General features: G+C 34.5%; 4 protein-coding genes and 1 long non-coding RNA gene across 12 annotated transcripts; 3 read left to right on the forward strand and 2 right to left on the reverse strand.

Annotated features, from left to right (window-relative positions):
* Nucleotides 1-53,981: 53,981 nt before the first annotated feature.
* On the reverse strand, nt 53,982-86,292 carry CUNH12orf50 (chromosome unknown C12orf50 homolog). 3 transcript variants are annotated; one of them, XM_063255273.1, is made up of 14 exons: nt 85,735-86,292; nt 83,557-83,823; nt 80,813-80,932; nt 80,355-80,475; nt 68,970-69,128; nt 67,966-68,091; nt 67,757-67,870; nt 66,112-66,222; nt 62,495-62,602; nt 61,085-61,201; nt 59,623-59,727; nt 58,986-59,186; nt 57,470-57,562; nt 53,982-54,263 (listed from the first exon to the last, which is right to left on the reverse strand). In XM_063255273.1, exons 3-14 carry the CDS (start codon nt 80,822-80,824, stop codon nt 54,238-54,240), a joined length of 1,293 nt encoding a protein of 430 aa, XP_063111343.1. In that variant the 5' UTR covers nt 80,825-80,932; nt 83,557-83,823; nt 85,735-86,292; the 3' UTR covers nt 53,982-54,237. The 3 variants fall into 3 exon arrangements, with proteins under 3 accessions (XP_063111343.1, XP_063111345.1, XP_063111344.1); XM_063255275.1 differs by lacking the exon at nt 61,085-61,201; XM_063255274.1 differs by lacking the exons at nt 83,557-83,823; nt 85,735-86,292 and adding an exon at nt 83,137-83,204.
* On the forward strand, nt 86,286-101,809 carry Rlig1 (RNA 5'-phosphate and 3'-OH ligase 1). Its single transcript, XM_063255276.1, has 7 exons — nt 86,286-86,519; nt 91,700-91,817; nt 94,074-94,169; nt 94,776-94,892; nt 96,289-96,486; nt 98,349-98,518; nt 99,846-101,809. Exons 1-7 carry the CDS (start codon nt 86,430-86,432, stop codon nt 100,032-100,034), a joined length of 978 nt encoding a protein of 325 aa, XP_063111346.1. The 5' UTR covers nt 86,286-86,429; the 3' UTR covers nt 100,035-101,809.
* Nucleotides 100,692-173,124, reverse strand: Cep290 (centrosomal protein 290). Of its 5 annotated transcripts, none has more exons than XM_063255268.1 (53): nt 172,931-173,123; nt 172,299-172,425; nt 172,104-172,181; nt 171,053-171,122; nt 170,724-170,770; nt 169,516-169,659; nt 165,539-165,592; nt 164,682-164,834; nt 164,138-164,320; nt 163,152-163,241; nt 162,424-162,546; nt 161,525-161,648; nt 160,253-160,425; nt 159,324-159,486; nt 157,857-157,957; nt 157,695-157,782; nt 156,522-156,631; nt 154,954-155,038; nt 154,359-154,501; nt 151,128-151,292; nt 150,583-150,732; nt 148,066-148,181; nt 146,161-146,263; nt 145,842-146,072; nt 142,926-143,099; nt 141,535-141,646; nt 138,212-138,417; nt 137,112-137,263; nt 135,148-135,259; nt 133,945-134,400; nt 133,132-133,296; nt 132,170-132,277; nt 131,840-131,974; nt 130,276-130,542; nt 129,608-129,715; nt 128,786-128,985; nt 127,112-127,325; nt 125,656-125,793; nt 123,944-124,165; nt 123,516-123,638; nt 121,199-121,344; nt 120,615-120,770; nt 117,496-117,619; nt 114,250-114,384; nt 113,128-113,205; nt 111,924-112,088; nt 111,246-111,368; nt 110,126-110,298; nt 107,262-107,403; nt 106,029-106,102; nt 105,394-105,488; nt 101,997-102,076; nt 100,692-101,080 (listed from the first exon to the last, which is right to left on the reverse strand). In XM_063255268.1, the coding sequence occupies exons 2-53, from the start codon at nt 172,398-172,400 to the stop codon at nt 100,850-100,852; spliced, it is 7,410 nt and encodes a 2,469-aa protein (XP_063111338.1). In that variant the 5' UTR covers nt 172,401-172,425; nt 172,931-173,123; the 3' UTR covers nt 100,692-100,849. The 5 variants fall into 5 exon arrangements, with proteins under 5 accessions (XP_063111338.1, XP_063111337.1, XP_063111339.1 ...); XM_063255267.1 differs by having other exon boundaries at nt 172,299-172,428; XM_063255269.1 differs by lacking the exon at nt 133,132-133,296 and having other exon boundaries at nt 172,299-172,428.
* LOC134477369 (uncharacterized) lies at nt 124,158-136,560 on the forward strand. The gene is made up of 3 exons (XR_010049397.1): nt 124,158-125,312; nt 125,611-125,807; nt 136,283-136,560. It is a non-coding gene; the product is annotated as an uncharacterized LOC134477369 (long non-coding RNA).
* A 193-nt stretch (nt 173,125-173,317) lies between the features above and the next one.
* Tmtc3 (transmembrane O-mannosyltransferase targeting cadherins 3) lies at nt 173,318-215,111 on the forward strand. 2 transcript variants are annotated; one of them, XM_003475878.4, is made up of 14 exons: nt 173,318-173,516; nt 180,694-180,910; nt 184,099-184,317; nt 185,765-185,864; nt 190,098-190,213; nt 190,646-190,818; nt 192,105-192,357; nt 196,005-196,153; nt 198,263-198,383; nt 200,193-200,304; nt 206,488-206,591; nt 207,760-207,929; nt 209,166-209,392; nt 210,990-215,111. In XM_003475878.4, exons 2-14 carry the CDS (start codon nt 180,722-180,724, stop codon nt 211,799-211,801), a joined length of 2,745 nt encoding a protein of 914 aa, XP_003475926.1. In that variant the 5' UTR covers nt 173,318-173,516; nt 180,694-180,721; the 3' UTR covers nt 211,802-215,111. The 2 variants fall into 2 exon arrangements, with proteins under 2 accessions (XP_003475926.1, XP_063111342.1); XM_063255272.1 differs by lacking the exon at nt 173,318-173,516 and adding an exon at nt 173,539-173,913.
* The last annotated feature ends 73,247 nt before the right edge of the window (nt 215,112-288,358 follow it).

Raw genomic sequence — 288,358 nt, forward strand, 5'->3', positions numbered from 1 at the left:
AGACTTGAGTCACTAATCTGTAATCCCTCATTTGGGACCAGCTGTTTCAAGTGTATCCTCCTGAAGTTATGTGAAGTAACTTCTAATACCAAGAATGCTGACCTTAAAGGGAAAATTGGGGAAAGTTTAACTTAAATGCTGGCATAAACCATATACCTTCTGCATAAGTATACACCAGTGGCTCATTTTTATTTCACTGCAAAAGTAGAAGTAATCAGAGGAAAATTCCTCCAGTGTTTACCACAAAGCTGCCATCTGTCCCTGTTTCCCCAGGTCCTCTGCCTTGCCCCCTGATACAATGGATGAGTGATTCATGCTATCGCTAAGGCCAACCCTTCCAACTGCATGGTGAGCCATATCCTCTTTTTATTACTCAAGGCCACTGCCCTTGCAGTGTAGTCCCACTCTATCTCTTCCTCTCTCCCTCTCTGGCTCTCTCTTCTCCTCCCTCCTCCTCTCCCTCGCTGATTCCCTCCACCCCCTTATTCCTGAGCTTTTATTCCTCTTTCCTCACCTTCTCTACCCCACTCCTTGTCTGTCCCTCTATCTCTTGTGTCCCTCACAGTAAAATTCCTTAAAAGATCTGTTCTTATTCAACAGTCTCCACTTCCTCTTCCCTGTTCTCATTTGAGCCCATTCCAATTAAAGATGTCTGTCTCAAAACTCACTGAAAATTCTGATACTTACGGTCACCAATGCCTTTGCTAAATGTTATCCATTGTTTGCCTTCATTCTCTACAGCCTATCAACGCATGCCACAGAGCTTATTACCCCTTTTCAATGCATTTTTACTTGACTCCTAATATACAAATTTTGTGGTTACCTTAGCATCTCATAGGTTATTTTGACAGTTTCTCCTTTCTTTTGTCACAGATTGTTCAAGAACAAGAAAATAAATATTTAGACACATCCTTTCATGTTCAATATGATGGTGCTACCTATAACCTGGGCAACCTAGTCCTATAACATTTCCCCCACATCACAGCTTAAGTAAGGAAGAAGGAAAAGCTCAGGTATAATAGGAGAAAAAGCTTACAGTCACAATATTCTGCCCATGCAAGAAGCTTAGAAAAAAATGAACCAGACTCAAGATACAGAAGATCAAAGGGGCACAGAGGTCAGAGGTTTCATACCAGGAGAGAAGGCAGCACTTGTTACTGGAGCCAGAGAGTTGCAGAGGTACTTTGTAGAAAAAGAAATGCAAAACAGAATGTAGCAGTTCTGAATCTTAAGTATATGTCCAACAATGGACTCCTGGGGAAAATAAATGGAAGAAAGATGTAAAAAAAAAAAAAAAAAGCCTGGTCTTCCTGTTAATCATCATTTCTCTAAGGTGGACATTATATCAAAATGTTACAAAAGATAAATAAGTAAAATAGAAGTAAAGAAAAAAATCTAAATAATATTCACATGTTAAATTTGGTTTTGTATCTCTTAAATGCTTTTGATTTTTTCAAAATCTACAAAAATAGACATTAATATAGAAAACTTGTAGTAAACAGTCTTGCTCTGTTTTTGATATCAGAATTGTAAAAGCTTTGAAGGTCCTCCATTACCCTTATACTTCCTGGACTGCAAACTCAGGCACTTCCCTCCTCCCTCTCTCCTCCCTCTCATAGAGTTCAAACCGTGCAAACTCCATGTACACCAATCTCCACCCCTTACACTCAATTTAAAAAATCACAGCTATCATCCACTCTTTTGCTCAAACCATTCCAGGCTGACTTGAGTGTCTGCCCTGATAAATGTTTTCATAAATATGTAATATCTTCAGTCTCTTCATTAAATCAAATGTTGGATGTAGTTAATCCAGTACCCTTTATAGGCTAATACAAAACTGTAGGATTGCAATAGATATTACCAACAATATATTAGAAAGATTAAGAAAAGAAAAAGAAATTGAGTGAAAATAAAGAAGTGTTAAACAGAAGGCAGAATACAATGATCAGTCCCCAAAGTCTCCATGCACCACTTCCAAACGATGTCTTCCAAGTTTGTACCTAACTTATTAGTATCAAGTTATAAATAAATCATTGATCTGTAGGTGCATATATGGGGATTATGGAAGAAGACTGAATTATCAGGACACTACAGCTAGTTTGGTGTCAGGAGCTAGGGCCTGGTCAGAAGACAGGCCCAAGCTGTCCTTATATGGAATCAGAAGACTATAGTCTAAAACATAAGCCAAAATAAACCTCTTCTCTTTGAAATTACAGGTGTTTGTTATTACATTTTAGTAAGAAAAGAGAAGCCAGGACAGATTTTGGTACCAGAGAACTGAGAACATTATTGTGATGCTCCCTGATAATGTGGCTCAGATAACTTTGAAGATGCCAGCCTTAGAATACCATAAGCAAATCATGGTAAGAGATTCTGGTGAATGTCCAGAAGACCAGGATACTGATACAAATACAGGCTTTAAATACTAAGGTCAGAGGGGTTCATTTGGAAGTAAGGATTCTATTGGAATTTGGACTACAAGTCATGCACGTTATTCTCTGGCTAAAACTTTTCTACATTTTGGTCATGTCCAGAGACCTTGCAGGTGGTTGAGATTAAAGACTACAAACTACACCAGACAGAAGAAATTTCAAATCAACCCTACATTCTGGCTGTGACATGCTTACTGGACTTTTAGACAGCTTTACATTGAGAACCAAAAGCAAACAGCACAGTTGAGTAATTTCAAGTTTTGAGTTTCACAAAAAAGAAATCCTTATGAAGTAGGAGAAGAAGAGAGCTGTATTGCTGAAAAAAATCCTTAAAAGAAGCCAAGTACCTTGGACCCAAAAAAATAGGAAAAAAGGCAGGAAGACATCATAAATTTGAAAGACTCCTACCTTTACAAGCTCAAGGCTATAGGCTATACAAATTTGCTTTGAGAAGAAAGCTCCAGGATGCCATGGTTGAAAAAGACTGGATATGGAATTGGTTTCCCATATATGTTTCACAGTGCTCAGCCATCCAGGGACCTAGAAGCCTCCACATCCATTACTAAAGGAGTCCAACTACTGACTGAGTTCATCACAGACTCTGGCACCACCTGTATGGTGCTGATTTTACAGGCATGCACGATGCTAGAGTTGTGGAGTCAGAAAGGCTTCTGCTCAGATTTCAGAAGAAGGCCTAAAAGTGTGACTTTGAGAGATCTACACACAAAGCTGTGAGAGGGAAGAAGAAAATGCAGTGGAAACCCCAGAATGTTCAAGAAAATAGAAATGCGCAATATATGAAGTTTTAAGAAGCTAGCCCAAACGAAAAGTCATGAGTACTATAACCATGGCAATGCCACAGGAGCCAGTCGTCCAAGCCATTTGGAGTTTTTATCTCACCACAGTTTTCCCTAAGTGCTGGTACTTCAGAATTTAATGTTTGCTCTCCCAGGTTTCAGTCTTGTTTTGTTCCCATTGGCTTCTATCCCAGTAATCCTCCTTTTGGGAATAGGAATATTTAACCTGTGGGCAGCATTTAAATGCTCTTTTATTCTTACAGGAGCTCACAGCTGAGAGTTTGTCTTAATCTTCAGTGAAGCCTCTTTTGGGCAACTCTACAATTCTTAAGACTTTGACAACTCTTAGAGATGGACTAAATGCTTTCTGCGTAATAAGATGTGTGCATCTTTCAGAGCCCAGAGACACAATGTTACGGTTCAGATCAAAAATGGTCCCTAAATCCTCATGTATTTGGAAATTCACTGGATTAAGGAGTCATTATAGCGACTTGCTATTGGAGTGTGTTTGGAAGAAGTAGGTCTTCCAGGCGTGACCTGAAAGGGAGCCTCCTTTCCAGGCTTCTCCTCTTCCTCTCTCTCTGCTTCCTGTCTGCCATGACATGAGCAGATATTGCCCTGCCACAATGTCAATCCTTTAAAGACTGAAACTTGGAAACCATAATAAACCTCTCCTCCTTTAAGGTACAAGTATCAGATATTTTGTTCCAGCAATGAGGAAAGCAACATTTATAAATCAAAGAATTCTTGGAATGGTTTCCAGTGAGCTCTTATAAAGACCGAAGTCCTTTCAGGAATCAGAGGATATTTTCTCGCAGATGCCATCAATACTTGCGATGCTTTTTAAAAGAAATGATGTGGAATGAAACGAACGCACTGTAGCAACATTTCATTGCCATAAGAAGCATTTTCCTTTAATCTCCTTCTCACAATCATTTGTCAGGTGCTAGTCAATGTGAAATATTATTTAAGAATGTTCACAGATTCTTTGCATATGTTCACAGTCTACACTTTCTAGCTTACAATTGTTGCAGATACTTTGTGGTCTCTGTAGAGGATAGAATGAGCCTGGGAAAGCAGGAAAATCTGATTGAAGGTTCTTTGCTCTAGGGAAGAAAGAAATCCATTGACAAATCCTTAAGGATCACTGATTTTCAGGTGAAAAAATGAAACAGCAAAAATGTAGGAAAACAGAAAGGGAAAACAAACTTGGAAACTTAGTCTGCAAAGAGATGTGGAACATTGTTTGCATGTCGCAAACACTTGTGTGTACTTAGAGAATCAACCTCTTGGGATTAAAATGTCACCAGTTTCCGATGAATTGTTAACTTCTCAAACACCAAAACCAAGCCTTATTTTTGTCATGAACTGTATTCTAAATTTCATCAAGCATTTTAAGGTTCTGAGATGGATTTGATTTTTAACTACAGGGATTTTTTTAAAGATATGTAAGCATACAGTAGGCTAAGATTAATGTTTTAAGTTTGAGAATTGAATTCATGTTTGGCAAAATATCAACTCTAGGTAAAAAAAAGTTTAAAAGTCAATTATCAATAAGCAACTAGTTAAAAGCATTTTGAGAAACATGATAAATAGTATACCTTTTCTAGAAGAGAAGTGATATAAACAAAATAATTTATCCCTCCTCCAATTTTTAGCCTGCACAGGTAGAAAATTCTAAAACTAAAAGACTTTTGGAGATGGCATTTAATTAACAATAAAGCACTAAAATATTTACAATGTGTCTATTTAGATATGACTGGGATTTTCAAGTACTTTATATATCATTAGGGTACTTATACATATTCCATTGTGTGGCATATATATGTTTTTATTGGTTAAAACGTTATTCTCCTTCATAGATGTTCTCAAAGCACAATCATAAGCAAGTATACTAATAATTATCAATATAGATATTTTGATCTATTCTGAATTATAACACAAACTAGACAATAGTACTCTAAATAATGAAAAGTTTACTAATGAGATGGTTAAATGCTACATTCCATGAATTCTCCTTAGCAGACCAATATGTTATATGGTATTTCAGTCAATGTGCTATTTAAAATCTCTAGAAAGCTTTTCTATAGATTTTTTCTTATTTGAAGGAATATATAAAAATTTTGTAGATTAGGCAAAAGTTTAGTTGACTTTTCTCTTTTACCTGGCTTAGTACATTGCACTTCATAATTGTGTCAATAAAACTAAATTTTAGTTGTGGGAATTAAGAAGGAAGAATATAGTCCCTTACTATCACCAAGAAACATTCCTTTGTCTCTGAACAAAATTTGATGGGAGCAAAGATAACTGTCATTCTATCAGCCAGTCACGGAGAAAAGAAAGAATAAAAAGGGAAAATAGGAATCATTAGAGAAAAGGTCTATTATTCCAGAATGAAAGTTATCTTGAGGTATTCAGAAGAATATCTGCCACCACCCCCCTTCAACTACAGAAGCAAGATTAACTGACCTTTCAAAGATCAAACATGGAAGAATAGGAGACTGAAAAAAAAAAAAAAAACATACAGGCTAGGATATGAGCTTGGATTTTCTCTAAAGAAGTCAGTGTGTGGCCGTTGATGTCCATAAAACTTGATCGGTGATACAGGCAAACCTTGGTGGCCCCCTCAGAAATCTTCCCTTCATCACAATCCACAAATTGTATTAAGAAGTTAAGTCACTCAGGAAAATAGACTGAAAATCTCATTCTAAACTGAGAAATAAAGTCCTTACCACTTACTGGACAAAGGATTTAGATCGAGTAGGCATACGAATAAATCTGGTATTAAGGAGTGATTAACCTCAGTTATCCCTTTTGTCTGCTAGACATAGAAAACATATCAATAGTTGTGGTAGCCATTGGAAACCAGGCCAAGACTGAAGGAATGGTTCCTGAGGAGGTGTTGACAAGACAGAACTCAGAATGACAGAAAACTTGTAATGTCACAGTTTAGCACCAAAATATCCCACCAAAGTCTCGTGTGTTTGGAAGTGGAGCCTTCTTAGAAGAGATGGGTGATCAGAGGCTGATCACGAGGATGTATTCTGGTCCCTGACTTCTCCCTTTTGTCTCTGCTTTCTAGATGCCGTGAGGTAAGCAACTTACCCCCCGCCATGCCCTTCCACCATGATACTTCTGCCTTGGAGACAGTCGGTTACTGACGCAATCCTCTGAAACTGCGAGCCAATTTTAACTTCTCCTTTGAACAGCATGGGTTGGTTATTTTTTATGAGCAGTCAGACAGCTGACTAACACATTTCTCCATGGTGATAACTGAAATGTACTCTACCTGTGGATTTTTCAGGTACATGAATGAATTTTCATGATCATTAACTGCATTTGAGGTGGGTCCTATTCCTTTATTACTAAGAAGTATATACAGAGACGTGCAATACAATGACTTTCATCAAATTTTCCAAAAAAATTCATTTTTCATATTCAAAGTTTGTTTATATGCATCAAACCATGTGCTAAATCCATTTAAGATGGAAATGATATTTTAAAAACTGAGTATAGTCTGTGCTTCCCAAGAAATTAGAGAACAATGTCCTCTATTTATTTCAATGAAGTAACAATGTCCTCTAGTTGTTACAATGAAATAACAGCACCATGATAAGAGAAGCAGAATTTCTTTTTTCTCTCATCCTAAAACACCTCGATTTTTTTTAGAGAATTATCTTTTCATTAGGTACTGATAAAATGGTAAATTCAGATTTCTGATTTGTACTACAGAAATTAAGTTTCCAGTTATTCTCTTCACAGCCCAAATAATTCAGCTCACAGATATGTTAGCTTTGTTAATTGAATGTTCTTTCATGTAGCATATGCCTCCAGAAAATACCAAAAATATAAAAGAACTATTGGAATTTATTGTTCATGTTCAAGAAGTAGTCACAGAAAATGTTTCCTTTTATAAGACAGTTGCTTTTCTTCTTGTTTTCACAACCTCTTGTAGTTATTACTTAACAGTCAATTTCGAGGATCTTAATAATCATCCCATAAATTCTGTCATTCTTAAATCAACCACACTTCTTGGTTCTCATTTATGATTGAGTAACATTATCTTGTACTTTGAATGGCAGGCAAGACTCCTGGTAGAAGGAAGGTGACCCCTTCCTGTTATATGACCAAAGTTTAATTCTTCAAACTGGTATGCCTAAGATTAATTTGACACGAATCAGGAACAAAATGTAAACATGTAACTCAGAGACTCTAAGCGAAAAAAACAAGGAGCAAAGGGCAAGGAGGAGAAGAAACACAGTATGAAAGGCCACAATGTAAATTGAGCTAAAGGAAGAACAAAAGGAGATATAAATAATGGAATTTCTGGGGAATCATCCTGAGATGCAAACTGAAAAACTCAAAGAAATTTAGAGAGTTCCTCAAAAGTTCTAACTATTCATGATAAGAACTTTTTTAAAACCATTTTTGGAAAAGGATTCATAATGGATCAGGAGCCTTTATTCAGAACTGTCACAAGTAGTATGTGTATGAGAACATATCATAGAGTTACGTATATTGTGTAATATATGGTCACAGATGAAATTTTAAATAAATCAGCACATATACAATCCATGGTTTGTTTGAAGATATTCTCAACACTTCACTGTGTGTTCTAGAGTTCCAACATGAAAAACCATGCCAATCCTGAAGCTGCATATACTGAAATTTGGATTCAAAGACCAACTAGTTATGGTTTGGTGCCGAGATGAGAGCATATGTATTTGATTATCTCTTCCTGGTCTTCTATAGAGAGATTTTGAAATATAAATAGCCTCAATCTCTAAACGATAGCATCACCACTTGTCTCTCAGGGCTTCCCAATCTATTCTATTCAATCAGATCAAAGCTATCCTACTTTTTAAATTAAAAAAAGAGCCATAATTGTTCATCAAGGGAGTTACAATCCTTCTGTTTCATAATTCTAGGAACAAAGCATTTTAAGAATTCTTATGTAAGTACCACATACTAAATCTTTAACTATGGTATTAAAATCATCATAAAAGAGAATGAAACCTTTTCCTTATAGATAATTCTATTTGACCGACAGTTTTTAGTGATATTTCTAGACTTACACTTCTTTTATATGTTGAAGACTCTTTCCTTTAAATCTCTAACCATTAACTGAGGGTGTAATTTTGCAAGACATAATACAATGCTCTAAAGGAAAATGGCTGCCTAATGTGAACCATTAACTTGGTGAAAGTTAAGTACATCTAAACAACCTTGGAAGTCTTTGGAAATACCGATTCCCAGGTCTCCCAGCAGGTATTCTGATTCAGAAGTTCTAGAGTAAATGGGAAGCAGTTACAGCTTTTTGATCTCACAAAATAATTTTGCCTCACAGTTTAATTTGAGGCATCTTTGAAGTCAATCAAAGATGTAAATGACAGAGCTGTCTCCTCTAAGGAGATTAAAATCTCTTCATCAAAGTACACTGCACATCCTCATAATCGGATTATGGAGAAATATGGTAAATGCTTTAAAAGAATTACAACCAAATCTCCAGGTTTGTAATTCTTCATGTGATACACTTTCCTTGATTTTCTAAGATAGTACTGTATGACAGTGATCTCAACATGGAGTCTAGGAAATTTCAATAAATCTGTGGATAGAAGTAGAATGTTCATAGACAAATGGGGAGGAAATAATTACATCTTTACTTTTGTTTACTTCTAACTAAATTTATAATTTTCAGCAATGATTATCTAAGGTAAAAATCCACAGAATGAGTAACAGTGTCAGAAATCACAAATAAACATTTTCAACTAGCCACTCTTTCAAAATGACAGAACCTCATGTTATATATTGTGTTTCTAAAAAGCACAACTATTACTACACATATTTAGTGTCTTAATAATTGCATCCTGATGAGGACTTTTCCTGTTGTAATTCATTTATTCATAGGCATCACCACACTACTAGAGACCTCATGGCTAAAAAACAGTCTCTGTTGCCTGATAGAAAAGCATAGAACATTAGAGCTAGAAAAGATGTTATCAATCTTTTAATTTATCTTCTTGGTCTTATAATTGAAAGCTAAAGTGTCCTGAATATCATGGTTGACTTTTCAATACTCTCTCCCCTGATAAGAAGGAATATAGTTTTTGCAATTGACCTCAAATCAAGAGCAGAATCTAATTTCCTAAGTGTAATATCATCTCTTTCATTAGTAACTCTTTTGGATTATGCCAGTACTATTTCGGTGGAAAGTGATACTAAAATTTCTGAGAAATTTCTGTATCATCCTAAATAAGATATAATAATAATACCATTCTCTCTATTTTAAATAAATATAGGAAAAATGCCTTTTTGGTTTTTTTCTGGTAGTAATCTTTCAAATATCTATGAACCATCCCTAAAACAAATACATACACACACACACACACACACACACAAGGGTAATGCCAAGAGGAATGAAAGTTAAAGGAACCAAGTCTGTGACCAGTCCTGAGCCTGCTGCCCTGCTGTACTTTTAGATTTCCAATAATAAAAATGAATTTTATCTTTTATAAACCAATTGAAGCAGGTTTTAAATTCCCAAAACAATTGATTCAGTATCATCTCATATGTTTTTTAACTCTATACAACATTTAATTACTGTGTGTAAAATACTGTTCTAAAATACTGTTCTTTTTTTTTCATTAAAAATCTGTCTCTGTTTCTATGGATGAAGAAATCAAGGTACAATACAGCAAAGTCACTCTGTTGGTAAGGTATAGAACTGGGGTCTGGGATTATCTAGGCTTGAGGTCTGTACTGATTATACAGCTCCCTGCTGCCCTCCATCATCACCCTATAGCTGGGTAAAATGCAACTGTAATAGCAAGAAAATGAAAATAATATTAGCATAAATTTTCTCTCGAGGAACTTAGAGTTATGTTCTCTAGATCAGTACAGAATATTTATTACTATATTTTATTTATGAATTTAAAGTCCCTGAGAGAAGACTGTAATTGAATGTGAGAAAAATCTTGCATTTACTTAAAATGCAATAAAATGTTTTATATATTTACAGCACTGATGCCACCACAAGAATTGCTATTTCTGTGACTCAGAAACACCTGGTGTAAGGTAAATTTTAAAGCTGCATTTCAGGAAGTGAGAGGCTTCATTGAGTTAACATTTAATTTTGGTCTATAAATGCCAACAGAGAAAGAACAAATCAACACCTATCAATGAGCAATTTCATAATGCTGATGTGGTGGGGCTAAAATGTGGTTCATTTCACATGAATGTTATGGGAACTGAGCTGTGAGAAAACAGAAAACCAATTGCTGAGCCATGCAGAAGTCATCAGAGTTAGTACTGGAAAATTCAGCAACAGTGAGATATTAATGTGCCTTGATTTAATTGGATGCAGGAGGTGACTAAACTCAGTAGATAGAAATTAGGTGTGCGTCTCAAGCCAGTGTTCCCAAAGTCACTGAATCATGAAATTTACAAGATGTATTTGTTTAAACCAAAGATTCCTAAGTCCTCCTCTGCAGAGACTCACACACTGTGTATCACTTGGGAACAAATATTTGCATTTTACAAATGGATTTGTGTGGATGCTAACCTTCATAATAATGGATTTTGAAATCTGATAAACTTAAAAATCACTAATTTTAGATCAACAGAACCTTAGGAAAAAGACAGTGTGATGTAAATCCACATCATTGGAAATTTATATATCACTCCTTTTAGTTTAGAAATACAACACAAACTTTATTCCTAAAATGAATTTTGACCATCTAGGAAATGGTATCCATTGAGCTTTTTTGAAAATTTAATTATCACCAAATTATAGATTTGCTTCCCAGAAGTGGTTAATCTATAAGAGAGATGCACAAGTCAATAGCCAACTACAATACATTTTGATAAATTCAATGTTAAGCATACAGTTTTACAATGCCAAGGGGCTGGGGAGTTAGTTCAGCAGCATAAGCACCTGCCTTGCAAGTGTGTGATCATGAGTTCAATCCCTGGTACTGATAAAAACAAAAAGACAAAAAAAAAAAAAAAAGGAAGAAAGAAATACAGTGCCAAATGGAAGCTAATGACCAGAGTTTAGGAATCTATGTTTAAACTGACAATTGGCAGACAAGTAAGTGGAGCATGTGCAAAGCCTGGAGAAGTTATTCTATGTGTAAGGCAGTATGTAAGCTGGAGGTAAAGCAGTCAGAAATTGGCAGGAGAGGTTTGCATGAATCAGATGCTGAAGAGTCTTCTGAAGATATCTAGAGCCACTGGAATGATTTAAACAAGGCAGTGACAAAATGCTATGTGTGGGTATCAGGAGAAGCAGTGACTTCAGAGAGGACAATCAACAGGTGTAGGGACAAATTTATAGCCAAAGAGATCAATTAGGAAGCTGATGGAGCAAGTCAGCCTCCAAAGACAGACACCTGTGACATTAGATTGCTTTTGCTACATAGTAATATTGCCCCTGCATTTTTGGCTTGAAGCAATACACATCTATTTCTATGGATTTGGAGGCTAAGCATAGCTTGGCTGGTTTAGGTTATTACACGGTCCCAATCAAATTGTCAAAAAGGGCTGGCTCTCATCTGGAGGCTGTGCTGGGAAGAGATCTGCTTTCCCACTTTCATAGTTACTGGCACCGACAGTTCCTTGAGCTTGTATGAGTTCAGTTTATGATGATTCTTGGCCAGAAGCAACCCAATACAGCTGGGCTCCCCAGTATAGCTGGGGTGATGGAAGCATCTTAACATCTGTCCTTCTCACTGAGTTAAGAAAAAAATCAGTAGAGACAGAAAGAGGACAGTTTGGTCATCTACAGTAAATGGTCTTGAATAAGATCACCTTATTGACATTAATGACCATTACAATTGGGTCACTAATGAGCCCAAATTATATTTACTGCCCTACATACCAAAAACACCTGAGCTTTTCATTTTGGAGACATAATGTGATATGCAAGATTTGGGATTACAGAACAATTTTCTGAGCTATCATACAATGTTATAAATAGGTGCTTGCTCTAACTAGAGGAATAGACCAGGGAGAACCATCCACCCTGTGGACTGCGAGTGTGAAGACATTCGTAATTACCCAGAAAAGATATCCAAACTATGACCTTCTTTTCCAGCAACACTAACAGCAGGCATTAGTCAGTCTTGGCACACGAGCAGATGCTGCAGCCCTGGGACTTCACTTGGAAGTGGTTACAAGCAAGCACATCATTTCAACATGTCACAGTTATTTGACATTTCACAAAATAGATTACCAATTAGTTTAAGCAATTTAGCCAAAACTTTAACAATGTTTTCCCAAATTATTTCCATCTTGCCATATTATTGTATGACTCCAAGTTCTACTTTTCCTACATATTTCCCGTGTGTTATTATTCAGAGAGATCAAAAGCCTGTTCAAATCATTCACAGAAACCCCAAAAGCTATAGCAGTATCATGGGAAGTTAATAGGACTAAATTAGTAATCTTCCCTTTATGTTCAGTGTTGAAAATTCTCAAGCTGTTGACCCAACAAAAGATTACCAAGTATTCCTCCAAAGTCATATAGATCAAGCATCACTTTGAGTTGATTTCACATCTAATCATTAACATAGAAGAATGAGCATAGTTTCATCCTTGGCATTGGCATTGGCACAGCTGGATGATAGAAATTTGAATTTTAAATGCATTCTTGATCATAAATATGTTCCATCAGACATTCAAACTGAATTGGCCCACACAAGCACCACCCAGCAGGTGAGTTCAGCCTAGAGACAGAATGCTGTCCACTACCAAGCTGGCACTACCCAGAGCAGCTGCTGAACAGCTTCCTGCTCTCTTCCCTTATTAGAGTTTCATTTTTCTGGCCTGCTGCTCCTTCAAGCAGACACCATGGGCAAGGCAAACAAGTGACATTTGGAGTCTGCAAGTATAAATTAGAGTCTAAGGAAACAACTATAACAGACAAAATATAAGGACAGTTTGCATTATTAATTTTAATATTAGTATGATATTGTGATTATAACTATATGATAATTATATCTAATCCTACTAATAATAGCTACTGATTGGGTAGGTAAGTCAAAAGTATCATGGAAACCACTCTTAACTTTCTCTCATCCCCACATGAGAAAAGAAAATGAAACTCAGATCTGTTCAAATATTTTGTCCAGAATATCTCACTCATAAGTGTCAGAAACAGAATGCACATTCAGTTGTATACTTTTTAAAGTACATGTTTGTCATACATGCTTGCAGTTTACACTCCTTGAGTGGAGCTGGTACATGTGCACAACCCATCTTAATTCCTTTTTTCTTCTCTCTTTCCTCCGTTTCTTGAACCTTTCCCATTTGAGAAAGATCTGCCCCTTCTTCCTTTTATCCTGTTATTTTTCTCATCATTTATAAATTGGGTTCTTCATGACCATTGTCATTCTAATGTTGGGAAAACGTAAGCTAGAACAATAGTGTGAACTGCTGACTGAAATAAAAACTGATATTTTTGAATAAAAAATATGTTTAAGAATGAGTTCTACTACTTTATACTTGTACAAAAATATGCAGGCATGAGCATCATAAACACAAGAAGAGTTTTCAATCTTCTATCCTACAGCGTTGATAAATGGATCTGGTGCCCTAAAAATAACATTGGTGATTCATTATTTTCCTACAGTACATTATTTCTTTTAAATATTTGAGAGAGCATATTTACCAAGGTTTAAAAAAGTTTGGTGCTTTAAGTGCTCCTCTCCATGTTCAACCCTGCCACAGCACACAGTGGTCGTTTGACGCTCTCTGTAGCAGGGAAACTCATTCCTCCAAATCTCAATAACATCTAAACCTGCAGCACTCGGCTCAGGCCTTTTTCTCTTAGCTTGAATTCTGGCCACATAATCATGCCATTATAAATACTGCCTGTGGGAAATGAGAAAGCAGAGCCATTTGTGTGCTACACCAACTGACATAGCAGATGACAGCCAACCACATAATATTTAGACTGATAAAATAAACAGATACCATGCAGAGGCTTCCATGCATGGAAAAGAATTGCAGCATATGTTTCCCAGGCCTTTTTAATCAAAGGTGTTCACTTATTCCGAGTACCCTAAGGTATCCTGGACTATTCAGAGCAGTACAGTGAATGTGAGGCATGCAAAATGTAGAGAACTTGTGTGATATTTCAGAAGTGGCCACAGCCTGCTCTGTGCAGAGATTGCTTCTCCTCTCATTTTCTTTCATCCCCGACATGGAGGACCACACCTAACTCCACTGCAGTGGTGGATACCCTAAAAGGGTCACCAGTGACTATGGCATATCTGCAGCCCTCCTTCCCTCCTTCACTCTTGGATACCACGAGTCTACAGCACAGTGAAAAAATGAATGTCAAACATTCTTTGGTTTAGTATCATCTCAATACCATCAGTGAAAGCAAACCAGAGCTTTGTGGGGAAAATATTACGACACCTTTTAATTTATTATCTCTCAGTGCCAAACTTGCCTTTCCCAACTCTGCTTTTAGATGGGATTCTGCAAACCATTTTTCTTGTATACATATTCCCACCACGTTAAGCTTTGACAAGCAAGACTGCTAAAAGAAGACTGCTGTGTTGGAGGCCGAAGGGACTTACTGTTTCCTGGCTTTTCTTTGTCTTTTTTGGCTTTCTGATGAGATTCCTGGCAGCATCATATTAACAAGCTTCTTCACCCTGGCCAGGATGTCTCTTCCTATTTGAAAAGAGAAGTGAGGAGCTAAAACAGGAGTCATGCTCCTTTCTGTAGGGTCCCTGTGTGCCTCTTCTGAGCTCCTGGTCTGTCCCGGTTTCTTGGGAGCACCATTCAGCAGCATAGACAATCCTGGCAGAAGCTTCCTTTCCCATAGCAGAAACTGCATCCTGTGTTCAGCTTTTCTAGAACTTATGGAACTATTTTATGTAAGTCAGCACTATCTGTCACCAGACTACTGTTTGTATAACTATTGCCCATAGATCCTTGTGTAGAAGGTTTGGAGGGTTACCTGGCACCACTGGGAACTGGTGGAACTTTTAAAAGGCAGGGCCTCTTAAAGAGTGAAACGCTGCTACCTCACTGCAAGGTTGTGCTCTGAAGATGTAATGGGACCTCTCTCCTGTCTGCTAATCCCTCCCTCCCTCTCTCCATCTCTCCCTCGTTCTGTCCTGACCACTGTGAAGTGAGTGGCTTCCTGGGCCATACTTTCCACCCACCATGTGCTAGCTCACCACAGTCCCAAAGCAGTGGAGCCAACCAGCCATACACAAAGCCTCCAAAACTGTGAATCAAAATAAACCTTCCCTCTTTTTAAGTTAATTATCTCAGAGATTTTTTATAGTGACAGAACCGACAACCCTCCATCAAAAGTGCAGGTTGCAACCCCCGGAGGGCCCTACCATAAGCTTAAAGGTCAAAGTGCTGAGTTATATCTCTTCTTCAGAGAGGTGGGACATGCTAGATTTCATCTTGCCAAGGGTCACAAGAAACAAAGAGTGACAAATTACCTGCCTGGCTTTGTAAACTCTAAAGAATCTGAAGCTTTCACGGTGTTTTCCAACAGAGCAGATGAGAGACACAGTTCATGGCTTTAGAGCTGGAGGACTAATTTTCAACTGCTTTTAGTTGAGCATTTTCTCAATCTATTTTTAAGCATATTATATTGCTGCTTTCACTAATTTATACTGTTTTATTTCCTCTGTGGCATGTGTATAACTTTAAAGACAATATTGTAAGCATGTAGAGGGTAGGAAGCTTCTTTTTTCAATGCTCAGTACACTGACACGCCCAGTATGTCTTAGATAAAAGAGGTGCTTGGCTTCTACTACACTTCTGATTTGTGTGTTACAAGTAGCGGGTTGTTGAAAGGGCTCCACCTACAGTGTACAGAGATAGGGTCGTCCCAAAGGAATAGAAGGTAACTTAATAACAACCTTAATTCACACTGTCAGCAGGGCAGAAAAGGTACATAGCAGCAAGAAATGGCAAATAGCAGCTCCACAACAGGGAGAAGAGAAAGAGCCAAACAAAATAATAAACCATAGACACTCAGGAGAGTTTTACTAGGATTGTTACAGTATAACTTTTTAAAACTGTACTCTCTGGGGCCTGCTTGTTGACAGCATTGATATTGTGGGCGAGGAGAGATGCTGTAAAACCTCACCGAGCTCCTGAAGAGTGGAGAGTAAGTGGTCAATATGCACGGAAAGAAACGCGCAGAAGTGCTGGGCTTATGAGGCTGTTTTTTCTGCAGCAATTTCATAACAGGGCAAGCTGGTCGCTTTCCTAACACCTTAAATCAATCAGCAGGTATCCACAACCTCAAAGGAAGAAATATTACCCACGAGTCAACTTTCATACTTGAAACGTTGCCAAAGTGGATCTGGGAAATTTTTCAGAGTGATGTTTCTCCCAGTGTTTTCCTTTTATCTTCTGTGTGTCTGAAAAAAACCGATAGGAATAAAATTCCAGTTCCAAATCTTTCTATTATTCTGAATTTCATCGCCATCCTTCTGATATAAAACAGGAGGGTTTTCATGCGTCATGGTGAGAACTTCAGCCCAAGAAAATGGAGGTATTTCTGAAGTATTTACATTCAAAACACTTCTGTTCCACTTTAAATTTTATTAATAAAAATATACAAGGTAGATTCAAGATCATAATAAAATGAGCTCTGGTCGTGGTGCTTTCTCTTGACAAATAATAAGCCTTAATAGTTGTTGGTATTTCACAAGCATGATGGTGCTTGTCCATAATTCCAGTACTTTGGGAGTCTGAGGCAGGAAGATCACATTTGATCCCAGCCTGGACAACTTGATGACTTAGTGAAAACCACATCAAAATACATAATTAATTACAAAGGACTGTGAATGTAGATCAGCCTGACAGCCCTTGGGTCAATTCCCAATACCACCGAGAATATAAACTATTGGTATTAACTCTGAAGCCATTTCCAAAGGAAAGTGTTTGGATTCCAGATTCATATAGTCATAAATTTTCAGTATTGAAAAAAAAAAACCTGAAAGGCCAGGAAATAAGAAAACTTTTTACAAAGAAAAATACAGTAAATACTTTAAGTTTGTGAACCATCATTTCTATCACACTGATGTAATGCTGTCAGTGTAGCTTGAAGGTAAGTGTGAGTACAATACATGAAATAGGACTATATTCTGTTAAGGAGATCAGATTTGACCCACAGATCATCTAGCTTAGCAACCCTTGATCTCGAGTTCCCATCTATATAACAAACTCCTTTAAACTGGGAAACAATGGAGGTCCTACTATAGAAAACAGTGCTGATATTTCTCAAAAATTAAAGACAATAATACCGTATGATCTAGCATTCCCATGTGATATATGATATATGCCATAATGGGCATATATCATAAAGAAATGAATCTAGTTTTTATACCTTTTTTTTAAATTTTAAAGAGGATAAAATTAAGCAGAACAAAACAGATCGTAAGGAAACAATTTTTAAAAACAGGGATTTCAAAGCAAGACCACCGGAGATCTTCACTGTCTATCATATTGTCTCTTGTTTTCTTCCAAATAGTTGTCCATATCTTCACATACAGTGAATATATACTGAACAATATAGTACTAAACTGATCAGAACAGGATGATGAAGGCTTTTTAGGTCTTCAAGACCAGACAATAGGAAAGTAAACAATGGCTGTCATAATGTCTCTCATTCTCTTCATAGTAGCTGTTCTTTTTTATGTATGCTGAAATTAAATATAAGAGATTAGACTAATATCACTCTGAACAGTGAATAATAATGTTACATTTTATATCATAATGCTATCTAATTAGCACTGGGTATCTTAGTGTCTCTTCTTCTTCAAAATATCTGTTCATTATATCATGCATTATATAATCCGTTCCTGCAAACTGTTTAGAAATTCTCCACATGTGTGAATCTCTATATGTATACCTACCCTTGAATCCAGTGTTTGCCAAAGTGATCTATCTGTGCTCCCGTGTTAATTGAAGCATTATTCAGAATATTCAAAATAGGGAACATGGTGTCCATGAATGGCTGCGTGGATTTTTAAAATGTAGCCCATGTACAAAATAGAATACTATTAAGCCATAAAAAGGATAAAATCCTGTCATTGGTGACAAGATAGATGACTCAGAAGGGTATTGTGCTAAGAAAATTAAGCCAGACACAGAAAGACAAATGCCACACAATCTTACTTCTAGAGTTGCATTCAAAGAAGTAGAGAAATGTTTAGAAGAGCCTGAGAGAATGAGGGGAAATGTTTGTCAAAGAATACAAAGTTTCAGTTAAGCAAGAGAAATAAGTTCAAGAGATGTGTGACACGGTAACTATACTTAAAAGTAATGTATTGCATTTTTAAAATCACTAAGAATTGATTTGAAGTGTTCTCACTACAGAAAACCATGAGATAAAATGTATGCTAAATTGTTCAAATTAACCATTCCACATCCGAAACATCCTGTTAGACATGATAAATTCATACGATGTTTGTCAGTTAGTAAATACACAAGAGGTCCTGGATATCTGCCCTCCATTTGATTATTCATTTATTCAGGTTTTAAGTATAATAATCCAGAACTGAAGTGTACAGATAGTTACATTTCACACAAGTCTATACTATAGTAAATACCATTCAAATCAAGATACAAAACATTTGCAACATCTGGAGAAGGACCTATGTCTCTCTTCAGGATCAATTACACAAATCACCACCATTCTTCTGTTCATTCTGAATAAATGCTGTCTATTCTTGAGCATCATAAAAATGGAACCAAGCCATTTGTTACTTTTAGGAGGTTTCTATTGCCCAATATTATTACTAAGAGGTCATACACTATTTTATAAAACCCTGTTGTCCAAAACCAAGAGAACGAGAGATATTATGGCAGCCATTGCTGACTTCCCTATTGTCTGGTCTTGAAGACCTAATTTCATTATTCATGTTAATAAGCTATCCAATGATAGGGCAATGATTTCACAGGGAGACAGATCATTTTACAGCCACTGTGTTTATTTATAACTCAAATTATGTTAGAATTGACTTTATTTCCCATCAAACATATCAACAATAGGCTTATTATCATATTATGGGGCACTTTCTCTCCCGATTATCTCATACTCATTATTTCTAAGAACCATAACGGTTTTAGGAAATAAAAAAGTCTTAAATTATATCTCCTTCCCCAAGCTACAGAGATATAGCATCTACCAATGAGCAGCTGCCAACATGACAGTTTGCTTCCCCACCACTAAGATGTGCCCTGAGGAATATTTAACCCTGTTGACTCAGGACACAAGAAAATCTCTTCCCAGATCTAAGTCTCTTCCTGAGCCTCTTAACCGTGGTCTTCTGTTGGTAATATCACTTTCTCCACTGTAATGCTAAACGTTTGGGTATCCACATGACTATGTGCAGGACTTAGACTAAGTTTTAATTTCCTGCCCTTTACTTTGTGGCTATGCCACCTTTAGAGAGACAGTTCAACATTCAGTGGCTGTTTTTGCCTGTGCAAAATGGTGATTGTAACAGTACCTGCCTTGTAGGAGTTACGTAAAGATAAATTGAATGAATGTTATTAACTTCTTGAAATGATATCTGATACATAATAAGCTGCACAATGTGGTAATAGGAAGTTAAGTGAAACACAAGCCTTCCTGCACATTGATATTGTATAACAATTTGCACATTGTTATTCTAGAACTCACCATAGGAAACTAAGTTGGTCAGCTCTATTAAGGGTTTCAATCTGGGCTGACATAGAAATAAAAGATAATATAAAACTGAACACAGTGTATGATTCTAACTGGAAAAATATTCACAGTTGGATCTACCATCAATCCTCCTCACTTCAAACACACTTCTCCCATTGTCCTTGCCTCTTTCTCAAGCAGTTGTGGAAGTCCCCTCCCATGGGATACTGTCCTGCCTGCCTCATGGCTTCATCCCTTCAAAACATTGACTTCTATGGTCATTTTGACTTTGAGGAAGACTCTGGAGTCATATAGCTACAGATTTGGTGAATAAAGTGAGTGAGGACATCATGCAATGGTTTTATGAACCTGCCTTTCTCTTGGAAGGCGCTCAGCTGTAGCAGTCACTGTATTTTTTAAAATCATAACTCAAAGGCATTCATGAAAAAGGGCTTCCAGGAGTGATTAAGAAAGTGGCAGGAACAATGAAACGATTATGTTCAAATGCAGGAGTAGAACTGTGAGGAGGATTAATGGCGGTGTCTCTTTTATTGCAATGCATTTTGGAATTTAAAAATTTACTATCTTGCAATTACATATCACACAAAGATGATATTTCAATCTTGGAATTTCTTATAGAAGCATCATCATGGAATGAGTTAATGGATATATCTAAACTTTGGTTTTTCTGGTATCTGGAATAAGAATGATACTCAAGTCAATTGGTTGCACAAATTGAATAGAAAATTTTATAAGGAAAACCTTCTATACTATGCTATACAAATGTCAGAAATGCTATGGATTTTATTATTAGACTTTCAACATCATATTGTGTAATATGTCAGGAGCTCAAAGGGTTCATTTATACTCAAAACATTAGGAAAGAATGAATAAAATTTCCATCTAAGTTAGTTCTATAAAATCTTAAGCCACTGTCCCTTTACTTCCTTTGTGAATGCACACCCTAGGTTGTTGTCTAGCTTCTTTTTACTCATATGAGACAAAATCCGCAAATATACATCAAGAGTGCTGACATAATTCCTATACCATTAAAGTTGATTGAACTCCTGACATGAGCCAGCCATTGTGCTGGCTGTTAGGGCCGTACAAATGGATTCAGGCAGATTGGAGTCCTCAAAAACTTCAGTGTGGAAAATTTACACACAATTCCATTTGTATTTATGTAACCTTAACCTGGAATTGTATATAATTTCAATTATTGTGGAATATTATCTTGATTATTGTAATTCATATTGATTTTTACAACTTTGTAAAGTGATTTGGATGTTCTACATATACACCTCTATCTACTGTTCCAGCTTGTTGAAGTTGAGTAGGAACCTTTCTGCTTATTTAGTCTATTGTTCAGTTACCACTGTTTCAGGCACCAGTTTGCTTAAAAATAAGAGGGGTGGTCTGGAAGGTAGTACATAGAAATGAGTTGAATAAAATGATTTTTCTAGATTTCTACTACTCTAATTTTCTAAATGCTTTAAAAAAGCACTCTTCTTTTTTTGATTTTCCCTTTATTTCTCCTGAAATTATCTGTACAGGCGACCACACTGAAACTTAAGCCTGGGTCTTTGAAGAGGGATTAATAAATTTTGAGTTTGTTTTACTAATCATCACACTATGTATCTTTTTGAAATACATATAATCATCACCAGTAGATGAATTTCAGGAAACTATAGTCAAAGTGGCTCAGTGAACCACTGTTCAGTGACTTAGGAGACAGCTGGAGGAAGAGGAAATAATTTTAGGTAGAGTCAAATACCTAAATCCTGGCCCAATTCAGTGATCCCACTTTGAACACCCACTAGTTGCATGAACTCAGTACACTTCAAATATCTCTAAGTTTTAAATTCCTTAGCACAAATTGGAGAGCTTAATAAATACAAATGCTATAAAGCATTTTTCTTTTAGCTTTCTCCAAATAATGAGTCTTTAGCAATGTGCATAAAATGGATCTATCCATTTCTAACATAATGGAGTTATTAAATTGAAAGGAATGAGTTAAAAGAGTCAGACTGGGATCCACTGACCTGCCCTCATGGAGGAATACTATGAAAAGAAGGAAGCAGAATCCATGGTCAGTTAAGCCCTTGCCAGCTGAAATTCTGGGTAAACAAACTATTAATACAAAGTACACTGTTGTACATCAGTGCCTAGAATCAATTTAAAACATTTGTTTTTCATGGTCACTTTAACTCAGGGAATAGCCAGAATTTGCACAGTGCTTGATTTGGTGAAGAAGGCGGGTGAGAACACACCATAATGTTTTCATGAGTCTGCCTCTCTGCTGGAGGCCACTCAGCAGCAGAATTCACTATATTTTTTTATCTCATCTTGTAAAGACACTCGCGAAGGCATAATCCTAGAAATGCTTAAGAAAGTGGAAAGAATGAATCAAAAACTGTGATAAGAGAGAAGGGAATATTCAGGGCAAAATTAATGGCAATGTGTCTTTTACTGCAATAATTGTTTGAAAATTCAAATATTCACCATATAGTTCCATCACCTCTTAAATAAGCCAAGATGATATTTTATCAGTAATATATCTTTGAATTTCATAAATATCACTGGATACATTGCCTACAGTGAATGAAATCCAGGATCTAGGGTGCATAGCCCACTGCAAGACATCCTACAAGCTGTATGATTTTCTGGGGTAGAAAATTAAGATGCTTTGTTGCTATAGAACTCTTCATTGTGGGAAAAGCCAGTGAGACACCCATAGAGTCACCTGTTCTGGTCCAGAGGGAGATGTGTGACCTGGGAAGAAAGGACATTTGAAAAACACGCTTTATGTCCCAGACTCCTGTCCTTTTTTCTGGCTCTTTTATTGAACTTCACGCTCATAATCAGACAGCAAACACTGATACCGAATAAAATCTCTAAATCCTGACCGTCTGACCTGGCAATCCATTCCTATGTGTGACTGCAGCAATCTTTCAGAACTTACATATTTATAGTAATAATAGAAATGATAGTGACTCAATCATTACTTCTAAGAGCAAATCTCTGACTTCACAGACATTTTGGTGTCATTTAATAATCCCTTGTTTACATCAGGCTCAATATTCATTAGTGCAATTATGCTGTAGCAACAAGCACACACTCAGAATTCAGTGGTTTGAGAAACAAGAAATGTCTTGCTTTGGAGCAAGTATGAAAGAGATGTCTCCCTTGGAGTAGGGGTGAGCAAGATTATTCAAGGATCAGACTTATAAAGGCTCTGCTATCTTCAAAATATGTGGCTTCCAGATTCATTGTGGGGCTAGTGACCCCGTTCAACCATAAAGCAGAAGATGCATAAAGAGCAGCTGAAGGTGTTTTATGCACCATGCAGAGAAGCGCATCCATCACTCTGGTCACTCTGTCGGCCTAGAGCTTGGTCACGTGGCCTCACCTAACTGCAAAGGAGCTATTAAATGTAGTCTAGCTTTAGTCTGGGAAAGAAGGGAGAGTGGATTTAGGGGACAGCTAAAAGTCTCTGCCACTGGCCCTAAAGATGTATTGAAGTTTTTCTAAAGTTATAAAACAAATAACAAGGCCATTAACAGAGGTCAGGCAAAAGGTCTTTGGCAACTTTTTATCTTCTGTCGAAGGTAATATTAAGTAAGAGGCAAATGTTTTCTTCACTGACTTCTTTTGCTGATGACCCTTCTTCATTTGTTAAGTGCCTGAGAAGCGTAAGCCTCCTCCAACCTTTGGCTCATCTTTGACAAAAAGGGGAACACAACAATAGTCATATTCCAAGTTTGATCTGACCACTGCATTCAAGGAGCAAATGCATTCTCAGTCCTTTCTATATCCAACTTTGCCTTTTGTAAGCTCATCAATAAGACTCAAGATGAACCTCCTTTTATACTCAAGGTAAAGCTGGGACAGTTTCTCTAATATAAAAACAATATACTAGCCACAGCAGACAAACTCTGAACACAAAGAGGCAGGAATTTAAAAGAACGTTACTCATTCATATTTTATCCCCTTGTCATAACATGTAAAAATTAGTCTTTCAGGGTGCTGAGGATTTAGCTCAGTGGCATAAACACCTGCTTGGCAAGTACAAGGTTGTGAGTCCGATCCCCATACAAAAAAAAATAAAAAATAAAAATAAAAATTAGTCCTTCAAATGGAACAGTTAGAACACAGAGTACATCATTTGAGGAAAAACAGTGACCATTTTTCAGTGTGGGAAAAGAAAGAACTATCACATGGAAAAAATGTAAAACACTTCTCAGCCTATGATCAAGCTCTTCCGAGGGCCCTTTGAAACCTAGAAGTGGGCCATATCTCTCAGTTATAGGTCCTGCTCTTTGTCTGTGTCCGTGAGTGTGTCTGTGTCTGTGTCTGTCTGTCTGTCTGTCTCTCTCTCTCTCTCTCTCTCTCTCTCTGTCTCTCTGTCTCTTTCTGTCTTTCTGTCTTCGTCTCCTTTTGTCTCTGTCTCTGTCTCTCTTTCACTCTCTCTCATTCTTCTGTCTCTTTCTCTCTCATTTGAGACAAGGTTTTTCTATGCAGTTCATGGGTAGCCTGGAATTCACTGTACACTCCAGTCTGGCCTAGAACTCCTGGTGATCCTCCTGCCTCAATCTCCCAAGTGCTGGGATTATAGGTCCGGCCATCACACCCGACTCATGCAGTTGTCTTTGCGACGACCCCTAAATTAGGATTTCGCAGTTTCAAAATTTGTGTCTTTTGCAGAAAGCTTCCTACTAGCAGGGACCAGGTTTTGTTTTTGTTTTTGTTTTGCTAATTATTTAATCCTGCATCTGACACAGCACTTGGCCAACTAATAGAAGTCCAATAATATTTGGTTAAGTGGGGATTTAAAGCAGAGAAGGAGGGCAACCTACTCAGGACCTGTTCTGTCTCTCTCTCAGACAGAATCTTTCTCTCAATAAATATTTCTGGTCTTAAAAAATATAGATAAGGAGAGATGTACGCAACAGTTAGCATTTACTGAAAACTTTATATGCAGCCGTCACCATGTTGAGCAATTCACATGTACTGCCCCTGTGGGATAGACACCTCATTACCCCTTTATTAGGGTGATGAGATACGATAGGTCACTTGTCTGGAGTCACCCAGCTAGAAAGATGCATCTAGAAAGGTCCAAAAGTCTATGTGAGTTACTGTGCACCGACTTGTATGCATGTCATCCTTTGCTTTCATTTTTGTTTTCTTTTTATCTTACTTGGTCAGGTAGCCCCATCTTTCTCTAAGAATGCAGTAAAGAGAGAGAGAGATGATAGTCAGATTTCAAAGTTTTCACATTGAGAAAAATAATTTTAAGTCTCAATGTAGATTCTTTCTTCACTATTCTACAAGTGCAATCCTGAAGCCTGAAGAGTTCAACCCACAAAACATTCTCTGAAAACTTAAAGCTATTGACACATTGTAAAACACTGCCCTAAAGAAATATTAAGCCAGAAAATAAAGGACCTATAAGTATGTCCTTAGGAACCAGCACTAAAGCATAAGGAGTAAACACAAAATTTTAAAACCAGTGATCATTCCAAGAAAACTAAAACTCACAATTAGAAGGTCGGGAACTTTAGGAGTTCTTTATTTTATAGTTTTCTTACCAGGATGGATTTATAGAAATATAATCATCCTACGCATAGCAATACTTTCATGATAGCTTAGTTTTGTTGTTTGTATAACACTTTGTAACAAGCCTTCTCAACTTTAGGACTATTAACATTTGACACCAAATAACTTTGCGTGGAATGAGAGCTTTTCTACACATTATAATGTTTAGCCATACCTTCTACCCACTAGATATCAGTAGCACTGTCCTAAAATTGTGACAACCAAACACTTTCAGAAATTGAAAAATATACTTTGAGAGAGCAAAAGTTCCCTTTGGCAGAAAACCAATGTTTTAGGGAAAATTGATACTGATTATTACAATTAACTTTTTTAAAAGAATCATAAAAGGGCAAAAAGACTGTGAAACTTATTGTTCCTCTTACCTAATATTAGCTATGTCTGAAGAATACTTAACAGGATCCCTAAGTTCAGCACCCCCATCTCTTCCCATGGTATTTATGACAGGTTCTGAGCTCGACATTTTTCCTGGGTGGAAGGAAAATCTAGACGGGAAGAAAATTCCTTTAAGGAAGAGATCTAGCCTGAATCCATCTTCTTTTCCTAGTTCAACAAGCCAATTTTGCTCAGCAAGCTAACTGTTGAATTGAGGCTCTGGGCGATGCTTCCATGTGATGTTATTGTGGGTGAGTTACGAACAAAGGAGTCACTTATTACTTAATTTTTATTTCATTTTTTTATTTTCATTCTGGATTCCTTCTCTACCCTCAATGAACTAATATGAATTTTTCAGCTCTTCAGATTGTAATATGTGAAATTTCCTGAAATAATTTGATGACATCATATTTCAATAAAATTTCAGGGTATTTGTTCTACTTTTAGGAATGCATTTTCAATATTTTTTAGCACAGTTGAATGTTTAAATTAAAATATCAATAATATAGTTACTTGAAGTTAGAATTTGTAGACATTAAATATTTTCAGAAGTCAACAAAACTATAAAAGCAAATTAAAGAGAATAGGACTTACTCTTTGATGGTAAACCTAGGCCCTCACCCCCACGGTATTGAATGTGCTATAATATAATCTCATTATCATTAACATCCTACTATTCTCATTCTGTTTCTCTGTTCCTTCATTGTTGTAATCAATATAAGCTGGCTTCTGGTTTCTGAGCTGATATGTAAGAAGCTTAAAAGTCACCACTCCATTCTAATAACAAGTAAAGACTGGAATAAACTAAAACATCAACAATTCTCAAATTCTTCAAACAAGGGAGATCCCAGGGGAAACTGCAGCCTCCAAAACTGGAGAGACAGACACGCAGATGTAGAGAAGCTAATCCATCAGAGTAAAACTCATCCACAGGAACAAGTGCCAGAGTCAGAAAACCTGAACCATAATTGATGAGCTGCTGGAGGCTCTCTGTAGACAATTCTGAGCATTAAAACTCCAGGAAGGCCCAGCGGGAGCGAAGCTGCACCATTTTGTGAGGTCTTATCTCCTAGGACCCAACCAGAATATCAGAGAAAAATCCCCCTGTACTTGTGGAAAGAGGTGTAAAAAGGGACCACTGTGAAATATTCCAGAGCACTCACTCATCTTTCCAAAGGCTGCTTTCTGGAGAAACAATTTTACAAGAGACTAACTTGCTGGGGTTTTATCAAAGCATCACCTAACCAGCAGAATGGAAATATCTAGCTGTATCCCCTTTAGCAACTCTGTCTCCATGAAAGGATAAAGGAGACTGAGAATCAGTGATTAACTTCACAGTTCAGCGGTAGAGACTCACCAAAAGACTGAGCTCTAATCACAGACCTAGAGAATAGCTGCTTCTCTCCACGCCTTGCCCTACATTTCTAAAAGCCCATGTTCTGCAGGTGCATTTACCAAGGACATCAGGCCCACCTTTCACAAAAAAAAAAAAAAAAAAAAAAAAAAAAAAAAAAAAAAAAATTATAAAATGTGCTTAAAGAGAAAAACAGAAAATCTAAAACAATAACAAAAGCTATCTACAGTTGGAGAAGATTGAGAAAGCAGTGGAACCGGGGTTTAATATGGAAGCATTCCAAATCCCAACCCAAGAATTTAAAACTTTAATTACTAAGTAGCACTAGTGGGGCTAAAGTGTAAAATAGAAAACACAGTCACATAAAAGAAATGTAAACAGAGAGGTGACATTTTAGAAAACAAACAGAAAAGAAATGCTAGCGATTAAAAACACTATAACAGAAATGAAGAATGCATTTATGGACTCATTAGTAAACTGTAGATGGCCAGAGAAAACACTTCTGAAATTGAGTATATGACAAAAGACAGTTTTAAAATGGAAATCATGAAAAGAAAAAAAATAAAAAAGAAAGCGAACAAAATAAATGAGAACTATGGGGTAAACACAAAGGTGTTCCCAAGGCAAAATAAATAACAGAAAAAGAGAAATGAAAACTCAGAGCATTTTTTTCAGGAAAGTTACCTTACAGAAATGTTAAAATTAGGGGGGTTTTTTTTGAGGAAAAAAGTTATGCAGGTCAAAATTAAGATCTAACTATTGAGAGATAAAGATCGGTAAAGAAACAAGTAAATGTAAAATAAAATTATTTTTAGTCTTAAGAAATATTGAATTTTAATGGCTATTTAATAACAATTTGTTTAAAATAATGTGTGTCTCATTATACACACACACACACACACATATACACAGATATAACATATATGAGCATATATGTTCATTGATGCTTATCTACAAGTGAAATGAATGGCATCAATGATACCAGGGCTGAGACAAAGAGGAACCAGTGTTTACATATAGTTGTTCTATCTGTTACAATGCTATCCTATTAGGTTCCACTATGAAGTGGTTTAACATTTCATGAAAGTGCACTCGTGTTAGTTGTAAATACTTAATACTTACTCTAAAGCATAACACTAAAATTTTTTGTACAAAAGCATAAGTTATATGCCAATGAAAAGAAATGTTGTAATTATATAAAATATTCAGTTAAAACCACAGATGAGGGCTGGGCATTTAGCTCAGTGGCATAAGCAACTGCTTGGCAAGTGTGAGGTCCTGAGTTCCACCCACAGTACCAAAAAAAAAAAAAAAAAAAAAAAAAAACTACAAATGACAGGAAAAGTAGCAGGCCAAAAATCAGAATAAAGAACAAGAGCAGCACATATAAAAAATAAGAAATACATATATATTAAACTATATAAATAAGCATTTTGAATATTAAATGAGCTAAATGCACCAATTAAAAGGCAGAGATTGTCAGAGTGGATTAAAAATATCACCCAACTGTATGCTTTCCCCATTTTAATATAAATTACATGTAGAATAAAGATAAAAAGATGGCACTACATCATTCTAACAATATCAGAAAAGTAAGAAGTACTGTAACTATATTGATTACAGATAGAGCAGATATCAGAGCAAGAAATGTTAACAGGACTAACGAGAGGCATTACATGAGAATGAAGAGATCAGGACTCCAAGAAGACATGGCAGTCTTTAATGTGGATTCACCAAGCAGCAGAGCATCAAAATAAGTGAGCCAAAGACTGGAAGAACTCAAAGAGAAATAAATTCTGGAACCACAACAGTTGGAAGTTTTAACACCTTTCTATCATAAATGGAAGACCTGTCAGGCAGAAAGTCACGTGCAGTGGAAATCAGCACCATCACACAGGTATTTTTGACATCAACTGACCACTTCACTCAATAATGTCAAATTACACACTCTTCATGAGCTCATAGAGATCAGTCACTCACTTGACCACATTTTAGGACACATAATACACACTAGCAAATTAAAAAATAAAAACTACATGTCAATAAAATAGTTAGAAAACCCCAAACACTAAAAAAATACAGAAAACACAAGTTACTAAGGCTCTCTATTTCATTTCTGATATTAGTTACTTGCATTTTCTGTATTTTTTTAAAATTTAGCCTGGGTAGAGGAAATCAATTGTATTGACTGTTTTAAAGAATAATCTTTTGGTTTTGATTTTTTATTGATTTTCCATTTTCAGTTTAATTTATTTCTGCTTCATTTTGTTTTTTCTGATTACTTTTAATTTAATCTTTTTTATTTTATAGTGTCTCAATATATAATTTAGTTGATTTAAGTTCATTTATGTAACGAGGAATCAGAAAATAGCAATTCAACAGCTGCAAGATGATGCAAAGAAAAACAATATAAGATTGATAGGGATAAATAAAAAAGAAGGGAACAACACAAATGATATCCAGAGGATATTTACAGAAGTAATAGCTGATAATTTCCCAAACATGAGACTGGAAACTGACATACAAATCAGTGAAGCATATAGAATTCCAAATAGCCATAACCAAAATAAAACTACATTCAGACATATAATAATCAAGACTTATGATAAGCACACAATAACCAAGACAGTGCTACATTAGTGAAAGAGTATACAAGTAGATCACCAGAACATAATAAAAACCTCAGAAATAGATTCATATATGTAGTCAACTAATCTTTTATAAAGAAATAAAAGCAATAAAATGAAGAAAATAGTGTCTTTTAAATAAATGATGCAGAATCAATTAGATACTCACCTTCAAAATAGATGTAGTCTTTACACCCTGTGCAAAATAATTCTCTAGAAATGGATCACAAATCACTCAAGCAATTGTTCATTGTTTATAATGAAAAGTACAACTGAAATAGCAGTGGGATAATTTTTGAAATAGCAACAAAATGGTTAAATGAAACCTGCTCACTAATTATTCAAAATATATGATTTTTATAAACCAGTTGACTTTTCAAAACTTTTACCAGATATGTGAAATCAGACTAATAATATAAGTCCACCTTCTTGAATTATGGGGCTTATAATAGAGAAAACATGAAAAGTGTTAATAGTCTTCTTCCTGAGTACCATATAGTGAGATTAATAAAATTCATTGATTGCAAGAAAGCAGAAGAAAGGGAAAGAGGAAATGAAAAGAAAGAGAAAAAGAGAGTTAGAAACCAAGGAAGGGAGAGTCAGAAATAGAGAAAAGACAAGCACTGCTTTGCTATTGGCTTATCAAAACACCTCTCTGCTCCCCTCAATAATCTCTCTATCCCCCGTGTGAATCTAAATTTCTCCACCTGAGAATCCTCCTCAATTCCAATTAACATATAGTTAGCTAGCCTCAGACAGTTTGCCCATTTCTGCACCGAGCCCATTTCATAACAAAAATAAACACACTGCCAATTGTATCTAGTTCTATGTGTCCCTTTCACTTGTGTTGAAATATATGAATGTTTCTCTTTCCTCATCCTCTTTTGCAGACTCTAAAGTTTTATTAGTTTTGTTTGACCCCCACACTTTCTTTCTTTATATCCTATTTCTTTGCTTGCTTTATTTCTTACATCCACTTCTATTCTCTGTTGAAAGGAAGATTATCATCCTCAATTCAAGTATTCCTGATCTGCCAGACCCAGCAGCTACAACTGGCTTAAGTAGTGGGCCCCAGGGCAGCAATGTCACTTTTCTGAGGCAGCACATCCACTAAAGCTGCAGCCCAGCCCTGAAGAGGAATATCAAATTTGAACTGGTGCAGCCTGGGATGCTGTCTCTCTATACTAATACAATTCATTGCTTCCAGCACTATTTTAGCAAAGACATCAAAGGAAAAATATGCCTCAAATGTGGCCTGTTCTATCTGTCTTTATGCTTTATTTTCAAATTCTATAGAAGCCCCCAAGCTACTTTATAGCTTCTCTGGATCCTTATAAAATGAAATAAACTTTTTCTTTCTATAAAATGTCTTCAATGAAAAGGTTATGCTTTGTTTATTTTGATTTCTGAAGATTCCTACTGCTAGCATCAGTGAGTTAGAAATAAATGTGCCCAAACAAAATGTCTTATTGGGAAGTCTGGCTAGCTTCACGTTCTATTTCTGTGGTGGTGCTGACCTCTAGTGTTCAGAAGACTGATGATTTCTTCAACTTCTGCCAACCTACATAAAAACAAAACAGACAGAGAGATTCACCAAATAATGGTATTTAACTTGGGACTAGCATGCTATAGTAACTGTAGGTGTATTCGAAGAGGTTGAAGTAAGACAAAGGTTTTAGAAATGAAAAACAAGGAATATATAGCAAATATTTTAACACAACAATTCTTGATCAAAATAATTAATAACAAAACTGACACTAGTTTGAGATGGAACAACTTCTGGACAGATGTACTGCTAGGCAGGTTGTGGTATCTGAGGTTGCAGTCGCCTCTGTGCAGGCTTGTGAATCTGGCAGTCTTTTTTGATCATTACTGCCAGGCCACCATGCCTAAAGATCATGCTGTCCCAATCCCAGGTTTGTTCTTGTTTGTTTGTTTGGGGTTCGGGATTGGCACAAGTGACTCCATGTTAATTGTGACAACATTCACATTTCTCTCACACATCATTTTTACTTATTATTTTGAATCTTTCTGCGCAGGTTTGGGCTCTTTTATTTATAAAATCTGACTTTTTAAACATCTATTCTCACTAATAAATGAATACTTGCAATCTAATTTAAGAACTGAATACAAGAATTTTAAAGGTTTGAAGACTTTATGGGTTATGAGGTTTTTTAAAAAAAAATCCAACTGTTATCATTGGCATTTATTTAAAGTATCTTAAACTGATCATGGTATAAACTCAAACTCAGGCTGTTAACCTTGGCATGAAGGTTGACTTCCTTTCGATCTCACACCCTAAGAATCCATGAGAAATCCTGTGGACTCCTCATCTCCTTTCACAATGCTGATCTAAGACACATACTTACACACTAGGATTCTGGTGAAGGCCTTTTAACTGGTCTTCCTGAGGCCACAACTGCAAACCTGTACATGAAGCCTCTTAGCTTCAGAAGTCGCCACACTCCTTTAGAAAAGCAAAATGGATTGCAGTACTATTCTATATTCTCACCATTCTCCAAGAAAAGGCTCACATCTACAGACAACTGACCAATCTCCATCTGTCTTATCTCCTTGGTTTCTCTCACTAACTTCATCGCAATACTCCTTCTTGCTCTTTCTGATCCACTACACAACCTCTTAGTTATGTCTTAGCCAAAGATATGGACCAAGAAGGCCTTAGAGTTCTCAGCTTGTCTATCTTTAAACAGATTTTACCTTTCCTCCAGGCACCTGACCTCTATTTTCTTAGAGCATTTAGTTTAGTACACTTCTCGTTGCCAATTCTATTTCTGCATCTTTATGATATATATCTTTTTAAAATCTTGTTGTCAGTTTCACAAACCAGAAAGGTCTTTCTCAAAGACCTAAGAACCATCCTCTTGAAATGTGATCATCAAGAAAAATGACAGGCCATTTCTTCTAGTTTTGGTGAAAGTATAGGAAATTAACTTTCTCTCTCCCAGTTGCAATACAACCTCTTGTGTTTCAGAGACAAGTATTCTGGTATTAATCACTACTTGATATTTTCCCCTCCCTGGAACTAAATATTCTTCATCTGGAACACAAAAGACAAGGGGTTTGTTTATCTCACAGTTTCAGAGGGTTCAGTCAGCGTGGTAGGTTGGCTTGAGGGCAGAAATGGCATGGCAGAGGGCATGGTAGACGAGCATGGCAGAGGAAAGTTGCTCAACCCCTACCAGGCAGAAATCAGGTGGGAGGAGCTGGGGACAAGAATACACCCTTCCAGATCAGCAAGGCCCCAGTTTCTAACGGTACATTCATCTAGTCACTCATCAGTGGATTAATCTGTAATGAGTATAGCACCCCCACAATCCAATCATTCTAAAAAAGTGCTACCTCTAGACATATGAGAATTTTGGGGGAATACTACAGACCTAATCCATTAACATCCCTTACCCTTGGGGGAAAGCTAATTAAGTAACGGATGGCCTCTGATTCCCCCACCTCTGCTCTTAAAAATCTCCAGTTCTTTGTAGAGTTTAATGTCTTTCTTTTGTCTATAGTCTTAAGCAAAATCTTCCTTGCCCATTTAACTTGGTCTAGTACAATTTGCCTTGACAATGACAATACACTAATTCCTTCAGCTTGGTATCTGATGTTTCTTCCTTTACAGTGAACTGATTCTGTAGTGTACCTAGGTATATTATTACGTGTACATACATGATGCGCAACCTCACATCCTTCGCAGGACTTTGTTCAAAAAATGTCACACTATCAGGGAAACTTCCTACCCTATATGAAAAGCAAACTCTATTTTCTCTAAACTCTACTTCCCTCAACCAGCTTTATCTGTCTCCTCTGAATGTTTCAGTATCCAAGCTCACTATGTATTCATTGTCAGTCTCTCCTGATACAGTATAAGCTCCATGGAGATAAGGAATTTCCTCCTTTTTTTTCTATTCTATATATTGCTGCATTCTTGACATTTTTGTAGTTTTTAAATTGACAAGTGAAAACTGGTATGCTTTTACATGGTACTTGTATAACATGATGTTTTAAAACATGTATACATTGTGAAATTCATCGTGTCTAACACCTCACATCCTTATGTTTGTGTTTTCTTTAATTTCTTTCATAATGTTTTATACTTTCCAATGTATAGATCTTTTATCTCCATGATTAAATTTATTCCTGAGGATTTTGTTCCTAGTATTTTGACAGAGATAAAGAGGAAATACTCAAGTAAATACATAATGTAGGATTCCATACATAATGCAATGTTGACATAATGTAAAAATGAATTAAAAATAAATAAAAAATACAAAACTTTTTATCTCTTTAGAAAAAAAAAAGGTAAGATTCAACCTTAATAATTTAGTTATCCAAAATCTGGTAACTATTGATAAAACAGAATGAACACCTTAGTGAACTATGTATGTGAAGAGATTCCAAATATGATTTTACATAGGAATTGACAAACATGAAGTAAAATAAGAAAAATCAAAGATACGACTATATTCCATTATAAAGCACACCTGTGTTTATCCCCACTGTTTGTTTTTTCTGGATTTCTGATTCAGCAACTGTGTTGAAGATTGTATTAAGTGACATTATATAGGTCATAGTAATGAATACTTATATGATTGTAGCTCCTGTTATAAAAGTAATAATATTAGTTAATAGTGATTAAAATGAATAGTTGTAGAAATGAATTACTGGAGACTGTATTTTTAAAGTGAAACTTGTGACTGATAGCTGACTGCACAGTTCAGAAGAATGTATAATTCAGGGAAGAGAATATTTGCTATGACCTATTATCAAGACTCTTTTCTAAATCAAACTGTAGCCAGGCTCTCTGCATTTTCTTTCAAAGTAGACCTCTACTTTTGGACTTTTGTGTTCTTCTTTGTATTGCTCAATTTTAACAAGAATTTGCCAAGTCTGGATTGCCAGAATCCACTACTCCCTGATAGCTGATCACCCTTGGCATCCGATCAGGTTCTTCATTATCCGCCATTCCCAAAATGGTGTCTGATTACTCTCATCTGCCTTTGGCAAGAATCCTGCTACGTCTGTTTTACTAGAATCCTTCCCTTTGCTCCCAAGCTTTCTTCTGAGTAATTTTTCACTCACTAACCCCTAACCTGTACCTTCGCTACAAATTTCCACTTCTCCTTGCCATATTCAGAGTTCAGCCCAATTCAGTCTTCTATGGAAACCCATCACGGTAGTCCCTACACCTATTGTGACAGTTCTGAACAGAATCTGTCTTGCCATTTTAATAAATGTCAGCTCTCTTTTACTTTTTTTTGAAACAAGGTCTTACTGTGTAGTCCAGCAGACTGGCCTTGCACTCACTGTGTAGAGCCTCAGCCTCCCAAGTGCTAAGATTACAGGCATGCACCACCGTGCCCAAACAAAATTGATATTTTAACATCTGCATCCTACTCATTACCTCACTCCTCAACCCTATAAAATACCGCTCCTATCCAGAACAAATTATGCTCAGCTAACTGGTACCTAACTAGAGAATGCTGAAAAGTTTATATTTAAAAGTGTGCATTTAACATACATAGAAAATTTATGATGTGTCAGTTATTTAACACATTTACATGGATAACTTTATTTGCTCCTTTCAACTCTGTGAAGCAATATTATAAATATCTGACACTACCTGCCAAAGGTCATATGACCATTACATGATAGAGTCAGTATATATATATATATATATATATATATATATATATATATATGTAATAGGCAAGGTCATCAGACAAATGATCACATAAAAATGACTAGTGTAGTGCAGGGGTTTAGCGCAGCGGTACAAGTGCCTGCCTGGCAAGCTGAAGATCTTGAGTTTCCATCCCTGGTACCAAAAATAAAAAATCTAGTGTTAAAATGAGAATACAATTAACATACAAAACATATAACTACACTATTTTCTATCCCAAAGTCTCAAAATGCCTGTCTAAAGAGAACTCCCACAGTTTGCCAATGATTTTCTGAAAACCTCAGGAATAAAGATGGTTTCTAGCTTCTTCCTTTTACAACTGATACTAAAATTATTCAGATCCTGAGGCCAAGTTTGCAGTACTTCTTAGTGGCTCTATTGTCAAGAACAGAGTATCTTTAGTTTTGAAAAATAATCCTAATTGCTGATTTTACATCTACTCATTGCAAGGTGTCAAATCGAACATTTGGACTGTGTAGAACATACAGCACTTTGGAGCAACAAAGAGAAGACGTATTATTTAGAAGAGGATTAGATGTTAAGAACATAAATGCTTACATCAGAAAAACTCAGATTCAAAAACAACAGCACTATTAGCTGTTGACTTAAACATATTACTGAACAATCTGGAGCTCTAATTATCTCATTTATAAAATGGAGAGGTAGTATCAGTGCACATTTAAAGAATAGTATAAGAGTTAAATTTAATAATGCCTCTAATTCACTTACTTCTGTCATAGAACAGGAACTCTACAAACTGCTATCACTGCTGGTATTCTCATTGCTATTCTTGGCAAAATTGTAATAAACACATAACATTTCAAAGAAAAATAGCTTGTTGGAAATACAAATTATTGTTTATTATAATATTTGTGAACATTAGTAATGATATGTACACTGGATTACTCTGGGATCTACACAGGAGATTAGTAAACAATACTTTGGTTGTGTCTGAGTGGATCACAGAGGCAGGACCTTGTGACATATGTCTGATCCCTTGCCCAATGATCTCCTTACTCAGCCTCCCAGCTCTCATGAACCAAGCAGCTCTGCTCTGAATTATTCTTCCTCCATATTTCCACCTTGGGACCAGCCAACCATGGACTGAATCACCTAAAACTGTGAGCCAAGTGATTAAATTGCGGGTGTCAGATGTTATGTCCCAGAACAGGAAAGCTGATGCATGCAGATTACAGAATTCACTACAATTTAATTTTCAACCTTAGAAAAATACTGTATTGTTAACTGTAATATGCTATGATTTGTCTTCTTAAAAGCTATTTTGTTTAATTTCTGAATAGACTATGAGCTCAGTAAGCTTTAGGCCTCCTTTATTTGATAGAACAAATCTTACTGTACTTATTAGGAGTCACTCACCATTAATAAACCAAAATCAAACAAAATAAGGCCTTCCCATCATGAGTCTATCACTCTTGAGTATAATAACTGTCAATAAGCAAATGAATAAACAAACAATATTATAAAATATAGTTGGAGGGACATCCCAATATTTTAAATATGAATTAGCTCATAATACAAAACTCAGTTCATAAGGAGTAAGTCTAATTTTATCATTTTAAAGTGTGTTACTGTAACATGAAAAATATACAGAAATATTGCTAGAATGAGTTCTTTCCAGCTCAGGAGAGCCAAATGTATGTATCTCTTCCTAATTTTGAGATCAGTGATTTCACTTTAATAACTAATTTAGCCACTGTGGGAGTTATTTATGCTATAGAACACAGCAATGCTACAAACAGGGGCAAGTTTTTTTGTACACTAGTTGTTTAGCATTTACAAACATTCTGTCAGGTACACTGTAGGAAGAAGTGAGATCTCAATGCTTATGGACCTCTGAAAAATAATAACTGCATATATCATATTAATATATTAACATATTCTAATATAATAGCTCACTAATATTTAACATTAAGAAACATTATTAAAGCCAAGATTATAAGTTATATAATATGGTTCATCTGAAAGTGATTCTAAAATACGTATTTATTATTATATAGAATTGTTTCCTTACTTTATTAAGTAGATATAATACAATTAATAAACATTTCCCTTTAACTTAAAATATAACTTTGATAGTTCATATTTCATAGAATTTTAATATTTTTTCTACTAGGATTTACTCATAATGATACCCAGCAGTTTATATCCTTTAGACTTAATAACCCACTAGCTATAGAGGGAACAGATAAGCTTCTGGGTATTAGGAGGAAGCAAATTTGAGATTATTTCCCCCTGGAAAAATCACATGAAAACCATTTCATTAACTATATGCAGAATACAATACCTTGAGCTAGTAATTCCCCAGGGCTGCCTGCCTGGAGAGTATAAATTATTAAGTCAAAATTTTAATAAGTAAGATGAAAATGCATTTGAAATTCTGCTGTAACATGTGTTTTATCGTTTAACTTTTAGTGGTATAATATATCAAATTTATATTGCTCGATATATTTTAGTGATATTTTCCTGTTAAAATGTTATATACAGATTTGTTTCCAAGGCACAAAATATAAAATAAAAAGAGAAACAGTCATGCATTTGTAGTCACCAGCAGATCTCATAGGCAAGGAGCAAACAAGTGTGAAAATTAACCATTTTGTTCTCAAACACATCTTCCATTTGTATTTCTAACTCCATCACTAGCAGAAAACTCCAGATCTTGTGTTTAGTTTCAGTTTAATATCATGCAATTTAAATGTCATATTAAGTCCCAAGTGTGTGTTCACATTATGCTTATTACATTGGTGGGTAAGTGGTGAAGACGTCAGATATTCAATAATAAGTAGTTACCACATCAAAAAACTGTCCCTATCCCGGACACAGCCTTAGCACTTCAAATATTATCTCTAATGCCCATTAAAAACTCTATCAAGAAGTTACTATTACATATGAGGCAATTAATTTTCCAAAAAAAAGAATACTTAATCCAAGATCGTACAACTAGCAAATGGACAAACCAGCGGCCTAAAAAAAAGACCCTCTGACTCCAAAACCCATGTGAGTTTATTGAATTTAATGGCAGCTACCCACCATTCCTGCTGATTGTCTTTAATTTGTTCTATGCCAGTCTTTTGTCTGGGGAGAAAGAATATCAATAGCCTGCTAAACAGGACAACTATCACCATGAACAATCTCAAGCAAAGCCAAATCAAAGCAGATTAAATAGGGTCCCCAAATGCTCCCCGCCTTACTGTGGGTGATCTGTGTTGATTAGTTGCTAATGGTATAAATTGTCCTTTTGTGTTTATGCCAAGAGCAAAATAGAAGTTTTGGACATTATTTTTGCCAAATAATGTATAGAATCTAATTTGTAAAAAATAATTGTAATTGAAAGAGATTATTGTTCTAAATACTTTCATTTCCAGTTCAAATGGCAGCCTCTGGTAAATGAGACAAGAAAACATTTGAGGAGGAAAAGTTGTATAAATAAACTTTTCTTTAAAATAATGTAGCTATATCATAAGACTAGAGTTGAAAAAATCCAGTGGAATCCTTCAGGTCAATATAAGGAAAGACAATTTATATAAAGGTATAATAGTTTTAATATAGTTATTAGTTATACAAATATATAATAGTTCTATGTAAATAGTGATATAAATGTGTAATAGTTTTATATAAATGTATAATAATTTTTTTCCCTTTTCCCTTTTTATCGGTACCAGGGATCAAACTCACAACTGCCTGCTTGCAAGGCAGGTGCTTATGCCACTGAGCTAAATCCCCAGCCCCCATGTATAATAGTTTTAATATGAGATAATATACATCTAAGAATAATGAATTAATAAAGGATATAATAATACAAGATGTTTTTGAAGTCCTGTATCCCTTTCTCTGTTTTGTTTTGATTGGTTTTATTCTGTTCTGTTTTGCTTGACTTTATTATGACTGATGGTATGGGTAGCTATTTAGAAGATAACAAGAGGCATTATGGCAGCCTTTGTTGATTTCCTATTCTGTTTTGAGGTCCAGTATCACTTTCACTGTTCTGTTTTGTCAGCTTTATTCTGTCTGACTTTGTTTGATTTCATTTTCTTAAAAATGAAATAATAAAAAAATTAAAAATCACATAAAAAAGAATACAAAGCTAGATGGGTAATAAATGCCAGAGGACCAGTGCTAGTGTCTAATGCATGTTTGCCCTTGTCTGTTTGGGAAGTTTGCTTAAGGATTCCATTTGACATTCAGAGAGGAGCATCTAAACTATGTCTCCACCTGCTTTTATTCTTTACCCAACTTTTGGAAAACATGGTAATATATTGAAGCTTATCCTTTGGGATTATATTTCTAAATTTGCTCTGATACATGTATTATTTAAAAAATAATTTTTGCAAATCGTAAAGTTTGTCTGTGACATGTTAAGTACTTGATTTATCTGAAATTCAGGTATCATATAAGATTGGGGATCCATTAATTGCTCCCCTACATGTGGATACCAAATTTTCTCCAAAACATTTATTTAATAATAACTCCTTTAAAAAAAAATGACTCTTGTCTGTTTTGACCTGCAATGCCACCTTTGTCATTTTATACGGACATGTTAGTTCATTTTCTGGGCTCTTTATTCTCACCCATTTAGTACCAAATATCATAATAATCCCAGTACTATGCTCTAACAAATCTAAAAGATAGCCTTGTATTAGATTGCTCAAAATCTTGCTATCTTTCAAGGTATCCTACATTTTACTCTTCTTCATTAGTATCTTAGCTATTCTTGAAACTTTGGAGTTTCATGTTAATTTCAAATGAATCATCACATCTAATGAAAAAGCCTATTAGGACACTGATGCACATTGAAATAGTTCAATTCACAGATAATTGATACCTTTTTTGGATGAATGTAAAATAAATTGCACATATAACTGGATATAGTGCAGTATGTGGAGATACTGTGTACTGAGGAAGTTAAGGCAATTAATATTTCTATTTACTATTTAGGTTTAGAACTTTCAACCTCATTTTTCCTAGATCTTAAGTTATACAATTTTCTACTCTAATTATAGTATTACTCTGTGCTTAGGAAGGCCAGAACTTAGCCCTTCTCTCTGTATTTTTGTTATCCAGCCCCCCTTTACTTTCCCTCTCATTCCCCCGCTGGGAATCATTAAGCCACATTCAGATCACCACTTTTTGGTGGAAAAGGGGGCTACAGAATATAAGGGAGCATATTTGTTACTTGTCTTTTTGTGTCCCGTCTATTTCATTTCACATGATATTCTCCAGTTCTTCTGTTTTGCCCCAAATGAGAGGAGATCCTCTTTGGTGGCTCAGTAATATTCACACATTCATATTCATGTATGAAAGTTACAACATTCCATTTAACTAAATTTTTATAAGACTTTCATTATGAAATGTAGAAAACATTTCTATGTGTTTTGAATATTTTTATTCATTGTGTTAGTTTTATTCCTAGATATTTATCTTTTTGTTGCTTTCATAAATCTATCCTTTTTGTCTATATTGCTTGTTGAATACTTTTTAAAAATGTTTGTTTATAAAACATGCAATTGACTTCTATATGTTACTTTTATATTCAAAATTTGTAGATTTCTTTTCATAGATCTAATAATATCCATAAATATTTTGAGATTTCCATGTAGTCAAATCACCCAAAACAAATGACATTTTTTCCTTAATTCAGATTTTATTGTTTTTTTTTTCATTTCACTATGCCTACAGCCTTCTGTAAAATTATGAACTGAAGAGTTGATAGTATGCTTCTCTATTTCTTCTCTGATCTTCAAATTAAAAGGAATTCTTTTGAATTCACAGCAGCAGGTTTATTATAGAACCTTATAGATACTAACATCACTTTAAGATATTACCTCTTTGCTGAGCTGGCTAAGAGTTTAGCTGCATTCTAAAATTTGATATGCAGAACTTTTAGGGTACATTAATAAGCATTTAATTTTCATGTTTCCTTAATTACTAATAATTTACTTAGAAATGACTGGTAATATATGAATATCTTTATTCATTTTTATTTTGAACAAATTGTCACAAAACATGGTGCACAACATATATAACAAATTCAATGGAACTTGTAGAGCTTTACTTTTTAACAAAATCTGTGATCAGTTTTGATAATTGACTTATACTGCATGTTTCTTAAATGTGAATTTTGCAGTTGCTAAATATAATCACTGCATAGTTTTCTATTGTTAAATAAAATATTATTATACACTTAGCCAATTAAATCAAAACTGTGTTTTAGCTCATGCTATTAGTTCAGGCCAGAAGTCCAAGACAGGGCTGAATATTCAGGGTCTCACCAGAATTTGCTGCTATGGTCATTTAGATCACAGAATTGTCTCAATTCAGTTCTTGTAGATGTAGGATGGAGGTCTCTCTATTTTTTTGTTGACCATCAACGTAGGATGACTTGAGGTCTCAGATACTACTTGTGTTTCTTGTAATGTAGATCCCTCTATTTCTAAGTCAACAATAGAGAATCGCCCTTGGATTATCCATCTTTCATGATTCTAGTTTCATTCTCACAGTATCTCTTAAGGACTTAATTAGATCATATTCATCCAGAATAATCTTCATCTCTAACAAATGCCATATATTAGAATCAAATCACAAGAGGGGTATCCCATTGTATTCTTATTACTGGGGATGACACAATCATGTAGACCAAGAATGGGATGGGAATTTTGGGGAACATCTTACAGTTCTGGCTACAAGTTGTTCTTGTGTCACTGGGTCAAGCTTGCTAATTGTTTGGTTAATATCTTGCATATCTTTTTGTTTCATGTATACAAAAATATACTAGTACATAACCAACTGCACTGTTTGTACTTGATAAAAATGTACATGTATATGTGGTACCTTATTTATGTTCAGGACATTTCTCTTTCTGTCCTAATGGTCTTTTACATGGCATGCATACAGCAAAAGTATTTTTTTATTAGTATTCTCAAGAATATTTTTTCTCTTATTTTACTAACATTTTAAGTTCTAAAGTTGTAAGCAGGCTCTTTTAAAACTGCATAGAGAAGAATATGAAATACCTATCAATTAAAATTTACTCCATTTACCTTGTGGTTTCTAATATGCTTTATATTTGTTGCTTTATTACATGTTTTCTTTTTACTTATTTTTCTCTCTCCATTTTACTCCTTTTGTCAGTTCGGCAGAGATTTACTTTTTCTTTGCTTGCAGCTATCTTAGAAATTTTAGCGTACATAATTAATTTTACAATATCCCAGGTTATGTCATATCTTAACCTTTCTGGCTCATTTTACGTAGCTACGCGGGCACTGTACTTAGAATGCTTCTCACATAATTTTTGTAATATTCTTTACTTTTCCCTGAATATCCTTTGGAAGTCATTATGGCAATTACAGTTAAAACAATCTTAGTTTTTATTTGTTTAAGAGGTTATATTCTTTGTACATTTTTGAAGAATGACTGGACTTTTAAAACTTGATAGTTTTTTATAGTGTCTTGATTGCCCCATTGTCATCTGGCTCTTTCTTAATTTAAGCATCAATATATTTCTTCCATTTAATCAAATTGGTCTTTCTCTCTGAGAGCTTTAAAATGACATTTTTGTACAGTGCAATTCAGAGATGAAAGATAGAGGTATGGGTTTCTTGTCTTTAATTCAAAGGATCTTGAATTTGAGTGGTGCTCATTAACAAATGGATATTTTCCAACTATTCTTTTTATCACCTGTCTCTTACTTTCTCTGTTATCTCTCTGCAGCATACAAATTGACACACTTTTACTCTATCCTGTCTTTAACTACCTTGTACTTTCACATTTTTAATTTTTTTGTTGACCATCAACGTAGGATGACTTGAGGTCTCTCTACACTGCACTGTGGATAACAGTCAAATACATCCTTCAAGACACATTCTTTTCAAAAGCTTCTCCCTTTTTATTTTTATTTTTATTTTTATTTTTGGTACCAGGAGTCAAACTCAGGACCTTGTGTTTGCCAAGCAGGCACTGTGCCACTGAGCTATATCAGTGGCCCATCAAAAGCTTCTATATTTATTTACTCAATCCTTTATTATTCCACCTGAAGCTATTTTATTTTCAATTTTAAAATTCTGTATGGTTCACTTTAACTATTTCTGGCTAACACTGATAAGTTGTTATCAATTCTTCATATTTTCAAAACATTCTTGATCCTTTTTCATGTCTGATTTTTGTCATTTGTTGTTCAATGGATGATTTCTATTTTGTTTTAGTGTTGTTTTTATTTTTTATCACAAATCCATGTTACTTGGAGCTTATCATTGGTGATTTCTTGAGGTCTGAGTTTAGAGATGAGAGATCAGAAACGGTTTCCCTTTGGTTTATGTAGGTGCCTGGGATCACTGCAACAACTTCAGAATACTGTATACTACATTTTTGACTTGTAGTTAGTTTGTTGGGACATTCTGATAATATGCATTCAAGCTCCAAATTCAATAGAAAACAAGCTAAATCTTAGAAATATTAGGAGAAGAAGATGTACATTAACACTATATCTGTTTACAAGGCAAGGTTTCTTTTTTTTTAGTTCACTTTTTGGTTCACCTTAGGGTGTCCTGGATTTGTGAAGTTTTCCATACACTCCACACTATACATGCCCTAGATCTTGTCTCTTACCCTACCACCTATAGACAATTAAAGTTCAAGCTTTATGGCTACCTTAGGGAAAACAACATTTCTAACGATTCCTTATACTTCTGGATTCTGTATATCACTCTGACCTCTTAGGAAATCCCTTTCTCTCACATCTACTTACACATAAACTGAAAAAGTTGCTTTGCTTTTTATCTTTTTGTTTGTAAAACATGATACATTTGGATGTGTCACACCAAAAAGCATTTTCCAGGATACATATTTGTTTAGTCAAATTTCATCATTTGGACAAAATGCCTGATAATTATAAATTGAAGGAGGACAATTCTATTTTGGCTCACAGTCACAGCATTTTCAGTCCACCGTTGGTTTGCTCCAAGGCAGAAATGGCATGACAGAAGGGCATAGCAGAGGAAAGGAACCCAAAGCATATCAGCCAGGAAGCAAAGAGAACAGGAAGAGAGTCACAGGGAAAGAACAGGATAAGGACAGGAATGCAGCTTTCCCTGGACTCATGAAATCATCCCCCAAGTGACCAACCACTTCCCACCCGGCCACCTCTCCCAAGGGCACATTCAGCCATGAAATCCTCAGTGCAGATTGATTAGTATGCCCCCCCATAGTCTAGTCAACATCCAAAGCCACACTTTTGAATACATGAAACTCTTGGAGGCATTTATTATAAACTGTAACATATAGTTCGCCACACTTTCAGAAATGACAACTCATAAATTTTAACCTTTAAAAATAATTATTTTTCTAGAAAGTAAAATGTATTGGGTAAAATTACTATGTACCAGGGACTAAATTATACCTAATTATCTATTATCTATCTCTTGTCATCTATTTCTCAGTTATAACAACTAACAATGTTGTGCTGGGGAGAGGAGAGTAGTATTGAAATAGCTGGGGAAAAGATCACACACCGTCTTCTAATATTACCCGTTAGTGAAAACTACAAATCTAATCTATATTTTAGGCTTATTTTGCCCCAGAGATTTAAAGACAGCATAAATATGATCCTATGACTTTCCCAAACTGCTCTTTGGTTAAAAGCAAAGGGCAAAGACACGCACTGTTTTCATAGAACAGTGCACAGAGCTAATAGATTTCACAAGACTTCCTTAATAACCACAGCATTTCCAACGGCAATAATCCCTTAAATTGTGTAGGGGCATGGAATCAAGGAATTGGAAACTATTTCATATATTTTCCATCTGAAATATTCTAAAAATGCAATTAGCTTTTCTCTCCCTGCTCCGCCTACTCCCTTTAGTGTAATGGCAAATCTGTGATGAAAGGCCAGGCACCTATGATAGCTAGTGCAATTTTCTTGGTCAGTCTACAGTCCACATAATAAACGAAACCCAAAAAAATTCAGGTTAAGATAGTAAGTGTAACAGAGCTGACATATACACATGAAAATTGGATAGAAATTTTTTTCACTCTACATATACAGGATATATCAAGATCACATCACATATTTGCAGAACCCAGGACAAGGAAATATGTGAAGAATGTGAAAGCACTTATCTAAATATTTAAGTTTTACGTCAAGATAAAAAATGTACCTATATAATAATATAGAGAGTTCTAGTAGTTCCACAGTTTTACCCTAGAAACTACAAATGTCAATATGATGGTAATGCTTAATCATGTCAATTTGATTGGCATGGGAGTCACCACTGTATTGATACAACACTTCGGCACATCTGGGTGGGTCATGAAAGCATGACCTGGGATATATATCTGCTCCATCACCTCTTGCATTGTAGTATACTCCCCTGTTCTGCTATCCAACTGCCATGAGCTAAGGAGTTTTGTTATTCTATGCCTTTCCAGCATAACATTCCTGTCCTGGAGCCTGTTGATAATGGACTTAGAACTCTGAAACTGTGAGTCAAATTCAACTTCTGTACCTTTAATGGATGAGTGTGAAGTATTTTGTGTGACAGATGAGAAAAATGACTAGTGCAGAAATTTGGCATCAAGTATGGGGCCAGTGTTATACCTGGCTGTGTGGTTTAAAAGCATTTGGAATTGCCTAGTGGAGATGTTTAGAAGAGCTTGGAGATATGACCAGATAAAGTCCTATAATGCTATAAGTAGAGTCTGGTGGGTATTTCTGGTTAGAACTCAGAGGAATAGAATGTTAACAGAAATGAAAACATTAAAAGCTCAGGAAGTTTCAGTTAGTAAAGAGGACTTCATTGGCGCATGAAGTAAAGGTCTTACATGTTATACTCCAGCAAAAAAAAAAAAAATATGTATGGCCCATATTCTAAATCTCTGTGAGAGGGTGAGTTTATGGGCTATGGGCTAAAGGCTATGAACTAAATTAATCTGGCAGAGGAAATTTCAATACAGTCCAACAGTAAGAGTGTAGCATGAGTACTGTTATTGTCAGACAAATTTACAGTGAGAATCAGGGGCAAAAAGCAAAACAGAAAAAATTAGAAAATTTAAATTTTGGCTGAGAATTTGGTCAAAATTTGGGACTAAAGAAAGTGTAGTTACTAAAGAAATTAGAGCCATTAAGAAGAGGACAAATATATTTGGCAGGATCAAAAGGAAGATTCCTTGAGGATATCTCAGGAATTAGCAAAACTCTACCCTTCACGGGATTAAAGTTTCAGAAGTATAAATCTTTCATTTGAGAAAAGATCTCCCGGGCCCCTGCTCCAGAAAGGCCACCTAGAGAATTGGTTCCTCACACTCATGTCACTGTTACCAGCCATCCAGGCACTCAGAGTCTTCTTTTACCATGGTCCAACAGGGACTGGCTGCTTCTGCTGTGGGAAGCAGAACTTGGTGTCACTTAGGTGATGCTGGTTTTGTCAGCAGAAAAAAACACAAGCATTAAACGATCAGACAATCTTCCACCTAGATTTCAAAGGAAGAGCTAGTAGGTAGTATGTGGAGCCCATAACAGGAAGCACATGAAGCTTTGGGAATGAAGTCAAAGGTTCACTGAAGACCTCAGTGATGTGAGGAAAACCACAGACTATAATCAAAGCCACAGCCAGCCCATGATGTACTAAAACCTTGAAATCATGAGCCAGGTTCAACCTCTCCTTTAAATTATTGGTCTTAGGTATTCTAACCCATCAAAAAGACCCCATGTGGACTGCAACCAGCAAAACCATAGAGGCAGCCCTGCCAAAATGATTTACATCATTTTCCCCAAATGCCAGATATAATAATTCGGGAATTAATGTTTGCCCTGCTAGATTTTGGTCTTACTTTAGTCTTTTCTCCTATTCCCATATTTTACACTTTTGAAATGGTAATGTCTACCCTATGCCATTCCACTGAGTGTTACGTAAATCACTTGAGTCTTACAGCTATGGTTCACAGCTAAGAATATGTTGGTGTCTCAGAACACATTGGGGCTTTTGAAAAAGGCTGGAGCTGTTGAAACTTTGGGGAAAGGTTTATAGTGTCTTTGGTTATATGCAAAACAGCTGCTTCATGTTAGGCAGACTTATAATGTTGGGTTTATTTGAGGGATTCAATAGGTTCAAATAATAGTTTGGGTGTCAAACTGACAAAGAATGGGATATGATACTTAAGATTGATTGTGTCAATTTGATTGGTTTGGGAACCATCCTTGGGATTGGTTGTATCACTGGATGTATCTGAGTAGGTCATAGAAGCATGACCTTGGATACAACTAAAACCACTTGTCCTTTCCTCTCTAGAATTGTCCCCTGCTCTGCTTTCCTGCCACCATCAACCAAGCAGCTTTGATCTACCATGCCCCTCCACCATGACTTTCAAATTTGGAACCGACCTACGATTAATTAAAACTCCTGAAATCATGAGCCAAGTTGAACAACTCCTCCTTTAAATTTTGTATCTCAGGTATTGTATCTCAACAATAAGAAAAATAATGCACAGGAAAAGTCCAAGATTCCTGTTAAAATGCCTCTTGTCACTTTTCCCATTCCTTGCTGTGCCCCAAGCTCAGCAGAGTCCCAACATTTTTGTATTGACGTACAGCATATGTTCTCCATCTCTATCGACATCTCCCCCAGGACAAGTCTGTCAAATCACGTTTCATGATAATTTTCCTGAGTTCCCAGTCTAGCAGCTGTACTCTATGATTCAAAGAATGAAATCTCTGAGGTAAACATTAGATGACTGAAGAACTATTAAGCACTTATTGCATTTCAGGTGGAAGTCATATAAAGACATTGCGCCTGCCTGAGAAACAATCGTAGCTTTATGAGAGAAGAAATAAACTAAACACGATGCATATTTAGCAGCATAATGAAATGCAGGTGCATGTCCAAGTAAAAAAATTCACTCTAAAACTAGTTTTCTCAGAGACACTTCCTGGGAAGCAAATGAACACAATTTCTCTGCTCTGAAACAAAGGAAAATTACTTCCCCAAACTTAATAATTCAGCCTTCATACCGAAGTAGTGCCTGTGTGTAGGCAGACCACCACCTCTTTTAGTGCTATAAATTAGCATTACAGCTCAATAAAGGATGCCAACAGCAAGAAAATACTTAAGAAATCTCCTAATCACTTATGTCACGCTAGTTTATAAGTGTGGTATTTGGGAGACGTGCATTCTCTTTAGTCTCATTTTATTTACTCTATATCCCCCACAAGGTACACATGCTTTAAGTGCCTAAATCACTTGTTTGCATCGCTCATTGTATTAGAAGCTTCCAGACTGAAACATTATATTTGTCTCTAGTACCTAGCAGAGGGCTCGACATGAGAATGTGCTCTTTTAACATCTGCTGAATAAATTTGTTAGGTTTACACAATATGAGCCCCAAAATGTTTTCTTTAGGAGAGCAGTAAAATTTTGTGATGTAACTTTAAAAGTTTTATTTTCGTAGCTCTGAGATTGACATCTCCAGCCCAGAGTGGTCCAAGGTGTTTTGTAGTAAACAAGGCTATAACAAAAGGATTAAAGTCAGACTCTTACCAAGCTAGTGAAGTGGTTTGGCCTGTAGCCATGGGTCTGACAGTATCATGCTGCCTTTGCTTACAAGCTACAAGACCACTTAGTAAGATTAAGAGACACAAAGTTTTAATTTTTAGCTTATAGATTGTGGACCGGGACTTAATTATACAGTGACATTGTTAATGAACTTTAATTTGCCCCACAATTTTGGGGAAGATAGCTGTGCTTGTGTTTATGTGGGGAAGGTGACCATGGTCATGTTTATCACCTGATACAGAGTTTGACAATGGAAGCAAAATTTTGCTAACTGAAATATTTGCTGAACTGAAATATTGTATTTTATTTAGTATAGTGCCTGTTACATAGTTAACAATGATCATTTTTATTATGCATCTGGGAGAATTGTGGTAGGCAGCAAAATGGCTCCTCAAACATGTCTACATCCTGATCACTGGAAACTATAAATATGTGATTAGTTGTAGGCGACGAGAAATAAGTGTTGGTTACCTGATCTTAAAATATCCTGTGTCGTGCAGGTAAATCCAGTGTGAGGTTAATTCTGTGTGTCAACTTGGCTGGGCCACAACGCCTGGAGATTTAAACATAATCCAGGCTTTTCCTATGGTAGAAGTTACATTTAAACTTATAAACTCTGAATAAATCAGATTGCACTCCATAATGCAGGTTGGCTTCATCCAATAAGCAAATTTGAAGAGACTAAAGGATCCCCCTGGCAAAAGGGAAATTTCCACCAAATTACCTTCATGCTCTACCTGTACTATTGGCTCTTCTTAGAGTTTTCCAGTAGTTCACTTGTGAATCAAATAGCATGTCTTTTCTTATTCTTTAGCTTGCTGCTCTACCTCATGACATCTTGGACTCATCAAGCATCCACAATCATATAAGCCAATTGTTTAAAACACACACACACACACACACACACACTCACACACACATCTTACTGGTTCTGTTTCTCTGATATTGATTAATACAGTTTTTAGAACCAAAAGTGGTTTAAAGCATGCATTTTCTGAACTGGTCCTAGGGTTTCTAGGTTTGGTTCCATATTCTGGTTGAAAACACTAATGACTGTTTCCAGCAGCAAAGAAAATACTGATAATTTGTGGCATAATGTGGCATTAGAGATATATTTGAAATTTCACCATTAGGTACTAGTAATCAAGTACTTACAAGATGCCAGACTCTGGGTGACCATACACAATGTCATTAAATATTTCTGTCAAATTAACAAGTATGCCATAAATCAGGGAGGGGAAAGTGGAAAAAAATAACCTTGTGGATTCAAATCCCTAACTCAAATACACCATAAACTACCTGAAAGTATGTCTTCCCTAAAAATGTACCCTCATGTTCAGTAACCACAAATGTGAAATTTCCAGGAACCAAACCTAGAATCTCAAATTGAATCCTCAGGCTAGCACTGTTAATGCTACTATTAAGAAAGGAATGTGATTCTAAAAGTTGAACTGGAAACACCCTGACAATTCTGGAAACATTGAGCCTCTAAATTTTGATGTATCTTCATCAGCAGACATAGCTGCTCCAACCCAAATGAAATCAGATCTCCATGCCTATGTGAAATTAACTTTGACAGTCACAGATTCACCTTCAGTATTAACTCCACTATTAAGGTTTAGGTCAAGAATGTTCCCCAAAATGTCATGTGTTTAGAGAGGCAGCTTTTAGAAAGCGATCAAATTACAGGGATGAAATATTTACCAGGTAACTGAACCAACGATGGGTTCATAGGTCAAAGTTGGAAAAGGGGTGAATAATACATGTCCAACTCCTCCCTGTTCTTAGTAATTCCTGGTGCCTATAAAGTGAGCTAGCCTTCCTCCACCATGCCCTTCCACAATTCTGTTTCTGCCTTAAAACCAGCTGAACACAGACTGAAACCTCAAAACTGTGAGCCAAATTAAACCACTCTTCCTTTTGTGTCAGATGGTTTGCCCAAGTAACAAAACAGTTACCTGATATAGAAAATTGGTACTCAAGAAGTGGGGTCATCATCATGACTGTACCTGAACTTGTGGTTTACAAGTCTTTGGAACTGGTTTGTGGGAAGAGTTTGGAAAGCTGTGCAGATATGTGCTAAAGAAGCCTTAGAATGGCGTAAACAAAACTTGATGGGTTATTTTAGTTTTAGCTCAGAAGACCAGGATGATGATAAGAAAGCAAACAATAAAGGCCAGGCTCAGAATTTTTTAGTTGAAATTGGCAGGTAGGGTAGAGATCATGTATGTAATACTTTGACATAAACCTGGTCTTCATTTTGTCCATATCCTGAGACTTTGCAGAATACATAAATGAAGGACTGTGGACTGATTAGTCTATTTATTCAGTTAAAGGGTTAAAAGGACTGTAGAGATGGTTTAAAGATGGACCAAATTGCTTCCTACTGCATGCAATCCAGAAATACTAGACCTACTTCATTTCTTAAAAAGGGATTTAAAGTCAGAAGTATTTAAATTTCAGAGTCAATTTGTCTTTAAGACTTACTCAGGGGCCAGAGATTTAGTTCAATGGCATAAGTACCTGCCTGGCAAGTGTAAGGTCCTGAGTTCGATCCCTGGTATTAAAAAAAAAAGACTTACTCTAGAATTGCCCAGAAAACTTCTTGAAATTTCTTTGTTAGTTCCTAGTGCCTACTCCTTCAGAATGTGATCTTCTCTGGACACTGTCTTTACAGAAGTAACCAAGTTAAAATGAGGTCATCAGGATAGGACGTGGTTCAAAGACTTCTTTTTAAAAGAGAAAATTGAACACAGAGACGCATAGAAGAAAGGTGAGTTAAGGGGACAGGAGGAGAAGATGGTCATCTGAGAACCAAGAAAAGAGACCTAGAACACCTTCTTTCACATCCCTAAAAAATGAAACAGCCCTGCTGGCACCTTAATTACATACTTCTAGTTATTAGCACTATGGTATAGCAACATTTGAATTGTTTAAGAAACTCACTAAGGGGCATTTTGTTATAACAGCTCCAATAAACAAATAATATACTAAGCATCTAGTAAATGCTATTTTTATCATCATTTTATCACTGCTGTTTTCAAAAAGAGCACAATGAGGAAAAAAACTATATCAAATGTTTTTAGACATACTAGCAAAGAAACTACCCTCCACTAACATCCTGAAAATTAAGTTCAGAAGCTCTGTTCATTTGCTCAAAAGTCAGCAAACACAGATGGTTGCTGGCTTATTAAATTTTGGTGGTCTACTTTATTAACTCCTATCTTTTCTTATTTTGGCCATTGAAATTTTCCTCTGTGGATAATGCTTTAACCCCATTTAAGCCAATTGCCTTTTTTCCAATCACAAGTACCAAAACAATGTGGTTAATGTCTTTGTCTACTCATTCCTTTGGATAAAATAAATTTCCACTTATTCAGGAGCATGTGTACAATCATGCAGACTTTTCTTTAGAGTTTTCTCCTTCCTCATGATTCTTTAGCTTTGAGCATACAATAAAGCCACATGCTACGAACTTGTACTTCAAGCAAGATAGTTTTAATTGCCTTCATAGAAACTTTCATCTTCACTAGTTGAAGTTTTAGAAGCACATAAATCTGCTGTTAAGTGGAATTACACGATTTCTTCTACTGTCTTCCATCTAGGTAGCTTTTCACCTCCACTGTTTTCTTACATACCTCTCAGACTATCTCCCCAAGATGTTTGCTGGCATAGGCTCCATTTCTACCACTCTGATGTAAAAACAAAATGACTACACCTTGATGTTACTGAAAGTGAGGAGATGGAGTAACATTAAAAGCTAGACATGCCAGGCACAGGGCTACAAGCCTGTAGGGTTCCGTTTGGACAATTTAATGAGACCCTGCTTCGAAATAAATTAAAAACTTTCAAAAAGAAAGGAGATGTGACAAAGTAATCCTGAGTTCAATCCCCAGCACAGAAAATAAAAAGCCATACAGTGGGGTTCATTATTCCACACATTGGAACTGCATTCTATGAAAATATATTTTAAAATAAAATATTTCTGAGAATACTCATCCCCCACAAATACTGACATAAAACTACCTGCCATAGTGTTTCGTGCACATATAAATAAAAGACATCACCAAAATCATGGTGAAGTTCTAAGTTTTAGTTAATTAAGAAGTATAAACGCTACAAACTTAGAAAAATAATCACTTGAAAAAATCTCCATGTTAATTTCGTACTTGTTTTTTCACTTTGAGGGACAAGGTTTGTTTCAGTCATCCTGCAGATGTTTAATTTTGACTGAAATTTTAAAAACTAAAAAAAATTATTAGTCAAAATGTGCAATTTAAACAAGTGTAAAAGAAATAAAAATAAACTTTAAGTGAGTTCTGTGTTGCAGTTTATAGTTCATTTCTAGAGTTATTAAAGCCTTAAAATTTCACTAAGGCTTTTAGGACATGATGTTATTAATTCACATTTTTACAAAAAAAGCTGCTATTTTATCAATTATGATCATATAATTTTTGTTTTCAGACCGGAAAAATTATTTTTCTCATTTTTGAATGTTGTGCATCTCAGCAGATAGATTTTGTAGTTGCCAATTATAAAACATTGTTCAGTAACCTCCCTGCATAATAAACCAACTCTCTCTCTCTCCAACAAATAAAAAGATTAGTCTATTGAAATTCGTCTGATGTGCTCATCATCAAACTGCAACCCTGGGACTTCACTGAATTTGTTTATATTGTGTGTTATCATTCCTGAGGGTCCACCTGAAAATCTAGCTAAAGAAAGAAAATGTGTTTCTTCCAGAATGAATATTGCAAAACAGACATCAAAAACACAGTTTTACTTCTCAATCTGTATAATCTACTTGGTTTATGATTAAAGAATGATTTTAATTGTCAAAGTTTTAAATTTTATTAAATGTTTGTGGTAATGCATTGAATGAATTCCAGACTTACATAAGTACACAGGCAGCTGTTTGTAATTTGCATTTTTATCAGTTTTGAAAGAGCACAATGTACCTCCTGCATCTTATTTTCAGAATTTGCATTTTATCATCTTTGCTATCCAGTATACAGTATGGAATACTTGAATATCTCATTCTTTGAATTTTCATTTTTGATTGTAAATCAGATGATGGCTGGCACTTTTCTCTTTTCTCACTTTTCTCTTCTCTCAACCTCCAAGTTTATTTGCTCCCATTTCTTCTTGGCTCTAATAATAATAAAAAAAAAACATTTCATTTTCCTTTATAGCCTTTTGGATGGCATCAATAGGTCATATTTCTTTTGCTAGTTACTTATCATAAATCTAAGGCAAAACGAAAGCCATGTTCACTGGTTTTATTCATAAATTTTCAAAAGATCATTCAAATTTCATCTCTTTCTTACTGTATTTCAATGGAGGGGTGGAAAGGAATGGAAATAATTCTATATATGGGTCTGGAACTGTGGGACAGCCACAGTAAAAATTCCATCATGCAGGGCAGACACCTCTCCATCCTCTCCTCTCCCCGCCCTCCTCTTCTCTCTTTCCTCTGTCTCTCTCTCTCTTCCTCTTCCTCTCTCTCTTTCTTGTCTCTCTCCCTTCTCCTCTCTGTCTCACCTCCTCTCTCTCTCTCCCCTTGTTCTCTCTTCCCCTCTTCTTCTCTCCTCTCTCTCTGTCTCTCTCTCTTTCTTTCTCTCTCTCTGGCAATGAGAATAACTTCCCAAGTCACCTTTAGAAACTCAATACTTTCCTCTCTTTGGCATCATTCTCATAACATCCAACAACGTTTTCCCGAAAGGATTCTTTTGCCCACTTATACATCCATGGCCTCAGTTGCCAGAGTCTTAGGAGAATGTAGAGATTCTAGTGGCACTTTGTACTTTCTCCCCTTTTTCTAGCATTCAGTCTGTCCGCTGGGAAATGCTGGCATTCATACTCTGTGCTCTAGTTGGAATACGTGAAGGAAGAAATGCAAACTAACCTTGTCTTCATTTTCCAGGTGACAACAACTGAAAGGGGTGAGTTTGAGAGCTACTTATTTCCCAATCAAAAACAAACATCATGAAATAGTTTATATAATTTTGTAAACGTATTATAGTGCTTATGTAATTTATTGACTATAAGTCAACATTATTACTGATATAGAAAATGTTTCTGGTCCTCTGCATATAAATTCAGTGCAATCCAGTTATTTCTTAGCCACTTTACGTTCATATTTGCGTCATAGTTAAAGATTTTTTTCTCAGGGTTTTCTCCCTGCTTGGATTGGCACGGGGGAAATGTTGCTGCTGTGTGATAGATAGGCAAAGAATATTATTTCAACCGATTTCACACCTAGGTTTTGAATGGTAGCCCATACAAGTCAGTATAAAGTTCCCCAAACTTTAATGTGCATCCTGACCACCTGGGGATGTTAAGGTGAAGGTTTTCATATAACTGCTCTGACAGAGATTCTACATTTCTAACAAGCTCCCAGGTGAGATCATTACTGTGGGTCCTGAATCCATTAACAAGGGTGTAGTCAGTGGATTCTGGCTTCCTTGCGTCATGTTTCTCTGACAGATGTAATCTGTTGAGATTACAACTAAGAAACACACACACATTCACATACTCCAATAGACTTTGAAAACAACAACACCTCTCTGCCTCTCATCTCTCCCGTCTCAGTCAGAAGGTTTTATATAGAATCACTGGTCCTCTCTCCTACGAACTCCCTCCTGCTTGAGATTCATCAGAATGCATGATGTCTCCCACCATGCAACCTCGTGGCCCTTGGAAATTTTAAGAAGCTGTCTTTGGCCCTCAAAAATGACACATGCCTTCCCCCTGGCCCACATGACACTGAGAAATTATCTCCAACGTTTTTCTTCCTAGATGGCATTGGGAAATGTAGAGATTCTATGGCACACAGAGGCAGTGCTGGTTTCACCTTCCTCAAATGCTTCTATGATTCATTTTCAATTATCTGGGATGGAAGGAGAGACTGCTACTGAAGAAGAGGAGCAGTCACCAAGACAAGGGTAGGGATGGAGCGCATTCTTCAGTATTCCCGAGCATCGCCCTGCTCAGAAGGCGATCATAAAGGAAAAAGCTATAGTTCAACAATTTGTTTCATCTAAAAATTTTCAGCAACTTTTAACTTCTTTCTCTCACCCTAAATTAAGTGAAGTTACATGGAAAAAGCCATACAAAGTTTGAAAGTATAGTCAATTTGAGTAGCAGAGAAATTATCTTTAAGTGACTTTTAACTTGGAGTTTTAAACTAGCTGTTGTTGGAGATACTTAAGGTATTATAAAGCACACATCGGAGTGTGTCGGGCTGGAGCATTACAGGCTGATCTTGGATGCTACGTATGGTCCCTGGTGCTCTTCCCCTGTTTGCTAACTTTCTTTGTTCCACTACACCTGCCTTGGAGCCACCCGAACATGAACTGCATCCTCTGAAACCATGAGCCAAAAACCCCTTCCCTCCTTTAAATTGTTGGTGTCAACCATTTTGTCCAGCAAAACAAACTGACTAACACACAGTAGAATAATGATTCAAGAAGAAATGAAAGAAAAAGGAAACCAGCTGTCTCCAAGTATATTAATATGTACATGGGTCTGGATGCTAAAGCATAGCTACAGCCAAAATGATTTTAAGAAGTTCATGCTGGCTGTTTGTTTGGAAAAGGGAACTCAGTCTAGATGACTAGTCTTGATGTGTTCTTGTTCCTTCTGGGAAGTTCTGGTATAAGAGCTCATAGATTTCACACTATTCTGAAAGTTCTAGGTTACTTATCTAGCTAAGAGCTCCATATATGCAAGTTTTTCCAAAGGGGTCATTGGAGAAGTAACTGAAATTATTTTATCTTATCTAATTTTCTAGACTTACTGAGCCAGCCCAAAACGAGCTGAGAGAAGACCTAAAGGCTGTTTCAGTAACAAGAACAAACTGAAATAAAGACCGCCTGAAACCTCAGCTCTGAAGAGGGTGCAGGATCCTATAGCATCCCAGAGCACAAAGTACAAAGAGAGGAGGAGTACAGTCATGTGACAGCTCCTGGCCAATCAATTCATCCTGATGCTCTGTCAGCCTGTGCCAACCCATGGCTGTCTAACACATACTATAATATTCTAATATTTCATTTATGTCAAAATATAGTTTTATATATTTGCCCTATAGTACAGCAAAAATCTCATCTTAACATATTATGTAATTGATGCAACTATACATCAATTATAAGGAAATAATTGTATGAACAGGTTTTCTGGCAATGCATAAACATAGAAAGAGAAAAAATAAAAGGAAACTTGCTAGTAAACAAAACAACTGGTAAGCTCTAAATGATTGAATATATATTTTAATGTTTTCTAAAATATGTTCCTTGAGCTTAAAAAGTTATGCATTTTTATAAGTGCATGATACATTAAAATCACTAGTAAATATTTACCTGGATATATCTTTTCAGTTTTTGAATATGTTTTTGAAAAAGGAATTCTTTTTCTCCAGGCGGATCCATTATATGATGTTGACACGTATTTGTCTGAGAAAAAAAGAAGACTGCTTTTAAATATTTCAAAACTTTCAAATCATACTCCAAAAGCAAAGTTGTAAACACCTCAGCAGAAAATCTATTCTCTAAATATTTAATTTAGCTAAAGAAAAACGATCAAGAGGTACAAGTGAGTTTAAAATCCTTTAAATGATCAATGAACATGGTTACAGATTTTTTAATTCCTCAAATAAGGATCTCTCTCATGAGGTTAAACTAGAGAACAGAATGATATCTAGATGAAATAACATATTTCACACTATTGATTTACACAATTTAATATACAGTTTTACTAATGACTGGAGGGAGCCACATGAGCCAACAGTGCAAGTCCTGTTTCCTTCTAATTGCAATAACATCCATAATCACAGTGGGCACTCTGCAAAAGTGAATTTACAGTCCCAGAAAGACAAAGTATGTATACACTGACCCAGTCCTTAAAGGTCTACATTCTCTCTAATATTTCTCTATTTCAACCATTATGTAACGACTTGTATTTTCAAGTGTGGGTCAAAGCATGGTTTATAGCAATACGGAGAATGTGCTGTTATTTGCACGGATGATGCAAAAGTAGCATAGATATAATTGCTGGCATTTTCACACAGATCTAGGCACTAGCAACAGACCGCTCCAGCACTCACGTTCTTTGCATCTATCTAATTGTACCAAAATAGAAATAACAACAAATTTAGCAATAGTTAATAGTAAAACTGGAACTAAAAGCCAGTATCACCTAAGAAACAGAAAAATAATTTAAATAAATATGGTTTCCATTTAAGTTGTTAAAGACCCTAAGAAGGACATAGTGACAGTGGAAAGATACAAACGTGAAATTATACAGCAGTGGACGGCACTTTGCTGAGAGAAAGGGAATCCAGCTTTAGGAGAGCAAAATTCATCTGAGTGGGAATAAAAAGAGAGTTGGCTCCCTTCTTCCTTGTGGCCTCCTGCCTGCCCTTCGCATTGACTTCACCTGCTACATGATGAAATGATTTAGGAACAATTTGCGTATGGGGCAAGAGATGAGGGCTGTCGAAAATACTGCAGTTAAAACCTAAACTAAGCCTTTCAGAAAGTAATCATCGAGGACTAAAGAAAAACCAAAGTCCCGCTGGACAGTGATGACTGAAAGAGGAAATGCCAGTCGTTGAAACACAATCCTTCCTGGCAAAATAAAACTATCCAGAGGGAGCAAAGTGCAATGCTCTGAGTCAAACTCTAGGGAGAAGGATTTCAAGTCATCTGCACCCGACAGGAGCTTCCTTCCAGGTTCTTTAATCTAGTTCAGAAGATTTTACCGCGCTTGGCGGGGCTCAGGAAAAGCAAGCAGGATGGAGAGAAGATCAGCCAGCGCATCGGGCACCCAGGGCTGCCCCGCACCGGCCAGAGGGAGCTCCCCAGGGAGGCGCCCCACCTGGACAGACGTTGATTTTGGGGTCCTTGTGAACGTCGGCTTTATGGCAGGACCCATTGGCAGGTCTGCTGCAGGGCGGTGCACTCAGCGGGACGGTCCTGACGGCCTCTCTTCGGACATGGAGATAGGATGCGTTCTCGGCGTTTCTGTTTTTATTATGATGATGGTAATTCATCTTATTTTTTGGATTTGGGGTTTGTACTGTTATAAAACAAAGAAAGGGTGGGGAGAGTGAGATGTAGTACAACAAGCCGGTTTCACATCAATAGATGATACATCGTGCCGTAAGGACGTGATAGCCCAGTGAAACACAATGTGAGTTAAAAGAGGTAAATTAGACTTAGAGGAATGGGTTTGCATAAAGTAACCTTTATGCTACAGGATAGTCATTTTTTTCAGTAGAAAATATATGATAGTTAAACCAGGCATGGTAGCACATGCCTGTAATCCTAGCACTCAGGAAGCTGATGCAGGAGGATTGTCACAACTTGAGGCCAACTTGGACTACACAGTGAGTTCAAGACCAGCCTGAAGGACATAGCAAGATTTTGCTTTAAAAAAAAAAATAGAAGGGAGATATTATGATATTTAATCTCTTCAAATTACCATTCAAAATGAAAACACATGGAAACTTTACCTCTCCTCATTCCAGAGCCAGAAAAGTTCTTTGGTTCATCATAAATCCATTTTCTTTTTTTCACACCTTTAAAATGAGGCTTCTTCACTGGCTGGACATCATTCACTTAAAGGAGATACAATTTTTTACAGTTTTTAAGAGGTGCTTTCATTTAAAAATTACTAGGTGACAATTACACATCTGTACATTCACAGGTTAAGCAAGAGAAAAAAATGTACCACTCCAATACATTTTAAACAAAGAACTATTCATTGTTAAGTGTCAGAATGATCTATCTTGAAAACATACTGATAAAACTTGCAGTAAGTTGCTCTTCTAAAAAGAATGCTTTCGCCCAAAGGAATCTGTGAAATTCTATTGATAGAACATAAAATCATATCCCAAATATAATTAAAGATGTCATTATAGTGTATTTCAAAGTGATTTCATAATTACTATTTTCAACATAAATTATTTTGTACTACTCACTAAGTTGAACTAATTTACTAACATACCTTAATGAATTTTAGTGACCTTCTTAATGTCTTAATAAGTTGAGTATACAATTAGTTTGGAGAAGTAAAACTGAATAATCAGAATTTGTAAGGGTTGACATCATAAACTCATAAATATTTTTAGTTTTTACTTGTATATTTTATATCAAAATTTCTATATGCATTCTCAGTGTTCCAAGAATTTCTATGGTATGCTTTCCCAGAGACTCTTAAAACAATATAGTATAATGGACACTCACAAATAGCTACTGCACAAAGAAAATGAAAATCAAATGCACTGCGCAGACTGAACTAGCTCTCCATACTGGGCTAATAAATCTGTCTTAATCTTAGCTCAGAACCTCAGCTGAAGCTTTAAGCCCTGCATAAAGCTCTGATTCATTGTCTCCTTGCTTAAATAACAAACTCATCTCTTCTCCCAAGCTCCCAAGGAGTAGGGAAACAATTCTTTAACAAGCACACTAACGCAAGCTTCTGTGGAATCACACTGGTGCCATTTCAGTACCTAGCTGAAAACTAAGAATATTATAACTCCATAAATAAAATAAGGAACAGAAGGAAGGTGTGAAGGAATACAGAAGATTCAAAAGTCTTAACTTATCAGTTAAAGTAGCTAGGTCAAAGTACTGAATGTCAAAACTCCACGTCAACAAAATAATACAAAATGTAACTGGAAAAAGTCACAAATGTATTCTACTGTGAGTGAAATTTAAAATGCTACACTAGTGAATCTTCCAAGATGATATACCATTAGTTTTAATATATAAATTAAACTCGTGGATATGATTTATTAGAACTACATCACAGTTCATTGTCAAAAGAGTACCGTGTCCTTCATCCTTAGTTCTGAATAATATTCAAGCCATCCCTTTTATTTCTTCTTTAAAAATTATATTTTAAATAAACAAAACAAATCCATGACATGATAAATATATCCAAGGCCTAAAAGTGATAGAGCTAAGTCTCACTTGAAGAGGTGTCCTCTCTGGACTTCATACTGATATTCTCGGTAGCATTTAATACATGAGTGGTAGGTAATAGTCGGGTAGGTAAGGAATGCTTTGGATGAGGACTGTCCTTGTTATCTTTTAAGGCAAATTAAGAAAATAAAATGTCAATATTCATGAAGAAGCATTTCAGTTGGAATTTTACTTTTTGAACATTACATAATCCAGTACACCTCTTCAATATATATCTGCCTATTTTAGAAAACGTCATTAAAATTTCTTATATGTCGTGTTTGCTTTATACATCACTGATAAAACTTTAAAGTGCAACGACCAGTCATTATCTTTAATAGATAAAAGACATCCTTACATCAATTTTTTAAAATATCTTCTTGCAAAAGAATTAAGTTATGAATGTTATATCGAGAGGGCCCTTTTAAAGTGAGTTTCCCCAAAACTTTAACTGTAACCGTTTTGATTTGCTGTAAGCTTTGGAGTAGGCCTATTCAATAAGCTTTCCACAACAGTGAAGGTCTTTTACAATTGCTGTATAATATGATAGCTACATGTCACTAATCAGTACATGATTTAGTGCAGCTGAAAACTGAATTTTTAATTTTAATTAACTCAAATATAAACTGTCATACAGAGCTAGTAGCCGTAGTATTAATATAGTATTTATGAGTTCCTTGATGTGTTGGACAAAACTTTTGTATCTCTGAGTAAGAAACAGCACTTGATATATAATTTTCAATGAAAAAAACTTTAATTTGATCACAAATGCCTTTTTATATCCTCGGGAATATTTAATGGTGAGGGAAAAAATAAACCAGAAAACTAGCTTACATTTTCTTAGAAAGACCTGTACTTTTAGTCTGAGATTGAGAAAGTTACCAACAGAGATGTACTCGCTGGGGAATCCAGGCACAATAGGGCAGAGTAAAACTATAAAGAAAATATTTTATCATATGTTTGGTTATTCACAGACTATCAGTATCATGATCATACAGAGAGGAAGTCATCACATGATTAATAATCTTCACAGTGTTCCCAAACAATGCTTTCTAAAAAAATTCAGTGGTTCTAAATTGGAAAAAGAAAAATGAAAATGACTTGTTATTAGGTGGTAATAACAAGTCATTACCACCTAAGAGAACCAATAGCTTTAAAGTTAACAATGGCTCTAGACATAATGTAATCCAACAGGCTGATTTTTCAGATTAAGAAAGTGAGGAGGAAAATATGAATGTCCTGTAACCAAACAATCAGGAACAAAGCCAGGACCAGAAGCTTCAGGCTTCTGAATCTTTTCCAGTGTACTGTTTGATTTATTACCTTCCCTCTTATTCTGGCTTCTATAGCAAGCAAGCTCTGTGCTTGATTTAGCTATCCAAAATTACAAATGGGTAAATGATGTGATCGAGTCATTACCTTTGGTATTTGGGCATTTTGACATGATGATCCCTTTTTCTTCAGTTATACCTTTGTTTTCATCTATTTCAAGAAATACAATCCTTTGTGGAACAGAGCAGTCACCTCCTATGACAAAACCTTAAGGTCAGTGGCAACAACAGCAGAAGTACATCAACATCCTCTACCATGTCCTGCTTGTCAGCTTTTGTCTAAATACTTCTCAGTGATACCATCCTTATCTCTACATGTCAGAAATTCATAGGTTAATACATGCACATTCATATATAAGGGGTGAGCAAGATATATAGTGAACATTTAAATTTTTAACAGAACTTACAGTAAAGAATGCCATTACTCCCCCTCAAAGCACTCGCCCACACTCTGAACACATGTGACCCAAGGGCCTTTCGTGTCTTTACAAGGTAATTAAAAGTATAGAGAATATTGCTGCTGAGCACTGTCCACAAGGAAGGCAGATTCCTAAGCACATGCCATGTGTCCCTGTCCACCTTGTTCACTCAATCTGGTGCTGTACAAATTCTAGATCTTCCCCCAAATCAAGTGACCATAAAAGGATTATTTTGAGTTGATTCAGGACAACAGGGCAGCCAGGAAATGTAACTATAGATGTTCACAAGAAAGGATTTCCAGTAGCAAGCATGATGTCATGAGCATGTCTGAAGCAAAGGGGAGTGCTTTGAGGGAAATTAGTGGTAATAAAATTTTTATGATTTAAATTTTCACTGTATGTTCAATCATATCATATATATGTATTTGAATACCGTATACATACATCTAGAAAATTATAAGAATTCATATATTCATATTTACATTAACTTATAACAGTTTTAGATTCACTTTTAGAAAGACTCAAAGTAAATGTAATTTATCTTCCAAATAAAATTTCCAGATCTACGAAAGCAGATTTCATGTTTCTTAAGGGTTGCTTTTTTCAGACTAACTATCCATAACTGCTTTAAATACTACTTATGCACAGAATTTTCAGAAACTTCGCTTATACCAACCTGAGCTTTCTTAATAGATATGTTTGTTTCAAATGACCTTTTAAAATAACACCAAAAGGTGCACTAACTTGTGAATAAATCAGAACATAAAAATTAATATTTATGTAGCATTTTTCTATGTGCCAGATCCTCCGCTGAGTACTTTAAGAGACTCAGCACATTTGATTATCTTCTTACGCTATCCCTAATAATTCAGTTTGCATTAACCTTACTTATTTGGTAGTGAAAACTACTAATTAATTGTTCCAAAATAAAATATCTCAAAAAGCACATCCCCTTCCCATAAATTATAGATCGTGTCAGATTCTCTTGATCTGAAGAAAAGACATCACTGTCTGTACAGAAAGGTGAGAATTTATGTTTACCACTATTTGTTCACCTCGATATATCTGGCGTATTGTTCCTGCATATTAGCTTCTGGTTTCTATAAATTTTACAAACATGTTTCCATTCACCCACTTATTAAGTACATTTAAATATACGATTATTTATTCTTCAAACATTGATTCAATGCACAACATGTGCTGGGCCTTCTACCATAGAAATTTATCTATAAGAATTCATTATATTTGATTCCTGGCTAATGAAACATACATGAAACCAACTATCAAAAATTCAAAAAGCCTTGCTTTCTGCTATAATCAAATAATGTGTTTTCTTCTATTACTAAATGGCTCATTTCTAGCCAAAAACAAGTAAAAAAAACCCTTAAAGTGATTGGAAAACCATGCATAGGACTGTGATGTTTGAGAGCACATCAGTCAATTCCACACCCACATCCACTCTGGCTTTTTTCCATCAGTGAGTTAAACTTCACATTCAACACAACTTTTCCATAAAATCATGTCTAATCCACCTGGCAAAGAAATGCATCCCAAGTTGAAAGTGACCAGCCAACCAAAATAAAGAGCCCGAAATTTGGGCCTAAGTTTGGGCTTGAACTGGAGGGTTAAATCTGAAAGAAGAAATAATGAACAAGTTTCCCTAAAATATACATAAGGTCTAAGTTGATGCCTGATTTCACACTTCTGTGCACAATATGGGACATCTGGAAATCAGTTAAAAGAGAATCCAGGATGCAAAACACTAATCAGAGATTTCTGTACCTGCATACTGCTTGGAAGGTAAAATTTAGAGTTAAGGCACCCCCTGGTAAAAAAAAATAAATCTTGGCACATACCCAGCCTTTTGGTTGAAAACCCAGAAAGGTAATGTTTCAGGAGTAAGGGCCTTGTTTTCAGAATAAAGACTATATTTCAAGAGAAACAGCAAGTAATGTATGATCTACTACAGCATTCCTACTAAAGCTTAAAAACCAACCTTTGATTAAACCAAGATAGCCTTCTGAAATTCTAGTTGCCTACCAAAAGAAAAGTTTCCCCATAGAAAAAACAACTTCATTTGTGCATTGGAAGATTTTTCATCCACAATGTCCAACATATAATGAAAAATATATAATTAAAACAGAACAATTGATTTAAAAATGGGAAATGGGCCAGGGCTGTAGCTCAGTGGCATAAGTACCTTCCTGGTAAGTGCTAGGACCTAAGTTACATTCCTGGTACAAAAAAGGAAAACTAAAAAAAGGTCCATGTATTTGCCAATAAGAAGTCAGACAAATAACATGACTGATATCAAAATAAAGTACCAATACATAATTTAAGGTAGAAATACACAAAAAGCGTCAAATACAATTAATAATTTAATACATGGAGTCAAAGGCAGAAACAAGGAGAATTAGCAGGATAGCAGCTTGGAGGAATTAGTAAGAAAAAGATAATTTTAAGTATACTGAATACCTAAAAACAGAACTCAAGGAAATAGGAAATCAAAATGGCCAATAAGCTAATGAAGATGTGTTCAACATTATTATCAGTAAAATACAAATTGAAGTTACAGTAAGATACCACGAGCCATTCAGTAGAAAGCCTAAAATTAGGACAGAAAATACTAAAGACTGTCAAAGACACAGCAAGCTTATTCCAAAGAAGGAAGCAAACCTGTACTAAAATATACACAATATTCACGAACTAGAAACAACGTCCATCAAACCTCAAACTCCCGATGATTTATGGTTTTGCATAAACCTATGCGACATAGTAAAGAAACACTTAAGTTACTGGACCCACACATTACTAGTTGAGGTCCAACAATGTGAAAGGTTCAACAGTTCTGCCCCAATTTTCCTGCAGAGATGACCAGCGTATGGCAACAGTGAGGCAGTGAGGCACAGGGCAAAAGCTCCCGCTCTGAAGCCACAGGAAAGCGTTGGATGCCCAGCTCTGATCTGTTAGTCCAACAGCCTCAGAAGTCATATAATTCATCTGTACCTTGTTTTCCTTTATAAAATAAAATAAACTCCACCAAGATGAGCAATTCCTATGATTTAAGGTTTTAGTTTATGAGAAGAGATGTATGTGTGTGTGCGTGTGTGTGTGCGTGTGTGTGTGTGTGTGTGTGTGTGTGCATGTACTTGTGTGTACAAATTTGCCTTGGGAAAAATGGTTCAGTATTTGTTAAAGTAGACTCGTATCAACTATATAGAATATAGTTACTGGGAGTAAGAATCCTGTCTGTCGGTCTGTCTGTCTCTGTCGTAAATTAACCCACCTCCATTTTCAAAAGCAGCAATGTCAGTCCTTGGTTTCCCATCCAATGATATTTTTGTTTCACTTTGCCTTTCAGTGAGGCTAAATTTTGTTGTAATTGTAAGTCCATCTCCTAGAAATTAGGAGGAAAAGAAATAAAGGTCACCCTAGGAATCATTAAAAGCTTCATCAAGAACATAATGAAAGCAGCTAGCTTAAAAATAAATAAAAAATGTCCATAGTAACCTGATAAACAATATATCAAAACATTAATTTTAAGCAAACTTTTACCATTATCAGCAAAGCAAGCAAGTGTATTGTCCTGTTTAGGTTATAATCAAATGCAACTTGAAAAAATTAAGTAATCTAAAACTATTTGTATATATTACATAGCTTTATTTTTCATGTAGTGAATTTTACACTATTTCTGGTTCTTATCTATTTACCATGAACAATAAAGTTAAAAGTATTAGATTCACTATTAATTACAAAATTCTAATTATATCATGATAATTACATTGTTCTGCCAATTTTCCTTATACATCTCTAAATAACTTTTCCTAAAATATATTGTCAAAAATAGAAAAAATTATATGTGAACATAATGTAATATATGGTAGTGGCTTGAATCTACACAAGTAAAAAGAAGGATTTTGTTTTGTTTTGCGATAAAGGACATTAACAGCATAATTGATAAAATATAGGGGAGGAACTGTAAATAATTTATCAGAGTAATTTCCTAATTTTGATATGTATACAATAGGAATGTTAGAGGAAAGGAGCATCATACTCTCGCATGCTCAAACAGTTCAGAAAGTAGTAACAGCAACAAGCATATTTAGAGAATGAAAATTCAAATGATAAAATGCTAACATTTGGGAGCCTAGGTGAGGGATGTCAGGGATTGACTGAAACTACAAATAAGCTTTTGAAACCATAATACAAAGCAATATAAATGGCTGGCTGGCTAAGCTTTCGTGTTTAGCGTTTGCTGGTAACTTCTGTTGTTTGTCCCTTGTCTGAATAGTGTGGCCTTGCCTCTGCTCCACCGTGAAGTTAGCACCCAGGTGGTCAGACAGTGCTCACATTCCGAAGGTCTGTTGCTGCCACCCAGAATGCCCTTTTCATCTTGCCTAAAAGGTAAATTGTTTACCAGAATCAGCAAAATCCAGCGTGCCAAGAAAATGCACCTTGTAAGAAAGACAGAGCCCTGAAATTGCCTAGTATGCAGAAGACACTCAGTTGTTCAGTCAGCAAATCCACCTTTGTTCTACTATTAATGTTATTCAGTGCTCTCCCATTTGCCCTTTTGGGCTACATTATCTTTTATGTTTAGAAATAAAACTCTTGACCTATTTCACATAAACATCTATTTCATAAATAAATAAAGTGACAAAACCAAATTATGTACAGAATTATTGGATGGGGTGTATAGTGCCACCATAGGTTTATGAAGTCTATTTGTTCCCTAGCTCCTAGAAGAACACATCTTTACATTAATAGCAGATTTTCACAGGAAATTTGAAACACTGCCTTCTTTCTTTTAAATCCAATGTATTATTTATCACTTAATACTGCTCTAGAGTACACTGTACTAAATAATTCACAGCATATCACATCAAGTGTCTCTTCTACACCACTTCAGATAATGCATTTTCATTTTTTACCTTCTTGCAATTCGCTGCCATTTTCCAAAGGCTTTTCTAGCTCTTTTTCTACTGCAGGAGCTGTGCTTTTTGATGATGAAGTATCTGCAGGAGTATGAAATCTATAGTATTCGCCTATATGTCCCATAAGGAAAGAATGGTTAGTATATATCGCATGAAGTATACGTCACATCAATTATTAGAAAATTTGCAAGTGTTTGAGTTCTTACCAGATTTATAGCACATCTCCTTTATTACTCTTTTCTCTTCAATCTCTTCAGGAGTCTTTGTCCACAAACTAGAAGCATCTATAGGACATATTTTTTTTAAATTATATTGTCCCAAATCGAAATAATCTGAAAATTTGTAAATCAGAAAGAAACAAGTCCCAAAGAGTTTTTATGAATAGATGATTCATTTTTAATTATTTAAAATCAAAACATTTATAATGAGTATGTGTTTCTAATTGTTATCATGTTAAGTATTAGAATCAGTTAAAAGAAAAAGTGACTATATGAAATGAATCCTATAATGATAAATTGGAGGCACAGACTTGCATCCTGAGGGAGCCTGTGGAGCAGGACACCAAAAAGAGAAATGTGGAACTACATTAGATTGAAAATACTAACAAATACTTTTGTGTTTTCCCAAGCACAGGAACTTTATGGATCTTTGCCATATAGAAAACATACTCTAGGGCCAAGAAAGTGACAGTTTATTCTTTCTGCATATCTACCTTGTATGTGTACACATCACTACCATGATGTCATCATGCAGGAGGAGAAGGACAAACTAAAAGGCAGGAAGCCTGGGTCCTACCCCTGTTAGTACTCCTGGAAGGGTTACCAGCGATAATGTAGACAAGCATGGATTATATATTAGAAATTACTTTACAAACTTTTATAAATCTAATGGTTAAGTGTATGACAAATACATTATTAATAAATGCATAAACATGCACGGATATCACTGTGCTTTATGACTGTTGTTAAATATAAATAAGAGCTTATTAATACATCTACGAGCATTGTGCATATTTAAACCTGAGTTCTGCCTCCCAGCCATCATATAAATTTAGTTTTTCAATCCAAATGATCATCAGCATATACTGATTGCATTTATTCAATAAAAATAAAATTATTTTCTCATGAAAATATGTCATATATCACAAACCACTAACATGTAAATATATGTAAAATAATGTTCATTGTAATCTCAGAAAATGTTTAATAACCTTTTTGTTCCTCTTCGTCCTCCTCTTCGTCCTCAAAGTTCGTTTTTAAAACTAAAGGATGGTGAATGGGTCGTGATATATTCTCCTGAGGTTTCAAAGGCTCCTGACTCTGGCTCGGAGATGGAATTCCTTCCTGACTGTCTTTCTGCAAAGTGGTATCTACAGCAAAAATACAGCATTTCAGTGTATTCATTGAGTATATTTAATGACATGTCATTTCCCTACTAATTAGTCACATATTTTGTTAAAATGTATCTCTTATTTCTGGAAAGAGTTTTGAATCAACTTATAATGAATATCAAAATGTTACCTACAATTCAGGAAAAATATCTACTTTATAGATTTTAAACATTGTAATTGCAGCTTGGTATCTCACAAATTTTGGATACAGGAGATCCCTACCTGTGATAGTTCAACTTTATGATGATATAGAGGCAATACACTGCTTCAGTTCATGAACGCTTTTGCTTGTAAATGATTTAGGTCACAAACAAAAGTGTTTGACAAAGTGCTCTAAAGGATATAACTGCATGTATGCTTAAGTGTATAGGATTGATAGCCATATTACTAAGTTTTTGTTGGATAGTTCAGAACTGTTCAGAACTGTTTGCAGTCTCGCTGTTTGAATGTCCATTTTGTATGCTTCACTTTTGTAACTTGAACAACTGTTTGTAAGAGGACAATATGTAATTATGAACTAGTGATTTCTTACTGTTTTTTTGAAATTATGTATTATTTCTACCTTTTCTGTTTTTTTTTTTCTTTAAATAAAAAAAGTGTTTAACAAAATCGTGGTTTTGTTTGCACACTGAGGTGACAAACACGATCACATAAACGTAACACATAACATAACATGGCCATCTTTTCCAAAACTGGGACAAAGTAAGTTCGTGAATCAAGGCAGCACAATATAGACATTCAGTAAAAACCATACTTCAAACTTCGATCTTGACCCAGGTCAATGATGTAGATACTGTCTTTCAGTGAGGGCAGAGGCAGTGAGCCTTGACTCTCAGTCTTTCAAAGTGTCAACAGCCAGTACTTCACAGTGTTCTGTCTGGCTAACTATGGTGTTCTGTGTGGCGAGTATAATAAATGCATTTTCAGTTTATAATACATAGAGGAAGGAGGACATGAGCCAAAAACTACAGATGGTTTCAAGAAACTTGGAAGATAAGTCTCCAGAAGGGACAAAGCTCTACAAACATTTTAATTTTATGTAAAAGACTTCTGTGTCAAACTAGGCACCTATGGAAAAAACTGGCTAGTAAACAGGAAATCAGCTGAGTCCATGTAATTTATAATAATTTGTTACAGTAATAGAAAACTAACAGATGGGGTATTAGGAAAAAGTGCCATTGGGTCCATGATAGAATGATCATAAATTAATGGTAGAGTGCAGTAGATTTCTTGAAAATTTTCTTTCTTATATCTTTTCATTCTCAGGAAAAATTCTCATAACATCAGTGAAAAGACAATATGAGTGATAAACAGAAGAAAAAATTACTTTAAAAATAAAGCATTTAGTTACTCTCAATAGGCTCCCATTATTTGTCTTTATCTGCAAAGAAAACTTGTTGCTGAAAATTCAAAACAAACAGTAGAATCACATTGCAGTTACTTATCATTTTTTCCTAAACTCCCAATAGTCAGCCACTAATACATTTCTTGTTTCTATAGATTTGTCTTCTTGATATTTTATACAAATGGATTCATTCAATATATGAGCCTCATTAATGATTTCAATTATCTTCTCAATGTTCATCAGTGCTGTTGTACATAATGGTATCTCATGGTTTTTTCATAGACAAAAAACATTCCATTGTATGGATATATCATATTTTACTTATCCATTTATCAAGCATGGACACTTGGGTTGGTTCTAATTTTGTCTATCATAAATAATGTAAAGGTGAATATTTTTATGTATGTCCACACATTTTCACAACTCTTCGGTATGGAACTGTTTAACAGCAGGATCTTTTCCCCATGAAGTTAAAAACAAAAAAGATTAAAAACAACAGTCCTGAATTGTAGCTTTTGCCATTTAACCAAGGAGGGCATATTTCCACAATGCTCAATTTCAGATGCCAATGTGGTATCAGCTGGTGTGGAAAATTCCTGTAAATTTTAACAACTTGTTCTTACCTACCGATCTGAGTCAATTCCAGGATAACATTGGTACTAGAAAGAAAAATGCAACACAGTCTGATTTAAAGGGAACCTAGAAATGTTTGGCTCATGTGATCAGAGATTAAGGACAGAGCTGACCTGAGTCTCGGTTTTCCTTCGCTCCTGCTTAGGTCTGAGCTGGTTGGCTATTTTCCATACTGTACCATAGCTGACTAGGAAGTTCCAGACTAAGAGACAATCCAAGAAACAAAAAATTCTATTCAAAGGTGGCAAAATAATTTAAATGAAGCTGAGGATAGGATTTTGGACGTTGAGGACAGGATGACAATTAGTGATCATGAAAGGATAGAACTTTTAAAAATAATAAAGCAGCATGAAGTAATAATCCAGCAGTCTCACGATGATGCCAAGAGAAAAAACATGATATTAATAGGCATTAAAAGCTGCAGGAGTCAATGCAAATGACATAACCAAAATATTTACAGAATAGAAGAAAATTTCCCAAACATGGGGAAAAATCTGATAGGCAGATAAGTGAGGCATATAGAGTGCCAAACAGTCACAACCAACATAAATCTACATCCAGACATATAACAATTGAGGTCTCAGACATATAGCATAAAAACAGAATTCTAAAAGCTGTTAGAGAAAAGACACAACTCACCTATCAAGGAAAGCCCATTAGAATCACAGCAGACTTTTCAGCACAAAACCTCAAGTCAAGACGAGCTTGGAGTGAGGTATTTCAAGCCCTGAAAGAAAACAATTTTCAACCCAGACTGATGTACCCAACAAAACCGTCATTCAAATTTAATGGAGAAACAAGATACTTCCATGACAAAGAACAACTGAAGAAATTCATGTCCACCAAGCCAATCCTAAAAAGAATATTGAAAGACATACTAGATAGGGATAAAAATGACCACAATCCCCAAAACAACAATAGAAAGAAACCACCAGGTAGGACAAGCAATTAAACAAGGAGGAAAAAAGCAGAAAGCAAACAACTGGAACATAATATGGCAAAGTCGAGCCAGTACATATCGGTTATATCCATAAATGTAAATGGCCTCAATTCACCTATTAAAAGAAATAGGCTGACAGAATGGATCAAGTAACATGATCCCACAATATTATGCATACAAGAAACACATCTGACCAAAAAGGAAACTCATAGATTAAAGGTCAAAGGATGGAAAACAGTATTCCATGCAACAGGAACCCAGGAAAAAGCAGGGCTTTGCAGACAATATGAACATCAAACGTAAAATGATTAAAAGAGATAAAGAAGGTCACTACATACTCAGTGGAAAAATTCAAGAGGAAGAACTAACAATTATAAATATATAAGCACTAAATACAGGAGCACCCAACTATATAACACAGATACTAATGGATATATAAAACCAAATACACAAGAACACAATTATAACAGGGGACCTTAACAGCCCATTATCACAAAAAGATAAACTAGACAAAAAGTCTGCAAAGAAATAATAGAACTAAATCATACCTGCAAGCAATTGAACTTAGTGAATGTTTACAGAGTGTTCCACCCAACCACCTCAGAATACACATTTTTCTCAGCTGTGCATGGGACATTCCCCAAAATATACCATATATTATCCCATAAAACATGCTTAAGTACCTGTAAAGCTACTGAAATTATCCCATGCATACTATCTGACCATAGTGCACTGAAATTAGAAATTAATGACAAAAAAATTACAAAACCTGAGTAAATACATGGAAATTAAACAACAATCTTTTGAACAACCAGTGGGCTACAGATGAAATTAAAGAAGAAATAAAGCAATACTTACAATTCAATGAAAATGTGGAAACAACATACTGTAACCTGTGGGATGCAATGAAAGCGGTCTTAAGAGGGAAATATATAGCAACAAATTGTCATATCAAGAAAACAGAAAAAGCAAAAACAACCTAATGCTTCACCACAAGCTTCTAGAAAAAGAGCTAAGTTAAACCTAAAGCTTATCGAAGAGAGGAAGTTGTAAAGATTAGAGCAGAATTCAAGGCAATTGCAACTAAAAAATATACAAAGAATTAATGAATCAAAACTATTTTTTGAGAGAATAAACAAAATTACAAACCTCTAGCTAACCTCATAAAAAAAAAAAAAAGGAAAGAAAAATACCCAAATTCATGCAATAAGGACTGAAAACAGGAAAATTACTACAGATCCCCTGGAATTTCAAAAGATCATCAATACCTACTTTGAAAATCTCTACTCACATAAGAGTGGAAAACACAGAGTAGATGGACAGGTTAGTAGAAACATATGAACTACCAAAGCTCAGCCAAGAAAATATAGCAATTTTAAATGACCCAATACCAGCTACTGAATGGAAAACATAACTAAAATCTTACCAACAAAAAAACCCCAGGTCCTGATGGATTCATGGCTTAATTCTACAAGAAATTTAGAGAATATTTGATACCAATACTCCTTAAACTCTTAAATTGAAAAGGAAACAATCCTCCCTATCTCATTCCTGGAGGCAAGTATCACTCTCATACCAAAACCAGAGAAAGACCCAACCAAAAAGGAGAACTATAGGGCAATCTCACTAATAAACATTGATGCAAAGAGTCTCAATAAAATACTGGTAAATAGAATGCAGCAAATCATCAAGAAGACTTTACATCATGACCAACTAAGATTCATTCCAGTATTGCAGGGAAGCTTTAACATATGCAAATCAATAAATGTAATATACCACATCAACAGAGCCAAAAACAAAAACCACACGGTCATCTCAATAGATGCAGAGAAAGCTTTCAATAAAGTTCAACACATGTTCATGATAAAAACCCTTCAGAAACTCGGAACACATGGTGTCTAACTCAATCCTATAAAGGCTATCTATGACAAACCAACAGCCAACATTTTACTAAATGGACAAAAATGAAAGCTTTTACTTTAAAATCAGGAACAAGACAAGGATGTCCATTATCACCACTCCTATGCAATATAGTTCTGGAAACAGTAGCCAGAGGAATCAGACAAGAAAGAGAAATAAAAGGAATAAAGATAGGAAAAAAAGAAGTTAAATTATCACTATTTGCAGATGACATGATATTCATATAGAAGACCCAAAAAACTCCATTAAAAAACTACTATAAGTAATAGGCAAATTCAGCAGTGTATCTGGATACAAAGTCAGTGATCAAAAATCAGTAGCATTCCTGTGCACAAACAAAAAACTCACCGAGAGAGAAATTATGGAAATATCACCTTTCATAATAGCATCTTAAAAATGAAATTCTTAGGAATCAACCTAACTAAGAATGTAAAAGACCTATATGATGAAAATTATGCTATGCTAAAAAAGGAGATTGGAAAGGATATTAGAAAATTGAAGGACATTCCTTGTTCTTGGTTAGGAAGAACCAACATTGTGAAAATGGCCATATTCCCAAAACTCTCATACAGATTTAATGCAATCCCAATAAAAATACCATTAACGTACCTCACAGATCTAGAGAAAACACTTCTAAAATTCATTTGGAAGCAGAATAAACCTAGAATAGCAAAGGCAATTCTGGACAACAAAGGCAAGGCAGAAGACATCTCAACTCCTGACTTGACACTCTACTACAAACTCACAGTGATAAAATCAGCATGGTACTGGCAAAGAAACAGAGCCGAGGATCAATGGAACAGATTAGAAGATGCAAGCATAACTACAAAGACACTCAGCCTCCTGATATTTGACAAAGGGGCTAAACATGCTCACTGGGAGAAGAATAGCCTCTTTAATAAATGTGTTGGAAAAATTGGCTCTCCACATGCTGAAGACTGAAACAGGATCCATGCCTATCACCACACACAAAACTAAAGTCTAAATGGATCAAAGATCTAAGTATTAAAAGATAAACACTAAATCTACTTGGAAGACAAGGTTCGCAGAAGTCTTGGAGACATAGGGGGTAGACAGAGAATTCATGAACAAAACGCAAACTGCATGAGAAACACTTCAAAGAATCAACAACTGGGATCTCATCTTACTGAAAAGTTTCTGCACTTCAAAAGAAATCACCAACAGAGTGAAAAGAAAACCCACAGAATGGGAAAGAATTTTTGCCAGTAACCCCTCAGACAAAAGACTTACATCCAGAACTTATAAACATCAAGCCCCCAAGACCCTCGTCAAAAATGGGCATCTGAGATGAACACACAGTTCTCAGACTGAAGATATACAAGTGGCAAATAAATACATGAAGAAATATTCACCATCACTGGTCATTCAAGAAACGCAAATTAAAACAGCATTGAGATTTCATGTCACTCTGGAAAGAATAGCTGCCATCAAGAAATCAACTGATTATAAATGTTGGTGAGGCTGTAGGGAAAAAAGAACACTGTTCCACTGTTGATGGGAGGTAGACTCATGCAACCACTAGGGAAATCAGTATGGAGATTTCTCAGCAGACTAGAATTGGAAGTTATATTCAATCCAGCTATTCCCCTCCTGGGCATTTTCCCAGAAAAACTGAAAAGGTCATATCACAGTGATATATGTGTACCCATGTTCATAGCAGCACAATTTTTAATAGCTAAATCTTGGAAATAGCTAAAATGCCCATCAACTGCAGAGTAGGTGAAAAAGATGTATTTTTATACAATGGAATATTACTCAGCTATAAAAAGGATGGTCTTGAGGCCTTCATGGGCAAATGGAGACAACTTTGTAAAGAAGAGAGGAAAATAAAGTTCTTTAAAGGATATAACTGCATGTATGTTTAAGTGTGAAGGATTGATAACCATATTACTAAGTTTTTGTTGCATCATTGAACAGAACTGTTTGCAGTCTCACTGTTTGAATGTCCACTTTGTATGAGTTACTTTTGTAACTTGAACAACTATTTGTAAGAGGACAATATGTAATTTATCAACTAGTGATTTCTTACTGTTTATTTTTTTTGAAGTTAGGTATTAATTCTACCCTTTTTCTTTTTTTGGTTTTTTTTTTTCTATTTAAATTTTTTAAAAAAAGAAAAGACTTGAATAGACATAAATAGGCAAGAGATAAACCACAGAAAACAAGAGGCCACAGTTGTCATCCACTTATGGGATGATCATTGTGGACTAGCTCACGTGATTAGTACAAATAATGGGAAAAGTCCGATTTTAAGGTAGCAAAATTCCTATGTGGAACAGGTGTGGGCTATGAGAGAAACTGAGAATTTGCAGGTGAATCAGATCATCTGAGCAAAGGGAATGGGGTTGCCATTAAAATGAGACAGGAAGAGCTGTAAATGTAGAGTGTAGAAGATTAGAGTCGGACTGAAAATCGTGAGTTCAGATGTAAACACATTAACTATGAAATGTCTTAGATAAGACCTTAAGTCTAAGATGAACATAAGAGTGTGAAGTTTGATAGGTTGTGAATGCATATAAATTTAGGAGTCAATAACTGCTGAATCCATATTAAAAGAAACAAGATTGCATGAAATACAGGGGTGGCAGCACACACCTGTAACCACATCCCTTTGAGGCTGAGGCAGAAGGATCAGCTCGAATTCAAGGCCAGCCTGAACTACAAAGTGAGACCTTGTCTCTAAAAGCAACAAAAATAAAAAAGAATTTCTGAGATTACAGAGTGTAGACAGAAAAAAAGAGAACCAAGGTCTAATTCCTACTACATTGCGCGTGTAAGTGGTTGCAAGAAAGATCCAAAAACAGTACGATGAGTAGCAATGGAACACTGAGGGTATTAAAGGAAAACAAAGACAGGATGGGGTTAGGAAACTAGTAAAGAAAATTACATCAAGGGGGAGGAAGAGGTTATCAAAGGTGTCAGACCTCCCAATGGTTCAAGTTTATATAAAACTCAGAATTGACCACTGAATTTAACAGCTTGTATATCTGGAAAAGAAGACTAAGAAACCTTGTAATCCAGGGTACTAATAGGAAGGGAATAACTAGAAGAGATAACCATTGTGAGTAAACTACTGCAATAGAAAAGAACATAATTGGGGTGGTAGCTTGTGAGAGAATGACTTGAGAGAAGAAAGACATTTTTTTATAATAAAGAAATGCATGTTTCTATGTTGATAGAAATGATTCAATTAGATTCAAAAATGATTACACAGAAGAGAGAAGTCATACTGAACCAGCATCCTTTAGTAAATAAGACAGGGTAATACCTGGTGATGAACGGGAAGGATACGAGTTTAGTTAGGAATATTGTAGTTCCCCTATGGCAAGGATAAGACAAGGTCCAGTAGAGGTGTCAGGAGATTAAAATTTTCTTCAAATATTTTCATCTATTAAGACAATAAGGCCATCATCTGAGAATAGGAAGAGGAGGTAGAAATGGAAATACAAGATTAGGGAGCAAAGTAACAAGGGAATGGGGCTGGACAGGACAGGGACCACATAGCATTGTTAAAGGTAACATTATGGGATAATGTGAGGTCCGTGGTCATGTATTTATCCCTATCAACATGGCTGCATATTTGTCTTCAGTAATGTTCAGTTCCAATGGATTCAGTAACAGAGTAGGTAGAACATTGTGTTTAACCAGTGCCATGACTGGCACGGATGTTCAGTGAAACCAGATAGTGGCAAGAAGGTATGGAAAAGGGACAGTTTACCAGTAAGGTGAAAGAAGATATCAAATGGCAAGTATTGTGACAGTATGGAAGAATCAATGAACTGGAAGTATCTATGGGTTTGAAGCAATTTTAAAAGACCCTAGAAGCATATATATACTGTATACAGTAATAGCTCTGTTCACAAATTCTTCTGTTCCCAAACAATTCAGTTCTCAAACACAAGAATTGTATACAAATTATATTACCCATCTTTCCCAAAATCTTAAAACAAATTTGATTCACAAGAATAACAAATATATACATACATGATACATGTGTATATATATATATATATATATATATATATGTATACACAAACACACACACATATATATATGTAATTGACACAGGAATACCATGAAAATGACAACAAGCTAAGAGTTCAGATTGTTGAAAAACCACAAGAAAGTATCTAGAAAGATGTGGACAAAAGCAACATTTATACCGAGAGTTTGTGAAAAACAAAACATTATCCACTGACATTAGATGCTTTTAGGGAGACATGCCAGACAACAGTCTGCTCTCAGCAGAGAGGACCAAGCAAATCTCACCTCACTTCCAGAGCCGCAGCTGTACTTGATGACTCGGAGTGCTGCAGGGGTAATACTGTTTCAGAGGGAAGTTACTGTTGGAGTGTGAAGATGGAGACCAAGTTGAGAGAAGAAATACAGAACTCTGCGGCTTATGGAAGTTTGGGGAGGGTGAGTGAAAAGGGCAGGAGATAGATGGGAGAGAGTTAAGAGAGAGTATATTATATTGACCAATATAAAGAATGAAGCTAGCCCTGCTGATTTCAAAACAGAAGTGACTATGATGAAGCTGTGTTGAAGAGGTGACTGTTTGGGTGTTTTGTTTATCCCCTATTGAAAGAGTTAGAGATTTGAAGCAGCAAAGAATTACCAGTGCCATTATTAGCCCATCATGATGGGCAGAATACTTAGGGGAAGGGGTTGGCCCCAGAGTACGGATCTAGATTTGACCCCTTTGAGGGGAAAGCTTACAGCAGCAAGTGTCAGGCTAAGGATTATCTCTTGGTGAAGAAATGGTCTTCAACCTTCAGATTCTATTTTTAAGAAATTAGAATGGTAAAGCTTGAACCCAAGCACCCAGCCCATGCCTTATATTGGACAGCCTCATAATTGTTAGATACATTGACATTTCATCCTTCTGATCATGAGTGGAATAGTTTTTTTTTCGTTCCTTTTGCCCTAAAAGAGCTAGTTTAAAAGAACAATTTTACGTATAGATCACTAAGGAGCAATCTCCTAATCAAATACAAAGTACATTATTTTTCATAAAATAAAATCGACACATGTAAACCAAGAGATAAGCATCATAGCTTTTATCCGAGGAGGTTACCTGTCAGCAGTCATCTATTCACACCTAAGTTATATATCCAAATATCCAATTATACTGAGCACCTGTTCTCCATTCACTGTGAAAAACAATAAGGAAACTACTATGATCCTCATCCTCATGATATTTAATCTAGTGAGGAAGAGAAACATTGACCAAGGTATTACATGAACGATATTCTGAATTTCCAGAAGAGCAAAAGAAGAGGACTTAGATTTTAGTTACTCACTCTCCAAGAGTTATCTGAAGCCAATTTTTCAAATCTCAAAAGGACCGAGATCCAGCAAGCTTACTTTTAGAGCTCTTTCATCAGAGTAATGTAGTCGTCATAGTAGGAAAGTAAAGTTGCTACACCATCGGGGAAAATTTTAATTTTTGCTATTGTTTTTATTGTGACTTGATCTTGCTGTTAGATTATGTTTGTAATGCATAATAATTTCATTTATCTTGGAGAATTTGGATATATACATTTCATATCTTCAGCAAGGTTCTTACCCTTCACTGTTTTGAGTACAATGTCTTCTGTTTCCCTTCCAGAATCTACTCCAAAGTTCATCAGAAATTAGTCTCAGCATCATTCAGTTGAAGTGAATTGTGATGTTTCTTTTGTCACAAAATCCTGTCTCAGGAAGAACCACAGTAGATAGCTGCTCTGCTAGAAGCAGAGATGCATACCCAGGGTGTGTCCTTGCTGTTCCACTGTGAGACAGGTTTGCAACGTTCACAAAGGAGCATTGCAGAGGCCATGACTTCTGAGTTTGGTTCCAGTGTTCGGTGCTTTGCTGAGACTATATCCTGCTTAAGGAGCTCCATAGACATCTCACTTTTTTTCAGATGAATTAAATTGTTTTATATACACACAATCTAAGAAAGTTTAACTTATTTTCTTCCTTCCTTTTTTTCCCTTCCTTCCATCCATGTGTCCTTCGATCCTTCCTGAACCAAGAATTGATCCCAAGGTCTTCTACCAGTTCTTTTCATTTTTTATTTTGAGACAGGATCAAATTCCCCAGGCTGGCCATGAATGTGCAATTCTCCTGCCTCAGCCTCCCAAATAGTTTGGACTACAGGCATGCATAATGGCTTCAGTCTTCTTATTAGCTACATGATGGTTCGTTTTGAGCTTCACCTCATGATTCTTGATTAAAGCATCCCAAACCATCCATTGGCTATTTAAACTGCCTTACTTACCTTGTCGGGTTTCCATGTCCTGCTACTCCAAAACCTGATTATGATATGGTACGCCCATGTTATTCAATAAAATATACTCACTGCTACTTGGTGGCAAAAACAATCCATTGATATTCCGAGGTTTGCTGTGATAAAAGATACAACTGATCTTCACACAACCAAGAGGTTGAGTTTCCCAGAAGCATGAAATGCTACAGTTTTGCTAGATGAAAAAAATAGGGGGGAATGTGATGAGTAGATGTCACATTCATAGTAAAGAGAAAGTGATACAACAGGACATAAAGTGGCAAAACACTGCAATGATCCATATAAGATCATTTCTTTTCTGGCTTTAATTGTGCCAGTATTAAAAGATGCAATGGATATTTCCAGAACATGTTTTTCCAGTTTTCTAAAATTTTAGGTTTAGACAAAGTGAAACATACCCAAATTGAATAATGGTAGGAAGAATAATTTTCCCAACCCTGTCATAAAATTATAACATGGCATTATTGAAGGTAGATGTTTTTAACAAAAGTGATGGAATTGAATAATTTTACCTGCATTTCCATGTGTCTAAATCTGCAAAGTGGATCTAAACATTTTTTCTCTCTCCATAATGAGCACACAGTGTCACTGCCAAGGGCCTCTTCGCAGTGTCGGAATCGGCACTGGGAACCCTAAAAGTGAAAGATAATCAGCATAGAGAACTCAACATTTTTATGTAAGTGGTTCATCAAGAACAGGTTGCTAATTAATTAAAGGACAAACGAGTGTATCAAAGAAGAATCAACAAAAAACATACTAGCAATGTAAACAATGTTTATATTTTATATTTAGATTATATTTAGTTTATATTTAGAGAGAAAATAACATGAAAAATCTAATCACTACATAATACAACATGCCAAGGATTGCCCATCAAATGTTTTTTGTTATCAGCTAATCCATAGGATTCACTAAGAATAGAGATGTAAGAGATCAGTGATACATTAATCACTACAGTTACAGAGCCATCTAATTTCTCTTTGAAGAAAGCCAGATAACTATTTTAAGAATAAGTAGATATGTTCTGTTTTTGGAGGCAATCTTTATCAAGCAATCCTTTTATTAGATCATCTGATTTGTTATTCTGTAGAGAGCCTTTTAAGGAGAAAAGTAACATAGTTTAAATTTTATATTATTATAAAATTTTAATTCATTATGCTACATAATATATATACTTTAGTCCTTTGGCCTAAAAAGATAAACAGCTGCAAATACATATGCATACTGACATATTCACATTACAAATGATATTATTTTGATAAGCTGCTATACATTTTTAAAATAAATTCTATGTTGTTTAATAAACAGATTTACAGTTGTAAAATTGCAAGCCACTGTTGTGCATAGAGAGGTAACACACAATAAAAATATTCCAATTTTTTTTTCTCTTTTTAACAACACAGATGCCATGGTTGTTCCTCATCTTCATTTTTCCCCTTTTCTTCTCTCTCTCTCTCTCTCTTTCTCTCTCTCCCTCTCTCTCCTGCTTCTGTCTTCACTCTTCTCCCCTTTGAAAAGTAGATCTGTACATGCTCCAAGTACAGAGTACTGGGAAGGGGCTTTGCAATCACATAAATGTGTATTCCAATACCTGGGTTCACTACTTATGAACAGTCACAAAGTTTTTGTTCAACTCATCTGTTTTCCGCCCCAGTTTTTGTTATTTGTGCAAAAAAAAAAAAATACCTTCTCAAGAAAATAGCTGTAAAAATTGTGCGGTAACATAGTGCAATTGCTCTTTTTTTCATTTCACTAAATTCTTGGTGATTAACTGAGAAATAGACAAAACTCTGAGATGCAAATTTCATTACTTGTCACCCTAGAGTTTAATCTAAAGACAACAGAAGTAGATCTAATTCCTATGTTCAACAGATCTGACTCCTTAATGTTTTATTAGTAGAAATGGAACACATTAAACTAGATCTACAGAATCTTTCATTGATTTCAGTTTGGTAAAGGAAGTTCCACACAAGTTTCTGCATTTATTTAGTTTTATGGTAATCCTTTAACTCTTTTCTTTTTCCCATTTAATTTTACAAATTTTAATTTATATTTGACTGATCACAGACCCCTTTCCATGATGTTTAATTACATACTTGCATACTTAGAAAGAATCTTGACAGGAGAAAATTCAGAAATTGTGTTAATCAATTTAAAATAGGGAATTAGATTTATTATAGTAAGTTTGACAGTGATCTAAATTCATTGTATGTCTGAAAAAACTATCCCAGGGCTGGGAGTTTGTCTTAGTGGCACAGCACCTGCCTGGCAAGTGCAGTTTAACTCCTGGCACCAAAACAAAACAAAGTATTAGTCAAAACAATATGACAGTAACGTACATAAAAACAATTTCAAACAAATCACAATTTTAAATCGTCCAGGAATTCCTTAGAGAAATTCAGTGTATCATAAAACATGAGAGGCTTTTACTCTAGTTTTTAAATATATAAAACATCTTGAGTAAAACAGTACATTTTGATTCAGCAGTGCAAACTATAGACAAATTCCTTCCTTCTACATTTCAGATATTTAAGCATGTAAAGTACTGTAAATTGTACAATATTTACCTTTATGCATGTGGAATTAAAAAAGAAATAGCAGTCATTCCCAACTTCTGTCATTTTTCAACTCCCTTGTTGCTAATCCAATGATTTGTTTATATATAGATAATGTATTGCAGGAATACAGATACAAGAACTATCAGTGCGTGAAGGGGAAAAGACTTCCTTTCCTCAGTCTTTGAGGCTATCAGTAGTAGTCCTTTAAAATACTGACCTCCTTTTGACAGTATATTACATAATAGATAATTATTTAATAAACTTAAATTAGAAGATACCTTCTCTAGCTTTGCAGAAATGTTGAAAGTGGTTGCTAGTAAGCACCCAACTCAAACTTCCAGAATTTTCTTCATTGTTACCTAACCCATTGTTTGCTCATCATAACTGACCTCATATGTAGCTTCCAGCTGGATTGCCTTAGTTAATACTACATATTGTTTATTCAATTTTAGTATATTAATCAAAAAAGACTACTAAAAACAAAGTTGAATATTCGGTCTGTCAATACTGTTTGAAGATGGTAACTAAACTAGTCTCTACTTTCATAGGTAAAAGTAGTAATTTCACAAGTAATTGACAGTTATCTAAACCTTCTACTATAAATTATTTGAAAATAAAACTAAAAATTTTAAATACAACAGTAACCATGCTATCTATAGTCTAAGAAAACAAGTATAATTACTTAAATATATACTCACTGAATTGTGGAAAAAATCATTGACATTATTACACAATCATAGGTACATGAAAATAAATGTTTCTAGTTATTTATCTTGTAGCTTTATTCCACTTCTCATTCATCATTAAAAGAGAAATAATTTCTTCTTATAACAGAAAGGTTCCAGAGATATTGAAAATGTTGGTAATTTGTTGAAAACAATGTAATATACTCTGCCAGATAGAGAAATTTCAATAAGCAGCTATTGAAGTCTTCATCCTAGTATTTGTACAAAAGGAATTAGAACCTAGAAGAGATTAATGAAAACATCTATCACAGGGAACTTGAAGATTATGAAGATAGTATTACACTAAGTCAAAATGTATGTTTAAATTGCAATGTAACTTCAACTGAAAATTTAAAAGATCAAGAGAAATACAGAATTCACTTTAAGTAAAACAGGATAAATTGGTATGAATAGAAAACTTTAGGATAATAATCTGGGAAATAAAATGAGATACTAAGATGTAGAAAAAAGTTGTATACCTGCCCATAACTGTAAAATATGAGATAAAGTCTTAAAGTAAATAAATAAGCAAATAAAGATTTGAGTAGATTCCTAAAAAAAACTGTCAAAAATATATAGAAAATATATCTTGGCCTTTGTGTTTCTCTACCTTATAACTGAAACAACAAATACCCATCTATAGAGTATACGGATGACATCTCTTTCCCATGACTTGGAGTTTCGCTGGACCATCTTCAGATGGTGTTACCAAACACCATTACTGCATGATTAAATAATTTCATACAGAAGAAATGATGAAAAATACTTTTATCTCTTAAAATTGTGAATGATCACATTCTATTAAATACAGCAAAAATAGGTCAAATCCACATGAGGATTTTTTTGTTTTACTCCAGAGCATATTCATTGGGTTTGTATATTTTGCTAGTCTTCTGAATACAGAGTCCTGTCTTTTTGTTTTAAAATTCTCTTTCCTTAATTTTTTTTCTTACTCTCTTCACTTCTTGCCTGTCATGAATTTCACTCTTCCGTTTTTTATAGAATCCTACCCATAGGTATTTTCATTCCCTGGAATGAAAAGCGATGGGAAATTTATCTCCATAGCTGAGGGTAGGCTTGAAAACTATTTTGTATTGGTCAAAAGAGAGCCACAATGAGTATCTTTCTCCTTTGTGCATGCTAAAAAACACATACAACAAATCAGAAAAGTCTTTCTTCCAGTTTGTAATCCTGTAACAGCACTTTAAGCACAGTGGTTGAGGGCAACTCTTGTAGGTTTTTCAGGTACATGAGAATCAGGCAAAGTTGATGACTGCTCCCCATCAGGCTAGATGTCTGGTTTATAACTGTGAATTTATCTGTGTCTCTTCTCAGATTTGGACTCTTGTGTCTAAGCTTTGCTCCAGGTATAGGCAGACCAAAGTATTAAAAATATTATTTCCTGGGAGATGATTAGCCTTGCTGCTACTATTCAAAAAGTAGAATGTTTCGAAAGATTACAGCTTCTCAGAAATGACAGAATGTTGGACCTAGAAGATTCTGTGGCAGTTGAAAAGTGACAGTTTATATTTGTAAAAGTTGTTGTCCATTTGGGACTGGTAAGACAAGCTGCTGGATTTTGTTTTTGTTTTATGGAATGAAGCCATTGGCATCTGACTGACTCAAAAATGCTAACAAGTTTCTGATTTCAGTATCACATAACCAATACTATGGTGATTTCTTTTTTCTTTTCTATAAACTTGAGAATTGGGCTTATATTTTCTTATAAGAAAATTAAAGTTAGCAGGGAAACAAACAAAACAAAATACCTTAAAATGGTAGATTTCTTCCTTACTACCCTATAAACCCAGAAATAAAGCATTAAACTTTTGGGAAGGATATTCTTTGGGAGCCACAAAAAGTAAGATATAGTAGTTTATTTTTTTCAAGGGTTGGTCACATACAGAAAAGACTGTTAGAGAGATGAGAACCAAGTCTTGTCCAAGTACATGAAAGATGACCTAAAGTCCAAATTCCCTTACTACGTTAAGCTGATTACGTCCATCGCCAATGAGACAAAGCTGTTACTATAAAATATTTAATATTTATTTTATTCAATCATGGTCCTTATCACTGGTTAACAGTCTTTTCAGCAAGATTGTTTTTAACTCTTTAGTTGACAGTTACTTAATATCCTTTGTTGAAACGCACCTTTAAGAAGATTTCTGTGGAAAAAAACAATTGTAATCTAGTTGTATTTCTGTAGTTCTGCATTAGTCTGAGGCTAAACTCCGCAACTCCAAAAAAGTACATCTGAATCAATTTCAACCATATCACGGAGACTTAAGTAATTCAAACGCTTTTTTCCAGTTGTTTTAATTGTTAAAAGCTTTTTTTCCCTGGGAAATCAATTTTCTTTCTGTGGATGACAGTTTCTGTAGTGATTTCTAAACTTCAGTGCTTCCTCCATGAATTTATCAGAAAAGACCAAAACAGGTTTCACTAGAATGGTGTTAAGTCGCCATCTGAAAATATTCACCACTTACAACTTGGTATTAATTTTCGAAAATTTCACCGGTTACTGGGTGAGGTACACACACACCCGGAAAACGAACCCTTGTTTTTACATAGTCAGCCAGTGAAGGGAACTCACGAGGGAGTGCACGCCCTGGCGCGTCTGCGCCGCACTACAACTCCCAGAAGACATCGCGGTCGAGAGTCGGCTTCCGGGCGCGCGTCCCCGCCCCTCGTTCCGGATTGGCTTTCCCTGGTCGCCGTCGCTGTTCCGGGGCGCGGAGTGCGAGTGGCCTGAACCCTTCGACTAATAGCTGCAGGATTCTCCCCGGACAGGGACTGGCAGCCTTGAGGAAGCGCCCTCTCCCTTGGCACTGCTTCTTGGACCCACCATGAGACGCCTGGGCTCCGTGCAGCGGAAAATGCCGTGTGTATTTGTGACGGAGGTGAAAGACGAACCTTCCGCCAAAAGGGAGCATCAGGTACCCAGCTGCGCGGCGGCTCCGACCGTGGGTTCCACTGGGGAGGTCTGGGTTTCCCGAGCTCCGGCTCCCTTGCCTTGGCTGTAAGGGAGGAAGCTTGAGAGGAAGTGTTTTCTCCTCGGGCAACTCGAGCTTGCTCTCGCTGGGAAATTGAAAACCTACATTAAATACTCAATTCTCAAGTCCGCACCTTTTGGGGAAACGCTTAAGTAATGAGATGACATCGCTGTCCGTGCTTTATAGTTTCCAAGAATGTGGTTAGAAAGTGGAGATAATAACTAGATTTGCTTTGCTTGCGCTAACTTGGAAATCGATGGCATTGTGACACCTGACCTGATTAAGTCACGAAAGACCAGACCTTAGTGACCAGTAATTACTTAATTCTAACTTCGACGTTCGCATTTTACTTTCCTATTTGCCTAGCTACATGTTTTACACAGAACAGAACAGGCCCCCTCAGTAAATGCGGGTGAATGAATGAATGATAAGTAGTCTCCTTCAAGGTAATTCTTTAAAATGTGGTAAAAACCTAGTGGAGTACAAACTCCAGCTGTTAGATGAGCGTTTCCAATTTGGATGAAATCAGCACGTGCACTGAAAAACTATCACACCCCCTTTTATCATTAGCATCAGCCTTCTTAGACTGAATGACTTTACCTTTAAAGCAGTTACTGCCCTTTTTAGTCCCAGCGTCTAGAACCTGACACGAGGTCATCACTGGTTTTCCATTCAGCCTGGATGCTTTTACTTACCTGATCTTTCCGTACTCTTCTACAGCTATCCTGTTTTTGGTTTTTAAATGCAATATTTATTCTCGCTACCTAGAATAATTTTCACCATATTCTTTCCTCGTCCAGACCCTGTAGTTAACTATTCAGTGTCTATAGCAGTAGTTGTCAGCTTTTTGCTTTTGTGCCTTAGTGATCGAAGCCATACAGAATGTCATCCTTGATAATGGTTTATTTTGTGATTTTCAGCTTTATATGGTAGATGGAATAATTCGTAAAACTTCATACAGTGGAGAAAGACTTCTTTTGGTTCTGCTGTCAAGAAAACCTTGCAGCATTGTTATAGCATCCTATCCAAATGCTTAATTACAAGTCAAGGCCTCTGGCTAATCAGGCCCAATCTATTCTGTAACTTTCTCTCACATTGTAGTCTTTGTTTTAGTCTGTTTCATCCTGTGAACATATACCAAGCATAATCTTGTCTTTGTGTTTTTGCTTAGGCTATTTACTCTGCCTGGACCAACTCCAGAATATCTTTAGTATTTCCAATTTTTATCTTCTCTGTAAAAACTGTAATCAATTTAGTCAGCCCAGTTATTTTCCCTACCCAGAAACTGTAAAGATTACCTCAGTCTAGTTGATACTGGTTAGCTTATATTGGGTAGGGTTTTTTTTTTTTTTTTTTTTTTTTTCATATCATTAGGTGAATATTAACTTCAGATTTAGACTACACTGTTACTTTTTATACAAACATACATTATTTTTCCAGGTGTAGTCAGAAGTCTTTGATGACAACTGAAGAAGAGGAACATTCTGTACTCTTCAGTGTCTTGTGTTTTCCTTTGGTGATATTGATAGCAAAGAGTGGTATGTAATTGATTCTTGTAGAAGGAATATTTATGCTCAGCATGAACTCCATGTGCATGGTAATCTCTCTAGGAGCTTTGCTAAATTTAAAATTCACATACATAGCTATTGGGCTTGACTGTCTGACTTTACTATTGTTGGTTAAATTGGTATCATTGGATACTGAGTCATAAATTAGTGATAAATCTTTTTTTAGTTATATCTTTAAAATATTGAACCAGATTGGAGCTAATTTCCTACTTTCTTGACTGAAATAGTATTCTGCTTTATTAGTGTTTAGCTTATATTGTGTAGGATTTTTTAAAAAAAAACATCATTAGGTGAATATTAACTTCAGAGTTAGTCTTCAAAATAATGGCATAAGTTTTTCTCAGAAATGAAAATGACATTCACACATTAAGTTGGTAAGAGCCTTAGAAATGGTCTTTTTCCCATCCTTGATGTTGTTTCTTCCAGGGAGTAGAAAGCCATCAATTAAATGTGTAATAGGCTTAAACATGAATCAACCACATTCAACCTCAGATGTTGAGTACAGCTTGTGCACAGAGTAGAACTGAAAGGGTGTCTTGGATAACAAAATGCACTGCATGTGGCCATGGCGAGCTGGAGGTCTCTTAGAGTACAATTTGAAAAATCACCCAAGAGGTGATGTGAGTGAGAGTCACTTCTTTAAATACTGCCTGTCTAACTCAGGATAATACACTTCACAAACTAAACGCCCAGACTTTTTGAAGGAATGGCTACTGAGATGTTTGGATTGACATTGTAGTGAGACTTTGGAATGCAACATTGAAAGTAAAAGACTCTTGATGTTGCATGAAAATTTCCAAGCCACACCAAGCCTAAAGGAAGACTCTTGGCACTGGGTGATAAGAAGGCAGTGTTTAATCTACATCAGCAAACTGTTGGATCCTCACACCAGTGGACTGTTGCAAGATAATTCCTCAAAGGCAGCAGCACTGAATTTAGAGTTTAGTTTATATAGAATTTAGAAGTGGGAAGTACAAAGCAAGTGACAAAACGTTACATAACTGCTTACATATATTAAGTCAGGACAGGCAGGCTAGTCTTGGTGAAACAGAGGCATCGTTTATCATAGGAAGCACTTCCAGGAACAAGGGGAGGGGGCCCTTCCAGAGTGAGCATAGTTAATGGCATTACCATTAGGAACATTCTGGGGAAGGTGCCTTAAGGTATAGACCATTCCTGTGACTCAGTGCTCAGCAGAGGATGGAGCTGGGCTTCAGACCCTGCCAAGGTCATTTGAACACAGTAGAACAGAAACTTGGTCAAAGACTTCTAATTGATCACGAAATAGCTATAAATTTGCTATAGTATAATGTATTCTTACGTTATAATTGTGTCCCAGCAATGAGACTACCTGGGGATATCAGGTAATTGAAGAAAACTGCTATCACAGTGAAGCCTAACTCAAAGACATTTGTTTTATAGAAATGGTTTGTATTTTGCCTTCTTGATTGTTGAAAATAAATGGGAACAACCATAGTTGACACAGCACAGAAATTTATGTTTGTAATATTGTAAGATCTGTCCTGTATAAAAGGAAATGGCGAGAGGCCATCAGAGGTTAATCTTTCTTTTAAGCAGATAATATATTTTCCAGGAGTACTTAGTGAACTTTATAATGCATGTTTTTGGTATATAAAAATTTTTCTTGGAAATTAAAAAACAAAAACCTTCAAGGTCCATCTGTGATCTGAAGTAATCAATTCGACATGGAAGATCCATCACAATGCAGTGTTATATTTATCTCGGAGTTCAGGAGGAAAAATGTGAAATGAATCCAGAACGCATTTTGATTTTAGCTATGTTAGAAATTGCTTTGTAGCAAATGAAAATTGATATCATTATTTTAAGGATAAAAACACTGAAAGAGAGATCAGATTTAGGTCAAAGGGTTTTTTTCATTGTGTCTGGATAGTGAGATAATGGGTGATATCTTGTTTGTTTGTATTTGTTTACTTTACAAATTTTTCCGTAATGAAAAAGGAAGTTATTGCTTCACAAGGAAAAAAAAGCAAAAACAAAACATGATCCATCATCCTTATTTCGTTTCTGCTTCCTGAAAATGTAGCCAGAGGCAAGAAAACACCATTATGTTCTTGCTCAAACTAGGAACCAAGTCTTCATTGGAAGATATGTTTTGTAATAACAAAATAGATTTGTAAAAGGGAAAGTTTTATGTATTGGGGACATTTATTCTTGAAAATTATGATTGGCAAATACTTGTACTAAATCACCAGAAGCACCTATGGAACATGGTCTAGTTTTATCTGTCTTCAAGTACAAACAGTGACTGTTTTGCATTCATCAGACACATGAAGAAACTTCTGGACTTGGGGTTTGTGGAGGACCATCAGGCCTGGATGACTCTTCTAGAATAAAGAGTGGTTATCTCCATGTGCATAACCCTGGCCCTATTCTCCATGTACTGATTGGTACAGAGCTGGCGAGGCTTTTCTATATCCCTTTAATTGGCTCTAAGCCATGTAAATAGGACTGGCTGAAATGCTGATCCTTAATCTTGGAGGCCACTCCCTAAAAACATGGTTGACCCTGGAGTTGTGAAAAGCCACCACCACACTCTCAACTGGGATCAAACCTTGAGATAAGAGGCTGTGACTTCCCAGGGCAGAAGAGTTTGTCAGAACTGAAGCAGCTACCCCAAAACATTAGGTGCTACCTCAGTTGTGTTGTGCAGCTCAGTCTTTCTGCATACTGCAGAGGTGCTTTCAGGCCTCCTGCATACCCCAGCTCGCAGTACTCATGTCTTTGCTGCTGCTCTTACAGTCCTTCCTTCTTCACAAATTAATAAAATCCAGGTCGCACTGTGGGTCGAGGCCTTTGTTCCAGGGAAGCACTGTCTTGGCTGAACTTAGGACCCTTTTTGGCTGCCCATAACTATAAATAAGTCTTAGAGTGTTTATTCTCAATGTAGGTTGCACTGGAAGTGGTAGATTGCAGTTAATTCACTAGAATTCTAGTAACTTTTTTCATGGGATTACAAATACAGATTCCCTAGACCAAGACAAGTCTGGGAAGGGCTCTCTGTAGGGTTCTTTATTTCAGTTACACAGTGGCTTGCTTCACTTCAAATCAACTCACATGTTGTCTGCTGAGAGGTTTGGTCAGCCTCTCCTTCCTCCCTGTCTGTTCTTTATCCCATTTGTTCTTCTCTGTAGGATCTATCCTACCTATTGTTATATGTGCTTCATCAAAGGCAGGTAATGTTTTTGTTCTTGATATTTCCAGTGCAAAGGATAATGTTTAGTTTATGGTAACCAGCTTCTGGTGAATAATTTTCAAGTATGTGATTGTGAACATTTTGTATAGGATGTGACTTGTGAATGAAAAACCAAATTACAAATCATATGGAAAAAGAGGTTTTATATGTAGCGTAAAATGGAGGGAATGATTGGTAACTCCATGGAAGAACTATTTTAAATTGTCTCAGAGCATGGATAGATCATGCCTTAGAACTAGTGAGATTAGGAACCTTGCAGGGGAGGATGCAAAGACAGAGGCTGTGTTTCTTACACCATTTTTTTCTCTTTTCTTTTAAAGCCATTTACAGTTTTGGCAACTGAAACTATAAGTCACAAGGCATTAGATGCAGACATACACAGTGCAATTCCAACAGAAAAAGTGGATGGAACATGTTGTTATGTTACTACCTACAAAGGTAAAATAAACCTGTAATGTTTACTACGAGTATACTTTTCTTTCTTTTCAAATTGTGGATCTGAAATGGGGCATTTGTTCTTCATAAACCCTTGGAAAGCTGGTATAGGAGCAAAATAGAAAGGTTTCAAATGTTATTTATTACATTCTTGTTATTTTTCTCTTGAGGCAGGGCCTGGCTGTATGATAAATGCCTCTCATATGCTGTCTCTAATCTGTGCAATAAGCCTCTCCATGTCGCAGATAAGGAAGCTGAGTCTCAGCCCGCTTAATTTGTTCAGTGTTGTGTAGTTAATAATAGCCATACTGGAAATGGAATCTTGGTTTGTCTGAGCCCAAAGTTTGGTGTCTTTACTGTTTCTATTGGCTTTATTATTATCTGCAGTATCTCTAATTAGTTTCATTTTCTATGCTTTAAAAGAGGTAGAAATTCATACCAGTTGTCAGGTGGTTTTTAAAGGAAAAGAATCCCTTAAAGAGAATAAATTCTTCGTGATTGTTCATGGATTTTCAGTTCCAGCAAACAAAACAGAATGGTTAAATGAGCATCCAGACATATTTCTTGAATCAAATCTCTCCTGAAATGTGTTTTAAAAAGTTTATCAGTTGTAAAATATACACTGTTGAAGATGTTAATGGTGTGCAGGTTAGTGGTGTATATTTTTATTGTTATTACCACCAGCCATCTCCAGCAGAATTTTTATTTTTGTGAAACTGAAACATTTTACCCACAGAAAAATTCCCCATTCTGCCTTCTCATCTCTTGTAACCAGCATTCTGCTTTGTCTCCATGAAACTGATTATTCAAAGTACCTCATGTAAATGAAATCGTACAGTATTTGCCTTTTTGTGACTGGCTTATTTTTCTTAGCATCACATTCTCAGGAGTGATCTGTGTTAGCATATATGAGAATTCCATTCCTTTTTAAGGCAGAATAATATTCCATCACATGTGGGCAGCACTTTTTGTTTATAAAACCACTGATCGCACACTTGGGTTGCTACTCTGTTTCTGCTGAATAAATAACGCTGCTATGAACAGAGGTAAATAACTGTTCTTGAGGCCCTGCTTCCAGTTGGGGTGTATATCAAGTGGAATTACTGAATTATATGCTAATTTTATTCTTTGAAAAGCTACCATTGCATTTTCCATGGTGATTGCACCATGTTACTCTGCACAATGTACAGATGTTCCAGTTACTCCATGTAGTCCCCATCCTGCTGGATGTGAGAGGGGAATGCATTCTTTGTTTCCACTGGTAAAAAGAACAAAAGATACATTCAATCAGAAATGACAGAATATATTTTAATCTGGGTCTTGATAGTATTTGACTTGATAGCTACTAAAGAATACAAAATAGCTGAACCAAGTAACTGTTTTATAAATTTCTGAAGGGCTGTAACAATTGTTTCATGTTCTTCATTATTTGCATCCTTATGTAATTACACATGACAGTTAAAGGTTGGAGTTTTAAAAGAGTAAGGATGTGTGTAGATGCCAAGTATTACCTTACAGCGAGGGATTTGGGGAGACCAGGTAAAAGCTGCCTTTCCCCGTCATTTAAAATCCTAGTAGGACACATTTTCTCAGACCAGGTAACAGTGTGCATGGATAATGCTTTGGAACTAGGGACTACTAAATAGAATTGCAGATAGGTTGTTCTCTTTTCACTAGAGACGTACGGCACCTTCCTATCAAGTAACCAGTCTCAACAGCAGAGCCCTTTGGCAGTCTAAGACCAGGCACAACTCATCAGTTGCATTCTTACTAATAAAGAAGGCTGGCACAGTGCTTTTAAACTCCTCAGACCCATAATTACAAAGCAACACCATTAATCAGTATGTGTAATACCTTGACTAGGGATTGGCACCATGCAAAGCAGGTCAACCTAATTCCAGATCTGGCAGAATTCACCATCACAAAACAGTGAAGGTTGAGGGGAGCATGAATACAATTACCTGGTTAAGGTTCCATTTTCAATAGCGGTATCTCAGTTTCTCAGAGGTGCTCCTTACTAATATGAGTGTGGAATCCATTAAAAAAGTGTCATGGACTTTTTATTTCATCCCTATGTGGGTTAGCTAAAGAAATTCAGGTTCTTAAGCTGCAGGTGGTATGTCTGAGACTACTTCCCGTTGGCTTCTAGGGCTGCTGTTTTGTTTAGGGATGACCTTAATACTTACTGAAAAATTGTACTTGTCTTTCAAGATAAATTTTGTTTGCCTCTTATGCTTTTCTTTTATTACTTTTTTTTAGATCAGCCATACCTTTGGGCTCGACTAGATAGAAAACCCAACAAACAAGCTGACAAAAGATTCAAAAATTTTCTGCGTTCCCAAGAAAACTCAAAAGGTTAGGTGGGTTTTTTCTTTGAGCTTCACAATCTTGAAGAGCTGAAATTTATGATTTATCTATTGCTATAGTATTTCTTTATACCATATGCTAGATAAATAGGCAATTTGGGGGGACTGTCATTATTGAACCTTAAATATAAAAGAATATTCTAAGTAAATATTTAAAAATATTTTCCTACTACATGTTTTTGCAACTTTGTTATAGTATGAGTCTGTTTTATGACAATATACAGTATTATAATGAAAGATACATTTTATCTTATTTATATAAGACATGTAATTTCATAAATCAGGCAAAAATCTAAAAGGAAAATTGCTATTGTTAATACATTAAGATGCCTTTAACTATATACATAGTAGCTATTATTCATTTTGTATCTATACTCATTCATACAAATAAATTATAGATTTATAACAGTGTACTAAAAATTCATTAATCTGCACAAAATTGAATGCTAGCTACATATTATTGACTCTTACTTATTCATAAATGATGGTATATTCAAAATTAAAAATGTTAATAACCTAACACTGAGAAGTACAGCAACATTGTGATGATAATGTGAGGAGAGTACTTACGTCAAAGATTATCTTGTTTTTTTAGAATTTCTTTGGAATGTTGAGGAAGATTTCAAACCTGTTCCTGAGTGTTGGATACCAGCAAAGGAAATAGAACACTTGAAGGGAAATCCAGTGCCTGATGAAAATGGACACATTCCTGGTATGATGGAATCTCTTCAGAAATGCAATTTTGAGTTTACTAGTAGAAAGAAAAAAGTTCTGTTCCAGTAGTGGAGAACCTATGGCTGGCATGTTGTTTTACTTTAAAGACAGAAGACGTTAATGTATGAATTGTTATAGTATTCAGGTTTGCAATAAATAAGTGGATTTGGGTTTTATTTTGGGCACTAGTTTTTGAAAGGTTCACATTCAATGAATACAAAGATATTCAATGAGAAATTACAAAATTTAATTTCAATATAGTTCCTCATATTATGTATGTAAATACTGCAAATTTTCTGAATCACATTTATATGTAGTCTAACAGTTTATATCAAGGGTTTTTCCATGTCAAGAATATCCTCTCAGGGGCTGGGGATATAGCTCAGCGGGACAGGGCCTGCCTGGTAAGCACAAGGTCCTGAGTTTGGTTCCTGGCACACACACACAAAAGATTATCTCAGGTTTAGAATCTTCTCTAAAATTTTTCTGTGACAATAAAATTTGAGGCTGAAGGTATAGAATAGGCTCAGCTCTTAAAGGTCCTTGTGTTTTCTGAGTTTTAAGTTACTGTGAAGGTAAGAAGAAATAAGGGAACAACAAAACAATTGAAATTTTAGAAATAGAATTATGATAAAATGGGGTTGTTTTTAACTGGAGGCCGCAGATTGCTAAGAAGTTACTACAGTATTTTGGTGAGTTTGAAGGCGGTCACAATTGCATACATACTGTTTCTCTTTTTTGCAATGAATTCTCCACATTGAGAGGGGGGCTATTCCAGCAGTAAGGAAAGAAAATAGCAGATACAGAGTCATATAATTTGCTCAGTATACTAACATGTAGAATTCAGTAGCTTCTGGAACACCTAACTGTGTAGGTCATCTGTCAGTGAAATTGGAGAGAAAATACAACACTTCATTTGGAAAAAAAAGTTAATGCTATGTATGGAGTGGGAGTCAGCTGTTCCTGAATCAGGTTGAATTTTCTAGTCCGAATGTTTGGTGTTCTATAGTGAAATAATCAAACAGGTCAGTTCAGATATGGTGAATGTGTGGCATGCGTGTTATTGTGTTTTTCTAAGACAAAAAAATGTTAATATACGAGCTGTGTTTTTCTAAACTGAAGTCTCCATATTTGGGTTTAACTGCGGTATTGGTACTTTGCAATAAATAAATGGATTTTGTGTTGCAGTTTGGGCACTTGGTCTTTAAAAGGTTTAGTGTTGCTAGGTTAACTCAACAGAATAAATAATGAATCTTTATAATTAAAAAGCAAAGCAGTAAAACATAATTTTCTCAGTGTTTTTAACAGGACAGTTTATAACAAAAATCAGAATTACTTTTATTTTTAATCTAAAGAAAACCATTGTAAAAAAGTTATTTTTCTTTAAATAATAGGTTGGGTACCAGTAGAAAAAAGCAACAAACAATACTGTTGGCATTCCTCTGTAGTTAATTACGAATTTGAAATTGCCCTGGTACTAAAGCATCATCCTGATGATCCTGGACTATTGGAAATTAGTGCAGTGCCATTATCAGATCTCTTAGAACAAACATTGGAACTTATAGGAACAAATATTAATGGAAACCCTTATGGTAAGTGAAGCCTCTTATGTAATTGTAGTGGCTGTAATTTATAAAGAGGACATTCAAGATCAACTTAAAAAATGCCTATGCTAAACAAATGACTAACAAATTTGAGTTAATTTCCTTGGATTACATCCATTTTTATTAATGTGATTTATTAATACAAGAGTTTGATTTTTGTCCTGTTTTCTTTTACTCTGATATGGATAGAACTGTGCATGAAAAGTAATTACTCCAGTAACTTTTCATTTTTTTAAAAAATTTGTGAATTGCAGTGATTCTTTTCATGGATAGTCATTTGCATTAATGAAAATAGGCATGAACACGGTAAATAATTAGCAATGCATAGCAATCCTCCAAATATAATATACCATGAGGGATAGAGTATACTGGGGGTCCTGTGGCTTACACTGTTGAGGGAAGGAGGATAGACTTAAGGACACAGAAGCTGTAACATTCTAAGTAGATCATAGGTCTAAAGCTAAGATAGTAATTATACAGGGGATCAGAGACATGATGCAGCTGCTTGGCAAACATTAAATGATTGTGGAATGTGGCTAATGGTGTAAACTGACAGACTTTTTCTACCAGAGGCCAGATAGTAGCATTTTAAGCTTTGTGGACCACACCTTGGAACTGGACTGTCTACTTAAATGTCCTCTGAAACTGTTTACAGATGTCTGTAGACTTGGCTTGAAGGTCAGTTTGCCAACTCCTGGTTTAGAGTACATGTAGGTAAAATTTAGATTTCTTAGAATAAGATGCCACATTAAGTGGGATTTAATATAGTCAAGATTATATTCTCTTCAAGGAACATCAATTAAGCTTTCTTTAAAAAAAAGTTTGCCTACCCTTTTTAAAATTTTTTAAGAGTTTGTGAGTCTGATTTATTTCATTTATGAGTATGGTCTCAAGTTGCATCCATTTACCTATAAAAACCTCAAGTTGATCCTTCTTTATAGTTGAATGGAACAACAGAGTAGTAAAATCCATTATATAAAAATACCACATCTTTTTGATCCATTGCTTGATTGATGGGTACTTAGGTTGCTTCCAAGATTTGGCTGACAGACTGTGCTGCTATGAACATGGATGCACATGTCATTGTGGTATGATGTTTTCAGTTATTCTGGGAAAGTGCCCACAAAGGGGATAGTTGGGTCAAATGCAACCTTTAGACCTAGTTTTTTAGGGAGTCCTCACACTGATTTCCAGTGGTTGCACCAGTCTACACTCCCACCAACAACTGTGCAGAAGGGTTCCTTTTTCGCCACAGCCCCTCCATTTGTTATTGATTTATCTTGGCCATTCTTTCAGGAGAGAGAGGAAGTCTCAGTGTTATTTTAATTGGCATTTCTCTACATTGGAATCACATGTGTAAATTCCGTATCATCTCCTCTGTAAGAAACTGAAAGAATAAATAAGATCCAGGGTCTACAATAGATACTATGAAACAGTAAGATACTGCTCAGGGAGAAGGGGAGGCAGGGATGGGGGAGAGGAGAAAAGATGGAAAGGAAAAGGAAAAAGATACAAATTTGTATATATAAATAAGTTGGCTAAGATGATTATACTGCTATTAGTTCATGGAAAAGAATAGTTAATACTCATATGATTGATCAACTTTGCATGTCTATATTTGGTAAACAACTGTTTTGAAAATAACAATATACAATCTAAAAACCGCTGCTAAATTCCCATCACCTCGTTGTGAAAGCCCATATTGTCCTTGGTTTAGGTTTTTTGTTGTTGTAGTTGTCTCTTGTTTTCTGTTTTTTCTCTTTAAAAAATTTTTATTTGGAGGTACATTTTCTCATCTTGAAAATTCTGAAGTTTGATAGAGTGGCTAATGGAAAAATATCACCATTTAGGTTTAGGGAACAAGAAACATCCAATACATCTTCTCATACCACATGGAGCATTTCAAATAAGAAATCTGCCTAAATTGAAGCACAATGACCTGTTGTCCTGGTTCGAAGGCTGTAGAGAGGGTAAAATTGAAGGAATCGTATGGCATTGCAGTGATGGCTGCTTGATTAAGGTAACAACAAAAGTATAGCTTGTGTTAAGTTGGCATTATTATGTTCCTACAGCATACAATAGTCCTAAAAATCTGTGTACAAACTGAAGGAATTCTGATCTGCAGAAAAGAATGTAATTCTTTGTATGCTAAGTATTTAACAGGTATTCTGTGAGTTACTGGTTGTGTCAGCCATGCTTCAGAATAAACATCATAATGTATGTACCCTTTTCTTGGAAACTCATGTTGCACAGTGGAGCTAAGACATCTTCTACCTAATGTAACTCAGACTCCCAGACTTGACTAGTTTGTTGAATAAAGAGTGCCAGTAATTTTATATATTAAATTATTTTACACTTTGTGCTCTTTGTACATGTCCTCCAGACCTATCTGATTTCTCAAACATACATGAATTAATAATGTTCAAAACTGGATTTAGACTCAATCCTCAGCTATACACAGTTCAGTTAAGTTAAAAACTTGGGATAGTAATAGTGATACCTCAGTTTATGAACTCAGTTTGTTGTACAATTTTGAGGCAGATGGCCACATCTGTGTTTGTTGGGAAAGATAGCTGTGGTCATGTCTGTCACCTGAGGCAGAGTTTAGGAACCAATATTACTGAATTTTTAATCCCTTTCTGTTACTTCATTTGTTAACTGTTTTTAAAAAATACTTAACTTTGAATATATGTACTTCTTGCCAACCAGTTGGTCTAATTTAGATCAAGATTCATGCTTAAATTATTGTACTTCCTCTTAAACATTATCTTTTGGTTTACCTTTGTATTGTCCCTCACAAATGAGAAAGCATTGCCTGAATTAAATTGTTTAGTTATTTTAGGATTCATTACAGTGGCCCCGGATTAACTTCCTACAACTGTGTTCATTCCTGTCCCCCAAATACATTCACACTGTGTATGTTCAAACTGTGTTTAACTAAATGCAATTAGAGAAAAGAAAACCATTTATCATGTTGTATTTCTTCTGATAAGAATGACTCTTGTATTTTCCAAGTAGACAACTTCTATAATCAGCCACAGATTCTCTTAATTAAATTCTTATACTGCTTATCATCAGGTTGTTGGTATATTTCCAGTGCTATAAATATGTACAGTCAAGTAGAACAATGTCTCTGCCTCTATGAAGCTCAGACTCGAACAAGGAGGATAAATAAAAAACAAGTAACCATGTAATATGTCAAGAAAAGGACAACTGTGGTAAAGTGGAGCCTTACACAGTACCTGATAGGATAGTAGACAACCAAAATAAACATTTCTAAGTTAGCGAAGATGATGATTATTTTAGACTTAACACTAAAGTTCATGCAGCTCTTTTTCTCTCTACAGGTCCATCGTCATCATCTTGGTTTATCCTGGCCAATTCCAGATACTTACATGAATTCAAAGCCTGTTATTATTAACATGAACCTGAACAAATATGGCTATGCCTTTGATACAAAGTGTTTGTTTAATCATTTTTCAAAAATAGATAACCAGAAATTTGGTAGGCTCAAAGACATAATACTTGATGTGTAAAATGAAAAACCAATTAAAATTAGCTTTATTGTTATAGTCAGTTCTTGAATATTCTGTCATGCTAAAAAGATAAAACTATTTCAAGATTCCTATTGTCTGTTGTGAAATGTATCAAAATATCTTCTAGCATTTGAAGAAACGAATTTTCCAGCTGCAATACCTGTTTAAAAACTTTAGAATCAGTACATTAATTTTAGATATAAAAAGGTAATGAATGATAAGCTCCCAAGCTTTTACAAAGGTTGTATTTTGTCCATGCTAAATGGATGAAAAAGACAACAACTGAACCAACAATTTTATTTAATTTACTTTCAGAGTTAAGTAAGTTAAGCTCAATTTATGTTTGCTAGACATTTAGTAAAGTGTATGGCTTAACTGCATTACTTAATGTGTACTTATGTATGAATATATGTAATAGATACATAGGTTTAGGATTTGAGTCTTTTAATGCATTAAGGTTATATATATATATATATATATATATATATATATATATATATAAATTTGTAATTTTAAATGTTAAAATTATTTACCTTTTTAATGTTTTAAGAAAACCGAAGAAATTATGAATGTAGAGAAATTCACCCTTACTCATTGCCCATTTTATGGTCATAACTTATTCTCAGAAAAGTCCACAAAAATATATTTTTCTAGTAATTTAAAAATTCCATATAGTTTTATTTACTAAAACTCCAAGTAAAAATATAAAGTATTAAGGAAGAAATTCTTTAGTTTAGACTTGCTTGATTTCCAGGAGAAATTTTAACATAGAAAATAAATAAATAGCTAAACAAAATTATAATTACATGTGGCCCTTAATAAATGGGGAAATTAACAGGACTTTCCTCTTCATCTTCAGACTGTTCAGAAACAGCAACCGAGCTGGTCAGTTCAACTCCGACCTGGTCAGAAAGTTTTCTCAACTTTTCTTCCAGAAGAATGTTTTTCTTCACTTCTTCCTTGTAATTATACTTCAGGTCTTCAATTTCTTCAAAAAATGAAGGATCAAAGTTTTGCAGTTCTTTCTTCAGCTTTTTTACTTCCTCCTAATAGAAACAAGGGTCTTTAACAGTTACATATAAGAGCACATGTTTAAGGTTTGAACTAAAGAAGTTTAATTACAAATATGAAAGCCACAGTAACCTAGTCAAGTACATTCATAAAGGTGAAATCTTCCTAACATTTGTTGATAAGGTTTTATTGGTGTAGTACAAGTAACTTGTTAACTGCCAAGTCAAACTGTCTTTCTGTAAATTATATTCTAACCTTTGGTTAAAATTTACTATTAGATTCTGAAATCTTTCTCTAAAAGTACTTTTAAAGAGTACTCAGAAAGTATTTTATTATTCACATTTTAGTTATTCTCGTTAGGATTTTTTGTTTAGGCTTCATTTATATTTTATTTATATCCACATTAATGAATAATGCGCAACTTTTTATAATTGTATTCATGATCAGGGAAAACCTGCTACATCTGCCTGGTTAGATTAAACATCAGGTGAAGACAGAATTTGAGCTTTAATTAGATTTAGAATATCCAGCAATTAGTCACAGCTAATTCTCATGTCAAAACCCTTTGTTCAAAGTATTAAAAAAGGTAAAGCATGGAAAACATTTTTAAGGAACCTATCACCTAAGGAAAAGATTCCTAAATAGAACTTGAAAAGGTACTTAAAGACATTGTTTCGTGTGACCTAAAATTTAAATTAAGAAAATATTACCTAAAAAATGTACAGTTATATTTGTTACAGTTAAAAAATAAATTTATTTTCTAATTCTGTTTGCTTTGAGTATTTTGTTAGCACCTACTTAATAAATATTTTAGCACAAACATAGTAAACTTCATTATCAAGGTGAAATTATAAAATAAAATTAATTCCATACATTTTCAGGATACATACATAAAACTCAAAAGATAGTTATCATACAAATTGTTTTCCACAAAATATTTATAGTATTTACCTTCAAATGCTGCTTTTCTAGGTCTAATATTTTGATCTGTGTCTCTAGATCTTTTATGGTTTCCTTTAGTTGATCCGTATCTGACAACAAAAATTAAAAAGACTCAGGTTTTTCTAAGTTCAAGATAAAGCATTTATTTTAGAAAATAAGCAGAAAACATGAAACTTACAGCCTTGAAAGTGCATCATTTTATGGCTTAGACACTTTACAGTTACTGAATGATACCACTGTTAGGTATATCGTAGCAAGCAAAAAGAAAAGTCATTGCAAGTAAAGACTAAGTCCAATTTTTTATACAGGAGAAATTCTTACTTTCACGGAAAAATTCTACAACCAGTAAAATTTGTTACATACTAAAAATACAGAAGAAAAACAGATAGTTAGACAAGGAATTAAAACTACAGGCTGTCCAAATGCATCTACCCAACACAAGACTAGCTAGTCTATGTCATCAGTATATATTAACTGTACAGTTACTGTGTACAAAATGTCCAAGGCAGCTGTGTGATACAAAGTATGACATAATTCATACCTTGACAGGAAAATGAAAAGTCCAGAAACACAACATGAAAGGTTTACATAATATACAGGATCCTCCACAAGTTAACGTACCTGTAAGTTTATAATTAAGAACAGGCAAATAGCCTTTCATCTGTGTTAAAATCATGTTCCCTAAATACTATATATAATATATCTTATACACACAACCGCTGGAATATAATTTTGTGTTAAAGTCTAAGAAAATTGTGGACAGAAAACAAATTTGCATGACTCAGACGACAACATATTTACTAAGGTTTCTCTTTAATGGTCCTGTTAAGTATAACTAACATGCAGATGGAGATTTAAAATAAAAAGGATGACATAATTACTTTCTAATGGGATTCAAGTCAGCCAGTGAAATCATTTTTTAAAACTCACAAAGTGTTAAGGAGGTCTTAATCAGTGGGCTACTATATTGCACAGACTGGTACACAGTGCAGGAAAAGGAAAGTTAAGTATAGCATCTTTCGAAAGCTATTCAAATGACCACATATTTAAATGGTGATTTAGAACTTTCAAAACAGATTCCATTAGATTTTGAAGCTTAATAATCTTGAAATATAAGGTATCATCCCCTTCACATAGGAGATGTGAGTAGTCAAATTCACTGAGAAAACAATTATAAAATAGGGGCTCTTTTTGTACAGTGTCTAATACTTCCAAGATGGGTATGGTGTATCTATTCATAAATATATATATTGAGAGAGACTATGTATTTTTAGGAACAAGAAGCAATGCAGCATAGTGGTTAAAAGAAAGACTACCAAGGAGATTGACATTTCACTGTGTTTTACCTCTGCCACTTCCTAGATATCGTGATTTTGGGGTCAGATTACTAACCTTGTTGAATCTGTTTATCACACGGTAAAGTGAAGACAAAAATATACCATAAGAATAAAGCAGAATACTTATAAAGCACATAGCATATGTCTAGTATCAGCTCTACATAAGCACTTTATTAAAAAGCATCAGGACTAAATGGATAGTAAAGAAAGTTTTGCAAAACAGTTGAAAATGATTCAGATAAAAACTGGTACAATCTTTTAGGGCAGAACTTAGCACATCAAAAAACCCAAGCTACCAAACGGCACCATAATGAAGTTAGAAAGTTCATTATAGAATTATTTTACAATAGCAAAATCAACCACTTCCCAGCCCAATTATTTGAATATAGGTGATCAAAAAGTCTATACTCATTAATTTTTTATAAGATAACAGGAAATATAAAAAGTAATTTTACCAAATGTATTCAATGCAAGAATCAACTAGTTTGAAATGACATCTGCCCAAGCAAAGCTCGGGATAGTCAATATGTAAATATGCTTCCTGAGTGATGTTTCAGGTAAACTGTTCAGTAGTTAAACAAAATGTGTATCAAAAGGTAAATGGATAAATATATTATCTATATAATAATACAATACAGAACTATTAAAAGATTGACACACACACAAACTTGAAAAGATGTCCATAGCAAACTTATAAAAAAAAAACAGCTAGAAATATAACTGAGGGGGTTTAGCTCAGTGGCAGAGCACTTGCCTAGCATGTGTGAGACCCTGGGTTAGATTCCCAGGACTACACACACACACACAGCTAGAAATATGGGGTATGAATCCAATTTGCAGTATTTGCCAAGAAAATCTCTCTCTATATATATATATGACATAGGTCTATTCTCTCCTCACAACAGGTATATCCTATATATCTGGCACAATTTGATTAATAATCATTATTCCTACGGGAAATGTAACACACATACACACACACACACACACACACACAATGCCCTGATAAATTATTATCTCAAATATTCAAAACAACTCATTCTGGTAGATTCTATGACTACAAAAGAGAAAACTAAAGCGTTATGGGACTCTTCTGAGTTCATCCTACTAGCAGGTATGAGAGCTGTGATTCAAACCTCCTCCAACTGGCCCTAGAGCAAGAGCTTCCCACACTGCAGTGGCAGCCCCTTTCTGTTTCTATCCTGTGGTTCTCTGCGTGAAAACTGAAACAAAGATGTCAAACACTGCCTAATATGGAGGGACATGTGCTGGAAATATGTGAATTAAGACTATTTGAATGTTTCACTGTGTATGTCTGCGAACCTACCATGAGTATTGATTCTTGAGGTTACAAATGTTTTAGTCAACAGAAATTTATAAATACAGAGTCCTCACATGAGGAATCAATTGTACACTGTGTATGTGTATATATACAGATATTTTGTATAAATATATGTGGTATATATTAGTGGGTCTGTATATGTGTGTGTACCTGTGTATACAGAATAATTATCACTACTGAATGTAAATGGAACATAATAAGAAAACAGGTTTTATTTTGCAGCAGGAAAAAAGAATATGTACAATGTTCACTTGTTTGTAGTTTTAAGAATAAAAAGGAGTAATGGGGATTTAGCTCAGTGGCAAAGCACCTGCTTTGCAAGTGTGTGGTCATGAGTTCGATCCCTGGTACCGATAAAAAAAGAAAAAAAATAGAAATAAAGAATAAAAGGGAATGATTAATAATATTTAGAAAAAAATTTTCAGAGGAATTGATGGACCTATATGAACAAACCAGAAGTAAGAGACCTAGTATTCATTTCTTAGAATTGTGCCGGGATTAAACCTGAACATCTCATAGAATATGAGAAAAACGTGTATGTGGTACTCAACAATATAAACAGAGGCCTGAATGGAAATATTTTTATAGCATAGGGAGACAACAACTCTTACAAGTTCCTATCAGGGATTTGGTTTTACAGGAAAGCAATTATAAGAAACCTAAACAAAAACAGGTAAATTCTAATTTTAAAATGTACGGTAGCAAAGAAGTCTTAAAAATACATTACCGGTAACGGTGCTTTCAGCTCTACTTTGGTCCTTGTTTACTTCTAGCTGATACATTAATTCTGATTTTTCTTTTTCCAGTTGACTATAAGCTAATCTGGAACACAATGATGTACGTTTTAAAAAGCCAACAGACGTCGCTTCACAAAATATGTGAGTACTTCTTAAAAACTAGTGATGTACACTTCTCAAAACGTATTTATAAAGGTAAATATTTATTCACTTTCTTTCTGAAACATTCTCAAACACCACTGATCAAAAGCCTTCATCATCTACCCTGATGTTAGTTTCAAGAGTAGTTTTCTTACAAGAAGGCCCCAATGAAAGTAGGCTACAAAGACGCCTCCAAGTAAAGGATTGTCCTCTAGAATTTGCCTCTGGAAAATGAGGTTTTAATCCAACTATGCCATGAGGGAAATTTAAATTACCAAAGGGCAACACTAGAATTGGAATTATCCTTTTCCTCAGCATCTGGCATGTAAAGGAATAACAGGCTCTGAAAGGATGACCTAATTACATAACGTACTAAGCAGCAAAGTTGAAAGAATTGAGTCTCCAGCTATAGAAAATCAAATTATATAAAATAGAAACTTAAAAAGAAAGAAAAATGAAGTAGTCATATGAATACAGAGTGTACCTAAGAACCTGCAGCTCCCGTTTAAGGCCTTCCTCTGTCTCAGCATCTTCAGGTATTTGCTTGAGAATCTCAATCTTTGGGCATGATGAAGTTAGAAAGTAAGAGTTTAGAGCAGAAATACGAGATTTTATAATGATATACATTTTCATAAGTTATAATATTAAAAACTAGACTTTCACAGGCACATATATCACTGTTCATTTATTCAGTGAGTATTTTTTAACTACTGCATGTTAGTCATTGTCCTAAGTCCTGAGGATACAGCAATGAACAAAAGAACAAAAGTGTCTTTTTCCATTGTCTACATTTTTAACCAAGGAAATGAGGATGTAACATAAGGCTGTGACTGACATGTATGTGACATGATGTATACTAGTGCCAGAAGGTACACAGGCCTATCAAGAAAAATGACCCAGCTTAAGAGGATAAAGTGATGGAGGTGAGGGTAGGGACCTCTCTCTCCAACAGCCTTCAGTTAAGCAAGGACATGAAGTGTGCAAGCGGACTGTGACAATACTGGGCGAGTAATACTCTTGTAAACAAGAGTGAAGCTTGGAAGCTTTCGTTATTCTGGTTTGTTTGAAGGATGGAAAAAGTTACTGTGACTAAAACACTGTGATAGGAGAAAATGGTAGAGGACTGGAGAAAAATTAAGTGTCAGATTATGGCTTTACAGGCTGGGAACAGACTTTAAAGTCTCATTCTAAGGTGATGAAGAACCACTGAAGATTCTGAGGCAGGGGCCAGTGTTTTACCTAACACTTCAAAAAGGTTATTTGACATGTGTGTGTGTATGTGTGTAAAATAGACCAGAGGTATTGTGTGTGTGTGTGTGTGTGTGTGTGTGTGTGAGAAGGTAAAAATGATGACAGGAAAGATCAGTTAGGAGATTACTGCAATTGTTTGAGTATGAGACAACAGTACACCCAAGAAGAGCAGTGACGGAGATACTGACAGGTGGTCAGATTTGGTGTATATTTTGAAAACACAGCTGGTATGATTTAGTGATCTAAGAGATGTGGAGAATGACAGAAACAATGAAGTTGATGATTCACAATTCCTGGCTAAAATAAATGAGTGAAATTATGGTGTAACTCAGATAAGATTTCTAGGAGAGCACTTAAGAGTCCATTATTATTATTATTATTATTATTATTATTATTTACTTAATACAAAGATTCTCTTGAGACACAATGCATTATTTTATCACATAAAGAAAATAGTAATACATGCCTGTTGTTCAAGGTCTTCAGTGTATTTCTTAATTTTTTGTTCTTTCTCTTCTGCTTCTCTTACAAGCTGTTTAAGTTCAGTAATGCTTTGATTTTTTTTGGCAATATCAGTTTCCAATTCTTTCAGCTTTGTTTCATACATTCTAAAAGTATAAAAGGAAAAACAGTATAGACACAGTATGTAATTTCCCATTATGTCAGTCCACATTATTACACTAAAAATAACATCTGACTATATAGTCTCTTTCAGTCAAAGCATTTTCCTTTTACATATTTATTTAGCACTAAAAGGTGATAGGAGAGATAAGTATTTCTATTTAACAAATATGAAATTAGAAGAAAATAACTAGATGTTTCCCCAAAATTATGAATAAGGATGTAGTCAGTATTTGACCACAGAAATAAAAAGTGGTATGTAGGAAGAATGAAGCCTGTAAAAATCTAAAAAGCTAAAAAAATCCATATGTCAAGCTAAATTGTTAAAAATTGAGCCAAATAGTTTAAAGTGTGCTATCATACCTAAAGCAGAATAATACTTGTACTATTCAAACTTTTCCAGAAAAAAAGAGGGAGGGAGAAAAGTACTTTCTGTTACATTAAAAAGGCTAGTAGTTTATCTTTGGCAACAAAATTTGGTAGAAATAGTGTGAGTCATGATTTTTTAACTATATTCAGATAATTTAATAGACAATGGAAGGCAATGTTCTAAACTTGACAAAACTGTCTATCAAAGGAGAAAGTAAAACGTAAGACATGCATTCCTTCACATCATCATCTTCATGGTTCAAGCATCTAAGCAGAGGCCTTTCCCAATGATGCTGTGTAAAACAACCTCCATACTGCCCTGAACTGACCCACAGTCAGCAGGTGAGACCCAGAGTATGTATTACAAGTTTGTTGAGTACAGAAAAGCCACTGTAAAGGCCACAGCATGAGCAACATCACCTGTATCATAGATCTCAAGAAACATCTCGAAAGTGTTTCAATGAGCTCAGTTTAACACTGTAGCAATTTTTATTTATTTCCGGCCTGAGCAGGGAGAGATTTAGGAAACATGGAAGTCAAGGATTAGAATGACCTTTTTCTCTGTCAGGAAATTTCTATTTTGACTTATTTTTTTTTTTTTTTCAAAAGACCTTAATAGAAGTATTCGCTATGCTCAGTTACACTGTTCTCAGATAACAAAACATAAATGATTTAAACTGCTAAAATTATCTCCAATTATGATTAATATCATCTTCCTTCCCAACTGTTAATATCTCATTAACCTCTTTTGTTGTTTTAGAGAGCCCTTTTAGAAAAGGAAAGGAATCATCATCTTCACAGATACAAATAACCTGAGACAGAAGATACAAAATTTAGTCCATGTCTCAGTAAGAACTAGTTTTTTCGAAGGCATGGAAATTACCCAGCTTTCTGAAGGAACTCAGGCAAGACAGAGCTATCGGACTTAACACCCAGCAAGAAGGATGGATACCTCGCAGTAGAGGTACTAGGTAAATATCTGCTGAATACATGCATCTCAAAATAATTCAGAAATCTTTCTGAAACCGTATCAGACTCAAAAGAAATTAAAGGATTAACTAAAACATTCACTGATAGGGGTGGGGTGGGGCTACCTGAAAGCCACTGCTGGTATCTGAGAAGGCAGAAAAACTGACCCTTTTCCCCTCCATACTAACATGCTTGGTATTTTCACCCTGACACTAAACAAGCTTAATAATTGTTTCCAGAATGTAGATGGGAAAAATGAAGGCCAGAGAGGGTAGATTCGGACTCAAGGTATAGTGTCTCTGTAAGAACTAGGGACTCCTCCAGGACTACACAGCAGTCTAGGCTGCCCCCGATGTACTTGTCTATCCTCTCTCTTTTTCTTCTTAGATTTGGCTGACAGTAAGGCTGATCTACCACTGTGGAATCTTTTAATCTCACAATGCAAATACCCTCATCCTAGCTGTAGTGATGGTGGGCAACATCTCCCCTCCATCAAGGTCATTTCAAATAGCAGGTAGGGCAGAGGTAGTCCTCAAAGACACAAATGGGAGTCCAAGGACACACAGATGTAAGGAGCTGTATGAAGATAGTAGGACATGGATGAATTTGCCTCTTAAAATATTAGATATGCTGATTGCAAAGAATACTACTTTCCCACTTCTGTGGGAAAGAATATAGGCAGGATCCCATTGGCCACTTGCCTCAAGACTCTGAATCAGCAAGGGGAATGACGCCAGAGCCTTTTGCCGACTCACCATGATCATGATAAACTACCCATGATGATAGGAATCATGACTGTTCACCTATAAAATCTCACAGCCACAAAGAGTAGCTTCAAAAGGAAAGAAATCCCATATATTTTCAGGAAAAATCCACAGGATGGGAGAAAACTGAGTAGAAGAAAACACTGGCTAGACTTAAACTGCAGAATTCATCTGTTAAGGCTATCTAAAGAGAAAATGCCCAGATTAAAATCCCAAAGGTACTGCAACTCAGCACAGATTGTGACAAGGCAGATTGCTCGGTTCCTAGCTCATATCTTAAGTGCAGATGAAGCAGCTGAGGTTGCAGCCAGAGAAAAACAGCACCAAGGGGAACCTGCAGCATCAGCCCCCGATCACAGCTGGCACTAACTTCATGACACACACACCTGGCTCCACAGGCTGAGCCTAGCTCCATGTGCTCTGTTCGATGCCCCCCGCCCCCCACTAGCGGAACACACTAAGGAAGAAAGAGACTGTTCATCAGAGCTAAGACAGGATGTCAGTACCATGTTAAATCAAACAACCAAACTGTTCATCCAGATAACCAGGTTGTTAAGAATAATATTCTCGAAATCAGTGCTATCAGGGAAACTGTATTTGTTCCTACCTTGCAACAACAATTGACTTCCAGCTCTTGCTGTCCGCGCCTTCTAGCGGTGGCCCTCTACTTTCTGCTAACTGTAGTCTCTTAGCAGTCTCTTCTAGCTGAACTGTCATCTTCTCATTGAGAATCTCTAAATTATTCTTGGAAATCCGCAGTTTCTCTGCAGCCTCAGTTTCCTAACATTAGAAGCTAATTAGTTCGTGCATTATGACAAAACATAATACTGTTTTCAAAGATAAAATGTATTCAAAATTACAAGTTGGAAAAACAAAAAATGTAGAGTTCTAAATGCTGATTAAAACTGCAATAAAAAATATCTAGTGTTTTTCCTCTAAAACACATTAGGATCATAGCAGTTACTAAGAAAAATCATGTAAATAGGGCCAGAGAAACATATTTACTGGTTACTTTTCAATTTGTCATTTTTTCCTCTGTAGCAGTTTTAAAATAGTTCATATTTTTTTACACATTTAATAGATAATGTGTTTTGACTCCCTCATTTAAGAGAACTTGTTATAAGCATAAACCATGTTTAAATGACAGATAACTTCCACTATTATACATCCATATTTAAAGCATTAATAAGATCACTATTGCTTGGTAATACACAGTTTCTCTTGTAACTAGTTTACAACCCAATTTCAATTTATTCAGTAGAACATCCCTATAAATAACAATGCCTATTTGTCTGGAGCAAGGAATATATTTTGCCATTTAAATAAAAAAGAAAGGCATGTTCTAAGTCACATGCATAACCACTAACTCACTTAAACCTCACAGCAGCTCTGTGACATAAGCATGCTTACGATTCCCAATTTTATTTATGAGGGAATTAAACAACAGAGAGAAATAGCTTGTCCTAGTTCCCATGACTCCTAAGTAATAGAGCCAGGAACTGAATCCAGCGTGAGTAGCTTCTACATTTTAGTGTAGGATTTGTTAATGTTCATATTATCAGTATCTCTCATGGTTAAAGGATATAACGTCAGGTGGTAAAAAAAACACAATTCCTCAATTTTTTTTAGTATCTACTTTGCACAGACACTCTCATTTTAAGTTTTGCCCAGATGTCCTTCTTAATTAAAAGAAAATTAATATTTTTAATTAATCACCGAAGTCATACCTTTTTAAGTTCTTTACGAAGCCTTTCATTTTCAGCAACAATTTTTTCTGTCCCTTTGGTCTTGGATTCATACTGCATGCTCAACTGACGTCCAAGATGGACTTTAAGTTTTTCTAATTCAGCCTAATAATTTAAAAAGAAAAACGCAAACCAAACACTAAACATGATCAAAACAAGGAAATAAAATGAAAGATGATTTTTCAAAATCATAATGTTTAATTCAAAGTAGCTTTAGTGACCATATTTGACATGATTAAGAATTGAGTCTTCCCCTGAATATTGGTCATTTAAACAGAAGTTACCGGTGTTGGCTATACGTTAGATGAGGTGCTGACTGTACGACACAAATTCAAAAACCCCCAACACAGCACCTACCACAGGGCCCACCTAATCCAATTAATCTCAAGGATGGGGTCTTGGGCATCGTGTTTAAAACCTAATAAAAGTAGTATTTGTAGCACCAAAGTGAGAATCAATGGTCTTGAAATAAGAAAAACTAAATGGAACCACTATGTGACTGTCCTTATAGATGTCTCCAATAATTTTTTTCTATCAGTATAAAATATATATACAGCATCCACTGTGCATTTTATATACTGAATTTAAAATCTACCTAGAGTTAATAAAAACTACAATAGTAAAGCATTCACATTAAAATTACCAAATTTTAAAAATTACCTTTAATTTCTCATTTTCCTTCTCGATATTTGCCATTTTTTCACTGGTCAGTATCCCTGACGCTCTTTTCAATTGCTCATTTTCCCTTTGAACTTTTTCAACTACTTTTTTCATTAAGCCAATGGTTTTCTCTAGTTCTGGGATTGTCTTTCCACTTCTACCGGACTGCAAAGAACAGGTCAACCTTTTCATTTAATCAAGTATTTGCAAGAGTATAATATTAAGTACCAACCACATAACCGGCCCACAATTGTATTCATTATTAATAATTTCCAATCACTGGTTCCAAATTATGTGTTAATTCAGTGCATCCTTCAAAGAATCTTACTAGATAGGAAGTACATTTCTCACTTTACATACATGAAAACCAAGACTTAGAACATCTGATATGCCTAGAATCATGTAATAAGTAGTGGCTTAAATAGTTTAGTTTTAATAACTGATCCACATGAATAAACCGAAATATGCCATTCAGTTAATGTTCTGTTAAATATACCAGGAGTTGCCTTTATAGAAAATTAATTCACAAAAGAGAAATTATATCTTTAATGAGCTCATGAATAATCAAATATTAACTGTAGCATTACATACATAATTTTCTTCAAGAGTAGCCACTGCTTAAAATTCAGTTTTTGTCTAGGAGACATCTAAAATAAAAACACCTTAAAAATGTTAACAGAGGTGGGTCACTAGTTAAGCACAATTGCTTACAACTTCAAATAAACATTTTTTAATATTTGAGTAATAATGTGCTTAATTTTTTCAGTTTGTACTCATTATTAATCAGAAAAGATCAAACTGACACATTTTGTTTTTCAATATTTTATTTTTAAGCTGATATTAAACTATATTAAATTCAGTGTAGTATAAGATATAAATTAATATCAGAATAAATGAAAACTTCTAAAAGAAACAATTATCATATTTTCAAGTTCTGACAAAAGTTAATGAAATAAATTAAGTATCATTCCACTTCAGGGCTTTCAAACTTGCCATTTCTACCTTCTGAAATTCTTTGTTTAGAGTTTATTTGCACATGCACTATCATTTTAAACACATGTTGCTGTCAGTATTATTTCCAATAATACTCAGTATTTTTGTGGACTCCATCATATATTTAAATTATTATCTAAGTTTTTGCACTGATTGCTTCTCATCAACAAGGAAGAGCAATTAGTTTTTGCTCTCCAAGTGACATACTCACCCCTCTGAGTTTCCGTTCAACTTCGGATTTTTCTTTCTTAAGAAATTCACACATTTCCTTTAAATCTCTTACTTGATTCTAAAAGATAAAATAGAATACACAGCAATCTGACATAATTACAGACATTCAAAAGGACAGGCAAACAATTCATGTGAACTAACAATCTCTCTACCAGTACAGCAAACAGAACTTTACACTAACAAAGGCTGTGAACTAAGACATACATTAGTAAGAGTATTCTGCACAGTGACTCTCAAGAAATAGTTCCAGGGGCTGGGGATTTAGCTCAGCGGCATAAGCGCCTGCCTTGCAAGCAGGCAGTCGTGAGTTCGATCCCTGGTACCGGAAAAATGAAGAAGACAAAAAAAAAAAAAAAAAAAGAAATAGTTCCATATTACTGCCTCAGTATACACTACAGAACTCTGACTTTAACTCTTTGAGCTTACACAAGTAGATCTTTATCATGTGGTATGAAACAAAAGAGAACTAAAGCAGCCCAGACAAAGACTCTATTACAGGAAAAGATACAGAATATCAAAGGTTATAGAAAATAAAACTGGGAAAAGTAAAATTTCTACAAGAAACAATGATCCTCATTTTTTCAAGTGTGAAAACTTTTAATGAAATAAACCAAGTATTGCTGCATCTCAGGACACTCAAACTTGCTATTTCTATTGCCTGGAATTTTTTTCTAGTGCTTGTATGTCTCACTTCTCTAACTCTCCCCCTGGCTCTCAGTTCAGAATCACTATTTTAAGAGACATCCCTTACTACCATTTTAAATTGTTCGTCTCCCTTTAGCTTGCGTGGATCACATTTCATTTCTTAGTGTTTAGCATCAGCTGACATGCTGAAGAGTGAGTTGTTTACTCTGGTGTATTGTCAGTCTTCCCCAGTAGAACATTAAGTTTTACAAATACATGCATTTTTGGCTGCTATATCTCAATACTTAGACATGTATGATGTAAAGTTGGCTCTCAACAAATAACTGTTAAATGAGAAAGTGTATAAAATATGCTACTACTGTGATATTTTGTGAGTATTCATTTTATATACATAAATGGGAGGGGACAGGTTTAGTAGCTTCCAATATCCCAATACAATACAGAATGTTACACTGACCTTTAGTCTTGGTAAATCTTTATTTGCTTGTTCAAGCTGAAATTTCAGTTCAATATTTTCAGATGACAACTTCAAGTTTGCCCTCTGGAGCTCTTGTTCTTTTTGATAATGATCACTTCCCTCTACTCCAGAAGTCTTCAGAAAAATGAAATTTGTAATATTTTTAAAGTTTAATAAATAAATATCACAAAATACACACTGGATGAAAAAATACTATGCCAAAAGAAAATTTCTTCTCAAAATATGAATAACTTAGTCTAGAGAAAACTAAGTTAGAACATAAAACTAATAGTATGAAAGGTGACACAGTTTAGTTGAATCAGAAAACAAAGTATGATTTAAGTAGCTATCTACCTAGCTGTCTATCCCTATGAAATGACTTCACATATATATTCTCAAAATGATTAAAATAGTTTATGCTAGTTCTGTTCAAAACAAAGGTTATCTTGTATCCCTCAACTTTCCAAATCACATACATTAAAGTTATAATTCCTAGTACCTCAGACTGTGACCTCATGTGGAGACAGGGAGTCAGATCCACATAAGGTCACTGCAGCAGACACAATCCAGTGTGACTAGGATCCTTATTAAAGGGAAAGCTTGGGAATCTGGACACTGAGACATGCATAGCAGAAAGATGCTATGAGCGACATGGAGAAAATGAATGCTGTAAGCCAAGACTGGGGACAGACTTTTTTCCCGAAAGTCTTCAGAAGGAACCAACTCTGTCAACACCTTCAGTTTGGACACTGAGCCTCCAGAAATTGAGGCCAGAAACTTTTGGTGTTTAAATCACCCAATCTGTAGTACAACTGTCCCTCAGTATGCACAGGGTTTAGTTCCAGGACAGACCTTCCCTTCCATGAAAGATACCAAAATTGTGGATACACAAGTCCCTTAGGTAAAGTGATATATTTGCATATAACATATGCACAGTCTCCTAAATACTGTAAATCATCTCTAGATTACTTAAACTACCTAATACAATGTAAGTGCTATTCTAACAGTTATTATACTGTACTACTTAGGAAATAACAGGAAAAAGAAAGCCTATACATAATGAGTGCGGACATCAAAATTTTTTTTTTCTTCCAAATATTTCTGAGCCATGGTTCCTTGAATGCACACATGCAGAACACTTAACATGGAGGGTCTACTGTGTTGTTATAGCAGACTAAACAAAGACTACAAAAAGAAGTGCCTCAATTCCTTTTTCCTTCAGAAAGCAATTCCTTTTGTTGAACTAAAGTAATCAGTCATTCCTCTGAAAAGCACATTACATTTCTCTTGATATGAGTCTAATTTAAGTTCTTTATGTTCATTTTCACTACCCACTCTGAACTGCAAAAATTATTTGAATGAGAAATATGTGCTTATTTTTTCTATAGATTGAGTAGGATACCACCTAGAGGACTCACACAACACAATTATATGAAAGTACTCAGCATGGCTTTAGTTTTTTCTTTTCTATTTTTCTGTTTACTGGCTAAATGGGCTACAAAAATCAATACTACACACATTAAAATTCTTAAAATACAGTATTATATGAATACACCTATATTATATATAGCTCTGAAATGTTTTTAACTATCAGAATTCACTTAATACTGTTTTGTAAAGAAAAATTTTCTTAGGTAAAATGTAATAAAAGCTAAGAAGTCACAAATAGGCCTTAAAAAATTAGAAATGGTGGCAGACATTTGATTTGCAGGATGCACATAATGTTGGCAGAAAGAGCACATTTCCACCTGATTTTCATATAAGAAAATGATTATGCATAAATACATATGTAGTGGCAAGAAAAACACACTTTTGTTGATGTCTACAACCCCCAGTAATACATTTCTACTTATTCATGGATTCTGACTCTTCCCACTACAATACATGGTATAAAGACCACCAAACGAATTTGCTATATGTCATTTAGTAAGTAAATATAACAGGTTCAATTGGAAATTTCTAAGAAAAAAAAAACACTTCTAAAATGGCTTATTTTAGCTATTTCTTTATCTAATGTCCTCTAAAAGAGTACAACAATGGTTAAAAAAAGAGGTGAATGAGGAAATGCATAATATTATGCATAATAATGCATAATAACAAAATAACCAATTTTGGCCATAAGCAGTTAAAAATTAGGGCATTAAAAAGCCTATTAATAGTTTAGAATTTTCAAATACTTGATATATTTTAATCCTTTGGTACTATATACATTATATGTACTTGCTATAAAAAAGCCCAGCTAACAAAGAAATAAAGAACCACTAAATACCCAAACCAAGGAACCTTTTTTGGCATAACTGATACCTTGGGTTCACACATCATCTGTGCCTCCCCCTCTGCACTGAGGATGCACAGGCAGCTATGGCAGAATTGTGATTTTCTACAGCGGTCTGCGATCTATGTAGCTGCTGAGACTCAAGAGTTTCAGCGGTGTGACCCTTCCCTTTCTCATTCTTACCTATCTTATGCTCTTCATTTTCATGTTCCTGTTTACAATTTTCACCGCATTCTTGATTAATTTTCTGAACTTTAGAATTTGATGCATTTTCAAAATTGGGAAAGTCTGCAATGTCACCATAGATTGACATAAATGGACTTAGTTTATTGCTTAATATTGCTTGAACGTTATTGAACTTAGAAGGGGTTTACATCCTCTGCTTTGTATGTTTGTTTACTGTAATGCTACCAAATACTACAATGATGTAATTGTAACTGGCACATATTCTCTTTCTGTTTTCCACTAACTGTTGTTTTAGAAAAAAAAATTTTTGTTCCTGAATAAAGTGTTCTTTTTGTGGAAAGTACTATAGCTCATATATATTAAAAGTAACAACAAATTATGCTGATGTAGAAAAACAAATATAAAAAGGAAAAATGTATATCCCTATCTATAAGAAGTATTCAAAACAAGATCTGAATAATTCTACATTAATCATTAATGAGTCTTTATCAACTAGAAACATACCATACAGATCAAGGAAAAGTGTGGCAAAGTATTTCCTCCTTTATTAAACTATTTACTCCTGCCACAACAAAATGTGTAATAATTATATGTGTAGTTTCCAGATACCACTTGTAATGAAGTTAGGATTAAAGAAGTTACTATCCATCATTACCCAGTACAAATAAAAATTAAATTTACCATGTCAATGTTAATGAAATGATTTTAATATTTTGGTCAGATAAAGTAACAAGTTTATTTCACTTTTATGCATATAGTAATAGCTAGAAAAGATGTACACTTACTGGAGGGCTAGAATATTCATCCTTTGAAAATTGTTTTTCTAAAGCATTAAGTTTTTCTTGAAGGTATCTATTTTGTAAACGTAAATCTTCTATAACAGAATCTCGAGGAAGAGCCTGATGATTCCTGTGAACAACCAGATTCCTTACTATACAAATCTCAACTTCCTTCGTTTATATATTAAAACTTAAGAAAGCAATGAAAATGCAACGTTTATTAACATGGTGAAACATTTTTCAAACTTAAAATCTATAAAAATAGGATGTCACAAAAATATGATAAACTAATCTCTAGAAGATTCATTGATGGAATCCTTTATTTTTTATATTTTTTATCTTTTTTGAAATTAGATTTTATTGGTACATTTTAGATATACACAATGATCACATTCCTTATAGAGAATTTATACATGTACATGATACAACTTTTTCCCCATTCTCCTACCCTCCCTTCAATCCCTCCTCCTTCTCTATTTGCATGTTTCCATGTTTTCCTTATTTTCTCTTTTTTAAAAAGAACTTTTCCCTTCTCTTTCCACCTCCCTTCTCCTTTGTTACCTTTCCCCTTTGAACCTTTTCTTCCTATTTCACAGTATCTATGATACATTTTGGATGAAGAGTTCCTCTAAACTATTAGTTTAAAAAGTACAATTTGCTGTAAAGAAATGTATTAATATTTTAAAATAACATGTATCTATATGTAAGTTACTTAAAATATACACTATTGAAAAAATTACATAATAATTACATGACATTTATGTTACCCTCAAAAAGCTCAAGGCTCTAAAAAGATTCTTAATAGTTCCATATAGTAATCTTTTACTTCAAGTTTAAACTTACCTGTGTGCCCTACAAAACTCTCCATTATCTTGCTCAACTGTATCTATCACACCTCCCTGTTCAGGAGACTTCCTTTATACAGGCAAATAGATCTACATTTAATCATATAAAGAACATTCATGTTGCCTCTACATCTCTACTGGGCATATGCCCTCTATCCTACATCCATATATCATTTAACTTCTGATTCAAAAAATTCAGAAATCAAATTTCTTAAATTTGGAGAAGCATCTTCTCTAAAATCTTTATTCCTTACAGGTTCACATTAGGGAAAAAAAAAAAAGAACCTTAAAAAGTACTGGAAGGACCTTTTAATAGAACCTTTAAAAGTATTTGTGGATCTCAAAAGTAAAATGATTTGACTCATGGGCCATGAGGCAAATAAAAATGAGTTTTGCTTTGAATCTATGTTTAGACTGAAACAATAAAATAAAATAAAAAGGAAAATCTATTGCCAGACCAAGCAGTAACTGTTAAACAAATGTCAAGACAAAAAAATTCTTTGATAATTTACTTTTCTTCCCTATCAAGGGAAATTCTGAAGGACAAAGTAAAAAAAGAAAGAAACAAAGAAAGAAAAAATAGTAACTTAGAAAGAGATGGAATGTAGGTTAGCTCCTAAGACCTTTTTTTTAAAAGGTGCTGCAGATGAAACCTAGCCTCTGCCTCCGTAACTGTGGGATTGTTGGAAGATGGAGGCAGGAGACAACGCAGAAGAGACAGCATAATGAGGTCGTAAAAGTTCCCTTTGTCTTACTTGAATTAGAAGACATCCCGAACCGTCCTCCTCAGTGCCAACATGTCCTCCACGCCGCAAACACTACATTCAGCCCAGGTAATAACAGAGGCAAAGCAAAGGTGAATTCACTGCTGGTTGGCTGATACTTAAATTTGAGTATTTGATCCAAATCGACCTTGTACTACTGAATTTTCCAAGCCCTCAAACAGATGCCCAGAACCACCACTCCTTCACCCCATCACTGCCACCATGCCTTTTAAGGGAGCCTCTGAGGTTTCTTTCACTTTGCTATCTCTTTCCAAACTACATTTTTTGATAAAGTCACGTCATACAAAATAAAAGAATCATGTCCTAAAAACTAAAACTATTTACAGTTTTTATCTTTTAGTTATTTCTTCCAACATTAGCTTATGTTATATATAATTTGTTATTTTCTCAGCCAAAGGCACTCAAATGAACTGTAATCATGTGATTACTCACTGTCAAGGTCATCTGCCTGTAATATTTAAATATGAGGATTTCATAAATTTATCACACATTTTGCTATTTAAAAATTATGACAATCTTCTTCAGGAATGGAGCTGTAATATCAATGAGGTGAGTCATTTTTTTCCCCCTCTTCCTTCTGTTTTCTCACTGCTGCCTGGAATTACAGTTTAGATCTAGATAGAATTTCTTTCAAAAGCTCATATGTTGAAGACTTGGTCCTCAACTTGCTATATTAGACCCTGACATTATCCCTCTGTTTGTCTGTCGGGCTATCTGTCTGTCTCTGCTTCCTGGCCACCACGAAGTGAGCCTTCTCTTCTACCAGTGTTCTGGTTGCATTGATGTTCTGGCAACTAAGTAACCATACACTGAAACCATGGGTCAAAATCTTCCTTCTTTATTTTCTCAAGGATTTTGTCAGTGACACAAAATTTACACATTTGGCTATAGATATGTACATCTGCTGAAGTGCAGAGCATAAAAGGTGCCAAGTCCCACATCTTATCCAAAGTACCCAAGTGAAGAGCTGGAGGTTAAAAGGAATACCATCAAAATAACAGAAAGGAAGGAGTTCAGGAAAAGGGCTATATAAAGTTATCTGTGAGCTTCCGAGGAATCAGAATACAGAGGATTGTGGGAATTGAGTAAGACACAGCTCATGTATTAGACAGCAGGAAACTGGGAGGTCCACAGGCAGGACAGAGCTAAACAGCACTGCAGAAGCTTTGAAAACAGAGCTGATGTTGAAATCACAGCCACAGAAAGGAGCTTGGAATCTGCAGCCTGGACCTAACCAGAGTACACAAAAATACAAAAATACATTTTGCTAAAACAAAAATACATTTTCCACTGAATTTAGAAGACTCAAGGGCTTACAGCATAATATTTAAGGCTGCAGAGGTATACAATCCAAACAGCATATAAAAAGCCAGGAATATCTCATCTCAATGAGAAAAGCCAACACAACCCAAATTTGAAACAATGCACATTCATTATTTCTTTATCAAGCAGGTTTTCATCAAAATAGGTACTATATTTCCATATGATAGCTTACCTCAGACATAGTAAGTCATTTTCTAAGTCAAGATTTCTCTTTTTTAATTCTTCCAACTCTTTTTCTGACTCCAAAGCTCGCACTCCAACAACCTGATCAACAGTCATTCCAGTTGTTTTTAGTTTCCTCTGCAAAGTATGTTTCTCTTTATCAGCTCTGTAGAATACAGCATAAAATCATGAAAATATGGCATTTATTGTTTGGCTTGTTTAGTTTATTAGGTTATAGCTTGATATACATTAGAATATAGAATGATATACATTAGAATAAAGAACATTAATTATACCATTCTGTATTTGGTATGAACTAACTTCAAAACCATAGAAAACTCCACTTACAATTGTTAAAAATGCATATGAAGCACATTTTTAAAAAGTGAGTCATAATGATAAATACTTAAAACTAGAAAACATTTCACACTATCAATTATGATAAAATGATACCTTCCAGATAAATACTTTTAATTTGGGGGCAGAGATCAAACTCATTACCTCATGCTTGCCGGGCAGACACTGTGCTGCCTACCTAACTCCCCGGTCCAGAAGATTTTAAATATTATGTTTTACAACAAAATTTAAACTTACTTGGCAAAAAGATCCTTCACAGTAGCCAACTGCTTTGTTAGGGTATAAACTTCTCCTTCTTTCTCTTTTAACTTGTTTCGCATTCCCTCTATTTTGGTTTGCCATTTTTTACCTTCTTCCCACCTAATTAATTCTTCTCTAGCACTCTGTAAGCAATAACAAATAAACTGTAAAATTACCAGTATTATTTTTAAGATTTATCAATTACAATCTACCTAAAAAAAATAGTAAATTAGTATTTCCAAAACAGTATGTAAATAAACTCATTTTGCTATGCGACTTTTAGACTCTTTAGGCATACTAAAATATTAGCAAAAGTGACCTTCAGTCTAAACAGGCTTTATTCTACAACTTCAGATAAAATTCTAGGTAAATTTTGATTTTCAGAACCTTTAAAAATTCTTAAAATGAAGATTATAATATATGATCATGACTAAAATAAGCTTCTAACAAAAAATTTTATATGGAAATGACTGATCTACTTTTGTTAGTCCATGACACTCTCCCATCATCACAAGTCATCAAGTCTTCAGTACACATTACTTCACCCCTTCTATACACATAGTGCTAACCACATGCCAGGTACTGTTCTAAGCACTAGAACTAGAAGCGATGAATAAAACCAATGAAAAATTGTATCTTCATGAGTACTACAATATAGTTTATGTTGGTTGACTGGGAAGGGAAAGGAGCAAAATATAGATAGTAAATACATATATAATAAAACGAGAAACCAAAAAAAATTCAGGTGGAAAGTTGCCTGGTTCTAAGTGCTCTTAAGAAAAGCAAGGAAGTAGGGTATTATAGTGATAGGAAGTCAGCTGTTAATCAGAATGGCACAATAGCTTGTTATAATTTTGATTAAGGAGCCAAAGCAAGTCTATGTAATTCAGGCAGGAGGATTAAAAGTTCAAACCCAGACTGGTCAACTTAGTGACTTACTGAGATAAGATGTTGTCTCAAAGAAATAAAAGAGGGCTGGTGAGGCAGCTCAGTGAGAAGGCCCTGGGTTCAATCTCCAGCATCACAAAATAAACAAAATCCCACAAAAGTCTAATGTGTTTACAGGTAGCTTTCAGAAGGTGACTGGATCATGGGCACTCTACTCTAAGGTGGACTCATACATTTATAAGTTCATAGCTTAATGTGCTGTTGGGAACTGTGGCCCTGGTGCAGAAGGTGGGTCACTGGAGGTATACTGTTGGATGATGTATGTCTTCTTGATGCGTCCTTACTCCCTACTTTTAGTGCTTGGGTTAAGCAGCTTTTCTTCACCAGCGCCTTCCTTCAAGCCATTTCTGCCTAGGCACCAGAGACCATTAACTCACTCCTCTGCTACCGTAAGTCACATGAACCTTTAAATTGTATATGACAAGTATTTTGTCCCAGTCATGGAAAGCTAATACACCAATAGAGCTGTGGACAGAAAGCATGTTGTAGATCTATGCTTACAAATGCAATCATTTTCCTCAAAATGACACTGATGTTACAAATGTTAAAGTATTTCTTGGAGCATACTACTCTATTATTGAAATACACTGGTACTGAAAATATTTAACAGATACTGAGTACTTTCTGGGTAAATTTTATAATAAAAAGTTTTCTTAACAATTGCATGTCCACAGTGATTTCTTTCAAGAACAAAAATTACTAAAACACAAAAATTTCTTAGGTAATTTCTGTACTTTCAATATACTAACAAGATATTTCCAGTTTATTATTCATAATAAATTGAATTATAAGCATTTCAGTTAACTTTAGTTTTTCTTTGGGTTAATCATTCCCATCACTCATTTTTATTACAAACTGATTTAAGAGTAAAGCTGTGAGAACTTAAACACCTTATCTCGTATTACAAACTGGTGAGTATTAGTGATTGAGTATTAAGAAAGTACCTAATATATTCCATATCACTTTGTTTATCTGAAATAATAGCCCAATCTACTAAAAGACAAAAAGAGCACATTTGGCTCAAAGTAGGTATCTCAGAGTATCTAAAAGGGTCAAAAGAACCAACCTACACTAACCATTATTTAGGGAAGAAACATATAGTCAGATATATATGATATTAAAAGACACTTGAAGTAGTGTAGTGTCATAAAGGTGAATGTAGATGGTGCAGTAATTTCCAAATAACGTTACACCAATGGTGCCTCCTTAAGTACACTGTGAATTCCTAAAGGACAGAAACTTTTCTTAGACTTCTCTGCTTATCCAGCGTGTTTTAGACCCTCTGATTACCATAGGATATTACTTATCAACTACATATTTAATTTAATGTCATTATTTTATATTATTCAATATCTTTATTACATACCTTTTCTTTCAGAGGTTTTATGTCTACTTCATCCACCTTTCTTTCCAGTTGGCTCTCCAGTTTTTTAACTTTCTTTTGAAGTTCCTCAATTAAACTTTGTTTATTATCTATCAAAGGTCTGCCCTGAAAAATAAGATGGCACTTTACATTCCACAAATAAATATCAAAATACACACTAGGTATTCCAATTATAAAAATTTTTAAACCCATCACTAACCACGTTTTCTGTAATATGTAAGTCTAAAATGGTATTTTACAGATATACTATTCTAGAACTGTACATACAATAGAAATCACTAAAGGAATTAGGCATGTTTATGAAAATAATCTGAATGCCAGTTTTAGAAACACTGTAAATAAAAATAACAAAGTGGAACCACATACTATTTATATATTATGAAGTCTATCAGAATTAAATATAAAATTACCTGTAACCCACTAGTTAGTCTTTTAATTTGTCTTTTGAGTTCATCATTCTCTTGATCAAGTCCATCTTTTTCTCTAAGTATTTTATTATATGCTTTTTGTTTTCTTTGCAGTTCATTATTTAAATCATTCAAATTATCTGTCAGTAAGCTTTCTCTGCTTTTACTTGTTTTAAGAGCTTCTTTCAATTTTAAAAGGTTTTCATTTAAATCTTCAATTTGTGACTAAAGAGGGAAAAAGGGCTTATTCATGAATCTCCATCAATGATAAAAATAACACAAAACAAAAATGATACAATAGTTCTTAGCAAAACAAAAACAGTGAACAAGACAAAACTCTCTCTATTATTCCCCCCCCCCTCAAATTCATGTCAAATAAGCCAACCACTTTGAGGAAAATAACAGTCTAAAATGAATTAATGTTCAACAACATAAACAAGGTTTTATGAAGTAAAAAACTGGTTCATTGTGCTTGAGTGGAAGAAATAAGTGCCTATCAGTGTATGTGACAATGCTTTATAAACTATGAAGCAAGAGCAAAGACAACAAAATAGCTGACATCAAATAGTTCTAATGTACTTTGTAAAGACAACACATGAAAGGAAAATGTGCAATACTACATAGTATTTGATTTCCACTAGGAAGTCATTTTTAGCTATCTTATATAATGACAGTGATGGAAACATTGCACTACATGGCCTCTAATGTGTATTAAAATAAATTACTGCAGGCTGACTACTACTACTACTAATGATAAATTATTCCTATTATTTTGTTTAAGTAAAACAATGTTAAGTAAGTCAGAAAAGGATGTGAATCAAGACTTGAAGAATGAGAATTCAGACAAGATGGTATTTTAGAATTAAAAAAGACATTAACAAAGGTCTATTTCTACTTACATAGGTAGATAAAGCAAAAGAAATAAATCTGCACATCTCAATTATCAATTCAGAAGTAAAAGCTGCTTAATTCACAACCAACATGTCCTCCAGAAAGTGAGTGAATATATAAAACGTGATACATTTAGACAATGGAATATATTCAACGATGAAATGTTTTGCATTAAGTAAAAGTCAATCTAAAAAGGTTTCACATTATATGATTCCACCTATAAACCATTTTGGAAAAGCCCAAAATGTGGAGAAACCACTGATATAAAAATATCAGTGGTTTCAAGAGTTGGTGGAAGTAGGGGGAAATAGACCACACAGAAGGCTCTAGGAGCCATGAAAGTAGTCTTTATGTTACAGCACTGTGTAATAATGATGCAGAGATGTATATTATTATACATTTGTCTACACCCACAGAACGTACAACATCAAGAGTGAAATCTAATGTAAATCTGGACTTTGGAAAATTATGACGTTTCATTGTAAGTACATTAATTGTAACAAATATCCTGATGGAGGATACTGATAATGGAAGAAACTAAGCATGTATGTTGGGGAGGGCAGGCTATATGAGAATCTCTATATCCTCCTCTCAATTTTGCTTTTAACATTAAACTGCTCTAAATCCTTTCCTAATTCTCTTGATAATCAGTGCACGAGTACTGTAAAGTTGATACTGTTCAAAAAGCATACATGTATGCATCCACCCACTAATAATTCATTACAAATTCCCACTCAGGATCCAAATTACTACATATTAAGTGGATTCTCTTCCCATAGGAACTTCTGGGAATCTGCTATAGTAATGTACGTGTTGATATTCACCTTGAGCTCTCTAGTATGTCTGTCAACAATCTGTTGAACATTGAGATTTGCCTCTTTCTGAGAAGTTACAGAAATAATGTGTTCTTCTGCTGCTGCTGTCATTTCTGCCCGGAGTTCCAAAAGTGCTCGACTAAGTGCCTAAAAATTAAAACGTAAGTATGTTTTTAAAAAGAAAACAACTCAGTTTACCATGTGGAGTTGTTAATTAATAGCCATATTGGTATAGAAACGATAAACTTAATTTCTTCCATTTGTACAGGGAAAATGCTCTGTATTAAATGTATACATTTTATCTACATGAATCTGATTACAAAGACTAATAAGGTATTCTCTGAATAATGAAAAAAAGGTAGAATGGAGAGGGAGGGAAGGAAAGGGGATGAAAATAGGAATTAAAATATGTTTCATAAATGTATTAACTTCCCATAAGGAATGTAAATACTGTATACTATACACATGTGCTAATAAAAATGAAAATAAAATATAAAAAAATTAAAAATCTTTTCCTTAAAAGACATCTTAAACTGACACAATCAGAAAAATGCTGTAGCTAAAACTGTTCTTTCAAGTTCTTCCAGCCATACCAACTAACAAGTTTAATTTAAATATATTTAAATTATTTTTAAAAAACACAAAAACCTATTTTATTTGAGCAATATATGACAAAAACAAATTTTATTCTGCTATTTTCCTAAAATATTTTTTCACTAAACCATAAAACATAAATCACCCTAAAACCTACTTTCTAAAATAAACTTCTTTTAGTTATACTCAATTCTTTCCCAGTTATATGTAAGAGTTAAAAATCTCAAAAACAAATGAGAAAGCAACATTTAATCAAGGATTTGTATTATGAAAATCAGGCATGTTTTCAAATACTGAAGTTATATACTAATAAATGATTTACTCAGTATATCCTTCAATGTAAAATTGATTTAGGTATACAACGTTAGAAAAAATGGGCAGGAAAGGCTAACACCTGTCAAAAATTTTGTGAGCTAACAAACACAGCAGCAATTTCCAACAGTGTCAGTATCAAATCTCAGATTAACGACAGAGAAAGTGAATGAACTGGCTCAGGCCTTCACAAACCCCTCTCCAGCCTTCTTGGGTATCTCCTTCTCATGATCGCGTGTTTCCCTCTTTGTTCCTCTCACCCCTGTCATTCAAAATCACTGGGCCTTTTGAACTGGCCTCAAGCAGGGAAAAAAAACATTCCAGCAAAAAGGACAAAATAACCCAGATACTGCTGATGACAATGTAAGGTAAACTAAAGTATATCCACATTTAAAAACACTGAAAAACTCTATTTAGGGATTATCTTGAAATATCTGTCCTGTTTAACATGAGATAAAGCTTATACTTTTTACTATAACAAAAACATTTATACTATTACAATCAAGCCATTTATAAATCTTCTTAGTTTTACTAAGTGTTAAGAACTTTCTGTACTTACTTTTTGTTGTTTCTCTTTCAAGGCCAACTGACTCTTTAGCCGGTCCACTAGATTTCTCATTGTAGTTGTTGGAGCTCTTGAGTTGGCTTCTTTTTGAGCCTGAAGTTCAGACTTTAAATTCTGGGATTCCTTTTGTGATCGGGCTAGGAGGGACCTTAACTCGTCTACTTCTGTTCTTATCTTTTTCACTTCATCTGCATGGTTTTCTTGAAGCCTGATATAAACAAATTTATGTATTTAATTGATTGGTTGCTACAATCAATATTTGGATAAACATTTTATAAAGTCATAAGGTGTCTATTTGAAATATTTTATGTAGGAAAAATATTCTATGCAGAACTTTTTCTACACTCAGAAATTAAAAGGATAATTATGTACCTCCAAAACATGACATAAACTTACTATATCAAAAATAAACTCTCATGTATAAAATTTTTAGCACAATGAGAAAAACAGATTAAAAACATATCATATGCTGTTGCTAAATTTCATTCAGAGAAAAAATGGCAATTACTTAATTAACATATTAATTTTTTCAAAGGCATCTTTTAATATGTGAGAAAATAATTGAAAGGTCCAAAAGAGGCTGGAGTGAAATTCTGCATTAAGGACATCAATTTTGTCACCTTTTTTAAAATAAAATGAGAAAGATATTCTATAATCACAAGAAACTGCATAACTATAAATCTGTTTTAGGTTTAAAATCTAGTGTGATAAATTTGCAGAAAAATGTTTAGAATCTCTTAAATACAGAACGCTGTCAACACTGTTAGTGTAATTAATAAAATAAATTACTTTTTCATTTAGCAATCATTTATTAAGCCTCTACTTTGTGCCACACATAACTACGTATACAAGCAGAAGTTCTGTACTTTTATGTAATTTTACAAGTTTCAGGTGACTTTCATACACAGCCACTCTGAATGGGTCAGGGTTAAGTACTACCACTGCCAAAGGATGAAACTGACACTCAAAGATGTTAAAAAGAAGATTCTGCGTAGAATCTGCATTGGCTTTACACAGACTGACTAGCTTCAAACTGCGGTAGTCCCACCTCCTTTCCTGGTCTCCTATCTGAGAAATGGGAAAGTAATATGCCATAAGAATACAAGAATAAAATGAGATAATATACAGCAAAGTCTGGCAAAGCAAACCCATTTACATTCATTCTGTCCTAATTACCACAACTACCATATGCTTATTTTAAGTTCATTTCTGTTGGGAGCCGCGGCCGACACCGGTCGCCTTACTTGGCGGACGTAGGGCCTGTGGGTGGGAGCGGAGCCTGAGCTAGATTGCCCCTCCCATCGAGTGAGTCAAGTTGGCGCCTGCTTCCTGCCCCCTGATTGCGCTGGCGACTTAAACAACCCGCTCTGTAAGATAGTCTGCCTAGCAACAACTGATGTTAGCCAATCAGCCCGCATCGCGCGCTTTGAACTGATTGGCCACTGTTACCCTATAAAAGTAAATGCCTCTCCCGCCACGAGAGGAAGCACAGAAGAAAAGCACAGAGAGAGATAGAGAAAGTCCACTGGCGAGAAAGGGCTGGTGACAGAGCGGAGGCCTCGCGGGGCCCACGCGGAGACAAATAAAGGCAAGGTTGCACACCGCCAGACTTTGTCGTGTGTCTTTCCTGCTGGCCGGGAGCGACACCGACACATTTCTAAGTCTTACCGTAATTTAGTATTTTCAAATTCTTTGATTTTCAATTCTGTGATTTCTTTTTGTCTCTCTAACTCTTGTGATACTTTCTTTAGTTTGCACAGAAGTGTAGAGAGAGAGTCATCTTGTTCTGCAACTGTCTGCTCCATCTCAGCTAGACGAATAAAGTGCTTGTTGGTAGGAACTGGAGTAGGAGACTGTTTTATTAAATCCTATGAAATATAAACACATTGGCCAGCCATGGACAAGTATAATTCAATGTCACTACTTATTCTATAATTTTAATCTGACTCCTCAAATGACCAAAATAAAGGATTTAAACTTTAATAATTTCATAGGCAATGAAGGCTTAAAGACAAGAAATAAAGACTTTATCCATTCCAAGTATTCAGCAGTGTCTATTTGTAGTACACACCAGTAACTGTTGACTACATTAATGAAATAAGACTCACTGAATCCCAGGATTCCATGTTAAGAGATGAAAGGCATCATTTTACACACAGAGAACAGAATGCCTTAAAGAGGCAAGTAAGAGTTCACAAAATGACAAGCCTAAGTTTACTCCTAAGCTTATAGTGAGTAAAGTTTGGAAAGTTTTAGGTCTGAGATTAGAAAACTTTGTATGCATGGCTGAGGAAAGGAACCTTGATTTTGTGAGCAATAGTAATTTACTGAAGGGTTTGGGTTTAAAACATGAATAAACAAATCTGTGTTTTCAGATTATTTTAGCAAAAACAGTAAGACAACTTCTACTTTGAAAAAAAAAAAGATATAAATTTTATAACATAAGATTTTAACAAATCAATAAAGAATAAAACAAAAATCTAGGCTTACCCAGGCTGTTTGTTTGAATTTATTGAGTGAACTGTCGGCCTGTAATTCTAATTTCTGATGAAGAACATGAAGATCTTCCTCATGTTTCTTAACAATTTCTCTTTGTTCCTATTTTACCAAAAATCAAAATTATAATTTAAATTTTGATTCAAGTAAATTATATTCTGAAGATCTTACATATTTTGTTATTTTTAATATTCTAAAATCTCTGATAGAAAAAGAATATTATCTGCATGGATATACTTAGATATCTCCCCTAACGAATGTGTACGTTCACAACCTCAACCTTTGAACATGATTCTAGAAAATGTTCTAAATGTTAGGGTCCCTCACCCCATCCTAGTTCTAGAAAATCTGATTTTCACTGATTGTTAATATGGTAGATTTCATGGTAATTATTGCCTCAACTCTTACCTATGAATTGATATTTTTAAAATCTTAAGGTTTCACTGTGACAGCTGTTTCTGGTTTGGTTAGTCCACAAGATACAGATGCACATACACAAACTGCCAGATTTACTTAAAAGACCTATAATCCAGTCAGGTGAAAGTAACAATTTCTAAACAGAACTATATGAAAGCAAGAAATAAAGTAGCATTTTATGACACAGTAAGATTTGGCATTTGACTGAAAAAAATAAAATAGTATAGCAAAATATAATGAAATACCTCTCTAGCTTTTTCTAGAAGATGCTGGTATTTCTTTAACACTTCTTCCTTTTGATTTAGCCTTGCTTGCATGTTTGCAATGGTTTGATGAGCAATTTTCATTGCATGATGAGACGCTGGTTCCACCTCCTTTCTATCCAGTTCAGCTATAAGTTTTTCTCGTTCTGTAGTGGTAGGCAATCGAAGCCTCAGTTCATTGATTACTTTGTCTCTTGAAAGAATATTCTGCTCTGCTAACCGTAAAGCAGATTCTTTTTCTTTTAGTTTCTGCAGTTAAATAACAAATTATGAAAGTATACTTGTTTCTTTAAAATGTTTCATTTGAATTTTATTTTTCATATATTTATAATCACCATCTGACAATAAGATTAGATTGCATTTTTAAGTGACTATAGTTTTTTGCATAAAAAATTTTGTCTATAAGATTATCATGTCAAAATGTCATTGTTAGAGTAAAAATAAACTTCAGTTGGGGCCAGAGATATGGTTCAGCAGCACAAGTGCCTGCCTGGCAAGTGCAAGGTCCTTAGTTTGATTTCTGGAATCAATAGAAAAAAATTCAATTATGGAACTTTATTAGGATCTTGCAATTTAAAGGCAGAAATGAGCACTGGTACTAAGAATGAGAATGCAATAAATCATCCGTTTTAACTCTAATGTATAGACTATCAGAGCACTATAAAGACAAATCCATAAAAGTCTGCTAAGTATAAAATGAGAATTTTAATAGCTAAGGTCAGTGAATTAACAGCAGTCAAAAACTGCAATTCATTAAAACAAAGCAAGAAATATATTTTTATTCTTCACCACTATTAAGGCAGATCACTCAGGTAACTCAGTGACAATTCATACAAATTACTAATACTAATTACTGAATTGATAAAAAACGTGTAACTTTATATGAAAAAAGATATTTTCTAAACTAACTTATAGGGGTTGGGGATTTAGCTCAGCGGCATAAGCACCTGCCTTGCAAGCAGGCAGTCGTGAGTTCGATCCCTGGTACCGATAAAAAAAACGAAAAAGACAAAAAAAAAAATAATAATAATAATAAAATAAATAAACTAACTTATAGATAATAAGCTCAGTTAGGAACAAAAAATAGTATTCAATTTTTATCATATTCTAACATATTTGATTTGATCATATTAATCAAATTTAATACCTAGATTAAATAATTGGTTTCTAGTTTGTCTTCATTTTCCCAAATCATAAAAGGAATACAGTAAAACTGATTCACAGGATACACAATGTGCACTTCAAAATAAAATGTAAGGATGAAAAGATCATGTAAGGGAAGTACTGGATTGCACATAAAGCTATGAATGCTTTTATTTCCTCTGATGCTCATTTTTGCTGATCAGTGCCCCCAAAGTGACAAGCTGTAATTAAATGTTCAAATTAGCTATACTTGCTATTGATTTCTGGCTATTAGAATCATTAGAGGAAAACATAAAGAGACAGAATAAGCAACCAATTCATCATCTTATGCTTCATCAAAAAAAGTATTTAGAAAATCCCTAGAACACACCCGATAATACACTGATCAAATTCTTGTGATTACCTCTTCCAGTGATTTGCAAGTTGTTTGTGTTTCAAGGATGATTCGAAAATTCTCCTTGAGTTTTCTTAAGGCTATCTCCAGTTGATTTGGAAGGGGTAGACTGGGGTCAGGCATTGCTCCTGTAGCCTTCTCAAACTATTAAAAAAAGTCATATTTTTAAAAACACTGGTTGTAGCACTGAGACTAAAAAGTAGTTATTTCTACAAATATGAAATAAAACACGTTAAACCTGACATATTTTAAATATAAGACTATAACATCAGTTAAAATTACATCTGATGTAGAAAATATTTGTTAATGCTCTAAGAGCAAACAAGATCAGTCTCATACCTTTTGTGCTGCACTTATTATTTCATTTTGCTGATGGTCAAAAATATCTAGCTGACGTTCCAGCTCAACTTCTCTTTGATCCCAGGCCATTTGTCGTTCTTCGTGAAACTGAACAAAGACAGTTTTGTCAGACACACACACACACACACACACACACACACACACACACGCATACACACCCAGGTGAACAGCAGGCATTTTATATCCATTTTTCCATATAATCTTCACAACAACCCTCTGTGATTACCATCATACTTATTTTATGGAAAAGCATACATATATTCAGGCAAGAAAGTAACTTGCTAACATCATAGAGCTTGCCAGATGTGACAGCAGGATTTCAGTGTACTGACCTGTCCATTCATCCATCTCTCCATTCAAATACACCTAATGACATAATATTATGTGCCAGACACTATTCTAAGTAATGTAAACACAGCAATGAACAAAATCATGTCCTTGTTAACATGGAATTACACTCTGGTGAAAAAGAGAAAGTCACTAACAAATATATGACAGAATGACAAAGACTACAGAGAAAAATGAAAACAAGTAATCCCTATTTAAGAAAAAGTGATACTGTAGTAGGAATTACCATCTTGTATCAGGTGGCTAAAACAAGAAAGGTTTTGAGCTAAGATCTTAAGGCAATGAAAATATAAGTACTATAGGTATCTTACTATGCACTGTATTATACATTGAAATGTATTCTACTCCATCAGTGAAAGCCAGGAGAAACTTAGAACTGTGGAGAGTCAAACAACCAATGTCAAATCAAAGATAACTTTCTAAGTTCACTACATAATATTCTTTTTAATACTACTGTTTTACAATTAAACAAATGAGTATTTTTAGAGTAACATAAAAAGTGAAAAGTAAGCTATTTTTATAATCTATAAAAGCTGCATTTAATTAAACTAAGAGTTGCTCATGCAAGTTCTTATGTTTAAAATCTTAGAAACCTTGTTCTGTTGAACAATTTCTTCCTCCAGATTGCTGATTGTATGTTCGTATTCTGATATTATATTATTCAAATATTTTATTTCTTCTTTATCTTTGACTAATTCTCGATTTAGTTTAAGCTCTTGAAGACGAAGTTCTTCTATTTTCGCATGCCAGCTAATTACCTAAGATTAAGTTGTAACGTTATACTTGTTCAAATTGCATGACAAGGTTTACTTACGATTTAGATTCTGAAATTATTTGGCATATTACAAGAAAATACTCACTTGAAATGAATATCTCTAATGCTCACTTTCATTTTTTCATTTTCCATCATTTGTTCATTGAGTGCTTACTGTAAACATGTCACACACACACTAGTTCTACTTTCAGAAATGGAAATCCTAAATATGTTGAGCCCAGAGAATAGAATTCAGTTGTAAAGTTATTTTTCATTAAATTTCTTCCACTTAAGGATAACAATTAGGTCATTAAAAAATAATTATAGGACTATGACTGGAAATAATTTTAAATGGGTAATAGTTATAAAAATAAAAACCAATTAATAATCAGTAACACATATAAGAACAATTACAATTAGAATTTAATATATATTTTCACTTTTGAGTACAATCTGCATTTTTATTGGACTTTCAGAAACTCATTTCATTTTCATAAATGACATTCAAACAGCCAAACTAATTAAAAATCTGAAACAATGAAGTAGAATTGTAATCTAGAGTGTATTTTTAACGTTTTTCATACAGATGCATATTAGAGCTTTAAAATTATTGTGTAACTTTAAAAATACTAAACCTCAAACCAATTTTTACCTTTTGGGCTCCCCTGGCATCCTTTAACGTGCTTATTAACTCTTCTAGGCCCTTTAATTTTAATTCCAACTCCAGTGCTTTGTTCTCCATATTTCTGTGTTCTTGTTGAGAAGTTTTCATTTCTTGCATTATCTTAAGTTTGTCATTTTGCAGCTGAATCATTGTTTTAGAGAATTTCTCCTGTTGTGCCAAAGGTAAAGCTCCACTGAACTGTCTTCGCAGAGACTGAATTGTTTGGCGCAGATGTTTTGCCTTGTTCCTCCCCTCCAAACGAGCATAATAGAGAGTTTGCTCTTTTTCATCAAGTTTCTGCTCTAAGCGCAAATTGTAGGCCTCCACCTTTTGAAGCTTACATGTTACTGACTCCAACTTCCCGAGAGCAGCAGTCTCACTAACTTGAAGAGAGACAATATGTTGGTGCAACTTGGCAATTAGTGCCTTTTCATCAGATTGTGCCTAATATTAAGAAGTACATATTTATAGTAAGTTTCAATTTTTTCCAAAGGAACTTACAGTAGATTTTAAATCACAATTAAACGCAATTTTGAAACCACATGGAATATGAAATTCCAAAAAAAAATCTGTTTTAATATAATTACCAATAAATTGGGGGCTGGGGATTTAGCTCAGTGGCATAAGCGCCTGCCTTACAGGCAGGCAGTCATGAGTTCGATCCCCGGTACCAATAAAAAAGAAAAAGACAATATATATATATATATATATATATATATATATATATATATATATATATAAATTACCAATGAATTATGTAAGAAGCAGTTAAAATCCAAATATTTGTAAAATTTAACAAATTGAAACTGTTGGAATATCACTTTAAAAAAATTCTACACATAAATCATAACATTGATACAATATAATAAAGTATGTGTACTTTTTAATTCTCCAAAATCATGAAAATCTACACAAAGTATAAGATGAAACACTGTTATTAAAGAATACTAAGTACTCCTGCTTAGCCTAGTAACTTGCAGCAGTGCCCAGTGTGATGCATCTGTAGGCACAAACTGCTTTTCTGGATTATAAATGGTATTTTAAATTAGGGTTTTTAATCATGTTCCAACTAGTAAGAATAAGAACCTTTGAGTAGCATATCTTCAGATTAAAGCTATAATACTACATCAATGTATAGTGTGAATTTAGAAAATAAGTAGATTCTATTTGGAAAACCAATACTGCATCTACCTGATAGTCCAGCAGCTGCAATCTGAGTGATTCTACTTCCTTCTCCCTGGATTGCTGTTGTGCATTCAAAATTTCAACTTGTCTTTTGGCAATATCAGAAATCTCTCTCAGTCTAGTAAGCAATAAGGTGTTTCAGTTATGATTAAGTACATTTTCTAAGCAAATACCAAATTCACATGTACAGATTCTTTTCTGGAAATTCTGAAGATTCTACTATCTCTTTTTAGTATAAATTATACAGGATTCAGAAGTTTCCTGAACTGTTTCATAAAACCCAATTCCATGAGGTATTGACAACTATGTTATAAAAATCCTTCATTACCAACATCCCTCCTTCTTGAAATGACATATTAAATGTTCTGAGAAGTTCTAATGTTAACTGTACATGACCAAAGACTCTTGATCCCACACTCCCACACTTGTTTTCATTAAGATACTTATTTCAAAAAAGGTTAAGTATTTAATGGGTTATCTGTTACCAATACACGGTTTAAAAACAGAAACTCTGAATTCCTAAAATGGGTTACAACCTGGATGAATTTACATTTTGAATGCTTTTAATTTATAAGTTACCAAAAATATGAAAAAAACCCCTCAAAATATACATCTCTTATAATGACAAAATGAAAGAGTAAATAAATCTTTTGCAAGAGACAGAAAGGGTATGAGGAATAAAGATGTGTCATGCACAAACATCAATCAACCAAAAGAATGTACTCAAGAAGTACTGTAATTAAGTACTAATAGCCAGAGATTTAGCTCAGCAGCAATAGTGCCTGTCTGGCATGAGTGAGGTCCTGAGTTCGATTCCCAGTACCAAAAAAAGTACTAATAAAAAACAGTCATTTTAAAAGGCAAGATCCACAAGGAGACAGGAAGAATGAAATTAAGACTCCTTTATAAAGAAAAGGGTTGGCAAATACTGAGGACTACCAAGGCCCCAAAGGCATTAGCCACACAACTTTAAGAAGAAGCCATATAAATATTTTTACCAATTATTTGTTTAGAACATATTAACTCTATTAACTCCGGACACCCATATTTTTCTCCTGAAGTAGCACATGATTACAAAAACAATTATGTAACATTTACTTGGCATATAGCATTTACTCTTTTCCTTCTTTTTTTGTGACAGGGTCTCTGTGGAGTTCAGGCTGAACTCACTGTACGAGCCAGGCTGGCCTTGAACTCGGCCATCCTCCTGACGCAGCCTCTCTCTGGGATTACAGGTGTGCACTCCATGCCAGCTCACAGTACTTACTCTTCACACGTATCTTGTGCTCTACTTAGCTGGCCTGTTTCCCAAGGTGAAAACATTATGTAAGAGTCATTAAGACTGTATGGATTATTATGTTTAGTATCTTGCACACTGCCTAGTGCAAGCAGGTAATATAAATAAAATCAAAATCTGAATCTTTCATATTTTTACAGTAATCTTATGAAAGCAGGAGAAGTACTGGTATTTCCTGTTTACAGTGAGGACCGTTCCTCTTTCATCTTCTACTCTCCCTAAAAAACATCAGTATAAAGGTGAAGTGGACCTCACAGTCCTGAGTCCAAGTGCTTTCTTCAGTAGTATTTCTATACTCCAAAAAAATACAGATTTTCAGAGGTAATTTTTCCTTCAATGTTATTTAAGCATGTTGAAAAAGTATTGTGTTACTAATTCTTTTTATAAAAAATAAACCAGGATCAATTACCTCAGAATATTAAGCCTAGGTTTTTAATTAATTTTTAATGGTACTGGAGATTGGTCCCAAAGCCTCTGCACTGAGATATATCTTCACTCCTATTACATTTTTTAAAAATCTTGCGACAACAATTCAAATTTGCAGTCTTCATGCCTTAGCCTCTCAGAGTGTAGGGATTACACACGTATGCCACCACGCTCAGCTGTAAGCTTCTTAAAGACAAATAAGACAAGATACATGTGGTCGAATGACTAAATGTTTGCATGCACTTACTTTGACACTTCAACTTTGAGTTCTATTTCTTTCTTCTCTAATTCTAGAATTCGTTGCCTATCAGCATCACTCACCGCCTTGCTCACACTGTCAGCTAATTCATCTCTTAACATTTGTTCCACCTTCTGTGCATCCAAGTTGATTTTGGTAAGCTAAAAAAAGTAATCAAATATTCAAATATACAAGATGGGGGGTTGTGTGTGTGCTAGGAATGCAACTCAGGGCCTGCTGTACCACTGGGCTGTCCCTCAAGACACATCCGTTTGGATAAAGCTTTTCCTATAATTCACCTTTCAGAATATTATAGTCTGATTTAATTTTCTGTAATTTAGAGAGTGGATAAAGAGAGGAAACACTTGGGAATAAATTATGGAACATACAGTTACAGTTTAAACTTCTCAAGGTAATTTATATTAGGCAATTCATAGTATCTGAATCTGTTATTCTTACTTTGCTTGGGTTTCAGTACACTCATTGTATTTTACTTCGGTATATATAAATACACTTGAATTAGTTAATAAGCTCATTAATAGACAGCTAGTGACTTGAACAAAAACAACATTATGCTCTGGATAATGTGAATTTCCCAAAGTATGCCAATATTGTAAGTATTGTTTAATCATAAAATGTTGAACATTTACAAACTGTACAGTAATACTGTCAGCTCAATGATTCTGACCACTTTAAAAATTTCAAAGATCTCTCTTTAGAATGCAAAGTTTCAAAAAGTAGAGATTATTGCCTGTTTTGTTTCTTGCCATTCTTCACTCCCAGATGGGATGTGGTATGTAACAGACAACTGAATAAATACTTGTTAAATCAGGGGTTGACAGTGGAAAGCATTTTGTCACTGTATAGTTAATACCTTTTTATACATTAAAACTAACAATGTAACACTGATATGAAAGAACTCATTTGAGAAAAAGCTGCACTATATTTTAAACAATTCAGATTTTATAATACTAAATAGATCTCATTTGTTGCATAAAACACAAGTACTATACTAATGTGCCACTTTAGTGATACAAACGCTTTAACAATACAATGTCTACATAAATTCCTTACCCTCTAATTGCATGATAAAAAATTTAATATCAAACCTCAGCAAATTTGGTTTCCAATTCAAAATTACGTTCTTCCATTTGCTTTAATGAAGTCCTTAAATGTTCATACATTTTTTGACAATGCTCAGCCCGCTGCCTTTCATTTAATTCCTTCATTTCCAACATAGTGATTTTTTTTGAAATAGATACAATGTCACTGTTGGTTATTGATTTCTTTGCTTTATCCATGTTAGATTCATTTCCTGTGCACAACAGTACTTAAATCAATCTTGTTTATTTCAAAATTATTTTAGATGTTATAAATAAGAAAAAGTAATAGAGTAATAAGGTACTGAGCTTTTTTAACCATGACAGACTGGATTCTATCCTTAGCTTGGTTATTTCTTGCGAATCTGACATCTATTCTATTCAATGCCTATGGAATTTGTTCTTTATCAGACAATAATATTCTACAAGGAAATGCTGAAACAGCAATGTAAATGTTCTAGTGTAAAAATGTCACATGTAGAAAAAAAGGTAAACAAACATACTTTTATAGGAAGAATGTAAACTGTATGAGAACCAAAAGTATAAAGCAATATTAATTTGTGAATATAAATGCAATGATTTGATTTTTAAGATAACAGTGAGACAAGCTAAATAGTAAAATACGAAGACATAACATTTAAGAGACTACCAAATAGGATCTAAAACCATGGATATTATTTAGCCTTTGAACACATCTGATAGCAAATATTTTATATTCTTTTAATAGCTGCTATACATAGCTAATTAAAAGGTTTGTCTTTGGACATAAAACTGATTAAATGGGGGTCATAAGCCCTGGTTAACCATGAAAAGAAATCTCACAGAAGTGTCATTAGTTACCTATTTTTTGGTGAGAGAAAAACACATTTTCTTTTGCATAGTAGACATATGCCAGAAAAATAATTTTTATACTGTTTTTTAGAGACTCAAAACTCATGTTTAGGGTGGCCAATTATTTGATAGAATTAAGTATGATTCACTTTTTAAGCAGTATTTTATGATGCCAACAAAAACTCTGTATTTTTCTAATTCTGTAATTTCAAGTTTCACAACTGGATTTCTTAAAGTAATAAATTTTTTGAACAATCATAAAAGATGTGAAAAACCACAAAGGACAAAATCCATACTAAAAATAAATATACAAAGGGCATAAGTCTCCTTCTGTATTCCATACTGTGCTGACTTCCAAAAAATAAAGGGGAACATGTGACATGGTCTGTAGCAGATCAGCCATCTGATATGGTAAACGTAATGAGGTGATTTATTTAAATTAAGACACAAGGATGGCTAAGAGGAAATTCAGAAGAGTTCTTACAACTTAAACCAGGGTCTGGGACCCGGGGATATAACTCAGCGGTGCAGCACTTGCCTGAGATGCACAAGGCCCAGCATCATTAAAAATAAATAAATACATAAAACCAAAAATTTCATGTCACTGGTATAAAGCCATGCATGAAGAGATTAGATAACAAAAAAATTAAAGAATTTCTATAAAAATTTGGCAGTTGTTAAAGGGAGACTAAAACACAGAACCTATTTAAGTTTTAGGTACAACTCTTGTACAAGCTATTATTAAAAAATACGGTAAAACTTTAAACTTTTAAAAATTTTATTATAATCACAGATATAACTGTTAACTCCCCTCAGAATCATCTTGCTTCAAATACACTTGTCCCATCATTCTTGCCTCCATTTTGGGGGAGCCGGGGGAGGCACAGGTCTCACTACGTAGTTCAGGCGGACCTTGAACCATGGCACACTGGCCTCACACTCACAGCTGTCTCCCACCTTAGCCTCTCAAATGCAGGAATTACAGGCGCATGCCACCGTGAAACTGTACTGTGCGTTTATTTTGATCAGGCCATTCCTGCCACCTTTGCACCAGTCCTAGAAGTCCTCTGTCATGTCTTTAGTTGCAGTATCTATTATGCCTGCCTTGATATCTTAGTCTTTAGATATGTTTACATTGCATGGTCATTTCGACTTTGCAGAAGAACCAGAAGTTGCATGTAACATATCTGGTGAAATAAATTGGATAAGAACACATCACAATTATTTTATGAGTCTGTCTTTTCATTAGATGACACTCAGCAGTGGCATTAACCAAATTATTGATATACTTTTTTAAAACATCAAAAAGAACTTTCAGAACTACTTTAGAAAGTGGTAAAAAAGTTGGAAAATTCTGAGGAGGATTAATGGCAATGTGTCTTTTACTGAAATTAATTTAAATTAATTTAAACATTTATCTATTTTAACCACCATTGTATCTTAGGTCAAATGATGTCTTCTTCATGTAAAGAGCTACATAGAAGTCAATTCATAGTTAATCTCTAATTCAATTAAAATTTTTATTTCTAAAAGTAGCTTATCTTAAATTTACCAAAGTGAGGCCTCTTTAGGCCAAATGTTTTATCATCCATTTAATAAAACAGCTGTATTTGACAACAGAAACACTGAAGGGTATTAGAGCTCTAAGGGATAGGAAACAAAAACACCTTACTCATAGTAGCAAATTGGTCTGACACAAAACACAATGCTATGGATAAATTATTAAAATGCTATGAACAAGCCTACCCACTTGAGAAACTGATATGGAAAACCCTAGCAAAAGCCCAAAGATTTCAATACCATGAACGAAATCACAGACATTTCAACACTTTCTGGGACAGCAATACCTCTATTCAAGACACATGAAGATGTTAAATGCATCTACAAATCACAGCAAAAGTAAGAAAAGCCAGTGATTTAACTATATGCAGTTAACAGTAGGGTAACAGTATTGTATGGTAAGTAAAACAGGAATATTTAATCAAACCTGATGAATATAGTATAAAATAATGTTTATTATAATTTGAAAAATACATAATATATAAGAATACATAAGAAAATGTGAGAATACAGTTGTATGACTATGGATAGTACATTCTTTTAAAATTTTCTTGATTTTTACAGTGATCTTTTAATGTAAAAATATCCAATGATATATAACTAGTTTAACATCACATTCAAGAGAAAACTCATATACTACTAAAATACAGGTTATTTAAAATTACCACTAGTTTTAATTGGTAAATTATTTGTAATATCTAATGCGTAGTTGTAAAGTTTTAATATATATGATTTCATTGGGAACAAATTTAAGTACTAAACACCAAATTTTGATAATTTGTTCAGAGTAGTATTCATTAACTGTCTATTAATTGAACTGTTAGGCAGATATTATTTTTTTAAGCTAAATACAGTCTTTTGACACAAAAAAAATAATTTTAACAGAAAAACTAACAAATGTTAGTTCCTAAACATTTTATATTATGAGTAGTAATACTTACTTAATTTACTATCTTGTTCCCAGGCTTGTTCAATAGTATAAAGTTTTTCCTTGGTAATCTCTAGTTCTTTATTTATACAATCAATTTGCTCTTTTAAAGATCCATTTTCACACTAAATAAAAGACATATCACAGGTATGTCTACACTGTTATTCGGACCAATACACAGAAATGCCATGTATTAACTTTATGCTTTGTCTCCTAAAATTTATAATTTGGTATTTTATAACATAGACTTCCCCCATACGTAGAACACACACATACACACCCTAATATATTATCTTTAAATAATCACCAAAATCTTCTAGTATGTGGCTCAAACTGACATGAAATTGTACTGCATGTTTATTTTGATCATTCTGGATTCTCAGGGATTCTACCACCTTCACAGACTGGTGTTTAGTCCCCTCATCAGTGGTTACTGAGTATCTTAAGATGCTATCAGTGACAGGTGCTAGAGTTTACTGCGGAAAGATACAGAACTCTGGCTTTCATAGACTTCTCCACTAGGGCCTGTGTATGTGTACATGGCAGGAGCTGGACAGGGTGTGAAAGAGAAACAAACACGTATATAAACAAAAAATGCTTTAAAAATTAAAGACCAAAAAAAAAAGGATAAACAAGGTACTGGGCCAAAATATAATATAAGGAAGCATAATTAGAAAGACATGATTGAAGAAGATCCTAACCACCAGAAAGGTGGTTTAAAAGCAAAGGTACAAGAGCCATCCTACTAAGAAACTGGTCATGAAAAGAGCTGATGTGCTAGTGAACCTCGATGTTATAAAACAAGAAAAGTTTGAAATACTGGACGACTAGCAAAGGAAAAACGGCCTGAAGGAGGAAAATATTTAGAATATTAAAGAACCTGAGCAGAAATAGTAAAAATAAGAGTGAAAAAAGTATGCCTTTATCTGTAATCCTTGTGGGCCAAAAGGTGTTTTAGATTTTGGAATTTTTCAGATTTTTAAATATTTGGATCTAGTTTATCACTGCATCTTCTCTAATCTGAAAATATGAAATCTGAATTGCTCTATATCAGACTAACAGAGAAGAGTGGTGTGGAAAGGAAAGGATGGTTATTTAAGGACACTTCCTCCTCTGATTACAACATGTTTTGTGCTCCCTTGTTAAGTGGGTGGCTGAAATAAGGTTGATTCAACTAAATCATATTAGCAGGTCATCCTGAAGTCATTCTGCAGTTATAAATACATAATATGTTGTATAATACTTAAAAACAAAATACAATGAAATTGTATGTGTGAATTTTACCTCTGTTAAATTTATATAAATAAACTCAAGTTTTAATAAAACTTGCAAAATCCTCTGAAACACAAATGACTACACAAAGGCTGCAGTATCTCAAGATTTGGGAGAATCACACAAACTTACCTCCAGGTGTTCCAAGTTACTTGTTCTTTGAACAAGCATATTATCTTTTTGCAAGATGTCCCTGTATTTAGCAGTCAGCTCATTATATTGTTTATTGGCCAGTTCTAGTTCAGACAAAGAAACACTATTATCTATAACTTTTTGGAAAGCTGCAATCTTGAAAATGGCCATTTCCTACACAAAGAAGAATATACCATATTAATGTATTTTTTTTTCTGGAAAACATGTATTCCTACATCACTATAGTCCCAAAGCAATGTGGCCCAAAGTCATGCATTGAAATTTCTAAAACTGTGAGCAAAAATGCAGTTCTCCTCTAACACAATGTTCACAATGCTCTCAAAATTATAAAAACTTATTAAAGACATAAGTATAATTACTAACACTAAAACGTCTGAACTTTTAGTTGTGTCCATTAAGTAAATTTCTCTGTGATAAGCACAAATTACAGGGACAAATAAGTGAAAGCGATAGAAGCTTATTAAGAAGTGCGCAATGAATACCCCAACATATGAGGGGAGGAAAATACACAACTTGTGGTTATAATTCATTCTGAAGTACAGTGATGACAGAAAAATACTTGTAATGGTGCTTCGGATTTAACAGTCACAGCTTCTCCCTTCACCTGCATAAGCATACACAATTCTACTTTGCCCTGGGAAATTTGGTTTCATTCTGGGGAGGCAGAGGAGGTAGAGAATGTAGGGGTAAACAGTATTGTTTCCCATCCTTTAAAAACCCTTTTTTTTTTTTGGCTTCTGAACAGTTATACACATGTGTGTACACAAAACTCAGTTTGAAAAATCAAGTTGAAGATGAAGATAATTCAAGTTCTTTTTTCCTTTCTACATCAATACCAACTGTATTTGCTAACATTCTCAAGAAAGAATATTCTAAAAAAACTATGAAAATGAAAACAAGAATATTTTCTACATCTAAAAATTTCCTTAATCTATGTTTCAACAAAAATAGTTTTCATATTTTTCTTGACGTATCAGAACTCAGCTTTCAGATCACACTAAAAAGAATTTAAAATGTAAACATTTTATGTTCAAATTCAATAAAAATGAAAAAAATTAATCTCTAACATTAAAAATGATGGAAAATAAATAAGCCTAACTATATACCAACCATGATATAACTACATGAAGGGGAACATTATTTTAAGTAACTGTAAAATACATTACTTTGCTTGTATATCCTTAATGAGATATACTCTAAAAAAATAAAAACTGTAAGGATATCTTAAACTACAGTAGTTTTAATTGGCTATTTTCAAAGGCATGTATATATACTGTAGCATAAAAAAATAATCACTTTGAGGTTAATAGCCAAGAATTTCTATTTAAAACATGTAAGTACAGAATTTAAGGTTTGGAAAAAATCTGTATCACTTACCTACCCCAAGGTAAATTTGAACTGGAAGTAATAAAATGAACTCATGGTTTAAATATACACGTATTTCTTAACTTGTCCTCTGAGGTGACTACTAGCAATGACATTCCCAGAACAATGACTCCTAGTGATCAGTTTTTGGTACCTAATTGCATTCCCTTTTAGAAAAAAACAGACGCCTTTAGTGAAACTGCTTGTTCTAAGTACATCTAGAACATTCTGCTGTGTAATGTAGCTGGTTCAAAGACTAATGGATTCTTGTCAAAAGAATGTAACAGTCTATGACAAGCTTTAAAAGGTTCTCTTTGGTCTAAGTTAAGACTAAAGAACAAGGACTTCAACTGACTAAAACACGTTGAATATTGAAAAGTCTAAGTCTGCTTGTACCTAAAGAAGGGAAAATTCAGGGAGAATAACACAAGTAGAACATGCTCTGAATTCTGAAAACTGGTAATTAAAAAGAAGGAATGAAGAAGTGGTTTGCCTTTGCAGGAGGAACTATACTTTAAGATAACCAAACAGAATGAAGTAACGAGAGAAAGCTCTTTATGGTACAAAAGGACGTTTGATAGCACAAATACTAAAATTAGAACAACAGAATGCTGCTAATGAAAAAGCACAATATAACTAGAGAATCATAATTTTTGCAATTCTAAATGAAATAATTGAGTCAGACAACAATTGTCAGTGCATGCTAAAATCACTCTAAGGGAGCCTGGAGTGATGGCTCACGCTTGTAATCCCAGCACTCGGGAAGCTGAGGCAGGAGTGTGGGCTACAAAGTGCGTTCAAGGCTAGTGTGAAATGCAAAGTGAAGCACTGGCTCAGAAAGACAAAAGTCAGTTCTAAGGGTAGTACTAAAATACCACCGAATCACTTAACAGGAAGAGTACATGGCTGTCCTCAACAGAATAATCAATCATAAAACATGAAACAATCAGCTTATATTTCGAAGTGATGCAATATACTTCACAGTGCAAAGCATTACTTATGAAGGATTACTGCCAAAAATGTTTAACTTGAATCTAACAAAGGCTTTGGAACTTTTAGTAAATATAAGACACAGAAGAACAAAAAATAAATTACAAAACACATATACACAAACAAATAAATCAGATAAATGTAACAATTTTCAGAGAAAGAAATAAAGGAGGCTCTGTATTACAAAAATTTATGCTGTCATATCCAAATTCAATAAAAGCATGACTCTATCTGAAATACGTAAAATTAAAGAAATATACAGAGTCTGAACATTAAGTAAATTAGAAGATTACTGTCAGTTTTTCAGGTAAGAAAAAGTTATTGTGGTCTACAAGAAGGACTTTGCATATTAGAAGTGCATATAAAACTATTTAGGGGAGAAATACCTGTAATTAAAATAGTTCTATAAAAATATGAATATGGCAAAATGCTAAAAAATATTAACTAATAATGCTGATGATAGCAGTTCACAAATCTATCCTATCTTCTGTACACTTAAAATTTTTTGTCAAACCAAAACAGGACAAAAATTACAAATACCTTAAATCTTTGTAAACATCCAATTTTCTCACAAACTTCAGCCTCCATGGACATCAAGTCATTCTTTTGTCTCCCATTTTCCTTTCTAAGCTGGCGCTCCGTTTCTGCTAAGGCTGTATACTGCCTTATAAGGGACTTTTCATTCACTTGCAAAACCGTGATTTTTCTACTATTTTCTGAAAGTGTTTTTTTCATTTCATCGGAATCCATCTGAAGAGCATTGAGCAAATTCTGCAAAAACACATTGATGTTCTTTATTAAGCCTAGCCATTCTAGTTTACACACTATTGTATACTGCTATTAAAAGTATTTTACTTACATTATATTCTTTTACTTTTATAGCATCTTGTTGGATCTGACCCTCAAGTTTTCTCTTTTCTTCTTTTATTATTTCAGATTCTGTTTTCCAGTTCTCCTTTTCACTAAAAAGAGCAAAACAACAACCAAAAACACATCAAACCCCATAATATTTTTCACCATGTCAAGAGCTAACTTAGGTTATGGAAATGTAATGTTTTCCTAATACAAAATACATTCTAGCTACTCAGTATCTAACACACAGCAAGTTAAAATTTCACACAGCAAGGGTTTGCCTAGAATTACTTAAGTAAATGCAGAAGTTATTGTAGCAAATAATTCATTTTTCCCTGATTTATCACTCTAAAAGGATTATATATAATGACTTATTCTGAGTCTACATAAAAAATATATAAGGTAAGTGTACAATGTATTTGAGAAAATAAGCCAGGTTATTTGAAGTCTGGTTCAAAGACCAATGGGTTTTTATTAAAAGTACATAATAGCAGTTTTTTAAGGGATCAAAGTCGATCCAACAGAATAATCAATTCAAAGCTGAATCTTATAAATATTTTAGTTATGTTAGGAAAATAACCATTACCCTAAACTAATTGTGGAAACCAAGTGTCAACTTATAACCTTGGTCTTATTTGAATGTTGAATACTTAAAAAATACTCAAAATGCAATATTAGAAATCATCAAACTTAAATGCAAAAGGACACAAAATTTCAGTTAGGAGGAACAAGTTCACGAGATCTATTATGTACACCATGCTGACAAGTTAATATAGCTTATACTTAGAAATTGCTAACAGGAGATTTCAAACGTTCTCCCCACCAAAAAAAAAAAAAAAAAGAAATGTGAGATGACACATACATTGAATGTCTTCATTTAGCCACTTCACAATTTATACATATATCAAATATCATATTCTATTCCAGAAACATATTTTTCAATGAAAAAAGTAAAATGTACTAACAAATTTATTCTTAAAAAGGTGTGCAAGAAATTGTTGCCCTTACAAGAGACATACTACAACCACTTTTACTCTACTTAGCATAAACCAATCATGGGGGCATCATTTTCTTTATCACTGAGTGGGTGACCCTTGGATGTACAACCTAATTGCTAATGAGACCAGAGTGCAAGCAGTGAAAATGTCTCAGAAAAAGTCTTACATACAAATGAAAATGATATGGAAAAAATGTTCTTCACTAAGTATGGTTCCGTCTTCCCTAAACTTTCGCAACTCTTTTATACCCATTGTAGGAGCTAACAATACACAGATATGCGAGCCTGTGTTTCTTGTTACAGTTGGATTTATTTTTTATTTTTTTATCAGTACCGGGGATTGACTCACGACTGCCTGTTTGCAAGGCAGGTGCTTATGCTGCTGAGCTAAATCCCCAGCCCCTACAATCGGATTTAAATCACCTTTATGAGGTATTTTAATTCCCAGTGAGGGTATCATTCTATGGATACTGATAAGATGGCAGAGATAAGGAATATGTTATTCCCTGTGAACATATACGTAATGATGGCAGCAATTAGTGATGCTGATGACATTTGCGAAGAATTCACGTGACATGAAAATGCATTCATCTTAGCGTTTTCATGCAATACTTCACTTATTTCATAACAACTCCATTAAAATATCACTGTTAGAATTTTACAGAAAAAGAAACTAAGATACGTAGAGCAACTTGCTTTCTACTTATCAAATGTTAAAGTCTAATTCAAAACAGGCAGAACAATCCCAGGACGTAGATCGGCTTGTGTCATATTCTTAACAAGTTACCAGTGGAGAGGGGTGACAGCAGGCAGGAATGAGAGGAACACCAACATATCTAAGTTTTTTTAATGTCAATTTCACTGTAAATAAAAATATACTACAGTAAATTTGTCAAGCTTTGCTAATACTTATACCTCAAATATTCTTTATATAATAAGCTTTGTTGATGACGAATTACTGCAAATTTTCTGTTATAGTCTTCAAGAGAATCTTCTAAATTCTTTAGCTTCTTTTCTTTATTTTCTAGTTCCTGAAAATTAGTTTAAAAACCAGAATTAAAAATATCAGGATACCTTCTGGATTTCAAGGTATAAATTTATATTTGAAAAAAATCATAGAAAAATACATAAAAGAAGGTCACCAAACCCATAAACAGCATAATTTACATGTTTTTAATTAATTTACATATTTATTTTTGCAGTACAGGGGATTAACCCCAGGGTCTTCACACTGAACTACAGAACTACATCCCCCATAACCCATCCCCCCTTAGATTTTATTTTGAGACAGGATCTCACTAAGTCACCAGGCTGTCCAGGTTGGCTTGAATTCATAATTGTCCTATCTTAGCATCCCAGACAGGATTACAAGTGTGTTCCACTATGCCCAGCTTAAATTAATTAGTTTTAACTGACATATAAAAAGATTAGAAAACTTTATATATTAATGAACAATGAGCAATGAACATGAGGTATGTCATTAATATATACAATTTTCTAATCTTTTTATATGCCAGCTAAAACTGATTCAACTTTTATCAGACAAAATAAACTATAGTCACCCCCAATCACTCAGTCAAATCATTTTGTGAACATATATTTTCATGCTCAAATTACCCTAATTATAACACTTTAAAGAAGAGGAAATCAAAACTTTAAAAGATTATATAAGGTATTTAACATAAAAATCCATTAGCACTGGCTGCATTTGGCAATGCTCTCCCAAGCAGACACGCTAAGCAAGGAGCCAAGTACTCTGCACAGATTCGGATCCGACGGCTGTGCTCAGAGCTGTCTGACTCTACGTGACACTTCTACCACTGTCACCAGATTGAGACTCAAAGATGGGTTTTGTCCCTTTGGACAGTTTTTCAGACTCCCAATCAGTGTTCTATAACCTACCGCAATGTTTCTATTTTAATATAATTAGGAAAAGCAAAACCTTATGACAATGACAAATGATAATAGTATATTGCCATGTTATTAATAAAGTTCCTATAAACTTTAATAAAGGACAATAAATCATAGTACTATAAATTTAAAAGTAATAAATAAAAGCAACAATATGAATTATCAAATAATAATCTGATAAATAGTTAAGCTTATTCTTACCTGACATTCCAATATTTGGGAAAATACTAATATAATTTCCAAATACAAAAGCAAGTATTTGACAATTCTAACTCAAGTAGTTCATTCATAATTAATCTAGCAGAAGGTAACAGAGGTGCTTATAATCAAAACATGTATTTTCATTGCTTCTGAACATATTTTTCTAATTATATTTGTACAATTAAATGCTTCAGGCATTTAAACTTGAAATGAAATAATAAAAGGTATCTTCCATTAGGCCGGATACATCTAATCTATGGCCTTCAAGCATATAGCCCTAGACAGGTAATAATGACGCCCCAAAAGAACATTAATGTAAAATTTCACATTATTCTGCGATGTTAGTAATACTTTTCAAGACTCAATTGTGCACTGCAGAGGGCAGTCTCTGTGGATGACAGCTGGAATGCTGCGTATGGAAGAGGGTGTACAGTTTAGCACCATTTCCACTTCCTGTGGCCACCACAGTCACTCAAATCAAAACAGGTATCTTTCAGACCTCGCATGTTTGTGTGGCTTTGCAAGTAAAATACAGTGATTACAAACAATAGCATTTCACCCCACTACCTGTGGAGGTGTGTGCCTGTGAAGACAGGCATATACTGTTATTAGGCAGACATGTAAATTTTAAACATTTTCTTAATTATCAAACTTAAGATTTCTTATGTTACTTCATAAAACAATTCAGTAGTTGTATAAAAGTTTTGTGACTTGTATACAATAATTGTATTATATATTTTGTATGCAGCCCCAGATAACTCATCTTCGCTCAACCTGGCTACGTAAGATAAAAGGCTGGATAGTCATGTACCAGGCTATTCCTAAGGCCCATGATATAAATAGTAAAACTGGGAAAAAATGACAAGTTGTGCAAGAATACCCTTGCTAACTTTTTAATAGATTAGCTAAAAATTTATAAGGAAAGAAGAGAAAACAATACACATTTTAGCTTAGACCTTTTTCTTACTGTTAATGAAAGGAATCAACATGATACCACAAGAAACTGAATCAGACTTTAGTCTCTTTAATTCTTCCTTTCTTAAGCAGTAATAAAAATAAGTATCCATTTGATTTATACTCCCTGCTTTATAGGAGCTACTTCTTGTTCTACATGTCAATCATATATTTCATATAAGATACGTGAACATAATCAGATTTAGGGAAGTGGAAGAACTGCCTGTACACCATTCCATTAACAATACAACACTTTAGTAACATGTCTCATCACTAATACTTGAGAATTCAAAGGAAGAGCTGAAGAATAAGTTAATAAGCATGCAATCAGTGATTTTTGTCATTCACATGTGAAACACTCAGTACCTGTAAGAGATGAATTAAATACTCATTCTGAGAGTTAATGATGTTAGCACTTGATGGTGCTATTCCATCAGGTAAGTCCACCCCTTTAAAAACAACATGAGATCCTTCTGATTGCCTTAGAAGATCAGTTTCTTTCTCAAGATGATCTATCTGGAAACAAATACAGAAAGAGAACCTGATCTCTTATATCAAAGAAAGACAAATTGAAAAGCAGTAGCTTACACTTTATACCATTTCAACTGAATATGTTTTTAAAGTAAAATAAATGACAAAAATTAAAAGATACTCTAATTTTCAAAATTAAATGATACCCTAAGTTTTAAATAAAATGCCTGTAAGACCTAAAATATTTTTGCTCTTTTTGTATTACAAGACACTTACTTTTCCACTTTATTTTGAACGAAAAGTTGGAAGTGTTGTTAATGTTGAAGTAATTAATTCCACGGAGATTTTATCACAAGCAACTAAAAATGAGGGTTTTTTTTTCTTCTAAACATCTTTTTGGCTTAGTGTTTTTTTTTTTTTTTCTTTCATAAAATTCTCACCTTTAAATTTGCTTTGGCCAACTGCTGTGAGTAATTTATAGCTTCCTTCCGAGATGCCTTGAGCTCTTGTCTTAATTCTTCATTTCTTCCAGTAAGTTGATCAACTTGGGCTTTCAAATGCACAGTAGGATCAAAGATTCCTTCTGCATTCTTTGATTCTATAGCCTAGGATAATTATATAGTATATAAAAAATATAGAGAGAAACAGCAAAGTCACAGTAAACAAAAATTTTCCTTCAATATGACATTTAATTATCTTGTCTGTCTTATGCCTAGTAACAAAAAAAATTTTCAGTGTCTTACTTATTTATGAATTTAAGTTAAACTTCAATAATAATTATTTCACCATGTGTTAAGGCTTGTGTCTAGCTGTTCTCCTAAAGCCTCATGCGGTCACAGATGGAGTTTTTCGGAGATGGCTGGATCTAAATAAAGCATGTGTTGCTGGCATTAACAGTGTGTGATTACCAAATCAGTCCACTGATTGGTTTGGCATAGTTCTGAGAGTGCATAATGGGAAGGCATACCCTGGGTGTGAGCGGTATCCACCTTAGGGGCGTGTAACCTGCACACAATATAACAGTTGGAGAGAGGGCTGCTGGCCTTGCTTGCTGCCTACTGCCATCTGCCTGCCATGAACTGTTTCTCTACAACGCCCTCCTTCCACACCACCTTCACTTGGAGTCAGCCAACTATGAACTGAAACTTTGACAAACTATGAGCTACAATAAGCCCTTCCTCTTTTAACTTTGAGTGAGAGGTATTTACCTCTCAGCACTGAGAAAAGTAACTAAGACAGCAAGCACAGTAATTACTTCATTATAGTAAGTAACAATACCTAGTTAATCTTAACACACTGGCAGACTAGAAAACTGGACAGTAATTACCTAACAAGTGACTTAAATTCCTTATATTTTGTTTGTCTCTAAAGTGGTATAAATATTGCTCTATAACTTTATATAGTCTTTGTTAATCAAAGTGAGGTAATTTATATGTACAAAAAGCTTTGAAACGATGCACTGAACTAAAAGCATAAGGAAAGGAATGGAACAGCTTCTACTTTCTATTAAGCAAATGTTTCACTGCTTTCTTGCCTGCAGTTGAAGTTATACATAACAAAGACCAAATATAACAAAATATTGTTCAAGAATATTGAATAACCAAAATATACATCAAATATTAAAATATTACTAGTGATCTAAAACGTCTCTCTTACACACATTACGCAAACATATACATAATCTTTGCACTTCAAAAAAATTATATAAAGCAAAACTATATAATGAGCCTCAGATCTTAACACAGAAGAAAAGATGAAATAACTAAAAACCAAATGTAATCTAATTAGGAGGGTAATGTAGGGCTTAACTCCAGACAGATGTTTTTAAAGTAAGCCTCACTGGAAGGAAATCCAGGCAGGTAATGCAGAGAAGTAAGTTTTATTAATTTAAAGATGATGCCTAAAAGACAGAACACACATGGAGGTGCTCTGACAACAAGGTAGACTAGTCACTGGAGAATGGCATCCTGATGTCTATATGGCCTTTCGCTAAAGCAAGACTGAATTAGTGATTTGGTGCAGTGAAAAATACCACATAGTAACAGAAAGTGAATTTAAAGTGAGTAACACAGAAACTGTCAATAGATTAAAAAGGCAGGATTTTCTAGGGCTATTTCATTATGCTTTCATTTAGTCACTAAGCAGAATTTCCATCGAAGAATTAAGTTTGACTGGGAACATAGGATCGGTACTGGGTAACATCACAGACAAAAGATGTTTACATAAAAAGCATGAAGAAATATATTAGACACTCAAAATAGAGCCCTTCAAGAGAAAGTCACTGACCACAGAAGAAAAGTCAGAATCAAAGATATAGAAAGAGTCAGATGTTTGCATAAATCTCAGCAAATGATTTTTGTAGCTTCAGGAAACAATATATCAATGTTGCTCTTGTTCTCTGCTAAGCACAGGGTATGTAAAGAAAAATGGAACTACTGATAATCATAACTGTAAAAGAAATTTGGTAAGATTTTCTTTTACTCAAACAAAGCAAAAATTCTAAATTTGATAATGTATTTTAAATATCTTCAGATAATATAATATATATTTAAATATTCATCTAAAATGTGTATTATACTCAAGTTGATGTAACTGTCACAATACTTAATTTTCTGCATGGTAAATATAAGTAGGATGTTACTTAATGACTAGAACCTTTCATAAAGTAATAGGTATTTAAATATTTAAAATAAAGTCATTGTATTACACTTCAAGGTTTGTGGCAAAATTTAAAAAAAAAAAAAAAAAAAAAAAAAAAAACCTAAAAGTTCAAGAAAACGAACAAAAAAAAGCAGGGTTTAGAGTGGACCTGAAGTCTGGAAAAGAGCATCAAGCCTTGGTCCATCAAGCCACTCTTACAGTGTTAGTCTGAGGGTAGGCTGCAGCTGCAGTAACCTGTGATTTTTTTCTGGTCTAGAAAACTCTACACTAAGAGTCCAAAGTTGCACAGAATTTAAGGAGGAAATTTAGGAAGAAAACCAGCAAAATGAACCCTAAATACTTTGTTAAAAACTCTGCCATGTCTCAGGTGGACTCATGAACTATGAATCATGACAGAGGAAAGTGAAAATGAACTTGAAGATACATCAATAGCAATTATCTAATTGGTAGAAAAAAAGATAAAATATTCCAGTAAAAAATAAACAGAGCCTAAAGACCCATGCAAAAGTATCAAAATGTTTGTGGAACTGGAATCTCAGAACAGGGCAGAAAAATAACTGAAGACAGAATAGCAGGAGACATAAATACAAGGATCACAAGTTCAAGACCAACCTGAGCAAATCAGCAAGACCATATGTCAAAATAAAACTTAAAAAAAGGATGAGGGTGTAGCTCAATGCTAAGCCTTTCAGTTTAATCACAAATACTGGGAAAAAAAAAAAAAAAGATGGCCGGGGGAACAGAAGGACAAAGCCTTCATAACTGACTCAGACAGATAGACACACCCGTTAGGCATGTTATTCCTAAAATCAAATAAAGTAACAAAAACCAAAAACAATGAAAAAACATTAAAAACAGCCTAAGAAAGTTACACCTCACACAGACAGAAACCACGATCAAATGACTAAGTATCTCATCAGAAACCATAGAGACCAGTACAGAGAAGATTATCTTTAAAGTGCCAGGTGAGATATTAGAGGACCTATGTCAACATGAAAAGAGTTACTTACATTAACTAGTCTTTCAAGACTAGGGATAATTAGGGATGTTTCTCCTCCCTTATTAGCAGGATCCTTCTGCATTTCTTTGATAGCTTGCAATATTTCTTTCATACCTTCTTCAAGTTGCTTATTTTCTTCTACTAATTCTTTCACTGTAAGTATATTTTTCTCATTGAATGAGTATATCTTTTATACAATTTATACATTCTATACAGATGACAAATATTTAGCACAGAAAAAGTAACCACTGGAAAAATTCAAACCCAAATAAATCATGTACACATACATTTGTATCTATATCTGAAATAAACAACATGTAAACTGGCTTAACATAACCTATGTTTTATATTTAAATATTTTAAATTCAGTTTTTTAACTTTAAAGAATACCAAAGAGAAACTAGGCAAACACATTTACAAAAATTTAGGTCATTTTCTGACAATCAAAGTAAGGCAAACCAACCTGATGAACAGCAGAGAATAAACTCTATAGGTTATAAAAGCAATACAGATTAACAATGAAGGTATTAAACTCCTTTCAGATCAGTAATTTTTAGTAAATCAGAAACAAGTACATAGAAAAACAAGTGAGAACAGTAACTTACATCTATTCTGAAATTTCGCTATCACTGTCTTACTTCTTTCTAAATCTCTTCCCTTTTCAATTAGTTCTCTTGAAAGAAATTCATTCTGAACAAAATAAATGAGATAAAATTAATGTTTTGTATAAAGCATCACAATAGTCTATAGATATCGAAGTTAAAAAAGTTCGATCCATTGAGGTGTAACACACCAAAAATATGGTGCAGACACATAGCAGCAATTATCAAAACAAGAGAAAGTCTAGAGCTGAAGGGATGCTGATTTTCCTCCCACCATCCTCCTCCCTTAACCCCAATGACAAAAGACAAACAGCTAAAATGAAGGTTTGTGTTTGTCCTAGCACAACTCTCTTAACTGTCCATCTTTACACTACACGCCTGGCTTCTACGATACTCTGCATGACTTCCATGATGTTCAAGGTCTATTTCTGCATTTCTACTCTGCTTCTTTAAGTAATAAGTCCTGTACCATGACTTCATTCTAAAGGAACAGTTAATATTTTACACTACATATCAAATGTATTGCATTTTAAGAATTTTTTAAGCATAGGAATGTGTACAAATTAGTTGACATATAAGCAAAAAATTGTGTAACAGTTGTAATAAGCACTTTGTTGCAGAAAGCACACAAAGGTGATTCCAGGAGTGGAAGTTGGAGAAAAGCCCACCTGAGATGTAAGAAATACTAGTTCTTTGGTGGCCATTCTGTTTTATTTTCAAGTGAGTCTGTCTGAGACAGTTTTGGTTGTATAGTAATAGGCAGTGAATCTAAAAGATTAATTTCAAGTTTACGTTTCAAAAACTAAGAATACTTCATCTTTGCTTTTGTCTTCTTTCAAACTGTCATTAGCATACTTTTTGAGGGGGGGAATCAGTTTTTTAGATGTTGCTACTTGTAATTTATCTATTTATCCATATTAACTCTATTATCATACTGTTGTTGAATTTGCTGACAAAACTTTGAAGATTTTTGCCTAAGGGATAATTTTGTATTAAGTCTGAAGCCATTGGTAAGACTTGAAAAGATGAATTGCTTTTTTGTATGCTATCAGTTTTGTCTACTGCTTCATGATTTCCTGCTATTCATATAGTCAGTAGAATATAAATATTCATTTCTTCATGGCTTTCCCTAATATAGACAGTAATCATTGTAGATTTCTTAATGATTGTAGGCATGGTGCTTTACAATTTTTTTTCTCACTGTAATAGTTTTGGGAGTTCAATTATCATCTTTACTTGCATAGAAGAATATCTAAAGAGACAAAAGGATCCACTCTGCATTATGATGTATTTCAGGCACCACTCTTGATAATGATTGCATGATCATACTCTGATGTGACTATGGAATACTGAATGATGGTCTCCTATACAGCAGCTCTGTCTTACCTGAATTCTTAATCTATATTCAGAGAAAATAATGTCTCCTTAATCAATCTTTTAGATAGGTTATTCAAGGAAGAAAATATTTTCTTTTACTTATTTAATAACTATAAGAAGTCTAACTTCAAACGGAGATAATGAAGCAATGAAAGCACCGGTAACATTTTCCTTTGTTCTGTCATAATATTTACCTTTGATTGTGCTTCACTCATACTGATGCTGACAAAATTCACTTTTCTTTCATCTGAGCTATGATCTTGAATAAAGTTTTCAGTTAAATTCAGATCCTCAGTGGTTAATCCTACATATAAAATAACAAATTAAAAACATAAAAATAATTCTTCCTACTATGACACTTTTATAACTAGAGTCAATTTTACCAAGTAACAAGTAGATTCTTCCCAACATCAATATAACTTTACAATACAGCTCACTTTTAAAAAGCTATTAGTAATTCAAGAAATCAATTTGAATTTTATCTTCTCCATCATTCTTTGCCCACTGTACACTAAAAAAATTGATGAGTACTAAACAGTACAAAAACACATGCAAAACAAGAATCTTAAAATATGAGTAAACTGGATATTAAATTATAAAGCTAGATTAAAGTGGATTAAGTTATGAAGCTTCATTTCTATAAAAGATTTTATTTATTTATTTATAGAGACAGGGGCTCAACTGTGTGACTCAGACTGGCCTTGATCTCACTATGTAGCTCTGGCTGGCCTGCAGCTCACAGCAGTCCTCTTGCGTTAGCCTCATGAGTCCTGGGACTACAGATGTGCGCCACCACATCAAGGCTAGAAGATTTCTGATGTGGTACAGAAACCATAACACTAAAAAATCACAAGCTCTAATATTCACAGCTGTTCATAAGGACTTGAGCCAAGTTTAACGTAACGTTCCTTCTTTATAGTCTTCCAAAAATGCACTGCAACAACTATTATAAAACTTGACAAACTGTTAACTATACATTAAGTAAGATAATACAATTTGTATTCAATACAATATTTCTTTCATTTGGTAAAGAATAATTTACAAAGATAGTTTTCAAGTATAGTCTTTAAAAATGGAAAATTTTAACAAAAAAACTGCTAAGTTTATCTTTCAAAGATATACTATCAAATTTTAAAACTTCACGATTCTACTTTTTATTTTTTAAATTTTTTTAAACCTGCTTCAGATTCACAACTGGACCCAATTATTTCGTTATTTCTTTTCTTTCAGTTTATTATTTTTATTTGTTAGCCTTGTAACAAAACCACAATAAAAGAGCAAAAGAATCTCCAATACACAGAAAATTTCAGATCCATACAATTCATTTCCAAATGATGCTTTTAAAGGTTTGGAATAACTGAAAATACCTGAAGTTGTACTTTTTTTTCCTCTTTCCTGAGCCATCTGACGAATTTTTCTTTTCAGATCCAGCCGTTCTTCCTCAAGACTTTCGATCTGCAAAGCAGAAATTATTAGTAGTTGTCGTTTATTTCAACCATTAAAAATAATCAATTGAGCACCACACTTGCCTCTTTCAAAAGAATCTGGTTTTCAGCTCTGTATTGCTGCTGTTTTAAATGTTTATTATTTCTAAATTCAGTTAAATCAATCATTGTCTTCGGTTCAAGGCCTACAATAAAAAGCAATACAACGAAAAATTTAAAAACACTGACATGAACTCCATATACTATCAAGCAACCAGTCATAATTCACTTAGGGTATATTCATTCATCTAAGGAATGGAGCACTTTCATGTAAGAATTTTCCAGACGTTTAAATGTAACAAAAAAATCATCATAATTATGAAAATATTGTCTTCTCCGAGTCAGTCAGTCATAACGGTACAATGAATTAATTAAAAACAGAAACTTTAAAACAGACTTGGGTTCAATCCCCAATTTCAATTTACAATGAAGTCACAGGTATAAAATTGTATTTATTTTGGCTTATCATAATAATGACAAAATTAATCTAAACATAATGCTTAGTGTAGTACCTGGCACACAGTGATTATTTTTAATATTAACATGAATATCAATTAAATATCATTATTAATCTGAGGCTCTCAGTGGGCCTATTTCCTAATTTGCTCTCACTAAACAGCTGGCCTCTGAAAACTGTTATCAAAACTGTCTGAAGTAATCACAAACCAAGACTTGAGGCCTTTTAAATAGGAAATCTGGTGTTCATGAAAGCTGTCTAAATGGTCAAAAGTAACCTATAGAAATTCCCAGATTCCTGGCTGTGAACTAATCATTCAAATTAATCAGAAGATTAATCTCAAGTCCTAAATCGTGGTAAATAATCTGTATTTATTTTTCCTTCCTCTACAGAAAAAAAAAGTCTAAAGACGGCCAATTTATCTTTAACAATACATTAAGTGATGTTTAGGAAGCATAATGAAATAGAATTTGAATCTTTATTTTCATTCTAAATGAAAAAATTAGACTGAACAGTTGTAACATTCAAACTAGCAGTATTACCCGATGACTAATGAAATCAATATATAAATTCTAAAGCCACGTTTACAAATAACTTCTTAGTATTTATGGAAATCTCCAAATATTCAAGTAAAACTCAAGCATTCTGAATTGTAACACTCAAAGTATTTAAAAATCCTAAAAAGATCTGAATAGTATTTATAAGTACCCTCATGAATTCATCTAAAATGAAGTATTTTGCAAAGGAATAAATCATGTAGGCTCTTCTTCTGGGGGGGGGACAAAAAAGGGTTAAAATACTGACATACACTAGAACAACTTGTAGAGACGCAGGTGTTTATGAGCAGATAGCAGCACTGCTCCAGACCTCTCCAGCACCACCCAAGGAAACCCCCAATCCACGTCAGGGCAGACCTACCTTTGTCTTCATTATTTTTACTGAAGTATTAATTTGAAAAAGAAATATTTAACTACTTAAAAGTAATAAACACATCAAAAGTAAATGAGGAGGATTTAAAACACTGGAGAAAAGTATAATCTTAAAAGACAGCTTACCCATATTCTCTCTCAGTGCCTCATTTTCATCAAGGAAATCATTGATCTTCATTTCAAGTTGATTGATTTCCTTGGTCAAGACTTCAATCTCTCGATCTCTTATTTTAATTTGGTTTTTACAATTCTTTATTTCAATAACAGCATCTTCTAAACCATATACTCCCTGAAAAGTATGCAATTTAAATATCCTATGCTTCATTTGAATCAATAAATCAAATCCATGAATTTATTGGTTTAAGTCTAAAGGAAATTAACATTATACCAACAATTTATACAATTGTGATATACAAGACCTTTCATAAATTTTAAATTAATTTATTTAAACTACAGTTAAAAACGTAAAAATTATACTTTGAAAGTCTTTTTATTGTGCTTTTATATGACAGATCTAGTAATAATAATAACCGAATACGGAACAGCTAAAACTTCCCCTATGTTATCTAATGGCAAACTAACTAAAATCATTACAGATAAAATAATAAAGCATAAACAAATGTTAGAAGTGAATCACTGATACATAGTTAATGAATTGCATTAGTTGTAATCAGATTTAAGAGAAAATGTAAAGTACACAGTAGATCCTGTCAACACAGTATGTGACAAAACTGTCTGTCACAAGTTTTATCAAACCAGCCAGGGGTGCTATATCCACATGGGGGCACAAAGCCCACGATACAACAAAGCATCTAATCCTGCTGCCTCATCAAAGCTGCTTCAGTGAGCAAAATTATTTCACCAAAATGTTTGACAATAATCTTCATGACAAAAAAATGAATGCTCAAAAGTTTTAATAATTTAATAATATAATTAGGATAATATCTACCAAGAGATTTAAGACATTTTTACATGGTACAAAGTAAATGACACAGAACAGTCTGAGTGGAAAAAATAAATGTAAGCTCCTTGACTGACAAGATACAAATACATACTGATTCATAATCTTTTAATCGCTTTAGAGCCTCAATTAATTCCTTATCCTTTTCTCTAGCATCTCCTTCAGCCAGCTCAGCTGTTCTCTCTGCCTCTTTCGTTTTCTCTTCTAAAATCTGCAACTTTGACTGAATTTTCATATAATGAGTCTGTTGAGAAAGAGTTGAAGCACCTACAGGATAAACACAAAAATCACTAGTTAATCATGATTAGTCTTTTAAATCAGGCGTTCCAATAAGGACACAAGTAGTACATCACTAAAAAAGCTTCTGTGTCTTTGAAATTACTCACTTCTTAGAACCATCTGCATGACTTACCCTTAATCCCTCTTTAAATCTGTTTTCCACTATCCCCTCAATGAAGCTTTTGCTTCACTATCTAAATTACAACAAACTCACTATTTTCCATCCAGGTCTTTTTAAAAATCTTTAGGTACTACAATAAACACATCCATGAATTTGTCACACACTAGCCTGTGCTAGTATTTCCTTCTGCATCTGAAGTATGCAGTGCTATGTGGATACAGCTGGGCTGACGTGGAAAGGGCTTGATGATGAGCAAACTGATGTTAGGTAAGGTACTATCAATTAGTGCAAGGAGAAAATGATGAGACGCTGATTAGGGTAAGATTAATCCAAACGCTGACGTGTCAAATCTGCAACGGAACTGCATTGGGGATATGCTAATTAAAATGTTATTCTCTCCGTTCTCTGTTAAGTACAAAAGGGAAGTTAAACAATAACAGTTATATTACCATTTTCATTTTTATACAGTCCACCTAATAACAGCAATTACATAGTCTTGTTTTTCTTTTTTCTTTTTTTTCCTTCGGTTTTCTGAGACCAGGTCTCCCTATCTAGCTCAGGCTGGGCTTGAACTCACTATGTAGCCCACGCTCGCCCCGCACTTCAGTGGCAATTTTCCTGCCTCAGCCTTCCAAATACTGGGCATGTGCCACCACACCCCACTGTAAATTTTCATCAGAGAGAAAAAACATGAGAAAACATCCATCATTTACAAATTTAAGTATGATACTAATACAAAGCATAATAATATATAATTTTGGAAAATATGATAAAATTAAAATGGAGAACAATAATGTAGCTGACACAATTTTAAGAAAAACATTAAGGGTTAGTTAGGGATATAGCTTAGCAGCACAATGCCTGCCTGGCACGTGCAAGGCCCTAAGTTTGGCTCCTGTTGTCTTAAAAACAAACAAACAAAAATGGTATACACTGTAACTCTATGCTTATGAAACATCAAATTACCTTTGTTTCTTTGGAGCTCATGTTTCAAATCTTCGATAATAAAAGTATTTTTTTCCATTTCTTTTGTATACTGTTCTACTTGTTCAGTGAGCATCTTAATTTGATTATCTCGCTCTTGTATACCCTATGAAATATTTCAAAATATCACCTTATTCCTTCATGAATAGCAATACACATTTCAAGAAAAAGAAAAGGGAAGAATTATTTTTAGTAACACCACAGAAAATGTTCTCTTGTGGGTAAAACCACATCTTTGCATTCTGTATACCTCAAGTGCACAACACAATGCCAAGGTCAGCGGTGTCACTTTGTACTTTAGCCTGCACTTTCTCTGTTAATCAACTCAGCCTCTCTTCAGTATTTGATTCAGAAATACTGCTCCTTGTAATCTTCTAATTTTCCAAATATTCCTCAAATTTTACTCTTTCCTATGAATGAACTATGACTACAAAGGAACACAGATAATACAGTGTGGATTCTGTTTGAGGGTATGTATTTTAATAAATATAAAATCTGTAAGTACTCATTGAAATTATAACCACGTTTTCGTTTAATTTCACATTTCATCCATTGTGTCAAATGTAAGATATAATAAACCTGAATAGGAATTGTGAGATGGTTTAAAATCTGAAATTTTAATAGTTTTTTTTTTTAAAAATTGACTAAACCAATGTGTTTATTAGCCACATCAATAGAAAAAAATAAAATAATTCCATTCCTAACTACACCCCTTCCTCTAAACTTCACTCTAATTATTTTCTGTGAACTGGTACAAGAAAAATACATGCCCAGTAGTGGAAGGCACAAAATTTAAGGGATGGATGACATAATAAATAAACTACTTCACACTCCCAATTTTTAAAAGTTGATCAATAAACAAACTTTTTAAAAGGTTTTACCTGTTGTAGAGCCATAATATTACTTTTATCTGCATCAAGCTGGGCATTTTTAAGTTTCTCCCTCAGATTATGTAACATTTGCTGATATTCAATAATTTCATCATCTTTAGAAGACAAGATTAACTACAAACAAAGCAAATGGGATGTTATAAAAAAGAAAAGTAACAAATCATTCTTCATTTGTAGTAAATACGAATATATCTATTAGAACATTTAAGAAAAGCAGAAAAGACCTAGGCAATTTGGTATGTACCTATAATCCCAGCGCTCAGGAGGATGAGGCAGGAGGACTGCTGTGAGTTCGAGACCAAAAAAATTATTTCAACAGTCAGCAACTACCAATATAGCTTTTGCTAATTTTGTACATACAACCTGAAATTCAAGTAACAATGATTCAAACACATTGCAATTTTTACTCTTAAAACTTTCAATCTTTCAAAAAACTGCATCTCAAGTCTGACTTATATTTTCAGGCTGTGGCAATGGCTGGGATTATAGTGTGGTGAGGGAGAGAGGTAGAAACTGAGATTTCCTAGTGATTCTGTGATTGTTTATATTATTTCCTTATCCACTTGATTTGAAAGCACTTTTTTAATAACAAGCTAGAAGGCTGCATAGAAGAGTAGAGTTTGTTATTCACTAGTATAAGTTTTTTAAGCAAAAATAAGACTAAAATTTAAATCTAAAGTATAAAATTAAAAAGATATCATATCCACTGAGGAAAGCACCTTCCACTCTTCTACTTTGGCATTGACAGCTACCATGATTGGATCATCTTCTTCATTTTTCGCTTTCAGAAGATCTGTAAGCTCCTGTACCTAAAATGCAACCATTATTTCAAGAACTGGTATAAATTATTACATTATAAATACGATTATTGCATATGCATATATATATACACATTTATAGAAATATCACATTTATTATTTGTTAGTAGCATAGGCCTAATGATAATGTTTAATGGTTTCTGCATATTTATCCATTCTGAGTAACAATCTAAAAATTCAAATACTGCAATGCTTCTAAATTGAACACTATTTGGCACTGACATGATGCCACAAGTACTAAAATTTCACAGCAGGCCTGATGTGACAGGTTTCAGTCAAAATATGGACATACTAAAAATTATATAAAATTATCTTCAGGCCATATATATCAAGTTTACATGAAATACAAATGAGTTTAGTATTCAGACTTAGGTCTTATCCCCAGGCTATCTCATTATATGTATTTCCAAACTGCAAAATCTGAATACATTCAAAATCTGAAACAGTTCTACCCCTAAGCTTTTCAAATAAGAGACACCCAACCTGTCATAATTATCTGCCATTACTACAGAACTTATATTTTTACATTACTCTTCATTTGCAACAAGTTTAATTCTATATAAACAATGAATAATGCATGTATTGGTTTTTAATATATTCATGCATATTTTAAGACATTATTTTCAGCAGTAAATCCTCATCATTATGAGCTTTGTAAAACTGCTATTTGTATAATAAATTAGGTATTATTTATAGACCCTAGATTGCAAGAATTACAAGGTGCCTGGGAGGAGATTAAAGAAACAAATATAACAAGATGACACATATCACAGTACTAGAAGAAGAAACAAAATCTACATCTTAGAAAATTATTTCTAGTTTCAAATGAATGGTAATGAAATAATATCAGGCCCACATAAATAAGTCATTGTAACAGCTATTTTTACTTGAAGTCGATAGTGATCATTTTCTTTTTTTAATTGGTCCATCATATTATCTGTTTGATGCACAATAGCTTTCATTCTATTATATTCATCAGTCATCTTCTCCATTTCCTGTACAGACTCTTCCAGATTTTTTCTCATTTCTTGGTTCTGAACTTCAATTTTCTCATTAGCTTCTGTTAAAGTCTAAAAAAACACAAGAGATATAATAGTAACTTCTAAGTAACTGAAATTTCTATGAAAATTAAATGGAATGATAATTATGTAATGGATAAAAAAATTCTTTATTGACTTCAGGATGAATAGACATCAGCCAATTAAAACAAACTAGATATCAAGCAAACTGTACACAAATATCTCAACTAATCTTAACATCCAAGACAGGCATTCATAAAAAGGAGGAGTAAGCAGTTGAACTTCAAAGATGCAATGTATTATTTCATGTCTTCAAAATGTATAGTGGCAGCTTTATAACAGAACATTTACATTGTAGACACATTATGATTCTGTAAGAATCACTGCCCTGAACTGACTTTGTTCATCTTACCTGAATTTCATCCAGATACTGAACAAGCTCATAGTTCTTTTTAGACAACTGTGATCGATAGTCACTATCTTCTCCTCTCCTTGACAGAAGCGACTCTTTGTGAGAATCGATTTGTTTCTGGTAGTCAATAATATCCTGACGAAGCTGTTCATTCTGAAAATACCAACACCACACTGTTAAGAAATCATCTGGCATAACAAAATTACATCTTCTAATTAGTACTCTCACAACATATCTTTAAAGTTCCCAAGGTGTCACCAACCTCAAAGCCTCACCTTTTTCTTTAGACGTTTGTTCTCCAGAAAAGGACACGAGAAAGGTAAACAGAAATGAAAAAAGCAATACATAATTAAAAATAAGAGTTAGAAATTAAAACAAAAATAAAGATACTTTAGGTGAATGAAGTACTGTTTTGAGTAACCAAAGAAAGAACAACAAAACAAAGAACAGTTTGATTATGCTGGAAACAATGTCCATTGATGCACAAACATTATTTGGTCCAGAAACCAAATAATCAGAGTAGGCAAGATTTCATGAGAAATAAAAACTTTAAAAGAATAATGAATAAAATAATAACAACAGAAATTCGGTCACATATTTCACTGGTGAATTAGCAAGGTAATTTAAGTAACAAAAAGCTAGATTTACCTATGCAGAGTTAAGAAATACATGTAGTCCTTAACAGCAGCTCATTTTATCATCGAATGCCCCAAGACAAAACCATTATCATACAATCGGCTAGTTTAAAATACTAGTTACTTAGGAGATTTCATTACTAGTTACAATATAGCATTACAGAAGCATTTTTAACAGGTGTTTCTGTTGAACTACCACAAGTACTAAAATGTTTTACTAACCTCTCTTCTTAATTTGCTGTTTTCATTTTCTGCTTCCTCATTTCGAAGAGCCAACTAAAATAGTAAAAAACAAGTAAGATAAAATTCAGCAGCAATTCAATATAAACACAGGTGTTCATTGTCTTGATTTAAATTCTAAATCTTGATAGAGGTTTAATTAAGGAATTTATGTCTATCTAAAACATAAATAAGATAAAATAAGGATTAAAAAGGAAAAAACAGGCTCAGTTTAAAATATTTAAAAACCAAACACAAATATCCAAACACAAAAATAATAGAACATAAATCAATTCTCCCTTATCTCAAAAAATTCCCTAATAAAATTTTGTCTGTAGTTCAAGATTATTGTATTCTGCAGTTCTTCTAGGTGGTGACTGGATAACTCTCTGCTCAGTCACTCTGAAATACGTGGCAGCACACCACAATGTTTATAAATGATTCAAACCGAAATCAGAGTGGCCTAGGTTCATACACACCATGCCCACCACTTTCTAGTAAAGGGTGAAAAAATTCACTGAATATCTCTTAAATTCAGGCTTTTCACCTCAAATGTTGAAATAAAAATTAAATAACACGAACATAAAGTCCTTAACAAAATGCTTAGTGAGTAGAATAGCAAAAAACAAAAACAAAAGCAAAAACCCTGTCTTCTTCACTTGTGATTTCATTTGTATTTTGTTTCCTTAAACAAGTAAGTATCACTATAATCATTATGATGGTTTATCTATTCTCCAAACTCCATCCCTTGAAGACCTTTCATTCTCTGTTAATGTTCTGTTTTTTACTATTCAAGCAGGAGCACAATGATACACAACCATACATAAAACTGTATGTAAAAGAACAAAATTCAATGTGAGATCCTGGAAGAAACCTTAGCTATTGAGGACTGAGAGTGAGATCTACGAAGGGTATTATCGGGCAAATAGAGGAAATCTGACTTGGGATTAGATTAGATAATCATACTAAATCTGTTGGAAATTTTCTAAGCATTTTGATTATGGATAATTTCTGTTTAGAAGAGAGATACTGAAATATTTAAGTCTGAAGTATCATGATATCTATAATTAACTCAAATTGCTCAACAAAAGAAAAGTGAGAGAAAAGTTTGTATATGCAAATATACTGACAAACTTGATAGGCAAACTTCTAAAGTTAATATTGCACTTTGATTTTGACTCTGTTTTCTTTAAAATTTTATTATGAAAATCTTATTCCTTCTAGTGATATAAAAAACAATGAATACTTATATTCCTCTCATACAGATTTACCAGCCGTTAAAACTCTGCAGAAGTTTGCCTATTATTGAGAATTAAGAGTCGCACTGCATTCTGAATTGGAAAATTTTATGAGAAGCCAAGAACCTAATACTTAAGCATTTAATGTTACTGATGCTTTTTTTCTCTTGGCTTCTCAAGCATCATGCTCTTGATGGGCTTTCGTTCAAAAGACTCTTCCAATTTAATTGTTTAGGTATTTCTAGAGATCACTATTACAATCACTTGCCTTCTGGAACTGCTGCAGTGATAACCCATTAATCCTTATCAACTGCCTCACACTGTGCCGGTGAACCTATGGCCTGTGTGTTACAGCAGTCTGTTTCTGAAAGTTCTGAAAGGTTTGCCAGACACTGGCCTAGTGACTACATTTAGACCCACAGGTATCCTTCTCAGTATGCCCTCAAGGACTTCATACTCAACATGCATAAAGCTGAAATGATAAACTTAAACCTCCAAATTCCTCTTGTGTTCCTTCTTAGTACACAGCATTCTGTCTATCCAGCAGCCAACCCACAGAATGAGGTATACTCCTCACTTCTTCTGCCCTCTCAATCAAGCATTGATATACAATTAATTGTATACAGTTACATTTATTTCTCTCACCCATGTCTATGCCTCTTAATCCCATCAGTCACTTCAATTCGTCATAATTAGCACTTAACACAAAAGTCTCCTAATTAGGTTTGGCCTTTTAAACCACTCTCTACAAAGCAGACCCCCAAAGGAGGAGTCTGATCTCCATAACCTTGTGTTGAGTTCTTTTATGAAAAGAAAAAACTCTTTAGAAATTGGCCCTTGCTTATCTCTCCAGAGGATAAAGAATCTTAAGGATAAAAAGGATAAAGACAGAACAGCACAGTGATTAGGAACACAGTCTTAAGCAGGACCGTCCAGACTTAAATCCCAGCTTTACCATGTACCAGCTATGTATTCATGGGCAATCACTCACATTTTCTGTGTCTCTTAATTTTTCATTTGTAGCATGGTAAAAATGATACCTATCTCATACGATAAGTGTCAAATGAGAATAAATTACTGCATATAAAGTGCCTGGCACATAGTAAACTCTATAGAAGCTGTTTATCTGTATGTTTGCCAGCCAAAATGAGTAATTGCTGGTCCTGAATACATCATAATATCTCTTATCTCTAAGCCTCAGCAATTTTTCTTTTTAATGGTTCCTGAATCGATCTCAAGAGCTTATGTTTGCCAAGCAGGTGCTCGTGCCACTGAGCTATATCCCAGCCACAAATGTTTTATCTTCTATCCAGAATGCTCATTCCTCAGCTACCACACACATTCCCATTCTTGCTGCCACACTAAGTGCAGTCTAGCTTTTAGACTGATTCTTGAATCTCAAGACAGATCCTTTCATCCTTATGTTTGATGGAGACCACTATGAAGCAGCTCTAAGATTTAAAATTAATCTATTAGCTTTTACATTTATTTGTGTGTCTGTCCCAGGCCAAAGACCCTTGCTTTGAGTGACAGTGGATTCATAGTATGTGAACCTCTATGAATCACTGGTCTCAGGAGAGGCTTGTAATTCAAAGAGCAAGACAAGGCCACAGCTGAGGACACCTGGCTCTGACTCCAAATAACTATTACAGACTACAGCTGCAGCCAATTCACTCCTACTGTAACTATCAACCCGGAGATGGGATAGTTCTCCTAATTGGCAAAACTTACTACCTGAAGAAGTCTTTGAACTGACTCCCAAGTTTCTGCACTTGCTATCCCCTTCTTTTGTTTCAAAAACAAATAAATATGGGCCATCCAGAGAAGTTCTTTGTCTCAACCCACAGGGAATCTCTAATTCTGTTAGAGGGTTTTCATCACTCTGGAACCCTAAAATCATACCATTTGTCTCTTTTATTTAAGCTGTTCACTGTCTACTCGTTTAGGAGGTCATGGGCCTGATTAGTCCACGATGTATGTTCTCCCACAGTACCATACTATTTCTATGTTATGCTTATTACTATGAGTAGCCTTGAGAACCAGAAAACTGTTACTGCGCCCCTAATAACTAGCAAAGTCTTTGGTATGCATTCAATATATAATAAAACTGACCAATAAAGGCGAAGAAGAAATTGCCCGAGACACCTCTATCCATATTCAATCTCTTAGTAGCTAGAAAGCTATACAAGTTACATATCCAACTTCTCCAAAACTATTATACAAATATAAATATATATATATATATATATATATATATATATATACATTAAACACAACCATGTTAACTTTTTACCCAAAATAAATTGGGAAAGTAAGAAAATCACTTGTTCATGAATGCCTAATTTCTTCATACCCATATTCAAGATTAAAATAGAATTTCGTGTATGTATTCTAATGTCCTCAGAAAAACATGCATCCAAATATAAAGGGTTAATCTCCAAGTAGCATTCACTAGAAATATTTAATGTACTTTATTTTCAAAGATGAGATGACCAAATGAACAGTAATATAAAATCTTAAGAGACAAATGTAGATCATGCTTCACCATATAGCATAACATTGATATTGTTACCAATGAATATGATCCACAAGGACATCTTAACTTGAACAGTTAAGACTGAAGAGGGCCAGTGATGTAGCTCAGTGGCACAAGTGCCTACCCGCCAAGCACAAGGTAGAGTTCGATTCACAGTATCCCCCCCAAAAAAGGAAAAAGACTCAACTCAAGAAAATGTGTCTTACTTGTTCATTAACTTTCTTCTCTTTATCCAATTCCTTTTCTATGTCCTCCAATTCTCTGTCTTTTTGTTCCAACTGCTTTTCAAGCTGGCGAATTTCATCACGTAAAAACCGAGTGTCCCTTCCACCTGCAGACTGCTGAGCCATCTTAAAGTGAAAAAAAAGTTAGTTTCATTATATTGGGAGGTTAGCCTGAATCAACAAGCAAATAAATGTCTTTAAATTTTCATTATGGTTCTGCACCAAATGTTTAAAATATTAGCTTAATGACTACTTAAAAAATACCTAAAAGTTTTATTACACAGCCTTACAAAATTTCAGCTTTCCTGAATCAGAAAGTTATAAACAATTGATTGCTAATCACTCAGACTGTTACAACTACTCAGGCAGAACCCAACGTTGATTTCTTTACTTCATCATCACTTCAGTACTTTCCTACCAAGACCTACAACTGCTCTACCTGGTGAAACACATGCAAAGAATCAATTCAAACTGCATAAGCTATTTCACATGCATGTTTATTGAAAGTATTTGAAATTTTCACAAGAGCAAGGAATCAGCAGAAAATAACTATGTCATCTAAGTTCAAAAAGAATCAGGACTAGAATGCAAATCTAACTGATTCTTGACCCACAATGCACCAGTCCATTCTCCATCCCATTTCAAACTTTACCTGAAATTCTTAGAATTCAACTATACCATCTACTGTTATTTTCATCAAATAATCTTCAATCTTGCAGCTTTCAAGCACAATACCTAAAACATAAACCTTTCTATACACATCCACTTTTACTTCTGTCCTATTACAAAGGAAGAGTGTCTTCTTACTTTCAAAGGCTAATTCCTTATCACAATCTGGATTCAGATCTGGAATCTTCATGTATGTAGTTCCTTAACAATACATTCATACTTTAGCCCTTGGCTTCGTAATAAAGGACTTTTACAGCCCTCTCTGTCATTATTTCTCAACTATCATCCACTCCACTCCCTCTCAACTATTAGTAATTCTTCTCTAGACTTATCTCTGTCTAGCTGTTAAGGGTTTCATTTTGTTTGCAAATGAAATACTTAATCCCTGGTAGAATCCAAAGCATGTCGTATGCTGAACAAATAACTGAGTACATCATCATCCTGATAATTTCCCTAGACAATTCTAAAACTCAAAAATAATTCCAAATAATAAAATAAGAGAGAAATACAAAACGACATACCTCTAGTTCATTTTCTAGTTTCATTACTTTCGATTTTAGTTGATTTTCTATTTTTGAAAAGAAAGTCAAATATTTCAATTGATTAGATGTTTCAAAAAATTAAAATGACTTTCAATAAAACATTAAAATTCTCTTAAGACTCTATCATGATTATACTACTACAGTAACATAAAAGAAAGTTATTACATACCAGATCCATGAAATAGGAATTCTAGAAATGTCTTTAAAATAAATTGAATACACACATTTTATAGAGGTTAAATCTAGTTTTCTATTGCTTAATGATAAATGGAGTTTGTGAACAGTAAACTTTTTTTCAAGGCATTTACCAAATTTTGCTTGTTCTTCTCCTGCTTTTTCAACTTCTTCCAAAGCTAGCTCTACTTCTTGAGCTTTCATCTAAACATTAACAGAAAAAAAAGTTGTATTTATATACCTTTATGCTTTTATGTGACCACTAAAAATAAAAATTCTGTTTCAACTGCTATGCCAATCTTAACAGCAACAGTGTCACATAGAAACACGCAATAATTCGTCTTGAATAAATGAATGATTTTCTCACTTGAGGCTATAATTTCAAGGTCTGCAACAGCTGAAACACTTTGACTCTTCTCCCTCAAAACTTACATCCATCATTACTAATTCTTCTTTGTAAATATCTTTAGTACAATATTTTTTTTCTGTTCTAATTATTAATATTTGTGCATAAATTTATGTTTCACCTTCCTCACAATGACATGGCTCATTAGCTGCAATTCCTTTCGACTTGTCTTATGTAACCTACCCAGTTTTGTCTTGCTAAGGCACATTGTTATATATATGAATTATGGTTCAAAAACTGTTACTGCCTTTTCAGCTGTGGTGAGCATAAAATACACCTTTAAGGTCCTTGATGGGTTATCTCCAACCACTACTTCAACACTTCTATCTTTAACTTGCTATAAAATTTCTGCACTTGTTTGTTCAGGTGCAAAGAGTAAGTCTTAATATTCCTATTCCTAACATTTAAGATAACCACTGATTCTAGAACATTCTCGTAGCATCTTACCAGTGCCTTGCACTTAACCTGAACTACTGTTCAATTTTGTTTATGAAAACTTCCCATATGGCTTAAATCATTTCCTCCTCTGCTGACCTATAATCCTTGCGGCAGTCATGGTTTAAACGTACCTGTGTTTCCCCCGTACATTTCTTTTAGAAATTTTAGAGTAGAAACTAGTTATGTTTTGATACCAGAATTCTGAATTCACATGTGAAGTTAATTCTTGAGTGGTAATCTATTGATTACCAAGTACTTTCACAGAAATTACCTTACATAAAAACATTTCTTAAACCTCCTCTAAGAGTCTAATTTACTATTAAAACCTCCTGCATACAAACCTTCATTAACGATTGAGTAATCCTGAAAAGATGTATCATATTTTCTTGATTTTCATTTTTTAGGTCATTTACTTCCACCTAAGTAAACAAAGAAGGGAACTATTTTATAATCTTTACGCAAAACCTAAGAACTTTTCCAGCAGCATTTTTTAAATGACACAACTCAATCATACTTGTAAATACACAATTAAGTACCTTGGATAAGGAAATCAATAAATTATCTGCCAGTTCTTCCTGCCGAGGTAGTTCATCTGGGTCAATTTTGATTAGTTCTTTAAAGTTTATGCTAGGTGGCATCTTGACTCCTTTTACTGTGCTCCACCTTCTGTAACAAAACAGGTAGGTATCAGCATCCTGAAGGTAAATATTACGGTGTTTTACTGTAACATTACAACGTTCTAAGATGTTAGCAAAGCGCTTCGGGTCCTTAAGAGCAAGGCGGATACGTGTGCAAAATAGCTCTGATCAAAATTATAGCACACAGCAAAAACTCAGTCACACTGTACCAGCTAAATAACAGAGGGCGACTTCTTTGCTGAAATTTGTAAGTCAAACTAAGCTTCTGAGTCCGTAAGCGAACACTTGAGGGGTGCCAAGCACAGGGAGAATGAGAACGACTAAAAATGACCCCTGATTCTCAGAAACAGAAATTGTTTTTAAGTGTGCGAGTAAATGACGGAAACGGACTACAGTTTTGCGAAAGAAACCGGCAGTGCAGCGAGAACCCGGAGGATCGCGGTCCAGAGGCCACAAGGGGCCTCAGGGTCCAAGGCTGAAGCACCAGCGAGGGGAAGACTCGCAGCCCTCTCTTACAAGGGGCCACCCACCTAGACCACGCCTGGCAACCAGCGGCAGTCCCACATCCACCGCCACCAGCACGCCGCGCCCGCCTGCAGTCCCGACCGCCGCCCGGCGCCGCTCCACGCAGACTCTGCGTCCCGCCAAGTCGCGAGCCAGTAAAAGCGGCGGCGGCGGCTGCTAGGCGACACCATTCCCTACCCAGTTAAAGCCAGAATGAGGCCCCGGATGCCAGGAAAGCCTACATTTCACGACTATGAGTGCTGCTTTACGTTTACAACCTCCTTCGGAGGTCTGGACTCAGATTTACAGACAAGGAAAAGGCGAGCGGCGAGGACTCAAATTCCCACAGTGCAATTCTGTCTCGCGGCTGTGCATGCTGGGAACTGAAGTCCCTGAAGGGAGGTGGGAAGGCGTTCCCGGCGTGCAATGCAAGAGGCTGCGACTGTGCTAGAGAGGCTGGAGCGGGCCTGCGAGGCGGGAGGTGCAGGGTCCAGGGCGCTTATGTGCTGGGGTCTCCAGCGAGCTAGAACATGACTGTGCTGCGGTGGTGTCACTTGCCGGGCCGCCCTTCCTGAGGTTTTCCTAAGCCATCCGCTGGCGGACCGTTCCTAGGTGAGTTGGGATGTCGGTCGCGCTGCGGGGAACGGAGGGGTGAAGTCGAGACTTTGCGACGCTCCAGCCCGTGAACTGATGGGCCTGGCAGGGTGCTGGAGAGGTGGGGACCACGCCTTCTCGCTAGACTCTGTACCGCCTGGCATGAGAAGCGGGGTAGAGAGGAAGCTGTCATTTCCATTGATACTTCGGCCGAGGTCGGTTTGGGGTGAGTGAGGAAAAGATAGGGGCCGTCCCCTATCTCAAACCCCCGCGGGGTGAAGTGCTGGCGACACGGAGAGAAGCTTGAAAAGGTGCCATGGCCAAGGGCCAGTGCGACTCAGCCTCAGCGATCACCTCCTGCTGCTGTCACCGCCTTGATTACCTGCGTTTTCCTGAGATGAGAAAATCCTCTCAGGTATTAACCACTCCTTACTCAGACAAGTTCTGCTCATCTCAGCTATTCTAGACTCTTGTACAGCACTAAATAACTTTCTTAAAATGCCGAAGGTTTAAAATCTAGGCGACCTTTCCAACTATGTGGACCTGTGCCTCTTAATGCTATCTATGTTTTGATTCTAATTGACAGTAAATTTTCCTTTAGAAAATAATTTTTTAAACTACGTTTTGAAATAAAATAGCTCAATAAAGTACTGATTTTGTGAGATAATTTAAAAGACTTGAAAGAAGGATATGTGTTTATTCCTTTTCTGAAAGGTTGTATGTCATGATGTTGTCTCGTTTATTCTTAAGAATCATCCATAAAATGGGTGCTGACGTTGTCTTCCTTTTCCGTCTTAAGTTTGGGAATTGATTTAGTGTGACAACACAGATCCTTCTGGCTAGAGGTCTGCTATCCTGCCCCCTCAGACATTCTGGAAACCAGGATTAGTAAAGTATCTTTGTTAAAGATTTTGAATTACATGTTTTTCACCGTCAGTGTTTTAAATTTATAATTTAGCAGAGAATGGCAAAGATGAATTTAATATTCCTCAAACATGCATGATGTCATTACTATTTTATTGCTGCATATTTCATGTTAGGAGTTTAGCTTTTTTAACTGTAGCATTTTATTTTTTTCATTTATTTTCTGTTTACTTAGTTTTGTTTGTATTGAATTTTTCTACCCCTACTTGCCTCACTTGCTTGTTCATATTTATATTCTTAGCCATCCAAGATAGTTGGTCTTAGATTGGTCTAATGGTAAATTTTGTTCTCATTTTTTTCAAAATGAGAATAAATTTGGAGAAGTTAAATAATTCTCTAATAACTAATGCAGCCAAAACAAAATGCCTAATTTTTTTAACTCATCTTAAGAATTTTGAGCCCATACATTATGCTAGACACTAGTGATACAGTAGAAAAGAAGTTATCCATGGTCTACTTCCTTATGCTTTATAATTAGCTATCAGGAGAGTTAACTCAAGTCCTAGTTCATTAACTCATGATCTAACTTTGAGAAATACAGCTCTCAAACACTCCATTATTTGTTAGATTTTCTGCATCAGCCAATTTTCAGTGAGATGAATTATAAATACCCTTGTTACAATATATCACTTTCCTGGACTTGCCTTATTTCTTACCTTCTTTATGATCACTTTTACCTTACTAAAATTACCTCATCGGGTAGGCTTGCCTTTTATAAAAACTACTTCTGTGTCTGTACCAGCTTATATTCCTTAGACGATACTTCCTTTTCTCACTTATCAAGAACATGAATGGTAGCCTAGTTTTCCACTGTTTAAAATAAAGTGTGACCTTAAATTTAGTATCTACTGTGAACAGTAAAGATTTTCTTTAGCCTTGCTTTCAGTGAAAGAAATTAGTGTGCAACAAGCAGATACTTGTCTTCCTTCAACATGGAGAGACTAGAAAAACTAGTAGGAGTCAAGGTGAATACAGAGTTTGCAAACTGGTGGCCAAAGTTATACATTTTTTTTTATGCTTCATTTCATTTTTTTTTCAGTGATGTTTACTTACATTTGTACAAACAACACATAATGATTAGATTCATTGTGGGGAATTGGGACATGTGTATATCAAATCTTAATTCTTTTTAGGCTTCCTTTCTCCTCCTCCCTTTTCTTGGTCTTCTTCCCATTTGCAAAAGATCTATCTCCCTATTTCCTATCACAAACTTTGAAATGGTAAAATGTGATATAATCATATGAAAATTCAGGGGATATAAGCACAATGAAAATTTCCCAGGAAAATGAGCTGGAAGGACTTCTTAGGCGAATTATTTCCAAATTCATATTAAAGTTTCCCTGGGTTTACCTTTTCCACACTTACATTGTTAAATTTTTACAAAAATTGATCACTAATGCATTTGTATTTGAATGAATTGCCGTTTATGTCTCTGTAATGTACCTGATGAATGGTCTTCAGCTGCACTTGAACTGTGTAAAGAGACATTTTTGTTAGTTTCCCATCCCCTTGGACTATTATGTGTGAATGTGCTTCAGTGCTTAGGAAAAAACTAGAAGTTTTTACATAGTGGCCTGCTGCATTGCTACAGCAATGGTAACCCTCAGTGGGTCATGTCTTCCTTTGTTAATACTCTGATACTTAACACTTTTCTTCCTCTCCCTGTGCCTTCCATGTGATTCTTGGACAGAGCCTAAGATGGCTCCACAACTGAGTTTATGACATGTACTAGGACTGACTCTCTCCTTTTCTCTCATATTAAGATCCCTTGGGAAATCTTAAAATTCTGTTATCCTAGTCTTTCTGTAACCCTTCCTACTCACTTCTGTTTGATAAAAACAGAAGACTGGTTACTTACAAAAAAGGACTTGTGCATTGGGTCTTGCCCTCTTGCTGCCCTGTGCTCACCATTTACAGAAGCTCAGACTAATCTATTAAAATGTGACTATAAGTAGCAGAGACTGAGTTTCAAAGCTAATGCTTCTACTCTGTAAATATTTATCTCTAATCAAGCCACAAGATAGTTAGAAGTACATGAGGGATTCTAGGCACAACCAACAGAATATATGTGTGTATCAAAAAGGATGTTTATGCCAACGAATTATCTTAAAGGATTATAAAGCTAGTAAACCCAAATCAGATTGCCAGACTGGAAACTTCAGCAAGATCTGATGCTGTAGTCCTGAGGCAGAATTCCTTCTCTTCAGGAAAACTTTAGTTTTGCTCATAACATGATTCAAATGATTAGATGAGGTCCATCCACATTATTGAACATACTCCCTTTAAAGTTGACTGATTGTTCACCTAAATTTGTGTTTAATTGACTATTACTATAGTAAAGTTTAGGCAAGTTAACATTTAAAGCTATCACAGTGGTCATCATGAATAGTAAACAAGTTCTGTCAAGTCAATGAATATTTTCACCTCATTGACTAAACTGACTTGTTGCTTCCAAAACTCATTTTAATGGTTTGCACACGAGCAAAAAGAAACACCTTTTCAAAGATTCCCCAGAAGAGCTTAATATGAAAGAAAGAGCAAACAGCTAAGGCGTGTTGTAAAGACGTGCTCAGAAACTCAGCTGTAGAGCTGTCTGATGTTCTACCCAAAAGTGTCATTTATGGGAGTAAAGTTTAGAGAAAGAGGTGATGATTACCAAGAAAACCTCACCAAAGCACAGCTCAATATTGGCTGTTTCTAAAAAGAGAATAAATTTTTTGATGAAGTTGAAATAGAGATAAAAGGAATTTGAGGTGTCAGTCTCTAGTGATTTGGGTTTCAGTTGCCAAATCAAGCACCTGTGAGAGTCTCATCATACAGTGATCAGGTAAAGGCTTTTTTTTTTCCCTTCTTGGCCTTTGTTTCCTTTTTGTTCAACTACACTGTATTCAAAAGCCATTTTTAACAGAAATTTAAGGTGCTACTTCTAGATGAAAAAGAGAAAAGGTAATACCCCTGTTCCGTGACAAGCAGTTTCTCATTTTCAGTGAGCCCAAAGTAGGGGCAGAAAATAATTTTCAAAGTTAGAAGCAAGTTCAGCGAGTTTCGATCATTACAGTAGAACTGAGCGTTTAAGTTATTGAATGAAATTTTACAAATTAAGTAACTGTAAAATATGACCTAGCTATTTAGAACTCATGGGATTTGTAAAATTTATTTAGCCTATATGTTTTAACCTGGACTCATTAAAGTTTAAGCCTAAGAATCTTTTATAAAGTAATACATCATTTTTTAGTAACAGGTAACTCAAGTTGAGATAACTAAACTCCCATAATCAGCTAATATAAAACTTGATTAAATTGCCTTAAATTGAAACTACATTTATCACTAGAATATATTTTTATTGAAATACTTTGTATAACTAGTGTAAGTCCATCTCAATATAGTCATACATCACAATGTTGGGACTGTCTTCTGAGAAATAAGTCTTTAACCTGTTTTGTTACTGAATGAACACCATAAGGTATATTTATGCAGGCTAAAGTGATTACACATCCCTGGACAGTATAATCTTACGGAATCCCTACCTTACATGTGCTCTGACATGATCCAAACATAATACATGGCTATACTTCAGTAACTTTTAAGAGTATCTTACTTACTTTCTTCATTGCTGGAAGAAAATACCCAACAACCACATCTTAAAGGAGGACAGATTTCTTTAGCTCACATTTTGTGGAGGTTTCAGTCCATAAATGGGCCGGCTCCAAGGCAGGCTGGCAAGGCAGACAGCCATGGTGGGGCAGAGCTGCTCATGGCGTAGCAGCAGGGAAACAAAGAAAATGAAAGTTAAAAACATTTCTATTGTTGGTGAAAAAATAATGTCATTCCTGTTTTTTGTTTAGACTCCTTTGTTTCTAGTGTTGTAAAACTGTATAGCATCCTGTGCCCAGCTGGAGAAGTTCCATAAATATCTACACAGACACGTAGTTCTCCCTTTTTTGTTGTTGTTTCACAATGACTAGGAATTGACCCAAGTTTGTACCCAGGCTGTGCTTTCAGTGACCCCTCTCAACCAATCCAGCCTCCTCACAGCAAGTTATAAAATCACCAGTGTCACCAGTGAACCAACCTATCAATAATTATTGTACCACCATGGTCCAGTCATCTTTCAAATACAAAGGCATCTAGATGTAAACCAGTGCATAAAGCTAGCAAATTTGACTTAAAATTTTAACAACTCCCAAGTTCTCATAAACACTCCAATGTTGTTTATAAACTTAACCAAATTCGTATACCCTTCAACTAAAAATCCTAAATGCAGGAAATGGGTAGCGAAGAATTTATGCATTGTGCATCATTATATACTTTAATTATGTTTATGAAGATAGTATATCTGTCCTCAGTATATTAGATTCTATAAATATTATGAATATGCAAAAAGTCTCTGTGTGTGTTGTTCCCAAGCCTAAGTTTAATACATTAAAACCAAAAGTTCAGTCTTTTCTTTTTCTTTCTTAGTTTTAAATTTTTCCATTATTAAAACATTTGTCCAAACATTAGTTTGTCACCCTAAGTGAACGATATTACTAGGATGGGGATCTGAGGTTATTTTATGGGAAAGAGGTGTTGGACCTGCATACAAAGTGTGATTTCTATCTGTGCAGTGATGGATGCTTGAGGGTTTTTTGTTTGTTTTTCTAAATTATAACTTACTGTACTGCATATATGCAGACATATCTGTATATGTATAGACATTTGATTTGAGAGCATATTTATTACTCACTTCAGTGAGTTTAAACACAGCAGGTAGTTCTAGTGATCATACCTCACAGGTAATTCTAGTGATCATACATACCTTTTGGACCTCCGGTGTGGAGTAGTTGGCAGGCCTGCTTGGATGGCTGTCATTCTGGAGAATCCTTTTGTTGCTTTCTTAGGTTGGATTCTACTCCCCAATTGCCCTGTCTTTCTGTTTTTTAGTATACTCTGTCATTTCACTGGAAATCTTTTCTTAGTTTCCTAAAAGGACATTGAAAGTAAAATTTAAAGACTTGAAAGACTTAAAATACTTTTATTCTGTTTTCCTACTTGGGAAGTTAAAAGAGAAGTATAAACTTTAACAAATTTATCTGTTCCTAGTCCTATTGTCTAAGATCCTTATAATTAGTTGCTGACATTGCTTCTAGCAGGAATGTAGGAATCAAAATAATCTATCAGTCATTCAGTCAATCAGCTTGTCCCTCTCAGATTAAGAATCTCTCCTGCTCTCCTCTGTGTCCTTTGCTAATCCTTTAACTTTTCCATCTTCTAAAATTTACTACGCTCTCCTCTGCAGTTGTCTTTATCCTTACACATTTATGCCCTTCCTCATCTAAAATACTTTCACTGTCGTTTTACTGTGGGACTGGACAAGAGCTGAAGCAAATACTTGTTCGCTCTCCATCTTTTAATCAGGTGTATCACCCCCACCTCCTGGGTATTAGTAAGAATGTGTAAATCTATACACTTCAATGATGATAATGAGTTCTGGATTCAAGGAAAGCCCTTACATAATTTTTCTTTTAGGTGAAAACTCTCTGAGGAGGATAGCTGATTTCACTCCTGTGGGGTTTTTTTTGGATAAGGTTTTACAGTTTTTGTAATGTCTAATACATTGTGGAGTCTTCCTAAAGATACTTCCATTTTTTCTCATATATATCCTTTTTATATATGTCCTTATATAAATTTTACTTTGTATTTTTAAATCTGTACCCACTCTCCCCACATAGATAGGATATTTTACTGCTGAACAGAGTTTTACTCTGTTTCATATTCTTCCTCTTTGATCTGTCCATGACTCCAGAGGTGTATCTCAGATCTCAGATCTTCTAGCTCTGTGAAGTACATATTTTTTTGTTGTTGCTGTAACAAATTTTCATGAATGTAATAGATTAATATAGCTCATATATACGTAGTATTTATTTTCCCAAAAAAACTTTTAGGCTCTCCTGCAGCATGTCATACTAGTTGTTTGGAGTTATATATCTGCTTCCCTGGTAGCCTAACCTCTGACATTTTATCACTATCTCCTTAGCTAAAGATATTAGGTCCAAAGATTACATGATATATTATCAAGGACTATACTAAATGTATAAAACACATTTGAAGGAGCAATTAATTGAGTTAGTGAATTGTGCCTTGGGAATATAGAGAAATTATTAGTTAATCCTTTTTAGAAGTGGAGGTATTGGGACTGAGCTTTTTCTGAAACTGTTTTGTTTTAGTTATCCACTAAAATTGTACTAACTTGAGAAAAATATTTACCTCATTTTCCCTTTTTTCTTCCCAGTTTTTATCCATAAGTATATTCAGAAAAAATGGCTGATATTAACTTCAAAGAGGTGACCTTAATAGTAAGTGTGGTTACTGCCTGCTACTGGAACAGCCTGTTCTGTGGTTTTGTTTTTGATGATGTTTCAGCAATACTGGATAATAAAGATCTGCATCCATCTACACCTTTGAAAACTTTATTTCAGAATGATTTCTGGGGAACCCCTATGTCTGAGGTAAGCAAGTACTTGTTAGATGAGATACAACTTACGATAAATTGAAAAGGAAGTTAAAGATGTAGTTATCTTTAAAGCCTTGATTCTTTCCTTGACTGGTATGGTGGCTTTTTAAGAAGTAATATATATGTGTAAAAAAATCAAATGCAGTGTCTTTATTTGTTAGTAATTTTTCTTTTTTTTTTTTTGTCCTGTGTGTCAATCACAAGAGATGACTAATATATTTACCCATTTTAAAATATAACTTTAATATAAATAGACATTATGGGTAAGATATTAAGTACCTATATTGTAAGTTTCTCTGTAGGAGGAAACAAAATAGTTCATTAAAAATTAGAAGTGGCATTTCTCTTAGTTAGTAGTTATTTTGGTAACAACTGTTACCAAAAGTTTTTTTTCATTTTTCTGAGAATATCTTTATTTTGAAGGTCAGTGTTAAACTGATTGTTCAGGATTAAAATTATTGACTTGGAATCATCTTGTCATATATTAGTTATATGAAAATGATGAGAAAACAGATTTTAGGCGACAAGTCATTTTGTGGTGTATAAAAAGGCAGATTTTAAGTAAGTTATTACTGAAACGTAACATGTAATACATTAGTACTTTGTTTCTCTGTTATCATTTGTGACCTCTTTCTTCATTCCCCAGATTTGGAAGCTTCTCAAAAATAGGATAAGATCTTTCATTCTTCTGGTCATAAGCACATAACAAATATTTTTTTCTTATTAAATAAATGACCTTATTTTCCTATAATCTTCCTAATCTCATCCTTTAGAAAACAAAATCTTTTGATGAGGAGAAAATGTTATATATCATGTACACCCCTCTTCCTTTGTTCTCCAGAGACCAATACATATCTATGTCCATTCCCCAGCCTATGTGGTAACTGTTGTGATTTCAGTCATTAGGATTGAGATTTTTAACCTAAAATTTAGCAGACCAGATTGAAGAACCTAATACAAGGTAGCATATTGTGGTGTCAGCACTCTGTTTTGTGATTTTCTTCTCCTCTTCGTGGACTGAAAATTTTATTTTGTTCAAAGCAGACAAAGAAAAAATCATTAATATGCATGCAGAATCAATGAACAAGCTACAGAATAAAAGTAGGCAATTGTGAAATTAGGGAAAAATTATAAATGATATTTACTTCTCAGGAAGTTTCACAGTGAGCCTGGAATTAGCACAAAGATCTAACGATTGATGTCATCAAGTAATAATAGCCTGAAATCCAGCATGCATGTGTGTGCATGCATTTTATGCATGTCTGTGTTTGTTCTTGTGTTTCGTATGTGGATTTTTGTCAGTGTGCCTCTTAAGGAACATTTTGGGCTTAGGATATTCTCCTAAGTCATATGAATACTACCATATTAGGGATCTCCTCTTAGTGTCTATCTCTTTATCTGTTTGTAGATACATAAAACACTGTTAATTTATACTTCAGTGGAGCACAACTCGGGGTACAGAGTACAATCTGCCCAAGACATTTTAAAATTTGTTAAGACTTTATCCTAATCTGCTGCATCAGCTCATTCCTCAGAGTAGGATGTGAACTTCCATATTTCATGTCTTGTTTTGTTTGTATTTATCTGGGTGTTTGGTTGTTACTTGGGGGGAATTATTGGATGAAGTTATTTGTTTTAAGTCTTCTAGATGATCCGTATAGCCATGGCTATGCCTTTGTGGTATTTGGCCTCTAAGGAACCTTGTATTAAGGGATGTTCTGCAGAAGTTTTTTTGCCATCCTTATATTGAGCATTGAACTGTTATTTATTCATTATGTTTATGTTTGTTTCCAGTGTCAGCCAGGATGAATAATGAAGTTTTTCTTAAATATGCATGATCTAAAATAAAAATGATCTAAATTATTTTCTTCATAATAGGCCTAGCTATTTTACTGTATTTTTACAAAGTAAACCTTATATAGCCAGTTGATGACTGTCTTAAAAAAGGAGTCTATTTAAAGAGTCCTAATGAGTTATGAAAATAATTATATTAATCTTTTTAGTTGATCATTACCTTTGACATATATATATATGTAATAGAACTATAATAAGCAGTTTTATATAGTGTAACATAATGTGTTTTTCCTTCTATTTTATGGTTTAGTCCTTTCACCTGACAAAGGTGGAGTTAACAGTAACAGTTCAGGGATGCAGGATGTTTCTACCATCTGTCTTCTAGTACAGATCTCGTCAGTTCAGTAGAGGGCCTTAAAAATAATTTTGTATTCCTGAGATGAAATTTGAAATATGAACTAGAATTAACTAAAAAAGAAAGATCATTCTAAATAGATGGTACGTCATATATGTAATCAGTAAAAACAGATATTAAAATCTTCATTTTAAAATGAGGAATATTTAATCCTTGAGTTTACTGATACTGCCTAGTAAGGAAGAATAGGCTTAGGTCTATACACGTACCAGAGAGTAATACCAGAATATGGTAAGAGGTAAAAGCACAAAGAATTTAGGTATAAGACTATACATAAACTTAACAGAGTGATAGTTTATTAAAGTCTGCATTTTATTCTTAAATCTAGTTTGACTTTGCTTTTGAGTGAAAGGTATTTGTGGTTAAATGTGATGTCAAAGTTACAAATAATTCAATACTTAACATGAAACTTGGTTTACTGTTAAAAAGAGAATCCTACAACAAAAAGATTCTATTTTCATATTTTTAAAAAGTTTTTATGCCTGTTCTTCTCTTTGGCATTTGGAGATTTTTATTTTAATATATACATGTTTATACATTATGAATAAAACATAAAATAACTAGGGAGTGTCTTTTTGAATCGTCACTGTTTGGACTGATCTAGTTCTATAAACTTTGGCATTGGCAGTAGGAAGGCTGATTTAGATAGATCCTAGGTTCCAATTTGATCAATGGCACCATTGTTCTACCTTTTTATAAAATATGAGTAAGAGGAATATCAAATGTTCTTCCTCTGGTAAACTATCTGACCATCATGTATCAGGAGAAACTCTTTTTTTGTAATAAGGGAACAAAAACATCATAAGCTTACACATTATAGTGCTATCTTTTATGTTGTCTTGGGGCATTTCATTACATTATTGTTATTTCACAGCCAAATGCAAGTATTTTCACAGTAAAAACAATCACTAGCTTTTGTACCCTGAATGACCAAGTAACTTTATTTAATAATCAGTGCTTTTTCTTCCTTGTAGGAGAGAAGCCACAAATCCTACCGACCCTTAACAGTTTTGACATTTCGCTTAAATTACATGTTTAGTGAACTAAAACCAATGTCATATCATCTTCTGAATATGATTTTTCATGCTGTGGTTAGTGTGGTATTTCTTAAAGTCTGCAAGCTTTTTCTGGACAACAAGAGTGGTCTGATTGCTGCTCTGCTTTTTGCAGTGCACCCCATACATACAGAAGCAGTAAGTAAAACAGTAATTAATTTTTTAAATCTTTGTTTTTAAAAAGCCTATAGTGACAGGTGCTTATTCTTTTTAAAAATTTAACCTTGTATTTAATCCAAAGATCTAAAACCTCTTAGAGTAGTGCAGTGTCTTAAATCCTTCATGCACAAAATCTCACTACTACATAAAATTTTTAAAATAGTTTTTGGAACATAACCTTCAAAAGCGTAAGGTATATATAATCTCTTCACTTTAGTAGAGTAAAATATGATTGAATTCAGTTCTTTTGTTTGATACAGTTTTGTTGTTTTGGTACTGCAGATTGATAGTAAGGCTTTTTATATGATAGCCCAGCACTGTACTTCTGTATCACTGCCTCTTGTTTAAATCTTATTTTGAGTGAGAATCTTACTAAGTTATCTTGAGCTTACCTCCCAAGAACCAAAGTTGCAGATGGGTACCACTTGCCCAACTTGCTGATTGTTTTCTGTCAACACAGATTTTAAATATTTGTTAGCTTGTCAGTGTTTATGTTTCAAAGGATAGATAATAAAGCAGATTTAAATAAAGAATGAAAATACATAAAATATTTGGAGACATTAAACAACTGATATTCTACACGTTTTTAAATTGTCTATTGCCACATATTTTAAAAATGTGAACTATCTGCTGTTGTCAGTGTCTGTCAGACACTTCCTACAAGGTACACCCAAACTATGATTTTATTTATCTTGGTAAATAAATCAGTTACTTAAAATAATTACTTAATTACTTTTTTTGAAACTCTAAAACTGCCTCCTAGCAAAGCTAAGAGTATTTTATCCAATTGCTTTTCCACAGACTTTCTGTAAGCAAAAACATGTTTTTGTGTTTTGGAGGAGTGTGTTGCATCTCTGAGCTAGTTATCTTATACCAGGCAATATTTATCTGAACAATTTTTGCAAACATTTCCAGAAATAGTAGGTTGTTCTAAATTTTGCATTGAGTTTAAAATACTTTAAAGGGATAGTTTTGGAAATTTTTATTTAAAATGAAAGGGACTGTTCAAAGTCTTACTGTCTTTTTTAGTTTGCAGGTTAATTATGAGATACAATTTACTGAATTTATGATACCTTTGTATTTTGAAAATGATATCTTAAGAAAATTACTTAGCTTTTTTCCTTGTTTATAAGAATCTTTCTGGAATAGTAGTCATGGATGATGTTGCCTGAATCTAGATAAAGAATCTGCATAGACTCTGTGCTATTTTTGCAACTTACTGTAAACCTGTAATTATTTCAAAATATGTTAAAATAATACAACTGTTAAATTCCCATTTATAGAAGATATGTAAATTCACCACTTGGGGGCAGTCAAAGACTGTTAAAGAAATATGCTAGTGACTTTATGGTTAAAGTATAGTTTAGTATTACCTAGTTTGAAATGTTTTTCATTAATATAAACCTCCCTCTCTTTCCCTTTCTAGGTAACAGGTGTTGTAGGAAGAGCAGAACTTTTGTCATCTATCTTTTTTCTAGCTGCATTTTTGTCCTATACAAAGTCAAAAGGACCAGATAATTCCATAGGTAAATTTCTGACATTGTATTTTTTTCTGTAGCTATATATAAAAAATTGATCAAATAAGTTTCATTCATTTCAAGTGATTCTTACAAAATACTGTGTGCCACATGTAAGGTTTAACTTCATGTAGTTTCATCTGCTGCTATTGAAAGAAAAAAACAAATAAGTGATTTAGCCAAATAGTTATTTTATCTTGGATATTTAATAGGAATAAATTTGGCCCTTTTTGCTGTGCATACAGTAAGGCCCTAAAGCACTTTGAGTGGAAGCGTAACATGAAGATTAAAGCATGGACTTGAGTGTCTGCTTTCACATTCCCGTTCCACCATTTGTGTTTTAGCTCTGTATTCTACCCTTGAGAAATTACTGAACTATCTCTGTGCTTTTGTTTCTTTACCTATAAAATTTGGATAATAAAATCTCTTATCTATGCAGTCCATCATACAGTGTAAGGTAATTCAGTAACTAATACAGACTTGCAAAACGATATCCCCTTGAAGTACTCTACAGTGCAAAGCATGGAGGATAAAGTTAAAATATATTATGGTCTTAAAGACCATCATCAGGTTCACTCCTGACTCTAGCCCGTATTTCCTAGCATTCTTCCTAATTATATTACTGTGTTATTTTTATTCTTCATAATTTTAATGGCATGTTTTTCTTTAAAATTTCTTATTTTAAGTGCTTAGTCTAAGCAATATATGCTGTCATGTTTGCTTTTTTTTTTTTTTTGTGATTGGTGTACCTTTAGGACACTTAGTTACTTTGGCTTGTGGGTTTAAGCCTCATGTATTCAAGTTATCAACCACCATGCCTGATAACAGGAATTTCCTAGACCACTCAATGTTTCTCCTATGATTTTGAAGAAATACCAAGAATTAAAACACATGACAGAGTTCCAGGTTCCCAGGGACCACTGTTGATCAGTGTTGCTTCCATTTCTTAACTTGATAGATAAAATACATAAATCACATCTTAATGACTTGATGTTTTGATACCTGTATATGTTATATAATCAAGTTAAATTTAAAATCTCTTCATTTTTCACTTTGAAGTGAAAATATTCAAAATCCTTTCTTCTAGCTTTTTGACATGTATAATATAAAAAACGTAGTCACCCTACTGTGTAATATAACACATTAGAATTTAACTCTTGTCTAACTGCAGCGTATATTCACTCAAGCTTTGCCCACTGATCGAACGTCTCCCCAGCTTCTAGCAGCTACCATTCTCCTCTCAATTCTTATTACATCAACTTTTTTTTAATATAGCCCACCTATGAGTGAGATCATGCAGCGTTTGTTTTCCTGTGCCTTATCTCCAATTCCATCTATGTTGTCATTCTTTTTATGGTTAAATAGTAGACCATGTATATCACAATTTTCTTTGGTCATTCATCATTGTTAAGGCACTTGGGTTTTTTCCATTTGTTGGCTATTGTAAGTAGTACTGTAGCAAACATGGGCGAGCAGATATCTCTTGGACATGGTGGTTTCATATCCTTTGGGTATATCTGCTAGTGGATTATATGGTAGTTGTATTTTTAATTTTTTGAGGAACCTTCATACTGTTTTCCAGTATAGCTATTCTAATTTACATTCTCATTTTGAGGAACCTTCATACTGTTTTCCAGCATGGCTATTCTAATTTACGTTCTCATCAGAAGTATGCAAAATATCTTTTTATCAACATCCTCAACATCTTTGTTATTTTTGTGTTTATAATAGCAGTTATTCTAACTGAAGTGAGAGTCTCTCATTGTGGTTTTGATATGCATTTATCTTAATTAGTGAAGGTGAGAATTTTGATAATTAATGTATTTTTGATCCATTGTTTAATTTGGTTGTTTGCTCTTTAGTTTTGGGAGTTCCTATATTCAAGTGGTTTATGTATAGATGTATAGTTTGCAAATATATTCTTTTTTCTGTAGGTTTTTCTCTTTGATTCCTTTTCTATACAGAAACTTTTCTTTATTTTTATATAATACTGTTTATGTATACTTTTGTTTCTTGTGCTTTTGGAAAATCCTTGCCCATTTTAGTACCCTCAAGCATTTCCCTTATGCTTTTTGCTGGTTGTGTCATTGTTTTAGATTGTGTATTAATCTTTAATCCATTTTGATTTGAGCTTTGTATTGTATTAAAAAATACCATTTTAGTTTCATTCTTTTGCTTATGGATAACCAATTTTTTGAGTCCCATTTATTGATTTCTATCCATTCTGCAATGTGTTTTCTTGGCTAGCACCTTTGTTGAAATCATTTGGCTACTTGTGGAAGTCAACCTGTTGTTTCCATTTTGTACCATTGGTTTATGTGTCTTTTTATTTCAATATTTTTCTGTTTGGATGACTATTTAATATAGGTTGAAGTCAGGTAATACAATGCCTCTGGCTTTGTTCTAAGAAATCTACTTATCAGTGTTTCTGAAGTATGTACTCTGTGTTTATCTTTGCAGCTCACACTAATCAGCATAGTGGGACATTTCCTTAAAAGAGCACACAGGGATCCTCCCAATAGAGTCAAAAGCTAGAATTGAAGTTAAAATTTTTTCTCACTTTTACATTTTGCTTTATGTGCAACATACACACTTAAGATATCCTCAAGTGGTAAAGAGTTTACTTTTTTAAATACTGTGAAAACCATCTCTCCCTCTCAGTCTTTTTCAAGGGCTGATTTTTGGGGACAGGGCGAACAGATCATGCAAGTTCTCATGTTGTAACCTTAGAGTCCTTAACTTTTTCTGTTTTTAATCTTTGCTTCCTAAAATGGTTCCTAGTTTGTCATAAGTATTCAATGTGAAAATTTATTGAAGAAATGAGCAAGTGAATAAATTTCATTTATTTTCAATTGTAACTGAAAAGGTGCTAGCACCATCTTTAGACCTCTCTGTGATCTTAAACTCTGCTGATACTTTGTTTTACTCTTGAAGCCAGTTTTCATCATGGTATCTGTTACACCTTTTCAGTTGTAATTATTTAATCATTTAAATTCTAGGTTATTCATGTGCCATCCCATTCATGTAAGTATAATGCAATCTCAGAGCCTTTGTTTTTGCTTTGACAGTATTTTAGGTTTCTGCTCAGTATTGCATCAGACATTATCAGTGCCATCACTCATCTTTGCTAGTCCTTTTATTTACCTCCATTCTTTTTCCTCAACACTTCTGTATTGTCAGTGTATCATTTGTCAACTCTCCTCCCATACCCTTGAAATGTAGTGGATACCAGTAACTAACCTAGCAAATGTAGTTGTTCTGGACAAAATCATGTAACTTCTGCCACAGAGGATGTGGCATAAAATCAAAGTGGATATGTTTATGGTAATACCATCACTAACATTTTAAAGAATGAAATGATTGGTTTTAATAAGTCTTTTCCATTATTAGTGCTGTTAATTGGTGAGATGGAGTCAAGTATTATACAAGGTAGCTGATTGCTATCTTTATTCGAGAAGAGGTACATAGCAGTGAAGTTTCGTGAGTTTACCTGTATAAAAACCAGTTGTTCCTCAGTAATATGTGACTAAAAAATCTTATAAACTTTTTTCATATTAAAAAATTTGTATACTGGGGCTGGGGATTTAGCTCAGTGGCATAAGCACCTGCCTTGCAAGCGCATGGTCGTGAGTTTGATCCCCGGTACCGATAAAAAAAAAAAAGTGTGTATACTTACAGTTGTCTTATTATTCAGAGTAATCTTGGGGTTTAATAAAATAATGCATGCTAAATAGTACATGAACTATACATTTGAGGGGTATGGAGGAATAGGCAGTGCTGTAATTCCCTAACCCTGATTTAATCTTACTTTGTGACAGTTGTCTAGCTAAGTTGTTCGAACTGGGCTTGAGTCCACTTTTTCCCACTAATTTTTAGTATGAACATGTACTGGCACTGTTCTGTATCATTTATTTGTCAAGCTTATTTATGCTCCTAGTCTTTTATTTTGTATCTACTAGTCCCACTTTTTCTATGACCTATATATCCTAAAGATCCAGCCTTAGATTCAAACTTTCACGAAGAACTATCTAATGATTTCTTTCCTCTATTGTTTCTTACTCAATTTTACACTGTTGTTCAGTGCTTAATGCAATGTTGTTTTGGTGGTTGTATCCTGATTAGAATATAGGATTTGTTTGTTGGTTTGATTTTATGAAAAGACTGTTATACAGAGAATCCTCAGTAGTTTATACTATAAAATTATTTTTTATAATTTAATTTTTTCTCTCTGTTAAATTACAGTGTGGACTCCAATTGCATTGACAGTGTTTTTAGTGGCTGTTGCAACACTGTGTAAAGAACAAGGCATAACAGTTGTGGGGATTTGTTGTATATATGAAGTATTTATCGCCCAGGGGGTAAGGAAAAAAATAAATGTTCTTGTTACTGTCTTTTGTCCTAGTAAGATTTTATTAGCCTTATTTTCTATAGGTGAATTTGCTTACCAATAATACCAGAATTTGGCAAAAAAAAAAAAAAAAAAAAAAGCATTAACCACTGAAAAGACTTATTTAATATGTTAGAGTGTATTTAGTTTTATATGGATTGCTTTTTAAGTTTTGGTGATGACATTGTCAGGCAATTTGGAAAATTGCATATTAATACTGCTGTAATACAGTTCATTATTAGATAAGATTGTCGAGCTTTTTATTCATTAACAGTTCCACAAACTGTTCTGCATTGATTTTCCAATTATATTGAGTTTGAATCTAGTCTTGCATTTAGATATTACTGCATTGTTGAAAACATTATACTATGATTTGTTATATGTACTTTTTTTTCTTTTTTAGTATACTTTGCCATTATTATGTACTACTGCTGGACAGTTTCTCCGTGGAAAGAGTAGTATTCCATTCTCTCTTCTGCAGACATTAATAAAACTAATTGTCTTGATGTTTAGTACATTATTACTTGTGGTAATTAGAGTCCAGATTATTCAGTCCCAGCTTCCAGTATTTACAAGGTATGAATTCTGCTTCTTTTTTGGTTTTTCCATTTTCTTTTTTACTTTAAGTGATCATGAATATCTCACATGTTCTTTGATTTACAATGAATTTTTCAACCACTTTTTTGAGGTATAATCAAAATGTTTATAAAAACTGTATAATATTTCAAATATACAAACTGTTTAGTTATGCATATATGTGCATCCACAAAACCACCACAATAAAGATAGACCCCCCAGACTGATTAAGTATTAAGGTTAATATTGTCTTCTCTATCCTTAGTGGTCTTTGTCTTGGTCGATCATTGAGAGACAAATACTGAAGTTTTTCTAAAATTGCAGATTGGTCTATTTCACACTTCTGTCAGTTTCTGTTTTCATGTGTTTTTGAAGATCTGTTATTAAGTGCATTAGAGTTGACATATCTTAATGAGTTGATCCCTTTATTATCATTAAATGATCTTTTTACCTATGCATACTATTAATCCTTACTTAGAACTTTATTTAATATGATTACAGATATATTTGATATAAGTATATCTCTTACAAATTATTTTACAAAGTTTTTTGTATGAGACAGTTCTCTTAGAGCAATATGCTAATAAAATTATCACTTCGGCTGTGTTTGAAAATGTCATTTTGAAAATGTTGCATATAAGTGGGTCTTTTTTTTGTTTGGTCAGGTAATCCAAATTTTAAATGGGGTATTTTATCCTTTTATGTGTAACATTAAATAACATTGATGAATATTCTCAGAAGCATCCATGATACTCATGCAATGAATCTTAAGTGATTTTTTTGTTGTGACTTAATTAGAAAGTCATAACTTAAAGCATTGCTGCACAGTCAATATTGTATTTTGTGTGTCTGAATTATTCTGATAATTGGCAGAAAAAGATAACCTTTAAACAGTTCTTCATAAATATCACTTTCAACTAGACATCTCATAAATTTCAGATAGTTTGATTTTTGGCAACATTATAAGGTACTATAAAATTCTTCTTTGGTTTAACAAGACTGTACATACAATATTTATTTTCTGTTACCTTTTTTTTCATCTACATACTCTTTTGTTATAGACTACATTTGCATTTAAAAAGTATTTTCTTTGCTAAACATGGTACCACATACCCGAAATCCTAGAATTTGGGAGACTGAGGCAGGCAGATTGCTGTGAATTCAAATCCAGCCTGGGCTACATGTTTAGTTCAAAGTCGGCCTAAACTACATACTGAGATCCTCATACCAAAAAAAAAAAAAAAAAAAGTTTTCCTTAAATAACTTTACTTTCATTCTTTGTACAGGTTTGATAACCCAGCTGCTGTAAGTCCAACTCCTACAAGGCAGCTAACGTTTAACTACCTCCTTCCTGTGAATGCTTGGCTTCTATTAAATCCTTCAGAGCTCTGCTGTGATTGGACAATGGGAACAATACCACTGATAGAGTCATTTCTAGACATTCGAAATCTTGCCACTTTTGCTTTCTTTTGCTTTCTGGGAGTTTTGGGGATATTCAGTCTCCGATACCCTGGTGACTCTTCCAAGACTGTATTAATGGTAAGAAACTTTTTTAACCTTTCCATCAGGGTTGTTTTCTGTGATTCAGAGACTATTTTGAATTCATTTTACAAGCAAGTCCCTTTCTTTGTTTAGCATCATCCCAATCTATGAATTTATTTTACATTATCCTAAAATTATATATAAGAATATGATTTGAAGGCATAAATTGATGTATACATTCAGTGCCTTATGTTTGTTAGCTTGCTATAACTAAGTTATGCAAACTAAAATACCTTGTTATATTGTATATTTTTTTCTTTCATGAAGAAAACGTCCACTGAAATGTACAGCTGAAAAAATGTACATAGTTTTTAGTTCTCATTAGCAAGATTTTCATTACTTCCTGAGGTAATCTGATTATGTTCAGAAAAGGCTGATGCTTTTTAAAAGTCTTAATGTCCTCATGAATTATTTTTCTTTTTGTTTTTATTTGGCACTTTACAAGAGGTTTTTTTTTTTTTTTTCTTGTGACAACAGAGTAATAACTTGTAATGTTTTCTCCAGCACTTGCTATGTGTCATCAAGCTTATGCTTTGCAAATACATCTTTTTTTGAGAGTCACTAGATTCATTTATTCATTCATGAGAAATATATGATAGTAGCCTACATACTGGGCAGCATTTTTGACACTGAGAATATGATAATAAAAAGAAACACCAGGGCCCATTTCCAGGGAGTTGGAATCATAGAGAAATTTGTAACCAATGCCTGAGATACAAAGAGCATTGAAAGAATACAATATAGAGTTAGGAAAATAGATGATACTTAATTTGAAAATGTTGAGTTTCAGGTTTCCTTGAAACATCCTAGTAGGGATTTTGAATAGCACTTCCTGCCCAATTCAAGAGTGATTCCTAAGCTGCACATAAAAATTTTATTCATTATCATAAAGGTATTAATTGAAATCAGAATGTAAATAACAATGGCATATGGAGAAGTTATAAAAGCAACATTTCTCAAACAATGTATTGTCATTTCTTTGAAAAATGGTTGCTACCTAATACTGTTCTAATTATATGGAACAAAAGTTAATCATACATATTATGGATGCATTAGAGCACTTAATCTTAATTTGCCCCTCAGAAATATTTAAGGTTGTTGAATAGAGTGAAAAAGAAGCCTACAACTTTGTCCTAAAAAAAGTTTCCCATATTTAGAGTTTGAAAAGAGAAAAATAAACTTAAATAACAGACATTATTAAATAAACAAAAAAGTAAGAAAATGTTTTAGTAAATACAGAGTAACTAACATTAATAGATACTTTTAAGTGAAAAATAAAATTTTTGAAGTGCTATCTATTTGATTTGGCCTCTTATAATCTATCAGTTACTTAAATGTCAAAAGCCGTTGATTGGTTGATTATGAGAAGCATTTTTAGTTGAGTATTTAGTTGCTTTTTGAGTAAATGATTCACTAATCAATTGGATTGCAAACACATTGAGTTAAAATATTGATTGAGTTTAAGACTACTTGTTATCATATAAAAGTCTTTATGATTTTGGGAACTTGTTTGATACCTGAGGGACATGAGTGGGGAATTTAAAGAAGAAGGGTGTTAAGGATAGAGAGCCAAGAGAATGTTTAAATGTAGGTAGAAAGAATAAAGTTAATTAGAAAGTGGTTGAAGACATGCGAGAAGGGTTAACTGCTATTTAGGTTTGTGAGAAGCAGGGGCATATTGTGCACAGGTTTGACCTCACATAGGAGGGAACTCCTACGTAAAAGGAAAAGAGCAAAGACCACAAATGTGAATGTTGGTAGGTTTAGTAGTAAGGAATTGAAGACATTCTTATTTGATAGCTTCATCTGTCTCTTAGGTAATATGATCACCTCCTAAAATGAAATAGGTCAGAAGTGTAAGAGCAGTCAAGATTGAAAACTACCGAAAGGGGTAGAACTAGACCTATCAGAAAACTAGGTATCTTGAGCAGTCTTAAGGGTTGATTACTTTTTCTTTTCAATATCTTTTTTCTCTTATGTAAAAAAAAAAGTTTTTGGTTAGTTTCTGAGAATATTTATCTATCATAGCTTTGGGACTTTGTAACAGTGCATTGCTGCTCAGATACATTCAGACAAATAGAAAAATAGTAGAATACAACCAAAGCTAAAGGAAAGGGTAAAAAAGGGGAGGAAGGACAGTTGAATTTAGGCAAATTAAAATAATTATGTGTATAGTGTATATTTTTAAAAAAAGGACAATAATGCCAGAGACAGGAACATTAAGGATGATTCTTCTTTAAGAGCATCACTTTTTTTTTTTTGGTGTTGGAGACTGGATTCAAGTTCACACTGAGCTATATCTCCACTCCTTTTTATTTTTTATTTGGAAACAGGTCTTGCTGAATTGCCCAGGCAAAACTTGAACTTGCAGTCTGTTATCTCAGCCTCCCAGACTTCTGGGATTACAGAGAAAAACCACAGTGCCTGGCTTAAAACATGCTGGGTTTTTTATTTTTTAATTTAATAGTGATGTAGTCTGAGGATCTCCAAAAAGGATAAGTAATTTACAGGCATATACTTGTTACCATCTTCTGATATTCCTGTTATGCATTTATTAAGTAAGATCTTAGATACATCACAACAGCATAAGTAATTATTAAACTCTATTTTATTTATATCCTCAAGATGTGTAGTTTGTAACCTAGGAAATAGGTGCATCTCATTCTCACCTATGTTGTAGATGACTTTTTCTTAAACCTGGATGATACTGCATTGTGCATATATGCCCTACTTTATCTGCTCATCCTTTCATGAGCGCTTAAGGCTGATTCCCTTTCTTGGCGATTGTGAATGATGCTACAATAAGCATGGGTTACAGATATCTCTTTAACACTTGGTTTTGTTTCCATTGGCTGTCTACCAAAGTGGGATTGCTGCATCATGTAATAGTTCTATTGTTACTCTTTTCCTCAGTGGTTACACTAAGTTGCATTTCTACCACCAGTGGGTAGGGTTTTCCTTTCTCCATATATTTGTAACACTTCTTTTGTCTTGATCATGACCATTCTAATTTTAGTGAGGTGAGATATCATTGGGCTTTTAATTTGTATTTCTCTGATAGTGATTTTGAGCATTTTTTCATATATCTTTTAGCCATTTGTATGTCTTCAGAGCAGTGTTTATTCAGATCTTTTGTCCATATTTTAATTATTTTTTATTGTTGAGTATACCATTTCAGTCACATATCAATTTTTTTCTTTTTATTTATCTGGAGAGAATTATTATTCAGTTTTTTAAAGATATAATTATTTACCGTCAGTAATTTTTATATTTTACTACAAAGATATACATTCCTCACAGAAAAGCAGTGAAAGATAACTAATTAAGCTTTTTAGAGTGAAGATGTTATGAAAGGTTCAGATTTTAAGAAATTATTCCAAAACATATAAAACAGTCTGGTTTTCAAACAAGTCCACAGATACCCTTCAATTTTAAGTTGTAGATGTCCATCACATCTTGCTTTCACAAATCGTATTTTTTTACCCATGCCTAAGTTGCCTCCTTTATGTTTACATTAGTATTTTTCATAGTTTTTAAAATGCATTTGTCCAAATGCATTTATCCAACTTGAATGGTGAAATCTTGGCTTTGAGTGTTGAGAATCTGTACATTTTTTAATTTAATGGCTATCTTTTTCTTTCTAGGCACTTTGTTTAATAGCATTACCATTTATTCCTGCTTCGAACCTGTTTTTTCCTGTTGGATTTGTTGTTGCTGAGAGAGTACTGTATGTTCCGAGCATGGGATTCTGTATTTTGGTAGCCCATGGATGGCAGAAAATTTCAAAGAAAAGGTGAATCAAAATGTTAGTTTATTTAATTCTTACTGAATGTACAATTGTGGTACACAGAAGTTATTTCAGTCTGTATTTAAATTTTGTCATACTTTAATACCTTTTGTTTTTTTTATCTTGCTAGTCTCATTTATCTATAATTCAAATTAAGCAAGCACCATAGAACCTACACATTCTGTGTTTTCCCCCACTTATGTAACTTTATTTTACAGCCTCAGGCAGAACAAACTTTGAGTCAGACCCAAATGAAAATAAGGATATTCTTGACCATTTCCCCATTCATGTGCAGTGAACTAAGATATATTCATCTACTTAAGTGAGTCATACCGCCTTCTTGATATAAGTAACATGCATCTACTAAGCAATTTATAATTTCTTGCTGTCTTTATTATTATCTTGATATCAATATTTTTAACAGTTAAAAAACAAGAAATGTCATTTTAATACAGTCACATTTATACATATACCATGTTTCTAAAATTGTCAAATCAAACCAATTGTTAATGGTTAAGTAATGGTAATACAGTAATATGAAATTAGTTTTGCAGTTTGAAAAAAAATGGCCACTGTTCTCACATTCTCATTTTCCCGTCACCTTTCAATCCACAGGTTTCTCGTATCACTTTGCTAGCAAATTGTCTGGTAATACCTTTATCCAGTGGACACTTGTTGTTGTTGTTGTTGTTATCATTTCTCTTATTTCTATAAGTTGTCTCCTGCGTCTGTTCATTTGTCTTCAGATTCTTCTTGGTATGCTTTATCTTTGAATGTTTCTGTTTTTCTGTTTTATTGACAGTCACTTTTGTCATATTTGTGTGCTTCATAGGTAATCATATCTAATTTTTACTACTGTCTGTACAAGTCTTCTCTCTTAGTTTCTACCCATATATCCAGCTATAATCATTACCAATTTGTGCGTGCCTATGTGCCAAGTATCATACTCTTAAGATTTATTTTTTCATTTAATCTTGACACTCCTCAACTGTTTTACAAATATCACAATTGAAGCTTGTATAGGCAACTTGAATTACACAAGATCACCAACCAATAAACAGGAGAGATCCTTGGATCAAGTTTATACCTTAGTACTTCCTGTTACTATTTTTATTTGTGATCATACTCCCCTATTTTGGTTAAGTGGATCAATTAACATGTAAAAACATTAAACCATGTTATAGAATCAACACAAATTCAGACAGTAATGCTAGATGATACCATAAAGATTATTGAAATCATCTTTTAAAAATGAGAAATTGAGTCTAATAATTAGTCTAAAAGTTGTATGAGTAATTTGTATCTATTTTGCAATTAATTTTTCTATACTTTCAATAGACAATTCATATTTTAAACTACAATATTTATTAAGCGTGTTGTGGTCAGTGATGTAATTCATAAGCAAAAACCTTTAAATATAGCCAAAGATAAGCTGTATAAACACAAATAGTAATATCAAAGTTGCAAGTAAGGATGTAAATGACTAAATATAAAAATTCATAATCTGATATGATCATAAACTGATCTTAACCAATTTTTGTCATTTAATCTAAACAAAACTTTTGTAATAGAGGCAAATAATAGAATATACAATCAGATCTTTGTATCCAGGAGTTCTATATTTGCAGATTCAATTAAATATGTATCAAATAGATTTTTTCTAAAAATTGCATCTGTGTTGAACATGTACAGACTTTTTTACCATTATTTCTAAACAGCATAGTGTAACAACTATGTACATAACATTTACATTATTTCAGGTATTAAAGTAATCTGGACATGCTTTTAATTAGATAGGACATATGGGTTGTTACAGTGCCCATTCATATAAGGGACTTGACCATCCTTAGAGTTTGAAATCCTGTAGTGGGAGACTGCAAACAACCCCCCACAGATAGCAAGCCATGACTGTGTAATGTAATTGAAGACTGAATGAGACAGTCATGTTCATAATATTTAACTTCATTGGTGCTGGTTCCCTCTAAAGTTGGGTGATCATTAGAACGAATAGAATAAATACAAACATGATATAGGAATCATCTCCATATTTCTTATCTTCTAATGAGTAAAATACTTTTGGTAATACAGACATTTTCTTTTTGGTCTCTTAAACAGTGTATTTAAAAAGCTATCCTGGGCCTGCCTCTCAATGGTGATACTTACTCATGCCTTAAAAACACTTCACAGAAACTGGGATTGGGAATCTGAGTATACATTATTTATGTCAGCCTTGAAGGTAAGATATTCTTCAGAACGACAAAAATGTATGTCGTCAGTGATTTTTTTGTAGCCATTCCTAAGATGTTTTTAATTCATTTGTTAAATTGCTAATATGGAGTATGTTACCAAACAGTTCATGAAAATAATTTATTTTCTATGTAATATGTGCCATAACCACGTTATCTGAATAATGTTTAACTGTGCGTGCATCCTAAGCATACTGAATAATTCCCTGAGTTAATGTTAAATGTTTACATGATAAAATATTTAAGTAAAATACTATATATGATTAGTTTTTAGGATGAACATTTTTAAGATTTTAATATATGAAATAAGGATAAGTATTATATTGAAAGGCACCTAAAAGTAATTAGTGACCTTTCATAATAGTACATAAAATAATGATTCTTAATGGTTTAATAATTCAGTGTGTCTTGGTTACTGTACTTGTCTCTCATTGCTGGGACAAACACCCAACACCCTAAATGAAGAAAGTAAAGATTTATTTAACTCACTGTTTGTATAGGGTTTGTATAGGGTCCAGTTCATAATCAAGACAGGGTGGCTCCAAGGCAGGGTGGCATGAGACTGACCAACACTTCAAGGCAGCAGCCAGAGCAAAAAGAGGAAAACAAATTTCTTCTCCTCCCTTATATGGTACATAGCCCTCCACCCCTTTTAGGGCTATGCCCTCTGCATAGGATGAGCAGTGTTTACAAAGTAAACACCCTGGCTCCCTGCTGAGTTTCCAGCTTAAATTTGTAAACTTCTCTGGTTGACACAAGGTATCAACCATAACACACTGAAATAAAATACACAACAAAAAATGGTTTTGAAAGGTACATGTGAGCAGCAACCAATGGTTGTGATGCTATGGTAGATCAGAACTGGTAGACCAGAATGATGCAGTATTTCTGTAGAAGGAGCAGTTTGTACTTCTAGATATCAGTGGAGCCTCATAATTTTTAGGAATTTTGATTTTTCTGGCAAGAATGGCACTGAGGTTTTGCTTGTCTGCAGAGCTGAGGGACAAAATGGAGCTGCTGGGTGGTAGAGGAGTGGAGTTACCTGACCTTAAGTAGATGTCTAATCAAGAAGTAACATGGATTACTGAAATGTCATACCAATTCAGTAAGATAGGCAATGGAAAAACAGCTGACCAAAAAACCCAAAAAGATAAAAGAAAAGTAAGAATTTAGAGACCTGAAGAAGGGCAGTGTTACAGAAAGACTAAGAAGAAAAAAAACTTTGCTGATAACCATTATAGAAAATAAATGTGTGCTTCTTAAAGAGATTTTCTTCAGACCATGTTGTTCATTCTATAGAATGGTTAAAATCTACAGCCCCAGCTAGCTTTTTGTCTGGGTATCCTATATCTGCAAAAATACCATGCCTGTAAGTGAACTCTGAAAATTACACATTGACTCAGAATTTTAAACCAAGTTTCCCATAATCACAGTAGACTACTTGAATATCTTTAAACATATATGTCAAGCCTAAAATGTTGTCATTGCAGTATTGAAATTAATCTCATATTCTAATACTTTCCCCATTAAAAAAATACAAATACTAGAGCACTATGCTTTGATGAAATAAAATTTTAGTGCAGTTTAATAAGTAAAATGAATGAAATCACACCGCTGCTTTAATATATTAGCAAGTTAGAGGAAGAATAAGCTTGAAGCAGTCTTCATTTGGAATCTTCCTCATATCCAGAATGTGTTCCTGAAATACTCCATTCTTAATAGTGTATTAAAACAAATATTTGTGTAAAGCAGTGTTCTTTTTAAATTGTAACTGATCTTTATTTTCACTTGTGTTTAAGGTAAATAAAAATAATGCCAAATTATGGAACAATGTTGGTCATGCTTTGGAAAATGAAAAGAACTTTGAGAGAGCTTTGAAATACTTCTTAAAGGCTACCCACGTTCAACCAGGTAAGTGTTCCTAGTAATTTGATAAATAGTGTTTTTTTTAAAAACTAGATTTTATTTCAAGAAACTGCTTATATCAGGCATTTAAGAAGTGTTTTGAAGACATAGTTGTTGGATGGCAGTCATGTGCTTTTGCAAATGGTACATAAGAGTATAGGGAAGGAATAATTAGAAACTATTAGTAAAGATAATTGTTAAAGTGCATCTGTAAGGCAATGGAATGGTTCATTATGTGATCAAGAGAAGATGATGGTATGGTAATAGGGCTTTTACTGTTGCTTTCTGTTTTCAGGTGGGAGACAAAGCATATTTGGGGCTAATCCAGTGAATTTGGAAAAAGTAATGCACGCTGGGTGAACTAGTAACTAGATCAGTGTCCTTGAACAGATGAGGGATATAGAAGATGGTACACAGGGTGAGAGGATTTCACTCAAATCTGGATGATGGTTAAACTGGGGTAACAGGGAAGGCACAGGGTGTGGACATGGATAGAGGCAGATAAGTAGATGCATGAAGGAAGCTTAAGAAGTTGTATTTTTGCTTCTGTTTTCTAAGTGAATAGCTAAATTGTTGGAGACGATAAAGAGAAGAGTACTTGAGAAGATTGAAACAGTCTCCTAAGACAGTGTGTCACCAACTTTAATGTGCACATAAATCATCTAGAGAACTTGTTTCAATGCATATTCTGGCATAGGTTTATACCAAGCCTGAGTTTCTGCATTTTTACCAAACTCCTGGATGAAAGTTATCTGCATATCACACTTGGAAAAGTAAAGATCTAGGAAAGTGTATCAACTAGGATAATACCATATAATTACCAGACAGCTATACTAATCTACTTGAGATTAGTAAACTTTAAAATTAAATCAGTTGATATGGTTATGTTTTTGTTTTGCTGTTGTGTCATGGTCTTAATGTAGACATATAACACAGAGCGAATTGTAAGACGTGTTTTACTAAGCAAGAAAGGACCAAGGGTGTGACTATGAGGATGAGACACACATTCTAAATTGGTTCAGAATGGATGTACAAGATGATTAGTTGATTAAGAGAGATAGTGACAAGATCAATGAATTATGTATGTGAAGAATCTTGGTGTCTGAGTAGGGTGTAGATAAAGCAGCAGTATTTTTCAGTGAGAAGTGCTATTGGTGTTTCAGGTGTGCAGGATAAGAAAAAGAATAGTCACCAGTGTACAGAGTACAGTTTAACATGTCTCAAAACAAGAAAAGTAGACAGGAGATGATAGCAGTTTAACCATTAGTCTGTCTTCCCAGGTGTATTTTCCATAAACTTCGTGTAGGTTAATTTTTTCTAATATGGGGTAAAGTGCTGTCCCTTTCTTCTCTTTGTTACATTCCATCCTATGGTATTTATAATTTTCTATTCAGTATTATATCTATTTAAACATTAATTTATTTAAAATGTTTAATTATTTGAGCTGGAGGTTGCTGTAAATAACATAAAACATCTGACTCATTTTTTATGCCTGCATCATGTTGTAAGAAACTATGCACAGTCACTAAATCTAGTGGTTTTGAGTTACTAGTTTTTAAAGTCTTTTAGGTTCGTTTTAGGGTTTTTAGAGAAGGTCTCATGTTTAATGTTAGACAAAGATTATAAAATGTTATGTAGTCCTTTACCCATGTCTTTGTCATTTGTGAATTGAAATAGTAATTTCTATCTCACTGAATTTTTGTAAAGACTGAATTGAATGTATATGGATGATGAATGTGATCATTTGTATGGCAAACATATAGTAGTAAGAGACTTAAAAATTTTTAAATGTATAAATGGGTGTACATATGCATATTTTATCTAGACAGTATGTGTCATTAATGTTATAGATGGGAGGGACACTCAGTCTTAAGAATTTTCCTGTCTTTGTCAATTGTCATTCAGTACTCTTTGAGACACTTGCTGAAATTGTTTCCTAAGTATGACTTATCTATCACACATTCAAAGTTAACTGCTCCTAGTAAACCAAAATAGGAAGTTATGAAGTTTATTAAAATTAATGATGAATAAATCAAATAAATTCGGAAACATTAAATATAACATTAAGAAGCTTCTAGACTTGTTCCTTGAGAGGGGATGCTATGTTTGTAGGTAAATTTGGCAAATGAAATGTCATATCATTTTACTATATTATCACCAAGAAGGGAGAAAGTGACCAGGGTGGTATTAAAAAGTGACAGGTGATATTATGGATAGTTAAAAGTTTGGCCTGAATTTTATGCAGTTCAGTCATACTGTTTGCTATATATAAATTATCAAAAACAACAATTTTTGTTCTTCCATACAGATCAAATTAAATACTGCTTATAAAAGACATAAGCCAATTTCTTGCTTATAATATATACTCGATAAATATGTTAAGCTGTTAAATACTAATGCCATTATTTTCAGTGAAACTAGGGAAAGAGGAAGCAAGTAAAAATATAAGATGGAGGGAATGTTAATCAGTTTTTAATAACTATAACAAATACTTGAGATAATCGATCTAAAAAGGAAATAGGTTTATTTTGGCTCACTGTTTTTAAAATTTCAGTCCATAGTTAGTTGTCTTGCTGCTTTTGGGCCTGGCATTAATCATGATGGGAGTGCATGGCAGAGGAAGCTGCTTATTTCATGACCAACCAGGAGTCAAAAAGAGGGACAGGCAGGGCCAGGGTCTCAGTCCCCTGAGAGGCGCACTGTCATGACCCAACTTACTTCCGCCCAGCCTCCCTCCTCCGCCTTCCAATGGGGCGTAAAGTGGCAGCCAAATGTTTAACCAGATCAGGCCTTTGGGCCAGATCTTAGCTGTAGCCAAGAAGTATGAAAAGACAGTGAACAACGAAGGGCCCCAAAAGTATATTCGTTGAGCATGAATCTGAGGATTTATCAGGTGTCAGGCACGATTTTACCTGCTGGGGACCCAGTGGCAAATAACACACATTTTTTTTCTCTTAGTGGAGCTCCTGTACTGCATACTGGTATGGTAGAAACATTTAAAATTTACTCTTTTCTCTGAAGTTTTGATAATTTTAATCTATTAAGTAATCTGGCAGTATATAACAAGAAAATACACAGATTTTGTTGCGTGCCCTAAGTATGAGAGTCATGCGCACTGTGGGAGACTTAGAGAGGGGCAAAATGGCTGACTAATTACAGAATTAGCAAAGGAAGGAGGGATATGTGCTTTACAAAGGTGCTGGCCTCAGGTGAGGAGGTGCACGATGAGCTAGGGGCTGTCTTTTTATGCGAACGTTTCCCAGGTAACAACTTGTTGAGATTTTCTCTGCCAGGTATCAGACCCCTGTCTTTCTTTCTGTGAAAGGATCGTTCCTAGGCAAAACGGGGCGATCAGATTGAAAAACCTCTGTCTAATCTGTTATCTTGTGTTTACTAACCCAGATGATTATAAATGTATTTTTATGAAAGGACAGAGTTAGCCTTATGCCTGTGGAAGTCTTCAGTTTCTTTGAATAATCAATTATAGTGACTAAAAAATGCCAAAGAAATATATTTGGGGTTGGATATTTAGTCTTCCATAGTATAGACAGGTGACTCAGAAGGAAAGACAAACACATAAATAGACATATACACCTAATTTGCACACACAGTGTATGCATTTTACCAGTTTTAGGAAAAAAGCCCTGTCTCTACGGGGTTTCCAACAGACCAGGACTAGCCACTTAAGCTTTGGTGAAGGACATGAGAAGAGCTTTAGTTAATCATAGTTAGATAGCAAAGAACAGATAATAAAGATACTCAAGATCTGTCTTTGAAGTGCTGACAGAACCTTTGGGGTTTTATATAATCAAAGGCGAGAGGTAGGGGTTTGTGTAGGTGTGCAGTTTGCGTGGCTGGCAACCCCCGGTCGTCCTGGTCCAGTCATGGTCTTGTGCATCTGTGTCAGGCCTGGGTCTTCAGGTTTCGGGAGAGGCATTGTCTCTTGCGGGGTCAGTTCTGTTCCCATCACAAGATGACAGCCCTTGCTTGCTCTAGAGGTGAGAGAGCCTCAGTTTCATCATGGAATAAGTGCTCCTGATCTTGTTTCGTGGCAAAAATAAAAAGAAACTTTAGGAGAGGGAAGGAATAGAATACTCTACTAGGGTTCTAGAAAAGTGAGTTTATTAAAGAAATAAACTACCCTACTGACAGAGGGTACATCTGACATTTCAGATTCTCATTTACATTGAATTAAAGGCAGACAGCTCAAATCCTGCTGCAGCTTTAGTATACTCATAATAATAAACTTATTTGAAATTCTCTTCACCTCTTTAGTTACAAATGTTAATTTTTTCATCTTGTTACCTTTGCTTGCCTTTTTTAAAATTCAAGTGGACCTTAAAAGTAATAACTGTATTGTTTTCCCCTTGAAAATCATCTTTGTAACTTATAAAAAATTGCTTCGTAACTTAAACACTTTTATTATGTATTTTGAGTAGTCCAAATGACACTGAAGGATGTCTGATTGCTATCTTTTTTTTTTGACCCAGTGATCGAACTTAGGACCTTGCACTTGCCAGGCAAGCGCTTATGCCACTGAGCTGTATCCCTGGCGCAAGGTGTCTGAATTTTTAAAGCTACACAAGTATTCTGGTTTGCGGCCAGCCTAAGCTCTTTTTTTGTTTTATTTTGTTTTGTTTTTTGCTTGATACCTTCCTAACTCTATAAAATTTAGCCTTATATCTAAAATTTTTTTTTTAAAAATCCCTAACCTGTCTCCCAATTCTCTAACCAAAATTACACTACATCTGCTAGTTTTTATGTGGTGTACACAGTTGGTAGCCTGAAACAAAAACATAATGTAGCAAGATCTTAGGACTGTTGCTCTCCTCCTAGGGGAATGCCCAAGATACATATGCTTGGCCCCTGTGTGTCCTGAGAATTGCAGTCAGAGAGGTTACTATCCCATAATTACAAAATCATGGGTGTTACAGGCAAGTAGCAGTCATAATTTGAAACCTTCTCATGTTTGTTAGATATTTATGTTGAATAGAAGCTAGGATCTCTTTTATCATTACCTCAACCTTTGAAATACTTATTGGGGAGTATATCTGTCTTGATTACAAAATGCCCAGCACCCAAAATTAAGGAAGAAAAGGTTTATTAAGCTCACATTTTTTGGAGGTTTCAGTCCATAATGAGCTGACTCCAAGGTAGGTGACAAAGGCAACCATTCATGGCAGTGAAGGTACCAAAGGTGCCGAGAGTGGAAAAAGGAAGAGCAAACCTCCTTCCTCCCTTGCACTGCCTCCCTCACTCCCGCACTCCCTCACACTGCCAGATGAGGAACCAATCACAAACACTAGACTCTGCCACCTTCACAAGACCCATGACCACATGAGGCTTTGGGGGAACATCTGAATACAAAGCATAACAACATCTTTTTTAAAACTAGTGTCTGTTGACTCCCCATATCTTTATTTGTATTTTTATTTGTGTATCTTTTATTTGTACTGTTTTTTTTTTCCTTTTGCTTTAACAATTCATCGGAGATTTTATTTTTCACATTAGAAAGTGAGATAAAGTTCCTGACATTCTATCTGATATTAACAATACTTTTTTTTAAGTTTTAGATAAATTATGTTAGGAATATATATATCATCATTAAGAAAAATACCACTACACCTTACATAATATTATCCTGATGCTTCATTTAATCTCATTCCAATCACATTCATAAAAATTTTTAGAAAATAAATCACAAAAGGTTTTCACTGTCTTTGGTCTTATCCTTTCCTGGTACATACTTGTTAGTTGTAACACTACTTTTAGGAATAATGGTAATTCTTTTTTCTTGTAAATATGATCTACATTATTTAATTGAATTCCAAAGGTATGAGATTAAGGAAATGGAAGTAAGCCATAGAATAGTACAGTAAAATATAGTGAACAGAAATGATGTAAATGAGATTACCTCTGCCTTGTCTTATGATTTAACCCCTTCAAAGGTCCAGTCAGGTAGCTTCTTATGACATGTGTGTGTTCTATCTTTAAGGCACTATAAGTAATTTTGTAGTCTGTCATCCATTATGACAAGTTATGTAAGAACAACCTCAAAAAGAATGCAAGACTTTTTTGCTTTTGTGTTTTTGCCTCACGTATTTGTTTCTAGAAGCACATCTTCTCAACATTTTATGTGAAATACTGTTTAGTATAATTGCCAATAAATGTTTTCTTTTCTAATGTTAGATGATATTGGTGCCCACATGAATGTAGGAAGAACTTACAAAAATTTAAATAGAACTAGAGAAGCTGAAGAATCTTACATGATGGCTAAGTCCCTGATGCCTCAAGTAAGTTGTCAGAATGTATCTCTCATATCATATCTACAGAAGAAGATTGAAGGAGATCCTTTCCTTCAGCTTTTTAATGTAAAAAGAGATGTCTAATGAGTGTTGTATTTCTATATTCTCCATAAATATACATTTACATTTTTAGCTCATTTAATTTTTTTAAAAATTATTTTTGTATGCAGTCTGTTTGTAGATAATTATAGAATATGAACACTATTTTTGATTGTCATGAATTAAGTAACTTTAAATGAAGTAAATTTTGTTTACTATAGGCACTAAATTCAACATTATTGCTCTCTGAAACAATGAATATAAGTGATAAAATAGTGGATGTATCTCTGTTGCTGTATTGCATTCACTAGTTGTAATGGCACAAGTATGAGATGCATCAGATGTGGTATTGTCATATCAAAAATGAAAGATCAGTGCCTGTCCCTTATCATCGACGTGTCACCAGAAAAGATAATTTAATCTGGTCTACAAATTTCTCGATTGTAATAATATTTACAATAACAATAATACTATTATATGGGTAACTTAGTACCATTTTTAGAATCCAAACTGCACCATATAATTTAAGAATTATTTCCTTACTAATATAAAACAGTTAAATTATTACAGGTTTTTATCACAGTTTGTTACATTCTTTAAAAATACAGTTCTCTGTATTTTATCACCTTTATTCACCTGTATATATCTGTGTATATAATGACCTTTATTGAACTTGAAAATTAATTACAGCATTTTATTTCCTAACTTTACCAAACAAGTGAATTCTTAATATAACTGAAATAAAATTAAGTCCCCTGCTGTTGATAAGGAAATACTTTGCATACAGTGTGAAATATTCTGATGGAGACTTAACAGACTTTGATCTCTAAAGGTCCTGATTTACAAGGTCCTGACTTGTTAAAAAAAAAAAAAATAGGTATAAGTAAACTAATAATAGTTCTTTGAGCTGACATGAATGTAGAGCCACAAAATATACCGACATTTTATGAATATTATACATTTTCTTTCACACTGTATGGTCTTTTTTTACATTAGTAGAACTAGCACTATGATTTTTGTGTTCTGTGTTATTTTAAATAAGCTACTTGCTAACTTTTTGTTTTTATGTAGCTTTATAGTACCTAATTATAACAAATACACTATTTCTTCTAAACAGATTATTCCTGGCAAAAAATATGCAGCCAGAATTGCTCCTAACCATCTAAATGTTTATATCAATCTGGCCAACCTGATCCGCGCAAATGAGTCCCGACTAGAAGAAGCAGATCAGCTGTACCGACAAGCAATAAGCATGAGGCCTGACTTCAAGCAGGCTTATATTAGCAGGTATCATAGTTTATGTTAGTGCTATCATTGTAGAAGATTGCAGCTGTAGCTGCACATACATTTTGACTAAATGTTCACGTTTTTCTTGTTTAATCTTACTTGGCAGCCAAGTACATACAAGATTATAGCTTGTTTTAGACTCACAAACTTAATTCAATTGAAATTGATAATGGAATCCTTGATTTGCCATAACAACTCGGATTTTATATAAAAGAAAGGGTCGAAGCAGCTCACTCTTCTGTTTTCTTCTCATCAAAATCATTTTCTTTTTTTCTATATAAAAGATTTGGAACTTACTCTATATAATAGTTCTATTACCCAGTTCTCAGGAACATTCTTAAATAAATTTTAAGTTGACTGGTTATAGATGTCTTCGCCATAAAGAAAACTTCTTAGTCATCAGTAAAGTTTTCTCACATTACATATTAAAACTTGGTGTATTTTCTTGTGTAAATATTAATTTATAAAAGGTAAAACGGTTCTTAAATTGGTTGTATTTTTTTAAGCTTTACCCAGAACTGTGTCGTGTGCTAATCCAAAAAGTCTTATTGTACAATCTCTGTATTAAAGGAAAATCTTGAATTCACTCTTACGAATTGCTTAAATGAGAATATTAGTAAAAATATTCTTTAAGCAAAGTAACTTTAGATTTCTCTAACAGAAAATGTGACCATATTGGAAAGATAAGTGGTTTTCAAACTAATCCCCAGTTCAAAATGTATTCCTCAAAACTATCTGCAGATGGCACTATTGCCCTCCTGCTCGACTAGATCTATTTTTTGAAACTACTTTTTTCAAAAATGTTCATATATCAAATGATCAGTGATTTGTCTAGTTTAACACAAATTTAAACCACTCTATATTTTTTCTTCTTCTAGTGCTGTAACTAGCACCTGACAAATTCATTGGTCTTTCATTCTGATTATTTGCTATTTTTCTGATGCAGTTTAGTCTGTATCCTTTTAAGATATGTTCAAAGACTAGATTTTTTTTCTGTCACCCTTTCTTGAATATCTCCCCACATCCTACTTAAAGTGTGTTTTTTCTGCCTTTAGGAATATTTGCAGCTATATCAAATCAAATTTGCTAGCTTGAGAGCAATTACAGTTTTTTGATAACGTCTGAGAGTCAAATTTAAAAAGAAAAGAAAGTTACATGTTGAAAGTCTTAAAACTTAAAGATAGTCTACAGACTAACATATTAATGTATGTTTGATTTTTTTTTTTTCCTCCACAGGGGAGAATTGCTCTTAAAAATGAATAAACCTCTCAAAGCAAAGGAAGCATATCTTAAAGCACTAGAACTGGACAGAAATAATGCAGATCTTTGGTACAATTTGGCAATTGTGTATATTGAACTTAAAGAACCAAATGAAGCCCTAAAAAATTTTAATCATGCTTTAGAATTAAATCCAAAGCATAAGCTAGCGTTATTCAATTCAGCTATATTAATGCAGGAATCAGGTATGTTTTCATGGACTATTTCTGTTTAATCAAATGTAGCTTGGTAAATAGTAAAACCTTATCTTCAGCTTTGTTTTCCATATGAACATTTTATGAATGACTACTTTATAAATACATAAATAGCTAATAAATAACTTACAGTAGGAATATTTTAAATATTTGAAGTAAACATTTCAAATAACGTACTAAAATCTGAGAATGCTAATCATTCTGGTATGTGCTAATACTAAATTTTTAGGCAGTTTGTTAAGCGATACCTATTTTGTCATATTATACATGTAAGTGTAACCTTTCATACTAACAAATAATATGAATTTGTGAAATAGCTCTAAAGAATCAAGAGAATGATATGTTTACAAAAAACAAGTATTACAGTTTCCTTTGATTTATGAGGGAAAATACTTTGGGGAAATATTTTTATATAGAGTTTTCTGAAATATTGTAATTTTCTGTAATTTACCAAAACTAAATCATTAATCTTAGTAAATCTGTATCTTTGATATGTACGAATTTTTTTTATCTTTCACAAAGCAATGTGTGATTATAGTTTGTAATTTTTATGATAGAAAATCTGTATTTGGAACTTACAGTTATTTCCTGGATACTTTTTAAGAATATTTGCAAAACTGAGCAAACTATAAAAACTATAGTATTTTAGACCTAAAGAGGACCTTTGCATTTACTTTACCAGTTTGCCATTTAGTAGATCAGAAGGAGGTCCAAGTAGATTTAATGACTATCCTAACTTCATATGACTATATTAGTACCAAATATAAAAGAAAAGCTGAAGGTAATGTATTATTAAATTTTCCTTACTCATCGTGTCAATTAAAAGAATACTGAGGTGTCAGTATACTTTATTTTCAAAAAACATGCTTATAGAAAAACTTAATATATTGTAAGGTTATCTAACTTTAATAATCATGAAAACCACTGTTTTCCAATACAAATTGTACCCTAAAGCATGCAACTTGTAAAACTTTTAAAAAAAATTGTTTATTTGCAGTAGAAATTAATTCAGTATTTCTCAAATCCTAATTTTAAAGTTTTGAAGTTAGTTACACATTTTGCCTTTGAAATTCCTAAAAAGTTTGAGATTACCAAAAAAATCTAATTTAGTAATTTTGAAAGTTTGTTTTCCAATCATAATTACAACTTGCTATATAATGTAGATAGATGTATCATGTAATTCTTTAAAAATTGAGTAAGTTAACCCAAAGAAGTTAAGTAACTTGTTGAGTATATAAAATCATACCAAAAATCAAGATTGTATAGTGCTTTTCAGAAGATCTAATTCTGTGTTCTTCCCCTATTAGTACCTAGATAGATTATAAACTATAAGATTTTTCCCCTTTTCGTTTCAGAAGCACTATTAACATTTCAAGGAAATAAAATGACCTATCAGTTCTGTGTCTCAAAGACACTGTCTTTCCAGTAAAGATAGAGTTTTGTTTTCTGCTTAATTAGATGCAGAAATTAATTGGTTTGGTGCCTTTTTGTAATCTAATTAAATGTTTGAAAATGGTTCTGTTCTCCAAACTTAATTCATTTGATGATAATAACATGTTTTTTCTTTAAAAACAAAATCTGTCCTTAGGTGAGGTTAAACTCAGACCTGAAGCTAGAAAACGACTTCTGAATTATATAAATGAAGAGCCACTAGATGCAAATGGTTATTTCAATTTGGGGATGCTTGCCATGGATGACAAAAAGGACACTGAGGCAGAGATTTGGATGAAGAAAGCCATTAAATTACAAGCTGACTTCAGAAGTGCTTTGTTTAATCTGGCTCTCCTCTATTCTCAGACTGCAAAGGAATTAAAGGCTCTGCCAATTTTAGAAGACTTACTCAAATACTATCCTGATCATATCAAGGGCCTCATTTTAAAAGGAGACATTTTGATGAATCAGAAGAAAGATATAATTGGAGCAAAAAAATGTTTTGAAAAAATCTTAGAGATGGATCCAACCAATGTACAAGGGAAGCACAATCTTTGTGTGGTCTATTTTGAAGAGAAGGACTTACTAAAAGCAGAACAATGTTTGGTTGAAACATTGGCATTAGCACCACATGAAGAATATATTCAGCGCCATTTGAGTATAGTTAGAGATAAAATCGCCTCATCTGGTTTTGTAGAACAACCGATACTCCCAGGTGGTAAAAGTACAGGTGAAGGAGGAGGCAAACTTCCAACTAAAAATGTAAAAGAAGTCAGAAGTGAGTCTAGACCAACACAGGTAACAAAAACAGGTGATGATCAAAGTCAGTCTAAACTCAACAAACAATTGGAGAAAAATACAGACAAAGAGGCCCCCCAAAAAACAAAAGACATCAAAGAAATCGAAAAGAAAAGAGTTGCTGCTTTAAAAAGACTAGAAGAGATTGAACGTATTTTAAATGGAGAATAACATTATTCTTTATCATGTGACAATAGTATCAAAAGACTTTAATCATGTGATTCCTTGTCCTGGGAATTTGACAAATACGGATATGCAACTCTTAGAAGGTGCCTCTGTGTGGACACAAAGTAAAATTTGTCATGTAAGACCTGCCTTAGCCCATGGTATGTGTTACACAAGATATGGCAGAAGGTTTTAGCTCTGGTTAATACAGCAGAAATGTCAAATTGCTGGTGACAGATTTGCAACTTGTTGCATAAGGAAGAATTTTTTTGGCAGGATGAAGTGTTTACCGCTCTGAATTTAAAATAATTTGAGAGTGACTGGTGATCTCTTGAGGGCAACTCTAACACATGCTTTTTTATTCTGTGAATTCCCATTTATTAGCCTGTTTCATTTTCCTCTTACCTCTTGAACCTGGTGATGGGTTGAAAACACCTACTGACACTTTCTTTGGCAATTCTGTTAAACCAAGAAATTTTGCACTACAAAAGAATCCTAATACTAACTTCATTATGTTATATGCTTTGATTTTTAGAGGGAATGCTGGGTAAATGTTTTAAAATGAATCGTGTAACCTGTTAAAGAATGTATTTTCATAATTGTATACTTGTCCCTAATTTAACTTCTAAAAGGCAGTTTTTAACAAGACAAAGTTTGTACACACACATATATACAGACATATACACATATCTGATGGTGCTCATGAATACTGTATTTTTCTTTTTCACATCAAGTGTCACAGTATGAACTACATGATCATGACTGTTCTTTTGACTTTTACTCCCAAATTTTTGTTTCTTAGGGGCATAGTCATGTTTAGAAGTCTTAGTAACTTTCAACTTTTAAGTAATAACAGTAAACTTCTATTTTAATCTTAGTGTCTACTCTCTGATTTTATTTGAATGTTAGCTTTGTTTCCAAAATTACAGCTTAATCATTGTTTGATACCTTAAGCCACTAAACTCACTTCTGTTTAACTGAAGGCAAAACAATGTGATGAAGTTTATTTTTAACACTAAATTCTTGATATCTTCTTGTGGTATATATTTTTATTAAATACTATTTATTTTGACTACTGAGCTTTCATAGAAGTTTTAAAGCTGTTTTAATTCTATAAAGTATAGAAAACTAATTGCTAGTGCATTTGCCTATGTGTGCTATATATATTATGGTTTAAGAAAAATCTCACTTTTGTCATTTATAAAAATAATAGCCTCATATCAGATTAATACATTTGTCATTTGGTTTTGGCAGTTTTAAATCTGGAAAATATGTTAGGTTAAAAGTAGATATAATCAAATTTACTAAACATGATTTTTATTGAGTTAAGATCTATTTCAGATGGATTTTATAATAAAGTTGACTTAGTTTAAAATGGTAAAGCTCAAGCTATTATTCTGGGATAATATGTAATTTCTAGTTATGCAGTATTTCAAAAACTTAGTTCCTTTGAGATAACTAATTTTTAATTATATATGTCTCAGAAACGATATTCCTGTAATTTTTTAAAGAAGTGTTTTACAAATAGGTCACAAGAAGCATGGTCTGCATTAAAGACCTAGGCTTATGGAGTTCCCAGAGGGTCTAGCATAGATTTTTTTTTCCTACTTTCTTTTTTTTTTTTTTTTTTTGCGGGGGTGGGGGGGTGTTGTTTTTTATTTGTTTATTTGTTTTGTTCTGTTTTAAGGCAGTTTAAAGCAAGCACTGATATCAGGGGTTTTAATTCTTGACACAGGAGATTCTGTTACGCATCAGAATCTAGTTTCAGTTCATAGATTAAGGCTTTGTGATTTCGTATATAAGGTGGAGAATACCTCATATACTGTTACTTGAAAAATTAAATTATGTTATTTTGTTCTCTCCATATATCCTGAGGAAAAGTTTCTTGAGTGTAATCTCTTCAGGTGCAGTTTCAAATAAAGGGCAGTCCAGAAGAGTAATAGGAAATCTTTTATCACAGCAGTTTGTAATAAAAGTTTGAGTTGTATTTTAATAACTTGTTGTATCTATTCACATCATAAAAGGTATATATTAATGGTATCCAATGGTTTCTAGTAGAAAATCCTTATTAGTACATAGTGTCTGTCACATAGGAAATATTCATATATTTGAATTTTGAGTAATTTATTTAAATTCATCCCAAATCATTATTACTCAAGTCAGAGATTCTCAATATAGACACCTCATTGTTACATCTAGGAGATGGAGCCCTGCTTCAGAGTTTTCCCTATACTTCTCTGTGATTCTTATTTGTTGTTAGTGTTAAGGACTGCTGCTCTCTTGTGTTAACATGTTAAATTAGTGATATAATCCAATATAGTTTTTGGTTGTTAAAGTTCCATGAAGGAGCATGTTCTGATAACTAATATTCCTTGAAGGAAGATCTCAAGTTCCAACAAGCTTGCTTATGAGTAAGATTACAATGTCTCATCTATGAATTCAAAATAAAAAACTATTTAAATGGTTCAGGTAAGTAAGGAAAGGTAATGGGTTTTTTTCCTCTAGAGCTTCCTTTTTGAAGAGATAATGAGGACAAGTAAACCCAGTTCACTAAGCCATGGTTTGGGAGTTGTAGATGCCTGTAAAATGTGGAAAAGGAAGCCTGTCACAGGTTTATGTCCTGGTAAATGTGTGTAGTTTTAATTCTCACTATTTTGCAAAATCTCCTCCTCCCCGGTAGGCTGTCAGAGCTTTGACCCTCCCTAATGAGCAGTGACACTTTCTTCCTTCACTGCCTCCCAAAATGTAAGATGAAATTTTTCAAGTTGCTCCTATGTGTGTTTCCTTACTAACATTTGGAAATGGGAACTTAAAATTATTCCAGTAAGTAGTATTCTGAAGTTGATGGGGGAGTAAAGTACTTAAATATGTAATTTTATTTTGCAATGTTGTGTTTACTATTCTGTAAATATCTGATAAGTGAATTACATGATTCTAATAAAACCTCATGCCTTTTCATTACATCTGATTTGAGCTCTCAACTTCATATTACAGGATGCTTCTTTAATGATACTTTAATTAAAAATATTAAGAAATATATAGATTTGTATGTCAATTTATACTTCAGAAATCCATATATTTGTCATATTTATTTTTTTTAAAGCCTCCTAATTGCATGACTTAAATGGTATTTAAAATAAACTCTCAAAAGATCTGATAACTTTGTTCAAAATGTAATGTGTTGAAAGTTGTCAGCCATCCATGTTGAGTTCATAAGAAAGTTGTTTTAAAATCATATGCATTTTATATTTCTGTGATGTCTGTGTGTACCATATTTCTTAAATACTTAGTATTAAATTGATACTTTTTAAAACTTTGACTTGCCTTTTAATGTTAATATACATATATATATATATGTATAGTATACAGACATTGCTGCCTTCAAGAAGTAAAAAGGTGGCTTATGGTGTATTAACTAAGTTCTGAGAAGGGCATATATTAAATTAATTGATGTTGATACATTTTCAATTATGAGTGACAGAAACTAAATTATTAAGAAAGCGAAATAGTTAAAATACAGAATTTTGTTCAAGTGTAAGTCTTGCATCTGCATAGGTTCAAATTTTGTAATCATCCCAGTATAATCTAGGGAAAGTTGTTTAGCCTGTATCTACAAATTGAGGAAGCACATTCCTTGTAAAGTTATAAAGATAATTCAGGACTGGAGATTTAGCTTAGCACCATAAGCACCTGTCTTGCAAGCCTGCAATCCTGAGTTTGATCCCTGGTACCGATAATACCAGGGATCAAAAAATAAAAAGATAATTTGTATACTAGATATTTATATACTGTGTATTAAATTGCTTAGAACAGTTGTAGTGTAGTCAGGGTTTACAGGGTTCACATTTAATACAGGACACATAATTTATAGGATTATTCTATAATATTTATCCAGTCAAATGCAAGAGAGTCCCAAGAGATCTGTCCACATGCTAGAGACCCAAAGACTCCAGCTGAGGGCCTGGATTCCATGGCAATGTCCTGAACAAGTCCAGCTGAAGACCTAGAGCCCAGGACAGTGTCTCATGTAAGCCTTTATCAAAGATGTGCACTGGAATGCCCAAAGGTAAGTGGTGAAAGGTAGAAAGTGTACCAGCAGGATGGAGGATCTGCATTGGAACTAGGAAGTAATGCTCAGAGTAAGGACCAGAGCTCCCCCAAAATAGCAGCAGCCATCTGAGCTCTCTGACATTGAGAAGCACTAGATTCATAATAGGAAAGCCAGCATGACAAACTCCGGGAGGATCAGCAGCACACCATATTCCCGCCCCCCCTCCCCCAGTTCTCTTTTTATGTTGTTGTCAGTAATCCTCAGGTGAACTTTCTATACCCAATACCATGCTGATTCAGTTCAGCTGGCTGTTACAAGTTGACCATTAGTTAATCCACCACCAACAGCTCCTGGAAAATTGCAGATAGTGTTTTTAATACGAACACAAAGCTTAAAACCTTGCATTTGATGCATATGATTAGCTTTATATATGTGCTGACAGTTTCAGTGATAGTCATGGTAGCAAATGATTGGAATACCATATTAATATCTGTATTTATTTAATCTAAAATCTAAAATATATTTGGGGCTAAGTTGAAGTGAACAAATGAGAACCAACAGGGAGGTAGCATAAGATAAAATGTTTCTTAAGACTCAATCTCAGGTAAATTCACCTTAGGAATTCATTTTTGTCAGCAACACTTCTGAGACTGTAAGTGGTAGCATGTTTTCCACTGAATAGAATTTGTGTTGTACAAGAACTGATGCCTTCATGTTTCAGCTTTGAATAAACTAGACCAACATCTTAGTTGGCCCTTTCATAAAGGTTTCTTCACTCAGAGCTCAGTCTTCATTGCTTTTCTCTTGTCCGTGGCTTTGGCTTCAGATAATGAGGAAGGCTGATCAAATTAATCCATGCTGAACTGTGAATGAATGGTAACTTTTGTTAGTCAACCTGAAGGCTGGTTCAGGTGAACTGCTTACTTTGTAAAGTGTCAAGCCGTAGAATGGGAGACATGTCAGTGGTAGACTTCTTTATTTCTGAAGAATAACGATCTCAAAAAAGTGTTCTAGCTATGACAAGCTCACTTATCACCACTATCTTGTTTTTGATGGCTCCTAAGAGGCCAGGTGACGGCTTTGAGAGTGGAATCAAAGTAACCAAGTTGTTAGCAGTCAGACCTACGTCCAATAGAAATGTCTATAAAATCAGTTCCTGGGTGGAAGGGGGGATCAATTGCATGTTTAATATGAGTTCTTTTTTTTTTTCCTAGATCATATATTAATAACATGTTTGTAGTGTATATAATACATTTTAGTTCGGTTTTTTAACCTCCCTAACCCTCCTTCCCTCTCTGGATTCTTTCTTATTTTTTGTATGTATTTGCAGTACATAATATTTACCTTCCTTGTGTGGATTTGGCACATGTACATAACATCTTAGTTTCTCATCCTTGCTGTCCACCTTCCTTTCCCCCATCTCATAATATGAGGTGTTTTGTTCCGTTTGTTTTTGACCATTTCCTTCAAGGGATCTGTGGAAGAATCATTTCCTTCAATGGGAGACATTTGTGTCTTCTTTTTCTCTGCCTATCACCCAAATACCAATGTCCTGTACCCACGGTTTTTCGGGGGTAGCAGATAGCGCTTTACATATTCCAGATCTATATCCCAGGCTTTCTCCAAGCTGTAAAACCATGAGTCCAGTGGCCTGCTGAACATCACATACACAGTCGTTTATTCTCCCCTTCTTTCTCTCCAAACCCAAATCCAATAAATAACAACTTGATTCTACCTAAGAAAGAAAAAGAAAACACTGCTTGAAACAGTGGAATGGGTTAAGGAAAATAAAGACCAAAAGGACATGAAAGGTTGCTAATGGCTTACTAACTCAGAATATTAATAGCCAGGTACGGTGGTGCATGCCTGTAATCCCAACCCTTTAGAGGCTGAGGCAAGAGAATTTCTTGAGATTGAGGCTGGCCTGAACTACATAGTGAGTTCAAGCCCTATCTCTAAAAAATTATAAACACGTAATAAATTAGTACAGTAAACATGATTATGAAGCGTAGGTTAAAAATAAATACTACAAAAATGTACGAAGAATGTATAACTTCCAAACCATCAAAAGAAAACTTAGCATAGTAATGAGAAGTAATTAAAGTTCAATGTTATAGAATGTTAGACCCAATGATTAATATAACAATAATTACAATGACTATAGGGATATACTTAACATAAAAGCTTGGAAGCTGAATTATATTTAACTTGATTATAAGTACAAGGCCTATATCAAACATTTAAAAATGATATAGAAAAGTTTAAAAATGTAACCAAAAAGTATACCAGCAAAATATGAACTAAAAGCAGGCTGTGGTAGCAACTTTAATTTAATTTTAAATTTAGAATTTAAGGCAAAAAAGGAGTAAGAGGAAAATGTATAATACATACTAGTGAAATAATAGAACAAAATTTTTGTCCACTGTCAATAAATATGCTACCTAATGATACAATCTAAAAATAATAATATATTGGAATAGATAAATACTTGGAAATTTTAATGAAGGGGCCTCCTTGAAAAAAATCAAGAAGGAAAAATAAGCTAATTAAGACAAGCATAAGTCATAGTAAATGAGTTAAAACCACAAATTCATATAAAATTTCACATTTGACTCATGGAATATGCATTCTTTCCTAACACAAAGAATATTTACAGGCTAGACTATGTATGTCAGGCCACAAAAGTTATGTCAGTAAGTTCCAAACTAGGAAGCTATTTAACCATAACACATCAACATTAGAAATAAAAGCATTGGGCAGGACTTGTACTTTCCTGTAGGACCTGATAGATCAGGGCAGGCTCATACACTATTTTTGTTTTAAGAGATAGATTGAAAGGCATATCAAGTCAGGGAAGAGTGCTTCCTAAAAGAATTATTTCTCTTTCATTATGCATTTGTGAATTCTGGGTGTGGAATGTAAATTTGGCTTCAGTGCAGCGAAAACCTACAGGGAGGAAAGAGAGAGTTGAGGAACTTTTGGATAATCATATGGTATAGCATCATGTCTTGACACCTAGAGAAACCCAAATCCAATCCTCATTCTTCCCATTAAACACATGCTGACTTCTACTATTGACTACTATTGACTACTATTGACTATTGACTTCTACACATGCTGACTTCTACTATTGACTACTATTGACTATTGAGTGTGACTGAAAATTAAAATCTCCCACATTTCCTTTACTTACGAGACAGAATCCTATAGAGAAAATGAGTGAATACCAAGACAAACCCATAAAAACTCCAAGCACTGTTTTCAACAAATAGAGTTCAGTCTAAATTATTTTAGAGAGTACAGTGGCCTCCTTGCACATGTAGATAACTGGGAGGGTAAGGTCCCTAAGACGGAGGAAGAAGAGAAAAAAACAGGTTTGGAGGTAGAGAATAATAATTTTTTTATTGACTGTGGGCCAAGTGATGAACTCAAGCTGACACTTCATTCTCCCAAAGTCTTCATGGACAAAAAAGCTACCTTTTAAGGTTATCAGAATAATTAACTATAATACTAACAATGAAAAGTCATTGTACTTTTCAGAATATTTAGCAATTATCTGCTTAACAGACCTGACTTCTAAGTCCTTGGGGGGGTGGGGGGAAGGTCAACATTCGCTAAACTCAGGAGTTCGGAAGCAATATACAGAATAAATACATTCAGATAAAATATATTCTGTTCAGCTACACTAACAAATTCATGTTTAACCAAAAGTTGAAAAATGTTACTGGGCTAAAAGCAGAATATTCAATTCAATTATTGTACATATTGTTTTATTCATAAGCTGGTGATGTTTGGATGAGTAGCAAAGAAATTAAGCACAGAATAATACACTTAAGGAGCACTAGAATGATGAGAATAAAGGTACACTGCCACATAGAGTAATGTGACTAATATATTGCTGGTATGAAGATAAACTTGCACAACTGCTTTCATTAATAATCTGGAAACTTCTCCTTTATTATCTTATTTTAAAGGGAATAAAACCCAACAAAACAGAATAAAGTCAATAAAAACAAAGCACTGAAAATAGTACAAGAACTTCAAAACAGGATAATAGGAAATCAACAATGGCTACAATAATGTATCTTGCTATCTTCACAGTAGTTGTCCATACCATCAGACACAGCAAAATGAAAACAAAAAAGAACAAAACATAGCACTGAATAAAACAAAACAATAGATCAGAACAAAACAAAACACTGAGAACAATACATTATTATCTTCAAAATAGTTGCTCAGGTTACCAGATACAGGTATAAAACAAAACAGTAAATGGAACAAAACACTGGATTTCAAAAACCTGAAAGGAGGATATACCTCACAGTTGCCACAGTGTACTCCATCCTCCAAATAGATGCCCAGACCAGGCCTGCAGAGACTACCAAACAAAGCAAGCATCAAGCCATTTGCTTACCTTCAGCTGCTATTATCTCACCCTGAGTCCTACAAATGGTGGGGAGGGGGATTGCTCTTTAGTTATTTTTTTTAAGCCGGTACACTGGTTGGCTCATGGGAAGGCCTAGTTTCTCTTCTGGCTGAAGTTCATCAATCAGCATGGTGGAATTTGCTTCACAGGAAGGTGTGGCCTCTCTAAGAAAATTCTTGGAGAATTTAACAGAATTACCAAATGACCATGCAGATATCAAAGTAGATAAACTTATATTTACACACACTAGTATGTTTAGAGTAGCTTAATTCACACTAACATAAAACTCAAAAACTCAAATGTCCCTCAAAGGTATATTCATACCATAAAACATACTTCAGTAATTAAAAATTTTAAGTTACCGTATAAACAACTACATAGCTGAATGTTTGAACAAAAAGTTATAAACAAAATAGAATTTCAGAACAGAGTATCTAAGTAGGTTCCTAAAATAGCAAAAGCAAAGGAGCATGGGAGAAATTTGAGGAGTGAAGAGCATGTACATGATCCAGTAATTCTCACAGTGTATGTTCATTAAAAAACACAAGAATATTTATAGCAAAATTTTTTCTAAGAACTGTCATCAAAATATATTATTTATAAAAATTTGGGTAGATATTTAAATTATGGCATAATCACATGATTAAATGCTATCAAGCAATGCATGTGCACAAACTACTGTTACATGCAGTAACATGAATGGATCTCACAAATTTAATACTGAATTTAAAAGCTAGATACAAAAGATACCATTTCTAGGTTCAAATTATATGAAGTCAAACTTATTAATAAGACAAATACAACCACAAGGCGATGTTTGGGTTTGGAATAGAAATAAGGTTTTTATTGGGAGGAGTTACGAGGAGAGAACCTATGTTTGTATATTATTTCTTGATGATGGTGATATTTGCTTTTTTCTGAATATAAAATGAACTCAAAATGTTCAATAGTTATATAAAGTTTACTTCATGAAGTGAAAATGTAGTTTGAACTCATTCTTGGTAGTGTTTACATGGGGATGCAGCCTGGCTGTAGCCTGAGGCTTACGGTTGACTGGGCATTCCAATGAGGGGCCTTGAAGATCTCTTCAGAAGGAATCACTTTTTTTGTCTGAGGGGACTCCCTGAGGAGGAGTTCTCAGACCCCCAGGCTGTAGAGACTTCTGGGAATATGGCAGAGAGATGAGCAGCAGAGAAAGAGTCTCTCTGAGATCTGATACTCAGACATTGGAATATAGCAACTCAAGGAAGAAAAATAAGAGATACGTGTGTCCCCTGGGCCAGGAAAAGTTGGAAGTGAGAGTTGAAGCCCACAAAAAGAGCAGAGAGAAACTTCAGCAAAGCAGGAGTCAGCAGGTGGCACATTCTTCCTGAGTCAGGACTCACTGCGTGAGAGGCAGAATTCAAACCTGTGGACACACAGTGACTGCTTGAAACCCCAGAGGCCTCCACGGAGAGACGCAGCAGTGCAACAGCAGACGACGCCCTGGACTGCACTAGCTGGTGAGTGGCACAGATTTGGTCATCCCATAGGAGCGGGCCATTGTCTGAAAGCCACCTAGGAGTGAGGCCAGCTGAGCTCAGAATTTAGAACAACTACTGTCTCCACCTAGCAGCTCCCAGCAGGGCTCAAGCCTGAAGAAGGTGCGCTGACTGCAGTAGGCTGAACACCTCTGATTCCAGCCTCATGGCCAGAAACCAGCATTTCCAGGGGAAATGAAGGTGCAGGCTTGCTGAGTTTATTCACCACCCAAGTGTGAAATTTCTGCTGCTTTGCTGGCATTAACCGACGTGAATTCAGGCTCTGTCTCCACATGTTGTCTACCAACAACAGCAGAGACAAACCTTGAAGTAGACGATTTATTCTTTCTTTTTTTTTTCTTCATTGTTTGATCTTGCTTTTATATGAGTGTACACATGTTCTCTAGGGTTTCTGTGGTTTTAACTCTGTTCTATTCTTTTATTTATTGCTTCTCTCTTTCCATCCAGTCTTCTTGTCAGTTTTCCAAAGTTTTTGTGATCCTCCTTTGTCCTCTACCCTTGATCCCTTCCTCTTTTATTTCTCTACTTTCCCCCTAACTGCATTTAAGTTTTCTCCCCTAGGGGTAAAATTGGCATGTTGAAGGTTTATTGACTGCATAAAATTTTCTGGTTTGTTTTAGACTTCGTTACATAAGCATGAAGCTGGTGCATGTGGTTATAGGTGGCAAATTAATGGTTACCTCAGTCTGTCATTTTCCAGGCTGTATTTGACCTGTAGTTATTAATGATTGTACCACTGCAACCAAAATATCATAATTGTACTCACCAGTTATTTTTACTAGTATACCAAGACTGAGATTGCCTAAGGGTCATAGAAGATACTGTGGACCAGAGCCAAAGAACTAGGTGCTGAGCCAACTAGGCAACCACTTCTCATCCCCAATAAATTGAAGAGATAGGATTATGCAACATACTTAAAACCCAAAAACCAGATATGTCTACAAGATACCTGCGAGAAGTAGGCATTTCCTAAGAATTTTAAATATTACCAATAAAGATAGCATAGGAAATTTATAAGCATCAACCCAATAATTAAAAGTTTTAAAAATTACAAAATGAGAATCCAGATAAACAAGATGCAGTCCCAGATACCCAGTTCACTAAAGGCAAACCCAAGTGACAGTGAAGTGCGATGTGTTGGTTACTTTTCTCTCATTGCTGAGAAAAAATACCCAGCACCCAAAATTAAGGAAAGAAAGGTTTACTTAGCTCAGTTTTTGAAAGTTTCAGTTCATAATTTGCTGGGTCCATAGCAAGGTCGCTCATTATAGAGAGCAACGGTTCATGGAGGCAGAAAACAGCAAAAACAACAAAAAGGTAAAAGGAAGGAGCATGAGAGAAGACTCTTTGTGTCTCTTACATTGTATGAAGGCTGCCCACCCTAGCATGGGTGTAGCACTCATACCCATAATCCCAGCACTGGATCATTCATCAGTCACAACTCTGGAATCCTATCCCCTGACTGCATGAAGCTTTGGAGGGACATCCATACACAAAACAACATGGGACAATCTGAAACCAACCCACTCACCTGACCTCTCTAAAGTGGTAAAAACAAAGCAAAGTTTGAATGAGGCTCTAGAAAAACATCAAATCAGAAATAATGTCTCAGATAACTACAGAGATGGTGACCACAATGAAAATCATGCTTAGTGACTCTAGAGCAGATACAAAGAAAAATGCAGAGGAGCTTAGAAAAATGATGGAAACCATGAATACCCAACCTAATAAAGAAATGTAATCCATTAAACAGATTTGAGCAGATATCTAAGAGAGTAAAAATTCAATTGAATATGTATGAATCAGGATGAGCCAATGTGAGGATAGAACCTTAGATATAGACAACAGGCTTTCAATGAGTGACCAGGAAAAGAAAAATTTCTTTAAAATAGCAATGGACCAGGAGAAATTAATACAGCAGCTGCTAGAAGATGCAAAGAAGAATAACATAAGATTGATTGCAGTCAATGATAAAAGCAGGAGATAAAACAAATAATATTAAAAACATATTCACAAATGTCATAGCAAAAAACTTTCCTGGCAAGGAAAAAGAATTTGATACACAGATAAATGAGGCATATACAATTCTAATTAGTCTTGATCAAAAGAAACCTACATTAAGGCATATAATAGTCAAAAATGCAGACATTCAACACAAGAATAGACTATTATATGTATTGACTTATCTTTATCATGTTATTTTCCTGTTGTTGGCTTCTTTTTTTCTCCCTTTATTAATTTTTGCCTTGCCTGGTGGATTCATTCTGTTGCAGTTCATGAAGTTGTAGTCCTTATCCTTTTCTAGAAGATACTTCAGAACATTTTGAAGGGCTGCTTTGGTGTTCATGAATTTCCCCAGGTGTTTTTGTCATGGTAGTGTCTTATTTTGACATCCATTTTGAAAGAGTTTTGTGAGGTATATCAGGCTGGATTGGAGGTTGTTTGCTTTTATGGCTTGAAATACTTGACTCCAAGTTCTCCTTGATTTGAAGTTTTGTGTTGAGAACGCAGCTGTGATTCTGATGGGTTTTCCTCTATAGGTGATTTTTTTCTTTTACTTAAACAGCACACATCTTTCCCTCTGGAGCCAGGAAGCAGTGTTCAAAGGACCAAAGCTCTCTCAAAGTGAACCACAGCCATTCTCAGCAACAAGGTCTTGAGTTCCTTCAGTGATAACAGCCAAGTTCATATCAGGGGAGCCAGCAGGACAAGCTCCTCCAGGAGAACCAATGACTCCAGACAACAACAGCGGTGTTGTGTTAGGAGAACCCGCGGTGTTTCTTTCTTCCCCTCCACATCTCCTTTTTATGCTGGCAGCTACCCTCAGGTAGACCATCCATGCTCAGCAATGCTGATTCAGTTCAGCTGGTATTTAAGTTGACCACCAGTTAACAATTCACTACAGGGAGGAAGGGAAATGGGAGAAAATAAAAACCAACTTATATCATGCACTGGTACAAATTTTCTCTGATGAATATGATCATTATATATATCTAAAATGTATCAATAAAACTAAGTTCAAAAACAAAAAGAAATAGAAAAGCAAAATAAAAATAGAAGACAAATGCATACAAATCCTAAAATGTTCTGTTTCTTATGAGTTTTAATAAATAAATAACAATAAAGAGATTACCTGGAAGAATGTATAATAAAATATTAATTTTCAAGGCATTAATTGAGATATATAGTAGTGTCTTCACTCACGAACACTTTTGCTTGCAAACAGTGTAGTTCAAAAACAAAAATGTTTGGCAAAACTTTGTTTTTGTCTGCAAATAGACCATAAACATCCATATAAGGAGATATGTTGGAAGTCATTCATTCCCCTAGTGATCGCTCCCAGGGAAAAACTGGTCTGCTAATATGCCACTAATCATTTCCTTCTTAACAACAAAAGAAAAATTCTCCAAGAGAACAGAGCTAGAGAAGCCAGACTGATTAATTGAGCTATATTTTATTTCTAGTTCTTGCTCTAGCTGAGCTGAAGATGACATGAATTGTCTTCCAGCACCTACTTTATGATGTTTCTCTTCTACAAAGGGCATCTTGGAGAAAAAGTGCATTGAATGTTTTGGGATTAATTAAATGTGCCACATAGCATTAATTTTGTAACCAAGAGGAGTTAAGACATAAATCTGACTCAGTGAATTATACATTGAACAGATGTCATGGACTTAGAACTGAGAAGAACAAATGTTTTAGTCTTTGTTTTTGTTTTCTGGTTCTAGGAGGAGAGCCCAGGGCCTGGCACATGCTAAAAAAAATCCGCTATACCGCTGACCTAGACTCCCTGCCCTGTGTGTAGTAAATGAATGAGACCTTGTGTATTATTGTTTGGAGCAAAGGATTTGTATGTGACACAACCAAAATTAATGAGATGTTAGGGCTTCCAAAAAAGAGTTTTTTAGTCTTTTATCATTGGATCCAACTGAGACTACAGTCCTAGTATTTATCTCCAAAGAAAAATGCATGCAATCTAATATTAGAAGAGCATGTGAAATCAATAGAAAAATTTTCCAAGTGACATTGTTTCCTTCCAAAACTGTAGTGGAAGCTAAAAACTGAATGTTACTCACAGAAAAACTACTTATGTTTGCCTTCTTAAACTCTTTCAGATTGGGTTTCCGGTTACACAAAATTGAGTCAAATCTATTGATATAGTTCTTAAAAATTTAAATGCATTTCAATGTTTCAAAATTTGAAAAAAAATACTTTTAATCTGCAACTTGTTTTTCTGGAGTGTTCTGAGTTAATCAAAGACAGATTGAAACTAATAAAAACTGCATCACAGGAGGGTTTATCAGGACAATTGTTTTTCAGATTTCCTAGATTTTCGACCTTGTTTTGAAAATGCACAAAAAACATCTAATTGCTATGCTATAAAAAAAAGCCCTACATGATCTTTCTCTTCACTCCCTTCCTCACCCCGTGCACTCCACCTCCGCCAGCCAGCTTGCCAAACTCCTGCTTGGGAACTTTGCTCTTGCCATTACGTCTGTCTAGAACACCATTCCCTCAGCTATCCCCTTGTGCTCCTAAACTCATTTAGATCTTCTTAAGCCAAATCAGTTACCGCATGAAGCAACAACATTGATGGAAAACATAAGGGTGAACCTGTGAAAGAGGTAACAATTGACTCTAAGAAGAGCATAATAATAGAAAGAGACCTGGTCCTTGAAAAATAATTACTAAAAATGAAAATGGAAATAAATCAAATGCCATGTAAGCCCAATACTTGGTGCACACTTTCCCACTCAATCCTCCTAGTGTCAGCATGTATGAGGGCATCTGTGGCAGGTTGTAGAGATTTTATAGTAAAGGGCTTATAATTCTGTAAAAAGTGTGCGTTTTTTAAAATAATGCTTTTCTCTGTGTCATGCTCTCCATTTCATGTGCTTTCTTTTTTTTTTTTTTTCTTTTTGGCTTTCTTTGTTTTTAGTTGTCTTCCTCCAGGATAACTTAGATACAGGAAGCAGTGAAGAATGTACTGAGCACTTTGAAAAGTAGGAGTAGTTTTGTCTTTCACTTACTACGTTGTATTTCATTCACTATTTTAAGGTGTCGTTTGAGAGACCCGAGTTCACATTCAGAAAAGCAGGGAAGAAGCAGGCAGTACCTACTCATTTCTAGAAGCACGAAAAAGAACTGTGACGACCTTGAGACTCGTGCTGATGTAGAAATAGGACTGAGCTGTAAGGGTGCTTTGGCCCGTGACAACCTTTTTGTTTGTGGTGTGGTCCTGGTGATCAAATCAGCCTCCCATTTTCTAGAAAAGTTGTGTACCACCAAACTACTTTCCTTGCCTTTGTGCACTTACTTTGAAGACAGATATTTGCTTTCCTTTGGTAGTCCCAGTGCTCTTCACTAGGATGGATTGTGTTGAGGACGTACAGGAGGAGCAAGAGATAACTTTAAAATGACTCAGTAAGAGGAGTTTCAGATACTTCTGTGGTGGCTGGGCAAGTCTGTGAAATTGTATGCTTAGTGAGATGCAGAAAGTAGGTCAGTCAAGCCGTAGTTACTGAATGGAAAGACACTGCGTTAAGTATTTGAAGAATTTATTTCATTTCTCAGCCCTAGAAACTGGAATTTGGCATGACTATGTCATTTCTAAGAACTGTGTTGCTTCATATTTCCTTGAGTGCTTCCAACAAGTCCCCCTCCCTGAAAATGCATTAGGCTGCAGACATATAGTAAGCTTTGTACTTGCACTTGGCGCTAAATATGCTTGGTAATACTAGCACTGCAAATTTAGTGATAAACAATTTATAATGGACCCTACAGTTCATTAAGTCTGTATATTCAGAAATGTATATGACAAGCTGAAATTAAATGAATTTATTTTTGTATCTCTGATAGCTATCTTATTTAGAAACTTCTTTGCTAAATATATTTTAATTAAGAAAAATTTGGTTAATAATAATCACCCTCTAATGACAGACAGTATTCTCCGGGCTTTAAGTATATTTTCTTCTTTCATCGTCACATCTAAATGTGAAATCCTTGTGTTTCTAATTTCACAATTTTAAAAAATGGTGTTTTGAAAAGGTTATGTAAAATCGCCAAAGGCACGGCAAATTCAGAATTTGAACTCAGATGTATTACAAGAAGTGCTGGCAAACAACTCAGAGACGAGCGTCCAAACAGCAACCAATCTGCAAAATTTTATGATCAAGTGCCAGCCCTGCAGTTGAACCTGAAAACTGAGGTTTTAATGTACAAAAAATAACTCCTGCATTGACATCTATTTTTTCAAAAGAAAAACAACATGCATGCCTAGGTTGGCCACCACTGTATCAGGCTATGCAGTTTGTTCATTCTACTAAGCTGGCTCTTTGCTTTTTTTATGTGTTGTTAACTTACTATTGAGCACTCACTGATACGGTTTGTGTCTTGGTGTCCCCCAAAGCCTCTTGCCTTCATGGAAGCAGCTGAGTCTAGTGTTTGTGATTGGCTCATTGTCTAGTGCTGGGACTGGTGGTGTGACTGCTGCACCCACCCAGGGACGGGTGACTGGCATAAAATATGGGGGCGGGTAGGAGGTGTACGTCTCTCTCTTTTGCCTCTTTGTTTTTATTGCTTTCAGCTGCAGAGAACGGTTGCCCCTCAGCCATGCCACTCTGCCTTGGAACTAGCTTAGTATGGACTGAAACCTCCAAAAACTGTAAGATAAATAAACCTTTCCTTGCTTCACTTTAGACTTCAGATATTTGTTCTCAACAATGAAAGAAATGTAACCAAGACACTTACAATTTAAAAACAAATATTAAACTGTATAATAACAGGACCTACAATGTATTTAATACCAAGTACATGTTATGTATTTTGTTAGATGAAAGTCTTTGTCACAGTTACTTGCTAGCATAAAAACAGACATAGAAATGCCTAACTTGTGAAAGAATGCATCTATTTAAACAAGTGATTGAAAGAAAACTTGTTATGTACACATGCCACCTCCCACAGTGAATGTAATCATTAGGTACTGCAAACATGTCCTAATAAAAGTCAAAAAAGAAGTAATAATAAATTTTTAAATTTTTCTTTTTATTTATTGATTTATTTTAAAAAGAAAAAAAAACAGAATTTCAAAAACAAGATAATATGAATGTAACAATAATTACTACACCATGTATTGTTGTCTTCAGAGTAGTTACTCAGGAAACAAAATACAGGCATGAAATATTGTCCAAAAAATACCAGGACAAACCTTTCTTTTCAGTGAACTAAGAGAAACTAGCAGTGTAACTATCTTAGCTATCTTGAGATATAGATAGATAAATAGATAGGTAGGTAGATAGATTTCCTTTTTGCTTCTTTCCTTTGTCCTTTCTCCATCAGTTTCTCTTTTCTTTTGAACAGTTTGCTCCCAATTCACAATATCTGTTGTACATATTGGGTTCTATTTACCCGTTCAGTTTCTCACACTTGTGAGATTATATGGTGTTTGCACATTTGGGTCTGATATTTTTCACTTGTGAGTGTGGACTCAAATTGCATCTATTTATCCATAAAAATCTCAAGTGTATGCTTATTTATGGCTGAGTAGTACTCCATTATGTAAAAAAAAACCCACATCTTTTTTATTGTTTCCTCGGCTGATGGGCATTTGGGTTGTTTCCAAGATTTAGCTGTCACAATTGGGCTACTATAAACATAGGTGCACCTGTAACACTATGGTATGATGTTTTTAATTTTTCTGGGAAGATGCCCAGAAGGAGATAGCTCAAATGGGACCTCTAATCCTAGTTTGAGGAATCTCTACACTGATTTTCACAATGGTTGCACCAGTCTACACTCCTATCAATAGTGGAGAAGGGTTCCTTTTTCCCTAAAGCCCCTCCAACATTTGTTATTGGTTGATTTCTTGATTAGATATAAGAATATATATATACATACACACACACACATATATACATGCTTTCTTGAGTGAGATAGAAGCACAGTGTTGTCCATTTTCTAGATGATCAATGATATTGAACATTTTTTCATACACTTATTTGCCATCTGAGAAGTGGGTATTCATTTCAGGTGTCCTTTTCTGGACTGGATCTTTACCTGGGCTTTTCTTTACTAGTAAGTTTTTAGTTACATTTTGAATTTCACTGGTTAACATCAGGTTATTTAGAATTTTTATATCTTCTTGATATAGTTTTAGCAATTCAACTGTCATGCAATTTCATTTACAAAAATAAGTCAAAGACACTGCATCTTTTGGGAAATTCATTGAATGTAGAAAATTAGGAGTGCTGAGCTGTATTCTTGACACATTTTATTTTCAAGATAGTGTCTACTAAATTTTAAAGACTGAGTTTATATTTTTAAGTCATCCTGCCTCAGCCTCCTGACCAGATGAGATTACAGGCTGTGGCCTTGTGCCTTGTTGAGACTTTTTGTTCATCCTAATACTTGGCACTGTGACTGGCACATGTAGTAAACATTTATAAAATGAATATATTATATGATATACATAAAATATTTGGAAATATTGAGTAAAATTATTCAATCATAATTTAACTATGTCAAAATTACGTACCTGGTAAAAGGCTACATGAGACTGAAAAAAAGAAAACTGGTTTAAATTGAGTGATAAGATTAGAGAGAGGATGGAGGGTGGAAGAGGGAATGGATTGAAAGCTGAATTAAAACGTGTTATGCTTGTGCCATGGAAACAGAGCTTGACTAAGGAAAAGGAACTTCACGGAAACCACCTTAGAGTCACTCTTCCATGTGCTTATCAGAGAGGATGAAGGGTAAAATCTCAGAATATTTATCTTACCTGTATCTTCTTTCTCTCTTTGGTGTTATAATTTAATCTACTATTATAGCTTTATTGAGATTACATTCAAATTCTGGTACCCTACCAACATGCAAAAAATTGTGTGGTTCAACTCGTTTGTCTTTAAAAGGGCCACTTTTCAGTACAATGTCCCCACTGCTCTTGTATGGCAGACTAGAAACAGTCTTTTAAATGATATGCCATTCACAATTACAAGCGCATTCAACCACATTATCGTCGAGAAAGGGATCAAACATGTTCCCTTGAAGAAAAGTAGCCTCTAATGAATGACGCTGGGAAAACTGGCTTTCTACATGCTAAAGACTAAAACTAGAACCATTTCTATCACTGTGCATTAAACTAAAGTGGAAATGGATAAAGATCTAAATATTAAAACAGAAATACTAAATCTACTGGAAGACAAAGTAGGTAGAAATCTTGAAGACATAGGTGTAGGTAGAGACTTCATGATCAAAACTCAAACTGCACAGGGAGTGCTTCCAAGAATCGAGAACTGGGATCTCGTGTTACCAAAAGATTTTTGTACACCAAAAGTAAACACCAACAGAGTGAACAGAAAACACATAAAAAGGGAAAAAATTTAGTCACCTACCCTCAAAGAACTTCTATCTAGAGCATAGAACTGAAAAAAATCAGGCTTCCCAATTCAAAGACCCAGTCCAAAAACGGGCATCTGAAATGAATATGTACTTCTCAGATGAAAAAACAAAAATCACAAATGAATACATGAAAAAATGTTCAACACTAATGATCATTTGAGAAATGGAAATTAAAACGACATTGGGATTCCATCTCCAGAAAGAATGCCTATTATCAAGAATCAGCAATAACAAATGTTGGCAGGGCTGTGGGGGAAAGGAACCCATCTCCACTGTTGGTGGAGTGTAGAGTGTCAAATCAAGAGATTCCTGAAAAACTTAGGATTAGAGATCATATTCGACCCAACTATTCCCCTTCTGAGTAATTTTCCAGAAGAATTAAAAACACCATACCACAGCTAAGTCTATTGCAGCAAAATTCCATCAAGCGAGGAATGGATAAAAAGATGTGCTTTTTTTTATAATAGAAAACTACTAAACTATAAAGAGGCATAAACTCGAGACTTTTATGGGTAAATGATGCAATTTGCGACCATACTCAGAAGTGAAATAAAACAGACTCCCACGGGGAAACATTGTATAGTCTCGTTAGTGTAAGAAACTGAAAGAGTAAATAATACCCAAAATGTACAACAGATTGTGTGAAAGAGGAAAAAACTGCTCATAATGAAAGAACAGCTAGGATGGGGGAAAGGAGAAAAGAAGGAAGGGAAAAGAAAAAAAAATATGGATACAGCACAGCTAAGATACTTATGCTACTAGTTTCTATTAGTTCATTAAAAGAACAGTTTGTGCTTGTATTATTTGGTCGATGTGTTATGCCTATACCTTGTAATCTGAGCAATTACTCTGAAAAGAGCAATACACAATATATTAACCATTGTTAATCCATTATTAGCTTGCTTTGAAATTCTGTATCTTTGTTTTATTTTTCTCTTTAAATTAAAAAATAAAATAAGAATAAATGGTATGTCATTTAATCTTCAAGATATCCCCTCATTTACTTAGGCCTTTTTTACATTTTACAGGTGAAAACTGTAAGACTCATTGAGATTAACATTTACCCAGATGTGTATCTGCACAATGAGATATATAAAAATAGCCAGGCAGATATAATAAATAAGTTCATGAATCATTGTGTATCTTCTCCAGTTAGTCATGGGTTCCTCTAGTTAAGTGATTTAAGTAGGCTGAATAACATCTGTCATAGACAGGTGCATCTGAATTCCTGAATCGGTGAATATGTTACCTTATATGGCAAAAGCACCTTTACAGATGCAGATGTGCTGTGGATTCTGAAATAGAAAGATTACTATAGACTGTCTGAGTGGCTAATATCATGAGGGTCCTTATAAGATAAAGATGAGGAAATCAGAAGCAGAACGGTGATTGAGGACAGAAGAGGAGGTGATATGCTTTGAAGACCACAGGCAGGGGCTGTGAGGTGAGGGTGTGGCCAGAATGAGAAGCTCATAAAGGCAATGAGACAGAGTCTCTCCTGAATCTTGCATGAGGAATACACCCACAGTGATGGCTTAATTTAGATTTCTGACATCCAGAACTAAAGAGAGTATATTTGTTTTAAGTCACAAAGTTTATGGGCATTTGTTACAGCAGCAGTAGCATACTTAGAATGATTTTATCTTACTCACCTTAGAAAAGGGAGGAACTGGAACTCAAAATCTGGGTCTGCTTCCTTCACCGAGTTCATTCCTTTGCAACCATAGAACTATTTCCCTGATTATTACTTCCCTCTCTTGGGACGCACTGTGTAAATAGTGCTTAATGGTAAATCCAGATAGTCAACCTTTCATTTCACAACTCTATCAGCAAACATATTTATTTGGTACTGTATGCCAAAAGTATAATTCAAGTGTTTTTAAGTTAATATCTTATATACCCAATAAAAGGACAAGTTTGCAATCTTAGAAGATATACTCAAGTGGTTGTGTAAGTGAAAACCTTACTCTTTGAGATGGAAATTAATAAACTCAGTCTAACAATGGATAAAACTAGCCCCAAAACATAAGTAGGCTTAATGATCTAATACCAAAGTTATGTAGCTACCAAGTTGTCCTATGACATCTATGTAGACAAAAGTATCTGCAGAACCAAAGGAAAACAAATAATTTTTTAAAAATATTGTTCCTAATACATTGGATATTCAATAAGATGACCTCAGGTTTATTGATTAGCCTGTGTTGATTTGCTCCATCATGTTCCTACAGATCTTAGCCATTTCAAGGAGGTATAAAGCATGCAATAAATATTTTTAAGTGATTAAATAAAATTTTCCTCTCAGACATTTAAAAATATGTAAAAGTACAAGATTATTAATTAAAGTTATGGGGACTAAAGCAATTCATCTTGAGCCTCCTGGTCTCTCTGCACAGTTTAGCTGGAGCTGGACCACTTCAGAAGCCCTTTGGAAGTCTCATAGTTACACAGGAACTGCCTTCACTCAGACCCAGCATCTCTCTGTGGCTAGGGCTTACATGCTCTGATGGTACATTGTGCTGCTTGGATATTGACTTGGAACATATCAAGGCCTACAACATGGGCACCATCTGTACCATCAGCCCAGCTTCCCAAGTCGTGGAGATGTGGAAGGAGATTGACTAAGTCTGAAAAGAAAGTAAGTATATCTGAACTGGTCTCATGGAACTCACAAATACCAGGTAGAGTAGATACCATTAGAAATATATGCACAGCTATGGATTGATTTGGAACCCATATTCTGCCAACCAATCATTGTCTCTAGACACTAAAGAACCTGAGATCAAAGCCCAGTATCTCTGAGGCGCTAAAGAAGGGAGCTCTTCTCAAGACCACCCAATTAATGCTTATAAAGAAGTATGGGACAAGTACATCCTTTGGACTACAAGAATGTTTATAAAATAGTACAAGTGGGTGGCAGGATCTTTGTGACTGAGAAACTAATTCTCAATAGATGATGGAGAAAGATGTTATCTTCCAGCTGTAAAGGTTGAAAATGGTGGCTCCTTAGACAGCAAGAAGGATGTGAGAAGCCACACCAGCAAGCAAGCCCAGTTCGGGAAGCAGTGCTATGTGTGGGCCTATGGTGGACTGCAACAGACAGACCCCAGCCCTCTCCTTGTGTCAGCAAGATTCAGGGTAGAGAGAACAAAGCTACATCCGCAGGAAGCCCAATCTGAGAACCAGCACCCTGTGCGGGCCACCAAACTGGAACAGACAGACAGATCCCAGCCTCTCCCCATGATTCAGTGCCATTTGTGGACCAGGGGTAGAGAAAACAAAGCTGTAGTAGCAAGCAAGTCCAATCTGGGAACCAGTGCCATGCATGGGCCACTGGACTGGAACAGACAGGCCTCAGCCCCTTGCAGCGTGCAGGCAAGCAAACAAGAAGGACCTCTCCACTACCACCATAAGCCACAGGCTTATCCAGAGAAACACAGGCTGTGATGATAGCTATGGAGGAAAAACACAGTTGGATGCCTGTGGTGCTTTGGTGTTGCACTAGCATTGCAGGTCTATGGCCAGTGGTTTTTTAGGTTCATCAGAGGATAGTGATACGCAGTGTGACATCTAGGAGGGGATCTCCTTCTGAGGGTTGTAGCCATTGTGGATTCCCTATGGCCTTGTTTTGGAAGTCCTACATCATTTCCATTGTTTTGTTGAGTTGGGTTTTACTCTCTTTTATTTTGTTTGATTATGTTAAATCTGATTTCAGGAGCAGTTATTTCAAAGATAGCAAGATATATTATGGTAGCAATTTTGGATTTACTATAGGCTTATTTTGAAGTCATTTATTGCATTCATTGTTTTGTTTTTGTTTTTTCTATTCTATTCTGTCCTGTTTGATTTTTATTATGTCTGCAGTTGTCTGCAGCTATTTTGAAGACATCAAAAGACATTACAGTAACTACTGTTGATTCCTTAATGTTTTGAAGCCATGTATCTATTTTTTTTTTTTTTTTGTCTTTTTCATTTTTATCGGTACCGAAGATCGAACTCACGACTGCCTGCTTGTATCTTTTACACTGGCTTTTTTGGATTGATTTTATTGTTTTATCCTCTGTAAAATTTTAAAAAAATGTTCAAGAAGGACATGAACCTCCCTATGTCTTTGTGTTTGTGTTTATGTGATGCAAAGAATTCTGAGATGCTGTAACTTTTGGCAGAGCACAAGAGGATGGAAAAGAAGAAAATGATAGTAAGCTTAAAGTTAAATCAACGAAGAAAGGAAAGTAAACTGCCCCACATTTGTTTCTTCTTTGTTGAAAATTAGTCATTAAACCTCTATTATATTTTTCTTACAAAATTAACTAACCAACAAGCAAAAAGCACCTCTTGTAGATTATCTTCCTACCCCAGGTCATCCACTCACATTTTCCTGTCCCTCTCACCTATAACCAAGCTGTTCCGTGTAAACAATTTATCATTTCTTCTCTTCAAAGTTTTATTATAAAATGCTCTAGCTTTTAAGATCTCAAGGACATTTGTCCAACTTCTATCTGGCCACACTTCTGCCAGTTTAGGGAATTGTTTCCATGAACTGATCAGACTTTTACTTTGTCTATATTTAAAACAGTTCAATAAATCCTTTTTTATCAGAATCTTTTGGTTTCTCTTTCTCACCCTCTATATATTATATTATATCATATTATATTATATATGTATCTCTATTTCTATCTTTATCTCTCTCCATATATATATATATTTTTTTCTTTGCTTTGTTGAGGATGAAACCCAGGATTTTTATATCATAGACAACTGGTATATCACTAAGCTACAACCTCAGTCCTTTTGATTTCATTTTTATAGTCTTGTTGGTTCTCAAGACTGGGCTTGAATTTACAATCTTTCAGCTACAATCCTCTATCCCAAGTACTTGTGAATATAGATGTGTTAAAAAAAAAAAAAGACTTCAGGATCAGAAGTTAGGGGTAGAACAGAATACAGATAGAGTGTCCTCGTTTTTTCATCCAACAGCACCTGTTATCTGTAAATTGGGAAGGCCATGGTAGAGAACGGAAATGGAGGCTCATTAAAGAGTTTGGAGGTTTGACGAGACTCTGTTCTGGCAATGGAATCATGGTGGCTTGTTGTGACCCAGGCATTTAGACTTAGGCAGGTCTTTCTTGTTCAGTAGATGATAACTGTGGTACAACTGAGCTATTAAACATCTGTGCCAAATAGATGCCAGAAACAGTTGCACACAAATGATAGAAAAGTCTTACGCTAGCTGGACTGAAAGTAATCATGTGGCTAATGAAGTCCTGGGGGAAAACAACTACATCAAGCTGCCTAAGAAACAGCCAAAGAGGACCAGTCCTGGAGCTTGTTCTTTTGTAACACTTGACTGCAGTTACAAGAAAGATTCTCATATACCCCTTGAGACCGAGAAAACATACATTTTAGTGCCTGTTACCAGCAATCCAACAGAAGCTGCCACCATACGTAATATGAAGACCTCCAAGCACTGCAGTTAGGCTGTGATTGTCCTCGCCAAGTCTGGAAGTTGCGCTCATCAGATGGTGACATCTGCCCCTGTGTTTCCATCATTGTTGTGATAGGAAATCACCAGTGAGTTTAGTGGTCCCACTTGTACTGTGGCATCTTCTATGTGGTACACAAGGACCGGATCCAGGAGACTTGGGCTGCAGACCTCCAGATGAATTTGGCCTCAAATGCTGGCAAAGCCAGGGATTGAAATAAAATGTGGGCAAATTGCACAGATGGGGAGATGCCCTGGCTGTGATTTTACCAACACCATGTGTGAAGTGCTGCGCTGGCCCCCGGACCCCTTCCTCTATCTCATCCCCTCTCGTCAACCCATCTATTAGGCCAGCAAGAATTGCAGTACCCTCTGGGCTATAGCCCAGCACTTGAAGGCTGGGACACTAAGGAATGATTAGCACTACTGTGACACATGGCTATTTTTACACCCTTTTCATGTGCTGTTTTTGTCCGTTTTCTATTGCTAATCATACAGTTTCCCAGACTGACTGAATGATAATGAAAAGAGATCTATTTTGCCTTATGGCTGTGGTCCAAGATCAAAAAGAGTCACATGTGATGATGGCATTTTGGTTGGCAGCGTCCCCAAGTGGCATAAGGCATCAGAGCACCACATGGGAGAGACAGGAAGCAAATGAGCAATCTCACCAAATTGGTTTTCTAGCAGGCCCACTTTTGGCTAAGTCATTATTCTATTAATTACATGCATAAAAGAGCCTATTCACAAGAGCAGAATCCTGCTCTTAAAAGTCCCCCTGTCCCACCTCTATCGCATAATGGGAGCTGAATTTTGATACACGTTTCACGAAATACAAACAACATTCAAATCTGAGCAGATAGTCCAATGTCTGCCTTTCCATCATGTGACCCCATTCAGGCAAAGGACAAAGAGGAATGCAGGGCTGGAGGTTTCCAGGACTTATCACATGAAGGAAGCAGCCCCCTTTCCTTTGTGTGCTCTGGTCACTTCCTGTAGACAACAGATTCCCAGTGAATCCTAGTCCCGCGTTTGTCCTAGCCTGGTCCATGGCTACTTCCCAACATTTGCCAGTTCTCCCGCTCCGGCCTTGGTGTGGTTGTGCTCTCCTGTTTCTCGCTCCATGCAGCTGTCACTGAAGACAAGCACTCCACCCTCCACCTTCCTTTTCCCAAAGCTATGCCTGCCACCTGACCTGCTGCTGGAGAAGCCATAGCACCACCTACAAAAAGACCATATGGGTGCAAATACTCTGGTTAAGGAACAGAAATTTAAAAGCAAACCCAGAGTCTACTCTGACACGGAAATAATGATGCTGTCATCGAATCACTGTGCCAAATGCTTTAATTGCATTATCTCATTTATTAGGGGAATCTAGTGCTATTATCATCTTTCTTTCTTATGTAAGTTTAAGAATTGAAGAGGTCAAAGTGGGAAAATGAAACAGTTTTTTGTTTTGTTTTGTTTTGTGATACCATGATACTAAATCCAGGGCATTTATTTACTATGCTGTATTGGCTTTTTTAATTTCGAATGTGGTAAGACAGATACAGGCAGGACTGTAATCTCAGTTACTCTCGAGGGTGAGGCAGGAGAATGGCACGTTTAAGACTACTCTGGGTAACTTAGTAAGACCCCAAAATAAAAAGCAAAAGGTGGTAGATGTATAGCTAAGTGTGTGCGTCTCTGTATCATGCCAAGACCCTAAATTCAGTTCCAAGTAGTGAAAACACAAAAACAAAAGTGATAAAGTCACATTGTAAGTGTCTTTTCTTTTCAAAAGGAAAAACTAACTTTAAGTAGGTGATGTGGGATTCTTAAAGTTCTTTGTCATATCAACATTAATTTTAGTGATAATATAATCCCTAAATTGAAAACATTTTGATGGAACTTATCTAAAAATTGAAAATTCTCAGTAAAACTTAGTAAAGCAAGTAAAAATGAAACCTAGAAGAACATTTTAAATATATATTGTTTCTAAGTTTGTTTTCCCTAATATTAAACACAGACTTGCAAATAAAAAAGAAATATTTTAAAGGAAACAGTCCATGAAATATTTCCCAAAATGCAAAACAAGTAGCCAGCAAGTACACAAAATAGAATTAAAATGAGATCTTAAAATAAAATAGTCAGTTAATGTTAATAACACCAGCTATTGTGACATGAGATGAATGTATACCCATCAACACTATTAGAGATGTTTATGAAAATAGGCTTTGAGAAGAGAATAATTAAAAAACTATAAAAAATTTGAACATTTTGATCTATCAATTCAATTTCTGTTAATTTATTCTATATAAATAAATACATGCATAAGTGTATAAATATAGAAAGTGTCATCTCAATGTTTATTATATTGAAAAATTGAAACTGATGTGCATTTACTGGAACACATTGGCATTATATTGATAAATGAAAGAGCAGGCTAAAAAAGTGTAATCTCATTCCTTCGAAACCATAATGGCAATCCCCAGTGCCAACCCCCCCAATTACTTACAAATTCTATATATTTATCTTGTGTGTATTTATCCTAATTCAAGGGAAAATGTACTCTAGATCGGCATCAAAATTTAATAGTGTTTATCTCTAAGGGATAAGCTTGATTTTCCATATCATTTACCTATGTTTACCACTTCAGGTTTAGGCATTTTTTCTAATGAGTGGAGAGGAAGAGGACATGGAGGAGGTGGAGGTGGAGGAGGAGGAGAAAGGAACAGAGGAACAGGGAGAGGGAGAGGGAGAGGGAGAGGGAGACGGAGACGGAGACAGAGACAGAGACAGAGACAGAGAGAGACAGACAGAGAGAGAAAGAATGAGAAAAAAAAAGTAAAATTGACCAAAACAGACAAACAAAAAGATGATAGTCTCCCCATTCCAAATCTGATTATGTACTCACTGTCGAGCTTAAAAGTCTCTTATGGACTCATTTTTATTTGTTGTTTGAAAATCTTGGCCTCCAGAATCACTTCACATCTGGTCTCATACACAGTACTGACTTCATCATCTACTTCTGTGTCCTATGGGTTTCTGAATACATTTTTGGGAAAATATCATGCTGTTTTTACACTCTATTGAAAAAAACCTCTAATCTTTGGAAAAAATTACCTCCATGAAGACTTTCCAGTGCCCTAAGAAAGCTAGTGAACTCTGAGCTTGGTTCTCACAGCATGTTTTTTAGTGACTTGCCTAGTGATTTCTACTTTTCCCCACATCTGATAATATCAATCAGCAATGGTTTCCCTTCTCAGGAGTCCGAGGAGTTGGCCCTAAAAGAAGCTGCAGGTTAGGTGGAACAAAAGATTGCAAAGGATCATAAACAAGCCAAAACGTGATCTTCCCAAGTATAGTGAGATATTATTGCACATACAGTTTACACATTATAATTAATAGTTTGAGCGAATCTGAAATGACAGTTTAAAGTCCTTCCTAAAGCAGTAATGCACAGGTGTTATGCTAAGAGAAAATTTAGCAGAAAATGGATGACTGGGTAGACAGGTACATTGATCAATGGAGAAAGACAATAGATAACAACTCACAGTGTATCACTCTCTTCAGTTATAAACTCATGGAACTATATTCATCTGTTGTCATGAAAGCATATAAAAATAGTCTTAACTTTTTATGGTAATATTTGAATGTGTTGGGAATTGTAATATATTTTCAAGTGGCGTGCTAACTCAGATCAATTAGTAGTGGTTACTTAGAATCCTAGTTTGTTTCACCTTATTCAGGATAAATAAGTACTGTCATCCACTGGCAATAAATAGAGTATAAAAGAATATCAGGACATGCCATCTCTGGGCATATCAGCCTTTGAAACAGTTAGATAATGGGAATTTAAGAGTTGTATAAGCTCTCTTTATTTGCTTTTTCATTTCTTGAGTCTTGTCTCTTCATGTAGGATCTATGTTCTTGGATAGGATCCCAAAGTGATGTTTTTCTTTGTAGTCAAGTTCTATATAAACTCCTATTAATAAATTAACACCTTGGCCCTTAGCTATCTGAGCATAAGTAGGACTGGATTAATGAGTAAGTAGGTAAAATCACCTAAAACAACTCAGTTTGTTCTGGTTACTGAATAAGCAGTGTTGCTTGGCTAATGCTGTACTTTGGCTACTGCTAATACTGATGAACCATTTTCAGAATAAGACATAGGGGAAGTTATTTGGCTAGGGGTATGCAAAAACAAGATGTCATACAAGAGCTTGTTAAAAGTTCCTCCATGGCAAGTTCAAACATATACAATATTATTAACTATGACTTGGCAGCTCATTTTCTTCTTTCATAAACAGTCAAAAAAGCAGCTCTGGTTTATTTAATTCCCAGAAAAGAAAAATTGAAACCATTTAGCCTGTTCAATATCAAAACCTACCTGACCTGCAAGAAAATCAGGAGGAACTTTGCAGAACACTTTGAGTTACATCCTCCAATACACAAACTCTTTGACTGCAAGTAAAGGAGAACTTTTTAAAAAGCCTCAGTACAAATTTCATAATGTGACTTTGTATTTCTCCCTTTGATTTCTTTTTTTTTTTAAATGACATCCCCCAGGAATTTCCAGGAATTAACTTCTTGTCCTTTACCCCTTTCTTTTAATCTTGATGTTTTCAGAGTCTTATGGCATGAATTTATCAATTTTGTAGGAACTGATTAATAAATGTGTATTTTAAGCTCCAAACTCTATATGTATCCACAGTTCGATCATGTCCATATGAAACACTGAACTTTTTAATCTGTCTGATCCCAAAATGATATGCTTTAAAAATACATCTATGATTTCCTTACCAATTTTCTCTCATTTGAGTTTTGTTAACCAGGATCTCTAATCTTTATACACATAATCAAGCTATGGTTATTTCCTGAACTCTTTCCTATTTCTGTCTAAACTTCTTTGTTTCACTCTGCTGTTTAATTGTTCAGGTTTAGAACCCTGAAGAACTGGAAATCTTGACAAGTAAATTTGCCTGATGAATAGTAAAGAGGAAAAAGATGATAATTTTTGTAGAGCGGCAGGACAGCCCCATTGCTGCCTACCAGCCTTCCTCTCCTATGGGCACATAATGCACCTGCCTACATTAACCACAATCCTCTCCTGCTTACGTCACATACCCGACGTGACAATGACCCATCAGAAACCGCCCCATAGCCTCTTCCTGTCCCACCAGCCTGCCCTTGGCCTATAAAGGATGCAATCACTTCCTGAATAAATGAGACTTGATTGGACTCCTCATCTTGTCACCATCTCTCTTTGTCTCCCCCCCCCCCCGTTTTATTTCATCCCCGTTCCCCCTCTGGGTATATACCCCACGGATTGATCCACGGGTTGAATCAAATTAGCACTTTGGAAGATTGCTATTGCTCTGGCAATGTTATCCAATAGGTATTCTGGAAGAATCTAAAAGTTTTTGTAATCTAATGAAATTAGGGATAGAGAGGAGCGAAAGGTATGGGGTATAATTGCATGTTAGCATTAAATAATGCCTATTTCTGTTATCTCTCCCAGAAAACAATCATGTTTTAAATGCCCTAACTGAAAGAAAGGAGAAAGGAAGGGAAATGCATGCAACTTTGTCAGTGGAATTCCACAAATATTTTCTGGTTTAATGAATAGTTGATGCATTGGATTAATGGTAAAAATTTAAGTCATGGTTGGATTATGGTGAAAATCAAATGTAAGAACTACAAGGGCTTATCTGTTCTCTAAGGTTCTTTTTTAACTCCAAAGTGGTTATCTTAGCACATCTTCACTTATTTCATCCACCTGGTAATCCAATTTATTTCTAGGTATAGCTGCCTGCTTCTCACTTTCTCTGATTAATCATATTTTACTCCTCCTTTTCTTCTACTTCATTTTAGTGTAGCAGTTCTGTCTTGATCATAGTCACATAGCAATTCTGTTATTTCACTTGAACTCATTTTAATTTCCCAGCTTTTAAACTCCTTAAACATCAAACACCAGATTTTCTCATAGTATTTAAAAAAAGAAGGCTTTGTGCAATAGATATCAGATGTTTTGTGTTGTATTCCTGAATTCTAATTAATTATGCTACCAATTATCATATTAGCATAGAAAATTTACTGTTTTGATTATGTTCGAGGGGTTTTCTTTTGAGTAAATTAGGTTGTTTTATTTTAGTATGATTCTATGTGTAGTTCATGTTTTCTGTGTTAGAAGAAATTGATTTTGTTTTCCGGGAAAAAAGCATTCTTAGATAATTAATGTTTTGCTGTTTCTTTCCAAAATCTCTCTCCATGATATGGACTTCCAGATGTTGATTATTTTCATCAACATCTCTTAGTGAATTTTGATACATGGGTTTTATTCATACACCAAAGTTTTGGAATTGAAATATGTTTAATATGTATCATGAAAAATTTAATTTCATCAATTCTTATGCCCTGAGGGACATTTTATCACTGGAAACTTGAGTATGTGATGTTTTGATTTTGAGACAAAGAAAAAGAAATTAATGTAATGGTTCCTTTGTGATACAGAATACTGCATAAAGCTTTAAAACATCATGTAAGATTTTTGTTTGGTGTATAAGATTATTTTGGTATTATAAAGAAGCTTTCTTTTCAGTCTTAGAACTTATCATCATGAAGGCAGCTATTGTTTTCTTGTGAGTGCAGATTGCATATGTGCATAATTAAAGACTAGCATATGAAATACTCAGAACTTTTAGTTACTAGTGAAGAATAGTTTCACTATCACAATTTCTGTGCAAGAATGGAAGACTATAAAATTTATCTAGGTTTTTGAGTTTTCTACGGCTGCTACAATAAAATTATCACTGATACATAAATATGGCAACACAACATAATAACATAAATATGTTGTCTTATGGTTTTGTGGGTCAGAAGTCTAAGATGCCTCACGGAGCAAAATATCAAAATGATAGCAGGATCAAATCTTCATTAGGTGGCATCATACTGTGCTTCCCTCTATCCATCACATTTGTGTCTATCCACAGCTGGGAAAAGTTCTTCATTTTGCCTGACTTGCATTAGTTTGGGTTACAAGTCACTTAATAATGTAGTCTTTGCTCTAAAGGAGCTGAATCTCTACATACAAAAATTTCAAAGTTATGATTTAGTGAACTATAAACCCCCTGCCATCAATTTATTTTGGTATCAGGGAAAGAATATGATTAGTTTTAAATCTGATTCTCTTTTCTTGAAGTAAATTTAGATTTCTTTATTTGTTGCAACTGCCTTTGATTGTTTTATCTTTGAAAATTACTGAGAAGAAAAAAAGTATATTAGGAAAGACAGCAAGGAGGCTATAATCCCAAAGCTCAGAGGCTGAAGCAGAGATTCACTGACCATTTAAGGCCAACATAGTGAGATCAAGGGCAGTCTAAACTACGTAGTGAAACCCTATCTCAAAACAAGCAGACAAACAAACAAAAAAAGATCTTGAGGTAGAAACTTTGTTTTTTAATAGACAAAAGAGTATTTTTATATGCCAAGAGAAAAATTTCAGGCTGTAAGTCTAGACATCAATTGAATGTGTTAAAAGAATAAAGAAAACTCATTAAACTAACTCTACAGCATGTGTTTGCATTGGTATGCAGTATTATTTTAGGTAGCATTTCCTGCATGGACAGAGATATTCTTCTTTTCCTTCCAGTGCAATTTTCAGTATATATTATTTGAAAAATTATTCTAGTATCTAGAACTATCTTCAAACTTTACTTAGAAAAAATAAAACTCTGAAGAAGAGAATCCCTTTGGTGAATTCATAACAATATCTATCAGTCTACTTAGCCAACAGCCACAGGCTTAGACTCACAGGCACACAGTTAAGAGTTAAGCAAGCCTGGAAAATGATAGGTGGCTTTAATACCTAAAGAATCTTTGTTCAAGTTTCAGATTTAGTATTTGTAAAGTAAATCTGGTTAGAGGGAAGGACCAGTGCATTCACTGTTAAAGGTTTCTTTGAAGAGTGGGGGAATCATCAGTGACTCAAGCAAACACCTGGAAAGCAAAATCAATTTCTTCTAAAATGGAAAACATGAACTACAAATAAAGTCACAGTAAAATAAACAAGATCCTTTGCATTTTGTCCCTATTCAAGGATTCTTTGGTGGAAGTTTGCCTGTAATTCTGATAAGAGATGTACACACAAAACTCAAAGAAGGACACAAGTGACAGAGTTAATATCAATCATAATGCCAAGGAGAGTGTCAGGTTCTCATCTTTTCTTGACACAAAGTTTAACCTGGCTGCAAATTTTATTCTTTTCTTTTCCACTGAATAGACTAAACCTTCTCAATATCCTCAAGGTAGCCTATGGATAATTTTGATTGTCACTCCTAGTAGATATTCCTTTGCAATGTGGGGGAGAGAGAATAGAGCAAGACTAGCTGACTCAAGAGGGGTAGCATTAACCCCTATTCTTTCCATTTTATGTTCCTTATATCACCCCTCTGCTACAAGTGTATCATTATCCTGTTCAATCACACCAGAAAGTGTAATATACTGACAAAATGTATATACTACAAGTGCTATATATGCCCCTATGAAGCTAACAAAAATAATATTTTAAAAGAGTTTTTCAGGCATACAAACTATTCTGATGAATGTTATGACTTAAATCTAAAATGTTCTGCAAAATTTTTATGTGTTTAAGGGTGTTTAGAACATGAGGGTGGTGTACTCATCAGTGCATTAGTCAGTTGTTGAATTCATAAGTGGATTGTTGTCAGATTAGCTTTGGGTAGAGGCAGGTCATTACGGCTGTGATCTGGAAAGGTCCATTCTTGCCACTGACTCCTTTCAGCTCTCTCTGCTTCCTGGCTGCAATAGGATGAGCAACTGTCTTCACTCAGGCCCTTCCATTATGTCATTTCTGGGCTGGAGCTAGCCAACCACGAACTGAAGTCATGAGCCAAAATTTCTTGTTCTTTAAATTACAGATGTTCAGTATTTTGTCCCATCCATGGGAAAGTGACTAAAACAGATTTTGTTATCAAATGTGGAATCATTGTTGGGACTGTTTCTCAATATGTGGTTTGGAATGAAATTGATTTGCAAGATGGGAAGCTGTAAAATGCCATGAGCTGATCTTAATGGAGGATTCTGCTCAGACCTATGAAGACTAGAATGCAGATAGGAATGCAGATTGTAAAGGCGGGGCCAAGAGGTTTCAGCTGAGCAGGACTCTATTTATAGTTGGGTTAGAGTTGTGTATTTTATACCCTGGAAGAAAACTTGTCCTCATTTTGCTCATGTTTTGAGATTTTGCAGAAGATTGCAGGAGTTTCAAGAATGGGAGACTAATTAATCTGGTGGAGAAAATTTTCAACATAGCCCAACATTCAGGTTGTACAGGCATCCCTGCTGGCTGATTTTAGACATATCTATAGTGAAAAGCAGAAGAAAAGTCAAAAGCAGAAGTGAATAATTTGTAGTTTCATCAGAAAAAAGAATGTACACAGTTCTGACCATTGAGAGCATGGTTGCTAAAATGATTATAGTATAAAATCAAAATAATTTCCATCAGGACAATAGGAAAGATAACTTAAAGGCAACATAAGAATCAGCAAGAACTTACCCTGTGCAGGCTCAAGGCTGCAAAACTATAAAGCCTTCATTTGAGAAGAGAGCCCCTGTGTATCTCTCTTGATAAGGGCCACCTCAAGAATTGACTTTTCAGGATTTGTTTCACAGTGCTCAGCCCTCCAAGTGCTCAAAGGCTGATGTTCCATGAACCAAGGGGACCAAGCTACTGCTTAGTTTGAGCTGGTACCAGACTTTTGTGTATTCATGTGGTGTTGGCTTTACAGCCATGCAGATAAATTACAGGGTAATAGAGGTTCTACCCCAGATGTCAGAAGAAAGTCTGACAGGCCCGGCAGAGTGCCTGTTATAGTGTAGTGTGTGAAGTTATAAAAGTGAAGCCAAAGACCAAGGGAAACCACAGGAAGTTGAAGACACCAAAAAAATGTGGACTATCTGCTGAGGAAAGTTGCAAGCAGTAAACATAGTCACTTTAAGAAACCGCTTTTATGTGTTGCAACAGATAATGTTGTAGGGGCTGGGATGAATAAATCCTTTGCAGTCCACATCTTGCCACAACTTGGCCTGAGTGCTCAGTATGGAACTCCAGGATTTAATGTTGCCCAAGAGGATTTCAGTCTTTCTCAATTTAGCCTTATTTTTTCCTGATTTCTGATTCCTCCGCTTTGCAATGAGAATATTTACTATGTGCTGATGTATGTTGGAAGTATTTAATTTTCTTTATTCTTTCAAGGTTTCACAGTACAAATTTGCATTGAGTCTCAGAGCTTTTCTCACAGCACATTTTGGAACTGAACTTTTCAGCAATGCTGGCACTATTAAAAACTGGCAATTCTTAGGCATGGACCAAATGTATTTCGCATGAAGAGAAAGATGAGTCTTTTGGAACCAAGGCTGGAAATGTTATGGTTTAGTTCTAAAATGTTTGTGTTTGTCAAATCTAATGTATTTGAGAGGTGATTTGTATCACTGGGGCTCTGTACTCATCTGTGGATCAGTCCACTGTAGAGTTCAGAGCTGACCAGCTCTGAGGGGGTGTGCCCATGTTAGAGGTGTAGAACTGGAGGCATTATCTGGAAGAGTTTATTCTTGTCCCCGAATCCTCCCTTCTTTTTACTTCCTGGTTTCTTGGCTCCTTTCTCTTTTCTTCCTGGCTGCCCTGGCATGAGTTGCTATCATCTGTCCAGGCTTTTCTACCACGCTACTTTTTCTGCCTTGGAATCAGTTCCCTATAGACTGAAGCAATGAGCCTAAGTTCCAGGTGGTAAGAATTTATCTTGGTAAGTGAAACTGACTAAGACAATGAGTAAGCCAAATATTTTACAATAATTATCACAAAGCACCACGTTTGTGCGTGGTATTAGATAAATTAATTGAATCAACAACCACAAACAAGTGACACATAGGAGTGGGATTTACAATGATAGAGCTAGCCTTTATTAATTTAACTTTTAAGAACTTTTTAATCAACACAGTAGTTGCATATATTTATGCAGTGGAGTGTGATATTTTAATAAATGCATACACTATCATGCTCAGATTAGGATAATTAACATAGTTATCACCTTAGACATTTATCATTTCATTAGGATGGAAACATTCAAAATCTCCCCTACCAGCTATTTTGAAATATTTAACTCATTTTTCTCAATAGTAGTAATCTTATTGAGCCATAGGGCATTAAGTTGTTACTCCTATCTACTGACACACCCACACCCACCAACTATCTTGTCTATATCACTTACTCCTTCATGCTCTTCCAGCCTCCAGTAACTGCTATGCTAGCTCTACTTCTGTGGAGCCAGGCTTTTAGCTCCCACCTATGAGAACATGTGGGACTTGTCTCTCTGTGCCTGTCTTAATTCACATGGTATAATGTCCTCCAGTTCTACCCAAGTTGCACCAAATGACAGAATCTCACTCTGTTTTTACGGTTGAATTAGGGAACTGTGTCCATCCTACAAAGTTACAAACAAATGAAATTATCATAAAGAATGCTACTGCAAATCTTGAATGCTGTCTGAGATGTGATCCACTGTCCTGAGCAATTACTTTCTGGAACCTTTCTTCACTAACTGTCACCCACTCTCAAGTTTACTCTTCCTCTCTTCATGAGAGCAGTAAATTTCCTTATATTTTACATGCAAACTATATTTATTTAACTTTAAATTGTTATATTTTACTTGTATGTACATATTTTCCTTTCTTAACTGATACATGTTTCAGTGAAAATAATTTGCCTATTTGGACTGAGAAAGAATTCAATCATAGCCTTTTCATTTAAATTAATGGAACTATTTTTAAATTTAACAAGTTTTCACTTAGCAACAGAATTTTCAGACATAAACTAAAACTCTTAATTGAAGGATAAGGGAATAATAAAGATATTTTTGTGTACCTAATGTCTTAATAATTTTCTCCAAGGATAATGGAGGTTATATTCCTGAAAATCATTCAGAAGGGAAAAAAAGAAATTACAGAATTTAAGAAGTAGGTTTATCAACTGAGGGAAGGTTTAAGGATCCTCCAAGGTGATGCAGGGAAGGAAATGTAGCTATTGTGGAGCAGGTATGTCTAACACCTCCTAACTGACGCAGTCTTCAAGGTTTAAGTTGATGCGCATTTTACTCATCAATTAGTATTTCCTGTCTTGACCAGATTTTGATAGCATTCTTTTACTTCATTTCCTGCTAGGGGTAAATAACAAAGGGATATTTTTATGTCTTCTGACTCTGTTAGTCCCCAAATCACCACCTATCTTCTGCCAGGGGTCACCTTGTGTCTTAGTTACTTTTTACTCATTGCTGAGACAAAATACCGGAAGCCCAAAGCTGGGAAAGGAAAGATTTATTTCTTTCAGGTTTTGGAGGTTTTAGTCCATACTCAGTTGGCTTCAAGGCAGGCGGGCATGGCTGGGCCGCAGTTCATGACAGCTGTGAACAACAAGGACGAAATAGGCAAAAGAGCAAGACACACCTTCTTCCTGACATTACATTACATCCTGGCTCCACTCCTAGGCTAGTATAGCACTCACACCCCCAATCCAAGCTCCAGACAATGAATCAGTCACAAATGCACAATGCAAATGCATGAGGCCTGACTGACATAAACTATGACACCTTGTCCCTTTCATTAGGCCCATGGCACATTGTTCTTGACTTATTCACACCACTTACATCTGGATATCAGCCAGGGAAAGTTTTCCCTAAGACAGTCACTTCCCCAGTGTCACAGAACCTTAGGAAGCATGGCTATATTCCGGTTTGGTGCGAGGCTATCCTGCAGGTGAATTCTTTCTATAGTCCCAAATAGGGGATTGGGAAGAGCTCATGATTTCCCAGTGATAACTTCACTTTCTGGAATCACCTTTCGTCTCTCTGTAATGAAAGCTGTGGGACGATGATTGTCATCTTGTCATCTTACCCTTCTCTTTCTTGTTCTCTTCCTAACTCCCCATCAAATTGGTTTTTCTTCCTTATGTCTACCATTGCATAGTAGCAACCATGGCTGCTTTTTTTGTTATGGAGAAAGAAGTCACTCTATACAAGGAGGTTGCTGTGAGCTAGATCCTCAAACTCTTTAATGTTTTAATGAAGGAAATGAAGCAATCCAAGCAGTTTTTTTCAAAGATTCTCAATTGTACTCTTGTTTCTTCGCTATTATTATTAGAATTATGGCATAATTCTATTTAGCATATTTGTAACTGAATCTAACATCTTGTATTTCTCTAGTAACAATTTTATCTTTCTTCCTTTGTTCCTTCTCTCCATCCTTCCTTCCTTCTTCCCTTCCTTCCTTCCTTCCTTCCAAGAAGCACTGAATTCAGGGTATCAGGCACACTAAGCATGTGTTCCGTCACTGATCTGTGCCTCGTCCTCTAGTAATAAATTATCATTTCTTTCTTATTAAATGGATTCCTTAGAGTGATTTGAACAGAGAAAGGGAAAGAAAAAGTGAATATTAATAATTTTAACTTGTTACCTCATATTACTGATTTTACAAAAACTTTTCCTTAAGATTCTTTTTTAGTGCATATACATGCACGCACACACACACATACAGGCAAACAGAAAAAAAACTTATTTTGAGAAATTCTTATGCTATTTTCTTATTTATGTGTGTGCCACAGATTACCTATTTAGTTACTATTTAGTTATTAATTCACCACTTCCTTAAGAAAAAACAAGGAGGGTACACAGGGTTGGGATTTAGCTCAGTGGCATAAGCGCCAGCCTGACAAATGCAAGATCATGAGTTCAATACCAGGTAACAAAATAAAATAAAATAAAGAGGTTGCCCAACAGCATAAGTTTCCATTGTTGGTGCTGGTAAGCATCAGAATTTAGATAGACTCCAAACACTCTGTTCTGTGTTCTAGAAAGACTTTCTTTTGTATCTCTACCAATTGGTAGTTTTACCACCATTACTATATTAATGATAAGACTTCAAAATTCTGAAGATAATTTAATAAAATATATCCCCTTCACTTATCCTGAGAGAAACAAACTATTGTATCAACCTTTTAATAGAGAAAACAAGTGAAGGTCCTCAAAAGGGTGAGATCTAGATTAGATGGCATAACATGTGACCAAGATAACTGGAATAGAATAGGTGGGGCAGGAAGAAGAGTTTTAAAGACTTTCAAGACTGATAAGCACCAACACAATATGACGTGCAAGTTGACACACACGAAGCAAAGCATCTTAATTCCCGCCTTGCCAATGACCTGGATATGGCCACTTTCCCTTTGTTTCCTCCCTTCGGTAGCCACACTACAAGGCTGAGACAGGTGGAAGAACCCGTGTTGAAGGATGTGGAGGCACAGAAGAGAACTCAGATCAGTTTAACACTTTGGTAGCTGCTCCACCCCATTAAGAATTCTCAGTGGGTATTAGTATTTCCTCTTGTATCCCTGTCAGCACAAAGGTTTTTCTTGTATTTCCAATGTATGTAAATTTAGTTATAGAGTACATATTTTTAGTACCATCTATATAATAATATAAATTAACTTTATTTCTCTATGAAACACAGGCAATAAATAGAAGCTCTAATATTTTCTTCCTGACTTTTGCATGAGCACTGGAATGTAATTATCATATTTTACAGACTACATATTTATTGTAATTTTATCCAAAGAAAATACCAGGAAATATCTGAGAATATTTTTCCTTTAATGAGAAAATAGCTGTTTTGCAAAAACAAACCCTTTTTGAAAAAAAAAAAAAACACTATGTATCTTTATTTAGCAAAATTATTTTTGAGACAATTGGTAATTGTAGAAAAGTATATCAAAATATATTTTTCTTGATATTACTGGAGTGATAATCTTGTCAAGAGGTAAATATTTGAGGAATTGATCTACTTGTTTCAGTGGGAAGATTTATGTACATATTTTAGTAATAAAACTTATTTTTGTCTCTTTTGGCTGGTCTTAACATTCAAATGTACGTTTCAAAACAAGAAAATTCTGTTTCTCATTATTTGTCTCAATGATATAAAACACTGGCTGTGAAACATAACTGTTCCAGTTATTCTCAAGAATCATTCTTATTGGTGTATTTTTCTGCTTTGTTCTCTGCACGGATAGCTAAGCATAAGTCAGGGGCAGAGTCTATTTGGACCCCAAAAGAGGCTGTTCTAAAAGTTATCATTAAAATCCTGATTCCAAAGAAATAATAACAAGAATCCAAAGCCCTAAAATTGGAACATGACATAAATTTTTTCTACACATAACTAATAATTTATTTTTATATCTAACATATTTACAAAGACAGATACATTCAAATATCTGGTTAATTTGTTCAATTAGATCAGTTTTAAGATTATTTTATCTTCAGCAGTTTATTGTTTGATTTTATTAAATCATTTTGTTTAATTTTATGGAGACACAAATAGAATTTTTGTTGAAAAGACAATCTAAGAAAATATTGATTCTGAAATTCATGTGACAAGACTCATATCTTCAATCAAGCAATAACAAACGCTGGAGAGGCGTGTGGAAAAAGGAATCCTTCTTCACTGTTGGTGGGAGTGCAGACTGGTGCAACCACCATGGAAATTAGTGTGGAGATTCTTCAGAAATCTAGGACTAGAGTTCCCATTCAACTCAGCTATTTCCCGTCTGGGTATCTTCCCAGAAAAAATTAAAGCCATTATACTACAGCTATATATGTGCACCTATATTTATAGTAGCACAATTTGTAATAGCTAGATCTTGGAAACAACCTAAATTCTCATCAACTGAGGAATGGATAAAAAGATGTGGTATTTTTTACAATGGAGTACTACTCAAACTGGTGCCTATTATAGTTAAGTGAATGCAATTTGAAACCATACTCATAAGTGAAATAAATCAGACATGCATATGTAAACATCATATTGTTTTACTAGTGTGAGAAGCTAAATGAAACTATAAGAAACTGTATATATATATATATATATATATATATATATATGAATTAAGATAATTATACTGCTGATTTCTCTGAATTCATTGAAGGGAAATGCTCACACTGATATTGTTTGGATGACTGAATATAGATGTCTTGTGCTCTGGGTGACTGATTTGCAGATGGCAATGCACAATGTATGTATCATTGTTGTCCCCTGATTATTGTGTTTTGAAATTTTGTCATATTTTTTTCTCTTTCAAAAAAATCTCACATCTTCAAACATATTGGGACTAAATTATTTCTGAGCTATGTTTAAACACAGGCATAAATATCAAATAATATTTTTAAAATGTCATTACTTCCCACATTATGTGCGGAAGCTACATGAAAATGTTGAAAGCAAGTTATGGACTCTCAGTGGAGAAATGAAAAAAAAAAACCTTTCAAGAAAAACTATTGCTTGCTAAAGATAAAATCAGAAAATATTTTTCCAGGTTTAAACATATGGGGAAAAAGTCTCTTGGAACACCAGATATGTTTTTGTTAAATTATATCTGAAAAACATTTTTAAGTAATATCTTTTAAAAATGAGTTTTTAGATCTGGCACAATTGTATTCATGGTAGACACAGCCAAAAAATGGCTAATAGCCTTGCCAACTTTATCTAAGTCAGATGTTGTTAACTTTGTCCTATAATTGCCTTTGAAAATTATAGACCAATCAAATCATAAATTCTGCTGGTGATTCCTAAACTGTGTTATTTTATTAATGTTATTCATGGGCTTTCAGAATTGAGACCACTCGATCTAAATGAGTATATGGGAGCATGACTACTTTCATATGTTGAGGCTACCCTCTGTGTCAAGTGTTAAGTGTTTAACATGCATTCTATAATCTAATCCCTACAGTAAAAAAATTCTACTTTACATAAAAGAAAGTTTTCCCAAATCCCCCTCTAATCTGTAATGGTACCAAGATTCAGACTGAGAACTGTCCCTCTAGAACACGATCTCACTGTGTCCTTAAAACATGTTTCCTTCACCTTCCATTGTTACCTAAAAGAAAGCAAACATGGGTAGCAGTAGGAACAGCAATAGTCAGCCAAAGGAAAAACATTTGTCTCTATTTTCATAGCAGTTCTGGGCAACAAGCACTGGGAAAAAGTGAATTTAAATATTTCTGAAATATTTTCCAGATTGTCTTCAGTTTAGATTGTGGTAGACAGAATATAGACCCGTCTTAATCCTTGTACCTTGTGAACATGTTGCTTTCATGGTAAAGGAACTTGGGAGATGTATTTAAATTAAGGATCTCAAAACATCAGGTAATTGCCGGACATGGTGGCTCACGCCTGTAATCCCAGCACCCAGGAGGCTGAGGCAGGAGGATCATTGTGAGTTCGAGACCAGCCTGGGCTACAAAGAGAGCTCAAGGCCAGCCTGAACTTTTTTTTTTTGAGACCCTGTCTCAAAAAAAAAAAAAAATCAGGTAATTCTGGATTCTGTGTGTTGGTCCAACTGAAGCACAGGTTTCTCATCAAAGGCAGTCACAGAAGATGTGACAGTAGCAGATGAGACCGGATTGATGAAGGAACAATGACCCAAGTAACGAGATGAAGCTTTAGAAGCTAGAGAAGGCAAGGAAATGGATTCTTCCCTGGAGATTCCAGGAGAACCATGCACTGAAAAACCATTTGGAACCTCTGACCTACAGAGCTGTAAGTAAATTTGTGTTGCTTTAAGCCACTTAATTTGTGGTAAGTTGTTATATCACCAATGGGGAACTAACTCTGAAGATACTTTTTTTTGCTGCCAGTATGATGAAAATATGTAAAAGCCATCCATCGAAGTGATTATAAATGGGACTTTTTAGATATCATTGTTTTAGGATAATTGTGAAAAAAATACTGAGTCACGTTGTTTGGGAAGATATTTGCAAAGCAAAGGGAGAGTTGTAAACTTTACAAAAACTCAGGAATCTTTCAGTTGCTCTTTCTTAAGTCCAGTAGTTTGAAATTTTTGAACATAAAACCTTAAAAAATTAAAGATATATTGCTCTACCTTATTCCACTTAGCACTAACAGAATCTCAACATATCTTATTAAATGTTAAGCTTTCTATCTGATATTAGGTGGGCTCTTTTCTTTGCCTGCTGAGTTAAGAGATTGGGTGTGTATAACGCTTACCATCAAGTGGAAATGTCCTACAGATGCGGACTCCTGCAGCTGTACTTCATCCTGCTCAATATTCACCTCTGGTTTTATGGAGAGATTCTTATAACTATTCAATGAGAGAAAGAAAAGTTCAGACAGACCCTGCACAATTTGCCAGCATAAAGTACAACATATAGATGGTTAAAGTTTTACAGTCTCATTCAAAGTGACCCTGAAAGCAGAGTATGGAAAGAAGTTGTCCCAGCAGGCAGAATATGAAGAGGTCCATCATATTGTCCACTTTATATGGAAAAGAGAATGAATTCCACATCGATTTGTTAGTAATTGTTAGTGGTTTGACTTCAGAAGTTTAAAGAGAGCAACATTGGAAGGTGGGCAGCAAGGAGGTCTGGAGAGGATGAAAACAGACTTCTCAGACATGGCATCTAGTGGGAAAATACTTGTGTCTAATGTAAATGCTCATCAAATGGCCCTTTTATGGGCGAGTCTCTCAGAAATTACGTGGACCAAATGACATGGTCTCCTAACTGCAGGTGCCTTCTTCCTCCAATATTTTAGCATTGTTCTAGTATTTTGCTCACTCTAGGCAAGGCGACATGTTCACCAGGACAGAGGTTAGGTGTGGTCTTCACAGCCAGAAATTCCCTTTACCAAGGCTAGGCTGGATGCTGTTTCACATTTGTTTCTATTTATCAACTACAAAGAAAACCACTATGTGCCTGATACATTCATGTTTATATTTATAATTATATTAGTCCTCTGGTAGATATACAGTCATAAGAATATTTTCTCATACTCTGTGACTTTTCTACCAATTTTCTTTTTGTCTTTCTTTTTTACTTATTTTATTTTATTTTAAAGAGGGTAAAACTAAACATAACAAAACAGAACAAAGCAGATCAGAAGAAAACAATGTAAGTGACACAGATTTCAAAACAAGACAACAGGAGATCTACAGTGCTACAGTAATGTCTCTTTGTTTTCTTCTAAATAGTTGCCCATATATTCACATACAATCAATTCATACTAAACAAAAGAGTATAAAACTGATCAGAACAGAGTAATGACTGCATTACAGGCGTTCAAAACTAGACAAAAGGAAAATCAACAATGACTGCCATAATGTTTCTTATTCTCTTCAAATTAGCTCTCCATATCTTCATGTATGCTGAAATTAAACAACACAAAACAGACTAAAACCACTCTGAACAAAGAGTAGAAGCCTTAATGGATTTCTCAACATGACAGTACAGAATCAGCAATGGATACCATAATGTATGTTCGTCTTCAAAGTAGTTGTTCATTTCATCACACATAATATAATGGATTCTCGTAAACTGTTTAAAAGTTCTAGGCATGTATAAGCCTCTACGTGTATACCTATCCTTTCTGTATTAGAGGGGAAAACAAAATGAAACAAAAAAGATTATAGAAAAACAAGAAACATAAAAGACAAATAAATTACAATAGTAAAGAACTCAAAACGATGATATAGGCCTCAAAACAAGGTGGTAGGACCATAACTAAAGTTGACATTTTACACAGTGATCTTCAAGAGTTCCTCAGATCACCAGACATAAACATGCAAAATTGTACAATCCTATGAACGTTAACTGTTTTGTTGTACGAACTTACAGAATGTGTAGCACAATGATCTTAGCTATCCAAAGTGTGTTTATACAAATTTAGTTATGTATTCTTTTCTTTTCCTTTTTCTTTTTCTACTGATTTTCTTTATAGTGACATGCAATAAAGACATTTGTATTTTGATGGAATCAAATTTAATAAGTTTTTCTTTTGTGGTTATTACTTTGTTTTATCTTTAAAAATACATTGGTGGCCCCAGGTTACACAAATTGTTTTCTATATTTCTTTATAGAGGTTTTATTATTTTAGTACTGTGACCCATGCTGAATTAGGTTTTGTGTATGATCTGAGTTTGGAGTCATTGTTCATTGTTTTCATCATGGATTTTTCAGTACTTTAGGGGTACTTTCTCAAAAGACTCCTATGCTTAGTGGGTTGCTGTGAAGCATTTGTTGAAAACAACAGCAACAAAAAGGAATAAATACCATCTATATCTCAATGTTGTCCTATTATTTTTTGATCCACATACTAGATTAAAATGGATTATTACAGCAAGTTCTGCAATAAGGTAATACAAACCTTGCCTTCAGACTTCTTTCTCAAAACTATGTTGGATATTTTGATTTCTGCACATTTCCATATATATTTTAAAATTAACTTGCCAATTTCAATAAAAAATGAACTTTGGGATTATGTTTGGGATCAATGTTATTTTGATGTGTTGCAAATGGATTAATAGTACTCTGCTTTTCCTCTTATGGATAAGTATTTAATTGCTAAACGTTATAGGAATTTGTTAAATTGAACTCTTATGCTACTTTAGTGCATTTTCTTTATATTTTAATTTATTGGTACATTTTAGGTATACATAATTATAACACTTATCATAGGGAATTTGTACCTGTATGTGATGTAACTCATTTATTTTTCTTTTTTTCCAATCCTGTCCCTTCCCTTCAACTTCCTCTTTCCTTGTTTGCAAAAGTTTTGTTTCCACTTTGCCTTCTATTCTTTTCTTGAGCCTTATTTCCTTTCCCCTCCCTCTCCTTTGTTCCCTTATCATTTGAACATTTTATTCCCATTTCTCAGTATCTACTATAATTTTGATCCTTAATTACACTTTCAGCTTCTAACAGCAGAGAAACCATTTGATATTTGGATGTGTGTGTCTGATTTATTTCACTTAAGAGTGTGGTCCCATGGTGCATGCATTAGTATCTCAAGCTTATCCTTCTTTATGGCAGAGCAAAAAATAGTACATCTGCACTATATTAAACAAAACCCTACATCTTCTTTATAAAAGTAAAAACCCCTCTTATATCTCCATTATATATATAATGGAGATTATAATTAAATACTTTATATTACATATAATTAAATACTTTAGTAATTAAATTTAGCAATTAATTGCTTCTCTGCAAGAGGAAAAGTTAAAATACTCCATCCATTTGCAAGATATCTCTCTCTCTCTTCATATATATATATATATATATATATATATATATATCATCTTCTTTATCCATTCTTGGTTGATGGGCATTTGGGTTGTTTCCAAGATTAGCTATTACAACTGTACTGCTATAAACATGGATCTGTATATATATATATATATATATATATATATATATCTTTGGTATGATGCTTTTAATTCTTTTGAAAAGATACTGAGAAGGGGAATAGCTGAGTTGAATGTAACCTTCAGTTTTGGTTGTTGAGAAATCTCCACACTGATTTCTACAGTAGCTGCAGCAATCTACATTCGCACCAACAGTGGGTAAGGGTTCCTATTCCCCCACAGCCTTACCGGCATTCATTATGTGTTGGTTTCTAAGAATAGCCTTTATTTCTGGAGTGAGATGGAATCTCAGTGTTGTTTTAATTTCTATATCATGAATAACAGAGATGTCAAACTTTTTTTTACATATTTATTTGCCATGTCTGCTTCTTCATCTGATAAGTGGTTATTCCTTACAAATACCTATTTTTGTGTTGATCTTTAAATCTTGTAAAATTTGTTTAAGTTCATAGGCTAGATATTAGTCCTTTGTCTGAGGAACAGCTGGCAAAATTTTTTTATGTGGCTTGTCTCTCCAAACTGTTAACAGTTTCTTTTGCTGTGCAAAACTTTTTAATAAGATGAAATCCCAATTGTTGATTCTTTGTGATATTTCCTGTGCAATAGGGGTTTTGTTCATAGTTTTTGCCTACTTCCGTATCTTCAAGACTTCTAACTATTTTATCTTCCAGCAGATTTAGTGTTTCTCTTTTAATATTTATGTCTTTGAACCATTTTAGTTTTAGTTTAGTGTGTGGTGAGACACATGAATCTAGTTTTAGTCTTTGACATCTGGGAAGCCAGTTTTTCCAGCATCATTTATTAAGAAGGCTATCTTCCTTCCAGTGAAGAGGTAGGCCACTTTTGTCAAAGATAAGGTATCTGAGTATGTTGGAGTTGTTTCTGTATCTTGTAATCTGTTCCACAGTTCCTCAGGTCTGTTTTTGCCAGTACCATGTTGTTTTTATCACAATAGCTTTCTACTATAATTTCAAGTTAGGCATTGTGATATCCCTTCTTGCCTTTGTTGCCCAGAATTGCTTTTGCTATTCTAGGTCACTTTCTTCCCTAATTCAGTGAGATATGCTATTGGCATTTTGATTGGGACAGCACTAAACCTGTATATCAATTTGGAATGGCCATTTTTACTAAATTGGTACTTTCTATTCAAGAATGGGCAATACTTTTCCATTTTCTGATATCTTCTTCAATTTCTTTTTTAGGGTACTATATAGTTTTCAATGTAAAATTCTTTTACTTTTTTGTTAGTTTGATTCTGAGGTATTTCAGTTTTTTGGATGCTACTGTAAAATGTGTTGTTTCCCCGGTTTCTCTCTTTTTGTAGAGGAAGGTTATTGATTTTGAATGTTGACTTTGTAACCAGCTATGCTACTGAATTTGGTTATTAAATCTAGAAGCATTTTGGTGGAATTTTGGGGGTCTTCTCTGTAGAATATCACGTCTTCTGCAAATAATGATAATTTAACTTTTTACTTCCCTATTCTGTTTCTTTTTTCTCTTGTCTGGATGCTCTGAATAATGTTTCCAGAACTATATTGTGAAAGAGTGTTGACAATGGACATCTTTGTCTTGTTCCTGACTTTAGAGTGAAAACTTTCAATTTTTGTCTGTTTAGTGTGATGTTTGTTTTTTTTTTGTTGTTGTAGGTGGGCTTTTATCAGATACAGATAAAGGTTATCTTTTTCAGTTTTCTGTAGGCTTTTTTTCCCCCTCTTGAATGGGTGCTAGAGTTTGTCAAATTCTTTTTCTGCATTGATTGAGATGATGAAATGATTTTTGTCCTTGACTGTTAATAAGACTTATTACATTTGCTGATTTTTAGTATGTTGAACCCACCCTACATCCCTGAATAAATTCTATTTGGTTGTAGTGAATAATCTTGATAATCTGTTGTTTTCTGTTTGCCAGTATTTTATTGAGGATTTTCATGTCTGTTTATTATGGAGATTCACCTGTAGTTCTCCTTTTTTATAGGATACTTTTCTGGTTTTGGTATTGGGTCACTATTTGTTTCCAGGAATGAATTTGAAATTTTGCTTCTCTTTCAATTTCACTTAAGAGTTTGAGAAGTAGCAGTGTTAGGTCTTCTCGAAATTTCTGGTAGAATTCAACATTGAATCCATCAGGACGTGGGATTTCCTTCAATTGTAAATTTTTAATTATATCTTCAATTTTGTTGACTGATACTGGTCCACTTATAATTTTTATATCTTTTTGATTCAACTTTGGTAATTTGTTGTATCTAGGAATGTATCCACTTCTTTGGTGCTTTCTATCTTATTAGAATACAGATCCTCAAAGTAGGGGTATTGATGATCTGATGGATTTCTGCAGGATCTGTGGTGATTTCTCCCTTTTATTCCTAATTGAGTAAATTTGAGTCTTTTCTTACCGTTTTTTGGATAAGATTGGTTAAGGTTTGTCAATTTTATTTAATCTTTTACTGAACTAATTGTTCAATTCATTGATTCTTTATGTTGTTTCTTTAGTCTCTATTGCATTAATTTCTGGTCTGATCTTTACAACTTCCTCCCTCATATGAGCTTTGGGCTTTGCTTGCTCTTCTTTTGCTATAAATTGGAGGTTAGCATCAAGTTGTTTATTTGCATTCAATTTATTTCTCTAATAGGGGAATTCATCACTGTAAATTTCCTTCGTAGGATTTCTTTCACTGCATCCCACAAGCTGTGGTATGTTGTATTGATTTTTTTAATTATAGAAAGGGTCTAATTTCTTCTTTAATTTTATCTGTGACCCAGTGTTTGTTCAGGAGGGTGTCATTTAATTTCCATGTGTTTTATGTCATTTAATTACCATGTGAAGTTTTTATGGTTTATTTTGTCATTGATTTCTCATATTATTGCACTATGGTCTAATAATATATATGGAATGATTTCAGTTCTTTTGCATTTACTTAAGCATGTTCTATGAGGTAGTACATAGTCTTTTTTGGCGAAATCTCATGTGTAGCTGAGAAGAAGGTATGTTTTTACATTGTGGGATGCAGCACTCTGTTGACATCTACTAAGTCCACAAGTTTGGTTCTATTCTGATATTTCTCTGTTAATTCTTAGTCTGGGTTATCTGTCTATTTGTGATAGCAGGATATTGAAGTCCCCAATTATAATTGTATTAGTGCTTATTTGATTTTTCATATGTGTTAATATGTTTTATGTAGTTGGGTGAGCTGGTATTTGCTGCATATATATTTATGATTGTTATCTCTTCCTCTTGGATTAAACTGTAAATATGCCCTCAGTATATTGATTTACCATCAGGGGAGAACCTTTAAAAGGGGTTTGAAAAAAATAGAGAAATAGAATAATAATAAGAAAGGTCAGTAATAAGGCAAATGTAGATTATGCACACTTTGAGAAACTAGTGAAAAAGGCAGGAAAGAGAGAAGGAAGAAATAAAAATAAGAACAGAACAGAATAATAACAACAACAAAACTAGAAACAATATTGATCATCACTTAAAAATAACAAATAATCATGAGAAAACATATAAGAAAAAAGAAAAAAAAATGTGAAAAGTCCACCTCTAGGCATGTCTCTGCTGTCCCTGGTAAACCAAATAGGCAGACAGAGACCAGCTCTGTACTGATTAATCTCAATCTCAGAAAGCCAGTCATTGCTCTATGGTGGAGTAGTAAAAAAAAATTGCAGCAAGCCTGAAGATTTAGTGCCACTGAAGTTCAAGCTGATTTCTGGCTGAGAGGCTGAAAGCAAGATTTTCAGCTTGCAGCACCCTGTGTGCCTCCTTCCTGGCTTGAACTTGCCTTCCCACCAACTTGAACTAGGGTCCTTTACCTCCCACCAGTTTGAACTGGGCAACCTCATCCTGATACTGACAGCTGCCAGGTGGAGTCAAGCCACAGCTGCTCTGGTTCCCAGCTGAATTGGCCCCTCTCCAAAGTGGCTACCAGCCAGTCATCCTCTTCTGGAAACATCCAAATCCAAATAACTCACCAGCACTGCAGTCTGCTGTGTCTATGCCACTGTTCCACTGGTGCATTTCACCATGGAGGCCGCTGGGTCATTGGTCATCAGTGTGTGTCTGCATCTTTGGCCACCTTTCCCATGCAGTGAATCAGGGCTGAAGGAGAAAACACTGCCTGCCACCTCCTCCTTCATGAAGCGTCTCTCTTTGCTCTCCCCATGGTCTTCAATTCTCATGTCAGATCCTTCCTGAGTCCTAGGGGCCCTCTTTCACCACTTCTTCTCTTCCTTATATTGCTATATTCAAGCCTCTGGGCACAAAATCTCAGAAAAGCTCTTTTTCTGTTGTTCACTACTGTGCCTAAGTCTCTTATTTTCAAGTCCTTTCCATCTTCAAGGTCATCATGAACAGTGCTCCTTCCCATGTATGACCCAGACTGAAAAGATTAGTGTAGTCTGAGATCATTATCTTCTGCACTTAGCCAAAAAATTTGTAACTTCTACTTAAAACAAACACCAGTAAAAACAGTACACAGAGGACACTATCGCAAGCATCTTAGAAATAAATATTTACAAATATTAAAAGTGAAACCTTGTTTCTGGGCAGTCTAATGATCTCCATGTTTTCTATATTACTGGTGCTTTCCCATCAGTGAGCTAAGTTTTAGTAATTTGCATTAGGGTATTGCAGAGAGGGGCCACATCAGAAGTCCTCAGGACTTCCTATTCACTATTCAACCACAGTATATTGTTTTATACTATATTTAAAGGGATATAAAGATAAACTTTTAAAATAATTCAGTCAGAAGCCCTATGAATCTATCTGGCATCCAGAAATTGGTAAGCTTGTCTGTTATTTATAGCCGCTTAGTCCTTTGGTTTCTTAATAGTTGGGTTCATTCCCTAATGAATCATAATAACTTTGAATAAAGGATAATTTAAAAGTGTGATCCAGACATATAATCTATGTCTTAATACATTTCATGATTTATTACCAAGACTGTAAGAAGACAACAAATTCTGCACCTTGCTTAAACAGCCCTTACGGAAGTTCTGTTTAAGTCAGTGATTTTGTGTGTGTGTATGTGTGTATGTGTGACATAAGCCAGAGAGGATTTTTAAAATAAGAGGCACATGATCTCAGAGACCAAAGATAAATGAACCAAATGTAGAATTTTTATGACTAAAAATGTTGTCTGTCATAGCATAGTTACTTTGCAGTAGAACCGGTTATATATCCAACATTCTACAAAACCCATATTTAATATGAGCACTCAATTTTAGACACTGTAGTAAACCTTGGGAATAAACATACTAATAAAATGCTGACCATGTCTTAGATAATTTCACAGTGTAGTGGGAAAGGAATGTGTAACAATGACCAGCTCTAATAATAAAAATGACAGTGATGTGTAAAGTGTTCCATAAGACCATATGACGAGCAATTAGTACGCTACAGCAACAAAACTTCACCAAAGGCGTGACCCTTGAACGAGGTCAGAAAGAATTCAAGTGGCTAAATCTGAAATATGAGAAAAACATATGTGCCTTAAATTTGGGATTAATTTTAGGAGGTGTAAATTCTCAGTTCCATCACTGACTCAGATATTATTTTTTTAAAGTTATTTTAAAAATAAATCTAGATTCTGAAACTGTATCTTCTAGGATTATATTAAATCATGATCATTTTTACTTTTATTGCCACTTATTGGTCCTTTTGCTCTAGTTTTGATTAATAAACCAAAGATTTACCATGGCAATAGAAGTACACAAACATTTTAGCTCATTGTCAGTCCAAACTGTTGAACTGTGTTTCTGCCTTTGCTTAAATGTTGATAGAATCAATGGCAGTATGGCAGTGTTGCAACTCAGGAACTATCTGCACCCCTTGGTAGGTGTCAGTTACACCAATGCACTGTTCGCCAGAGGACTGCAGTACCCCAGCCAGGTGACACATCAGACACATCAGGAGTTCCTTTGCATTTATTGAATCATAAAATTGTCTTTTGAGAAGCCTAAAGAGTTATTTTACTTGGACTTTATAAAAATAATGTAAAAACATCATCAGACTAATTAAATATATACCAAAACTTGAATGATATATTAATTATCTTAGGATTCTTGAAGTTAAATTCTCTGGTGAAACCCTTAGGCCTACACAGCCAGTGAACTTCTCTAAGAACGTTGACCCACTGGTATTTGGTGTTTCTTCTTATTCAATCATTTAATACTTGGGTACTCTGAGTTTGAGTTGAGAGTTTTTTAATAGTCACAGCCACTCTTTTGTGTCAGAGATTTCAAAACAATTGCTCAATACTCTCTTTTGTCATCTGTAAATCATTAATAGTGAACATTCTTTGTTCTTCAGCAATACTTATCTCAGAGATATGAGCAAAGATAAAATTAAGATTTTTTCTCTAATCACTTTAAAGAAGCTTTTTGTTATCCAAGAAATTCTTTCGACCCTCAACTCTCCATTTCTTTTTCCCTCCAGTTAAAAAAAAAATGCCACGGTTAAGACTTTTCTCTAATACCTTGCATTTCCTATTATTATTCTAGTAAGATGAATTTCCATGTCCTCTTCAGGGAGAGACCAAATACACAAGGCAGACGCTTGATGGTTACATAGTGAGAGCGTGATAGTGGGGTGAAGTTTTCAAGGGGGTGAAAAACTAATCATCGTTTTTTTCCTCCTTGTGATTTGTCTTCCCTGGCAGAATGTTTGAATCGATTATGCCTTTCTTGTGGGGAGATATCCCTGTGACAGAGGTCTGTCACCTCTCAGCAATGTGAAGAATGTTCTGGGAGATATTCAGGTCTGAATGACTATTAGGAGCCAGTACAGAATGCAAGGAAAAAGGATGAAAGGAGAATGAACAGAATGTGTACTAAACTTTAACAAATAGCTGTTAAGGTAAAAGAGATCATTGCTGTTTATAATTTTTACCAAACTCATTGTGGTGGGAAAGGAGCCCTCACATGAGATACTGTACAGTTGTATAAGTAGTGTCATATAGCTTAGCACTCTTTAGTGAACAACCATGCAACAGGGACAGATGCAGTGCAGGAACCGAGCATTAATATCTTAGAAACTTCACTAAGAAATGCAGATATCTCAGTAGATGAAATAAGATGTAGCATAGACCTCTAAGAAGTGATTCTTTGTCAACTTGTTCACACAAATTATTTCTCTTTCTCTACACTTACCCCCTAATCATTTTATAGACAATGAATGTATTTTCTGCATTCATTGATAATACTCTAAATATAAAGAATTAAATGGTCCCATCTTGATCTTTTTCTCCCACTAGTACCCTTTCTTATAGATTTGTAAATCTATTAGCACACTTTAGAGTTACCATCATTGGAGAAACAGACAAGGGAATATCCACAATGACTTCCCACCAGGTTCCACCTCCTACAGTTTCCACCATTCCCAGTAACATCAAGCTGGGATTGCACTTTTAACGCATGGGTCTTTGGTGGACATTCCAGATCCAAACTAGAGCAGACATGGAGTCAAACTGTGAGGGAGTGCTGTAAGTGAATACTAAGGACAGACACCTTCTGATAGGCATGTGCAATGCCATTTGTTTTCATCTCAGAAGTTAAAATGACTTTGTGGTTTGAAAATAATGCAATTATTTATTTTGCAGATGAGAAACTGGGAGATAAAGTGACTTAAGATGAATTTTGTCCAACACAGAGGAAATCAGAGCACAGATTTGTGAGGTTTTAATGGCTGATTCATCGACGTAGAGGTCAAACTGCATCTGCTGAAACTTTATTTTAATCCAGCAAAATAAAATGATCAAGGAAAAGATTCTTTTGTCTGCTTTTGATGCTGCTGTGTTATCTCATCCTTTAGTTCTGAGAAAAAGAACATTAAAATGTTGATTTTACTTCTGTTGCTCAGTGACAATGTTCAGAAAAATGTGGCATTTTTGCCACCATTTTGGTAAACTTGGTTATTTTTATATGGCCATCTGTCACTAAACTACATTATTAAGGATATTCTTAACTTTGTTCTTTTTCAATATGAAGACAGAACATGAAAAAATCTCCACTGAAATATTTTCTTATGTTTTACTTTGGCAGGGAGAGAATGAAAGATGAGAAAAAGAGATCCCAAAAGAATGTGCTTTAAAGATTATTGAGTCATAAAATAAGAATTAAGAACTTAATTTTTGCAAAGTTGCTGCTATTTAGAAGATAAAACTCTTTTCTGTCAGCTCTTCTAAACTATGTATAAAATTCCTTGATTGGCTTCTCTGTATGTTGTACTACTTTTAATTGTTTTAATGCACTAATTTAATTGTTTCTTTCTATTTCACCAGACATCACTTTTGCAGTAACAAGATGTTCCTTCCAAGCACAGTGACAAAGAAGACTAAGTAGAGAACCAGGACTTTTACCACTACATGTCAGAAGAGATTTGATAAAGAAGACTATTTAAATAACTCATGGAATTTCACTGAATAACATACAAAATGTACATGACACAAAAAATTTTTTACCAAAGCAAGATCCAGAAAAATCTCACTTGAGATGTGAAAAGACAATAGATGACAGTACCGAGCTGATATAAACATTAGAATTAAACAACAAAGTTTTCAAAGGAGACATCATAAAACGTGTTTCTGTGAGTTTAATTATGGACATGCTTGAGACATAAAATAATGTCTCAAAAATATGTAGAAAGATACTAAACTGAAATTTGAGAACTACATACATACTTAACAAAGAAATTCCATGGATATGTTTAACAGGAGACAAGACAGATCAGAGATAATTAGTGACTTTGCAGAGAGAACAGTACAAATTACCTAATCCGAAAAACAGCAAAAATAAGTTACAGAAGAAAAATGAAAGAAAATCAAGGACTTCTGAGATATAACAAAGAATTAGCATTCATAGCATGAGACTCAGAAAGGAGGAAGCAAATGACACTAAAAAAAGTATTTGAAGAAAAAAATGACTGGAAACATCTCAAACTGGGAAAAGGATATAAACCTACAGATTCAAGAACTCCAAATAGGCTAAATCCAAAAAAACGGCTCATGTCTCAGCCCTAATTACACTTGCTTTGTCTTTTATTAGAATGATGATTATTTCTAACTTTGAGTAAATTATAATGCATAGAAAACTAAATATCTTGGTAGATTAAAGATGAACATGGCTCAGTTTCCCTGTTAAAGAGTAGAGTCTAGTTTTGACTCCCTCAATTAAGTCCTATAACTCCTATACTAAAAATACAGTGGAAATAACACTGCACCAGGCCCAGGTCTAACCTTTAAGAACAGCAGCATGTGTTTCCTCTCTAGGAATGCTTGCTATTGGAACACTCAAGACACAGCCATCATGCTATGAAAGACCTAATCCACATGGAGAACCACAGCTCGCAGCCAACAGCCTGTATGCATTTCCAGCCATATAAGCAAACGCCTATGGACATGTTAGCTGAGGTGGGCCCCCAGGTGACTGGAGTCCTGCTTGACATGATGGGGTCCTGAACTGCCCAGCTGAGTCAGTTAACACAGGAGGAGATGTAATGACACAGTTGTTTTAAGTCAAAAGCTTTGAACCCTTCTGTGATTACAATTAAAATGAAAAACTATTTTCAAATAGATTTGGATGACACAGGATGATACTGACTTTAATAGTAAATCAAGATAGATGCAAAGAAGCAACAAAATGTGATTGATACTGTTTAAAAACATGATAAAGACAATATAATTTAGCACTTCATTTCTATAGATGACACCTGGAATAATCATCTTGTTTTTCATAATTATATGACTGAAGCGGTATAAGATCCGTCAATAGTGCTGTAAAAAAAATTATTTCTTTAAATTTCTATCCTTTTTTCTTATAATTACTGAACAATGCTAGTAAAACATTTTAAATATTTGCCTTATTAACAATATAAAATGTGGTAGTTTAAAGATACACTGCATACGGTAAAAACTAACTCACCATCTGGGAGAAAAATTCAGAACATTGGATTATATATTGAAACAATATGCTTTAGACAAATACAGTTATTAGCAGGGACAACTCTGTTATAACATGAATTCTAATTTAGCTTTTCTACATAACCAAATATTTAATTTTAAAATACTAATAAATGGATAAACATTGACTCTTAGTTGGAAAAATCATACTTTTGGTTTTATTCCATGACAAAATGATTTTGTTTTAAAATTATAATTGTTTTTAAATACAGACATGTTAAATAAAAATAGTTTGAAATGCATTAGTCCTCTAATCCACTGGTCAGATTTTCCAAGAGATGTATCACATGGAATCACAGTCCTTGAAAGGACTTATGTTTTCCAACTAACCTCTCAACTTATAAAGAGAATAATTTTATCTAAGAAGTTAATCAGATACATACTACAAAATGGGAATGGAAGGACAGTCATAAGAGAGATTAAATGTGAAAATCCAAGTTGGATTATGGGACACTATGCGGACTTCCTGAGATCTTAAAGTTTACTAGAACAAGGAGGCTGTTAAGAGGCAAAGGAAAACTCTGAAGAAATGGCAGGGGGTATAGTTTAGGTTATATGCAGTCATCAAACTTTTCCAATTTATCCAACTTAAGAGAAAAACTGTGGTTGCTATGTAACTTTACACCCATAACCAAATCAGATCTGTAGTTTTTATACTGAGCAATTTTTCTAAATAATTTTCAACTCTGCCATAGTATCTTCTCAAATACACAAAGTGTTTATTCTAGCATTAAAATAAAACTCATTAATTCTTTGTTATAAATCCACCATGTGTGACACACACAGTATTTTACTGGAAGGTGATTTCCTAGTCCTCAATAATTTCTACACAGCAAGACAAACAATAATTCATTTACTTACCAAAAAATACTTTTTTACTGAGAACCTTTTGGGTTCTAGTCACTTTATCAGGTTGTAAGGATACACAAGTATATACAACAAGGGCTCTGCTTGTGTGAAATTCATATTCTAAAGAGAATAAAAAGATCAGTGTGTGAATAAATATACAATAAAGTATCAGGTAGTGATAAGTGCTAAATGAAAAAATTATGTAAAAGAACAAAAGAATATGAAACATAATGATGTTGGAAAGTCTTTGTAAGATGTTTATATGTTAGCAGAAGTCAAATGACGTGAGAAACACAATAAGCTAAGTAACTGGAGATCTGTTACTTTTTAAAGAAGAAAAGTGATAAAACCCTAACATTAGAAGTCTAGTTATTATGTAAGGATAAGGAAATAATGAAGATTAGCAAGTTTGGAGGTTATTACAAAACATGAGTAAATGCTGATGCTGGTTACAGCCAGAATACCACAAGAAGAAACAGATATGATAGGCGTTGCAGAGATAGATTAATAAAGCTTCCAGGCTAGTGAAGAGTTAAGTTTTGATTCACCTTTTCATTTCCATTAATATAATCAATCATATCATGGTCCTATTTACTTATCGCTGAGATAGCTCAGGTACAGAGCACATTGCCAAACATCTTACACATGACATTTCATTTAATGTCCCAAGAGACAATTGCAAAATAGTTACTTATATCTTCCTCATTTTATTATTTTTTTATTTAAAAAGTTTAAAAAAAGAAAGACATTAAGATAAAATAGGACATAACAACATAATAACACAGGTCACAAGAGAGCAATCTAAACAACATAGTATTTCACCACGAGATAACCCAGCATAACAGTAGCTACCATAGTGTCTCTTTCCTTGAAATATTTGGCTATAACTTCGTATATTATAGCATCAAACACAACATGACAGTGTAAAACCAGTCAAGAAAATGAAAGTATTACAGGGTATTTAGAACCAACTAACAGAAAACGGCAAATGGTTTCTATATTACCTTCTTGTCTATAAAAAATTTTGTTTATACTACTACATATAATAAAATCCAATAAGATACAACATGATAAATTGATGGAAACAGAAGAACAAAAGCTTCATGGAATTTCATAATAAGATGATATTATATCAGCACTAGCTATTATATTGTCTTGTTTTTTTTTTTCAAAATAACTGTTCATACCATCACAGACAACAAAATCAAACAACCCAGAATAGAACCATTTCAATTAATGAAGACATTATAAGGCTTCAAAGCAATATAATGGGGAATCACATTTACAACATACTTTTATGTATTCTTACCAATTCTTGCACTAGGGAAACTATTCGGTATTCATACATGTAAGTTTGATTTATTTCACTTATTATTATGGTCTCAAGCTGTGCTCATTTATTTGTAAGTATCTTAATGTGATCCTTCTTTATAGCTGAGTAGTACTCCATTGTATAAAAATACCACAACTTTTTTTATCCATTCCTCAGTTGATGGACACTTAGGCTATTTCCAAGATCTGGCTATTACAAATTGTGCTGCTATAAACACTGGCGCACATATATCACTGTAGTATGATGTTTTCAGTTTTTCTGGGAATATGCCTAGAAGTGGAATAGCTAGAACAAATAGGGCTTAATATCCCAGCTTTCTGAGGTATCTCCAGACTGACCTCCACAATGGTTGCACTAGTATACACTCCCACCAACAGTGCAGAAGAGTTCTTTTTACCCCACAGCCTCTCCAGCATTTGTTGTTGGTAGTTTTCTTGATCCTGGCCATTCTTTCAGGAGTGAGTTGGAATCTCAGTGTGGTTTTAATTTGTATTTCTCTAATGAGTAGTGATGATGAACATTTTTTCATGTATTTATTTGCCATTTGTGTTTCTTCATTTGAGAATTATGTATTCATCTCAGATGCCCATTTTTGGATTGAATCTTTGAATTTTGGGGGTCTGATTTTTAAAAATTCTTTGTATGTTTTAGACAGAAGTCCTTTGTCTGAGGGACATTTCACTAAGATTTTTTCCCAGTTTGTGGGTTTTCTTTTCACTATGCTGGAGATTTTTTTGATGTGCAGAAACTTTTTATTAAGAGCTGATCCCTGTTATTGATTCTGGGAAGTATTTCCCATGTGGTTTGATTCCTGTTCATGAATTCTCTACCTACCCCTATGTCTTCAAGGTTTTTACCTGATTTGTCTTCCAATACATTTAGTGTTTCTGTTTTAATATTCAGATCTTTGATTCATTTAGATTTTAATTTAGTATATGGTGTTAGGCATGGGTCTAGTTTTAGTTTTCAGCATGTGGAGAGCCAGGTTTTCCAACATCATTTATTAAAGATGCTGTTGTCCTTCCAGTGAACATGTTTGGTCCCTTTATCAAAGATAAGGTGGTTGAGTGTGTTGGTAGTTGTGGTTGTATCTTCTAATCTATTCCATTGATCTTTAGCTCTGTTTTGATTCCAGTACCATGTTGATTTTACTACAGGAGCTTTGTAGATTAACTTCAAGTCAGGGATTGTAATGCCTCCTGCCTTGCCTTTGCTGCTTAGAACTGTCTTTGCTATTCTAGGTCTCTTCTCGTTCGAGATAAATTTTAGATCTAGAGATATGTTGATGGTATTATTATTGGGATTGCATTGAACCTGTATAGCAGTTTTGGGAGAAAGACCATTTTCACAATATTTATTCTTCCTATCCATGAGCAAGGGATGTCTTTCCATTTTCTGAGATCCTCTTCAATTTCTTTTTTCAGTGTGTTATGATTTTCTGTATATAGGTCTTTCACTTCTTTCATGAGAATAATTCCTAAAAATTTCATATTTTTGGATGCTAGCATGAAAGGTGTGGCTTCCCTTATTTCTCTCTCTGTAATTTTGTTTGAATGTATAGAAATGCTATTTATTTTTGAGTATTGATTTTTGTATCCAGCTACGTTACTGAATTTATTTATTATATCTAGGAGTCTTTCAATGGAGATTTGGTGGTCTTCTATGTAAAGTATCATGTCATCTGCAAATAACGATAATTTAACTACTTCTTTTCCTATATTTACCCCTTTTATTTCTCTCTCTTGTCTAATTGCTCTGGCTAGTATTTCCAGTACTATATTAAATAGGAGTGGTGATATGGGACATCCATGTCTTGTGCCTGATTTTAAGGTAAAGGCCTTCAATTTTTGGCCATTTAGTATGATACTGGCTGTTGGTTTGTCATAGATGGCCTTTATTATATTGAGGTAAAGACCATCTATTCCAATTTTCTGTAAGATTCTTATCATAAATCAGTGTTGGACCTTATCAAAAGCTTTTTCTGCATCTATAGAAATGATCATGTGATTCTAACTTTTGGCTTTATTGATATGGTGGATTACATTTATTGATTTACATATGTTGAACCATCCCTGCATGCCTGGAATGAATCCCACTTGTTCATGGTGTATAATCTTCTTGATGATTTGCTGCATCCTATTTGCCAATATTATATTGAGGATTTTTGCATCTGTATTCATTAGGGAGATTGGCCTGTAGTTCTCTTTTTAGTTGGGTCTTTCTCAGGTTTTGGTACTAGAGTAATATTTGCTTCCAGGAATGACTTAGGAAGGATTGCTTCCCTTTCAATTTCATTGAAGAATTTGAGGAGTGTCCGCATTAAATCTTTTTTTGTGTTTCTTGTAGAATTCTGCAGCGAATCCATCTGGGCCTGGGCTCTTCTTTGTAGGTAAGAACTTAATTACATTATCAATTTCATTAATAGATATTGGGTTATTCAGCAGTTTTACATCTTCTTGATCTAGCTTTGGTACTTCGTATGTTTCTTAGGAATCTATCTATTTCTTCTGTGTTATCAAACCTATGAGAGTAGAGGTTTTCAAAACAGGTGCTGATGATCTTCTGTATTTCTACAGAGTCTGTAGTGATTATGCCTTTTTCATTCCTTATTGCATGAATTTGACCTTTTTCTTCCCTTTTAAAAATAAATTTGGCTATGGGCTTATCAATTTTATTTATTCTTTCAAAGAACCAACTCTTTGATTCATTGATTCTTTGGATTTTTTTTTTTTAGTCTCTATTGCATTGATTTCTGCTCTGATTTTTATAATTTCCTCCTTTCTTTTGGCTTTGGGCTTGACTTGCTCTTCTTTTTCTAGATGTCTAAGGTGTAGCATCAGGTTGTTTATTTGTATTCATTCTGTTTTCTTGATGTGCGAACTCAGTGCAATAAATTTCCCTCTGAGGACAGCTTTCATTGCATCCCACAGATTCCGGTAAGTTGTATTTGTATTTTTGTTTGGTTGTGGGTATTGCTTAATTTCTTTTTTGATTTCCCCTGTGACCCACTGATTCCTCAAGAGTGTGTTATTCAGTTTCCATGTGTTTGTGGGATTTTTGCAGTATCTTTTATCATTAATTTCTAATTTCATGGTGCTATGATCTGATAAAATACGTGGGATAATTTGAACTCTTGCATTTATTTAAATATGTTCTGTGGGCTAATGTATGATCTATTTTCGAGAATGTCCCATGTACTGCTGAGAAGAATGTGTATTCTGATGTTGTTGGGTGGAACACTCTGTATATATATCTATCAAGTCCATTTGTTCACATGAATGTATCAGTTCTGTTATTTCTTTGCTGATTTTCTCCCTGGTCGATCTGTCCCTTGGTGTCAATGGTGTATTAAGATCTCCCGTTAGAATTGTATTACTGCTAATTTGGTTTTTCATTTCTGTTAATACTTGCTTTATATAACTTGGTGCTCTGGAATTTGGTGCATATATATTTAAGATTGTTATCTCTTTCTCTTGAAGTTTTTTGCTAACCAGCATGTAATGACCTTCTTTATCTCTTCTGATCATTATTGCTTTAAAGTTCACATTGTCTGCAAACAGAATACCTACCCCCACTTTTTTGGGTTCCTGTTGCATGAGTATTGTTTTCCATCCTTTGACTTTCAGTCTGTGTGTATCCTTTTGGGTTAGATGGGTTTCTTGTAGATAGCATATGGTTGGATTTTGTTTCTTGATCCATTCTGCCAGTCTGTTTCTTTTAATTGGTGCATTGGGACCATTTACATTTATGGTTATAACTGTTGTATGTTGGTTTATCATTGACATGTTATCTTTCTGCTGTTGAATTTTTATCTTTCTGTTTTGTTTAATTATCTGCTTTGCTTAGTGGTTTTTTCCTACGTGTATAAACTGTCTTTCAGTATTCTTTGCAGGGTTGGCTTGCTGATCATGAAGTTCTTCAGCTGTTCTTTGTCATAGAAGTATCTTATTTCTCCACCGATTTTGAAGGACAGTTTTTCAGGGTACATCAGTCTAGGTTGGAAATCATTTTCCTTTAGGATCTGAAATACTTCACTCTATGCTCTTCTTGACTTTATTGTTTGTGCTGAGAAGTCTACTATGATTCTGATAGGTTTTCCTGCTTGTTCTCTCTGACAGATTTTAATATTCTATTCTTATGTTATATTTCTGGGATGGTGATTATTATATGTCTGGTGTAGTTTTATTTTGGTTATGACTATTTGGAGTTCTATATGCTTCACTGATCCTGATGTCAGTTTCCATTCTCATGTTTGGGAAATTTTCAGCTATTACTTCTCTAAATATCCTCTTGACATCTTTTATGTTGTCCCCTTCTTTTTCATTTATCCCTGTCAATCATATGTTGTTTTTCTTTGCATCATCTTGCAGCTGTTGAATTGTTATTTCCTGATTCCTTGTTACTTTTAAAACATCTTGCCTTTTCTGTTCACTAGCTGTAATCTTATCTTCGAGGTCTGAAATTCTGTCTTCACTTTCTTTTTTTTTTAATTTAAAGAGAGAAGAAGAAGAAAAAAAGAAATGACATTATAAAATGCAGTGAAAAGGTACAAATAATACAGTATTTCTAGAAAAAAATATATACAGTATGAAATCACCAGTTAATAGGTTACATATTATCTTCCCAGAAACAGTTGTCCATATCACTAAATTAAAGCATATAAAGTGAACGTTCATACAGTGAAATTGGAGACAGTTCCATTCAATGATCCAACAAAAGCTCAGTTATGTGGTTTTCCATCCTACACTCTCGAACATACCTGTGGTTATATCCATTATTCCACCATACTTTCCTCTCTTTTTTACAGTAACAATTAGACTTTTAGGGTTTTATTACTCGCACGGTTCTTATTACTTTTTTGTAGAGAATAAAAACAAATGTGACTAAGCAAAACAGATTCAGTTAGAATAGAAGGGTGGGCATAGCATATGATGCAAAAATAGAATACCAGGTGATCAAAAGTGGTTACCATTGTGCCTCTTGCTATTTTTAAATAGAGTTATCTATATCATCAGGTATAATAGAATTGATCAAGACAGTATAGAACAAAACCAATAAAACCTACACTGAAGACCTTACAGGACTTCAAAAAAAAAGGATGATAGTCAATTTATATTGGGCATCATAGTATATCTTACTGCCTTGAAAGTGATTGTCTATACCCTCAAACTTGATACTATCAAACAAAATAGAATATACAATAATCAGACAGAACAAGATGCGGAGAGAAATACTGGGGTTCAAGTCAGGTTAATAGGACAACAAAAAAGTTACTATAGTATGTCCCGTTATTCTTTAATTTAGTTTTCCCTTAATTAAAAAAATGAGAGAAAATAGATTAATTTGAAAATAGGGGGAAGATTGAGATAAGAGAGGACATTGTAATAGAACAACGCAGGGCAGAACCAAGCAATTCAAGCATCATTGTGTTTCACCACCAGATAATCTAACATAATAGTAGTCACCATAGTGCCTCTTTCCTTAAATTATTTGAGTGTAACTTTGTGTGCTATAATATCAAGTGTATCTAAACAGTGTGAAGCCTTTCAAGAGAATGCAAGAATTACAGGGTATTTAGAAACTGCTAATAGAAAACAAACAATGGTTTCTATATTATCTCTTTGTCTATAAAGAGTTTTGTTTACACTATAATATATAGTGAAATATAGTAAGATATAACACGTTAAAACCAGTGGAAACAGATGTACTACAGCTTGATGGGACTTCAAAACAAGACGATAATAAATTAGCACTAGCTTTTATGTTGTGTTGCTTTCTTCAAAATAGCTATTCATGCTATCATGGATACTAAAATCGAACAACCTAGGTTAAAACCATTGTGGTTAATGAGTGAAAACATTATATGGCTTCAAACCAGTATGATTGAGAATCATGATTACCACATATTTCTATGTATTCTTATCATTTCTTACACTAGGGAAACTATTCGGTATTTATACATGTGAGTTTGATTTATTTCACTTATGAGTATGGTCTCAAGCTGCGTCCATTTATTTATAAATGTCTCAATGCGGTCATGCTTTATAGCTGAGTAGTACTCCATTGTATAAAAATACTACAACTTTTTTATAAATTCTTCAGTCAATGGACACTTAGGTTGTTTCCAAGATCTAGCTATTACAAATTGTGCTGCTATAAACATGGGTGCATATATATCACTGTGGTATGATGTTTCAGTTCTTCTGGGAATATGCCTAGAAGTGGTATAGCTGGGTCATATGGGGCTTCCAGTCCTAGTTCTCTGAGAGATCTCCAGACTGACCTCCACAATGGTTGCACTAGTTTACACTCCCACCAACATTGCAGGAGAGTTCCTTTTTCTCCACAGCCTCTCCAGCATTTCTTATTGTTGGTTTTCTTGATCTTGGCCATTCTTTCAGGAGCAAGATGAAATCTCATGTGGTTTTGATTTGCATTTCTCTAATGACCAATGATGATGAACATTTTTTCATATATTTATTTGCCATTTGTATTTCTTCATCTGAGAATTGTTTATTCATCCCAAATGCCCATTTTTGGATTGGGTCTTTGAATTTTGGGGGTCTGATTTTTTAAAAATTCTTTATATGTTTTAGACAGAAGTCCTTTGTCTGAGGGGCAGTTCACTAAGATTTTTTCCCAGTTTGTGGGTTTTATTCTCACCACACTGGAGACTTCTTTTGACATGCAGAAACTTTTTAAAAGAGGTGATCCCAGTTATTGATTCTGGGAAGTATTTCCTGTGTGGTTTGAGTCTTGTTCATGAATTCTCTACCTACTCCTATATCTTCAAGGTTTTTATCCAATTTGTCTTCCAATAGATTTAGTGTTTCTGTTTTAATATTTAGATCTTTGATCCATTTAGATTTTATTTTAGTATATGGTGATAGGCATGGGTCTAGTTTTAGTTTTCGACATATGGAGAGCCAGTTTTTCCAGCACCATTTGTTAAAGAGACTGTCATACTCCCAGTGAATATGTTTGGCCCCTTTATCAAAGATAAGGTGATTGAGTGTGTTTGCAGTTATGGTTGTATCTTCTAATCTATTCCACTGATCTTCAGCTCTGTTTTGGTTACAGTACCATGTGGATTTTACTACGGTTGCTTTGTAGTATAATTTCAAGTCAGGGATTGTGATAACTCCTGCCTTGCCTTTGCTGTTTAGAACTGTCCTTGCTATTCTAGGTCTCTTCTCACTCCAGATGAATTTTAGGAGTGATTTCTTGAATTCTATGAGGTATGTTGATGGTATTTTTATCAGAATTGCATTGAATCTGTATAAAAGTTTTGGGAGAATGGCCAATTTCACAATATTTATTCTTCCTATCCATGAGCAAGGGATGTTTTTCCATTTTCTGAGATCATCTTCAATTTCATTTTTCAGTGTAATATAATTTTCCCTGTACAGGTCTTTCACTTCTTTCATGAGAGTAATTCCTAGATATTTCATTTTTTTGGTTGCTAGTGTGAAGGGTGTGGTTTCTCTTATTTCTCTGTCTGTGATTTTGTTGTTAGTGTACAGTAATGCTATTGATTTTTCAGTATTGATTTTATAGCCAGCTACATTACTAAATTTATTTATTATATCTAGCAGTCTTTCAATGGACTTTTGGGGATCTTCTATATAGAGTATCATGTCATCTGCAAATAATGATAGCTTAACTTCTTCTTTTCCTATCTTTATGCCTTTTATTTCTCTCTCTTATCTAATTGCTCGGGCTAGTATTTCCAATACTATATTAAATAGGAGCGGTGATAAGGTACATCCTTGTCTTGTGCCTGATTTTAAAGTAAAGGCCTTCAATTTTTGGCCATTTAGTATGATACTGGCCATTGGTTTGTCATAGATGGCCTTTATTATATTGAGGTAAAGACCATCTATTCCAATTTTCTGAAGTGTTCTTATCATGAATGAAGGTTGGACCTTATCCAAAGCTTTTTCTGCATCTGTAGAAATGATCCTGTGGTTCTTACTTTTGGCTCTATTGATATGGTGTATTACATTTATTGATTTATGTGTATTGAACCATCCCTACATGCCTGGGATGAATCCCACTTGGTCATGGTGTGTGACTTTCTTGATGATTTGCTGCATCCTATTTGCCAATATTTTATAGAGGATTTTTGCATCTGTGTTCATAGGGAGATTGGTCTGTAGTTCTCTTTTTAGTTGAGTCTTTCTCAGGTTTTGGTACTAGTGTAATATTTCCTTCAGGAATGACTTAGGAAGGATTGCTTCCCTTTCAATTTCATTGCAGAGTTTGAGGAGTGTTGGCATTAGGTCTTCTTTGTATTTCTTGTAAAATTCTGCCACAAATCCGGCTGGGCCTGGACTCTTCTTTGTAGGTAAGGATTTAATTATGTTTTTGATTTCATTAATAGAAATTGGGTTATTCAGTAGTTTTACATCTTCATGACCTAGCTTTGGTACTTCGTATGCTTCTAGGAATCTGTCCATTCCCTCAGTGTTATCAAACCTTTGAGAGTAGAGGTTTTTGAAATCGGTGTTGATGATTTTCTGTATTTCCTTAGGGTCTGTAGTGATTTCTCCTTTTTATTCCTTATTGCATGAATTTGAGCTTTTTCTTCCTTTTTTTAAATAGGGTTGATTAGGGGCTTATCAATTTTATTTATTCTTTCAAAGAACCAACTCTTTGATTCATTGATTTTTTTAGACTCTATTTCATTGATTTCTGCTCTGATTTTTATAGTTTCTTCTCTCTTTTGGCTTTGGGCTTGACTTGCTCTTCTTTTTCTAGATGTTTGAGATGTAACATCAGGTTATTTATTTGTATTCATTCTGTTTTCCTGATGTGTGAACTCAGTGCTATAAATTTTCCTCTGAGGACAGCTTTCATTGCATCCCACAGATTCCAGTAAGTTGTATTTGTGTTTTCATTTTCTTGTAGGTAGTGTTTAATTTCTTCTTTGATTTCCTCTGTGACCCACTGATTACTCAAGAGTGTGTTATTCAGTTTCCATGTGTTTGAGGGAATTTTGTAGTATCTTTTACGGTTAATTTCTAATTTCATAGCGCTATGGTCTGACAGCAGGCAAGGGATGTTTTCAACCCTTTTGAATTTATTTAGATATGTTTTGTGAATTAATATATGGTCTATTTTAGAAATTGACCCATGTACTGCTGAGAAAAATGTTTATTCTGTTGTTGTTGGGTGGAATACTCTGTATATGTCTATTAAGTCCATTTGTTCACAGGTGTGATTCAGTTCTTTTATTTCTTTGCTGATTTTCTGTCTGGTTGATCTGTTCATTGGTGTCAATGGTGTGTTAAGATCTGTTAGAATTTTGTCACTGTTAGCTTGGTTTTTCATTTTTGTTAGTACTTGTTTTGTATAACTGGGTACTCTGGAATTTGGTGCATATATATTTAAGACAGTTATCTCTTCCTCTTGGAGTTTTCCCCTAACCAGTATGTAGTGACTTTTTTTATCCCTTCTGATCATTATTGGCTTGAAGTTCACATTGTCTGCAAACAGAATAGCCACCCCCGCTTTTTTTGGGGGGGGGGTTCCTGTTGCATGAAGTATTGTTTCCACCCTTTTACTTTCAGTCTGTGGGTATCCTTTTGGGTTAGATGGGTTTCTTGTAGATAGCATATGGTTGGATTTTGTTTCTTGATCCATTCTGCCAGTCTGTTTCTTTTAATTGGTGCATTGAGACCATTTACATTAATGGTTATAACTGTCATATATTGGTTTATTGTTGACATGTTATCTTTCTGCTGTGCCATCTTTGTCTTCAGTTCTGTTTAATTGTCTGCTTTGTTTAGTGGTTTTTTCCTAGATGCATCTAGGCTGTCTTTCAGTATTCTTTGCAGGGTTGGCTTGGTGATCACGTAGTTTTTCAGCTGTTCTTTGTCATGGAAGTATCTTATTTCTCCATCCATTTTGAAGGACAGTTTTGTAGGATACACCAGCCTAGGTTGGAAATCGTTTTCCTTTAGGATCTGAAATACTTAGCTCCATGCTCTTCTTGACTTTATTGTTTGTGCTGAGAAGTCTGCTGTGATTCTGATAGGTTTTCCTTTATAGGTGATCTGTCTTTTCTCTCTTATAGCTTTTAATATTCTATTCTTTTGTTCAATTTCTGGGATGGCCATTACTATGTGTCTGGGTGTAGTTTTATTTTGGTTATGGCTATTTGGAGTTCTATATGCTTCACTGATCTTGATATCAGTTTCCAGTCTCATGTTTGGGAAATTTTCAGCTATTACTTCTCTAAATATCCTCTTGACATTCTTTATGTTGTTTCCTTCTTTTTCATTTATCCCTAATAACCTTATGTTGTTCCCTTCTTTTTCATTTATCCCTAATAACCTTATGTTGTTCCTTTTTGTGTCATCTTGCAAGAGTTGAGTTGTTATTTCCTGATTTCTTGTTATTTTTAAAAGATCTTTCCTTTCCTGTTCACTGGCTGCAATCTTGTCTTCAAAGTCTGAAATTCTATCTTCACATTCATTGAGATGGTTTTTACAACTTTTGATGGAGTTTTTGATTTCCTGTATATCTCTTTGCATCTGCTTTATATATTCTGTTTGTTTCTTACATTGTATATCCAGAGATTCTATGTTTTTGTTTAGTTCCTCCTATTTTTTAACTGTGTCTTCTTTAGCTATGTTCAGTATCTCTTTCATTACTTTTAACATTTCTTCTTTTACCTGGGATATTATTTCTAATTTGAATTCTTTTAAAGCATCTCTGAGTTGCTTCTTTGTTTTAATTGTTTTTATTTCAGATATTTCAGGTGAATGGCATATATTTTCTTCTATGTACATAGCTCTTAAGTTTTTTTGGGGGGATGGGTTGGAGGTTTGAGATTACATTTTGATTTTTTGCTTTGTCATTTTCCTGTATTTCTATGCTTCAAGTGTTGTTCCAAGGTTTACTCTGGATGTGTTGGAAATCGCCTCCCATGCCCTAGGCTCCTGGGACTGAATGGAAGTTACTGAGCCTGGTCCAGTTAAGCCCTCAGCCCTCCGTGCTGCCTTCAGTGTTTCAGTTAACTGGGCAGGCACCTAACCACTGTGGATGATAGGTTGAAGCTCTCCCTGGGTGAAGACCAATGCCCTGGAACTCACTTCATCTACTCTCAAATCCTGTAATTGAAGAAGGTCATTGGGTGTAATATAGTTGGTCCACAAAACCTCCCAAGGCTCTTCTAGTGTGCCTGGGCTCTGGACCGGTCCTTGAGCTCCAGAAGAGATGATCTTAAAGTCTCGTGGGACTCGGTCACCCAAATTTACCTCCGCTGCCACTGAGTTTCCCAGTTTGGGAGAAAGTCACTGGGCGTGTCCTGGGCAGCCCTGAAACCTGCCAAGCGCAGCCCAGTGTAGCTGGGCTCTGGATGGGACCTTGAGCACCAGAAGAGATGATCTTAAAGTCTCCCCAGGGCTCAGGATGGGGTACAGACTTATCCCAGCTAGCTGTTTCCCCATCTTCCTCATTTTAAATGGCTTTGTTATTAACTTCTGTTTGCAATTTTCATATTTCTTTACAGTTGTGTTATTTTCTTCTGCATGCTTTGTTTCTGTTGCCTAATATCACTTTTTGCAACTATCCTTGCAACTATGCCATAGTGTATGTATTTTTCTCTGGTGGAACTCAGTTAAGATTTTGTTTAATATCTTTAGAGTCTTACGTTAGTTTGTAAGTGGCTAATATTTTCATCTATAAGGTGTAGAAACTCTATGTTAGTGATGACTTGCTATGGTGAATTATTTTCTTTTGTGATGTATCATGAGCTCAAACAAAACAAAAGCTCTTGCTTTTTGTTTTGACTTGCCTGTTTTAGACTTGATGTTTTTAGGATACTCTTTTGAAGTTTACACCCACATATGCTTCGTTAAATGCAAACCGTTTCAATGAAGCCTGCCTTGCCCTACTGCTCTATCTTAAAGCTAGATTAAGAGTCATCCTGACTGGGGCTGGGGATTTAGCTCAGCGGCATAAGCACCTCCCTTGCAAGCAGGCAGTTGTGAGTTCAATCCCGGTACTGATAAAAAAGAAAAAGACAAAAAATAAAAAAATAAAAAAAAAAGGCCCACTGCCTTCTGTTGTTTAGAATGAAATCTGCACAATAATAATGGCATTGGAAGAAATTTCTAGAAGTCATGTAATCCCACAGACATACTCTGTAGATATTCAGATCACTTGATCATTTATTTAATGTAAGTATTTTTGAAGTTTTACGTCTCTAGCTAATCTCACGGACTTACTCTAGTGCTAACACTCTTAAAATAGAGAAAATCTCCCTGTGTATGTTCCAGCAAGTTTTCATATGAGATAGATTACTTTTCTTGAACTTTCTAGTTGATATGCTATTTAATGAAATATCCCTTAGTTACTTACAAGTCTTAACCTTATGATTTTAATTTTAAATTCAGATATTATCATTGACACACAAAATAGTCATTAGAAATATGTTATAAGGAAACTTCATTCAAGTGTAAAATATTTATTTAAAGAAATAGCATGATTTTATAACAAATACAAATGTATTTTAATGACAGAATTATTTTCTATTTTTCCACATTTATTTTTATTTTGTGGCATATAATAGGGTAATAATAGAAAAATTTTAAATTTCAAATAAAAATAATGTTTTAAAACTGCTTTAATATGGAAGATACTTCACACTGAAATAGAAAACAACATAAGATATATATATATATATATATATATTCTTTGAATACTTTTTAAGAAGTTAGAATATTTTTTCCCTAAAGTACACACAAATTTATGTATATTTAAACACCTCAAGCCACAAAGAACAGCATGTCTTCCACTTATTGCCTATCAACTTTTAAGCTATATTTACCTTGCGTTTTTAAAACATATGCTCTAGTTTTGTTTGAAACAATGCTATGTTTTGTTGGTTTTAGTGAGTAACTTCTCAACACAAATTTTTATTAATATATAATTTCAGCATATGTTTTAAAATTATTTCTGAAAGCAGCTATAAATATACAAGTATTTTAGTAAAACCTAAAGAGCAAGTTCAAATGCTTTCACCAAGATTTTCTTTAAATGCTATTATTTCAGAAATTAGTTCTCCAAAACAATTGTTTCCTATCAAATTTTCCAAAGTATTACTCCATTCTCAAATAATTGGCCAAAAACATGTCAAAACAAATTTTAGTTTTTACTGTGCCTGTAAGCTATTCAAATCTGTGTGAATTTAATTTGAGCGAGCCAAATAAAGCTCACGTACTTAAAAATGCAAAATTCTTTTTTTGAAATTAGTGATTTCCAGAAGGATGTGTTTTCATGTGTACTTTAAATTATTAAAATAAGATTTTTGCCATTTGGTGTAATTTTTTGCTGTCCAGACATAACTGACTACTCATTAATTTAGTATTGCATAAAAGAGGAGTAATGTACTTGAATCATAGCATGAGAAAATTCAGTTCAAATGACTACACTCATGCAGCTCTACTAGGTAGGAGGTGTTACACACTTAGAAAGCAGCTCTAATTCCTGGCTTTCTTTTTTCCATGTATTGTGCCATGAATTAAGAAGCTGGCTGAATATGGTGGTGTATGCCTGAAATGACAGCTGTTCAACAAGTTCAAGGCCAGCCTGGGCAATTTAGCAAGACTGTCTCAAAATGAAAAGTTAAAGAGGTTTAGGAACAAAGCTAAGAGCATGCTGGGTTTTGTCCCTAGTAACACACACACGCACGTGCATGCACACACACACACACACACACACACACACACACACACACACATGCACAGCTGGTCTGAGAAAAATGAAGTCATCACCAAGGGTATCATCACCATCTACCTTTGCTGAGGACTTACCTTATGCTTCAGTTTCATTTCATACCAATATCTTTAGTACATCATTTAATCCTCACAAGAAATTATTTGTGGCTTCAGGAGATGAAATTCCCAGCTCCTAAGAGGCAGGGCTGACAGCTAATTGCATAGATGTGTTTGATTCCATAGCTCTAATTAGAGTAATTTATGATCAGTGCCTTTTCTCCTCCTTATCTCTTTGTTAGACTCTAGTCTTTGAACTATAGATACTGTACTACTTCTCAGATGCAAAACAGTTGGACTTAATCATGTTAATTACACTTAGTCTCAATATTTGCTCATCTTGTTGATTCTTGATGACCACAAAAGTAGCAAGGCTTAGTATTTATTTTTCAGTCTGTTTTTATTTTGAAATGAGTATTGTGTCATGCAGCAAACTCTTGTTTAACATACTTAAAATTTGCTTCCTATAATATTTAGGGCTCTGAACAATAATGATGTGCCAATTCAAAATCTTTATTTATAAAAATCTTTTTCTTATACTTTAAGTGACTGTAGAAATTCTGGACATAATTTTATTTTTCTCGTATATCAAGCAAATATCACTAAATCACATTTAAGGACATTTACTGCAGTGATTTTCAGAAATAAATAATAGTAATTTTTTCAAAAGAATTGAAAAACCAAACCATGTTTTGAATGATTTTAAGTGAGCTTTAATGCTATTTATCCCCACTGTAATTCCCTGATCACATTTTTTTATCTCCTATTTTGTATATGGGGGAAAAAACAAACAAACAAACAAAAAAAGAAGTCCCAAACAGCATCCATTTGAAGAAAGTTTGGTCACTACTCACAACCTTAGAACAGGCTAATCCAGAGGGACCATTAGTATTGTCTTTTACTTCCTTTCTTAGTAACCTTTGACATTATCCAGTATCTTAATCCTTGAAAGACATTGTTCTTTTGAACCTTGTGATTTTATTCTTGCCTGGATTTTCTTTTAAACAAGTTCTTTCTTATGATCTTCCCTTACTTTGCTTATTCTGCAACTACCATTGTTTCAGAGTAGCGTTCTAAGTTTTTTTCTTTCTACATTCATCCATATCTCTTCAATTTATTAACGTTTATAAACTAATGACCACTAAATCTAGTTTTGACCAAAACCTAATTACTGACCTCCAAATGATTAGTGGACATCTCTATTTAAAGCTCTAGTCATTTTAAATAATATTTTTAAGTCTAAATTCTTTGCTATACATATGTATACAAATGCATATGCTATCTATACATAATATATATGTAAATATTAATCTATTTAAAATGTTAAATTAGTTTTAATTTTTTAAATTCTCTCAATACAGCATAATTTCCAACTGCTTTAAACCTTCCAAATAAGGTACTAATATCACCTTATTTCACAACTATTAGACCCTTTAAAATTAGTAGAAAACTTTTGGCAGCAAAATGGTCTATGGAAATTCATAAGTAATAGATAAAAGCATATTTGCTTTGATTAAGCAGGCGTGAAATAAAATTCAAGTGCCATTCATTTTTATTTCTCTTACATTCTTTTGGGACATCTGAAATACATTTGTGGAATCTAGGACTTTGACAGAAATACTTATAAGAATTTTTCTAAGTGAGAATCATAGTTGTAATGGTAATTTTCTTAAATTAAAGAAGGAAAAATCCAGAAGGCTTTTTTACAAACTCTATGATCACTTTATAGACAGTCAACAGAAGGCATAACTTTAGGATCATTCTAGCTCATTTGTTGCCAAGCAATAGAAAAGAAAAGAGGAGCTGATTGCAAAGGAATCCATAATGAAATTCTATGATGAATGAACCATTGTGTTTGGTGCTGTGATTGTGAACACAATTTTTCTTTCTTTTTTTATGCTAAAGTAAACTATAATAAAGAATAAGGGCAAAAATATGGGCATTTTCAGATATATGCAGAATAATAACACCAAGCACTTATATAATTGTGTAAGATATACTATTTTAGATGCTTTCTATATTTTAATTCATTGTTCATAGAATATTCCTCAGGTATACATATTAATATTATGAAATAGCTTTAATACTATCATTAATACTATTGTACCAATAATAATATTACTATGAACCTAAGATCTGGGGAGGCTATGTAGCTATGTACTCACCCAAGGTCACATAGCTAGTACGCAGCCAAACTGGAATTCAAGCCCAGGTATTGCACTCCAGCTTTACCCCTTATTAACATGTTATACTAATAGGATTAGCTACCCACAGATTTTCACTGAAGTAACTACTGAAAGTTATCATTTATAAGATTGCAGTTAAATCTAAGCAAAAATGTAGGATGTAATAAAAGCAAAACAAATTCATAATTTATATTGACAATATAAATAGTTTTTCATGAAATAATACAGATAATAGTTTCTAGACTCTTTCCTCTGTAGTTCTTTATTTGGCAAAAGAAAATATTTGACAATTGTCTCATTTTCTCCAAAAATTTGGTAATTTTCCTGAGCACCATTTTTCTTGTTATCAGAGAAAGAACTACAAATAAGCAGGGAGAAGACTGATGAATCCTATGATACTGAAGTTTCAAATAAGGATATTAACATATAGAAGGGTAGATAGATAGATGATAGATAAATAGGTAGATACTCACAGAGAAAGATAAAGAATAAGAAAACATACAAAGCGGTTATTTTGCAAACATATATTTCCTAATTCTTTGTGCTGCAATAACCTAGGAGTGATAGCTTAATAGTACTAAGTACATTTAATCTACTTCTTGTTTTTTAATACCACTGTCCAGGGAAAGTGTACTAAACTCCATGAGGAAATGGCTCATACTTGGGCTGTTCAGGAAAAATACAAGATTAACCTAGAGCACTGTGTAATGCCATACAGTAAAGAAATTTAAAAAGTAAAGAAAAGATAAAAAGAAAATAATACTGAGATAGCATTATATTTAAAGGACACAGGAGCCTACCCAAAAGAGTCCTTGGTAGCCAGAGCTAGAATAATTTAAAAAAAACAAGTAATGCTGCTATTAAAGAAAAATATTTATTAATCCATAATGGTGCAAGTGAGTGATTAATCATAAAAATAAATGTAGGGAAAGAAAAGAGACAAATTTTCTTTATGAAGAATTCCAAATAATAGATGTAATAAAACATACCACCCTGCCTGATATATTCCTTTCAAGTGCATTTTAAGACATTATTGGGCTTTATTGTCTCCGTCTAGGATATCCTTAAGAATGTTTTGGAGAGCTGGTTTTTTGGTCGTGAATTTCTTAAGATGATTTTGCCATGGTAAGACTTTATTTACCTATCAATTTTAAAAGATAATTTTGCAGTATGTATTAATCTGGGCTGAAAATTGCTTTCTTTTAGGGCTTGAAACATCTCACTCCAATCCGTTCTGTCTTTTGAGAGCTATGCTGAGAAAGAAAAGAAACAATAACCACCCACAAGGAACCCCACACATTTGCAAGAACACAAAATCAAAGCAACTTGACAACTCATTTATATTTCAGTCTAAACTCAATTGAAGATTTCTGAGCTAGTCCACTGCTCCCACTGAAGGATAAATTTGCTGTATTATCTGCATAGGAAGCTTGTTGATCAGGATGGCCCCTGCCTGAAGGCCTCAAAATATGCTCCACTCTGGGCATGGATAACTACTGTATAGGCCTTTCTTCTGTTCAAAGATTTGCCCACTTATGTTAATTTAGAGAGAGAAAGGTGCCATTTGATCTGCCCAGCACCTGTCTTTCCATAAATGTACCACAGAGTGTTGACAACTCAAAGGCAAACCAGATATTAGCATAAAATAAAAACCAGTTAATAACACATATGCCACCACTAGCAATAGCAGAGGAATCAGCAGTAATAGAGTCAAATCAAAGTGAATATCAACACAGTAACCAATAAAGGTTATCACTGTTTCACACTCAAGAATAAAAAGATATTGGTAACAATAATATAGAAACAAAGATAAACTAAGTATTGACCACAGAAAATATTTACTAGCTGCAACAATTATATCACCATTAACAATAGAAAAAAAAATTCAACAATATTAGCACAAAGTCAACTAGATAGCTAAAAATGAATAAAGTTGAATAATAAACCAATAAAAATGAAGGGAATGGAAAAAAGAAAAACAAAAGAAGTAAAATTAGAAAAATAAAGAAAAGGATGAGAAGGAGGAAAAGAGAAAAAGTAGATAAAAATTAACTAAAGGGGGCTGGGGATTTAGCTCAGTGGCATAAGCGCCTGCTTTGTAAGCAGGCAGTTGTGAGTTCGATCCCTGGTACTGATAAAAAAAATTAATTAAAGGTAAAAATTTTAATGGAATTAGAAGCTACAGAATAAAACAAATAAGGGAAAAAATAAGAACATAAAATAAAGTGGAGAGCAACAGAAAGGAAGAAAAAAGAAAAAAACCCAAACCCTGAAAAACCAACAAAGAAAAAGAGAAATGTGTGTCAAAAC

Source organism: Cavia porcellus, unplaced genomic scaffold (genome assembly GCF_034190915.1).
Source record: "Cavia porcellus strain 051 isolate PalLab524CR breed Dunkin Hartley unplaced genomic scaffold, mCavPor4.1 scaffold_8, whole genome shotgun sequence".
Classification (NCBI taxonomy): domain Eukaryota; kingdom Metazoa; phylum Chordata; class Mammalia; order Rodentia; family Caviidae; genus Cavia; species Cavia porcellus.

What these genes read in the sequence shown, in the direction of transcription:
- CUNH12orf50 (XM_063255273.1), bottom strand. An exon ending in GGAGATGTGCTATAAATCTG is followed by an intron (nt 67,871 to 67,965) that starts GTAAGAACTCAA and finishes TGGGACATATAG; the next exon opens with GCGAATACTATAGATTTCAT. An exon ending in TGCTGCTTTTGAAAATGGAG is followed by an intron (nt 62,603 to 66,111) that starts GTGGGTTAATTT and finishes GTTTTGTCATAG; the next exon opens with GAGGTGACTGCTCTGTTCCA.
- Rlig1 (XM_063255276.1), top strand. Translation starts at nt 86,430, where the DNA reads ATGAGACGCCTGGGCTCCGTGCAGCGGAAAATGCCGTGTGTATTTGTG. An exon ending in TTCCCAAGAAAACTCAAAAG is followed by an intron (nt 94,170 to 94,775) that starts GTTAGGTGGGTT and finishes TTGTTTTTTTAG; the next exon opens with AATTTCTTTGGAATGTTGAG. An exon ending in TATTAATGGAAACCCTTATG is followed by an intron (nt 96,487 to 98,348) that starts GTAAGTGAAGCC and finishes ATCACCATTTAG; the next exon opens with GTTTAGGGAACAAGAAACAT.
- Cep290 (XM_063255268.1), bottom strand. Translation starts at nt 172,400, where the DNA reads ATGCCACCTAGCATAAACTTTAAAGAACTAATCAAAATTGACCCAGAT. An exon ending in AGTATCTGGATGAAATTCAG is followed by an intron (nt 164,321 to 164,681) that starts GTAAGATGAACA and finishes GTGTTTTTTTAG; the next exon opens with ACTTTAACAGAAGCTAATGA. An exon ending in GTAACTTGGAACACCTGGAG is followed by an intron (nt 141,647 to 142,925) that starts GTAAGTTTGTGT and finishes TCTTTTATTTAG; the next exon opens with TGTGAAAATGGATCTTTAAA.
- Tmtc3 (XM_003475878.4), top strand. Translation starts at nt 180,722, where the DNA reads ATGGCTGATATTAACTTCAAAGAGGTGACCTTAATAGTAAGTGTGGTT. An exon ending in GGCTACCCACGTTCAACCAG is followed by an intron (nt 200,305 to 206,487) that starts GTAAGTGTTCCT and finishes TTCTAATGTTAG; the next exon opens with ATGATATTGGTGCCCACATG. An exon ending in TATATTAATGCAGGAATCAG is followed by an intron (nt 209,393 to 210,989) that starts GTATGTTTTCAT and finishes ATCTGTCCTTAG; the next exon opens with GTGAGGTTAAACTCAGACCT.